The sequence below is a fragment of the Xenopus laevis genome, chromosome 1S (assembly GCF_017654675.1).
Source record: "Xenopus laevis strain J_2021 chromosome 1S, Xenopus_laevis_v10.1, whole genome shotgun sequence".
NCBI lineage: Eukaryota > Metazoa > Chordata > Amphibia > Anura > Pipidae > Xenopus > Xenopus laevis.
The window spans coordinates 65242421-65530778 of record NC_054372.1 but is presented as its reverse complement, the minus strand read 5'-3'; the positions used below and the strand labels follow the sequence as shown (position 1 = coordinate 65530778).

Below are 288358 nucleotides of genomic sequence, written 5' to 3'. Positions count from 1 at the left end.
AATCACATAAACACAAGAAACACAGAAACAAACCTCAAAAACAGTTACTGATCAGCACACATGTGATGTGCAATAATAAGTAGGGTCGGCCCCAGCCACAAAGACACATCAGGTCCCCTGCCCCAGCCGCAACCCCTCTCTGACCCCCCGCTCCCTATTTTTTTTAAGAAGCTAAATGCATGGCTAAAGTCTAGGTTTAGCAAACAAGGCATTGGTGTCCTAGACAATTGGGTTGATTTTTCCTAAGAGTGAAATCTTTATAGCCCTGAAGAATTGCACTTCGATTGAACTTCAATGTGCTTAGGAAAAGAATGGATAAGAGGTTGGAGGAGTATTAAAACTAAGCAAGGGATGAGGGTGAGTTAGAGCATTAAGGGACGGAGAAGGTTGTGGGATTAGAATGGTCATAGGGTAGAAATGAAGGTTGTGGAATTAGAATGGTCATGGGGTAGAAATGAAAAGGGCATATCTTTTGCCGTTTCAAAGACATCTGTAATAAATGTAAATAATGTAATTATTAGACTGAAAATAGTAATCTCCACTGTCTGCTTGCAAATGCACAGAGCTTTTCTGCCAAAATGGAAGAGTTAGAGTAAATTGCATGTGTAATATAATATTGTTATACTGGAAACATGTAACTGGGCTGTGGATTTAGATGTTTAGACCATTTAATTGCATAAATAATTTTACTTTTATATAACAATAAATAACAAGTACTTTCGATGTTTATACCTTTTTAGGAGGCATAGAGAGGTGAGGAAGAGTGTCTTCATGTAAAGCCAGAACTAAAACCATGCATTAAAAAAGTTACCAAGGGCAGCTAACTGAAAAATGATCTTATTATATACTAAGAAAATTATCTCTGGTATTGGTCACTAACCGCTGAGTATAAGCAGGGGTGTTAACTAACCATTGCTGGACCCCCCCCAAAGAATATTTGGAGGGTCCCAGTGTGCACAAGAAGAATGATATCAAGCTGATATTATGGGTAACTTCAGTCATCCAGACACTAACTACCGTAAAAGGATAACTACTAATCACGAATATAGAATTTATTAGAACTAGTGTCCGTTAGCATTTTGTAAACAGTTATCATATACTTAGCTTATGGTTTCCTTTGAGATTATGTTGCAGAGATAATTGTATAAGGAAATGACATAAATAGCTGCACTAGGAAACAAAAAACATAGTTGTTATTAATACCTGTACGATATATATGTTTAGTGCAGAGTAAAATTAGTCCACAAGATGTACATTTGTTTAAGATAACACAAGTACTTACTGGACAAACAGCAATTAAAAGCCAAGTTCCTTGAGAAGATCTGTCTTTTGGTAATTTTACGATTATTTACAGAGAGAGTGTAATTTATTTACTCATCTGTCTTATGAGGCACACTGTGAATTCCAGTAGTAAAAATGCATGCACTAGTACAGCAGTAGCCTTATATGGGCTAAGACAAATATTCCCAATGTTATTTTGTCTATTCCTGTTTTGTTTTTTTGAGTGTATTTAATATTCATCTTCATTTTAAAATTTGTCCTCCATGTATTACTGATGTCATTTTTCACAATACACAATAAACTGGGTGAATATATCATTAATGCCCATATTTGCTCTAATCTTCATCACTTTTTAAATTAATATTAAGATTTACAGTAGTGGAGGATGTAGAGTGGAATGCAATAGGAAATATAAGGACTGCACACCTTAGTGATTTTTTTGATGGTTTTATGTTGTTAAAAACATACTGCAATATAAGCCTTAGTTATAAATAACACTAATACCACATCTGATTAGTTCTTGATCTAGGATTATTTTAGATTTCCCATCTGTAGAGGAATTAGAGAAAGCTCTTTTACCCTAAAATAATTAGCAGAAAAGTATTATGATGAATGGTTTTCTCATTTGCTATCACAGAAATTATTTTTCTGATTTCATTAATGTAAAATGCTAAACTTATGCATAACCACGTGAGCAGATTAGAGACGTTCGTTGATATAAAGAGGTAAAACAATCCACAGAAGAAAATCTGGGTTTGATCAGACCTTAGAAGCATCACAATTTAATTAAAAGCAATTGTAGCTCAATTTTTGAGTTTTCCTACTGTATATTGAAAGAGAGACAATTTCAATAAACTGAATGCTCAAGCATAGTAAAGTGGAAGAGGATTACAGTATTTACGTTTACAGCAGTCATTATGCAAAGTTGAACAAAATTTGCTTTATTTCTGGCATCCATGTAGGATTTTATTTTATCACTCTTAATACATTTTTTTTAAGGGTAGGTTCATTATATAAATTTGAATACTGCTATTTGAAAGGATTAACCAAACGTTAGTGAATTACAGTTATGCGCATTACAGAAAAATGTGCTAATATGTGATGTGGTATAGAAGATGAGCTTCATAAAATAATAGAAGTCTGACCTAATCTTTAGGGTAGTGGCAACTATCCCTTCTTCTGCAAGCTCAACTTTCAAACTTGGTTCTCATGGGAAATGTTTGAGAGTCATAATGGGTACATTTGTATATTGCAAGTCTGTATACAGGTATGGGATCCGTTATCCGGAAACCCATTATCAAGAAGGCTCTGAATTACGGAATGGCCATCTCCCATAGGGGCAAATTCACTAAAGTACGAAGCGCCTAACGCTAGCGTTAATTCGCTAGCGTAGCGCATTTTCGTTAATTTGCCGATTCACTAACGGGCACTGGCGTAAATTCGCTAGTGTTACTTCGCACCCTTACGCCTGGCGAATTTGCGCAACAGACGTAACTACGTCTGTAATATTCCCTTTTCTCTGTAATAATAAAACAGTACCTTGTACTTGATCCAAACTAAGGTATAATTAATCCTTATTGGAAGCAAAACCAGCCTATTGGTTTTATTTCATGTATAAAGGATTTTCTAGTAGACTTAAGGTATGAAGATCCAAATTACGGAAAGATCCATTATCCGGAAGACCCCAGATCCCAAGCATTCTGGATAACAGGTCCCATACCTGTACTAAAGCACGATTGCCAATGGGGAGGGGTAAATAATTATGAAAACATTTAAGATGTAACATACAATGACAAGCTTATGAACATTGAAACCAAAGGTCAAGAACTTGTTAGCTGACCAGAGTCTGTTTGACTCAATGATTAGGACACCTTGCCTTCCCTTTTCTTATCCTTTATACAGCACTGATATATTATGTAGTGTCCAGTATTCCCATTGGTCACTGCCCCAGTGGACCTTAATCCATTCACATGCACTAGGGTCAAATTAATCAGTAGCCAATAAGCCTTCCTGTAGTTTAGGAACAAACCCAGGGGAATCAAAGAGGAGAACTGGAACAATATACAAACTCTTTGAACATAGCACCAGTGAGCTTGGACTCCTGTGCTGCAAGCCAGATGTTGTAACCCAAATCCACATGCCCACTGCATCAATGCACAAAAATAAGACAGGGAAGAATTCAATATGTGTTATTTACAATTGCTTGCATGATCAAATACCATATCTCCTGGCATGGGTGGATGCTATTGGATTTAACTATGAGTGTAGATCCTTGCATCTTTGTATCTTTATCTACTCCACAACCATCTAGAGCGTCTGTCTCTCAAAATGTTTGTAAATGATGGGTATTCATACTTTCAGGTAACCAAAAGCTATTCTGCTGTGAATTTAAAACTTGAAATTTACAGCAAAGATGGGCACCATGGAGTAGAAGGATGATGGGGTTTAAAACAGATAAATATAAGGTCCTAAATCTAGAAGATTATAGAAAATTATCATTCATTAAAAGGACATTTGATTTAAGGGATCTAAATATCTTTCTTCCTATAGTCAATAATTATGCATACAATAGACACAGGGGCATTGTCTCACCATTGATTTTAGTGGAAAACAGCTTGGCTCTGTGATGCACACACTTTGACAAAGAACACCTGGAAACAGTTTGGAAAAGTCCTTTAAAGTAATGGATGATCTACATTAACTTACAAGAGGCTTCACAATTTAGGTTTTTCTTAGAAATATATCCAAGGTCAGTAGGGATGTAGCGAACGTCGGAAAAAAAGTTCGCGAACATATTCGCGAACTTGCGCAAAAACGCGAGCGGTTCGCGAACGGTTCGCGAACCCCATAGACTTCAATGGGAAGGCGAACTTTAACATCTAAAAAAAAAATTTCTGGCCAGAAAAATGATTTTAAAGTTGTTTAAAGGGTGCAACGACCTGGACAGTGGCATGCCAGAGGGGGATCAAGGGCAAAAATGTATCTGAAAATCTGCCTGTGTGTGCTTGGAAGAGATAGTGTAGGGGGAGAGCTGTTAGTGATTTCAGGGACAGATGATAGTAAGTTTGCTGGCTAGTAATCTGCTTGATACTGCTCTGTATTGGAGGGACAGAAGTCTGCAGGGATTTGAGGGACATTTTAGCTTAGGTAGCTTTGCTGGCTAGTAATCTACTGTTCTCTTTAAACAACTGCCATACGTTGACCTTGTAGGCATTGTTTGCCCAGTTTTTTTGGACGCAGCCACTGAAGCACAGTTGCCAGAAAAAATATGCCATATAAATGCTGAAATAGTAATTTTTCGCCATACGTTGACCTTGTAGACATTGTTTGCCCAGTTTTTTTGGTTGCAGCCACTGAAGCACAGTTGCCAGAAAAAATATGCCATATAAATGCTGAAAATAGTCATTTTTCGCCATACGTTGACCTTGTAGACATTGTTTGCCCAGTTTTTTTGGTTGCAGCCACTGAAGCACAGTTGCCAGAAAAAATATGCCATATAAATGCTGAAAATAGTCATTTTTTGCCATACGTTGACCTTGTAGGCATTGTTTGCCCAGTTTTTTTGGTCGCAGCCACTGAAGCACAGTTGCCAGAAAAAATATGCCATATAAATGCTGAAAATAGTCATTTTTTGCCATACGTTGACCTTGTAGGCATTGTTTGCCCAGTTTTTTTGGTCGCAGCCACTGAAGCACAGTTGCCAGAAAAAATATGCCATATAAATGCTGAAAATAGTCATTTTTTGCCATACGTTGACTCAACGTATATGGCAAAAAATGACTATTTTCAGCATTTATATGGCATATTTTTTCTGGCCTCTGTGCTTCAGTGGCTGCGGCCAAAAAAACTGGGCAAACAATGCCTACAAGGTCAACGTCGTTGACCTTGTAGGCATTGTTTGCCCAGTTTTTTTGGCCGCAGCCACTGAAGCACAGAGGCCAGAAAAATATGCCATATAAATGCTGAAAATAGTCATTTTTTTGGTCGCAGCCACTGAAGCACAGTTGCCAGAAAAATTATGCCATATAAATGCTGAAAATATGCATTTTTTTGGTTGCAGCCACTGAAGCACAGAGGCCAGAAAAATTATGCCATATAAATGCTGAAAATATGCATTTTTTTGGTTGCAGCCACTGAAGCACAGAGGCCAGAAAAATTATGCCATATAAATGCTGAAAATATAAATTTTTTTGGTTGCAGCCACTGAAGCACAGAGGCCAGAAAAATTATGCCATATAAATGCTGAAAATATGCATTTTTTTGGTTGCAGCCACTGAAGCACAGAGGCCAGAAAAATTATGCCATATAAATGCAGAAAATATGCATTTTTTTGGACGCAGCCACTGAAGCACAGTTGCCAGAAAAAATATGCCATATAAATGCTGAAAATAGTCATTTTTTGCCATACGTTGACCTTGTAGACATTGTTTGCCCAGTTTTTTTGGTTGCAGCCACTGAAGCACAGAGGCCAGAAAAAATTAAACCAGTAGGGTTTGCACCCTAGTTTGTAACGGTGGCGGAGGGAGGAGGAGGACGCTAAAGGACAGCTGTGTGTGGAGTCATGAGGCTTGAAGAGAAGGACAGCTGCATAGAAGTCAGAACAAGTCTTCCGGCGTGCAGTAACCCTCCGAGATCCACCCCTCATTCATTTTAATAAAGGTCAGGTAATCGACACTTTTGTGACCTAGGCGAGTTCTCTTCTCAGTTACAATCCCTCCTGCTGCACTGAAGGTCCTTTCTGAGAGCACACTTGAGGCTGGGCAAGACAAGAGGTTCATGGCAAATTGTGACAGCTCTGGCCACAGATCAAGCCTGCGCACCCAGTAGTCCAGGGGTTCATCGCTCCTCAGAGTGTCGATATCTGCAGTTAATGCCAGGTAGTCCGCTACCTGCCGGTCGAGGCGTTCTTTGAGGGTGGATCCAGAAGGGTTGTGGCGCTGCCTTGGACAGAAAAACATTTGCATGTCTGACGTTACAGACTGGCCAAAGGGCTTTGTCCTTGCAGGTGTGCTCGTGGCAGGATTACTGGCACCTCTGCCCTGGAATGTTGATGAGTTCCTGAAGTGACATCACCCTTAAAAGCATTGTACAACATGTTTTGCAGGCTGGTTTGTAAATGCCGCATCTTTTCGGACTTGTGGTATGTTGGTAACATTTCTGACACTTTATGCTTGTACCGAGGGTCTAGTAGCGTTGCGACCCAGTACAGGTCCTTCTCCTTAAGCCTCTTGATACGGGGGTCCTTCAACAGGCATGACAGCATGAAAGACCCCATTCTCACAAGGTTGGATGCAGAGCTATCCATCTCCGCTTCCTCATTATCAAGGACTGCATCATCCACGGTCTCCTCCCCCAGCCACGTACAAGACCAGGGTCCCCAAAAGGTCACCACTAGCCCCTGGGAAGCCTGCTCCTGTTGGTCCTCCTCCTCCTCCTCCACAAAGCCACCTTCCTCCTCTGACTCCACTTCTGGCACCTCTCCCTGCGTTGCAGCAGGTGCCTGGGTTCGTTCTGGTGATTCCGACCAGAAATCGTGCGCTTCCCAGCTCCTCGTCACGCTGGTCTACAGCCTCATCTGTCACTCGTCGCACGGCACGCTCCAGGAATAAAGCGAAGGGTATTAGGTCGCTGATGGTGCCTTCGGTGCGACTGACCATATTTGTCACCTCTTCAAAAGGTCGCATGAGCCTGCAGGCATCGCGCATAAGCACCCAGTAACGGGGGAAAAAAATCCCCAGCTGTGCAGATCCATTCCTACCACCCAGTTCAAAAGGTACTCGTTGACGGCCCTTTGTTGTTGCAGCAGACGTTCCAACATAAGGAGCGTTGAATTCCAGCGAGTCTGGCTGTCAGAAATCAAACGCCTGACTGGCATGTTGTAGCGCTGCTGAATGTCAGCAAGGCGTGCCATGGCTGTGTAGGAACGTCTGAAATGGGCCGACACCTTTCTGGACTGGGTGAGAACGTCCTGGAATCCTGGGTACTTGGAGACAAAACGTTGGACTATTAAATTTAACACATGTGCCATGCAGGGCACATGTGTTAAATTGCCTAGTCTCAACGCTGCCAACAGATTGCTTCCATTGTCACACACCACTTTTCCGATCTGCAGTTGGTGTGGGGTCAGCCACCGATCGGCCTGTGACTGCAGAGATGACAGGAGTACAGATCCGGTATGGTTTTTGCTTTCCAGGCACGTCATCCCCAAGACAGCGTGACAACGGCGTACCTGGCACGTCGAATAGCCTAGGGGAGCTGGGGGTGCACAGGTGTGGAGGAGGAGAAGGAGGACCCAGCAGCAGAGTAAGAAGAAGAAGAAGACGAGGTAGAGAGCGATGGAGGAGTAGAGGTGGTGGCAGAACCGCGTGCAATCCGTGGCGGTGACACCAACTCCACTGTTGTTGTTGAGCTACCCATTCCCTGCTTCCCAGCCATTACCAAGTTCACCCAGTGGGCAGTGTAGGTGACATACCTGCCCTGACCATGCTTGGAGGACCATGCGTCAGTAGTCATATGGACCTTTGGCCCAACACTAAGTGACAGAGATGCGGTAACTTGGCTCTGCACATGTTGGTACAGGTGTGGTATTCCCTTTTTAGAAAAAAAATTGCGGCTGGGTACCTTCCACTGCGGTGTCCCAATTGCTACAAATTTGCGGAAGGCCTCAGAGTCCACCAGCTGGTATGGTAAAAGCTGGCGGGCTAAGAGTGCAGACAAGCCAGCTGTCAGACGCCGGGCAAGGGGGTGACAGTCAGACATTGGCTTCTTACGCTCAAACATGGCCTTCACAGAAACTTGGCTGGTGGCAGATGACTGGGAATGGGAACAGGTGGTCAAGGTGGAAGGCGGAGTGGAGGGTGGTTCAGACGGGTCAAGGAGAGCAGAGGTAGAGCAGTAAGATGCTGGACCAGAAGGAGTGTGGCTTTTAGTTTGCCTGTTGCCTTTGAGGTGTTGCTCCCAAAGTGCTTTGTGCTTGCCGCTCATGTGCCTTCGCATAGAAGTTGTACCTATGTGGCTGTTGGGCTTACCAAGGCTCAGTTTCTGACTGCACTCATTGCAAATTACAATGCTTTTGTCAGAGGCACACACATTAAAAAAATACCACACTGCTGACTTTTTGGAAGTGTGCGATCTGGCGGTAACAGTAGAAGTTGGCGGCATTGGCGGCAATGGCGGGTGCGTTGGCCGGCTGAACACAGGTGCCGATACATGTTGTTGCCCTACTGATCCCTGCGGGCTGTCCTCCCTGCTTCTTCTAAGTCTTATTCTCCTACTGCCTCTCTGACTCTCCGTCTCTCCATCTGAACTACCCTCCTCTTGCTCTCTTCTACTAGGCACCCACAAAACATCAATCTCCTCATCATCATTCTCCTCAGATGCATCAATTTCTTCTGACACATCACAGAAGGAAGCAGCAGCGGGGACCTCCTCCTCATCACTCATTATGTCCATCTCTGTCGTGTTCTCTGCCAGAATTAAATCTGGTGTAAGGTCCTCATCTCCTTCATCTTCTTCTGGCAATAATGGTTGCGCATTACTCAGTTCAAGAAACTCATGGGAAAATAACTCCTCTGACCCCAGTGAAGAAGGGGCACCGGTGGTGGAGGAAGTGTTACGTGGGGTGGCCATAGCAGTGGAGGATGAGGAGGATGTTGTGGTAAAGTTAGAAACGGTAGAGGATGGGGTGTGCTGTGTAAGCCAGTCAACTACCTCTTCAGCATTTTGGGAGTTCAGGGTCATTGGCTTTTTAAAACTGGGCAATTTGCTAGGGCCACAGGATTGCATAGCAGCACGGCCCCTAGCACGGCCTCTGCGTGGCGGCCTGCCTTTGCCTGGCATTATTTTTTAAAAAACAACAACAACACAAAAAACTCAGTTGGTTTTTCTGGAAACGATAATACACACAGCTAGATGGCGGGTTGAAGAAAACAGTGTGCAAATAATGCCTACAAGGTCAACGTATACACTACTACAGCGGTGGATACGGATTACGTAAAATATATTATGGCTGCTTGAAAAAGTCACTCCGGTGTTTTTTCTGGAGACGGTAATATTATGGATATTTAGACAGAATGTGAACAAGGTCACACAGCTAGATGGCGGGTTGAAGAAAACAGTGTGCAAATAATGCCTACAAGGTCAACGTATACACTACTACAGCGGTGGATACGGATTACGTAAAATATATTATGGCTGCTTGAAAAAAGTCACTCCGGTGTTTTTTCTGGAGACGGTAATATTATGGATATTTAGACAGAATGTGAACAAGGTCACACAGCTAGATGGCGGGTTGAAGAAAACAGTGTGCAAATAATGCCTACAAGGTCAACGTATACACTACTACAGCGGTGGATACGGATTACGTAAAATATATTATGGCTGCTTGAAAAAAGTCACTCCGGTGTTTTTTCTGGAGACGGTAATATTATGGATATTTAGACAGAATGTGAACAAGGTCACACAGCTAGATGGCGGGTTGAAGAAAACACTGTGCAAATAATGCCTACAGGTCAACGTATACACTACTACAGCGGTGGATACGGATTACGTAAAATATATTATGGCTGCTTGAAAAAAGTCACTCCGGTGTTTTTTCTGGAGACGGTAATATTATGGATATTTAGACAGAATGTGAACAAGGTCACACAGCTAGATGGCGGGTTGAAGAAAACAGTGTGCAAATAATGCCTACAAGGTCAACGTATACACTACTACAGCGGTGGATACGGATTACGTAAAATATATTATGGCTGCTTGAAAAAAGTCACTCCGGTGTTTTTTCTGGAGACGGTAATATTATGGATATTTAGACAGAATGTGAACAAGGTACACAGCTAGATGGCGGGTTGAAGAAAACAGTGTGCAAATAATGCCTACAAGGTCAACGTATACACTACTACAGCGGTGGATACGGATTACGTAAAATATATTATGGCTGCTTGAAAAAAGTCACTCCGGTGTTTTTCTGGAGACGGTAATATTATGGATATTTAGACAGAATGTGAACAAGGTCACACAGCTAGATGGCGGGTTGAAGAAAACAGTGTGCAAATAATGCCTACAAGGTCAACGTATACACTACTACAGCGGTGGATACGGATTACGTAAATATATTATGGCTGCTTGAAAAAAGTCACTCCGGTGTTTTTCTGGAGACGGTAATATTATGGATATTTAGACAGAATGTGAACAAGGTCACACAGCTAGATGGCGGTTGAAGAAAACAGTGTGCAAATAATGCCTACAAGGTCAACGTATACACTACTACAGCGGTGGATACGGATTACGTAAAATATATTATGGCTGCTTGAAAAAAGTCCTCCGGTGTTTTTTCTGGAGACGGTAATATTATGGATATTTAGACAGAATGTGAACAAGGTCACACAGCTAGATGGCGGGTTGAAGAAAACAGTGTGCAAATAATGCCTACAAGGTCAACGTATACACTACTACAGCGGTGGATACGGATTACGTAAAATATATTATGGCTGCTTGAAAAAAGTCACTCCGGTGTTTTTTCTGAGACGGTAATATTATGGATATTTAGACAGAATGTGAACAAGGTCACACAGCTAGATGGCGGGTTGAAGAAAACAGTGTGCAAATAATGCCTACAAGGTCAACGTATACACTACTACAGCGGTGGATACGGATTACGTAAAATATATTATGGCTGCTTGAAAAAAGTCACTCCGGTGTTTTTTCTGGAGACGGTAATATTATGGATATTTAGACAGAATGTGAACAAGGTCACACAGCTAGATGGCGGGTTGAAGAAAACAGTGTGCAAATAATGCCTACAAGGTCAACGTATACACTACTACAGCGGTGGATACGGATTACGTAAAATATATATGGCTGCTTGAAAAAAGTCACTCCGGTGTTTTTTCTGGAGACGGTAATATTATGGATATTTAGACAGAATGTGAACAAGGTCACACAGCTAGATGGCGGGTTGAAGAAAACAGTGTGCAAATAATGCCTACAAGGTCAACGTATACACTACTACAGCGGTGGATACGGATTACGTAAAATATATTATGGCTGCTTGAAAAAAGTCACTCCGGTGTTTTTTCTGGAGACGGTAATATTATGGATATTTAGACAGAATGTGAACAAGGTCACACAGCTAGATGGCGGGTTGAAGAAAACAGTGTGCAAATAATGCCTACAAGGTCAACGTATACACTACTACAGCGGTGGATACGGATTACGTAAAATATATTATGGCTGCTTGAAAAAAGTCACTCCGGTGTTTTTTCTGGAGACGGTAATATTATGGATATTTAGACAGAATGTGAACAAGGTCACACAGCTAGATGGCGGGTTGAAGAAAACAGTGTGCAAATAATGCCTACAAGGTCAACGTATACACTACTACAGCGGTGGATACGGATTACGTAAAATATATTATGGCTGCTTGAAAAAAGTCACTCCGGTGTTTTTTCTGGAGACGGTAATATTATGGATATTTAGACAGAATGTGAACAAGGTCACACAGCTAGATGGCGGGTTGAAGAAAACACTGTGCAAATAATGCCTACAAGGTCAACGTATACACTACTACAGCGGTGGATACGGATTACGTAAAATATATTATGGCTGCTTGAAAAAAGTCACTCCGGTGTTTTTTCTGGAGACGGTAATATTATGGATATTTAGACAGAATGTGAACAAGGTCACACAGCTAGATGGCGGGTTGAAGAAAACACTGTGCAAATAATGCCTACAAGGTCAACGTATACACTACTACAGCGGTGGATACGGATTACGTAAAATATATTATGGCTGCTTGAAAAAAGTCACTCCGGTGTTTTTTCTGGAGACGGTAATATTATGGATATTTAGACAGAATGTGAACAAGGTCACACAGCTAGATGGCGGGTTGAAGAAAACACTGTGCAAATAATGCCTACAAGGTCAACGTATACACTACTACAGCGGTGGATACGGATTACGTAAAATATATTATGGCTGCTTGAAAAAAGTCACTCCGGTGTTTTTTCTGGAGACGGTAATATTATGGATATTTAGACAGAATGTGAACAAGGTCACACAGCTAGATGGCGGGTTGAAGAAAACAGTGTGCAAATAATGCCTACAGGGCAAATAATGCCTAAAAGGTCAACTTATACACTACTACAGCGGTAATAAAATAAAAAAAAGTAAAATAAAAAAAAATGAATATTAAAAAAAAAAAATTAAAGTTGGTGCTGCTGAACTACTAGGAGCAGCAGATTAGCACACCAGTCCCACTCCCCAACACTGCTAGACTAATAGCACTGGGCTCTTATAGTAGTAGTAGTAGTAGTAGTAAAACAACAAAAAAATAAATAAAAGCAGTCCTTACAAGGACTACTGTTATTGCAGCAGTCAGCAGATGAGATCAGAAGCAGGACAGCTGCCCACAGCAGCTACATACAGAGCACTGCAGTAGAAGGTAGATTACTAGCCAGCAAAGCTACCTAAGCTTAAATGTCCCTCAAACCCCTGCAGACTTCTGTCCCTCCAATAACAGAGCAGTATCAAAACGATTACTAGCCAGCAAACTTTCAACTGTCCCTGAAATCACTAACAGGCAGCAGCTCCTCCCTACACTATCTCTTCAGCACACACAGGCAGAGTGAAAAAACGCTGCAGGGCTTCGGTTTTTATAGGGAAGGGGAGTGGTCCAGGGGAGAGCTTCCTGATTGGCTGCCATGTACCTGCTGGTCTGGGGTGAGAGGGCAAAAAAAAGCGCCAACAATGGCGAACCCAAAATGGCGAACGTTGCGCGACGTTCGCGAACTTCCGGCGAGCGCGAACACCCGATGTTCGCGCGAACAAGTTCGCCGGCGAACAGTTCGCGACATCTCTAAAGGTCAGTACAAATTTCTCTATGGAACACTGCAGGTGACAGGAGAAGATTCATAAAGACGTGGGGAAAAGAGGAATCACCCTCAACATAGTAAAAGGTTCTTTACTGTGAGATCATTGAATTGCCTACAAAGGCAAATTGTAATGTAATTAATTGCAAAGGTTTATATATGGGCTGGATACTTTTCAAACAAGTTACAATCTGCTAAATGATTAGTACTATAGACCTCTAATGAGGAAAATATTCTATGAAAAATTAGGATTTAAAGCAGTTTTATTCTGTATGGTATCTCAAAGAATTCCATGTAAAGGGCAAGGACCTGACATTCCTTTTATTTTCAGCTACTAAAGCAACCAAAAAACTGCACTTTGCACCTTTACTTATTACTTATTTCTGGAATAATAAAGATGCAGACACACACATACTGTTGGAAGGTGCAGTTCAGAAACAGTTTGATATTAGGTATAAATCCCTATTTATACTCTTATACATTGTAGTTGGAAGAGTATTTAAAAAAAAAGATTTCAGAACAGCTTTGGCTGTGACCTGTTGTGAACAACCACTGGAAGGCTGTCCATGTCAACCATATACACAAGGGGTAATTAGACAAAAAATTAACATTTGCAATAGTTTCATTTCATATGGACTACATATAGGACCAATATAAAAACATTGACAAATGTATTGCTGCATTTTTGTGCTCATTCTGAAAAATTTCTACGAAAACTTTTGATATTTGGATGTATTTAACTGATTTTATATGCTCTTATACAAATAACATTTGTAAATACTGCACTAGCATGTGATCCCATGATGTAAAACTAACCATTATTTACAGATGTAGTCTGAGCGCTCTCACGCTGCCTTCTCCATAGATCTAAGCCCCCAGGGTAAGAGAACATAAGGGTCATAATGGGTCAGTAAGGAGCATATTTAAAAAGTTGTGTAAAAAAACAGGATTGAAATACACCAAACATTGTTTAATGTCTGTAAAATCGTAACTGTTTGTACAGCTATGCATTTATTCTCTACAGATAAATCCAGGATTAAAAAGTTTTAGCTTGAAAATAAGCAGTGGTGCTACACTTTTTGCACAGTATTTTATACTGCTCTTCACAGAAGAAATTCCATTTGTCCCTCTGACTTTAATGGTTTATACCAGGCTAGAGTGGTGTGCAATATTGGCATAAGTTTAGAAGCCTAATTCACAGATGCAGTGCAGCGTGTAAAATGCACATTTTGTCATGTTTTATACACACGATGCACCATTTTTCCCACGGTTCCAAAATCACTGGTGGAAACTGGTAAGCACTGATTTGCTCCCACTGCAATTGCACTCAGTGCATTAAAACAGATCCTAATGTAGGTTAGAATTTTTGTAGGGTGTACAGCATTATAACCTATACATGTGATTCTTTCAGCACAAGTCAGTTACACCTATTAACCCAATTTGAAAGTCCCGGCACATTTGGGTTGGCAGTAGCACCAGCTTCATAAGGGGCAAATGTGCATGATTCATCAGAACAAAATAAATGGATGCAATGGCACTAAGCACAACTGTACAGAAGAACCTTAAATGAATGGCATCAATACATGCAACATCTGCATTCATTGTAGTATCACAGTACTTGCAGCTATATTAATAAATGAGCTTGCAGGTGTTAGCCTTTATACATAAAGTAGTTAGCTCTATGTAAAGGATAAGATCCATAGTTGCAAAGCATAGCATTAAAGGACAACTAAAGCTTAACTAAAAAAAAGTAAGGTAGAAATGTTGTACAGCTCATTAGCAGTAAAGATCTGTGTCTCCAAAGATACCCCAGTATCTCCCCATCTTCTTTTCTGCTGATTCACTGCACATGCTCGGTGCTACTGTCAGTTACTGAACTTAGGGACCAACACACAATATACTGAATATATATCATGTCAATTTTCAAAATATAAGGCTGAATAGTGAATAGTAAATAATTCAGATTATTGGTACATGACAGCTCAAAAAACAGCACAAGTAGCATCATCATTTAATAATCATCTTACATGATAGACAAACCTATTTTTCTGCTGATTTGCTATGACCCCTAAGTTCAACTTCTCATTAGCTGTTCAGAGCCCACTGAGCATGTGCCTGTTGCAGATACTCTAAACAAAATCCAAAATGGGGAACCCCTGTGACAAATTTAAAGACCTGCATCATTAATACTGTAGAGTTGCTGAACCTTTCAGCTATTGCAATAAATTCAGTATATAAAATATGGCATTTCTAGCCATATTCATTATCAAGGTTTAATTCTCCTTTAAAAAAAACAAAAAACAATGAGAAGTAGTCCAGACACAATTATAACCAGGGAGGACCTTCTATTTGTGTGTGTCTCTTGCTCTGTATCTTACTTTGCACTCTTTGGGTGCACAGTTATATAAGATGAATCATTTGCACTTGGCAAATGAATACACAGCTGAAAATCTATGCAATCCCTATGTGTGTAACAGCTACTAACGAACAAAGCTACATATATAAAAAAAGCCCTAACAATGAAAATTGAGCAAATTATTTTATTTCTAACAATCTGCCCTTCAGTTGACTTCTCAATGGTTTTTTTTTATAAACCACAAAAAAATAAAAAGGGCTGCCTTGAATAAGACACAAAAGAGTTAAGCCATGTTTTATTATAATGATGAGGCGCCTGGATCCTTCTAACCCCACTGCTAAGCTATACCCCTAAAGCCTTCAGGCATCAGTCCATCTGGCCTTTATTAGGTAGGACTAAATCAGAATTCTTTAAGGGGGTCAAACATAATGTATGTACTAGAACAGTTTTTCATCAGTAGGTAAAAATATATTCTTTAGTCTCAAAAAACATACATGACAAAATAACGACTAAATTAGGTCACCACTGAGAAAACAATTTCATGAAGTACACTGAGAAATGTTTCAACAAAACAGCATTTTAAAGCATCAAAATTTAATGCAAGTTAAATGAGATTTTCCAATATTGTAAATGGCATAATCCTTAGTCTAAGCACTATTTCACTCCTGAGATTTCTATTTAGTATACGTGACAAAGTGAAAATGGAATCACAAAGTGGGTTGTCGGATTATCCACAGCTCATTTACTTACCAGAACTTGCCACTGTGAATGTGTGCATCACTCTGTACATATTTATGTCTATATACCAATATCCCACACATTGATTAAACTATAATTGGCACTAATATAACCATGCACCCAAACTGTACAGCATGCTTAAAAACTCATTTTCAGAAATATGATTTACTTTAAAATACAAATGGTTTATCAGTGTACATTCTAAACAAAACATGTTTCCCTTCCGCAAACTATTGAGCCATATTGCATGTCAGTAATGCATTACTGACTCACACTGGTAATAGGCCGATTATAGCCTGTGAAGTCACTCACAGCATGAGGGTGTTGTTTTCAGCCAGAAAAACTGTTAGGCTGAGGTTCTTACAAATAAATTGTTAAATATAGATACTGTAAATACAGTATATATATATATATATATATATATATATATATATATATGCTTTACATGCACCTTTTAATACATTTGTCTTGATTCAAAGAAATCCCTGTGTTGCTGGTCTGATTTACTATATTTTGGAATGATTTTACCTTGCACCCAGGGACTGACAAGCAGCGGGGTTCTGCCCTATCCAAAAAAAAAATATATATTTACAGGAGCATGCACAAAGTCATACCCCTTAGTGCTCATTTAACAAGAACTTGCGTGCTGGGGTATGCTGCACTCTGCACCTTGTACCTGCCATTTTCGGCCTCCATCCTTTCTTTCCTTAATTTACATGTTTGAATAATCTGCAAATAAGGGGACTGGTAGGCGGCAGGGGGAAACCAACGTATCTGCTCTATATATTTGGAGATAATGGAGAGACCTGCAGCAATGCTTAAAGAACAGCAGGCAGTGTGCAATGTGTAAAAAGGCAAATTGTAACGTTTTGCACTTTGCACCTTCTGCTAAATAAAGGTCGAGCAGGTCTGTCCTTGGGGTGTTTTTGTGATGGTTTAGAAGAGAGGAGGGAGTGCAATACAGAGAATCCATGATTAAAATAACTCTTTAGTTATTATTTAAAGATCCATGGCAGTTTACTTTATTTTTTTAAATGATACAGTTCCCTCTTAATCATACTATTTTCTTAATATTTTCTACACATTAGAATATGTTAATTCCAGATTAGAGCGAGAGAAAGATAGATAACAAAGACAAACTAATTAAATTTACATAAATTTCACTTCACTTGCACTGACAGATACAAGAGTACCCTTCCCTGCCTGCTGCTTGCCCTTATGTACCACTGATTTTGTATAGATTATTATTAATAATTGAATTTAACTGAATTAAAATATTTTTCAGTGTTGTATAACAAAATGGGACATGAACATAGGCATAGTTGCATGAAATTTCAGTTGTAAAATACAATCACTGTCACTTATAGGCATAGTGACATATTCTTTTTAAAACTGTTTATATATCTTTAGACTTACCTCAAACTTCCACCAGGACTTGAGCCTTTTCCTCTTGACTTATATGTAAGACCATACAGAAATAGAAGAGCACATATAATTTTGATGGATTTTTAAAATAGGACCTCACCAGATTATCACTTCCAGATATTGAGACTCTCTTGTGATATTACTGGTAGTGTGGCACATTTTCAGCCAGTCAATTTCTTATCTTGGGAAGAGCCTGGCACACAGTGGTGCCCCCCACTACTCGTGCAATAACATGCTTTAACATTTAAAGAAGATGACTGGGAAGGGGTAATTCTAGGTTATGGTCTGGGCTCCCCTGACCCTAGAGCTTCCCCACAAAGTGGGGTTTGCTTACTCTATATAACACTACTGCTGCAGAGGGATACTTTTAACCTGTGTTTAAGCAGGGTATGCCCAGGCCAGACCCAAGTACCCAGCATTACAAGGCAGCAATGCTATTCCCTGTGTTACTTAAAAAAACAGAAAAATCTAAGCTGGGCATCTGGAGTAGATGTTTATGCTGGCCATTCATTTGGTTGTACAATTTTTCTGATTTCAACTAGACTGCTCTATCATCTAGACATGCATGTTTGACAGTCTATCATGCAATCCAATTGGATTGCTGATAATCAGCTCAGCATGAAAATGTCATCTACTGATGCCTCATATTGGAGAGGCCATAGGGCACTGCAGATGAGGAAGTAAATAGCAGTCAGAGCTCCTTTTCACTTTCTGGATTTCTGAAAAATTGGATTTTCAACACAAATGAGCAAAATAATAGAATGTGATCATCTAATCGCATGCTTTACACTCCTAGAAAAAAACCAGTATTTCAGAAAAGATTGATAAAGGAATTTGAGTGCCACTCTAAATACACCGATCATTGATTACTGATTACTACATTTTTATCCATATTCGAAGTCTATTTCTAGGATGACTGTTCAGTAGGTAATGCTACTTACTTGCCCTAATAGTTCCTTGATCATGCCATCGTCTTTGAAAATGGTTTTGTACCTGGAAGATTATTTATAATGGGCCGTGAAAGGAGGTGGGACTTTGGCCACAGTTATTGTGCAAGTAATTATTATCTTTCTACTTTCTTTTTTTTTTTTTTTTGTAAAAGTTCATTCTATATTTGCTACTACACTTAGGGGCAGATTTATCAAGGGTTGAATTTCGAATTAAAAAAATTTGAATTAAAAAAGACCAACCGAAATGTATTAAAAAATCGAAGCTTTTTTTTTCAGGTGAATAGGCCGTAGTTCGAATTCAAATTGTACGAATCGAAGTTACAGCGCAATCGACCGATTCAACGTTTTTCTAAAAAAAACCTTTGATTTTTTCAAAGTCCACCAATTGACTCCAAATAGGTTCTAGGAGGTCCCCCATAGGCTAAAACAGCAATTCGGCAGGTTTATATGGCAAATGGTCAAAGTCGAATTTTTAAAGAGACAGTACATGATAAATTTCGATATTTGTTTTTTTTTTAAAATTTGAATCAAATTTGGACTATTCCCTAGTCGCAGTACACACAAAAAAAAATCTTTTTACTTCGAATTTTCACTTCGATCCTTGATAAATCTGCCCCTAAGTTATTGTCATAATTGTGTGTAGAGACCCTGAGCATAAGGGGTTTACTCAGGCAGTTTGCCCTATCTTTGGACACCTAAGTGGGCCTTTGATTTACCCAGGCAGCTATTGTCCTGTTTCCTTGTTTGCCCAGTAGGTGGAAATGTTTAAAAGGGAGAGCACAAATTTGCTTAGGACTCTCTTTTTGGATCCCACCTTGCAGGGAGTTGGATACAGGACTGGGTCTGAGCTGTTGCCGGCCCCTGGTTAGGGAATGTTTAGCTAGTGGTAGAAGTTTGTGTAATAGTCGCTCTAGGAACTAAAGTTAGTGGCAGTTCAGCTAGTGAACATAACATCAACAAGAAGAGTAGTTGGGGTTAGCACTCTTGCTGTGATCAAGCAGGGACATGAATGGGTGAGCTCAAGAGCAGGGGCAGTGCCAAGGAGTAAGATTCCCCCTAGGGATCCATTGGGCTGGGGCAAATCACAAAGACTAGCAGCACTACCCCCTAAGTGGGATCTACTTGCAACTTCCTAAAGTGTGATGGTTTTCCACTATCTATTTTGAATACATCTGAAGATATATACCAACTGAATGCTTTGATCAAGATTTACTGCCTTGTTCTGTTTGAAGAAGCAAATGACTTCATTTTAACCTTGTTAATCTGTGCACCAGGAGGAAAGCCAGATTCACCTGAAGGCAAAGTGCTTAAAGGGCCATTACACACTGCCTGGAGTTGCAGGGAATTATCCAAAGCCTAAGGGTATCTGGGTTCACTGTTAGCAAGTCACATATTAAAATCTATAGGTTAGAAGAGTGATATGAGTAAGAGGGGTTTAGCTTGTAGATGCTGGGAGGTACAGGAAGAGCCAAGTATTCAACCCATCCTAGTACCTAGACTGATGGTATTACCACTTGAGACTATTAAGTGCCCCATGCAGGCGGTCCCCAGGGAAGCAGGAAGCAAAGTTGGCTGAGCTTGGCCATTAAAGGCATGGATCTTTCGCTTCACTCACAACGAGGGATCTTCTACCTGCAAGATGCTGTTCAGAGTGCCTTATATATCCAGTAAGTTAACATCTAACGGAGTCCCAGTAAGTAAGACTCCATTGTGAGGATATTCATGCATATAATATTGCACAACAATGGACAATTGCATTGTGCTCATTAGGCAGGAATAGGCAACTTAAAACGACTCAATTAAGCACTCCAGGGAGCCCCGGATTTTTATTTTACCCTGGAGTTCTGCATTAAAGTGGTGGCTCACCTTTTACCATGTTAAAGAATGCAGCTTTGCAAATGGCTTTCGTTATTTATAGTTGAACAAGACTGATGTAAAGCCTTGAGCAGACATGGCCAAACTGTGGCTCATCAGTTGCTACTGAACAACAACTCAAAACATCCCCCACAAACCTTCATTAGTGAACGATGGAATAAAAAAATACAGTTGCTGCTGAAGCACCATAAGTGTGCATTCTCTGCCCTTAAAATTTTATAAAAGGCATTCAGGGTCAATACTGGGCAGAAACCCATGGAAACCATTCAAATTGTTGTATTCATTGATTTACCTGCAGCTGTCTTAAAAAGGGTAATCATGATTGGTTGCAATTTTTCCATGGGCACATGTACCCAGTGTTTAAAGATCAGCCTCTTGATCATGATTTTTTATACAACCAAAGAGGACTGCAGATTGGGTACTATAAAATAATTAATGAGGGGACATATTTGCCAGGTTAATACATGATGATGATTTGATTGATTTGATGTAAAATGTCAAATCAAATGCATCTTGCATGTAACATAAAACTGGGATTAGAAATCATTCTCAGCTCAGTTTGTTGAACTACAACTCTCAGAGTGCTGAAGCATCAATCAGCTGTTGCTGTGATGCCAGGACTTGCAGTTCAGCATTAACATACACGGTAACATACTTATCTCTCCACCCTAACTGGCATGTTTATTAAAAGGTGAAATGGTGCTCACCATTGTCTGCCAGAGACAAATTCTGCCACTCTCTTTTTACTTGTATTCGATTTTAGAGGCATATATGTCAAAGAGTAAACTCTTTACTTTCATCCTGTAATAAATATGTCCCTTAAAAATTTAATGAATAGAGAGCAGTTATATTTCAGTTTGGTAAAGTGTGGGGTACTCTCTTTGCTTTGCATTTACATATACATTTTTATTATATTTTAGTCTTTACATATATTTTCTTTGCAGATCAGAGACACATTCCTCTTGTTAAAACAGCTGTATAAACCCAAGTCAGTCCTGGTTATGTATAAAATCCACCTGTCTTTCCAAGCTACTCCTCCCCCATCAGAATTATGCAGAAAAAGATATATATCGCTAGTCAGACACACTAACTGGGCTGTAAGCATAATGATGTGAGGGAGGAATGGGGAGGTCTCGGCTTTGCTGCGATTCTTATGTCCCATGTGTAGTCGACAGTGTGGATTAAGCTACTCTCAGATCATCATAGGCTGATCGCCTTCTCTTCAGGCTTCAACAGGAGAATGTCAGTGCTAAAGGTAAGAACCTGCTTCATGCACTTTTGGGCTGCTTGGATGATTCTTCTCTTTTATATTGATGTGTCCTAAGCTTTCAAGGATAGAAGAGAGACTTCATCAAGAGCTGTCACATCTTACATTCTTCCAGTGTTAGCCATAATGCACGTAATGATAACATTCTGCAAGCAAAAAGCAATGTCAAGAATTCATTGTCAAATCAGATGCTGTCAGTTGAAAAATCCTCCCGAACCATCCTGACAGGTCAGGTCTTGGGAAGTCAGACGGGAGCAATTTTCTGCTCATTTCTTAATATCCCTAAGTATTTAAGAAACTTAAATTCAAATATGAAGTGAGAGAGATTATCTGAAAGATATCTCAGCTTCCAATTACTTTCAATTTCAATATTTTACATTTTGTCACATTGTAATGGGTGCTTTTATAAAGATCTAAAAGTTTATTGTTGTAGTATTTAAAAATCTATATGTAATCACAAGAATGTGCTGTTTCTATGCCTGATAAGCTGCTGACTGACATAAGACACAGACAAAGCATTTCACCTAATATAGTGAATCTGATCAATACATTCATTTTTTCAACAGTGCTCATTTGTAACCCTGGAATTGCTGTACCTCATCCCATGACCCATTCATAATTACTTGCCCATCCATTTTCTATATACTGTAAGCCATGTCTGTTTCCTGCCAACTATCAGATTGTTCTGATTATCACATAATGACATTACAAGTTCACATGCCTGGAATTTGAGAGCTACTACAGCTCTTACTGTATGTGATGCTGTGTTAGTATAATAGAGCTCTTCTTATGAGAACGGGTCACTAGTATATTTAACTGTCATGTGCAAGAGAAATTCATTTTTAAAGAAACTGCTTGCAGTAAATTGTTAAATGAAAACCAGTGAAATTTAAGGGGGATGTAAACCCATGAAAGAAATTCATTTTAGGCAAGTTTCAGTTGTATTTTTTAGCTGTGTTTTTCTGTCCCTTTCTGGACTGATGATTCTATCTCCCTAAACAATATAGCAGAAGGCAGCCTTGTATGCTTCTTTACAGGTCTGTTAAGCAGCTGACTTCTGCTACATTGTTTAAAAATTAGAACCACAGTGGCAGTGAATAGAAAGGGTCAGACAGATACTGCAGTCATATTTTCAAGTCACTTTAGAACTATAGAACCATTACAATTTTGGAAAGTTGCTTAGAATTATTACAACTGTTTTCATTAGGCAACATTTTTTTTTAGGGGGGGGGCTGGTTTACATCCTCTTTAAATGTAAACATTTTCTTTTTTTGAGAGCAATATTAAAAGGGAAGGGAAATTGTTTGCATTTTATTGCCTTATTGTGCAAGTTGTGTACAGTACGTGAGCATTTATAATGCGTTGTATATGACTAAAGGCTGAATTGAAGAGTTATATAGCATTTTCTGCTATATATATATATATATATATATATATATATATATATTCCAAGGGAAGGGAAATTTTTGCATTTTATTGCCTTATTGTGCAAGTTGTGTACAGTACGTGAGCATTTATAATGCGTCGTATATGACTAAAGGCTGAATTGAAGAGTTATATGGCATTTTCTGCTTTTTTGAATGTTGTCTCTTTAACAATTTTCTCTGGAATGCTTAAAAGGGAAAAGCTTTAAGAGATTTTAATCTACAAAAGCAGAAGGAAGTACAATATTTTAAGATATTAAAGAAGAAGGAAAGTCGTATCCCACTTAGGGTGCCAAATGTTAGGCACCCCCAAGTGATTGTACAGTACTTTATATACATACCTGAAACCCTGGGCCGGTGCTCCTATCAGCAGAAAACTGCACCAGTCCGGGGTTATTCTGCCTGTTTCCACCCCAGAAAGGTATGTGGTTGATGGGGTCATCAACCCTGACAACCACAAACTCAAGGACTGTGCAGGTTCTGTTTTCTTGTATTTTTATTGATTATGTTTCTGAATCTTGCCTTGTTACCTTTCCTTGCTCTTATCCTCTCTTGCTTTAAACCTTGTCTTGCCTGTTCCTACTCCGGTTCCAGTCCTGTTATGACCTTTATCTTGCCTTGCTTTAACCTTTCCTTGATCTTGCCCTGCCTTGTCTTCCTCACTATTCTGAATCTTGCTCTGCTCCTCCCTCCAATCCTGACCTTCTTTTGACCTTTCTTTGCACCTTCACCTTTCTTTCCTTTTCCTGTCTGAATCTCATCTACCAAGCCTGACTCTTATCTTTACCTTTCCTGCTATCCAGTCTTCTTGCTATACAGTCCTCCTGCTATCCGGTCCCAAGTCTGATCTGATCTACGCCTGCACTGTCCTGTCCTATCCTTCCAGTCTGCTCCCGATCTATGCCTGCACTGTCCTGTCCTATCCTTCCAGTCTGCTCCCGATATACGCCTGCACTGTCCTGTCCTATCCTTCCAGTCTGCTGCCGATCTACGCCCGCACCGTCCTGTCCTATCCTTCCAGTCTGCTCACGATCTACGCCTGCACTGTCCTGTCCTATCCTTCCAGTCTGCTCCTGTTCTGACATATCGCCCACTTCATCCGGTCCAGTTCAGCCTGAAAGACTCACCCTTTTCTCATCTGCTTCCACAGCACCCCCTATGTTATCCCTTACATGTAGGCTCTCAGTACACATAGGGCTTACCAAATAGCCAATCACAGCCCTTGTTTGTCATCCCCTGGAACTTTTTGCATGTTTTATTGCTGTCCTTCTCACTGCTCCTGCCTCTAAAGTATCTGCACCAGACCAGCTGAGTGTGAATCGCTCTCTCCTCCCTATTTGGACCTCCCCTTACCTCCCCTCCCTTCTCTTCCCTCCCATCCCTTCCATTTCCTCCCACTCCCTTCCAATTACCCCTCATTCTTCTTACCTTTACCTTACAATCTTTTTGGCAACAGAGTCACTTCTGAGAGTCGCTGCTGTGCCTCACACACATTCTGGCTGTGTGACATCACTTCTGGTTAGCGATGCACCGAATCCAGGATTTGGTTCGGGATTCGGCCAGGATTCGGACTTTTTCAGCAGGATTCGGCCGAATCCTTCTGCCTGGCCGAACCGAATCCAAATCCTAATTTGCATATACAAATTTGGGATGGGGAGGGAAATCGCGTGAGTTTTCGTCAGAAAATAAGGAAGTACATTTTTCCCCGTCCCACCCCTAATTTGCATATGCAAATTAGGTTTCGGATTTGGTTCGGTATTCGGACAAATCTTTCACAAAGGATTCGGGGGTTCGGCCAAATCCAAAATAGTGGATTCGGTGCATCCCTACTTCTGGGTACATCACGTCACGAGAGGCAAGAAGTATATGGAAGCGGTGGCAGGCTCAGTGGGCAGCAATTTAATGTCCCCAGCACTAGAGGGGCCCATCAGGACTTTGGGGTCCCCAGCATTACAGGGTCTGCAGGGGCCTTATTTACACCACTGGTTGGTATTCTGTTGTGCAAGTATAGGTGAGGGAATGCTTTCGATCTATCCATTTCTACATTATCTTACTATAACGTTTTGAGTTAGTGGAGTGCTCACTGGCCATTTCTACAGTGATTATACTGGCACGTCTGGGGTTAATATGCAGATGATACATTATTTATTATTATAATACTGGCATATCTCAAATTAAAATGCAGATTATTAATGTTTCATAGTAATTATACTGTCTTGTCTGGGGTTAATATGCAGATTATTCACTTTCTCTAGAAATTATATTATCATATCTTGGGTTAATGTGCACTTTATCTGTGTTCTGTACAAATTCTACTGGCATTTCTGGGGTAAAAATTTAGTTATCTACTTTAAATAGTTAATTATACTGATCTGGGGTTAATATGATCATTCTTAATTTCTGTAGTAATTATACTGGCATGTCTGGGTTATGTTTATTCAGGCCTCTCCTATTCATATTCCAGTCTCTTATTCAAATCTATGGATGGTTGCTAGGGTAGTTTGAACCCTAGCAACCAGACTGCTAAAATTGCAAACTGGAGAGCTGCTGAATAAAAAGCAAAATATCTCGAAAACCACAAATTAAAAAAAATCATACTAAAAAGTTTATTTAAAGGTGAATAACTCCATTAAAAAGAATTCCAGTCTTCTTATCTTTCCTTTCCTCTCAATTAATAAAATTGGCATCAAGCATTCATTTTATTGACCAGGGGGAAAAAAGAATAAAAAAAAGTCAGATCACCATCAAGCCTATACTTAAACCAGCATCCTCTGACTTGTTATTGTGCTTTAGTCCATTGATCTACCACTGAGACACAAAGGGATTTTCTCATGTAATTGTCTCAGAGAGGGTTCTAACTATGACCTAATGGTCTATCTAGCAAGTAACAATTCCCTGCCCCTAAAGAAAAAAAAAATTCAAGATGGTTGTGATACCACTATGGAATGCTCAGCCCTCTTGGATTTGTTGAACCAGACAGAGGGAGACAGAGACAAGAAACATGGATGCAGCAGGATAGACAAACTCTGGTGTTGGTATTCTGCTTGTGCAAATTTACAGTAGGTGAGGGAAAGCTTTCAATCTATCCATTTGCTATCCATTCATTTTACTGGAATGTCTAGAGTTAATAGTGTGCTCATTGGTCTTTCTACATTCATTTTACTGGCTGGCCTAGGGTTAATATGCTTCTTATCCATTTTCTGTAGTAATTATACCAGCATGTGTGGGGTATGTTTTAGTAACATGGGTGCGGCATTTGAGTATGTTTACAAAGTGCAACTGCATGCTGCAATTTTTTTTCGTGGTTGAAACTAAACAGCCCCTAGAAGTTGTGAGCCAATAAATAGTTTTCCTACAAACTTGGCACCTAGTTATTATATACAGGCTTAGTATTAGGAAAACAGGATGTTTTTGCTTGATGACTGCCCCCCCCCCCACACACACACAAAATTTTTCTGCTTATGCCCATTGCAGAGTCCTGCCATTGATTGCATGGCAGCATGTCGCCCAGCAGCTTTATGCGCAAACGCTCGCTCTCTCGGGGGTACTGTGGCCAGACGCTAGGACCCTGCTGCTGGCCCGCGGCATAGGGGCTCTGTGCGCAAAATAAGAAATCCAATCATGGGCCCCCCAAGAACTCCCAAAATTGCTTCATTCATTTTTTTTATGAAGGAGGCTGCTGATTGTAGTCAAGCAACAGAACCAGTGCCCTAGACACAATTCCGTGGGGAGGGTTTGCAAGACCAGATTCTTTATTAACATTGGCTCAGCTTAGCTGTTAACTTAAATTCAAATAAATTGCAAATGAAGCTAAAATGTGGTTCACAATGATTTTGATTTTGCTGCAGTTACATTGCAGCTGCACAGCTGTTAATCTGAAGTAGCATGTTTTGCATTTATTGATTTACCTGTTATAAAATGACTATTGGACAATTAGAACCTATTTATCATACTGCATAAAACATTTTAGGGACATGCATCAGTACCCCCTCTCACACTCTCCTGACTCTTTCCCTTTTGCCTTCCTATCTAATGTGCTACGCAAATAGTTAAGATGCTATAGAGCAGGGGTGCCTAGACTTTGTCACCTTGCGGTCTACTCTTGCCACCTGACGCCACCATGACATCTACCTTAAGAACTCATTGCAGGATGGCACAAATTCCATGTATAAATACACCCAATACCCCAATTCACCAAAAAACATTGAAATCTATGTACGACTTTTACGTGCAAAAACTTTTTTTTTTTACCAGCAATAATTTTTTCAGTTTGCCCGTGATCGACGTCTTGGGCAACCCTGCTATAGAGCATGATTCCTAAATGTGTGCAAAGGCCAAATGAATCATAGCAATTTACTAAATTTTATCCACCTTGCACCTAATGAAGAAATTCAGTGCAATAGAGACACTGGTTTACTGGGCTAGTATAGATGACTGCAAGTAGGCATTTTAATCGGTTAAGTATTGCTTTAGCTTCTGGTGATTGTAAATTAGTTCTAATGTGTTATTCATGATTAATTAACACTGAATCTCACTAAAATGAATTTGCCATATTTACGGCTTTTCCTCACGAGTGTTTTCCTTACGTTCCGGTTAAGGGGCAAATTCACTATGTACCGAAGCGCCTAACGCTAGCGTCAATTTGCTAGCGTTGGGCATTTTCGTTACTTCGCAAATTCACTAACGGACGCCGGCGTAACTTTGCTACCGTAACTTCGCACCCTTACGCCTGGCGAATTTGCGCAATGGACGTAACTACGCAAATTCACTAACGCGCACATTGTTCTGAACGCTACCTTTTATGCTAGACTTCCTTCGCCACCTCAGACCAGGCGAAGCGCAATAGAGTAGATAGGGATTTCTTCAAAAAAAGTTAAAATTGCAATGCAATGCAATGCAATGTTTGCAAATTCCTCCTAAGACCTATCTGCACCACCACCCATTCTCTACCTTTTGGTGGCCCACTGGCATACCACCCAACTGTCCTGTTTTTCTCGGGACAGTCCTGATTTTGACAGCTCAACCCGCAGTCCCGGGTTGGTACTGAAATGTCCGACTTTCTCTTTTATCTCCTGCATTGAACAGCCAGAAAAAGATACAAAGTTTCCAACACTTAGGGGCAGATTTATCAAGGATCGAATTTCGAAGTGAAAAAAACGTCGAAATTCGACCAACGAATAGGGTAGTCCTACATTCGAAGTCAAAGGATTTTTAAGATAGTATGATTGTACTTTCGAATCGTACGATAGTACAATTTAATCGTACGATCGTACGATTTTACAAAAAAATCCTTTGACTTCTCAAAACTTAGCCAAATACTGGCTATAGGTTCTAGGAGGTCCCCATAGGCTAACATAGCAATTCGGCAGGTTTAAGGTGGCGAAGTGTCGAGGTCGAAGTTTTTTAAAGAGATGGTACTTCGTTTTTCGAATGGTTGAATATTCGAAGTATTTTCAATTCAAATCAAAATCGAATTTGGCCTATTCGATGGTCAAAGTACCCAAAAATTACTTCGAAATTCAAAGTTTTTTAATGCGAAAATTCACTTTGACCTTTGATAAATCTGCCCCTTAATTGTCTTTTGGCAGAGAGCCCAGAATATGTGGCAGGTGGGTGCACTTAGAAACTTTTGGAACAATTTAAGATAAGCAAAGAAACAATTGTAAAAATTTAAGATAAACAGGTCTTACAGCTTAACAGGCAATTCCCCATTCATTAGCAAGACTATAATAACACATAAAAACCACAGAAATGTGTTCAAACTTTTATAACCTGCCAAATTTTGTAAAATTAACACGTCTTATTCACAAAAATAAGTAATGTATAAAAATATCAAGTCATTTTTATTTGAGTGCCTATAAATTATTTATACTGTAAAGTTCATTATTTTACAGATGCTATGTTAAATAGCTTTAATATAAATTCTTGCCAAAGTATGCATGTATCTTAATAATAGTTACTGTGAATTGTAGTGAATTTATGGCACCCTCTACTGGACTTTATTCTAAATCGTTAGCATTAATAGGATGCATACCTATGGTTGAGTGAGGCATGGAGACAACAGCAACTGTAAAGCAGCTCTGATGGTATTTAAAGAAGTGAGAAAAATAAAACAGAGAAATGGAAGATATTGTCGAAATAATTGCATTTTTAATTAGTTATTATTATTAGTTTAACAAGGGGGAAAGTCTAACCATCAAAGGCAAAATAGATTACTTTGTAAAAGGACTTAAACTATGTATAATGTATAACCATTGGGCAAATTTGCACCTGAGCAGTAACACACAGCAACCAATCAGTGACTAGCTTTTTACTAACCATCAGTGACTAGCAGGTTGAACACTGAAAGCAATAATCTGAATGGTCACCATGGGTTACTGACCAGGTACAAATTTGCCCAGTGTTTATAAATGAGACCCATTGATCTTCTCCTTAATTATGCATTCTTATGTGAGAACTGTAATACAGATTTGTCTAAATAACCAACACTGCCCAAGAGGCAATTCTTTGCAGTATGCATTTCACTACCATTAAATGGACATTATGCATGCTTTAGACGGTATACACCAAATTATTCATGTTGTCTGCTTTGGGTTGAAGATTATGATTTTGGTAAAATGTTTGTACACTATTTGAACAATACATCAGTCTTCAGTTTTTTTGTCTACTTGGAATTTATGGATTTTATACAGTTATATAAATATATAAAATCACTATCATTGCTTTGAGCTGGAAAGATGTACATTATTAAATATGTTAAATGTCCATTTGTCCATTTAAAAGCTTTAACAAAGCTTTTTTTTTATCACAGTGTACCAATTAAAAATGGCTCAAATGCCTACATTGAAGTAAGCGATTCAAGATAGCATCTGTGTTCACAGTGCTCTGAATGCTTCATTAAAGAGATAGCTACAATCACAACATACCTGAAATCTGGATAGTATACAGGTATTTGTTCTGATTGCTAAATGAGTCATATTAACTATGCACTTATGACGGTAGCATATGCTACTGCTTTTAACCATGATTTTTCTTACTCCCTTACATATTACATCTAACTCTGTTACATTGAATTATAAAATAGGCTAGCTTGACTTTTAATGCATTTGTGTAGACTGCTACCATCCATTTTTATTTATTTGTATTATACAATTTTTGTATCTGGTTTGGTCTGTTTCACCTGAGAATGCTGTGGGCAAAGTGCAGTTCTAGTGAGACAGTTGGCTATTTAGGTAGTGAGTGAGTATGCATGTGTGCTGAGCTGGACAAATGCCACTGAGGTGGAGCAGACACAGAAGGAATTCACAATAAAAATCTGGTGGCATTGTCATGATTGTAATTGACATACTGTAGACGGAAGCCCTTTACTGTGTGGTTAGAACTTCTATTGTCAGCTACAATATAAGATCCACTCTCTGTCACGGTAAAAGACAGAAAGGACATCTTCAATGTCGTGACACTGCCACCTATTCGAGCAAAAAAGTCAATTAACATTAAAAATGAATCTCCAATTCCAATTAGATATTTGAAATTGTATTTTCATCACAATAAAAGTGAGAATAATGCCAGGATTTGGTACACTTACAATGGGGCACTTTAAAATGATTTGTTTAAAGACAATAATGGACAATCTGTACTGATCTGACAATTAAGTTGTTATTGAATATGTAGAGTCCATTCTAGTGTCATACAGGTAAATAATACAGCTAAATGGGCAGATAACCTACATAGCAAGAAAAACACAGAACCAAAAAAACGGGATTTCCCATGCTGTGGAACTAAAGGAAAATCTGAAAGTCATTTTCATCAGAAACCCTCAAGGTTAACTCATGTTACCAAAAAGTGTTGTTTACACTGATAAAAAAAGCATTTTCAATCAAAAGTGAAAGGCCAGTAAACAACGGAGATGTGTCCCTGAGAATGAGACTACCTTTGCATATTGGAGAATACAGCATGAAATCCCTACTGCAGATGGCATATGACAGGTGGAAGAGAAAGGTGGAATATACTGTATGTTAAAGAACCAAAGAAGTGAACGTTGGCAGACTTGAATGGTTCCAGAAGAGAGACAATATGAAAATGTAAACTGGGATATGAGAAGATGTTAAGCTAGATCCTGAGATCTTAATTAAAATGAAAATGAATCAAAGCAATAATAAGTATTTTAGGACCAAAACTTCCAAAAAGTAGCTTGCTAAAAGTAGAATAATGTCATACTAAAAAGAGAGTAAAGTCAGTGTTGGGTGTAGGGCAAACCAAAAAACCTAAGTCTACGTTTACAAATTCAAATTCATTCTGTCCCAGAGAAATGCATATACAGTATTTGTTCTCGTCTTTTTAAACTATAAATACTTTAAAATACGGTAATCGGTGGTCATTTATATTAGGTTCAGCTATTTCCAAACTCTGAATGTATTCTGATTTGTCAATTTAAATTGACAGATATACAATATATGCACAATAGCAGTGCTCTGAGGTTATTTGTACTTGCCATAGGGAAAATATACAAGGAGAATATATCTGTTCTGAACACTAGCTCAAGCAGTATCTGCTCATGAATCAGATTTTAGTTTTTAAAAGTACAGTTCTTACTGCTAAAGTGTTCTATGTCATGTAGTATTTTATCATCAGTTCTCTGAATGATCAGTTTTATCGTTTCTTCACATTTATTTCGTATTTATACAAATGTGTTTTGAAGCTCACTATTTTACCTTAATACTTATCACAGTTTGCCTCTGTTATGGAACAAAAAAAAAAAAGCAGAACACAAAAAACACAGTTCACATATTAAGCAATTAGGTTAAAATTATGGTTTGAGCAATTTAGACATCTCTTTAGGCTTTTAAAGAGGGAATTTAAAATTTGCAAACCTTCATTATGTGCAGAGATGTAGCATAATGATGGGCAATAAAATAGAGCCAGATCTTTGTTGGAGGTTTTTAATCTTTGAATTTGTGTTTCTTAAGAGCCCCAAATTTTGGTTGTGACTGCTAAACTAGATACTTTAACTATATACACTATAGTGTATTTTATTACATAACTCAAAATCTTTAATTTCAGTAACTTTGTATTTGTCATGTGCTAAAAAGACATCCAACAATCTAATATCAAAGTATCTAATGTATCTGCCAGTACAACTGTTGTGAAGAAAAATAGACTGGTGAGCTGTTGAAGACAGGGTCCAAGGTTATGTGCACCAAAAATAGTAGTTAAATTGCTCCTGGATGAGATTCCTGAATAATGGATATGTAGCAACATGAAATAACCTATCAAACAAGTACCTTGGTTATGTAGGGTTATTGCAAAGCAGTTATTTGTCTCTTCCAGTATGAGAGAATGCCCCTGAGACATGGAAATGTTTTGTCTCTGCTACAACGTGTTCAAACAAAAGGCTTATTCTACGATTCAAAGTGCAAAATTGGATGAAATGGAATTCACACCTATACATGCTACTTGCAACTTGCACACAGCACCAATGCACTGGTTCTGCCTGCTTTGAGGAACTAAGTACAAAATATAGGCACATAAACTCCCATGAACTCAAAATTCGACCAATCAAAATGTATTAATAAGATTAATTTTTTAAAACTTGCATGAAAAGAGTTGACCCGAAAACTCAAATTGAATTCGATTCAAATTTGAAAACTCGATTCAAGTTTTTTTCGGAGAATGATAGGAAGGCTGCAAACAACTCAAAATTGATCCCAGGACCTCTCCTGTTGACTTAAACAGAAATTCGTCGAAAAAAAAAACCCTTGAAAATTAACATTTTCCATTCAACCCTTGATAAATCTGCCCTTTAGTGTAAGTCTCTTTAAAGGGCATGTAAAGTCTAAAATAGAATGAGGCTAGAAATGCTGTATTTTGTATACTAAATAAAAACATGAACTTACTGCACCACAAGCCTAATCAAACAAATAATTTATGCTTTTAAATTTGTCTACAGGGGGTCACAATCTTATAACTTTGTTAAACATCTTTGCAAGACTAAGACTGTGCACATGCTCAGTGTGGTCTGGGCTGCTTAGGGATTGTCATTAACAAAGCTGCTTGAGTTCTGCATGGCTGGTAAGTAAGGCAGGGCTCCCCCTGCTGTTCATAAGTATGATTGTTTCCCTGCTCAGCAGTTAGGGGCCATCTGACAATTCCTATCCACAGCAGTAAATGAAGGGAGAATTTCACTACATACAGTCAGGTTTCTTATAAAAATGGTACACATTTTTTTATTAAAGTATATTGGAGATAGGTTTCTTTTTCATTAAAGAAAGTAAAAATGGGATTTTATTTTTTTGGCTTTACATGCCCTTTAAGGGACATAATTTTGCAGTCCAGTACTTGCTCCTATCTTAAAATAACACTAGTATAATTGCTATTTTTTATTGTTATTTGGGTTGACTATAAAGTAGCTATTTTAGTAGAGTAGAGTAGAATAAAGGTAGAGTACTTAATTAAAACACAATAGAAAGCAATTAAGACTTTCCATAAAAAGAAGTTCATTGTGATTCTAAGCCACTCCCTAATTTGACAAAACTTAAAACAACATGATCCGCATGCGGCCCAGGATTGATATGAATACGGCCCAGCTTGAAGGAGAGAGAAATCCAGACACATTAACCATCTCAGTCTGTCATCTTTTTAGGAACAGGCTTACTATGCCAGGTAGTAACAATGTGGTGACCTATGGAGTAGGGAGGATGGGGGTCTCTGCCCTTTGCCCAGTTAGTAATAATAATATAATAATAAGTCTGTTTAATATCCAGGTGTTACATATTCCAATGTATAGCTCCATCTCGTTATCCAACTGGTATTGTAGTTCTTTTCTGTACATTTTCTTAAGTCTGTGTAGAGTGTAAGGAGGCAATAAACCTTTAAAACAGCATCAAATATACTTCCATGTTAGACATTTCTAACTCAACCCATTCTAGTCTAGTGGGTGTTCATTGAAATGAAATGTACTCAACAGGCAGAGGAGTAATAACTAGTAGGGGTGGTTTGGGCTGGATTAAAGGGGACCTGTCACCCTAAGAAATAATTTCAAATTATTTTCTATCATGTTGGTTGAGCAAAATAATTTTACTTACACTGTATTTATCATCTAAATTGTGTTTCCTTCTGTTTTGGAATTATACAATCACAGCAAGCAGGCAGCTGCCATTTTGTGGACACGGTTATTAAGGGAAATTGTGTATCACTCCAAATCTTGTGTATGCACCAGAATGGGGGCCTAATGTCCATGTGCAGTGCCCTACACAAATATAGGGCCTGAGGAGGGAAGGGGGAATGTGAGGAGAGCAATCACATCTAGGAAGTGCTAAATGGAAAGTAAAAGTATTTGACTGCCCCTCCTCTATGCCACAGGCATAAAGGCGGGGCAGGTAATATTTGATTGACAGTTTAGATATTTAAACACCTTTATAACAGGTATGGATGTTTTAATGAAAAAAAATTTTGGGGTTCCATATTTCATTTGGAAAGGATTTTCATTATGCAGTATTTTTTTTTTTTTTTTATTAAAGTTTTATTTTTATTTGCAGATAAAAAGACAAAGAAAAGAATTGTACACAAAAGTGGTTCTAGATTTGTAGTCACTGGGAGTATCCCAGCCTACAGAACTGTTTAGACACATAATACTTACACATTGCCATCCGAACCGTACAATAAACAACAATAAACAGTTTTGATTCAAACCTTTTTGAGTACTGTCATAGTGGTGGACATATCATTAAGAGGGTAGAGGACATAGCAAATGAAACATCAAGGCGGGTAAGAGGTGGTCACTCTGAAGATAAGATTATGCAGTTTTTTATGTGTAGGTGACAGGTCCACTTTAAGGCCCCAGCCCCCAACCACCCCTAGTAGCTACCGGAGTTCCATTAGCTAAAGGTGTATGCAGGACAAATGGCTCCTCTCTTGTGCTTGTTGAATAGGATGTAAATAGTATTTAGGTGGACAGTGTATAGCCCATGCTGCTTGTTGAGGGCCATTTACAAACACAGTTCAATTACCATGCTTTTTAACAACAAAGCTTGTTGTGTTGCTTACTTCACTAATAAGAGTTGCTAAGGGAAAAGCAATTTGCAGAAATAAGAAAAAAAATTGTATTTTGCAATGTAATATTATTCCTTAAACTATTATTGCATTGCAAATTTTAACCCTTTAAGTGCCAGCAGAATTTCACATTTTGGTTACGCGAAATGCCAGCCGTTTTTGAAACATTTTGTGCTCTCGCACTTTAGGGGCATTTTCTGAGGGGAAACCTATAGTTTACCTAGGAAAACTATACATTGTTTTTTTCCGTAGAAACTGAGCTTTCTAAATCTGCCTGAGTTTTCATGTATTTCCACCTGTGCAAAAAAATTTATAGTGCTAAATACCAAAAAAAAATGAAAAATTACCATTTTTCATCGTATATCAATTTATACCAGAAAAATATTTCATTTTACGGATGAAAATCCAACTGATTTGAAAAGCCTTATGTCTCTCGAACGTGCCAATACCAGATATGTATAGTTTTAGGGAGATTTAGGATTTCTGTACAGCAAAAACTCCCGGCAGTATATTACCGAATTTTGAAAGCACTAAGGCAGAAAACGGCATGCTTTAGATTCCAAGGCAAAAAATCCTGAAACCGTAGGTTTACCCCAGAAAACCATACATTTTTGAAAAGTACACATTCTGCCGATTACAAAATGGGTAACTATGTCTCTTTACTCCCAACTACCAGACATAAAAGCTTGTCTGAACATAGCGTTTTTTCAACAAAAAATTCAAAATTCTGAAAAATCATTTCAAAGGTTTTATTTTGCTGCTCCGCATATCCCAAACTATATTAGGTACCAAGAAAAAGCACCTGAAATATGATTGCCAGGGGTCCACTGAACAATTTGATAACCATTGTGCATAGGTTTACCAAAGTATCTGGCATTTAGAGACACCAATATGTAGTTAGCACATCCAAATTGTTCAGGACTTTACTTCAGCTACTGAGAAATCAACACATTGACTGCATTTTTTGTGGGGTAAAAACACAGAAATATATGTTTACCCCCCAAACCCATATATTTTTGGAAAGTACACATTCTACTGAATCTAAAATGGGTACCCATGCCTTTCTGCTCCAAACTACTGAGTCGCAAGGCTTTCCCACAATTGTCGGTTTTGGTGAAATATATGAAAATTTCCTCAAAGCTTCAACTTCCCAGCACCATATCGCCCATGTATCATTACGTACTAAGAAAAAGCACCCTAAATATGATTGCCAGGGTTCCTCTGAACATTTTGGTGGCCATTGTTCATAAGTTTACCAAAGTATCTGGCATTTAGAGGCCCCAAAATGAAGTTAGCGCATACAAACAGTCCTGTGGGTAACTTCAGCTAATGAAAAATCAACACATTGACTGCATTTTTGTGGGGTAAAAACACAGAAATATATGTTTACCCCCCAAACCCATACATTTTTGGAAAGTACACATTCTACAGAATCTAAAATGGGTACCCATGCCTTATTGCTCCAAACTACTGAGTCGCAAGGCTTTCCCAAAGTTGTCGGTTTTGGTGAAATATCTGAAAATTGCCTCAAAGCTTCAACTTCCCAGCACCATATCACCCATGTGTCATTACGTACTAAGAAAAAGCACCCTAAATATGATTGCCAGGGTTCCTCTGAACATTTTGGTGGCCATTGTTCATAAGTTTACCAAAGTATATGGCATTTAGAGGCCCCAAAATGAAGTTAGCACATACAAATTGTCCGGTGGGTAACTTCAGCTAATGAAAAATCAACACATTGACTGCATTTTTGTGGGGTAAAAACACAGAAATATATGTTTACCCCCCAACCCCATATATTTTTGGAAAGTACACATTCTACAGAATCTAAAATGGGTACCCATGCCTTTCTGCTCCAAACTACTGAGTCGCAAGGTTTTGCCAAATTTGGCGGTTTTGGTGAAATATCTGGAAATTGCCTCAAAGCTTCAACTTTCCAGCATCGTATTGTCCATGTATCATTACCAGCATAAAGCATCCTAAATATAAACATATGGGTCTACTAAACAGTTTGATACCCAATGTGCATAGATATACCAAACTATGTGGCGCACAGAGACCCCCAAATGACAATATGTATAGACATTTTCACGGCTGACGCGCTGGCTGCTGCAATATAACCACCCGGTGTGTGTATTATGCGACATTAGCCCACCTAACAGTACAGAGACCCCAGAAAACCATATATTTTCAGAAAGTACACATTCTGACGAATCCAATATGGGTAAATAAGTGTTTCTACTGCAAACTGCCAAACTGCAAAGCAATGCTGAACATAACGTTTTTTATCAAATTTCGGAAAATCGTCACAAAGCTTGAATTTTACCCCATTATATGCCACACATTTCGTAACGTATCAGCATAAAACATCCTAAATATGAACGCCAGGGGTCTACTGAACACTTTGATGCCCAATATGCATAGATATACCAAACTATGTGGCGCACAGAGACCCCCAAATGACAATAGTGTATATACATTTTCACGGCTGACGCTCTGGCTGCTGCAATATGAGCACCTGGAGTGTGTATTATGCGACATTAGACCCCCTAACAGTACAGAGACCCCAGAAAAACCATATATTTTCAGAAAGTACACATTCTGACGAATCCAATATGGGTAAATAAGTGTTTCTACTGCAAACTGCCAAACTGCAAAGCAATGCTGAACATAACGGTTTTTATCAAATTTCTGAAAATCGTCACAAAGCTTGAATTTACCCCATTATATGCCCCACATTTCGTAACGTATCAGCATAAAACATCCTAAATATGAACGCCAGGGGTCTACTGAACACTTTGATGCCCAATATGCATAGATATACCAAACTATGTGGCACACAGAGACCCCCAAATGACAATAGTGTATATACATTTTCACGGCTGACGCGCTGGCTGCTTCAATTTGAGCACCTGGTGTGTGTATTATGCGACATTAGACCCCCCTAACAGTACAGAGACCCCAGAAAACCATATATTTTCAGAAAGTACACATTCTGACGAATACAATATGGGTAAATAAATGTTTCTACTGTAAACTGCCAAACTGCAAAGCAATGCTGAACATAACGGTTTTTATGAAATTTCTGAAAATCGTCACAAAGCTTGAATTTTACCCCATTATATGCCCCACATTTCGTAATGTATCAGCATAAAACATCCTAAATATGAACGCCAGGGGTCTACTGAACACTTTGATGCCCAATATGCATAGATATACCAAACTATGTGGCGCACAGAGACCCCAAATGGATATATAGTAAATAAAATTTACAAGGCAAAACAAAATAAGGCAGTAAAGAGTGAAATGCAAAAAAATCCAATAAAACCACAAAAATCAATGTTTTTTTTCCAGACTAGTGTTATCGGCCGTCAGAATCACAGTTTGAATATTTTAGCTGGGCCAAACAGGTTATACGGCTAGAAACAAGTGAACACAACATACGCAGAGCTGAAAATGCAATAAAATGGCTAAAAATTCAATAAAATGGCTAAAAATGCACCAAAATACCCAAAATTGCAATATAATCACCAAAATAACATAAAAAAGATATTGCACAGTACGGTTAGCGAATACGCTATTCGTAATGGCAATAAAACATTTTTTTCAGCCAAAAAAAGAAACGATGCGATAAGAAAAAAAAAAGCCACAATGCCATGTATGTGCGTGTGCGTGTGTACAAATGGTAAATTACATGTTATGTGCGCGTGTGTGCGTGTGCACATGTGTGTAAGTGCAGTGAGTGTAAGTGACCCCCCCAATCCCCAAAAATGTATGTGTAAGTGTGTGTAAGTGTGAATCTAAGTGTGTATTACTGTAATAAGTGTGTGTTGGTGTGTTTGTGTGTGTAATTGTTGCACTAACCTGAAAAAGTCGCTGGAGACTGTTGCAGGCGATCTGGAAGGGCCTCAGGAAGAGATCTGCGACATCCTCTGTGTGCCTGTGCTGTGGGGGCGGAGATATCCAGCGCGGTGTAGGCTGCAGCAGCAGGACACGTAAGTTACACGTGCCTGCTGCTGTTTTTGGGCCCCTGGGCGATCGCGCCCCAGGGGCCACTCGATCCCCTGCTCTGCTCGTTGCCTAGGGGCAGGGGATCGATGCGGAACGGAGCGAGCGGCTCTAACAGCCGCTCCTCCGCTCCAGAACCCGGAAGTGCTGCAGAACGTAGAATCTACGTTCTGTGGCATTTCAAGTTACTTTTCCACAGAACGTAGATTCTACGTTCTGTGGCACTTAAAGGGTTAATTGCGCACTTTTAAAAAGTGCTTGAAGTTGTCGCAATCTTTTGGAGCACACATAACAACTTTTTCATAAAACTGATGTAAAGTCGGTATAAATGTTCAGCATTATGATGTGGGAAGCTTTTTTAATGCCATTAACATTCTACCTCATTCCTTAATGGGAAAATATAATTGCAGTTTTTGATCTTGTGCATATATAAACACTGCCTTAAGTGCTGTGATATTATATTCTTTACACATGTGACAGGATAAATGCAATCGTTGAATTCTGTCTGCACATTTTTTATTCCAAAGCTCTTATATTTTGCCGTAATGAATAGATGCCTTCAGGGTTTACCACACTACATCTTTGTAAAGAACTGAAACATTTTGGACTTCAGGGATGACATTAAAATTCCAGCCACTTATTATTGCAATGAAAATTCATTTATAATTCCATTGGAGCTTCTCCTTCTGTATCAGAATCAGAAGCCATTACAGGCCTGTAACAATAATACTAGAATGCCTAACTTGTGCCTATTTTATCACGTGTATCACATGTTTCTATCTGAGAGTACATATATTTGTCAGTTTGGAAGAGACTTGGCTGCCTATTTATTTAAATATAAAATATAATAATGCACTTTTTACAGGAATATTGGAGCCCTGGGCCACTGATGACCATCACCATCTGTTGTTGGGGACTGCTTTTGTAAGACAGATTTCTTGCCTTGGGATGCCTACTGGTGTTTATGGCTCCGCTAAAGAAAAACAGTTGCATTCACACCAAGTTTTTCCTGAAGGCATTCCCTGTGCATCTATTACAGTAAGGTAGGTTGATTTAATGCAGTTTGACGTGGCATTTCACTGGTACCAATTTGAAAGCAATTTTTTTTGTTTCCACAAAATTAGAATCAGACTTAAGTAATAGACTATCCTTAAGGTTTAATTTCCCTATGGTGCAGATAATAGTATTCTAATGACAGTTTAACTGCTCTTCATTTTATACTTTTTTCTGTGTGTTTTAATGTTTTAAAGGAAAGTTATACCTGCTCATATATATCATATAAGTGATTGCAATATGTAATATTTTTAAATTGTTTATATATTTTTCCAGAAGATTGTCAAGTGAAAGTAGGGAACTTTCTGGAAACCCTCAAAACTTACAACAAAGATTTCCTTTGAAATTAGTCTTGTTTTATAATGTTTTAGCATAGATCATGTTCCACATAATCCCACCCATTTGCCAGTTAAAGGTATAATATTCTTAGGGATTGTTTACTATTGATATTGCTGAATATCAGCACAACCTTATATGTAGTTTTAGGGAATCCTTATAGACTCTGTGAAACAGTGCCATGTTAGCAATTTCTAACAATAGCTTGTAAGGCTGCTGATAGCTGATAGCTAATTGTCTATCTCTGGCAAATGTATTAAACTGAAAAAACCAAATCCTATGTATTTACAAAATAATATAACATAACATACTACAACTCGATATACATATAAATATTCATACCTTATTCTTTATAGCTAGAGGTTATAATGTTTTATTTAACATTAAACAGTGCTTTATGATATTAAACTGTGACCTATGACATATTACAAAATCTTAACCTTACTGGCATATTGGAATTGAATGAATTAATGCCCTATTGCTTGGACAGAAAGAAGATGTAGGAAACAGATGTCATTAGATTGTGTGGATTATTTAATAAAATGTAAATTTCTAAAGCTTGGCCACAACTCTTACTTGAGTAATCAGCAAGGACGCCATAAAAAGCTAAAAGTGTGAATATATTGACCATTACATTTTTAGTTTTCTGAAAGAATCAGATTGGAGGGAAAATAATGAATGCTATAGCTGCATTTAATTTATTAGAGAAACCTACAAATGCTGCCTTGGTATTATTGCTTAAGATACACTACTGCAATTATTTAGTGGAAATTAGTTTCAGATAAATGTCTCTCTTGTAGAGAGAAAAACCACACTTAAGCATCTCAAGATACTGTATTGGCCAACTCTTTTCTTTATCTCCTTCAGATCCAAGTGAACGTTTCAGCTTCAGAAGCTTAGATTACTCTGACAAAGATGGATCTTGAAAAAGTAAGCCATGAGATGGTGCCTAAAATCTATAGTGGGTGGATTTATGAAAGATTGAATGATGGAATCCAGCAGCTCATGTCATGAAAGGTTTGACACACATCAAGTCTGAAAAAGGTTTGCGTTCTTCTGAATGTGTTTGACTGCTTTTAACATATCATAGCTCAGTATTGACCCTGAGCACTAATATACATACATATTGTTAATGCCCTATGCAAATCAGATTTGATGTGTTTCAGCACAGAAAATAAAATACTAAGTTAAATACAAAACCCTTGTTATCTGTTTTAAAGTATTAAGCATTGGTAAAATGATTAAAAAAGGTTTAACAAAGGAAACCCTTAGTTGTTTCTGTTTTCTCTAGTATCTGCTAAATGTCTAAAATATATCTTTTTGGAAGAAAAGCATGAACACGTATGTATTTTAAAAGCACAGACATAGACACTGATATGTATAAGGAGGAAACATTTAGCTGGGCACTGGCTGGTCTGATTTCTAAGTCTATTTATATATTTGGGTGTCAGTCTGCTGTATTTATATAGCCAGGGTTTATAAAATTGTTGATTTAGCAGTCAATTATAAGAAGTCAATAAAAAGGGCAGTTTGATTCATAATCACATTCAATTTTTTGCAGCAAAAATGGGGATCAAAACTGTTCAAGGTGATAACCATGTTTTTACAGCATTCTTTAAAAATGAATGAAAAATATTTTGAACATGACTATTGTTTGCTACTGGAATGTTTTTTTATATGAGTATTGCATAAACTATAATTAATAGGGGTCCTCTGCTAAAGTTCAGGCACTGAACTCATTCATAATATATAATATATCACCTATCATCCAATATACCCTGGATATTTTTCCATTCCTGTGAGCTGTCATGTTTGCACAGAAGACATCTTGATTGCTTCAGCTTCAAAAGTGTTAGCTGTCACTTTATTCTATTCCTGTCATGGGATTCCCTTTCTTAAAACCTGCACAAGCAAAACCAAGGGAAATACCAATTCCTTCTTGTCTGCAAAATAGCAATAACAAATCTCCAAAGTATATCATGCCTCCATTTTTTGTTTAATTGGTGCGCTAGTTCTCAAGAAAATGGTTTGAAGCCTGTTGTGAAAGTCACCAATGACTAAAACTGCTCCTACAAATTACATGCTTTCCTTTTTCTTTTATGCATTAATTATGTGTGTGTGTGTGTGTGTGTGTATATATAATATGTTACAGGGCAACCCTTTTGAAATTAAAAAAATAACAAAAGTGGTATAAAAAAAAGGTATTTTTTATTTCAAAAGGGCTGCCATGTAACATTTTTACTGGCTAACACGGTATAACAACTCTACTTGTATTCATATATAATACACACAAATATACTGTAAATTATATCCTTAGAACTGGTGATTAGGGATATCATCAGTTATAATTGGTGCTTAGTGATGTCATTTCTGTCACATGACTCACTAAAACTTAAGAGTGCACAACCTGTATAAAAGCACTCACTCTCCAGCCTTGTGGCTTTATATAATCACGGAACTCCTCTAATTTCTTTATATTATACAATAGGGGGGTACATTATTCACTATATTAACCTATCATAGCACCTGACAGTATTCAGTCACAGCCTGGAGCAGATTTGCGAGATTAGTTACTCTCATAGAAGTGCAAATAAGCAGAATGTGACCGGCTTGCAATGGAATTGTCACTGCAGTAATAAAGCATCATGAACACAGATAGTAGAAACCCATAAAATAATGTATTTATTTATTCTCTTCCTCTTATGTAGACTATTGAATATGGAACACATCTTCAGGATGCAATGGCACAGCAAGATGTCCCAGTTCAGGTTCTTTACACAATTGGAAGCTTCATACTGATAATCGGTTCTGTGGGAATTATAGGAAACCTGTTAGTCCTCTATGCATTTTACAGGTACAGAATTATAGTCACGTTTTATACACACATAGTTACAGTACATTATAGTATATACATTATAGTATATTATAGATTATATTGACCTGGATAAGATAAGTTATTAATAATAATAAAAATAATAATAATAATAATAATAATAAGTGTCAGGAATATTCTTTATGACAACAGAACTTGAGCAGATCTCTCCTTGCTTATTACCCATCAATAAAATTACACATAGGGGGTTACTTTTTAAAGCCACCAATTTTTTTGTAGAAAAAAACCCAGAATTTCTTGAAATTTATTAAATTCGATGGTGTTAAAGTCCAGTAAAAAAGTACTCCAATTCAGATGTGCCGAGTTCATGTAGAAATCAATGGATGTCCAATGATTTTTACATTACTATAGGACAGGATAACCACACTCAGTCGTGCAGTTTTGTCCGCAGGGTGTTATTTTGTTATTCAATCATATATGTGACCAATCATAATTTAATCAATTTTATTGAACCTAAACATCAAAAGCATTTTCTCACCAATATATTCTACCACGCTCCTGCACTTCTATGCACACACGCATTCAAAGAGGTCTATATTATAGCCTGCATAAAGCTTATTAAAAAAATATATGTTTTTAAGAAACATACCAGTAAGTAAAGATAATTAATACAGTTGTTTTCTTGCAAGACCCACATTTCAGTTTTATATTTGTGGGGAAACAACAAAAACATTGCCTACAACATTCTTCTATGTACATATTTCCTTATCTTAATTCTTATGCATCTAATGTAAACTGTGCTTTTGATTATCCAGCAATGCACATCCATATGTGTCTGTAAAAAGCAAATACAAGTATGGGATCCTTTATCCAGAAACCCGTTATCCAGGAAGCTCCGAATTATGGAATGGCCATCTCCCATAGACTCCATTTTATCTAAATAATCCAAATTTTTAAAAATGATTTCCTTTTTCTCTGTAATAATAAAACAGTACCTTGTACTTGATCCCAACTAAGATATAATTAATCCTTATTGGAAGCAAAACCAGCCTATTAGGTTTATTTAAAGTTTATATGATTTTCTAATAGACTTAAGGCATGAAGATCCTAATTACAGAAAGATCCCTTATCCAGAAAACCCCAGGTCCCGAGCATTATGGATAACAGGTCCCATACCTGAGCATTGGGAAAAAATTATTTCACTGTCGCTCTAAAAAACCAATACCAGCAGACTTTAATGATGTTCTCTTGATTTGAGTTTAAATCAGTGTGTATTTTCTATGCATTATTCAAATCTGTTTGAATCATTGTTTCATACAATGTATTCCATTGAGTACACATTGCATTGACTCAAGAATCAAAGGTTTCATTTCTTGTCTCTCTTTCCCCAGCAACAAGAAGCTGAGAACGGCACCCAACTACTTTATAATAAACTTAGCAATCAGTGATTTTTTAATGTCAGCAACACAGGCACCAGTTTGCTTCCTTAACAGCTTGCACAAGGAGTGGATACTTGGAGATATAGGTAATTATTTTCCATAAACCAATTTCTACCATTTAAATGCGCATCACAGATTAGCCGCATAATATAATATTACAATCAATTTTGTATTATTGCATTAGTATTCGAGAATTATCTAAGATGCTAGAAAATCAAAGAAAATGCACTGTAGCTCACTATAATTACAGTTTCCTGATGGATTTACTTATAGGAAATAAGAGGTTAATTTATATTTTCCCTTAAGCTTCTGTGAAGGTATTAATGTCTCAGTTCTCAAGTATTGACCCTTCCTAAGCAGCCACTGTCTCAATGCCAAGTTGTTCACAAGCTCCTGCCACGTTTTTCTACTCCCATTACAACGTGTCAGTAAGGAAACTGAGTGGTCTGGCATTCAAGGGGTATAATAGGAACATGGATAGATAAACAAAGTCATTAACCGCTATTTTGGCTTTCACATACCACTTATAGAAACATGGCAATTAGCTAATTTGCCAAGAGCCTAGACACAAGTCCTAAAGGACCAAGGAGTGCAAATTTCCTAACTTCTACTCACGATGCGTTAATGGCGGAGCAAACCCGGACCAATGTGTCGTCCTGCTCGATCGCTGCTCTCGCGATATGCCGGTCACTCCTCACCGTCTACTACATCAAACCCACATACCGCTGCGGAGCGCAGATCAAGAACACGAGCAATCCAGCACAGTTAACATCAACGTTCGGCTTTATTAACGCATAGGAAGGATTACAGTGGAGGGTGTACAATTGTAATGCGTTTCATGCCCCATAGCTGGGCACTTACTCAGAGTGATTGTGTGCACGTGTGTGAATGGTTAAATAGCTATGTGTGTGCATATGATTAAGAAAATATAAAGGCAAGGTGATACCTCAATTCAATTAAAGTTTATGTGATATATCAAATTTCCTACATGCTCCCCCAGTCTGCCCCTTATGAATATAATGCTGTCAAACACTGGGAAAGCAGGTGCTACTAGCTGGGCATGGTGTATATATGAAAAAAACATGAGGGTTAGTAGTGAAAACTCGACCCGCACCCAACAGTAACCCACGCACCCGACTTCTGCCTTCCTTTTATAGACCCCTGCCACCCTGCCCCGCTAATGATGTCACAAAAGGGGCGACAGGTCGGCTCGAACCCGCCCCGGTATCGCGCAGGTATTGGGCTGGCCCACAAATCCCAATGGTTAGCAACTGTTTTGCGCCTTGAACTATGCCTTATTAATGCTTACTAATGCTTCTGGGAAATGAGGATATAGAAATCAATTAATTACATTAAATTGTGTATAGAAGATAACAATACATAAGAAGTGAGGTTAACCTTCACTTAATAGTTTTTAAATAATGTTGTTTTGCAATAATAAAAATTCTACAAACACAGAGCCGTAACCCACAAAACCTTAACCCTAGCAAGCAAACTGTTGCTATTGTAGGACACTTATCCAACTTGTACACGCATCTTCCTTGTACACGCATCTTCCTTGTACACGCATCTTCCCGCTCCATACGCTACTCATGCATGCGTCTCTGGTTCCAAGAGAGAAAAGCTTCAGGAGAAGTGGAGGATTGTACTTCCCCAGTCTGACCTGTATCTGCTACCATTAAGCTCCTTAGTAGCACAACACTTTTGTAGAAAAAATAAAATACAAAGCACAATCAATATGCTTTCTAGATAAAAAACAAAAAACAAAGAGTTTTCAAACAATAGTTTGCTTCATTATATACTAAATAATACATAAGGTTGAATACTTAGCAGTAGGCAGATGAAATATGTGATAATAATGATGTGATAATAATGATGATCAGAAAACAGTTATAGATATTAGAAAGTGGTATAGAGAATATGGATGTTCCTAAAACCAGTTCAGTATTCATGCCACACTAGCAATGTGTTCAGTGCCAACATAGCCATTTATTATCCTCAGTCCAGGTATAATTCTTTGCATTATAACACATAGCGCACACATAGTGCGCAAAAAGGAATAATTTTAGTCACATCCTTTCTGCCAGGTAGATAAAAACATTTCACAGCAGGGTAATCTGAATAAAGGAGCAAGATAAACATATCCAGTGCATGACAACGGTGTATTTAAATGCTCTGATTGCTACTTCTTAGCACTATGAAGGTTTCATTACTAACTCATTTCATTTTGTGAAAAGAACAATCGTGACTGACATGAGGATTACCTGTTTTTATATCAGCCAAACCTTATTCGGAAAAAAATCTGAAAACATAGCAAATAACAAAACAAGCAAATCTCTGCTTAAAAGTCAATAAAATGCATTGCATAACAAGAACTGCTGGCTAGTGGTGGCCGAATAAATTTGCCCACTGACTTCAGTGTGTTTCACAAATTTTTCGTCATTTCGCGAATTTCACTGTAAATTCACGATTTTTTCCGAATCGCCACAGATTGGCCCATCGCTACTGCTGGCCTGTCTAATATACCATTAGTTTAAAATGTCTCTAGGGAATAATGTACCCACTTTTATAGAATAAAAGGATAGTACCGTTACATACAGGCAAATTGCTTTTTATATAAAAAGTATAAAGAGTAAAAATAAGTTACAGAATCAGTAATCAACTGTTGAATTTCTCTTTTCTCCCCTCTTCTTTTCTAGGCTGTAATGTGTATGCATTTTGTGGGGCATTGTTTGGCATAACCTCTATGATGACTTTATTGGCTATATCAGTCAATCGATATATAGTTATCACAAAACCTCTACAATCCATTCAATGGTCTTCCAAAAAAAGAACGTCACAGGTTATTGTCCTTGTCTGGATGTATTCATTGATGTGGAGCTCGGCACCATTACTTGGTTGGAGTAAGTTGAACAATCTATTCTCATAAACTTTTCTAGAGCACATAATCCTCACCAACAATATACTTTTACATAAATCTGAATGTGCCATTCCTATTCAGTTAATGCATTTTTTAATATAATATAGACCTGCTATCCAGAATGCTTGGTACCTAGGGTTTTCCGGATAATAGATCTTTCCGTAATTTGGATCTTCATACCTTATGTCTACTAGAAAATCATGTAAATATTAAATAAACTCAATAAGCTGGTTTTGCTTCTAATAAGGATAAATTATATCTTAGTTTGGATCAAGCACAAGGAAGGGTTTTATTATTAGTGAGAAAAAGGAAATACATTTGAAAAAATGTGGATTATTTGATTATAATGGAGTTAATGACCTTTCCGCAATTCGGAGCATTCTGGATAGCGGGTTTCAAGCTAAAGGATCCCATACTTGTAACAGCTATAAAATAATAACTGGTAAAAAGTTTACTCTAGGTATAGTTTGCTATGGCAACCAATCTGCAGCTATTGGTCTCCTACAGTTAGAATGATGAAACATTTAATTTGTCACTGGCTTGGATGAATTCTTGGAAAGGGAAAATATCCAGGGCTGCATTGTTATACAGGGCTACATTTAGTTTTTTGTATATAATTGAATCTAAATATACAGTATGGGTATGGGATCCTTTATCCAGAAATCCATTATCAGAAATCATTGAAGGCCAGCTCCCATAGACTCTATTCTAATTAAATAATTCACATCTTAAAAAATGATTTCCCTTTGCTATGTAATAATAAAACAGTACATTGTAATAAGCAGCATGAGTTCATATTGGTGGCATATCAATCCTATTCTATTTATTTAATGTTTAAATTACTTTTTAGTAGACTGTACGTGTGGCGGGAAAAATCTCAGGACTACACACGATAAGCCTTATCTTGGATACAATGCTTAGTCCCTGTGTTCTAAAATAGTTTTACAGATGAACTCTTCTTTTCTTTTAGGTTCCTATGTGCCAGAGGGCTTAAAGATATCTTGTACATGGGACTATGTGACATCTACAGCGTCAAACAAAAGTTACACAATGATGCTGTGCTGCTGCGTCTTCTTCATTCCCCTTATTGTAATATCACATTGTTACTTCTTCATGTTTCTGGCTATTCGAAGTACCGGCAGGTAAGTTGCATTATCTGTATCAATGTATTTTTTACTCTGCAGTTTTAAATGTAGCGCTATCTCCTATTCCTAGGACTCAGAAATATCAGAAATCCACTTGGACCGCTTTAACTAAAAGTGGAACCATATCTGCATTTAGTTAAATAATGTAATATTGAATAATATCACTTCCAGTTTACCCGGAATGATGGGGCCCAAAGCAGGTATACCTAAATATGCTTTCTATACTGCAGCTATGCTATAAGCATTTTAGCTATGGCAATAAGGGGTGTATTTATTAAATTTGGAGACAAACATCACCGCTGATTTGGCTAATACCAACCAATCAGTAATTGGATTTGATCAGTTGCCCACAAGTTAGAAAACAAAAGCAAAGATCAGATTGGTTGCTACTGTTACAGCACCTGGTTGTGTGTCTCCAATGTTAATTAATATGCCCCTGAAAGTATAGATGTTGCCAACTAATTTTACTGATTGGAAGCATTGTGATATGAGTAGTGGGAATATGATATAGCACCAAAAATGCTGACAAAAACAAGAATAAAAAAGCGTATGAATAACTGCAATTCTGTCAATCATTAGGTAAGCTGTCGCCTGTAGAGTATTCTGAATTTAAAGAAATTGTTCAGTATAAAAACTGAGTAAATGGACAGGCTGTGCAAAATCAAAAATGTTTTCAATATAGTTAGCCAAATGTGTAATCTATAAAGGCTGAAGTGACTGGATGTCTAACATAATAGCCAGAACACTAATTCATGTTTGCAGCTCTCTTGGTTTCCACTAATGGTTACCATGTCGTAACCAATCAGTGACTTGAGGGGGGCCACATGGGTCAAACACGTTTGTTTTAAATCTGAGCCTAATGCTAAGGATCAATTGCAAACTCAACCAACAGTTATGTCCCATGTGGCCCCCCTTAAAGTCGCTGACTAACTCAGAGTTATGGAGCTGAAAAGCAGGAAGTAGTGTTCTGGCGATTATGTTAGATATCCAATCACTCCATCCTTTATACATACAGTAATATTTTTGGCCAACTAAATATATTAGAGACATTTTTTATTTTGCACAGCCTGTCAGGATATTACCTGGGTCCTGGAACCGAGATGTTGCGGAGCTTCCCACTGACATTCCCTTGGATTGGAACAAGAGGGAGCCAGTGAAGATGAGGTATGAGAGCCGGATGTCTCGACAAGATGATCCACCTGCACACAGAAGCAGTCGTCCCCAGGCAAGAATCTGGATGGACAACGGACGGAATGAATTCCAAACAGGCAACGGACGGCAATCGACATGCTCAGAATAAGTTGGAGGATGGACAAACGGAATCCAGAATCGGGTTGGCAACAGCAGATATAGCCAGGGGTTCAGCAAAAACAAAGTCCAGTAACAGGCAGAGGTCGGCAACAGCAGGTTCCAATATAGCAAGGGTTTAGCAAAGCAAAGTCCAGTAACAGGGAAAGGTTGGCAGCAGTAATCAATAGGCAAGGTACAGGGAGGAATCCAAGAAGAGTACGTCAAACAGGCAGAGTCAAAATCCAAGATTACAAATGTATAAACTTACTTGTGCCTATACCCGCTCCTCTTCCGGGTTTGCTGAGACTGATGCGGCAGTGTGCACATGTGCACCGAAGGGACACCAGCGCGAGTATCAATAAGCCCCATACACTATCCATTTACCCAGTTTTTATTTTTACACTGAACTGTTCCTTTAATAGAAACATTTAAAGCAAAACATTGCACACCATTGCAAGGATACAATTAAGCATACACGCAAAGGAATGCCGCTGTGAACACAATTTTCCTTTCTTCAATATAAATGGTGCATAGAGCCTTCAAATGGCATAGTAAACACTGGCTTTTTTAGGTTTGCCATGAAAATGAAGGCACTTAAATGAGCCTGCTTTTGTTTTTAACACTGCGTGATAACACTGCATTGGGATTTGGACAATTAAATCAAAATGATAAGTAAAATTGTGTCAATAACTTCATATATATATATATATATATATATATATATATATATATATATAAAGCATATTCAAAATCTTAATCGCCCTTGCCATGGGAAAAAGCACTTTACAAATATACTGTTTACCATACGTTTACCGCACATTTAAGTCTGTTATGTAACCGTATTAGAAAAATGGAATGAGACAGCTTATAACTATTGAAAATATGGAAAATAATATATATTTGCATTTGTGTTAAAACAAATGTACTTTTTGCAAAGACTGTGCTACTGTGACATTGATTTACTATAACTATTAATTGAAAATTTTAAAAACCATGCTAGAATGCCTTATTTATATAAAAACATGTAATTATATATTTTTAGTTTATATATATATATATATATATATATATATATATATATATATATATTATACATATGTAGCAAAGGTTCTGTAAGAGGAACCATGCTGGATCTAAAACGACACTCATTATTTTCATTATGTGCAGTGATTACATGGGAATTACAGTTGTATTCTTTTTCAGGAATGTACAGAAACTTGGATCATATGGTCGCCAATCTTTTTTGTCTCCATCCATGAAGAATGAATGGAAAATGGCAAAAATTGCTTTTGTAATTATCATTGTATATGTACTGTCCTGGTCTCCTTACGCTTGTGTCACACTGATTGCTTGGGCTGGGTAAGTGTTGATTCTTTTTAAAAAACTGAATTATTTATAAGGAAGGCAAGGAATCTATTGTTAGATTCTACACATTTTATCTATACACTATTAACAGCTGGGATGACATGTTACAACTGTTCCAGGGAAATTGCCACCCCTGCAGCAGCAAAATAATATGCCGTTATTACACAGGATAACATTTACATTAAGCTCATGACAGTATTTTGCAATAAAAGATTGTTGTCATTATACATTGACAACATAAGCGAAACATAAGTTGGGGGTTAGCAGTTGTCCTGTTGGTTAAATAGTACTTTTAGAAGGATACCAGGCTCTTCAAATTCAATATTCCCTATACTAGTATGGTGTTTATCATCCAGAAAGCTCCAAACTATGTCATTAAAATTTCCACTGTGCCCTATTTACTACAAATGAACAATTAATAATTTTTGACAACTTGCATTTGATCTTCTTCTTTAATACAAAGATGATATCATGAAACAGATTTTAACCAAACAAACATTTAGAGGGTTATTTACTAAAATTCAACTTTTTCTCACTTTTCATTAAAACAAACTCGACCTAACTATCATCCACAAATTTAGATTATTTATAAGGAAATCAGGTCAAAAAAGATGGGTCAAAATCATTGGCCAAAGTCTCACTCACTTTAAATAAGCAAAACTGGATGTGTTGGGACAGTGCCATAGTTTTGCTTGAAATTTGGGTGGAAAAGGATAAAAAATGCTGTTGCTGGGTAGATAAGTGACAGGTTGTGCTAGTGGAGAGAACTGTCATCATGAACTTAAAACCCAAAAAACGTAAACCTTGCTTCTTTCTTGGTTCTGGTTAGAACAGGTCCTGTGATTATGTTCATTGTGTTTTGAATTGCCCATAAGGCTTCTATGTAAAAGGAAAAAGAACAGAAATATACTCCTTTGTAGTGATACTCAAAGCAACAGCACTGATGAAATGATTTAAAAATGTAGAAATATCGGAAAACAACAAGTTCACTCTGCAGGCCCTTGATGCAAGAGTCCCATTAGTAATTTTGCTGCAGCTGCATAAACAGCACAAAGTCAAAGCACCCTATTGGGATTTATAGAATGGAAATTTTAGGTATTTGTTTGTCACTGTTGGCAGTGTTTTTTTGTTAAATTGGCCACAGATCCAGTTATCAGATGGTTAGGTAGTATTGTTATGTTTCCAGTTTTCTGTAGAAAATAATCAAAGTAATTTACCTTGCAGAACACAGTGTGCAAAGTGCAAGAAAAGCCTCAATCAGGCACTTTTTTGCTCTTTTCACAGCGTGTTCTTCTGTTGCAGGCCTCTGTGCTTCCTCATGGAGAAAATAGACCTGTTGCCAGCCTCTTAAATGGAGGGCGCAAGCATAAGGCAGTGCATTCTCTAAAAGGGCCGGGCAAGTGAAGGCATAGGGTTTGCATGTGGCCGTAGCAGTAGGGATAGGGCTTGCCCTGCGCCACCTGATGCTGACAGATCCAGCAGTTCCATGCATTAGATCCAGCATGAGGAACAGTGTTTACCAGTGGTGCAAGTGCTTCTTAGATGTGCTCCAGGGAAATGTAAATGACCCATATTAAGTTGCTTTGCAGTGTATACAGTTTAAGCCATGTTTGACTACTATTTGTTAAACCGTTTTATTTTTATGGAAGCTTTACATTCATTTGTGTACATTTTTTCTGGAAAGAAAATAACTGCAAATACTTCTGCAGCAGCAATAATGAGAAAGATGACCACCAGCCCCACATCATTAGGCTGCTGATAAGAGATCTTTATTAGTGATGGGCGAATTTATTTGGCAGGCGCGAATTTGCGGCGAATTTGCGCGATTTGCGGCAGGCGAATAAATTCGCGAAACGCTCGCGAAAATTCGCGGAAAAAATTCACCGGCGTCAAAAACGGGCGCCGGCGTCGAAAAAACGGGCGCCGGCGTCAAAAAGGGGCGCCGGCGTCGTTTCGCGAATTTTTCGCCGTTTTGCGAATTTCGAGAATTTTTCGGCGAAGCGAAACGGCGCAAATTCGCCCATCACTAATCTTTATTTCATCTCACCATTTAGTTTGAAGAGGTTTTTAAAAGTCCAGGAATGGATCATTATTTTGTTACTATTCTACACGAGTATTAGAAAAAATAAAATAAAATAAAATCAGTATAAATCTCATTACACATACTCAATAAAACCTGATAAAGGAAAGCCCTGAAGCTATGAGAGCAGGGGTGCATGACAAGGGATCCAAATGACGTGCAGGCAGATTACACTGGTTTATGTTTAGAGATTGGCAGAATCAGATGCAGCTGTGATTGTGTGAGAAGAAATGTGAAAATTTGCCAAAATGCATTGAAGTCTATGGGCGCTATGTTATGCGGCAAGTCAATTTTTTTTTGTTGTGCAACATCCATTGGAGTCTGTGGGGGTCATTTTTGAGGTTAAGCTTGGCGAAAAATTTCGCTCACCACTACTTGGGAGTAGAATTATTTGGGCAGTCTGCTTGTTAGTCTATGGCTCTGTTTTGGTACTCTCTCTCCAGGGCCCGGAATTTTCTTCACATAGGTACGATACTGGGAACTGGGATTTACAGTGCAGTGCCTCCTACCTAGGATTTCTACTAGAAAAATAAAACACACAGTTTGTAGTAAACCAAGAGAAACTTTATAAAAAGAATAAAGTGAAGAATAGATTAAACACGTGCAATGCAGTGATATTCCTACACTGGGGAAACATGGCTCTGTCTAGTAACTAGTGCAGTCTCTCTAACTGGAAATTTTGCTTTTAAAGTCACAGGAGCAGCATTTTTGCTGCCCCTGGTAACTAGTGGAGCTGAAAGGAATGCAGGGCACCCTTTCCTTCTAGGCTGAAACTCTAATCTGTCCAGATGAGCACAAACAACACTTTCACTTAGTACTGCAGCTCTTTCACAATACATGCTGCACTTTCTCCAGATCTGCTCTGGCTGGCTGTTGCAGCAGGGGCTCCTTTTATCAGCTACCTGTGCATTTGGCTCCAAAGTCAGACACTCCCCTTGGTCCTCCTCCTCTCCCAGGGATGCATTGGGGCACTCAACCAATCGGATGGCCGGTAACTGGGCTGGATGATGTCACAAACGGAAAAACAGGGCAAAGATTGTCTGATCCCCTACATGTCTATTGCTGTTTATTTGCTGTTCTACAGCAGTTAATCTCACTATAGTCACTCAGGCAGCATGAAAGTCAGTCTGGGCTCTAAAGGCATCCTTTGTATAATATAGAAATCCAGGCTGTGACTAGGGTTGCCACCTTTTTGGGGGGCAGGCCAATGAAATCATGGGGTAGGAAGATACGTGAGCGGACAGTGACGTTGCATGGGCAGGTAGGTGGGCGGAGGTATGAAGTGACAGTTGGTGATTGGACAATCACAGTGTCAATATTAGGGAATCTTGCCTGGTTTTCCTAACCAGGCTGTCCTGGTCATATCCAGACAGATAGCAACCCTAGCTGTGAAGCTGAGCTGCTGCTACTGCAACTCATTAGAGTATGCAGATACCTGTATTTGGAGTATACATAGAGGGCAGTGGGGCTTAGTCAGGAATATGGCAAAGCCTGAGTACAATAACTTTCTTGGGTGTAGTCAAAATTTAGGCACCCCCAAGTGTTATTCCAGCAAGCACCATGGAGCGATTGTCTTCTTCCTTCTCCTTTCTGCTCAGAGCTGTGCATGCGCAGTAGAGTGAAAAGTCAATCTTTAATGAAAAAGCTGGCTATTTAATTCTACTTTGCATGTGTCTGCCCCTGGAAATTTGAAGAGCGAAGAAGTCTATCTCTCTGTGGTTCCCGCTGGCAGCACGCGGGCCAGTGCAGTTTTCTGCTGATAGGAGCACCGGCCTGGGGTGTCAGGTAAGTAAATACATCCACTTGGGATGCCTAACTTTTGACACACCAAAGTATAAGTGATTTTCTTCTCCTTTAAAGTATGTAAAAATGGGGTTCAGTGGGATGGTTCAAGGCGAAGAGTCAAATTGAGGAGTCCCCTTGTCATGGCTCTGACAGAACACATTAAAATTTGATAGAGGGCATGTCTACAACATTTTATCTTCCATACCAAAAAGAAGTATAAATTTTTTCATTTTAATACACTTGCATATTTATGCAGTGAATTTCCTGGTTATAATATTGATAAGAGGTGGAAGGAAATTAGACCTATATAAAAGTACAATGATATGGTCAGCTCTTTTTGCGAAAAATCGTGAAACTCGAAAATTGACAACCCGCAAATCAAATTTTGGACTCTCGTCAGAAAAGTCGTTCGCGTCAATTTTGATGCTGCCGTTAAAGTCAATGGGTGTCCAAATAGTGTTGACACGAATGACTTTTCGGACGTGCGTCCAAAACTTTTGATGCTGACGATATATGGAAATTCCCCGCAAATTTGTGCCAGCCGAATTTATTTGCCCATCACTAGTTGTTGCAAATAATTAGGCAGAAAGTGAGGTTCACATGTCAAAAAACCTGATGTTACAGGGCTGATTATTACATTTTGAGGCAAACTGTGTGGGTTTCTGAGCTGTAGTGTTGTGAGGATTTTAATTAATTACTATTCAGTCTTGTATTATAACTTCTATATTCTTTAAATGCAATATATAGTGTGTTGGTCCTTAAACTCAGAGCATGTGCTGTGAATAAGCAGGCCCATTTTACACCCATTTGCCTGCAATTTATTAACTTAAATCATTGTGTTTCCAGCATCTGTAGTTCAGGTGGGCACAGTTAGACTAGGAAGAAATCTTGCATTGTGGGTAAAATCATGGCAAAGTATTCATTTTTTTTGTGCTATACACTTCTATACAAAATGTAAATTTTGCATATTTAAAGGAGAATGAAAACTACCAAGGCAATCTATTGGCTATAGGTTAGCCACAACATTGCAAGCTAGAAGGCCATTTTTATTCTTTAGAATGCTTTTCCATACCTGAGTAAACAGCTCTAGACACTGTCTCTGTTTGTTTGGGATAGCAGCTGCCATATTAGCTTGCTCTGACAATTAGCTCCTGCCTGAGTTTCTCCCTGCTCGCTCTGAGCTCAGATTACAGCAGGGAGGGTAGAAGGGAGGGGGAGAGGAGCAAACTGAGCATGCTCAAGCCCAAGCCCTGGAGGTTTAAGCTTAAAACAGGAAGTCTGATACAGAAACCCATGTGTTCACAATAGAATGACAGAAATATGATGTTTCTTTTGACAGACTCTGAGCAGCATTACTTTAAAGCTTTACTTTACTGTAATGGTATTTATATAGACATTTCTGATAAAGCTTACTTACTGTAGTTTTAGCCTTTCATTCTCCTTTAAAAAATAGATTATGCTCAGTATAAATCTCTTTTTTAGGCATGGTAAATCTTTAACTCCCTATTCCAAGACAGTCCCAGCAGTCATTGCCAAAGCATCTGCGATCTACAATCCAATTATCTATGGAATAATACACCCAAAATACAGGTAAAGTATTTGATGTCTGAAATGCTAAGGTAGGTGCTGTGTTAGGCTAACTGATGTGTCTGCTTGAAAAACAGAAATGATAGAAGTTATACTAATGAGGATCAGAGCTGATATCGTTGATAGCTCTTCTGCAACATCCCTTTCCTTATGAGCTTTACTTCAACTGTGCAGAACACTTCACTATTGAGAGCTTGACCATATGGTGAGACAGATACACTGGCTGCGTGTTTATGCATGTTTCATCACTAAGAAAAAGGAAATGTGATTAATAACTAAGCAATAAAAACATATACTGTAAAACACCTGCATCTTGGCCATGACTTAAATTCTGTTTAGAGACATCAGAGCTTCTTCTATGTGGGCACAGTGACAAATAAATATGAGCACTGTGTTGGCTATGCTGACTTGCCTTCCTTACAAAGCTTAGTAGAATCATTATGTAAAATGAATTACTAAATACAATACATTTGTATACATACCAACTTCATAATAATAATATTCAATAACAACTGTGCAGAATAGATGAATAATCCACCCCTTTAGCAAACCACTCCTGTACCAGTCCTACAGCAACAGCAGTGCTCTAGGACAAAAGTGGAGGTTGTAACTCCCAGAGACTTCCTCTCTGTTTTTAAATAAGAAATTAAAGAAAATCATCTGCCACCAAGAACTTCGAAAGTTATGTTAGGCAGCAAATGTAAGAATCCATAAATGTGCCTGCTAAGCCAGTAGTAGCAGTAGCAGTAGAATACTTTTTATGTGTAACTTCACACTCTCCTTTAGTCAAGAGGAGATTGTAGCAAATCCAAAAAAACTTAAGCAGTTGTGGAATTCTAAACAGCATTCACCAGCTTTGTCAGCTCTAAATCTACCATGCAGATGAACACTCAGTAAGTGGTATTGATGTAGCAGTGACCCCACTTTAATGGAGGCTCTTGGCAAATCATTCATGATATACAGCCTAACGCGCATCTTCACTGCTGCAACATCACCCATATTGCACAAAAGTGGTGCTTTATTAGACACAGAGCTGAAAAATTTGCATTTATTACAACAAACAAAATTTGATATTGGAAACTAAAATATTCAAATATTTTTCTTCCTAGGGAAACCATACACAAGAATGTGCCATGTCTCCGTTTTCTAATCAGGGAGCCAAAAAAAGATTCCTTTGAGTCTTCAGTAAGAGGCTCCATTTACAGTCGACAATCATTAGCCTTAAGAAAGAAAAATAGCTGCATTTCAACTGTATCCACAGCAGAAACAGTGAGTTCACATGTTTGGGACAACACGTCTAATGGACATTGGGATAGGTATGTCTGGGATCATAAAACAGAGAGTCTTTTGACTGAGATTTCTCATTATCAGTCCTGAATACCTACACATTCCAGTAGATATTTGGAAATATCTAATTTAAAGGGATACTATCATCATTAGTCAAAAAAGCAGACCTGACCATTTGATGAGGCAGTATTTTCTGTCTCCCTTGTGAGTAAACATTGAAAGTGACAAAGCAATCGATGTGGTCAGTATTACAGATTTGTTTTGTGTAGAGTAGAACTTCAGTGTTGTGGTCTTTTTAGGGGCCCATGATTGTGGAAAAATCTGTGGTTTCCCTTTATTTCTAAGAAATCTCTACAAATTTGAGGTTTATTAAGTGTAACAACCACAAAAACCTTTAATGCAAAACTTCACCAACTAAAAGTTGTCAAAGTGCTATCAGCTGCGCTGATCTTATTGGATCACTTTTAAATTAGCCCCTTAGTATGATGACCCCTATAAAGGTGTATATACCTAAAATTCTAAGTGGTTCCTACATGTCACTCCGTTGCTCACAATGACATTACCTTTTCTGCACCCTAGCAAATAAGGCTCACTAAGTTCTAAATAATACATCTAAAGCATTGCCCCTTCATTGCTGTGACTTGTATCACAATGGAAAACAAACACAACTGCACTAGCAACTGGGACAACATTACCTTGTGTTAAATGCTACCAGTACAGTGAGCCCCCCATGACAATTCTAAAACAGAACTAAGTTAGTGTACATTAACATCATTTTACAGTACATGGCTCTTAAATCTCTATTATTTGTTGAATCACCTGGAGACTACTAAAGAAAATAACTTCAAACAAGGATTTCATTCTTTTTCCCAACAGCTTTGTAGCATACTGTATACAAAAATGGCCATCATCATACAGGTCACAAATTCTTTTGTTATTTTTTTGCAGGAAATCCCTTTCTCAGACAATGAGCACTTTGTGTTCTCCCTTATTGCAGGTAAGTCTCTGTATATCACAAAAGTTTTAGTACTAGCATGAGTGGTAATCAAATTTAGAATTTTTTGAGAAATTGTCATGCAAAACACCAATGAGCTATTCGGGAATTGTAAAAATGACATCACAGATTTCTTTGTGATTTCTTTCAGATAAGCACAATAGCTATAGATTGCAAAGTCTGAGCTTCACTGTGCATTTCATTCTGCAGGGCAAAAAATGTGTATGTCACCCAAGGTCGCACATATCCCAGAACAAGGGCCAAGGTCACAGCTCACACTTCTGCCTATAACAGCCACTTTATGCTTTGTAAGGAGCCCTCCACTACTCAGATGCCGCCAGGTCTTAAAGTGAGAGAACCAGGGCACAGGTTCTGGGCAGGAAAGGGAACCAGAGCATACACAGAAGGAATGGGGAAGAAGCAGAGTGCAGTCAAAGGACAGGCCGAGGTCAATAACCAAGAAAGCAGCGAGGTACTGAATCAGAATCTAAAAACACAGTAACGTAACTGGAGGAGAGCCGGCCCTGGTGCGTGATGTGCAGCCGGGCCACTGCCCCCCTCCATACCAGATTTTTTCCCCCCCCGAAATCGGCCAATGTGGCCGGAAATCGACAGTGCGCAAGCTGCCGGGGGGCCCAGAGGGGGTGTGGGCCCTGGCCCAATTGCACCCCCTGCTCCCCCAGTAGTTCCGCCACTGCAAAAACAAGAGACAGCAGGGTCAGGACAGGCAGCAATCAAAGTCAGAATCAGACAGTGATCAGACACAGGAATCAATACAGAAATTGCACCCAATACAGATCATCAATACAGAATTGCAATCAAGGCGCACACGTCAGTTAAGGGAGAGGAACATAAGAGGGGAGGCTGTGGGATCTCACCTCACATTGTAGCAAGCACAGATGGAGCTGTACTGCATGGCTTGTTCTGCTCAGCTGCCAATACTTTACTTGACTATACAGCTTAGTTTTCTTTTGTTTTCTATATTATTTTCAGCAGTGTTTTTCATTGACTGTTTTATGAATTCCTGATTTAGCATTGAACATTAATGCATTTCTATTAAGATAAAGTTGTTTGTGTGTTGTTCAGAGCAAAGGATGTTTTATCTATGCACAACAGAGTACTGTAATATACAATGTACAGCTATGCAAGAGCACAAAATTCTGTACTGTGCATAAAACACATGCTGGCATTCATGCAAACACCTCTCTCTTTATCCCCCACTTTACACCTCTCTCTGTATCCCCACAAACTGCAACATAATAATGCATACAATGACAAATGTGTAAGTAGGAAATAACATCAATATCTTTCATGAGAATGGCATGAATAGAGTCATCAGAACCCTCAGATGACCTTTCTCATATCTTTCCTGTGCAGAGCAACATCAGAACAGTTCTCTGTTCTCCTTTGACCATGTTCAAAGCCAAATTTGTTCTTTACATAAAGCAGTAATTGGTTTCTCTGTGTTGTCCCCTTAATAGTACATTTAAAGGGACAACACAGAGAAACAGTTCTCATTACTTTTTTTTTTTTTTTGAAGTAATTTAGAAATATATATATATATCATTATTATTGTTAGCACCTATAATTCTAACGTAAATATTTTGTTCAAGGATTTTTCTATGGGTTTAGGTTGGGTATTTAATATGATAATCATGTGAGATTGAGGTGAACTGAAGCTATGCAGTAGGCATCCTCTGATACTCCCAGACATGCCCAGAACCACCTGAAACCCCAAAACTATCCAGTATGCCATGCCCCTGTCATTACTGTGAACTATCCTTCCAAATTAGAGACAGCTAGGAGGTATGACAAACTATGCTTAAATTAACATACATTGTTATCTTCACCTTCTTATAATATTGGTATTCAGAATGAAGTATTAAATTGTATATATACCTTGTTTATTCATATTTAGGTACTGACTGACGTGGAACAGAATTCACTTTGCAGAAGTGTGAGTTTTCAAAGAAGCAACTCATTTTCAAGCAGTCAAAAACAAGCACAAAAAAGAGAGTTCTTGAAAGCTTGGAGCTGCAATGCTTTAACCAAAGAAAAGGTATACTCTTTGAAAAACAATACATACAAATAAATTGTTGGACATAGTGCCAAAAAATAGGGGCAACTGTCACTAAACTTAATAATTATTTGCCCATAAACATTCTCCACAGTCCACAAATACTATTTTTGTTAGATTATGCTCTATTACTCAAAAATCATGTAAGGCAACATTTCAATTTAAAGAAGGAATTAAATAATATGCATAATTAAATATTTAATTCAATAAAATGAAACAAATACTATTTATATAATTTTAATTAAGTAACATAATTGAATATTTACATATCATCCCAGACACACAAAATTACTAGGATAGGTTAAATGACTATTGGTACCTGTGTTTGACTGTACCATGCCCTTGCAATTGTAATGTAATTTGCCAAGGGCAAACTTGATTTGTCAGCACAGTTTTTTGTTTTTATTAATTCTTTTAATAAAGCATTCTTTAGATTGCTTTGGATCAATTATCTGACTAATCCAGATTATATATCTTTAAAACAAATGATACTTTTCTATAATAAGGTAAGATTATAAATACCCAGTTATTGTGATATCAAGGGACACAGAGCAATACCAATGCGGTATTTACTGCTATGATTTTACACAACCTTACTCCTTCAGGGGTTGTTTCTAGCATTTGCAGGATTCCAGGTAACCTAAAATCTCATTTGCAAATTAAACCTAATGACATAATCCCAGCCTGGACTGGACATCCGATATTATGTTTTTCTTCATCACCATAAAATGGGTGCAAAGTGGTAATTATAAGGGTAGAATATATAAATATATCTAGCAGAATGATCCAGCACTCACAGGATTTGTAGAAAACAAAGAAAGAATTTGTGCAAACGCATGGCCATCTTGGATTTTTCACAGGAGCGAGGGAGAGGAAGGCAAAGGGATAGAGAGACAAACAGCATTGGAGCAGCAGGGAAAAAAATGTTGGTGTTGGTATTCTGCCTGTGTGAGTGTAGATGACGTATTACTTCAATCTATCCATTTCTGCATGTCACTGGCATGTCTGGAGTTAATAGAGCGATCATTGGCCATTTCTAGCATGTATACTGGCTTGTCTGGAGTTAATGGAGTGCTTATTGGCCATTTTTCAGCGATCTTACTGGCTTGTCTGTGGTTAATGGAATGCTCATTGGCCATTTCAACTGTGATTTTACTGGCATGTCTTGGGTTTAATATGCTGGTTTTTCTGTAGTAATTAAACTGGCACATTTGAGGGTTAATATGCTGATCCATTTAGGGTTAAAATGTCAGTTATCTATTTTAAGTGATTATACGGTTGGGTAGGTCTATCTGTGGCTGATGCACCAAATAAACCCACCATATCCCAGTCTGAGCCCCTCTGTATTTTTGACTGCAGAGCTCTCCAAGATTGCTTGGGAGTCACGTGATTTTTCTGTCTGCCCCCCTCCAGTCTCCAGTCATTTAAGTGGATTCCCCTAGTTCTGAGTACATATGTAGTACGCATTCAGTGATGTCAGAGTGCATTCTGATGTTAGGACGTCTCAGGGAAACCCTATATATACATTATTACACACAGATAATGTGGCTCACCACATTATCCTCCAGCTCCTCAGCAGTGTTTGTTGACAGCTCTGATACTGTGGTATATCAGTTCCCATAAAGTATTTTTTGTTCTGGCTCTTCCCATTGATTGGCAGCTCTGTATCTTTTTGCCCATCCTGCTTCTAAACTATCCCAATACGTCTGTCAATATACATATGTATAAGCCATAAAATATATATAAAATAATAATGGCTGGCCAGTCTTCTATATATGTGCTCTCATATAACCTATATACTGGGCTTCTTGGCCATTATTAGTCTCAATTTGGATAGCTACTGTACATAAGTGACTGTTTCCAGTCAATTGTTTTCCAATTCGACTTTTACCTATTGTTGTATGTATGTAGCGCAGTTTTGTGATTTATACTCTCTACTTTAACAGCCCCCCAGTTATACAATTATGTACATTGCATGCAACATTATTGGCTTTGCCAATAAACTGATTTCATACAAAATTGACACCTAATTATTATATACAGATTTAGTCTTTGATTTTATGTTTTGGTTGATGACTTTGCCTTCCCCCTGAAAATTTTTCTGGGAATGCCCATGGCTGCTCCCACTAATGCAAGGAACTGAGGGAACCCTGGAACTACCTATATCAGAGGGTCAATAGACTCACGAGAATCTGCAGTAGTCAAAAATTACCTCAACAGACTTGATATTTATGTATTATGAACTAAACCCGAATTGCATGTGATTTTACATCTACTCACAAAATGTAAAAGTTAAACAAACTATATAATTTAAACATTTAAACCACTAACATGTCATTTAAATAAAGTGCCTTGCATCTCAGCTTTCTCTAAAGTTTGTGGGGTCGCTCTCATTATTGTACTTTAAATAGGCTTTGCTTATAGATTAGGAAAGCAATATTTACAGTACATTTGTGAGTGGTGTATACAACTTGTAAAATGTTGTTCTTTTTTTGCTCAAACATAGGACTCAAATTCAACGCATACATTGGAACAGCCGTTAACATGGCCAGATGATCCAAGCCCAAAGGATGTTCTTCTGCCTAGTTCCCTGAATTCAGTTACCTATCCCATTGGCATGAAGTCCATAGTTACAGATGAACTCCCAAATATTTCCCATGTAGGAAATCATAGAGTTGATAAAAGTGGAGGTCTGGACTGGATTATTAATGCTACCATTCCTCGAATTGTCATCATTCCTACCTTAGAGTGCAACATCTCTGAAGCCAAAGAAGAACATGACAATAGCTCTGAGGAAAAAAGTAAAAGAATAGAGGAAGATGAGGATTTCTTTAGCTTTCATGTTGACACAAGCCTGTTGGATCTGGAAGGATTAAATTCACCTGCAGACCTATATGAAGTAGTTGAAAGATTCCTTTCCTAAAGGAAGAAGGGAAAAAGAAAATGTGTTAACTGTTCACATCTGCTATACATAAAGCATATGCAATAGATATGGCACACGGTGATATATCTGAATTATTTAGTAGTAATGAAGTCACTTTAAAATTATGTTTGCCTTAAAAATGTACTTTTAGTATAAGGTAGACTACTCTATTCAAAGACAGTAGGCTTTCTATTCTATGTTTTGTAATAATTAAGGTAGTGTTGTACAGCTCTTAAGCTTGGAATTTAAGGGGGAAAGTTTGCACCAGGTCCAGCAAATAATTAGCAGGCAGCATGTACTGGTAACCTGTTTGAAAACAATTATCTAATTGGTTGCTGAGAATTACTAGACCAAGTGCAAAAGTGTGCCTTTTATTACTTTTATGTGGTTCTAACAAATAAAAAGTGGAAAGATGAATAGAAGAGAGACTGAATAGAAAGATTATTAATAATTAAAAAAAAGAATGAAAACAATAAAAATCTAGACTAATCTAGAATGATCTGCTTTCTGGTTGCCTACCATTGCGGACCATGATAACGAGATGCGCTTAAGGTCAATGAAACCTAAATGCATGCTAAAGCCCCCTTTTATTATTTTCATACAGACAGTTTGATAGTGCCTTCTATTGTTTGTCCTGTTTCTCCAACATAGAGTCCTGTAGTGGGGTATTTCAAACACATTATTAGGTATACCACGTTGTCTGATTTGCAGGTAAATGAACCTTTTATCTGGTATTCCTGTTGACGGTGCAGTATAGGTACCCGGTCTACTGCGTATATGAGTGCACAGGTTTCACACCTTTTTTTGCAGGCAGGGAGATGTGCCATTTTCTGCAGGGCCTTGTAGAGAGCTACATACAATATTTTCTTTTAAATTGGGAGGCTGTCTGTATACTAGAAGTGGAGGTTCTGGAAATATATTGTGCAGCCTCTTGTTATTAAGGAGTATTGGTTGCAGTTCCATTATGGTTTTGCGTAGGGACTCCAGATGGGGGTTATATGTAACATCAAGGGGGACACGGTAATTGTTTTCTGTATTTGAAGAGGTTTTCTCTGGGTATGGAAACTGCTCTCTTTATTTACCTGTCTGTCATTCCAGGCCTATATCCTTGTTGGATGAAGTCCCTCCAAAGCTCAGACATCCATGTATCCCAATAAGTTGTGTCTGAGCAAATGCGGTTATATCTTATTGCTTGGCTATAAATCATGGATTTCCTTATATATTTGGGGTAGGAACTATCATTTCTGAGGAATGTGCGTCTGTCTGTGGGTTTTCGTTATATGGATGTTACCAAGGTGTTGATGTATTGTGGTGTCTAGGAAACTGATTTCTGTTTTGGAATAATTCAGTTCTAATTTTATGGTGGGGTGAAAGGAGCCTTATTCATGATGATTTATCTCAAAAAAATAAAATCAAATGGAAATGTATCCATAAACTAATGGGGAAAGTTGATTGAAAAGTCAGTTATATAATTTAGAGGCTAAACCATTCAAATAATTGCTGATTTATATCCATTAATTAATTTTCATATGAAAATGTTTGAACATCATTTGCATGGATTTGCATAGATATATCTGTATGATTGTCAAATAGTCAAGTCAATTTATTTTATTTTATTGCAAACGACATAAAAAGAATTTAAAAAGAAAGACAGTGCTCCTGTTAGCTAAAAAATGCACCAGCCTGGGTACTCATGTAGAGCACAATGTGATGACCTTATTCTCTTCTTCCTTCTTCGCATTGAGTATGCATGTATGGTAGAGTCAAACGCCAAACTTGAAGTACAAAGACAGCTTCTTCACTTTACGGTGCTCACCCAGGGCCATAGAAGAAGGAAGAAGACCACCACATGGTGCTAGTAAAAAGTACCTGAGGCTGTTTTTTTTTTAGCAAACAGGAGTACCTGTATAGGGTATCAAGTAAACTATAATAATTACTGAGGAATGCCTAACATTTGTCACCTCCCAGTCATTTTGCCTTTCCTTGTCCTTTAAACATAGTAGGGTGCGCTAACAAATACTCCGATTCATTACAAACCTTGACATTACTAAGGTTGTATCACATTGACATACAGTTTTAAATTTTATAAGGAGCTTATAAACCTGCCTGTATAATTTCGTGGGAGAAAACAATAGAATGAGGAAACCCTCACAATGCTGAGAAGGCTACGAACACAAACTCTTTGCACAAAGCACCATGGCAGCAATCAAATCTATGACCTCATTGCTGTAAGGCAACTATAAGTCTCCTTTGAATTGCATGAGCAAGTGATGGATAACAGAGACGTACATTATATGAACACAGAAACAAACAAATGAAAAAGAGAAGACCAGCTGCATATTGTCTTTAGAATATCATTTGCCTGCATCATGCTAATAGGTCTCTCTAAGATAAGCTAAGATAGGATCAGATACATTTCATTATCATATTACACTAGTTTTTGTAATTTACAACCCATTCTTCAAATGCCTTGCTAAATGTAATGCTATTTTTCCTGCAACAAAAAGTATCATTATATTCATGTGATTTTATTTTTAATATGCATGAAGACTCATTTACTAGTGCAAAATGCAAAAAATGCAGTCCTATATTTTTAACCAAAGTAAAAAAAAATTAAAAAGTAGTATTTTCACTGTAATAGCTGGTGCTTCCAAAAAAACCCCTACAGTTTTATCGCGGATTGCCATTGGCACTAGAGTGTCCCTGAGATTAATTTCCAGATATAAATCTCCTCTTTAGTGGTAATCACTGGTGTTAAACTCCTCGTGGACCACTGCTCTTTTTTTATGCACGTTTGAGATGCATATTTGGCTGCAGCTAAATGCATCACTTTTTTAGATGCTCCATACATACTGCCTTTATTTTTAATGCATTACAAAGACAGTAGAATAAAATGTTGCATTTTACCCACAAACAGAATACTGCATTTTACTGTTATAATACAGATGCAAAAGTAATTCAAATAAACTGTTGGTAGAACCTGCAACTGGTTGCTGGACTAGACAAACTCTGTAAAGCTTGTTCCCATAAGCTGAAATACTCAGGTTATCCATACAAATTACTTAAATGGAATGCTGTCATTAAAACAAAAAGTCTGCTTTTGTCTGAAAATATATAAAAGCAGTGCTAGTTTTGGAAATATCTTTTACATATTCCAAAATATCTCATTATTTTCTGAAAGCTACTCTGACCAAATCCGCACGGGTTTTTTTTTCCCTTACTTATCAATACATTTTTCCGAAAAATTTCCTGTGCGGGGAAAAACTAAAAGATAAATTGTGAACAATTCGAATCATACAAAATTTTCAGATTTTTGCCTGAAAACCACAAAATCTTTGGATTATTGCAGAGAACCCAGTGCAGATCAGGATATCTTAGAGAGTTCTCTATGGGGCAAATTTACTAAGGGCCACCGAAAATCTAAAAATCGACAGCGTGACGTCATTTAGGGACTTCGTTGATTTACTAATGGGCGCTGGCATAAATTCGCTAGCGAAGGAGATAGACCCTAGCGGATTTTCGCTCTGGCGAATGGACGTAACTACGCAAATTCACTAAGATGCGGATTTTAATGAACGTCTTGCGCCAGACTTGCCTTCGCCACCTCAGACCAGTGAATTTGCTCCTTTGACTTCTTCATGAACTCGGCAGGTCTGAGTTGGAGTACTTTTATATTCGGACTTTTAAAAACCTCTGTGTTTAATAAACCCTCTAGGTTTTAAAATTTGAGGTTTTTTTTAACCCCCTATGGCTAATTAACACGAATGTCTTCAAATGTCTATGGGTTTTACTGAGAGTTATAGACATGAGGAAAATAAATTGATATAAATGTATGCATTAAAATTCTAAACAATAAAGAGAATATGACACGTGGGCCATGAAAGTACAAGTTCATTATTAAGGCTGAATAAATCATTAAATAATATTTTAATAAAAGGGATAATATTTGATGGCAGTATCCCTTTAACATGCCTTGTATATATTTTAGAAATTCACTATTCTAATAATGTATCAGTGTCTGTCATTTCAAATTTTATTTTTCACAATGAACTCCGGGCCAATTCACCTTACAATAAAAACATGACTGGCAACATCCAGGAGGTAAATTATTTCCCTTAGAACACATAAACCTGGCGTCTGGGTTTGAATTGGTCTTTATTGTATAAAATCAATGTCATAGTCAGTCATTTTCTTCTTTGTCAACTCATTTCTCTCTTTACAGAAATATACAGTTTTGTTTGTTTTTTTTAAATAAAAATATACATTTTAATTTTGTTGACTGTAGATGCTTATTGCTACTGTCTTTGATAAAAAATGAAAACTGAAAGGTTTATACTGTGTATAGTATATTTGTAAATGCACTTTTATTAGATGTTGGTTGCATATTTTATAATTATAATATTGTATATTCTGTTTCACCAATGCCGTGAACATAAATGTATTTATTTTATAAGGTAAAATTATATGTGCAGTTCAAAACTATATGTTTTGTATATATGTTATGTATCTCTCTACTGTCAGCAGTTTTTCTGAGGGAAATCAGACATTTAAAAAAAAACATGGATATCAAACTACTTCCAGTAATGTGGTTCACAGTATATCCGGTTTTGTATTTTAATAACAACAAAACTACATCTATTGATTCTATTTTCAAGTGGGTTAGATTTTTGTTGCGCAAATGTTCAACCCACTAGAAATTGTCATGAATGTATTTATCATTTAAATCATTAGATCAAACTTAATGAAATACCATCACATGGACAATAAACACTTTTGTATTTTAAATAGATTTTTTTTATTTTTCTCCCAAATCCTTCATACATTTGTTTTTTTGTGCAATTGTTTTTTTTGTACAATATAGGTGAAAAACATACATTTTGTAGTTGCAGGTATGGGATCCATTATCTGGAAACCCATTATCCAGAAAGCTCAGAATTACAGGCTAGCAATCTCCCATAGACCCCATTATAATCAAATAACTCAAATTTGTATAAGTGATTTACTTTTTCCTCTGTAATAAAAAGATGGAACCTTGTACTTGATCCAAACTAAGATATAATTAATCCTTATTGGAGGCATAATAATACTATTATTTTTTTTAAATATTTTAATTATTTTTAAGTAGACTTAAGGCATGGAGATCCAAATTACGGAAAGATCCCTTACCCCAGCTTACCGAGCATTCATAGTAACATAGTAAGTAAGGTTGAAAAAAGTCACACGTCCATCAAGTTCAACCTTTTAGTTATTTTTTTAATCTGACTATCTGCCAGTTGATCCAGAGGAAGGAAAAAACCCCTCTGAAGCCTCTCCAATTTGCCTCAGAGGGGAAAAAATTCTTTCCTGACTCCAAAATGGCAATCGGACTTGTCCCTATATCAACTTGTACTATGAGCTATCTTCCATAACCCTGTATTCCCTCACTTGCTAAAAAGCCATCCAACCCCTTCTTAAAGCTATCTAATGTATCAGCCTGTACAACTGATTCAGGGAGAAAATTCCACATCTTCACAGCTCTCACTGTAAAATACCCCTTCCGAATATTTAGGCGGAACCTCTTTTCTTCTCATCGGAATGGGTGGCCTTGTGTCAGCTGGAAAGACCTACTGGTAAATAAAGCATTAGAGAGATTATTATACGATCCCCTTATATATTTATGTATAGTGAACATCCCCAATTTGGCCAGTCTTTCCTCATAGCTAAGATTTTCTATACCTTTTACCAGCTTAGTTACCCTTCTCTGTACCCTCTCTAATACAATAATGTCCTGCTTGAGTGATGGAGACCAAAACTGTACGGCATATTCTAGATGGGGCCTTACAAGTGCTCTATACAGTGGAAGAATGACCCCCTCCTCCCGTGACTCTCTGCCCCTTTTAATACAGCTCAAGACCTTATTTGCCCTTGATGCTGCTGACTGGCATTGCTTGCTACAGCCAAGTTTATCTTCTACAAGGACTCCAAGGTCCTTTTCCATAATGGATTTGCCTAGTGCAGTCCCATTAAGGGTATAAGTAGCTTGGATATTCTTACATCCCAGGTGCATGACTTTACATTTATCAACATTGAATCTCATTTGCCATTTAGCTGCCCAGATTGCCAAGATCCAGTTGCAAGGATGCCACACCTGGATGGAATTAACCGGATAGTTTTGTGTCATCTGCAAACACTGATACATTACTTACAATACCCTCCCCTAAGTCATTAATGAACAAGTTAAATAAAAGTGGACCCAATACCGAGCCCTGAGGGACCCCACTAAGAACCTTGCTCCAAGTGTAGAAAGTACCATTAACAACTACCCTCTGTACCCAATCCTGTAGCCAGTTTCCTATCCATGTGCAAATGACTTCATTCAGCCCAACAGACCTTTGTTTAGAAAGCAGTCATTTGTGGGGCACAGTATCAAACGCTTTGACAAAATCCAAATAGATCACATCTACTGCCCCCCACTGTCCAGCATTCAGGATAACAGGTCCTAAAATGGGGGGGGGGCTATAGATGCATGTGTTATACACTGTGATCCAAATCAGAAACCATTAAACTGTAATTTCAAGAATCCCATGCAATCTGCTACTGTCATGTGTGGTCATACAGAAAAGGATCTCATAAAAGAACTGCTTGACTGTGCAGTCTAGTAACAGCTGGAATATCTGTCTAGGAACCTGTTATTTGTGTTTCTTAGTTCAGAAGGCTGCAGGTAAAGGTTGCCTGGGCATTTTGGGAGGTTACCGTTTAGCATAATCTAGCAATACTTATTTTTGTAAGTAAGTCAAGGAATTTTATGGTTGTGCATCAGAGGATCTCTGTTGAACTTGTGACATATTGTTGGGTTGTAAATAAACATCCGGCAAATTGCCATTTGAGAAATTTGGGGGTTTAGTAAAACATCTTGGCTTTTCTCAAAAACACGTGCTGTGTGGATGTTTGATATAAAATGTCTCAGCATACAATTGTTTGTGGGACTTGCTAGGGGCCTGCCTGTTGGAGACCATAACTACTGTAACTTTATGTTGAACTTTTGGAGTTAATTAAAATAACTGGCCAAAGGGCTGCCTGTTTCCACAAATTCACCCAAATGCCCCTACCCACAGATGAACACAGATAAATACTTTGATAATACTGGGCTTGGACCAATGCAATCTTACCATAGACTGGATTACAAAAGTAAAAGTAGTCCAGTCTATGGTTTCACAATGCATCCATCCCAAAATGATTGACAACAGCAGCTCTCCCTAAGCCAGCTTTTATAGGCAGTAAAGGAAGGTGAAAAATGTATTGTGTCAAAAGTGCTATGATATGCCCCTTGCACCTCAATCCCAATCAATAAGCACAAAGGCATATGTATGCTAATGGCTACAATATTGCTGGTAAATGCTAAATAGGAAAGGCACAACTGCTCTTTGAATGGCATTTTATGGATTTTTATTTGCTCCCTGCTTTATTACCTAGCATTGCTCATGGTGACAGAAAATAATGCCCATTTGTCCTATTATATTTTACTGACCATAAAAGATCAATTTAATACCTATGCTTTTATAGCTTCATGGCATCTATTTATATAAAACATTCAATAATTTATGTATGTTTCTAAAATATATAAAATATTACTGTAAAATAATTCTGGTATATGTTCTTCTGGCTGCATAAAACATTTTAAATGTAGAATTCAATTTCAATTGACTGAATGCTCATAGGGCTATACTTTTGAAGGTCAGAATTGGCATGAAAAGACACAATACATACTACTTCTGTTAAATTCTTACAGAAACCATTCATAATTTAAATGCCTGGCTCTTTATAATGGTTTATGAAGATGAAATGCCAGTCATATTCTCACCATAAATCATTTTTTTTAATGTGTGAGGTAGAGGATTTGTGTGTATGAAATATAGAAGCCAGATGGTGAATTGATAGCAGCTGAGTTACCTTACCTGTACATTCTCCCTAATTTATTTTCTTTATTTTTAAAGAAACCAAATCTATTTCCTTTTTAGAATATGCATGGTAGAATTGGTAAAAATGTATGTGCAATTTAAATGTGCACTTCAAAATGTGCATATCCTTCTTTTTTAGTCAGTGAGTTTTGATTGCATGTGTTTTGGTACCAGCCAAATCTTAGTGGAAGGTTCAGTAATGGATGGTGTCTGGTTTCACTTGCAGTGTCATAAGAACCCCATGCCAACTTATTTTCTGTTCTGCATCTTGTGCACTTATCTCAGATTCACATCTACGAATTCTACATTTTTAATCACATCCATTTTCGAATGTGGGAATCTGTGTGTCTTGGAAAATGAAAATGACAAGAGCGAGAACTTAAATGATTCATTTTTACATAGAAGGAAGTAGAATTCTTTACATAATAAAAAAGAAATATAGGCCAATACTCTGTTGTGTAACATTAAAACATGGAAATGTGTTTATATTGCTGAAAAAGGAGAGGGTCAGAAACACTTGTTCTGGAATGTTGGTTTAATAGTAATTGGGGTCACAATGCTCTTTGAACCTTTTGGAATTTGAAAACTCTCAATGCCCCATGCACATGGTATGCAGTGTGAGGGAAACCTTTTGACAGCTGAAAGATCCAAATACATAATTTATCTCTTATTACTATAACCATTTCAACCCATCATGCTGCCAGAAAAAGCAAGGCTTATAGTTCCTGATAATGAATTCAGCCCTAGTGATGGGCGAATTTGCGCCGTTTCGCTTCGCCGAAAAATTCGTGAATTTCGCGCGAAATTCGCGAAACGGCGAAAAATTCGCGAAACGGCACCAGCGTCTCGTTTTTGACGCCGGCGCCCGTTTTTGACACCGGCGCCCGTTTTTCCAACGCCGGCGCCCGTTTTTTTCGCGCGAATTTTCGCGGGAGTTTCGCGAATTTATTCGCTGGCGGCGAATCGCGCAAATTCGCCGCGAATTCGCGCCTGGCGAATAAATTCGCCCATCACTATTCAGCCCTTAACCAGCCATTACACTCCTAACGTCTTGCTCACTTCCCAAATGGGATACAGTGTAACAGATAGCAAGCAATGTGTTTTCCTCTGACATCAATCACCCTGACATGGTTTGGTGTTCATAGGGGTGTGATCATATATGATACACTGTGTATGTAAACCGTTGCTAAGATGCCAAAATAACAGCCCTGTCTGCATGGACGGTTACTAGATACTGCCAAATTGTCTTGTTTTAGATCTATTTGATTTGGTTTTTACTTCAAATCCCCATTTCTTATTCACATTAGTTTCTTTAATAGATGAACCTAAGTAACAGCCGCTCAGAACATATAATATACAATTATTCTTAACCTGTTCCAAATTATACATATTTCCACCAAGGACACATAAAGAATAGTGATGGGCGAATAAATTTGCCTGGTGCATCTCCACTGGCGAATAAATTCTTGAATCTCTCGTGAAAATTCGCCGGTGTCAAAAAATTTTGGAAGTGCGTCCAAAAGGTCACTTGCGTCAAAATTGCTGCGCATCAACACTATTCGGACGGCCACTGACTTTAACCGAGTGCGTCCAAAATTAGACGCGGGCGTCAATTTTCGAGTTTCACCGTTTTTTTGTGAATTTTTTGCCATTTCATTAATTTCGCTGGAAATTAGTGAATTTCGGGAAAAAATAACTAAACTAATAAAGAAGAATGAAGTTAGAGCTGTGCTAGCGCCCAGCCATATTTATTGTTAATCTTTGCTGCAAAAGATACATGTAATAATATTTCCAATAGTAGCAAAGGTGCTCCAGCACTCAGTTTTCTAACTTTATCTGTAGTGTTCTCTTTACTGGATGCTTTACTAGGCATCAATCATTCAGATACTGGTTCAGTCTTACTTTGTTTTAAAGTACAGCCAGGGCAGCGATCTGAGGCTAACCACACCCCAAATTTGTCCTTATTCAAGATTCATGATGTAGGCTTCTTTAAACTTAATTAAATAAATGCTAAGATTAATGGTACACGTATGCATATTATGTAATATTGCAGTTGTTTAGCCTTTCACTGAACAAGAGGTCCTGTGGCTTTCATATAGCTTATTGTGTGCAGTATCCTCATACTGTATAGGCGCAACAGCCCCCCATATTAAAATATATCCCGTACACATTATCAGAGCAACCCAGCCTCTTTAAAACTATTATATGGTGCTGTTGTAGAAGAATGATTTATGCTATATCAATATATGTCAGCACCTACACATGTACACAAGTAAATATACAGAGAATATGCCTGACCAGTGCTACATTGAAGAATATAACATGAATTTTTCCCACTGAAGATTAGAGTTTATATGTCAAATATGTGATTGTGGTGTAGCTAAACCTGTACCATGCTAAATTATTTCTAGTAAGTGCAATGGATACAAAATTGGATAAAAGAGCATAATAACTATGGGGAACTAAAACAAAAATTGAGACTTTCCCATGTACAGGAAGCCTATGCAACTGAACCTCGGACCATCCAACCTCATACATTTGTAATACTTTTACTTGAGCACTTTCATTTGTCATGCATTCTTAAATAAATATGTATTCCAGCAGCAAAATGCATTTGATGTCTTCTGATTTAAAACAAAGTCCTGTAGTTGAGTAGGGTGAAAATTACACCCATGTCAGTATATAATCTGCAGTCAATTGCACTAGCAATATGTTTCAAGCAACCAATTTCCTACATATGCAACACTGGGGTCAGAAATTGAATTCATTTGAACACAGTATATGTTAGCAATGCTAACATTGTTCTCTATTGTGCAAATGTAAAAAGTTTCATCTTCTTGCCTACCTGTATACATTTGTATTTAACAACTACACATTCCCCATCTCTCGTATTTTTGTTTTATCCTCAATAAATTACTTTTTTTCTCTCTCCATCGTATTTTATTTATCCTCAATAAATCTCTCTGGCATAGATTCTAACAACAGTGTATCCCCTTGCCCTTAGAGATAGAAAAGGTGGCACTGAAATAAATTACTGCCAGAAAATTGCTCAGCATTTATTATATGTATGGGGGGGGGCATGTCTTTAGAATATAATAGGTACTTGGAATAATGTCTATCCCTAATATTCCTATGAATACAGAAATCTACAGATAAAATTATGGCTACTCACAAAGTTCATTAGTATAGTCCCACCCATAAATAAAAATTCCAGCTTAATTTTCAAGATTATATGCAGGTGGTTGTAAGATCATCTTCATTCAAAAGGCATCAGTTTTCGTTGCTTATATTTACACAGTAACATCATAGATAGGTGTAACTGTACCCTAATAAGGTGGCCATAGACACTCAGATAATATCGTACGAAACACATTTTCGTTCAATATTCGGTGGGAAAAGAGCCGACTGATATCGGCAGAAGACTTGGATATTGGTCGGCTCGTCAAGCTGGACGGAAAATTTTGATCGGGTGCCTTTGAAGGGACCCAAACATCGGCCATTGTTAGTGCTGAATCATCAGATACAGGTAGAATTCTATTGTATATACCTGTATATCTACCTGTATATCTGACAATTGAGCTCTACACGTGTGTATTGAAACGAGTGATCTTTTTTGGAAAGAGCCCACTGAGCATGTGAGTGTCACATACACTTTCCAAGATGGTGACCCCCTGTGACAAGTTTGAAGTGCTGAATCATTGCTGCTATTGACAAGCTGAAACTTTAGGTTGGTGCATATGGCATTTTTAGTCATGTTCATTTTTAGGGTTTAGTTCTCCTTTAAAATATAGTATGCTGGGAGCTGTAGTCCTGCAACATCAGGGCTTGCCATGACTCTAGAAGCAGCCTCTTTGAGACTGTATATCTGAAATCACTTAAAGATAAAAATCAATAAATGTTTTTAAACATATAATTTTTTGCCTATAATCTGTATCTTGACTGAATAGTTATCTTGTGTCTCTGTTGGGGGTGTAATAGAAAGTGTGTCTGATTAAGCATCAAAGTACATTTAGTTATACAGGTATGGGACCTGTATGCTCAGAATGCTCAACCTGGGGTTTTCCAGATAACGGATCTGTCCATAATTAGGATCATTACACCTATACTAGAAAATCATGTAAGCATTACATGAACCCAATAGGCTGGTTTTGCTTCCAATAAGGATTTATTATATCTTAGTTTGGGTCAATTACAAAGTATTGTTTTATTATTACAGAGAAAAAGGAAATTATTTTTAAAAAATATGGATTATTTGGATAAAATGGAGTCTATGGGATACAACCTTTCTGTAATTCAGACTTTTCTAGATAACGGGTTTCCGGATAACAGATCCTGTACATATTTCACACATAAATCCTAATGATAAATTAAAATGCACTTATACCAATGTTTTTGTCCACAGAAAATGCAATGCTTATTTTATTCTAATTTAAATCTGAAAATGAGGGTTTAGATTCAGTGCTAATATCAGTATACTGTATCTGTCAGGAGTGCCACAAGCTATACTTCTCCCTCTTTCTCTATTATCTCTACATTATCTGATTTTGTTGTTCCTGTATGAACATTCGCCATAAGGAAAATGTAGATTATAAAAAATAATTGCAGATTCCAAAATTTATGAATTTAGAGCAGTATTACATTATGTTAAATGTATATCTTTATCTAGATATGTTAAATGTGCAGTGCTGTAAATGTTGACAATATATTATTTTTACATGTAAAATTACAATAAATTATAACATTTATTAATATTCAAGTTGTGATTTAGTTGTGCCAACTTGTGGCAACATCTAAACCATGTTCTTTTTTTTTTTATGAGCCAAGATTTTAATGCAGCTACAATAATGAAAAAAAAAATCTGGTTTGGGGAACAAATCCATGACCACAAATTAAGAACAGATTAAGATTTTGACACAGTTCTTGCAAAATTGCAGTCAAATCGCAACTTACTGGATGCAGAGCAATTGCATCAGATTCATCACCCAATTCTGTCTGCAATAATGCTAAAATTCTGGGGGAAATCACTGCATTGTGGGAAAAAACATGACTATTGCTCTAGAAATTGCACTTTATTTACTAAATTTGCAGATGTAAATGAGCACTCAAGTGCAAAGCTGTGCTAGTAAAACTGGAATGACAATATCTGTGGCACGCGTGGGGATTAGCCTGCACTTTATCTCTGTGGCTTTTCTCAGGAAACATTTAAGATTACTTGTCACAATTAACAGTCAAGCCTGTGTCATATACAGTAGTGTTATTTCTTCAAAGACACAATACGTGTGCCTGTGTGCTACTCTTTATGAGAACAACTCTAAATTATAATAGCAAGTAATTCTGTTTGTCACATCATTGGATAAGGCTTGGGGAGAACTGATGTTTTCTTAGGGTCAGGGCACACAGGCAGATTTGGGGAGATTAGTCGCCCGTCGGCAAATCTCCTCTTCTTCGGGTGACTTATCTCTCCGAACTGCCTCCCCTGAATTCCAGCCAGCGATTTTCATTTTAGCCGGCAGGAAGGCAGGGGAGGCAGTTCAGGGAGATTAGTCGCCCCGAAGAAGAGGAGTTGTCGTCTGGCGACTAATCTCCCTAAATCTGCCTGTGTGCCCTGACCTTTATATGTGCTCAGAGGTTACACATAAAACTTGTAATTAATTTATCCTATTATTTGTTCAGGTACAATTTTCATGGAACTGGTCCTGTATTTATCCTGCCATGTATTCTAGGATGTATTATAGGATAAGTATCTAAGGGGCCGATTCACTAAGCTCGAGTGAAGGATTCGAATGAAAAAAATTCGAATTTCGAAGTATTTTTTGGGTACTTCGACCATCGAATTGGTTAAATTCGTTCGAATTCGAACGAAATCGAACGAATCGAACGAAAAATCGTTCGACTATTCGACCATTCGATAGTCGAAGTACTTTCCCTTTAAAAAAAACTTCGACCCCCTACTTCGGCAGATAAAACCTACCGAAGTCAATGTTAGCCTATGGGGAAGGTCCCCATAGGCTTGCTAACCTTTTTTTGATCGAAGGATTTTCCTTCGATCGTTGGATTAAAATCCTTCGAATCGTTCGATTCGAAGGATTTAATCGTTCGATCGAACGAAAAATCCTTCGATCGTTCGATCGAACGTTTAGCGCTAAATCCTTCGACTTTGATATTCGAAGTCGAAGGATTTCAATTCGAGGGTCGAATTTCGAAGTATTTTTAACTTCGAAATTCGACCCTTAATGAATCTGCCCCTAAGTGTATCTAGGGTATTGTATGCAAAAACGGCATTTACAATAAAAATGAAATTGCATTTATTCTGCCATGTTGTAGGGTATTATACACTGACTTGGTCTTGGGATACTGTGAATAATAGGGTACATTCAACAAAATAGTGTCCATTCAATAAAAAGTTACAGTAAGTACAACATAAATTTGTTAACGAAAGACTAGGCAGATTGCTTGATGGCAACATCAATAAGATCTGAAGAATCGACAAGCGAGAATTAAAATGTCACATACTTTGTTTTATTTCAGTATACTTTGTGATACCCACATGCCAAAGGCCTAAGAGTTCAAGAAACCCATTTAAAACAATCACTTTTTAAACAACAAATAATTTCCTTCACTGTGGGAAATTTGCACATTAGCTCAATAATAATAAAAACATGCAAATGCAGATCTATCAGTTACTCCCCACAGAGCAGAATTACTAAACTGTCATCAATATCCTAATTTTTCTGACCATTAGGAATTGAATGTAGCAATACACATCTTATTCTTTGGCAACAGATGTACATATCAAGAGAGTCATTTAAGGCCGAGACAGTGGCGTAACTAGATAATACTGGGCCCCACAGCAAATTATTTTTTAGGCCACCAAAATGTCTATAGGTTGACCTGTTTAATATTTATTGAAATTGTATATGAATTAAGGCCTCATGGAGACCATGATGAATGAACCTATCCCTTTTTCACTTCTTCTATATCCAACAAGAACCCCACCTTCCCCATCCACTCTCTTACCAGTGGTGGGGAAGCAGAGCATGTTGGCACAGAGAGGATAGTGGGCGGGGTCTGGGTACTGGAGTGGGTGGAGTCAGGGAGTGGGTGTGGTCTGGGCAGGAAGTGGACGGAGGTGGGAAGTGGGTGGGAGGATTGGAAAATCTGAAGATTTTTTTGCAGGGGAGCCCGGCACACTCTAGTTATGCCCCTGTTCCACTAATCAGTGACTTGAGGGGGTGCCACATAGGTCATAACTGTTGCTTTTGAATCTGAATCTGCATGCTAAGGATCATTTGCAATCTTACTGAACTGTTTTGTCCAATGTGGCCCCTTTCAAGTCACTGACTAAGTCAGAGTTAGAGAGTTGAAAAGCAGGAAGTAGTGTTCAGGCTATTATGTCACTCCAGCCTTTATACATTACATTTTTGGTTAACTAACTTTATGAGAAACATTTGTTATTTTACACAGCCTATCTATTTACCCAGTTTTTATTTTTACACTGAACTGTTCCTTTAAGTCCGGTAATAGGCATTTAAACATTAGATAAATTAAACAGGATTGCCCCATCAATATGAAGTTTAGTTAGGAGAAAGTACAAGGTACTGTTTTATTATTACAGAAAAAATGTAATTATTTTGAATATTGGAATTATTTGCTTAATTTGGAGCTTTCTGGATAAACGGTTTTAAGATAAGGGATCATACATTTGTACACGTTTCTTTTGTGGGTTTCTTAGTATAGATCAGTCATAATTTTGATATATAAAATAAATAGAAAACTGAACTGTCACTGCTCCCTTGTATTAAAGGAGAAGGAAAGCTACAGAGGCATTTTATTGCCAATAGATTAGCTGCAATAGTGCAAGCTAGAATGCTATATTTATTCTTTAGAATGTTTTACCATACCTGAGTAAAAAGCTCTAGAAGTTTGTTTAGGATAGCAGCAGCCATATTAGCTTGGGGTGACATCCCTTCCTGCATGAGTCTCTCCCTGCTCACTTATAGCTCTGGGCTCAGATTACAGCAGAGAAGGGGGGGGAGGAGCAAACTGAGCATGCTCATGCCTGGGGCAAGGAGGTTTAAGCTGAAGGCAGGAAGTCTGAAACAGAAGCCCATGTGTACACAATAGAAGGAAAGAAATTCAGTGTTTCTTTTGACAAAGGACTAAGAGCAGCACTACTTTGAGGGTTTACTGGTATATTTAGGTGGACCTTTCTGATAAGGCTTACTTTGTTTTATCTTTCCTTCTCCTTTAAAGAATACACAGAGGCATGGGTTCTGCAAATAGGGGCAAAGGGGGGCACTTGCCTGCCCCTGGAATTTTGCATACCCCACAGCCCCCTATCCTAGATCACTGTTTAAATGTCACACATTGCTCTGCTTGTCCATCACAGGTACAAACTACACACAACACGACTGTTAGATGAAGACGCAGCATGCAGCATTCACATCATGCAGTTATACCTGCGATTTTTCTATCACTCGTCTGCGTTTTGTCGCAGCATAACCATACGACAAGAATCATTTGTGGAGTTCAGCCCTAAAAGGGTAGAACTCCATGAGCACTTCCCATCAGATTTTGTGGGTCAGATTTTACCATATCCTCCATGCAACACCATGCAACAGCTCAAGCTTTTGTAGGATGCTAAAAAAATCTGATGCCCCTAGGCTAGAATGTAAAGTCCGATCAGAAAGTCAGATGGAGTATTTTGTTCATGCGTTTACATCAGACAGTCAATATATTTCAATGAGAAAAAAAGTCTTTCCGACACCATTCGTTTTTATCTTGTCGGATGAAGACGCAGTTTTTTGGGGAAAAACTTTGAATCAAATTTGATCTATTGCACTATTATTTTGATTTGAACTATTCTAATTCAGCTGAATACGGACCTATTAGAACGAAAACTGACCTATTCGACCCAAAAAAAACTTCGACTTCATTTTCATTCAATTCGAAATGCGACCCTTGATAAATATGCCCCTTGATGTTAAAAAAAAGACACTATCACGTTCTGCCTTTTTTGTCTAAATGAAAACTAACTGTTAAGGTCCCCATAAACGTGACGATTCTTCTTTGGTGAACGACCGATTTCAGTGCAGTCCGAACAATCAATCAAATTATCATGTGGTTAGTGGGATTCGAATGATCGTACATCTTACGATTTTTCGGCCGACATCTGTCAGAAAATTGTTCGGCCAGGTTTAAAAATCTTTATCGGTCCCAGTGCAATCTATCTATGTTTGCAGGGCCAAGCAGGCAGCTACTCTTCAGTTTTGCTGGAAATATCGCCTGAAATGGTCTTTTTAGTTGATGGACACATCGTACATTTAAATGATCATTTTGAGATAATCGTGGTCTCACAATAACGATTGGATTTTTTAAAAAACTTTACATCTATGGCCAGCGTTGGTTGATCTAACGTAAGGGGAAACCCCATCTAGAGTCATCCACTTTGCCTCAGATGGGAAAAATTCCTTCCGACAAGTCAGTGGAAGTACTTTGCACTAAGTTTTCATTTCTGTTACTATGTATCTGATGTAGCTGCCAGGACAGCTCATCTTTGGGAACCTCCTTTCACCTCCTGAATGGATGTATGAGGGAACTACTGGTGAATAAAATATAAGATAATATGGTATTGTCCTTTTATATATTAATACATAGTTATCCCCCTTCCCATAGAATAAGTGCATATGTCCACTGGCAATATCCTAATAAATGAGCAATTTGATAAGACTTTGCAATAAGTTTATTCTCATCTGTGAACAAATCTTAATTTGCCAGCCTTTCCTCTAAACTAAACTTAAAGTTCTTTCATACCCCTTTTTCAGCTTAATTGTTTTTCTGTGTACTTTAAGCACTGGGAACTAAAACTGCCCTGCATATTTCAGACTGGGCATTATAGGTACTTTGTAAAGAGGCAGCATTACCCTCTCCTCATATGAATCTACACCCCTTCTAGTACAGGACATTATACAGGGCAATAGCTTGCTGGCCCTTCCTGGCAATGACTAACATTGCCTGCTACATCTTAGTTTATCTACAAGTACTCCTATGACATTTCATTAGCATTCATACAACTACTCATGATAGATAAGGTTTCTTAGCTGACTAGAAATTAAGCTGCATTTATTATGATACAGTTTTTCTTCGTTTTCCAACATATGGGGAAATTTACTAACCTGCCAAACTTCGGCAGCGTCAGCTTCGCACCCATCGCTACACTTCGCCAAGCGAAAAGTCACTCAGACAACTCTAATTTACTAAAATGCAAAGCTGCGTCCAGGGAGCCGAACACTGGCAAATTTTCGCTAGCGTTACGTCGGCAATCAAAAAGATGCGCTATCATTCAATTATGCCTAGTGCAACTTCGTTAGAGGTCTTCGCTCAGGCTAATTTGCATAGAGTGGGAAATTATAAACTTTAATGGACGTATATGTTGCAGCAAATACATTACATTACACAGGTCCAGGGACCCTTAATAAAGAAAATAAAGTTGTTATAATGCCCTACACATGAGCCCACTGTATAGTTTGTATTCCATATATTAGAAAATGTATGGGGGAACCCGGTTACCCAAAAAACATTTTTAAGGACTTTTGCAGGCTATCACTCTGAAAAAATGAAAAGATGCCAGCGTTTTTTGGGACTTAGAAAAATTTTCCACTAAAAATTGAGGAAGTCCAATGCACTGCATTGCACTATGCCTGGTCTGAGCTGGCAAAGGCAAGTCTGCCGAAATTTTGCCTGACATTAGAGTGCGTAGCAACACTAGTGTCTATCTCCTTCGCTTGCAAAGTGACGCCTGCACCCTTAGTAAATCAAGTAACGAAATGACGTTATGCTGGCGAATCATTGTCACTTAAGTAAATATGCCCCATAGAGTTCTGTAACTACCACTTGCCGTGCCATCCTGTATAATAGTAGGCAATGCACTAGCAGTGCAGCAAACACATTTTATCACCTAGCATTCTAGACTACCAATAAATTCACTCTTAGGGGCAGATTTACTAAATGGCGAAAATTCTACTTCGCACCCAGCGCTACACTTCGCCAGGCGAAAATTCGATAAAATGCAGAGTTTCGTCATTGGAGCCAAACGCTGCATTACTTTGGCAATGCGAGCATTTGATAGTGAAGATGCGCTAGCGTTCATTTCTGCCTAACGAAACTTCGGAAATTTAAAGTTGTATGGACGTCTTTATGTTAAATGTTGGCGCGTATATACTTACAAATTACACTTTTTAAAACACATGTCTAGGGAACCTTAATAAAAAAATAAGTTATTCTAATGCCCTACACATGTGCCCACTGTAAAATTGTATGTTCCATACAGTCATATGAAAAAGTTTGGGAACCCCTCTTAATTCTTTGGAGTTTTTTTTATCGTTGGCTGACTTTTAACGTAGCAACTTCATTAATATATAACATGCTTTATGAAAACTTTGAATTTCACAAAATAATGTTCTGTTTTAGCTATTTATTACTTGCCAAATTTTATTCTAGCAATTAAACAGACAACACAAATAATACAGGTGAAAATTTGGGATTCAGCTAAATATTTACCGTATATACTCGAGTATAAGCCGACCCGAGTATAAGCCGAGGTACCTAATTTTACCTACGAAAACTGGGAAAACTTATTGACTCTAGTCTAAGCCTAGACACAACTACAGCCCTGTCTCACAGCAGCGCACATTCTGCCAAAGCGACCCCCCAGCGATCAACCGGACTTCTTTGAAAAGTTGATGGTGACAGAGAATTGCCAAACGGATTACTATGTGCAGAGGGTGCTGTGTGATATTGCCATCACTGTTAATCCTTCATATAACCAACAGAGGATGCTGTGTGATATTGCAGTCACTGTTATTCTTTAATATAACCAACAGAGGGCGCTGTGTGATATTGCAGTCACTGTTATTCTTTAATATAACCAACAGAGGGCGCTGTGTGATATTGCAGTCACTGTTATTCTTTCATATAACCAACAGAGGGGGCACTGTTATTCTTTCATATAACCAACAGAGGGCGCTGTGTGATATTGCAGTCACTGTTAATCTTTCATATAACCAACAGAGAGCGCACTGTTATTCTTTCATATAACCAACAGATGGCGCTGTGTGATATTGCAGTCACTGTTATTCTTTCATATAACCAACAGAGGGCACACTGTTATTCTTTCATTTAACCAACAGAGGGCATTGTGGAATATTGCAGTCTCTCCCCAAGTGAACTGTTGGTATAGGAATGATTAAAAGTGACTGCAATCTCAGCTACTGCCCGCTGACCCGAGTATAAGCCGAGGTAGACTTTTTCAGCACATTTTGGATGCTGAAATTCGGCTTATACTCGAGTATATACGGTAATTCTTCACAAAGATATTGTGTTTGTAATAAAATCTTACAGTGCAGTGCTTGTTTAAAATGTTGCCTATTGCTTAAATTAGGAAATACAGATATGGAACCTGTTAACCAGAATGCTTAGGACCTGGGGCTTTCCAGATAAGGGATATTTCCATATTTTGGATCACCATATCTTGTCTATTGTAAAATCATGTAAACATTTAATTACACTCAATAGGATTGTCTTACTTTTAATATGGATTAATTATATCTTAGTTGAGATCAAGTTTAGGTACTGTTATATTTTTTTTTTATAATTACAAAGAAAAAGGAAATCATTTATAAATTGAATTTAAATTGAATTATTGCCTTAAAATGGAGTCTATGGGAGATGGCCTTCCCGTAATTCAGAACTTTCTGGATAATGGGTTTACAGATAAGTAATCCCTTATATGATTTTTACAACTTTACTGAAACCACAGATCACACGGTATGCAAAAAAGAACAATGCACCATCAAAATCAAGAAAATAGAGGATAATGTGCATATAGATAAAACTATAAATAAATACATATAAACATTACACCCTAAATGAATTAAAAATAGTGTGAATATACATGTGGTGTTATGTAATATAAGGTCCTAAGTTTGCCATGGGGCAGTTACCCATAGCAACCAATCAGCAGGTAGAATTTACTATTCACCTGTTTACATGCTAGCATCTTTTTGACTGCTTTGGGTTACTGCTCCTGGGCAAATTTAGTGCCTTATATTATATATGGTGGTTTGTTCCCTATCAGAGTGCAAATGAGAGAAGGGGGATAGTGAAGAAATAATTCAGTCCGTGCCTGGGACAGGGCTTGGTGCCTCACTGTTCTATGCTTTTTACAATGTATTAAAAGCTTGGAAGACTCCATCATTGAAACAGTTTCAACCCCACAGTGCATAAATGTAACAATCAGTTAAATACACTGTAATGAATCAGGGAGAGAAAATCGTCTCTGACACTGCCTCTCAGATATGTTCAGAGAGCCTCACTGTTCCTTCTCCTAATAAAATCCCAGTATGGTCCCTTAAAGTGGATAAAAAAAATCTGTATTATATGTCCTTTTCAAATTAAACATTTATTTTTTAAAAGCATTCATAGCTGTTGTAAGTTCATTTAAAAATCTCAGCTGTCAATCAAATATTATCTGCCCCTCCTCTATGCCTTAGGCATAGAGGTGGGGCAGACAATGACTTTCACTTTCCATTCAGCACTTCCTAGATGTCATTGCTCTCCCGATATTCCCCCTTAGTCTTCACCGTTTAATTGTGTAGCCAGGGCATGGGGATAGACATTGGGTCCCCCATTCTGGTGCACAAACAAGATTCTGAGATGATACAAGGCTTGCCTTAATAACAGTGTCCACAAAATGGCTCATCTGCTAGAAAATCCATAACCTGGTTTATTGAAGCATCCAAAGTTCCTTTCAGAATCAGTAATCAATAAATCATAATGATGAAATTAAATAGCTGTTGATGCAACACTGTTAACAAACCAAATGCAAACAAAGAAGCAATAAGATAAAGTACCAGCAGGTGTCACCTTTAGTTATACAATCCAGAGCATAGTGAGATGGAGCAAATATTGGCCAAAAATACATTATATGCCACAACATACTGTAGCTACATTTATTGTGTTAGATGCTTTCAGAATGCGCCTCAACATACAGAATTCAATGCAAAAAATATGCATTGCAAAACAGAGCTTAATAGGCTCAACATATTGTTTTAAAAACAATAAAATAGCTAGGTAACCACTTAAAAACGTTAAAATACAAAAACAAAGGTGATCCCTTAAAACTTAAATTTATCCCCCGGTAGAAGCAGAGGTCTGACCTGAGTCAGTAAGTTTAAATTGATTCTGGAAGGAGAAAAAGTACCCCACTTGCTTCCATCTCGATTGTTTTAACTACCTATTAAATGTTTTGTGATTACCATATAGTAATCACTAACCAATTAAGAGTATAAAGTGCTTAGTTATAATTTACTTAAATTAAACCTTGATTAAGTTGCATTAAAGTGCAAGTGCAATATAGTTCATTCTGTTAATTATATTATATTTTAAATTAGAAAATGATGGTGATAAATGCTTGGTAAAGTTAATTCTACTTAACACAGGTTAATAGCCTTACAATACAGTGTATTATCATATACCTTACATTTACACCCACGATCAATCCAATTAAAGAATTAGTTGCAATATTAAATAAAGTGCTCAAGTGCTAGTTTGATTACTAGTGACTGGCAATTACCATGAATTCATACCCACTTAAAAATTAATTCATTAAATATAAAGTGCTTAACAGTGCTGAACAATTAATAATAAATAAGGTAGTTAATATAAAGAGGACCACAATTAATAGGATACACTTTTTAAAAAACACACACTGCTCAGGTTAAAAGGTTTAAGCAAGAAATAGAAAATTGGAGCAGGTGGAGTTGTCCCAAATCTACTACCTAAATTGATTTCTATCCCTGGGACACCACAAAGACAAAGGAGGCAGAGTATCCGGGACTGTGGTCTCGATTTTTTAAATCTAAATCCTATTCTGAGAAGAGCTGTATAAACCTAAAAAACCACAAATCCACGGGCTCTTGTGAGTTTTAGTAGCAAAGAAGAGAAAGGTAACCGAGCACAGGTTGAAGTTGATATCTTCCCTACCCCTTCTATTCCGTCAACCCAATAGACTAAAGATAGTTTCTTTAAAAATTAAAGTTAAAAAGGACTCCAAACGCCTACGCGTGTTTCGCAATAATAGCTTTGACAAGGCGTCATACCATGTTGGGCATTATCCAAATGTGAAGGCTCTGACTCAGGGTTTGGAGGATAACCTCAGAGTTACTCACCCTGAATACAAAAGGATATGATATACTGTATATCATCATAGACAACATTGCTTTATCGTGCATTCCTGCAGGGGTAGGCAGAGGAACCCTAATCAGAAAGTATGTAGCACCTATCTACTAATTCCACCCCCCAAACATAACCTGTTGAGGGGCAGTTAGTGGTAAAACATTATGGTGCATGAACTGAAAATATAAATAATAAAAATGATTATGTAATTTGTATGGCCAGATATCATTGAATATGTACCTATATGAGATTAAGGGGCCCATTTACTTTGCTTGAGTGAAGGAATAGAATAAAAAAAATTCCAATTTCGAATGATTTTTTTGGCTACTTGACCATCGAATTGGCTACTTTGACCTTCGACTACGACTTCGAATCGAACGATTCGAACTAAAAATCATTTGACTATTCGACCATTCGATAGTCGAAGTACTGTCTCTTTAATAAAAACTTTGACCCCCTAGTTCGCCACCTAAAACCTACCGAGGTGCCATGTTAGCCTATGGGGAAGGTCCCCATAGGCTTTGTAACAATTTTTAGGTCGAAGAAAAATCGTTCGATCGATGGATTCAAATCCTTTGAATCGAACGATTCGAAGGATTTAATCGTTCCATCAAACGATTTTTCATTCGATCGAACTATTTGCCGTAAATCCTTCGACTTCGATATTCGAAGGATTTACATTCGGCAGTCGAATATCGAGGGTTAATTAACCCTCGATATTCGACCCTATGTAAATCTGCCCCTAAATGTGTATATTCACCAAATCATTAAAATAGCTCCCTGGGAAAAATATTATACAAGTGTACACTGAGGAAATGTTTGAAATTAAGATATTTGCCAAATTAAAGATAATTCTGTGATTGCAGTGATTGAGTACAATGTGAATTTTTATGCATAACTGGAGATTTTTAGCATAATTTACTAGAAGCAGAGACACTTCTTCAATGCCTGTTTTGAGCAACTCAGAGAAGGAGCAACTTAAATTGTCTTTTACAAGGGCTCATGACCCCATAACCACAACCACCAATTTTGGGAGAGACACATGTTTCAAGTTTATATTCATTTTGCTGCAGGTTACTTGGGGAGGCAGAAATGTGCACATACAATGTACAACAGCGGCTAAAATATGTTCCTTAAAATTTTATATTTCACCACTGTTTCACTGTGCAAAATACATCATGATTTAAAGTACTTTCTTTTTTTTGTTACTTATTTTTATTGTTTTTTCACACAAAGCATGACATATTCAAGAATTGTTTATTTACATCAATCTTAGCATTGCTCTATGCAGAATCTAGAGAAGTAAATGAAGAAACATACAAAATAAAATAATATAATAAAATAAAACTGTGACATTTGTTTACTCATCATCTCAAAACCGACAGCCGTAAGGTTCTGTAAGAAATCAAGAGCCTATTATATGTGTTGAGATAAGGTACTAATTATGTTGTAAAAAGTGGATTCTCTCGGAGATGTGTACAGGATCCAGTTGGCCTTCCAGGCCTATGATAGTAGTTCCCAGGCCGCCCATATTTCCATAAAGTGAGTCATTTGGTTATGCAATGCTGCTATGCCCGCCTCAAAAGCTTTACTGCTATTTACTCTGTTTTTTATTTCCTCCAGTGAAGGTATAGTCTGTATCTTCCATTTAGCTGCTATTCTCATGCGGGTAGCTGTAAAAATTTGGTTGAGAAGAGTTTGAGAATGCTTATGAATGCCTGGCAGAGGCTTGCCCATCAGAAAATATTGAATGTCTTTTGTTACTGGTTTGCGAAGTAGCCTGCTTATGAGCTCCGCTAACTCATTTCATAATGGTTGGATCATAGGACAAGCCCAAAAAATGTGAGGCACATTGCCAATTTCCCCGCAGCCTCTCCAGCAGAGCGGCGAGTGATCTGGGAAAAAAGAATGCAACTGGGCCGGTGTATGGTACCAATATAGAAGGGAACAAAGCACCATTTTCTTTGCATTGGACCAAATACCCAACCAGTCCTCGTCTGATATTGGTTGAGGTAGAATAGCATCCCATCTCTCCATGTATGAGTGCCTTGGTAGAGTGCCCGACTGAGGGTCGTTGAGCATTTTATAAATCCTCAATACGAGACCCTTTTGTGGAAGCCCTGGTTTATCTAGGGTTCAAAAGAAGTAGGTGGCTTGTTCTTAATTTCAGAACAGTAAGGTTTAAGAAAATGTTTAAGAAAAAGTTGCAAATATTCAAAGAATCGGCATGTCCCTTGCGGTACCTTCTCTGAGAGGTCATTGAAAGACATCATATCTTTGGTAAGTGGGTCAATCAGTTCGTTTATCGTCTGGAACTGAGTACAACCCCATCTGTTGGTATAATGTCAACAGGTTCCAGGTGGAAAACTTGGGTGATTTAAAGTACTTTCTGTGTTATCTTTTATTTCTCTTATATGTTATGCTTTGGAGGTTGAGACATTCTACCATTTACAAAACAATTTGTGAATATGCCAGTGAACAACAGTGTCCATAAAATGCTTTAAGAATCCATTGAATTATCACTCATGGATTGGAATTTAACCATGGACCCCAGAGCCGCAAGGCAGAGGTGCTGACTATAGCAACAACAATAGATACATATATGTCTTGTTTAATCTAAACGTCTATTTTCACAAAATCACAAACGTCTTTTTTTTTCATATTCATCTATCAAATCAATCATTTAAAAGGGTTATATCACTGAAACATTTTGAAATGGTTTTGTAGTTTTACATGGCTTGGGGGAAGTTTTCAATGAAACAAAAATATTCCCATTGGAATTCTGATTATATTGTCAAAATAAAGAGAATGCATTTGTCTTATCCCTGCTTATTATACAAATGGTGTTCACTATATGAATTGACAACTTAACCCAACGCATTAGCAGAAGATGTTGATGATCCTACCTCAGAGGGAAAAACGACACCCTGTAATTTTGGGCAGGCTTTTGCTTGAGGGCATATTTTTGTGAAATCTGAGTAGAAATCATTAAAGCATCACTAGGGGTTAGTCCCTTCTTTTCGCTCTCTCTGCATTTATACTATATAGATATATTTACACTGACTAGTTTTAAATCTCCTTTTTTACAGTCACTCTTTCTGCCAGACATTTTAAGCAACATAAAAAATCCAGATGTTTTCCATACTCAGACACTTTATTTAAAAAGAACCACTTCCTTTAGTTTGGTTTGCCCTGCTGTCAACATTATATCATTATTACTATATGTGCTGTGAGACGACACTGCTATCTTTGAGATAGGAAGTAAACAACAGTTTTTAAATAAATCTCTTAGAACTTTTATTACATACATTAAGTATAACTACATTGTTGAAAGCTGTCGGAATAATATGCTCTCAGCTTCTTTAAACAGACTCCCAGCAACCTTAGCCAAAGTCGTAGTTAGCTGGAGATTGGTGAGTTTGAGACAGATTACGTAGCAGAGTATAACACAGCAGCACTCCAACTATATTCATTGGGCTTCATAGTATGAGACTATTTTCATGAAAAAATAACATTTGTACTTGTGTATGCCAAAACTCCTGGTCATCATTACATGCTTCCCTGCTTCTCACCTCCACTAGACTTTGAGAGAGTGAATCATTTTGCTATAATAAAGTACATACTGGACACATACTCTTGCTTAGAAGAAATACGTTTTTATTGAATTTTTATTGTTACTGCACAACCAATTTTTTGTATTATAATGAAAAGTGTATTATAATAAATGTTCCCCAACTAAAGTATGCAAGTTTATAACATGGCTATTAAACCAACTGGTCTTCAGGCTCTTGTTAAATTTTAAAAGGGTTTTAGCATGATATATAGATTTTGAGACCACATTGCAATTAGTTTTCTTTTTTTTTTAAATTATTTGTGGTTAAAATATTGTAGTTAATTTGTAGTTAATTGGTCCAAATTGCCCTAGCAACCATGCACTGATTTGAATAAGAGACTGTAATATGAAAAGGGGAGGGCCTGGATGGAAAGTAATAAAAAGCAGCAACGGCTATACCAATAAATATATAAATATAAAATAAATTTGTAGCCTTGCAGATCATTTGTTTTAGATGGGAGCAGCAACCCCCATTTGAAAGCTGAAAAGGGTCAAGAGAAAAAGGCAAATAATTTATAAAATAATGAAGAACAGTTGAAAAGTTGCATAAATTTGGCCACATTTTGAAGTTAACTTAAAGGTGAAGGGGATTGCCTGACTTCAAACGGGTTGTTCAACTTTGAGTTAACATTTAGGGGCCGATTCATCAAGGGTCGAATATCGAGGGTTAATTAACCCTCGATATTCGACTAGGAACTAAAATCCTTCGACTACGAATATCGAAGTCAAAGGATTTAGCGCAGAAAATTCGATCGAACGATCGAAGGATTATTCCTTCGATCGAACGATTAAATCCTTCGAATCGAACGATTCGAAGGATTTTAATCCAACGATCGAAGGAATATCCTTCGATCAAAAAAACTTAGGCAAGCCTATGGGGACCTTCCCCATAGGCTAACATTGACTTCGGTAGCTTTTAGCTGCCGAACTAGGGGGTCGAAGTTTTTTTTAAAGAGACAGTACTTCGACTATCGAATGGTCGAATAGTCGAACGATTTTTAGTTCGAATCCTTCGATTCGTAGTCGTAGTCGAAGGTCGAAGTAGCCCAAAAAACACTTCGAAATTAAGTTTTTTTACTTCGAATCCTTCACTCGAAGTTAATGAATCCTATTCTTTGCAATGTCCTATTCTTTGCAACATTCCATTTTATACAGCTTTTGCCTCCTGTTTTTTCTCTTTCCAGCTTTCAGATAGGGGGCCACTGATGCCGGGAGCTAAAAAAAAATGATTGCTCTGTGATGCTAAAATGTTATTGTTACTTTATATTATGTATCTTTCTTTTTGGGCTCTCTCTTATTCATTTTCCAGTCTCTCATTCAAACCAGCAGCTGGTTGCTAGGTTGAATTGGACCCTAGGGACCAGATTGCTTCTGAAATTAAAACTGGAGAGATGCAAAACAATAGGATATTAATTTAAGATCCACATAAATAGATTTTCTCACAATATAACTGTAAATATGTTTCTAAATGTTCATTTTAATATGAACTATACCTTGAAACAGACTGACTGTTCCAGGCATACTGTTTACTTTCTACAAATGACTGGTATACAACTAGGAATAATGTATAGTACCTGCTGTAAATTATAAAGATTATTTAAAGTCACAGAAGAGTTTCAAATGTTCAGAAGTTAAACTCTAATACAGGGTGTGAGCTTCAGGTAGCAAAAACCAAGGCCCGGCACAGTTTTCAGCACAGAGAATGGAGACTGACACCACCTTTTAGTTTAAATGCAGCTTTGGTGACTTTTATTTGGCACAAACACAAATCTTCAGCCCACTGGCTTCACATTGGGATAACATTCACTTCACATAAGCATTAACAGTCCCAATTCACACCCTCACTACTTCAACTCATGTTTTCCTTAGCTCTCACTGGCTTTTGTTGGACCGCAAATCCCAGAATCCTCTCTGGGCACACTCGAGACACACTTGTCTCCTGGGAGGAGTTTTTCTTTTCCTCTCCAGTCCTTTAGAGCTCTCTCTCCAACTCAGGTCAGCGGGGAATCACTTTCCTTCCCAGCTACACACAGGCACCTGCCTTCACTCAAGAAGGTCCTCACGTGGCCCCCTCACCCTCCTCCAGCTCCAGGAGATATTCAGGGGAAGAAGCCCTGAAGTGTTGCTCCACACCTTCTTTTAACTACATCAAACCTGTAGCTAATTACGTAGCTGCCTCTAGATTGGCAGCTGCAAACCAATTACATGGAGCAAGGAATGAAAGCCCACCATGCTCTCTTCCATCCACTCCAGGGACCCATAATCCAGCTTTTACTAAACTGGTTCACCACTTAAACAGCTTAACTAGCTGCAGCAATGCACATTTCCCTGGAGTTTCTTATTTCACCAGCCTAATGCTGGTGCCATTACATGATATTGTGCACTTTTGACACACATATCTTACAAGGGATACCCAACCTTTTGAACCCGTGAACAAAATTCAGATGTAAAAGGAGTTGGGGAGCAAAACAAGCATTAAAAATGTTCTTGGGGTGCCAAAGAAGTGCTGTGATTGGCATGATACATGATATTGTGCACTTTTGACACACATATCTTACAAGGGATACCCAACCTTTTGAACCCGTGAACAAATTTCAGATGTAAAAGGAGTTGGGGAGCAAAACAAGCATTAAAATGTTCTTGGGGTGCCAAAGAAGTGCTGTGATTGGCCATTTGCTAGCCCCTATGGATTGCCAACCTACATAAATACTCTGTTTGGCAGTGCACCTGGTTTTTATGCAACCTAAACTTGCCTCCAAGCCTGGAATCGAAAAATAAGCACCTGCTTTAAGGCCACTGGGAGCAACATCCAATGGGTTGGTGAGCAACATGTTGCTCACGAGCTAATGGTAGGGGATCACTGCTCTAATACAAGATTACCCAATGTAATATATACTGTAGGTACGTTAGACAATTCTAAGCAACCTTTCAGTAGGGTTGTTTCCAGCTTTCAATTGGGGGTCACTGACTACTTCTGTATTGCTCTGTAAAGCTACAAATGTTTTTTTACTACTAATTTTTATTACTAATCTATCTATTTACACAGTCTTCTATTCATATTCCAATCTCTTTTTCAAATCGATGCATATTTTCTAGGGTAATTTGGATCCTAACAACCAGACTGCTGATATTACATACTGGAAAGGCTTCTGAATAAAAAGCTAAATAAATCAAGAAACACAACTAAAATTAAAACATATTGCTAATTGTCTCAGAATATAATTTTTCATCATACTAAAAGTTAACTCAAATGTGAACAACCCCCTTTAATGACTCATATACAATAGTGTGACATTTTCCTTACCCTGTTCTATAATAGAAATAATGGAATGTATTTCTTCAGTAAGCACTGATCCTGTGGTTCTTCCTTAAGTATGATTGCCTGTCCTTTTCTATTAAATACAATTGTAGAAAATGAATACCTGTAAATCTATAGCAAGGAAAGGAATATACAAAAAAGAACCCAGAACCTCGAGAAACTAACAATATACAAGTTTGCAGTAACTCTATTCTTCTTTATGGTAGTAAAACTGTAGAATGATCCACAACAAATCCAAAAGGTTGCAGTAAGACCAGATAATCCTTTACTGAACATTAAGGGGCCCATTTACTTAGCTCGAGTGAAGGAATGAATAAAAAAAACTTTCAATTTCAAATGTTTTTTTTTTGCTACTTCGACCTTCGACTACGATTTTGACTTCGAATCGAACGATTCAAACTAAAAATAGTTCAACTATTCGATAGTCCAAGTACTGTCTCTTTAAGGAAAAACTTCGACCCCCCTAGTTCGCCTTCTAAAAGCTACCGAAGTCAATGTTAGCCTATGGGGAAGGTCCCATAGGCTTAGGTAGCTTTTTTAGGTCAAAGAAATATCGTTTGATCGATGGATTAAAATCCTTCGAATTGAACGTTTCGAAGGATTTAATCGTTCGACCGAATGATTTTTCGTTCGTTCGAACGAATAGCACTAAATCCTGTGACTTCTATATTCAAAGTTGAAGGATTTAACTTCGACAGTCGAATATCGAGGGTTAATTGACCCTCGATATTCGACCTTAAGTAAATTTGCCCCTAAATGTGACATCTCTGTCAGGAATATTAGGTTGACTTTGCTGAAAAAAATATCCCCAAAGACCATACAATCAGGTTACAGAACATTAACTAACTGCTCTGTAACATTATATAAGCTCATATACATACTACTTTTAATACAGTGAACAACAGTGCTAGGGTAATGCTAAATGCATTTTAATATACAACTTCTTTAAAAGTTCACGTCAGCTAGTTGTACTCCTAAAATAAAATTATGTTTAAAGGTGTGTTTCACCTTCCAACTCAATTTCACTTCAGTTGTTTTCAGATTGTCCACCAGAAATAAATACTTTTTTTCAATTGCTTTTCATTTTTTCAATTCTTTACTGGTTTATCAAAATTGAAGTTTAAAATTTAATGTTTGTGTCTCTGGTGTTTCAATCTGGCATCTCAGATTCTGAACTGTTACAATTTAGTTCATAATTTTCTCAGTAGTATCTGTGGAATATTAGCAACTATTGTATCAATTCTAACAGCTGCTTTTAATGAAACTCAGGGATTCTGCTCATCAGGGACAAAGATAAGAAATATATCAACAAAATGTATCAGTTAGAACCTTACAGAGTCAGTAACCCCCCCCCCCCCCGAGCTGCTTTAGAAATACATACGGTAATAAGGTGAAAAATGAAACTTCATTATTAAAAGAAATGGTCACAAATAGTAAATAGAAAGTAATTGGAAAAAGTCATTATTTCTGGTGAACTATCTGAAACCAATTGAACAAAATGTGGAAGGTGAAGAACCCTTTGTTACATTCATCAAATAAAAATATAGCTGTTATCTGACTGAACCCCACCCTGGTGACAAAATACCATACCATATCTACAAATGAAATATATCATCCAATGATAAATCAAATAGTGATTTTGCTGGCTCATTTCAGTGATATTTTGGCTCAAATCAGTAGGGCTCATTACAATAACAGGTGCAGTGTGCAATTTTGGACACTATTTATTTATTGTGTTTTACCCAGAATGCAATTATTTTATCACTGTGTTCATGAGGGAGAGTTGCATTAGATGCAATTGCACTCAATGGGGCAAATTCACTAAGATGCGAAGTTGCGGCAGGTGCAACTTTGCCGCACTTCGCCGCACTTCGCCAGGCGTAGTTTTGCCAGGGCTCCGCAAATTCACTAAAATCCGAAGTTGCGCACAGGGGTAGCGTAAGGTTGCGGAGTTGCGCTAGCGTTGATTTGCTATATAAAGCGAAGTTACGCTAGCGAAGGCTCTATTGCGCTTCGCCAGGTCTGAGGTGGCGAAGGAAGTCTAGCGTAAAAGGTAGCGTTCAGTACACTGCGCAAGTTAGTGAATTTGCGTAGTTTCGTCGCTAGCGAAACTTCGCCTGGCGTAAGGTTGCGAAGTAACACTAGCGAAACTACGCCAGCGTTCGTTAGTGAATTTGCGCAGTAGCAAAAATGCCAAGCGCTAGCGAATTAACGCTAGCGTTCGGCGCTTTGCGGCTTAGTGAATTTGCCCCAATGTGTCAAAATACACAGAATTGCACAAATCAGACACGTTTGCACTAAATATTGCCTTACTCAGGATGGAGTATGGATACAGCTCAAAGTGGGAACCCTGGAATCACCACCAACTTGAAGGAGGTGTCAGCTCCAAGGTTCACCTACATCAATATGAGAACTTGCATATGTTTTAGAACAGGAGGCAGGATGGAAGCAATGGCAATAAGCACAACTATAGGGAAAGGCCAGGAACACTTAGAAGTACATTAAATGAATATTGTTTGCAAGCAGAACTTTATTTGTACTACCTCATCCACATTTGTGGTGGTAGACGAGACCTTATGAGTTGTATATATTAAATACAACAAATTAATGCTGAGATAAAGTCATAGCAGTACCCTTTCAATGAAGTTAACATTTTCTAAATTGGCAAGGTTGGAGAAAGTAATGAAACTTGGAAACAGTTTTACTACTTTTATGAGGGTGCTGTAATAAAATGTATTGTAGCAACCAAAAAGCATTGATCATTAAAATAGGACTCATATGCTGCATTATGATTATAGCAGACTCGAGTAAGGTCTAGTTGGCCTGTTTTTGTTAGATTTTTTTATTTACTTCAATAAGGAAACTGCCTAGAATGCCAGATGTTTCAGTAAAGTTTGTTTTATCTATATACAGTACTTTCTCAAACTGCATGTGAACCAGAATAGTTTACTAACATGACCCCTAACCAGATTAAAAGGAAAAACTAAAGCATTCTGAGCAAGTTTATTTTCATGTTTTCAAAAGCAGTCATTAGGGGTCATTTACGTATGTGAAGGCAGTGCACAAAATGCACACTGCCTTCCTCTGTCCCTGAATTGCTGCAGGCCTCTGCGCTACCTGCCAGCATTTGGCAGCACTGTATTCAAAGGGGGGGGGGAGGATTGTGCATCATTTTGGATAAACAGGGCCAGTTCCTTACAGCCCACCAAAAGGCAATGTTGGCCTGTGCCCCTGGTACTGTGCTCTGCACCTAAAGCCAGATTATTGATCTGTCGTGAAGTTCAGAGTGCAGGCATTACCCAAGGCAAAAGTGCTCTCTACATGAACACAAAACTGCAATTTGCTTAAAGGAGAAGGAAACGTTAAAACTAAGTAAGCCTTATCAGAAAGGTCCACCTAAATATACCAGTAAACCCTCAAAGGAATGCTGCTCTGAGTCCTCTGTCAAAAGAAACACCACATTTCTTTCCTTCTATTGTGTGCATATGGACTTCTGTATCAGGCTTCCTGTTTTCAGCATAAATATCCAGGGCTAGTGCTTGAGCATGCTCAGTTTGCTCCTCTCCCCCTCCCTTCTACCCTCCCTGCTGTAATCTGAGCCCAGAGCTATGAGTGAGCAGTGAGAGACTCAAGCAGGAAGTGATTTCACACCAAGAGAATATGGCAGCTGCTATCTTAAACAAACATCGAGCTTCTAGAGCTTTTTACTCAGGTATGGTTAAACATTCTACAGAATAAATATAGCATTCTTGCTTGCATTATTGTAGCTAATCTATTGGCAATAAAATATCTCCATAGCTTTCCTTCTCCTTTAAAAAAATATCCCTTGTTTGCTAGCATACGTGAATACAATAAATGTTTTAATCAAGGGCAGTTTGGTGGCTAAATGAATAGCACAGCTGATTTACACTACTGGTGTCTTGAGTTCAGTTGCAACATGGGTACTTTCTACAAGAAGTTTATTTATTGTGTCTGTGATTAACAATCCCTGTAAATTGCCACATAAAGGTGTTGGTGCAATATAAATAAAGAATAATAATAGAGGCTTTATAATTATGTAAAAAAAAGTATGACTTCACATACATCTGCTTTCTATAATGCACAGCAAGTCAGTGAAAGGATTAAGATGGCGCAAACTAAAGGAGAAATGCTCAAGATGTTAAAATGGCAACTCACCCAAATATTTCCAGTGAATGATAAAGAACCAGCTTCACTAGTTGCACAGATGAACAGGGTTCTTTTATTTTCCTATATCAATTGATTGGTATTTCTTTAGCTTTCAATACCCTTGTGTCATTCCATGGGAAGGCTTTCCCTTGACCTTGACCACAGTTCTTGGAAATACACAAATGATACTAGAAAGAAAACATCTGAATACATGTAGCTAATTTAGACAGTACTGTGGGTGGATACAGGATACTTTATGGGCTGCACGTCACTGTAGATATGTTAACATGTCCTCCTATTATGTTTTTAAATATAGTCTTTAACCTTAAAAAACAGATATATCAAGTTTAATGAGCTGTTAAGTAGAAGATATTTAGTTTAGAACTCCATCAATGTCAAATATCCAAAGATCCTTCTTGCTGTTCTGCAAGAATTAGGAAACTCATCAAATTAGTTTAAAATTTAAACACAGATGCGAGAGAATATGGGTACATAAGAGGAAAGCTGTGGGACTATTCGCTTCAACAAAGCTATTTCACAGTTATTGCATCATAAATTATTTCTATGCATATATTTGGTATAGAGTTAGTCAAAACTGATTAAATTATCTAAGGTTAGGCTAATATCACATGCATCATTTTTCCACTGACATATTACAGCTAACAAAGAAAGGCCCAATAACCCTCTCCTTGTACCTCCTGTTGACCTGAAATTTTTGAGGGTTTTTGGTATGAATGGACTGTTTCCATTCCTATCATTGACATGAGGCACGAAAGGCAATAAACCACGAGCAGATTTTTTTAAAAAATAACAAGCTAGCCACATAAAACCTGGCAAGCATTATGTTAGTCAAAAACCTACTTTTTATTTTTCAAAATGTCATTTAGTGGGAGGCCAGAGCATTAGATTCAGGAACTCACACTTTTATCCGAACACTGATGGGCGAATATTAAAAAGGTGGTTCTCTGTTAAGTTGAACTTTTAATATGTACTGTAATAGAATGGCTAACTCTAAGCAACTTTTTAATTGGCCCTCATTTTCTCTCATTTTCTTCACTGACCCCTTTTAAAAAACAAATGCTCTGTGGGGGGGGGGTATGGCCAACTGCCTTGCAAGTCGGTGACACAACTAGGATCTCCGGTCCGAAACCCTAAAAGCCAGGCACCTAGACACCGACAAGGTTGAGTAAGGGGGTCAATCTGCCCCCCCAGCTGGTTTCCCTTTTTAAGAGACGGAATTGGAAGGCAAACTCGGGTGACCAGACCGCCTTGGGCCAGCAAAGCCACAGAATTAGAGTTTGGCATGCATCACAACCTTGACTGACTGGGACCTCGGAGGCAGCCGGCGGTAAGCTTACAAATGCCTACCACATAATTTACTGGCTTTAGTGTGTTATTTAGCAAATTGTGCCTCGGTCTGTACCTTCTATCGCCATACTGGTGAGTGAAAGAGGGAGCCAATTTAAATGACACAGTTAAAACTTGGCTGCTATATCACAAGAACGGATTGGAGAGCATAATAACACTTCAGGACATACTATAATGAATATTAAGAGAATGATTTAATCTCACAACATGAACCAGGTAGTAAGGACTTTGGATTAGGCTTGCTTTCTAATGAAGCGGAGACACTAATTTACTGAGTTTGTGGCTCCAAATATTTGACAACGTTGTTAACCTGCAAGTAACCTCTACTAAAGCCAGAAACCATGAGTAAGGGGAGTTGGAGGCCTATATCTTTACTGTACTATCTTAATAAGAGGGCTCTACTATAATTGACTACTATTTCAACACTGGAAGCTACTCAATTGGGATACCATCAACAATATTTAATCATGGGCAAGTCCAATGATGCTAAAGCTCGACCTCCAGTACCACCCAACCAATTAAGACCTTTAAGAGAGACAAACCGGTTGCACTGTACAAATGGGCAGCAATTCTGAAGGGGAAGACCTGACTATTGAAACTTCCATCACCCAATCCATACAGACAAGTCCTCCCATTTTGGACCAGCCTGACAGCAAAAAAATAACAGTGATTCTCCAAGCAGAAATGGATAAAGCCACTACGAGCATAACTTTTACGTTATCCTCTGAAATGAAAAAACTGGCACAATGTATGGAATCATTGGCAGTTCTGATGGATGCTGCTGCAACAGTACTGGAACCTATGCATCTGACTTATCTGAACTACAAAGACAAGTCCTTGATCTGCAGTTAAAATTAGAAGATCTCGAGAACATATCCACTATTGTTGGGGTTTCCCTTTAAAACAGATTTTTACCTTATATTGAAAATTAAATTTCCACTCGACTCTGGAAGAAACCAATGACACCTTTACATTGGGAGGCCTCACTAACCTCAAACAACCAAAGTCGTGGTCAGACAATCCACATTCACCTAAATCTCCTCTACCACATTAGAAAATACAACATGGCATTTAATCTGGAGAACAGCATCATCGCTCTTTCTAACTTCACCTAGCTCTCCTACGCCACAACGAAAAATACAACAAGGTTCCCACTCTGGAGAACTGCACCATAGTTTTGGATAGCTGTATTTCAGCTGAACCATGATTCCCTGTGAGTTCAGTGGCACCTGAAAGCTGGAAGCTTAACCAATATATCATAACAGTACAAGACACTTATATCTGGGACAACAAGTCACATTTTAGCTGGCACCAATACCTCAACCCAACAGCATTTTTTAGGACCTCTCTGGAGGAGAGTAAGTACAGGTTAAGGTGGAATATACCGTATACATAGCTGGCTACTTGGAATACAATTTTTATACTTGGGATTAGAATTACTGTTTAATCTTACATGGATCCTGAGTTTTGGACCTAGAATTTCACATATACTAGAGCCAAACGGCCATAGGGGTTTCTAATATGGATGGACTAAGTTGACCCGTTTTGTTTCGCCAAAGATTCGCCACTGGCGAGATGACGCTGATGCCCATTAAAGTCTATGGGCGTCAAAAAATTTTTTGACGCGCAGCAATTTTTTTTTTTTTGACACGCAGCAAATTTTTTTGTCGCACAAAGCCATACAAGTCTATGGCCATCATTTCCGTAGCGAAACAAGTTGAAAAACTTTCTAAGTGACCAATTAATAGGTCATTAATTATTCATAATGGATTATGTTTTGATTATGATTGGTTATGATTTCATGGATACTAGGTTTGGCTTATTTGAGGCCTATCACTATATATCTCTCATGACCTACGGCTCAAAATACCAGCTAGGGTCATAAACTCTATGTCCACTGGACTTTGAACCACTTTGATCATACTTCTTAGAATCCTTTCAGTAAGCTTCTGATTGGTAATATATTTGAAAGGTCCCTTGCCTTCCAACTAACCCATGGGTTTGAGATGAATGTGCATTTGAAGGTATACTTTGCATTTGGGCTTTTCTACCATACCATCTGCGAAATTGGGCCAATGAAGATCTTTCTCCAAATCCTTAGTACTTTGTTATTGGAGAATGTATCAGTTAAAGAAGCCTGGAATTTACATGTAGGCCCACAATTCCCCCCACTTGCCGTGTAGGGATGGAAAACCCCAAATGACTTTATCAGGCCTCTCTGGGAAATAACATCCTTTTACCGGTTCAATTACAGTTTGCAAAGTTAAAATGTTTGTTAGTTATGATTATATTGTTCATTTACCTTTCTTTTTTATTTAAACCAGACTCTTTGAAGGAATCTACCCTAGTTCACAGAGACTTTCTTAACTGAGGAAGGTTTTTATGGTATATGCTTTATAGCAGACTGGTAAAATGGATAATATCCATCTGTCGGCTAAAGCTATTAAAGGATTTTCTTGAATACAAAGAGAAATTGACGCAAGAGAAAAAAGCACAAATTAGTCTCTTTATAGACTTCACCTTGAGAATGAAGTACAGTTTTGGGAGTTAATAAATAGGATGGATATTTATAGGATAAGAAAGAACAAAAATGCTAAACTGGTAAAGTTTTCTCTGGAGAAGAGTTTATGTAAACTGCTTGGTGATGTTGTGATGGCAGCTTCTCTTTTTAAAGTCTTTCATGAAGATTTGGAAATAGGTAAGGGGTTACCTGAAAGTGTTCTGTTAGAAGTTCAGTGACTGATCAGTAGATGTCAGTATTCTATTTTATAAAAGGGGATGCTCCTATGTGCTCAGTCTCTTTGGGCTGCACACTTGCTGGAGAAAGTACAGTGGTGCTCCATAGGGCCAGAATAGGTGACGTAAGGGCAAGAGCAGTTCTGTCATAGTCATTCTAGGAGTGAATTATAATCTCTCTTATGTGGAGAGCAGTCAGAGACTCAAACAAGGAGACCAGGAGGGTTAGTACCCTATGGTGACAAGGCAACCAGCTTAAGGACTCAAGTGGTTAGGCTCAGGGAAAGAGAGATCCGTGGAGTTTGGGACCCCTGTGAGATTCACCTTCAGTGGGGATTGTGCGCCAAAGGCAGGCAATGCTACCTCTGGGGTTTTGTGAACACCTGAAGCTTGTGAGTATACCCTGGATGATTATTTGTTGGAAGCACTTACTGATCATTTGTGTGACTTTGAACAGCACCCACCTCAGATAGACTGTAAAGAGATACATATAGTTACATAGTTATATAGTTAAATCGGGTTCAAAAATGACAAAGTCCATCAAGTTCAACCACTCCAAATGAAAACCCAGCATCCATACACACACCCCTCCCTACTTTCACATAAATTATATATACCCATATCTATACTAACTATAGTGTTTAGAATCACAATAGCCTTTGATATTATGTCTGTCCAAAAAATCATCCAAGCCATTCTTAAAGGCATTAACTGAATCAGCCATCACAACATCGCCCGGCAGTGCATTCCACAACCTCACTGTCCTCACTGTGAAGAACCACCTACGTTGCTTGGGAAGTTCTTTTCTTCTAGTCTAAAAGGGTGGCCTCTGGTACGGTGATCCACTTGATGGGTAATTTGCTATTTGTCTATAATGTCCTCTAATGTACTTGTAAATTGTAATCATGTCCCCTCGCAAGTGCCTTTTTTACAGAGAAAACAACCCCAACCTTGACAGTCTACCCTCATAATTTAAGTCTTCCATCCCTCTAACCAATTTAGTTGCACGTCTCTGCACTCTCTCCAGCTCATTTATATCCATCTTAAGGACAGGAGTTCAAAACTAGACTGCATATTTCAGGTGAGGCCTCACCAGGGACCTATAAAGAGGCATAATTATGTTTTCATCCCTTGAGTTAATGCCCTTTTTCATGCAAGACAGAACTTTATTTGCTTTAGTAGCCACAGAATGACACTGCCCAGAATTAGACAACTTGTTATCTACAAAAAACCCTAGATCCTTCTCATTTAAGGAAACTCCCAACACACTGCCATTTAGTGCATAACTTGCATTTATATTATATTTGCCAAAGTGCATAACCTTGCATTTATCAACATTGAACCTCATTTTCCAGTTTGCTGCCCAGTTTCCCAACTTAGACAAATCACTCTGCAAAGTGGCAGCATCCTGCATGGAACCTATAGTTCTGCACAATTTAGTATCATCTGCAAAAATAGAAACAGTACTTTCAATGCCCACCTCCAGAGCCCTGTGGTACTCCACTAACAACACTGGTCCAATTAGAAAATGTTCCGTTCTTTTAGCCAGTTCCCTATCCAGGTACAAATACTATATTCCAGGCCAACATTCCTTAATTTAACAGTAATCTTTTGTGTGGCACTGTATCAAATACTTTAGCAAAGTCTAAGTAAATCACATCCACTGCCATTCCAGAATCGAGGTCCCTGCTTACCTTATCATAAAAATAAATTAAGTTAGTCTGGCACGATCTGTTACACATAAAACCATGCTGGCAGACACTCATAGTATTATGATTTACTATAAAGTCCAGTATCTTATCCTTTATTAACCCTTCGAAAAGCTTTCCTACCACTGACGTCAGACTAACTGGCCTATAGTTTTGAGGCTGAGAACGGAATCCTTTTTTGAATAGAGGCACCACATAAGTAATCTTTCTGTACTATGCCAGACCTGAAAAATTAAGTAAAGAGGTTTGGCAATCATAGAGCTAAACTAAGTACCCTGGGATGAATACCATCTGGCCCCGGACCTTTGTTAATCTTAACATGTTCTAGTCTCTTTTGAATTTCCTCATGTGTGAACCATGCATCATTAGTTGTATTACTAGAACTGGGACTATTAAATTGGAAACCTTCATTAACTGGGTCCTCATTTGTGTAGACAGACGAAAAAAATTAGTTGATACTAAAGGTCCCACCCCTTCCTCCTTCATTATTTTTACTATTAACATATTAAAAAATAATTTTGGATTCTTTTTACTGCTTACTGCAATATCCTTTTCCATATCAATGTAAGCTTGCCTTATCGCTTCTTTGCATGATTAATTAGGCTCCTTGTACCTTATAAATGATTCAGCTGTCCCAGCTTTGCAACGATGTTCCTTACTTACAAGGGGAATATACTGACATGTATATTTATTAAGCAGCATGTTAAAGACATTTTTGTTCTGTGTTTAACCCTGTGAAAAGCATTTCCCACTTAATATGTTGCAGAGATGCCCTTATCCTGTCAAAGTTTGCACATCTGAAATTTAGTGATTTAGTTACTTCCTCAGAATTGCCTCTGCAACAGAATCTCAAAGGAGACCATGTTATGATCACTATTCCCTAAATGCTCACCCACACAAATGCTAGAGATGAGTTTAGTATTATTAGTTATTACAAGGTCCAAAAGAGAGTTATTCCTAGTAGGTTCTTGAACGAGCTGGAATAAAAAGTTGTCATTCAGCATATTTACAAACCTACTAGCTTTTTCTGTCTCAGCAACCTGATTACCCCAGTCAATGTCTGGATAATTGAAGTCACCCATAGCAACAACTTGACCCAGCTGTGAAGCAGCTTGTATCTGCAAGAGTAGCTGGGCTTCATACTTATCACTTATACAAGGTGGTTTATAGCATACACCAATGATAAATATTTTTGTTACCTTTTGCCCAGTCAAAATCTCTACCCAGAGGGATTCTACACCCTCGCCAGTGCCAGCTATTGTTATTTCTTTAGTGCATGGCTTTAATTCAGGCTTTACATACAAACACACTCCTCCACCCTTTTTAATCCATCTGTCCCTCCTAAAAAGGGTGTAACCATTTAAATTCACAGTCCAGTCACATGTTTCATCCCACCAGGTCTTAGTGATACCAATTTTTTCGTAGAAATGAACCTCAAATTTTTTGTGATTAATTAAACCCAAAGGTTGCTAAAAGTCAGAAAACAATTACTCCATCTCTAACCTGCTCAGGTCATGTGGAAATAAATGGCAGATGTCCCATTTACAATTGCAAGATATCATGATCTTCGTTGGGTTGCGTACAATAATCCACAGAATTTGTGGTTTTCAGGGTAATCAGATCAGGCATTGATTCAGATTTCAGATTTTTCCCCACAACTGATTTTTTTCTTATTAATTTATTGATAAATATGGTAAAATTGTGGATGTGAGTTTGGTTGAAAAGGCTTTAAGAAAATAATGAGACATTTTTGGATTTTAGTAAATAGCCCCCTAGATGTTGATAAGCACATGTAATTTATCTGGACAGACTAGATTAGTGCAAACATTGCTGCTTTTTAGGTATTTTTTCTTGTTTCCAGAATTTTTCTCATTGACTTGAAAGGGTTACGCCAGGTTTAAAATGTTTAAATTAATGGTGTTAACTATGGTGTTTGGACATTGTAAAATATAAAATACTACAAAACTCCTTGAATCTGAATTCCAGTGCTACAGATGACACTAAAAGTTTAACAGATAGTTAAAAAAGGAAGAGGTTTACCCTGTGTTCAAATAACAACAACAGTTTTGCATTTTTTTTCATGTTTTAATATAAATTATATCCAGCAACTTCTAAATAATGTATTGCATGAGAATCACTGTATTTCTAAAGACAAACTGAGGGATATCTTGATACACAGGCCCGGATTTCGGGCTGTGGTGCCCCAAGACCACTGGGTCCAAGTTCCGGCACCCACTCTCGCACCGTTTCTGCACGTGTGCATGCGTTGGAGCACTGGGGATGATGCGTACAGGAGAACGCGTCTCCAGTGCTCCCTTGGATTTTTTTTTTAGCAGAAATTAAGTTTTGGAGAGGGAAATTGGAAATAATTGTTTCTGTGCTTTACAACTAAAGGAAATATGGGGAAAATGTGAGGAAAGAAACCAAAAAACATAGCCTATGTTAAAAATAAAGCATAACCAGTTCAAGCACTAAGAAATTGTATTTCTTGTTCAATACAGTACTGTATGACAAAACTAACCAATAATCTGAATCATTTTGCAGTCAACACTGAAAAAAATCTAGCTACTTCCAAGAGACTTTAACACTCCATAGAATTGCATTTTCTTTGGTACTTTTCTAATAACAATATTGATGGTATAATGGAAAAAGTAAAACAGATTACTGGCATGGACATCAATAGAAAAAGCTCCTCTATCTGTAACTACATACAGGTATGGGATCCATTATCAGAAATGCCATGGTTTTCTGGATAGGGAATATTTATGTAATTTACCAATTTTCACAAGACCTTAAAGGGGCTGTTCACTTTTCAAACACTTTTTCAGTTGAGTTATTTTCAGATTGTTCTCCAGAAATAAAGACTTTTTTCATTTGCTTTCCATTATATATTTTTTACTGTTTTTCCAAAATCTAAGTTTAAAGTTGAATGTTTCTGTCTGTGGTGTTTGAGTCCGGCAGCTAAGTGATTCAGGTGCAGATTCTGAACTGTTACAATTTTGCTACATTAGTTGATACATTTTTCTGCAGCATTTCTGGAGTATTAGCAACTATTTTATCAATTCTAACAGCTGCCTTTAATAAAACCCAGGTATTCTGCTCAGCAGGGCCTAAAATAAAAAATGTGTCAACTAAATGTATCCATTTAAAACAGTTTCGAGGGTCGGCGCCTCCCCTCCCAGAGCTGCTTTAGAAAGGTGAAAAATTAGATTTACACTTCAATATTAGAAGAACGGTCACTCATTGAAAATAGAAAAATAAATAGAAAATATATAAATGGTGAAATATCTGAAACCAACTGAACTGAAAAGGTGAACAGCCCCTTTAAGGGGATCATTTACTAAAATCCAAATTTTTCTCATTATTTTATTAAAACCACTTGAGATGGAGTATTTCCTGATTCAGACATTTAGCAGCCTCGGTATATAATGACCCCTTTTTAGATACTTAAGATATGGCCTTCCTGTAATGTATCCTGTATTTCATAACGAGTTTCCGTATAATGAATCCCATAACTATTCTGTACAATGTGGGATTGTGAACTCAATGCAGTAGTGTTACATTAAAACCTTTTTGTACTGCCCATATTGAAATCGCCCATTAGTTATGACTCCACTGGACCCTTTACACTTTTAGGGGCAGATTTATCAAGGGTCGAATTTGAAGTTTTTTCAGAGAATTTGATCTGAACAAATCTTTTGATCGAACAATTAAATCCTAGAATCGAACGATTTGAAGGATTTCAGCGATCGATCGAACGATTTTAATTTGATGTGCAAAGACTTGGAAAAAGTTTGTAGAAGGTCCCCATAAGCTAACATGGTGAAGTATTGAAGTCTAAGTATTTAACTTCGAATCGAATTTGAAGTAAATTCGAAGTCGTATTATCTTATTCGATGGTCAAATATCCAAAAAATTACTTCGGAATTTAGAATTTTTTACTTCGAAAATTAACTCGAATTCACTTCGACCCTTGATAAATCTGCCCCTTAATATACATCTAGAAATAAATAAACTATCAATATAGAACCTTTTTCCTTTTTATTATTAGCAAAATATAATTTTATAGCTTTATTTTTCCATTGGCCTTTACAGGTCATTATCATTTCATGTCATCAAAAACTAATGTATGTGGACCGCATAATACTGGTTATGTTTCAATAGAAGGTTTGTGTTTAAATTTATACTCATTTATTCCTCTACTGAAGGCTTTTCATAGCTGAAATGATCCATCAACAATCTTATCAAAACAAAAAGCATGACATCATGTGTGTTAACATCCCTACTACTTTAAATCTGTGAGCAGGTAATACCAAAATAATCTTCACTGTCCTTGGATCCTAGCTACGAAGGGCGAACAAACAGAAAACATGTCACTCCATATTGATGTTGATGCCAAAGATTATGTCTCTGTAGAATTGATTTTGCCAACATAAACAGCTGGCTCAAGTTCTAAATACCAATTAACTCAATTAAGATATAATTTCTGGCTACTAACAATAACGTTATTCTCAGTTTTGGTTTTGATGAATTCTATAACCTTCAGCATACAGACCCTCATTATTAAACTTTACATTTTAAAACTTGCCTAAAACACACCACTCATATTACTGTAGCACTAGTTATTTTACCTTTTGAATACCCAAGTCATTTAAAGGCATTACAAGATTATTATAACAATGCCATACAGAGAACTGATTGTGTTGCTTTTGTTTTACTTTTCGGAATTACTTTCTATTGTCTGTGTTACTGTTTTTCTAATATTGAAGTGTAAAGTTTAATTTTTTTTCTAAAGCAGCTCTGGGGAGGGGGTTGCCGACACTGTAAATTGTTCTAATTCGATACATTTAGTTGATACATTTCTTATCTTTGGACCTGCTGAGTAGAATCCCTGAATTTAATTAAGGCAGCTGTTAGAATTGATACAATAGTTGTGAATAATCCAAAGATACTGCTGAGAAAGGTATCAACAAAATGTTGCAAAATTGGAAAAGTTTAAAGTCTGCATCTGAATTACTGAGCTGCCAGACTCAAACAACAGAGACAGGGAATTAAACTTTAAACTTAGATTTTGAGAAACCGGTAAAAAATAAAAAAAAAAGGGAAAGTAATTGAAAAAAGTCTTTATTTCTGGGGAACAATATGAAAACAATTGAACTGAAAAAAGTTTTGGAAAGTGAGCAAACACTTTGAAAGGTTTGATTACATTCTAGGAATAAGACATTATTATTGTAATAATATTACCTGTGCGGCGGGGTCGCCCGCCACGCCATCGGCGGGGACGCCCGCCGCGTGGTTCTGTGGCGCCTCTTAAAGGTACAGGCGCACTGGCGCATTGGCGCACGTTTTGGCATGAAATTAGAATGTATTTAAGGCCCATTCATACTCCCAGTCAGTGCCCGTGATAGAACTTGTTTCTAGTGGTTCCTGAGACTTGTGCGTTTGATCTGTTCTGAATCTAGTCTGTTTGATTACCCGTGTTTGACCCAGCCTGTTCCTGACTATTCTGCATTCTGTATCCTGACCCTGCCTGCCTACGACAACTCTTGCTGCTTAACCCCTTGATTGACAACCCGGTTTGACCCTAGCCTGCCTGACGATTCTTGATATCTGCCTACCTCGACCTTGCCTGTCTGACGATTCTCTTGCCTGCTCCATTTGTACCGTGACCTTCGGCCCAAAAGACTCTGCTAACAGCTGTGCCCCTTCGCCAGCCAGAACATCTCGCCTTGCACCCCTCGTTAAGTCCAGGTGGCACCCAAGTAAGCTGAGGGCTCCTCCCGAAGCCCAACGGTGGTCACACTACTGGTGAAGCCGAGCCGAGACCAGGGTACTTGGCATTTGTTCTGGTATCGGGTGCCGGCCGTGACAATTATGTGTCTTTATTTTGGTCCATAGTCATATTACTCAAATCTGAGATAAGACTGGAGAGTATGTTATAATTGTCTTCTGTTCTAAATTTGGCATTTCTAGTGAAATGGTATACAATACCATATTTGGTGCCCAATTATCTCATATGAGCAGGCAATGGGATCTGCTTTCATATTTACATTACTCATATTTGACACATAGGATCTAAGAATGCCTTTCATAACTTTCTATCAGCTATTAAGAAAATTAATGTGATCATCTCAGGCTCATGTGTGATAAAAAGCTGTGCCCATGACACATGGATATACATTCATAAATGAAATCAGACATTTTCCACAACCACAGAAGAAAAAAGAAATAAATTATATATTTATACACATCCACATACGGGTAAACAATTTGCCATTCGGTCCCACATCACATGTAATACTACACATGTCATTTATCTTATCACCTGCCCATGTGGGCTCTCCTATGTGGGTAAGACCGATCTTACTTTGCGGCTCAGGATGGATGGCCATCGTTCTGCCATACGTACAGCATTTAGGGACAATTGTACTAGGAAACCAGTGGCTAAGAATTTTCTTGAGATGGGCCATCATTTACCCACATTTAAATATATAGGTATAGACCACATACCGCCCCCGAAGAGAGGGGGTGATAGGTCGAAAATGCTTCTCCAAAGGGAATGCTTTTGGATTAAAAAACTTAACACATTGGCACCACATGGTCTCAACGAACAATTTTCCCTAGCTTGCTTTTTAAACCAGAGATAAAAGATTGATTAATGAGATAATGTTTGTTTTTGCATTACAGCTCCTTAGGTGACTAAGACTGTTACATAATGTTTTTCCTTTTAATTGTTTGTAACATTCTTTGATAAAGTGGATAGTTAAGTAACTTTGTTGTGAAGTAGCTACATTTGAACACTAATTGACATTTAGACAGTCTTAAGTTTCCATCTGTGAGTGATTTGTCAGTGACTTCATTTCCTGTTTTACAAGAGTATAAATCTTTGGTTTTAAATACATGTTGTATCTTGATAACGGTCCAAGACCCGGGAACGAAACGTCGATACTTGTAATAAGCTCTTTTAAAATTTGAATAATAAATTAAATCTTTTTTTAAAAATTCCAGTGTGCGCTGCTCACTACCAATGGACCTTTCTATATATATATATATATATATATATATATATATATATATATATATATATATATATATATATATATATATATATATATATATATATATATATGTATATATATATGTGTGTGTATATATATATATATATATATATATATATATATATATATATACATACATACATATATATATATATATATATATATATATATCCAAGTCCAAAGGTGCACTCCGTAAACATAAACAGAACCTCGGTGCTCGGCAGTGAAGATAGGTATAGCTTTGCAGAATAGCGGCACTCACAGGGTCATTTTTTGATGCAAATAAAAGTTTTTTATTGAATTCGAAGTTTCGAACCCACATAGGGCTCTTGTCAGGAGAAAACAGATCTGTTTTCTCTTGACGAAGAGCCCTGTGTGGGTTTGATGATTATGATGATTATGATCTTAAGTGAATATTCATATTCATATATTGTACAATGGATTATGTGACATCGCTAAGTCCCACGTATAAATAATGATGTCACTTAAAACCTTTGATAAAAAACTGTATTTTTAAGGCTTCATGTCTCTTGTTTATTATATAGAGAATAACATTCTCGCTGATGTATTAACATATTAAAAGTCACTGAAAAGTTCTACAACATATAAAGCTATGAGACTAAAGGCTGAGTGCTTTTATAGAGGCCACAGTATGACTTTTAATAGCCTCATGTTTTACAACTTTATATATTATTATATTCAAATTTCAGTGAGTCATGTGAAGCAAGTGACATTAATTAGTGCAGGTTATGATTGATTATGATGCACCGTTTGCACCGTTTAGAAATATACCTATTACAGGGTATTTATGTATTTCACATATTATGAATTTGTACCTAATAGGCTTTTATAAGAATAAAATGTCTGTTTTTCGCATGAAAAAGCAGACCAAAAAAAGCAGACATATATATTTTAGTGGAAAATTATTGTAAAATTGGTAGTGTCTTACATTAAGCACAATGGTTAATACTGTATATCCATAGGTTTACTGGGTGGTGCAGTGATTGTTGTTGCAAAGCTGTTGTTTGTATTTGTTTACTCAAATGCCTTCAGTTTTCTTCCATAATCCAAAAACTTACAGGCTGGTTAACTGGATCCTAATAGAACTGAACATAGTGAATGTGACTTTAAATTGAAAACTCCACTGGGCCAGTCAGGTAAAATGTATGTAAAGTGCTGCAGTACATGCTGGTACTATATAAATAAGGATAATGATAATGATATACATTTTAGTCTCTTCAGCTTTGTAACACATAGGGGCCGATTCACTAAATTCGAGTGAAGGATTCGAAGTAAAAAAACTTCGAATTTCGAAGTATTTTTTGGGCTACTTCGACCATCGAATGGGCTACTTCGACCTTCGACTACGACTTCGAGTAGAAGGATTCGAACTAAAAATCGTTCGACTATTCGACCATTCGATAGTCAAAGTACTGTCTCTTTAAAAAAACTTCGACCCCCTACTTCGGCAGCTAAAAGCTACCGAAGTCAATGTTAGCCTATGGGGAAGGTCCCCATAGGCTTTCCTAAGTTTTTTGAAATCGAAGGATATTCCTTCGATCGTTGGATTAAAATCCTTCGGATTGTTCGATTCGAAGGATTTAATCGTTCGATCGAAGGAATAATCCTTCGATCGTACAATCACAGTGTTTGCGCTAAATCCTTCGACTTCGATATTCGAAGTCGAAGGATTTTAATTCCTAGTCGAATATCGAGGGTTAATTAACCCTCGATATTTGACCCTTAGTGAATCAGCCCCATACAGTACTTCAGATATTCACACATGGTATTACAAAACCCAATATTTGGCATGTGACAACAGAATAAACATTTGACCTTAAACAAACTATACAAATTATAACCCTTAATTTCCTCCATTTTATTATTTACTGCCTTTGTGAACAAAGCACTCCTTTCTGAAATTTGTGAGTCCTTATTACCAGTTACAGAACAATGTGATCCCAAGTAATTTTATCTCATTGATTGTCTAATTCTAAAAATAGGGCTGTCAGCACTCTGTAACTGAGATAGTATTTACACTCTTGTAATCTAACAAAATAATAATAAACTTTCTACAAATGCCTAGTAGCCCTGCCAAATGGCACAATAAATGACCTTCAGCAAACACTGGATAAGGGCAGGGACCAACAAGCAGATTTCCAATGGAGAAATTATAATATTATATAAACATATAGCAGTTGATCACTTTTTGGGAAGGCTAAGCATCCCTAAATCTTTATTATTCATTATCTACGTGAAAATTAAGACAATAGTCTGAGAAACAGACTTTGAACAACACCTATATTGTCAGTGTAAAGCATTAACTTTTTACTGTGTACATCACTCATTTATGTATCTAAAAATGTTCGTGTTTAACTTCCATAAGTAGATCAACCCTCAGGCCCTGCTAAGGGTGGACAACGTAAGCAAATATGGAAGAGGTGCCAAATGCCTTAATGTCACAGAAAACATGCTCAAATTATAGGGATGCACCAAATTCACTATTTTAGGATTCAAATTCTTTGTGAAAGATTCAGGTAAGTACTGAACTGAATCAATATGCAAATTAAGGAAATGAGGGGGAAAGAGAACCACGCGTATAACACACAGTTAAACTTTTTTTATGCTTGCGTGATGAAAAATCTCATGATTTTTGGATTTGGATTTGGTTTGGCCAGGCACTTGGATCCTGCTGAAGAATATTGGCCGAATCCTGGATTTGGTGCAGATCCGTCAGATTATGCCCTATGAATGCAGGATTAACCTGAGTGTTGGAGTTCTGGGTTTTACAATCAAAAAGGAGAAAAGGGTATGACACATAAGATGTGCAGGCAGGAAGGCAAGATCAGGAGTATTAAGTATTATACTTAGCAGGCGATTGGTATGCATCAAGAAAGCATTGGGAGAGTTTTAGTGAGAGGTTATGTGATTAAAAACTGATAATAACCATGATAATGCCTTTTATAATCCTAGATATGGACTTTTGAAAAAACTTTTTACCATTAAAAAAACAATAACTATGAGTTGTTGTTTTGTGGGTATTTACAGAAGTTGCAGTGTGGACAAATAATTAGCATATTAATCATACAGTATATGCTGACAAGAAGCTATGTTGCATGTGGAGTATTAGTTCTCATTAGTTCTGAACTAGTCAGAGATTATTATAACAGTGCATATAGTAGGATTTGATTGGTTGGCCTGATTGCTGAATACATTTCTGGCTATGGCTTTAGACATTTAGACACAGGAGTATGAGTGGCCATATTGGACAGATAATATTATTTATTGGTTGCTGCTTGGGTGACTAATCCTATCACTTTTTGCAACCTTTTTAAATGAATTTTCTAGATATGCCCCCAATGTTATACACAATGATGTAATGATACTTTATGCAGCTTTTCTATTCTATTCCAGAGGTATAGCAGTCATATGCAGAAACATTCCATACATTCCAAAAACTGTTTGTTTATTTATTTACTTACATGGAAACTAACATGTTAAAACATGTATACAGCCGAAGAATTATGGGCTGCAGTGAAATATGTGGTACTTCCCCATTTCCCTCATACATACAGAAGTGGCTTTCAAAATGTATTCAGTTCAATATGGTGCTATGTTCCAATTGACCGCCAGTTTCTTCCACGCTGTTTATTGATATCTCTCATCTCCTTTGTCTGAATTAGACCATTAAAACTACAGTCTTTTTTCAATTCTGTGGTGAAAGATCTAACTAGCTACACCCATGTGCAGACAAAAGGGAGACAAAAATACATTCCATAGTAATGCTGTGCCACCCAAATATCTCATTCAAAATCCATGTTAGTTTAGGGTCAAGCAGTGTGGTAGATGTTAAGTTTAAAATGCCTAGCAGTAAAGTGCAATTGATATTCTGCTAGAGAGCTGATCTTATAGTAATAGTAACTACAGTTATATGAAACAGTTTGGGAACCCCTCTTAATTCTTTGGAGTTTAGTTTATCATTGGCTGAGCTTTCAAGTAGCAACTTCCTTTTAATATATAACATGCCTTATGAAAACAGTAGTATTTCAGCACGGACATAACGTTTGTTGGATTAACAGAAAATATGCAATATGCAGCATGACAAAATTAGACAGGTACATAACTTTGGGCACCCCAACAGAGATATTACATCAATAATTAGTTGAGCCTGTTTTTGCAAATGTAACAGCCTCTAGACGCCTCCTATAGTCTTTGATGGGTGTCTGGATTCTGGATGGCGGTATTTTTGACAATTCGTCCATACAAAATCTCTCCAGTTCAGTTAAATTTGATGGCTGCCGAGCATGAACAGCCTGTTTCAAATCATCCCATAGATTTTCGATGGTATTCAAGTCAAGGGACTGTGAGGGTTATTCCAGAATATTGTACTTCTTGCTCTGCATAAATGACTTTGTACATTTCGAATTGTGTTTAGGGTCATTAGTTCTTGTTGGAAGATCCAACCCCTGCGTAACTTCAACTTTGTGACTGATGCTTGAACATTATCCTGAAGAATATGTTGATATTGGGTTGAATTCATCTGACCCGCAACTTTAACAAGGGCCCCAGTCCCTGAACTAGCCACACAGCCCCACAGCATGATGGAACCTCCACCAAATTAGACAGTAGGTAGCAGGTGTTTTTCTTGGAATGCGGTGTTCTTCTTCCGCCATGCAAAGCGTTTTTTGTTGTGACCAAATAACTCCATTTTGTCTCTGTCTCATCAGTCCAAAGCACTTTGTTCCAAAATGACTGTGGTTTGTCTAAATGAGCTTTTGCATACAACATGCGACTCTGTTTGTGGTGTGAGTGCAGAAAGGGCTTCTTTCTCATCACCCTGTTATACACATGTTCTATGTGCAACTGCACTGAATTGTAGAACAATGTACAGATACACCATCTGCAGCAAGATGTTCTTGCAGGTCTTTGGAGGGGAACTTTGAGTTAATTAGTATTGTAAAGTATCTCAAAGTCTGCACTTGGTATTTAGTCTATGATTTGTGGTATTTCATTTCAATTATTCTCACAGCCACCCGATTCAATTGGTTAGTGACACATCAACCTTTTATTTACACATATGCAATAAACCACATATATTAATAAATTTGTAAAGTGCAAGGATTTCAAACATAAAAATATATCAAAGTTAATCAATATTAATAGAATTCATTAGTTCATATTAGATTTGATTATTGGAAGCTGTTAATCAAAATTTATGATAAATTCATATTCAATTTGATAATTATGGACCAGTTGTTATGGATGTGATAATTCATTAGTTGATTTGTTTGTTAGTGTCCCGAATTAATTCATAAAATGTCCATGTGTTCCTGTTAAAAAGAAATCACTGAGGAAACGCTAGCTCTATTTTTTCCTTCCTTCTGCCGCTGTTTAATTAGTTGCCAATTGCTACTGTTGCCACTTCTACGAGTCATCCTTCCAATTGGAAACAATTGTATCAAAATATGGCAAGAGTCAATCTTAACAGCCCCCTTACTGCCAGCCACTTAGAGGAACAACAAAATCGCAACATAGTGGAGTGGTTGATACAGTTGCTCAATGGATATCCTGTGCTAAGATTTTTCCGATGTCCATAATGTATCAAGGAGTGCTGCGATTTTCACTGTTTCGGTAGCGGTACCTAACGGGAAAAATCACAGATAGTGCAGAATCGCCGGCAAGTGAATATGGGGAGGGTGAGAGTTCTGCTTACCAGAAAGGTTTTCAAACCGAGCGTGTAAGAACCGAAAGGTTGTAATTCGGGTAGTGAGAAATCCACCGGTTCTTGATGTAAGAGTAGAAGGCTCAGCAAGAACCGGGGGATTTCTCACTACCCGACCAGCATAACGCAGAGGGCAGCCGCACCGAATTACAACCTTTCGGTTCTTACACGCTCGGTTTGAAAACCTTTCTGGTAAGCAGAACTCTCACCCTCCCCATATTCACTTGCCGGCGATTCTGCACTATCCGTGATTTTTCCCGTTAGGTACCGCTACAGGAATCCGACTGACTAAGCCAGGGATAGAGCCGCTATAACATTCAATGCGCAAAACCTGACCACTCCATGTGAGTAGATCGTGTAGCGAAAGTTACCCTTTTTATAAGGTTAATACACCATCGGGATTTCTTATCCTTTTACTTTTAGGTATTTAAGTGAATCATCACAACAGCGCACTGTTTCCTGCTTAATTTACAGCAACTGTGCCTGTGGCCTTCCATTTCCTGATTACATTCTTTACAGTTAAACTGACAGTTTAAACCTCTGAGATAGCTCAAATTTCCTACATGCTGAGGAGTGAACATGTGCAAACGAGTGGGGGGGGGGAGCCAGAAGGAAATGTGGTGAGAGGGAGCAGAAGCGAGCAAGCTGAGTGGGAGCAGGAGGCAGATGGACCATCCAAGGGGGATTTGTTGCTGCCTGGCAAATCCGGCCATGAAATTTTGGGCAACTTCGGAAGAATGAAGCAACAAGGATTTTCAAACCTGTCTGAGAGAGATCGAGGATATCAGATATGCATTAGGTTATCTATCAGGTAGACCACTGTGTTTGCCTCATACACAGGGCAATAAACTGCAGACTTGATCTGGAGTAGCAAAATTGGAATCTAATGTCATTAACATAATCACTTTACCTCATAACTGCTTTGCTTTGACCAGTACTTATATTATATTTGGGAGGAAAGGCCTAATATACAGCCTTATGCATTACTGCCCACACAAATGCTTTCTGAGTAAAATATAATATTCAGACCTGGATTGTCAGAAATGAATGTGTGACATTGCGCTAGTTTGGATAATGATTACCAAATTAGTTGACCAGATGTGTCTTCAGGGAGCAAAAATAAGCACTTACAACTGTTTTTAACCATTTATTTCTTATTTAACCTATACAGATTAGATTTCCTTAGACATAACTTTAACAAAATTACATCCTTTGGAGAGAACATTTCAGTAGCATTTAAACATTTTCAGAGGAAAAAACCATCAGGGCCTGTTTATGTCCTCTAGGTGGATATTGAATTCCACTTTAACTTATGCTTGACAGATTGGGAGGAGCCTGTTGACAGATTTTACTCTGAACACAAATTGTCAATTTTATGTGTTTTGCAAGAAGAGATATAATGGTTTCCAGAATGAAATTTAAGTACATTCCTGAGGGAGCGGGTTATGATTTTTTACCCAAATATATGACAAATACAGTAAGTTAATTAATGAATTATTGCAGAGTTTGCTCTTTCTTTTCTTTCTATAAACAAATAAAAATGTGTACATGAGCATGTGTAAGTCAGGACAGGTTCAATAGCAATTTTATAGTGCCATAAAAGGATTACTGACTAGGTATAATCTTTAAGTAATTTGTGGCCCATAAGAAACTGAGACAGTTCTGAGTTTTCATTGTGCAGTATATGAAATGATGCAGTATAATAAAGAGTGGCTGGTCCTGGTTTAAACATAATAATGCAACAGTTATTCTTTTCAGATGTTTCAATTAATACATGGTACAATTTCCTCAAGGCTGCAAAAAAAACTTTTTGACATAAGCCAAACAACCTCTTGCTCACGAATAATTAGTTCTACTCTGGCTAGTCATTGGTCTCATCAACAGCCACCTTGAAACACACTAATCTAATTGCTTTCATAATGGAAGCCCCTGCACATCAACTGTTAATAAATGGGCAGGGTGGCAGACACTTCCAGACAAGATAGTCGTCATTAACATATATAGCATTAGCTGAATATATACCAGCTTAGTGGTTCTAAGCTCTCTCACTACTTGAGCCCAAGAGAAACACATACTGTTACCAGGGCCGGAACTAGGGGTAGGCAGAGAAGGCACGTGCCTACGGCGCAAAGCTGGGGGGGCGCCAGGCACGTACCTGCTCTATTGCCTACCCCATTGTCCGGTTTCCCCCCCGACTGGCGCTGATATTTTCTCCTCAATTGTGCTTCTGTGCTTCAAGTGTAATTTCGCACATGCGCACTTTCATTTCCAAGCAATAACTGGCTACTAACTGTGCACCACACACAGAATTGTTCTGCTGCAATTTGGTATTGCTATAGATAACCTGATATTTGACTTTTACCCAGTTAGGTCACTGTTTTACAAAGTGGTTTGATCTTTACAACCTTCTGAGGGAGAACTACAATGAGCAACCATTGACCGCTGTTGTTTATTTTATTGAATGGTAATTGTGCTGCCTTAGGCTTCTGAAGCAAGTATTGTTTAAGAAAAAAAAAAAGTTTTTTTATGAATATACTCGCCATAATGTTCTATAACAGGAGTTTTGGGCTGGAAAATTGGGAGGCCCAGCCTAAATGCCACTTGGTGTGAGATTTGAAATTACGGCCTATTTGCTGTTCTATATATTCCCAGAACCTAGATTTAAGGATCATTTATTTAGGCAAACTCTATTCTATTGTGATCTACTATAAATTCATAAGCCTTTGGTAGAATGGCTAAAACAGAAATATTTTATATATATATATATATATATATTGCGTAACTATATTTGAGCTGGTCAAGTGGGGTCATAGCACTGCTAGGTGAAGAAATTGTTCTGACACTTCTGAATGGGCTACTCATTTATAGTGCACCTAACCCCCCCCCCCTTTCCCAAGTTGGAGCGAGGGGAAAAGAGTGTGGTTGAAAGGAGGGAAGGCAAATACAAATACATTGTAGCTTTTATAGTGCAATAACTTTTAGCAACAAATCAGTCATTGATAACATTGATTGGTCTAGTGCAGCAAGTAAAAGTAAGCAATTGATGGGTATGTTATGAGTAATATAATAGCGCCACGTATAATTATATTAGTAAATGAGGGCCACAGAAGGGGTGGAGGAAGCATTAAAATGTGCCATGTTACATGGAAAAAAAAGTGCCACCGATAGAGGGATAGCATAAGTGGATTAGAAATAAACTCAAGGGATGCAGAACATATCTTGAAATAGATGGTAGGGAAGCACATAGTGAAGTGGGTATGGGGAAGTAAAACATTAAGAAGAGTATGAGATGGAGATGTTACAATGTAAGTAAGTGTAAGTGCAACAAAATAATTTAATAGAGGTAAAATAAACTTTTAGTAAAAAAAAAAAAAAACACAAAGAAGATAGGAGTAGGTGTTTTGCGGTAAGTTCAGTATATAAAATATGGCGTTTCTACCCATATTTATTTTTAGGGTTTCGTTTTCCTTTAATTCATTTTAAATCACAGGATTCCAAAAAGTCCTTGTAGTTTTGTTGTCAGTATTTAGGCAACTTAAGCTGGCCATATAGGCCCAGGTGTGTTTAGGTAGTTTGTCTGATTATAACCATACTGTGTGTGTAGGTCAGGTTTGGGGTTAGTTTTCAGAGATCATTTGTGATCATGTCATGTTCCAAAAATGGCATCTGCTGCCAATACCAATAAAAGACGAAATATAAAAAAAAGGCTTCTACCAACTGATCTTATAATTTGCCCCATTGCAATAAAGCATTTGCTTTTTATTTTCGCAATAGAAGCAGTCTGATCAAAATTGCTAAACGTTCGACATGGATAACTTTACTGAGCAATTTGGATCTCATGTCTGTCCCACAAAGAACACTTTGCAGGGTACACTGTCACTTTAATTGCCTTATCCAAGATAATGTCATTGAACAGGGGTCCCCAACCACCGGGCCGCAGACCGTAACTAGGGCATGGGCTGTGCCGAACTGGACCTCCTCTGGTCCATGGAAAAATTGTCCTGCTTTAAACTGGTTTGTGGAGCATAAAAGTTTAGGGGCCTTTGTCATAGAACACTATATTGAGACAGTATATATTGTATGTAGCCATGCAAACCAACAATGTAAGTCATTACAATTCCCCACCCCCTGATGTCCCCACTTGTCATGTGCCACAATCAGGGAAGCCATCAGGGAAGCACAGGGGGTACAACTGTACTGGGCCCGGGGGGGCTGGCTGTGCTGCACTTTTTGAATTAGCTGGGCCCACTTTACCAGCGAGGAAGTGATGCACTGTCGAAAGAGCCAAATGTCCTGAATCGCTGAAGAGCTGAAGTCCCGAAGAGCCAAGTCCTTAATTGCTGATGGCCCGAAGTGCTGAAGTCCCAACCAGTCCGGAACTAGGGATAGGGCTCAAAGCTGGAGGGGCGCCAGGCATGCACCTTCTCTGCCTCTCCTACCCCTAGCCCGGTCCCCTCTTTGGCCAGCGTGTGTGTTACTCTGCATCGCCTCTGTTTTTGTGCAAGTGCACACACAAGTTCTTTTGCGCATATGCACACACAGATTTTCGCGGATGTGCACGCACACAGGTTTTCGCGCATGTGCACGCACACGGGTTTTCACGCATGTGCACGCACACGGGTTTTCGCGCATGTGCACGCACACGGGTTTTCGCGCATGCGTGCACACACAGTTTTCCGCGTGGGGCGCTCAAACCAGCTGGGCTGCCTAGGGCATCTGCCCAGGCTGGCCCCGCACTGGTCCCGACGAGCCAAAGTTCTGAAGACCCCAATTCCTGAAGTCGCGAACAGAGCCGAAGCCGCGAAAAGACCTGAAGTTGAAGTCCTGAAGCCGCAAAAAGCAGTACGCAAGCTGCCGGGGGTCCCTGAGGGGTTGCGGGCCCTGGCCCAATCGCAAACCCTGCTCCAAAGCCACAAAGGAGCCAAAAAATCTGAAGAAGAACCTAAGGTAACTTCCACTTAACACCAATTTTTTTTTTTAATTTTATGACACACCTGGCCACCAATGTTTTTTAAAATATTCTATGACCACCAATGATTTTTTTTTTTACTTATAGGTAGGCCCTGACGACCAATGTTTTTTTTTAAAACTTTTATGTGGGCCCTGGCAAAAATGTTTTTTTTTTAACTTATAGGGGAGCACTGACGACCTATGATTTTATTTTTTTAACTTGTAGAAGGGCCTTGGCCACCAACTTTTATGTTTGACCCTGGCTGGCAATTCTTTTTTTTAAGTTATAAACAATGGCCAACAATGGCTTTTTAGGGTAAGGTCGCCCGGCGACTAATTGACTCTCCTTCTGGGCGACAATCTCCCCGAACTGCTTTCCCCTGCCTTCCCGCCGGCAATAATGAAAAATCGCCAGCGAGATGGCACTCGCGGCGATTCGTTTTCAGAAGTCGTCTGAGGTTTCCTTGTGAGACAACTTTAGTCGCACCGGGCAACTAAATCTCCTTACCCTTATAACTTGTGAGTGGGGGTGTTCACTGTTTTTAGCGCTGATGTCTGTGTGGACTTTTACTGTGGGTGGGATTTGGGGGCCCAGAAAATGTTGCTGTAGGAGCCCCATGATTTCTGATGGCAACACACACTCTCTCTCTCTCTTTGCTTCCCTGAGAAATCTAAATTATTTTATGAGGCAGCACAATATAATCCAGTCAGGCTGCATATGTTGCATTTTTACGATTGCTGTCTAGTACAGGAAACTTTGCCACTTCTATTTGTTATGTTAAATCATAAAATATTTGGTGAACGATTAGGCTTTAGAGAGTTGTGAGGAAACCGGGAGTGGAGCTCCACAATCAGCAGCTGCGTGTCAGCCCTCAGCAGAGGTCAGTGCTAATTTCTGCAGCCGGAGCGAGTACCTTTCCCACAGTCAGAGGAGGGAAAAACAAGTGTCTGGCTCTGGCCAGGTTTGCCGCTCTCCCCTCCTCTCTCTGCAAAGTGACTGTACCCTGCCCCGTGCGTGCAGCCCTCCTCCGCAGGGAGGGGCAAGTAGGGGTGGAGGCAGAAGGCAAGAGGCAGGGATATTTATACACAGAGGTAAAGAGAGGAAGCGGACAGTGTGCAGTTAGCGTTGAGCCCGGACTAGTAGGCTTAGAAAGACGCGGAAGTTAAAAGGAATAGGGAGAAAAGAGCCGAGTGACACCCCCTACATAGTTTGCTGACTGTTCTCCACTCCAAGGACTGCAACTTCTGGGCTTTCTCGCTCCCAGCATAGGTGGGTTGCGCTGCGTTACAAGGTGCTCTGCTCTACTTCATTGGCACCTTCTCTTTTCGCCTTCAGCTGGTCACGTTATGATATAAATGCAATAACATGACATGTTTGTATTAACAAGTGTCGCTTCGCTGGGCGGAAACGCGCTGGAGGTATCAGCAACCTGTGGCTCTTTTTTTTTATACCAGCTGTTGAGTGTGAAGCAAGCGTTGCTGGGGATTGTGGGAGTTGTAGTTTAGTAATCTCCTGCTCTAGGGAACGTGTTGTAGCAATGAGCCTTCTGTATTCATATGGGTGTTGTCTAGACATGAGAGCTTGGGACTGGTTACCTCTTGCTGTGAGGGCGTAGAGAATTAGTTGGCACCTCAGTGATTGACATACCTGGAGGGAGATTGATGATGTGTAAAGGAAGAGGGCAGAGGTCTCTCCCCGCCTGTCTAAACACGATAAGGGAAAAATCTGCGCACAAACAGAAACCTTTGCATTGACCCCGGGGCTGCATTTTTTCCCCTGTTCCTTTAAAGGAGACATTTTGTGTTAAAAAAAAATAAGAACTTACCAGTGCTTTATACTTATTAGAGATATAGAAGAATTGTGTTTAAAAAAAGTAGTTTTTCAGGCTGATTTATTGGATATTTCTGCAAAAACCCTAATAATTCCTCCCTTCTCATCCACTTCCTGCTCCCTGAATTCCCAGGCTGTGCAGGGGAGCCAGCGCTCTCAGCTCACTGCACTGTAGGACAGGAACCAATCAGCAGCTAGCAGGACCTGATAGGGAACTGAATGCTTGTGTGACTGCAGGGCTGTGATTGGCTGTTGCCCTTCTACTGTGCTTCTGGCAGGGACCACTAGGACACGCCCACCCCTCATTTGAGACAGGGACCAGTGAACATCTATAGGGAGCTCCAATAAAGGGGCTATTTTTAAAGATAATATACATTTTTAGCACAATGTGATAACGACACCATATATTACTCATAATTGCCTACAAAGTTGAGTTCTTTTTCATTTATCCTATATGTTTCCTTTAAAGGAGATGCAAATTGTTTTGCCTGAAAATATCATGTAGCGTTGCCCTGTACTGGTAAAACTGATCTGTTTGCTTATGACTAGGCCTGTGACTAAGTGTCCCTATTAGACACGAAACGCGTCAGGCCCTTGCTTTTAATTATGGAAAATAAAATGTAAATTTTTAACTTTTAACATCTGCCTTCTGCTTCTCTACTTGGTGTGGTTCGGCTGGTGTCAATCTTTTTTCATAATAAAACAGTACCTTGTACTTGATCCAAATCAAAATATAATTAATCCTTATTGGAAGCAAAACCAGTCTATTGGGTTTATTTAACATTTAAATGATTTTCTAGTAGAATAAAGGCATGAAGAGCCAAATTACGGAAAGATCCATTATCTGGAAAACCCCAGGTCCCAAGCATTCTGGATGACAGGTCCCATATCTGTACTTATGATATAGTTTCTGATCACCAGCCCTTCAGCTATTAATTACACAATTTAACATCTAATGCCAAGTTTGTTGGGAATTCTGGGTGTTGTAGTTCAGTCACAGCTGGATGGTTGCAGCTGTGTTTTAATAGAATTCAACTTTTTAAAGTAATGACACATCCATTTAAGCAGCTTTAACATATAATATGGGAAAGGCAGGCTTTTAAGTGTTTTCCCTCTTCATATAGGAAGGCAGATCCAATTCATTTTCAAATCCAGACTTTGCTGATGATTAGCAACAGTAGCTACAAAGAGAAAGAAGGCCGGCCCTGAAAGCAGGCCAGTATCTGCTGATTTGCTTCATTCAATCAGCCTGTCACAAGCAGTCTCGGAGGTTTACTCAATGACTTCCTGTCGGCCTGTACAGTAGTTTTGCACTTAATTGTTATGCTTGCACTGCTCAGCTGAAACTTCTGGACCATAACGGAAGTCTCTAAATGAAATGCCACAGTTGTACGATCATTAAGAGAAAGGAAATGTTTTCTTTTAATGGGCAAAAAAGTGGAAGAATTAAGACAAGCATTAAAATGAGGAGATGCACACTGACATTAATGTTGAGAGCAAGTCTATACTGATCTGTCCCAGATCCTGATTTTATTAGAACTGTACAGCCAACTTGTACTGATGGTCAATGATCCAAGCAGACACTTTCCTGCATGCTTCATGTTGCTAATAATATGTCTGCCTGCTGGTCACTTCTGGCCAACACTTTTTCCCCCCATGTAATGGACTGCATATCTGATACATCACGTGTTTATAAGCTTGGTTATATTTAAATGATGATGCCATGCACAGAAGTCTGTGAAGCCAATGAACAAGCTAGGAGCATCTGCAGAACAGTCTCCACTTAGGGGCCCAGATTTAAATTTTCTTTTTAATGGTTTTATTTAAGGGCAAAAATGATGTAGCATGGGTGCCCAATGGATAAGGCAGACCAAGGGTGTGCTTGGTTTCATAAGCAAAACTGATAAGGTATTGATATGATAAATACCATTTTTAGTCATTGAATGTTTTAAGATCTGTGCTAAAGATAATTTTACTCATCAATCCCTGGATTGAATGAAACATCTGTGGACACATGCCCTGATTGAATGATTTTCCAGTGTCATGTTCCACGCTATGAGAACTGTTTTGTTTTTTCATTTGGGTTGCTATAGTATTGTCATAGTTCAGACATGAATCTGCTAAATTAATACAAATTACACACTCCTCTCTGAAAAGAATGCACTGTAACATGTTTAGGGTTACTTTCACCATGCAAGTTGCAGTGTGTGTGTGTGTGTGTATATATATATATATATATATATATATATATATATATATATATATATATATATATATATATATATATATATATATATATATAACCAACTAGTGCACTAGATATATATTATTTACCAGCTAGTGCACTAGAGTATGGATTACACGTTACTCTAACAGTTCAGGCTAGGGCCTTCGCTACATGGAAGAAATGATGAAAAGGTGTGGTGTAGTGTAACTAGAACTCCCACAGGCTACTGTGCAATAAAACCAGAAAAGAATGGGCACCAGGAGGTTCTTGCAGTAAAACAACAAAAAGGGTTTATTGAACATCCACAGGGCTTACTCACATCACTTCAGAGAGAAGTGGCCGAGGCACATCACATTGCAGAAAGTAACACAGGATGACACTCCCCTTGGACAGACTTGGCAGGACTCTCACTTCACCTCTGCGACATATCCCCAGTAGTGGTCTGGATCACCTCCTGGAAATCCTCTAGTCTGATTCCCTCTCCACTGGGATCCCTACACAGGCAATATGGCCTTGGAGAGATACCTTCAAACTGCCACTTCTATGTTGGAGCTCAGGACTGCTCTTTTTAGCTCAACCCTAACCCTAACCCTGCTCCCCGACTTATCTCTCTAGAGTTACGGGTCCCTCTAGAGCACATGGCTTTTCTGGGCCTTGCTGTACCCAGGCTCCCCTGGGCACCCCAGCTGGATCAGCATAGGCTCCCCTGGGCACCCCAGCTGGATCAGCATCCAGCAGCCAAAGAGGAAGATCCACCCCTTCTTACTCACTATACCAGAGTGTGACAGGACGTGGTCACAGCGCCTCCTGGCCAATAGCATATCTATGCAAATTACATCTAGCTACATGATCCTCCGCCCAGCAACTAGGGAGATAGGAAGTATAGGGAATTAAAGTCATAGGGGCACATTACCCCTGTGTGCTCTAAGGAGCACAGCTGGGATACTACTTTGATGTAATGCTTGCTAAATTAAGCACACATACTATGTAACCAAAGATAAACTTAAAAGTTTGGGTGGATGATCACAACTGATATCTGTATACCGTAGGTATTGGTCAGTTTGCCCATCCAACATGTTGAAAATCCCATCTGGTGATGCCACATTGGTCAGGGCATGGTTACAGTCAAATGAGGCAGTTATGAGGATCCCCAACTCTTCTTCACTTACTGGTTCTGATTGTGTGGACCCATAGCTTGAACAAACTGAATGTTGGAAAGGTGGCCATACTGTGTATCACCAACTCATTTGGTATTTGTCCATTTGGTGTGTGGGATGATATTTGGTATTTGTCCATTTGGTGTGTGGGATGATGGCTTCAATTCTGACAGTGCTTGGTCAACTTAAATGTTGCTGGGGTATGATCTGTTCACACTGTGAGTTAAAGGGATACTGTAATGGGAAAAATGTTTTTTTTTTCCAAAAATGCATCAGATAATAGTGTGCTCCAGCACTATACTGAAATCTATTTCTCAAAAGAGATCTGAAATGAAATCTGACATGGGGCTAGACATATTGTAACTTTCCCAGGTGCCCCTAGTCATGTGACTTGTGCTCTGATAAACTTCAGTCACTTTTTACTGCTGTACTGAAAGCTGAAGTAATATCACCCCTCCCTTCTCCCCCCAGCAGCCTAACAACAGAACAATTGGAAGGTAACCAGATTACAGCTCCTTAACACAAGATAACAGCTGCCTGGTAGATCTGAGAACAACACTCAATAGTAAAATCCAGGTCCCACTGGGACACATTCAGTTTCATTGAGTAGGAAAAACAACAGCCTGCCAGAAAGCAGTTCCATCCTTAAAGGGGTGGTTCACCTTTAAGTAAACTTTTAATATGTAATAGAATAGCCAATTCTAAGCAACTTTTCCATTGGTTTTCATTGTTTTTTAATTATTTGCCTTTTCCCTCTGACTCCAGCTTTCAAATGGGAGTCGCTGACCCCATCTATAAAGCAAATGCTCTGTAAGGCTACAAATGTAGTATTATTGCTAATCTTTATTTCTCCTCTTTCCATTCAAACCTCTCCTAGTCGTATTCCAGTCTTTTATTCTAATCAAATCATGGTAACCAGATTTTTTATTATGCAAATTGAAGAGCTGCTGAATAAAAAAGCACATGACCAGGCAAAATAACCTGAGATGGCTGCATACACACCAATATTACAACTAAAAAAAAATACACTTGCTGGTTCAATTTTATATTGTAGAGTGAATTATTTGCAGTCTAAACAGTGTAATTTAAAAATAAAAACAACGTAATTAAAATCATGACAGAATCCCTTTAAAGGAGAAACAAACCCTTAATAAAAAAAACCCTACCCCCCTTCTCCTTCCCCCGGCCTAGCTGCCTCCCCCCCAGGCAAATGACCCTAACTCTTTGTTTACCCCTACATGCAGATTCTGTCCAGTGGAGTTCACGGGCGCCATCTTCAGCCGATTTGGTAATCTTCGGAATTAGACCGGCACTTCAGCAATTTTCGTGAGTTTCATCGCATGCACAGTTGTAACAATACAGAAAATTGCTCCAAATGCGCATGCGTCGATACACCGGTCTCATTCCGAAGATTACTGAAGAGAAGAAGATGGCTGCAGTGAACTCCGCTAGACAGAATCTACACCGAGGGGTAAGTAAATAGTTAGGGGCAATTGCCCGGGGGGGGGGCAGCTAGGCTGGGGGGGAGGGAAGGGGTCTATGTAGGGTAGGGGTTTTTTAATTAAGGATTTGTTTCTCCTTTAATTGTTATTTAGAAGGGATTCTAATACAAAAACTGTGGTCTGTTATTGGGTAAACCAACTCCATCCATGCAACAAAAGCCTTTAGGCCAGCTAGACTTACATTTAATCATCTCAGAGGCAGGAGAGTCTTCTGGTGCACAGTCTAATACCTGAATAGCCAGTAGGTGGATCCTTATCATCCTTGGATTTATCCAGCTTCTTATTAAGGCAGGTATTTGTGTCCCCATATACTATTAGGCCTCTGGCATACAGGACATATTTCTAGCCAGCCGAGAAGTGCACAAATCCTGTCTAGTAGCCTGCCATTCCTGAAATGATCTCCAGCATACTGTTCCAGGTGTTTTTTTTTTAGATTCTGTTAAAATGAAATAAATGTTTTTGGACTGAATTTGAGTACTTCTCTGCTTGCTAAAAAAGGCATTGATGATACCTGGTTCCATATTTATACCGGAATAATTTCTTAAAAATAGTTTTTATTATACTTATTTTCCACGGAAGAACTATAACTGTTCATTGAAGCTTGTGTTGCTGTATCAATGACCTGAGAGTTTGTAATGTTTCAACAGAACATTTTTTCCCCCAGAGACACATCTGATCCCTGTGTTAAAATGATTTTTTTTATCTTTGCTTCTCTCCCTACTCCTCTTTATTAACCACCCTTAAAATATTTGTGCTTTATTTTTAGAAGTACGTGTTTACATTATATTGATATCACAGGAGGAGATTATTTTTTGAGTAGCTTGTTGTTGGCAGAACATCCCAAATGTAGGGACACTCTGCTAGTACAGTTTAAGTTTCATGCTTTCATTTAATCTCACTGTATCAAGTGGTGCTGTTCAGATTGAAATTCTTATGTGGGAAGCAGGAGGACACGGGATGACAAACTTTAATCAGACCAGTTCTGGGTTTAAAAAAACAATGCGTAATATTGATCTTCATGCCTTAAGTCTGCTAGAAAATCATGTGAACATTAAATAAACCCAATTGGCTGGTTATGCTTCCAATAAGGATTAGCTATATCTTAGTTCGGATCAAGTAAAAGTACAGTTTTATTATTACAGAGAAAAAGGAAATCATTTTTTAAAATTTGAATTATTTGTATAAAATCGAGTCTATGGGAGACCATTTTTCTGTAATTCGAAGCTTTCTGGTTAACGGGTTTCTAGATAATGGATCCCATACCTGTATTTACAGTGGGTGCCAGTTATAATCTGTGTACATCTTAAAATGATTTAATAAACGAATTGAATAATTACGCAGTGCAACTATCTTAAATCTTTTCATCTGCATCTGAGTTTGATCTTCATGCTAGTTTTATATTTAAAGGAACAGTAACACCAAAAAATTAAATTGTTTTAAAGTAATTGAAATGTACTGTTGCCCTGCACTAGTAAATCTGATTGTGTTTCTTTAGAAAAATATATATAGCTTTTATTAACAAACTGCTGGGCAGCCATTCCATTGTTCTGAAGAAGCTCATTGTATACTGCAGAGTTTATCTGTTAACTGCTGTGTATCCTGTGCCTTTTCTCCTTTTCCCAGCTTGAGTGGCTGCCCGGTGGCTACAACAGCTTGTTTATATAAACTATATTTGTTTTTCTGAAGCAAACACATCAGTTTACCAGTGCAGGGCAACACTACATTATATTTCCATCACTTCAAAACTTTAATTTTTTGTGGTTGCTGTTTTTATACCAAAAATGATTATGGCTCAAACTTCCTACAGTTACAAAAGAACATCTATTACACTAGAATAAGACCAAGACATGTGAGAACCACTAAAAACAAATGTTATGTTTATAAACAGGCTTTAGCTGTCAGAATGTTGAAGGTTGTATTAGAGGAACAGGAGGATATTCCTGCTTTTATAAACACATTCAGTCTTGATGTACTTACATTACAACTCCCTGCAACCCCTGTCAGTATGTTGCATAGAAGAATGTATCCTGTACATGCTGTGGAGACGTACAAGAAGATATGCTGCAGTTCCATGTATGTCACTGTTGGGGGTTGCTTCAATGTTAAATCTTAGTTTTCACTGTATAACTATCACTGATCAAAACCACTAATGCAGTCAGATAATTTTGCTAGCTGATTTTCCTATATTTCCATGTGAAAGCTCTTTTCTGAGACTATTGTGTGATCCTGTAAAATCATATTTATACATGGCATTATTACGCAGTTGGATGGACTGGTATATTCCCATTTTTTAATGTTTTGAGTTTTTGTGAGATATCTGGTATCACGCTAAAATATAAAAGGGGATTGTAGGCTAATTCCAATTCTAATTAAAGTACAATTAAAGTGGTACCGATCTAGCCAAAAGTGCTTAAAACACTCAGATATGGAGAATGAGCAATGCACATGAGCAATGCACATGTACTTTCCTCTAGTTTTATTAGTAATTTGTTCTTTGCTAGTGCTTGCATTTTTAAAAACACAGGGGTTTACCTTGGCTTGGTTATGGTGACTTGGCAACTTTATAATCAAAGACTTGAAATGAAAAACCTTAAACGTAAAAACTTGCAAAGAATGAATTGCTAATAGCACCAAGTTATAACCACAACATCATGTCACACTTGGCAGTATGATACAAAGTAAAGCAGAAACTTCTGGGCTTCAGACAATAACCACTGTATCTCTTGTTTGTAAAGTTAATTTTTAGGAAAATATCTACAGGGTACAGAGAGATCCTACTGGTTTGTTTGTTTTCTCCCTCAGGTTGGGCTTCAGGTTTGCCTCTTTGAACATTTTTGGGCATAGAAAGGATATTTGGTCCACCAAATTGAAAAAAACCTGACCACAGTTTTATGTAAACCTATAGCTAATGTATAGATTTTAGGGTTTCTGAACTTATGAACAGCTCCCAAGAATTGTTCAAGCCAGTCCCCATTGGGGTCAAGAAGAAAACGTAAGTTACAACATTATATGGTTTCTTTCAATTATAGCCTGCCTAACCTATCTTGTTTCTGATCTGCCCATAATCATTGAGTAATTAAAAATCTAATTAATTACTGTATTGGACAGGCACCTCCTTTGTCTCTTAACACGTTCCATATAATCTTTGTTATTGTGCAAACTGATATTTGTATAGTGCAGTGTTGCTCCTGCTGTTTGAACTATAATAGTATTGTAAAAATATGCAGAGATATAATCACAGTAAGATATACATTTATAGTTTTAGATTAAGTAGATTTTATAGCCTAATTAATGCTGATACTGCAAGCTGCATTAGTATATACAGTACCACCATAAAAACAAGAAAGTAAGGATTTGAAATATTTCTATTAGAAATAATAAATAAAGAAATGAAGGAACTTACTGTTTCCCCATCTTTTCAATATATACTTGGCTCCATTGTTCTTTTTGTAACATTCTTGGCATTAGCCCCATCCAAATATTCTATAAATCTTGGCCTGCAACAACCTGCCCTCTAGTCTTGGTATAGACAAGAGAAGCATTCTTTAAACTAGATACATTTTGTTTACAGCTTAGAGTGTATAAAGTGACTGGCAGAATTGAATAATGGAGAGCGACTGGTGGTTCAGAGACCTGGTGTCACCTAGAAGGAGGGAAGGCGAAGCTTATGTAGATAACCGTTCTTGATGTGTTGGTGCTATAATATTTAAGGGATTATGTCATGATTTTTATGGTGTAGCTTTTATTTCTAAATTACACTGCAAATAATTTGCAAATAATTCACTATACCATGTAAAATTTAATTCCTAACCCAACAAGTGTAGGCAGCCATCTCAGGTCATTTTGCTTGGTCATGTGCTTTCAGAAAGTGCCAGCTCTTCAGGGTGGAACTGCTTTAAGGCAGGCTATTGCTTCTCAGTGGGGCATGGATTTTTACTATTGAGTGCTGTTTTTATATCTGCCAGGGAGCTATTATCTGGTTACCTTCCCATTATTCTGCTGATGGGCTACTTGGGGGAAGGGAGGGGCAATATTACTCCAATTTGCAGTGCAGCAGTAAAGAGTGACTGAACTGTATCATAGCACAAGTTACTTGACAGAGCAAATGTGAAACTGTCAATACGTTTAGCACTATTAACTGATGCATTTTGAAAAAAAAAACATGTTTTCCATGACAGTATCCCTTTAAAGAATAATATTATTTATATATCTGTCTTGTTTCCTGTTTTAATATAGAAAGTAGATTAAAACTGCTTCTGTGGTTTATGAATCACATGCGATTGCATGGTTTGCATTAATATTTTGTAACTAAAATACTTTAGGATATTATTTCATTAAATGGCCGCTGAAATCTGGGCCTAGAGCTTCTGCACCACTTCTCTTGGCCAGCAGCGTTATGGTATTTAAATTATATTTACTTTTTCTTGCTTAAACAGGTTGTTCATCTTCAAATACTTTTTTCAGTTCAGTGGGTATCAGATAGTTCACCAGAAATAAAGACTTTATTTCAATTACTTTCTATTTTTTATTTGTGACCGTATTTCTAATATTAAAGTGTAATTTTTTTTACCTTCTAAAGCAGGTCTGGGAGGGGGTGGCCAACTCTTTAACTCAGGGGTCAGCTACCTTTACTACAGTGGCGATCCTAGAGGGGGACGGGCCCTGGTGCGTGACGCACAGCCGGGCCCCGCCCCCTCCGTACGGCGGCATATGCCGGCATTTTCAGCGGCGAATGGACTGCTGGGGGGCCCTGAGGGGGTGCGGGCCCCTGCTCCCCCGGTAGTTCCGCCACTGCTTTACTATCAAAAGAGCCATTTGGCCCCCTCTTCCACTAAAGAAAAATAGTCTGGAACTGCAAAATATAACACCGCTAATAAAATTAAAAAAAGGTTAAAACCTTTTTAAAAGTTTTAACTGTTTTTTAATTTTAACTGTTACAACAACAGAATACAACAAACAGAGGAGCAGTGTGTATGTGTAGGCCTACTTTGAAATAAATTAAACACTGAATAGCCCTATTAAATGATAGTATTCTCATCTGTTTGAGAATGTGACTTCTGTTTCTGAAGCTCAATGCTGATCTTCCCTCTCTTGTCTTGAGTGTGTGACTGTGTTGAGGACCATGTTGAATCATCTTGCTGCGGCTCGGTCTTGCCTGTCACTCCTGGGACGTCTATACAGCCCTCGCACCTGCTGGCGGAATCCTGAGTGTGCTACCCCAGTAAGCTAACGGTTAGCTTACCGTGGTATCACACTCAGGAAGCCGCCAGCAGGTGCGAGGGCTGTATAGACGACGTGAGAAGACCGGGCCGCAGCAAGCAGGATGAAGAGCCGCATAAGGCTTCGGAGCCGAGGTTTGCCTACCCCTGCTTTAACTGTTCTAAACTGAAAAATTTAGTTGATACATTTCACAGCAGCATCTGGAGAATATTAGCAACTGTATTAGCAAGCAAATGTATCAACTAAATGTAGCAAAATTTAACATTTCAGAGCGCTCCTGGTAGAGATTTGCGGGTGGAGAAAAACTTAACCCTAACTCTAACCCGATGCGCCCCAGACCGCGGGGTCTGCAGCACTAAAATCCTTCCTCCGGCTCTCTGTAAAAGAAAATTTTGCTTTCGCAGATGCAGAGAGGTGGACTTGTGCTCCTGGCCCCTTTCAAGATTTTTGGCAGGGGGGCCCGGCAAGCGCTTATTATGCCACTGTGTACAGTCATAAGTGAATAATCATTAAATGACAACTCTTCATTTTAATTTTAATACATTATAACCGCTTTATTTTGCAAAATTGTAAGCTATGAAGACCTCGTGAAGCAGTACTATATTTCACTTTGGTCAGCTATTATTGGCTTTGCTTTATGCTTATTTCACATGGGCTACAAATCTTAACGCTAACCCCGATCTACAAAAGGTTGCAGAACTTTGGAAGTGGCAGGCTCAGCTGTCTCCACGTGGCTTAAGAGGTTTACACACCTCTGTTATGTTGTATTGTTCTCCATGATTTATATTACCACTGAAAAGGAGTGGTGATAGACCAAGCCCAGTGGAAAATCGAATGATTACCTTGACAGAAACCTCTTGACCGTATCACTTGGGTGTGACAGAGACGTTTATCTGAAGGTATGTTCAGGCAAAAAGTGATGTGTATGTATGTGTTTAAAAATGTGGCTGCTAGGCTGATGTATCACCTATATACATGACATGCTAGAGGGCATCAATATTACTGTTGTTTATTTGTTAAAATAAAATTTACATCGCAACTTTAACACCATAATATACAGGATAAAACTATGCATATTTATAAATCCACATCATTTTTCTATATTAGTGGCATAGTGGCAGAGTTGTTGGGGTACTGAGTTTGATACCAACCTAGGTTTTGTGTGCAATAAGATTTGCTATTCTCCTTAAGTCGGTATGGCTTTCTCGTGGACTGGTGTACACCCTCCTTAAAAAACAAAAAAAAAAAAAAAAAAAAAAACAAGCAATCAGGTAAATTGAAATTGACTCTTGTGTGAATGTTATAGCCTAGGACCTTATATAATAAGAAGTCTACAGGAATAACTCATCGCCATCATTTATTCTTTCAAACAGCTGCTGAATAAATGCTACCAGGGGATTGGTTGCTATAGGTTACTAGACTAGTAGCAAATGTTAGACTGTTTTATTATATTACTCCACATTTGACTGTAAACTCACCATACAAGTGATGAACAATCTCTGTAAATCGTGTAAATATGTTGGCTATATCAATAAATAGTACTAGAAAACACATTTCACAGGAGAGTGTAAAAGTCTGTCTGAAAATGTGTTCTAGTAATAATAGGGCTTCTATGTTTTTTTTTGTTCATCTGCATACCTCCCGAACGTCCTGTTTTTCGCAGGACAGTCCCGGGTTGTTACTGAAATGTCCCGACTTTCTCTTTGATCTACTGCACTGAAGAGCCAGAAAAAATTGCAATGTTTCCAAAACTTAATTGACTTTTGGCTGAGAGCCCAGAATATGTTGCAGTTGCACTTTGATAAATTTGTAACAATTCAAGATAAGCAAAGAAACAATTGTAGCGATTTAAGATAAGCAGGTCTCTTGGGGAAACTGTGCAGCTTAAAGGGCAATTCACCTTTATTAGCAAAACTGTAATGACACATAAAAACCACAGAAATGTGTTCAAACGTTCATAACCTGCCAAATTTTGTAAAATGAATATGGTAATTAGGGTGTGTGGCCACAAAATGGGCGTGGTAAAACAATTTTCCAGTACTCCAAATTTTTTTGTCCCTTTTTTTCTATTTACAAAATGTTAGGCGGTATGCATCTTTACTGTATTATGTTTTACTATACTACTGATGTAAATCATTTTAGCTCATATACCTTATTAGAGTTAAACATCATGAATGTATATGCAGCACTTTAGGAACGGGAAAGTACATTCATTTTTACTATCAGGAAAGCATCTAAGAAGTTACCATATGTTTTGCTTTACATGGGCATATTTTCTAAATCTGTTTATGTCAAGCATGCGTTGATTTAGAATAGCACATTCCCAAATTCCCTTTCATTAATATATCAGGGTTCTTTACTGTAGTCTCAAACTAAATATCCCATGACCAGGAAGCTAAATCATTGTCTAAACAAATTTAAGAGGATTCTGCATTATTTAGGTTTACTTTGTTTATATAAATAATTGGTATACTCACTGACAGAGTGCCTGTACCCTTTAAACACAAGAGCTTCTGCCCTAATCAAAAACATACTATCTCAGTTACTGTTTGAGTCTTAAATTATGCTTTCATTGTCTCTCTTTTTTTTTTTCTTTTTTTGTGAAGACAGAAGCAATTGCTTCTTGGAATAGATGCAACCTATTAACCCTTGAATATTCAGACTGTTGAAAAATCTCACTGTTGTTGAACCAGATGCACTGTTTGATATGGGTTTTTTAGTCTCACTAAACGTCTAGATGGACAGCCCTGATTTATATTATACCCTAGAAAGGGAATTCAGCAATATGTGCTAGTATGCTTACTGAAAACAAAAGGCGCAACTTTGAAGTTTAGTTACAAATGATATGACAGCTATGAATTTAATAAATGTTGGCAGTGTACATATAACCATATTCAAGTGAAGGGTTTTTTCCTGCAACTCGGGAGTTCTTTGGATGCTCTGAATTTTTTTCACTTTAGAAAATCTTTGTACAAATACTTTGCATATATCTGTTTGCATTTTACATGCCTTACACCCCTCTTAAATACTTTATAGCTGATGTTTAGTAATTTGTGTTTTTGGTGATGTCACAATGCAAATATTTAGGATATGGGAACATAGGTATGTTGATTGCTTCTCCATCTGTTGTTTCTGGGACACTCTAATCAAATTATAAGAAACTTTTCAAAGCAGAACTAACCCTTCCTTCAACCAGTGCAATCCACAGCATATTAACATTATGTATATGGGTGTTCCCCGACCTTTTTTTTTTACCCTTGAGCCACAATTAATTGTAAAAAGAGTTGGGGAGCAACACCAGCATGAAAAAAGTTCTTGGGAGTGCAAGAAAGGTCTGTGATTGGTTATTTGGTCACCTCAGTTAGGACTGGCAGTCTAAAGGGGGCTCTGTTTTGCAGTATCCCAGTTTTTTATTAAATAAAAACTTCAAACCAGGAACAGCCAAGGGGTTACATAGTTAAGATGGTTTGAAAAAAAAACCAAAGCCAAGTTCAACCCCTCTAAATGAAACCCAGCACCCATACATACACAGACCCACAAACTATATATACTGTACTAATATCTATATTAATTGTAGATTTTAATATCACTATAGTCTTGGATATTATGCTTGTCCAAATCATCCAAGCCACTCTTAAAGGCATTTACAGAATCTGCCATCACAACATCATCCAGCATAGCATTTCACAACCTCTCTTTTCTCACTGTAAAGAACCACCTACACTGCTTCAAATGAAAGTTCTTTTCCTCAAGTCTAAAAAGGTGGCCTCTGGTCCGATTGTCTGTTTTACAGTTGAATAGCCACTTATAAAACAAAAGCAAATATCTGGTTGGTTGCTATGGATAACCTCACCAATGATGTTTGTCTCCAATGTTAATAAATATGCCACTGTTTGTAAATTTTTAAGAGTTTTTTTTTTTCTTCCTTCTCCCATCCATTTCTGTATCTTATATTTTGTAGGACACTTACAGTTTCTTCACTTCAAGCTTATACTTAACCCACAGCCAGCATGAGTAACTACAGTGTGTCTCTGGTTGGCCCGGCTCCCTGGGGTTTCAGACTGCAAGGAGGCAAAGACTTCAACATGCCTCTAACTATATCCCGGGTAAGCATTTATCCATGCCAGTTCTTTTTCTGATAGCATTGTGCGTCATGCATCATGTTGCCTCTAAAGACAGATCTAGTGCCTGTCTTTTAAGTGCTTTAAGTATTTATAGAGTTGTAATTTGACTCTTGTAAATAAGCAAATGTTCTAAACACGTTGAATGTATTTAATTGTAATAAATGCTAAAAAAAGCAGAAAATTTTTTCACAGTTTTTGTGTGAACTACAAAAATCATTCATGTATTTAAAACATTTTATATCAGTAAATGAAATACTTTGTGTAATAATGCCTAATCCCAATACTTGCTACTGTCTTGTGTTTCTGGGGAACATAAATCATTTTAATTCCATCTGTCATACTGTGGGTGCAACTCGGCAATTAACTTTCATTCTTTACATAATAATTTACTGCGGATAATAGAGCATGCTCTTTATTGATTTGGAAAACCAAGAGATGCTTGTGACTGGCAAGCTTGTTTGGAACCTGCATTATGAATCGACTGCACATGTACAGCTCCCCCCCTTTTCTGTTATTGTGGACCTGATTCGCCCCAAATGTGAGCCCCAAATATTTATCTAAATATTATCTTGATTTGATCCAGACTGGTTTTCATCAAATTCGTTGAAATATTTGCTATTCCACAGTTCCACATTTTTCAGCCAACAACACTGTATGTTGCCCCCATTTCTTCTCAACAAATGTATAATCTAGACATAGTAACATAGTGACATAGTAAGTAAGGTTGAAAAAAGACACATGTCCATCGAGTTCAACCTTTTTTTTTTTCCTTCTTTTTATTAACAACCTATCTGCCAGTTGTGCATTTTTGTGTTAACTTCATGCATGATATAATTGGCCACAGTTAGAGACTTATGAGATCTTGATCAGTATCTCCTCAATGAACATTTTATGTAAATTGTAAAAAAATCAAATTTCTGTACAAATAAGGTCCACATCATGTCTGAATTAGTGAATGTGTATACTGGTTTTAATCATATTTGGTATTGGCATAAAGGACCAATCTCCTTAAAGCTGCGTAACTGTGAACTTAGCATTTTAGCATCTTTGGTAAGAGTCACTACGCTTGTTTTTTGAGGATTTTGATGTTACTGCATTTTGCATTGTGAAAATGAGTTATGCAAAAATTATCATTGCATCAGAAAGTTTGACTTTTTTTGATTCCTAGATTTTTTTTTTTTTTTTTTTTGCGTACAAAACAACATTCCCATTACAAGCAGGGTCTAACACACTTCCTTAAATTTCCAAGCAAAAGAGATAGTAGACAGAACAAGATGATCATTGCTCTAGGGCTGTACTCCTTAGACGACTTCAGAAAACGAAGCAACGAGAATGACATCACACCGGCAATTTACATTCTTGCTGGTGTTATGTACATAACTATCTATACCCAAAACTGAATCTATGTAAATATGTTAGAAACTACAATAAAGAATATGAATGTAAATAGACTTCATATTCCCATTTTATGTGTCACTACACTTGTGTTGTTATATAGTTCTGCAGCTCAAGACCTAACTTTTGCATAATCGGTAAAATACTAAAGGTAGTGTAGTGTAGGGTTACTGTAAACGTATATAGCCACCATTCTAGTTGCATGATCAGTAAGTAAAACATACTTCCCAACTGTTCCGGTTTGTGCGGACACTCCCGATTTTGACAGCTCAGTCGGCAGTCTTCTTGCATTAGGATCAATAACATGTAGCCATTTTATAGCGCAAGATTAATGTATTAATTAAACTGAAAATGTCATTCTCTGTCAGAAAAGCTCCTCATGTGACTGAATCTTAAACTTTCAGAAGTACAGTTGAAGTATACCTCTGTAAACTGCTGCTAGCCATATTTCACATTTCCAGTGGTACTCTGGATAGAATAAATTATAATTTACAGAATGGATCCTTAATGGGTTAACAGACTAGTCTATATTAATGCATCTGAGAAATGTTTTCTTATTCGTGTAATGTCATAGGCTTGTTTAGCTTGTCATAATCTGGCTCCCATGAGGGCTGAATTTTTCTTGTGCAGACACAGTGGGTGTAGGAAGGAGAGGAAATCAGTGGGAACCTGCACAGTAACAGGAAGGATGATAAACTAAAGCTGGTTCAGAATAGAAACCAGTGGGAGAAGGCATAAAGAAATTTAACCTTTGCAATATAAAATTAAAGTCTGTTTATGTATTAAATATTATCCATATCTTTTAAATCACATGACTGTAAGGGTTCGGTTTTGGGGCGGCTGAACACTCCGTACTAACTTTTAATCTTGAGAGAGATTTGTGTTCCTTATTATGTGTTTCTTTTTGCCAAGCAATTTGTTTTCCGTGACAATTCCCTTTTAATAAAGTCTATTTTGTATATGCAAATACAATTGTTTTACTTAGCAAGAAAAGCTATAAAAAATACATAGTTTTCCAAATCCAGAACTGGGTAGTAAAGTGGTCTTTTCAATGTTATCTATATTCTTCATTCACCAGTCCTTCTAAACCATCTAAATTATACAATAACAGGATATCAAAAGGAAATTTCTCCAAGCCAGTATAAATCCTATTAGATTTGTTTTGGCTGCTTTAGAGATTCAAAATGTCAGTTTGCCATTGCATGTTGAAATACAACTTGAATAATTCAAAATAGACCACAACATAGAAATACTTTTTGTTCTAAGTTTAAAGGGATCCTGTCATCGAAAAACATGTTTTTTTCAAAACGCATCAGTTAATAGTGCTACTCCAGCAGAATTCTGCACTGAAATCCATTTCTCAAAAGAACAAACAGATTTTTTTTATATTCAATTTTGAAATCTGACATGGGGCTAGGCATTTTGTCAATTTCCCAGCTGCCCCTGGTCATGTGACTTGTGCCTGCACTTTAGGAGAGAAATGCTTTCTGGCAGGCTGCTGTTTTTCCTTCTCAATGTAACTGAATGTGTCTCAGTGAGACATGTGTTGTTCTTAGATCTACCAGGCAGCTGTTATCTTGTCTTGGGGAGCTGCTATCTGGTTACCTTCCCATTGTTCTTTTGTTTGGCTGCTGGGGGGGAGGGGGTGATATCACTCCAACTTGCAGTATAGCAGTAAAGAGTGATTTAAGTCTATCAGAGCACAAATCACATGACTTGGGGCAGCTGGGAAACTGACAATATGTCTAGCCCCATGTCAGATTTCAAAATTGAATATAAAAAAATCTGTTTGCTCTTTTGAGAAATGGATTCCAGTGCAGAATTCTGCTGGAGCAGCACTATTAACTGATTCATTTTGAAAAAAAATATTTTTCCCATGACAGTATCCCTTTAATGTAGTTGTTGTGAATAGGATGTTTTTGTATATCCTAAAAGAAGGAAAGGGAAAATCACTAGTAGGTGCCAAAAATGTTAGTCACCCCTCAGTGATTATAATAGCTTACTTGATACCCTCCTACCATAGTATTATTTGATACCATAATACTGTGGTAGGACGCCATGCTACTATCTGCTTCTGGATCTACTTTCTGGATGCACATGTGCAGGAAAACAAAAAGCTGAACTTAGAAGCAAACCACTGCCTTTTCACCCTGTTGCATGTGCCCCCCTGGCCTGTTGCCAGAAGAGATGATCTAAGAAGTGGAAGAAGATAACAACGTGGTGCTCCTACAAAAGCGCCCTCAACAAGTGAAGTTTTTAGCAAACCGGTGCACCAGCCTGGGGTATCAGATAACCTTTTGAACCACCAGTGATTATAACTTTCCATATCCTTTTACAAATATAGATTTGTTAACCATATCATTCACAAAACTGATCTAATTTCTTGTCAGCAGTCCTAGCAATTTAACCTGGGTAGAACATCTTATGGGTGTTTTTACTTCTTTGAAAGCTACAATCTACCCCCCAATAGATTCTACTGTGCTTTTGTCCTTTTACTCGACTACATTTGTCATGAGTGCTTTCATTAAGTGTAAGTCATTGCAGTGATCATGGTGCCTAAGAACACCATACTTGATCTTTAACAGGAAGAAGTAAATCAGCGCAACACCTAATCAAATGAATCAAATGGCACTTAAAACTCAACAATCCAAACAGAATTGTTATTTCATGAGAGCAGCACAGCTTGTAATATTCTTTACTATCCATAACATTTAGTGAGTCATACAAAACAATATACACTACTTCACAGGTTCTTCATGGCATATGTGTACAGCACATATAAATATTTACATCAGAAATGTAAACTTGTGAAGGACTTCCATTACACAAAAGACCAAGATGTAGTGCCTTGTCTTCTTTTGCTCACTCAATAAGCCCTTTCCCATAATTACAGTATTGCAGCTTTTTGAATCATTTGGTACCCAGGGCGTTATTACTTAGCCTGGAGTGTTGCTCCCCCCTATAGTATCACTGGAAATCTGCCCTCCTGAAACTGCTGTTCTATGTACTCGTACTTGTACAATGTGTATTTTCTTGATGAAAATCAAGAGGTTGAATAAACAGATTTTGTTGCAACTTGATTCCAGATAATTTAGTCTGATTTGCCAAAAAGACACTTGGTTTTCTTCTACTAGGTAAAAGGCTACAGCCTATAGTACGCAAGCCTGCTTCACGGCAAGTGAGAAAAATACAGCTTTAGAAACCAGTGGCTGTGATTCAAAACTCTCTGTTATAAACATTCTATGGTGTCTGGTAGGGTTGAAGACCAAAAAGTAATGATAAGATACAGTGCCTCACAGCTGCCTGTAGAGTCTGGCAGACACATCTTAGAAACCATAAATCAATAGGATTCATTTGATGAAAACTGATTCAACAGGTCCCGTTTTCTCATGATATGAGATTCTCAACCATTTCTTCAATTCTTGGAGCATTTTAAAAAGACTTGTTTGCATAATATTAAACTATGTTAAATCTGGGAAGCCTTTAGAGGACCACATGGGCCATTTTCAGTGTACTGTAGAAAAAGTACCATTTATTTATTAAGTTTATAATGTTAACTAAAAACAAGAAATTTTAAATATGCTGATCGCATTTGATTTCTTGGTAAGAATAGTGTACTGTTGGTACTGTAGCTTTTGGAGTTAGATCAGTGCAGTAAGCAGGCTACATTTCTACAAATTCACTGCTCTAAAGACATTGAAAAGACAGTAAAGAATGTCTGCTCTTTGCATACAAAGAAATCTAATTCAGTTGCAGTGCTAATCTCCTTGGAAATACTGCTGTTGCTTTGATAACTCAGTACTGCTTTGCAAAGGCTGGACATTGCTGATATACAGGCCGAGAATCAACAGATCTTATGGCTTCTACTTCCTCTTTTGTCTGAACCTAAAGGCACTGAATAAGCCTGGGTGCAGACACAAGGAGTGGATTTCAGAGCAGAAATCGGAGTGTGCATTTTCACACCGAAATCCCCTCCGTATCTGTTTGTGTAATAAAGAATAGTTCATTCTAAGCAATTTTTAAAAATTAAAAAGTATAATATAAAGTAAATATAAAAAAGTAAAAAGTTAGCCTTGCACAGGCTGACCTAATACAGATTTTTAACTGATCAGTGTGTGGGCCTAATGAACAGATATCGTATTGGGGCTGTACACATGTATGGCCACCTTTGTATAATGTTTATTGGTGCTGATTGGAACAGTAATAATGTTCGATCCACCAGGAACTCAACTAGTCTTTCCAACCACACATGCCCAGTTTATTGGCCAGTATACTCAAAATCGACCAAACTTTTTGACCAAATGGCATGCATAGACAACATAAATCCAGTGTAACTGTATCTGTATTGATTTCTGTTCTCTTGTTCTGACTCTTGAAACAATATAATATATATATATAAAGTCTTTTCTCCTTCAGGTCTGGTAAACAGATGGACATTGTTTAAGGAAGCAGAACCATGAGTGCAGATAATATACATATAGATAATTTTTATAGCAATTACATTTACAATTCATTTTGAAAACATTGTTTTGAATAGCTGTTCAGACAGTTCTGAAATGAATGTCCAAAAGCTGCCATAGGACCTGATAGCTGTATATAAGTATGAAATTGTTTCTTATTGTTTTTCTTTTTTTGTGCTGAATTTTGTCTCTCTATAAAAAATAGCAATGATAGGTCCACTTAAACTATTCTAGTAAGTTTTTTTAAGTTTTTAACAGTTATATATATATGTAGCAAGATAAACAACATTGTATCTAACAGTCTGTCACTGAGGATGCTATATGCTTTAAAAAGTATCTGTCTTTTTTAATGCCTAATTAATTTAAATGGTAGTAAAGCAGCAGTTATTCTTATTAACATTGGCTGTCCTAGAATTCTTAAGCATCTTTATTTGCAGCAGAGGAAGGGCAATTCTGATCATTCATTTCCTTTTCCTTTAATTATTTGGGATCTGTTCCCAGTGACTATTTAGCCATGTAGTCAACTATATATATATTGGTTCTTCTTTGTATGCCCCTAGAAGTAATTTGTATTAATAGTACAACACCATTTCTACTCAAGTGCTATTTAATTTTATTTTTGCATCTGCATTGTAATATATTTAAGTAAACATATAGCTTTAGTCTGATATGAATATTATCAATCTATCTAGTAAGGCTCTCACTTAAAGACCAGTGCATCTATAAACTTTCTATGCCAATATATTTCAGCTGGAGGAATACGCTTGATACTTCTCCAACCCAGATGCATTAATACATATGGAGATCTTTCATCCTGGTTCCATTATGTACCAGTTTGCAGCATATTGCTTGAGTGTGCCATACTTTGTTTTGTTATTTGATAATAAAATTGTAGGACAGGAAAAAAAAAACACCTGTGAACTTTCTGTTGATAAAGACATTTGGAAATACTGTGAACGGAAAGGAGATTAAACAAGTGGATTCTTCACCAAATCAAAAGTTCCAGTCAAAGCTCAAACAGCCAGTCTGAAGCCATCTGATTGTGAACATAAAATGAATACATTTCAATTCTTTGGCTAGTTGGATGCTTAAAAGAAAAAACAAAAATGGTAGCAACTGGGTAGCATAAATCCAACAAAGAGGTATAAGCAATAAAAATGTGAAGATCCAAACGGAATTCTGGGAAAATCCTGTCTATATGTTTGCCAGATGTTTAAATTGATTTTAAAATAATAATTAACTTTTGAGTTTTCTTGCAAACTGTTTGTCCTGTAGAATAATTATCAAAGCTTCTACCATGGTAAAGTTTTAACTATTAATGTTCCTAGTCATGACCGTATGGTGGTGTTTCATTTTTTTTTTTTTATTGTTTTGTCCCTTATTCATGTTTGTACACAAATTATGTATTTATTTTGTACATTTAACTTGTGGTGTTACCTTCTTAACCTAATCATGACATGATTAATTTTCAGTACGGGGGGGGGGGGGGTGTTTGTCTCTTTGGGAGGACTTGGAACTATGACAACATTAGCCTAATTTCCAGTTTGGTATAATTTTGGGAGAATGATTTGCTGCCCAATTGGAACTTACATATTCTCATATTCTCACACATTAAGGTCAGTATTTTAGAAGCTATTGAACCTTGTAGTGTTGGAGGAAGGCCTGACTGATAACAAACTCAGGCAGCAGTGCTACCTACAGAGCCATCATGATGCTCCGCTTGCTATTTACTATGGCTTGTCTAAATCCAACTAACTATCTTGCTGCTTCTTGTTATAGAGGAATGTAACTGTAGCTTTAGGCAGGTTTTAAAAATATTTCCTCTTACCCACAGGTATCAATTTGTTGCTTCTTTGGCTCCACCTTTGCTTAGCTGAAGAAATAACATAAAACCTGGGTAATTTCAAAGTTCTGACAATAGCCATTAATTACATTGATTAAAGAATAAATTGATTTTAAAACCAGATGTTAGTTAACCATCTGGTCTCGGACTCGGTAGCTGAAAAATGTAGTAATCCATAACTATTGCAATCTGAGACCCTAAGCAAGTAAATTGGTGATAAAGGTAACGTGCAACTTTTCATTAAATAGCTGTAGTCAATAAAACATTTATATTTATTGCAAAAAACATCTTATTTACTATGTAATATAAATTCAATCCTACATAAATGATATTGAATTTGAATGCTTATAGCCATTCTATTATAATTACAAATGATTGAACCCTTTGGGGCACATTTACTATGGGTCGAATATCGAGGGTTAATTAACCCTCAATATTCGACCATCGAAGTAAAATCCTTCGACTTCTGATATCTAAGTCGAAGGATTAACCGCATTTAGTTTGATCGAACAATCGTAGGATTTTAATCCATTGATCGAACGATTTTCCTTCGATCAGAAATTGCTAGGAAAGTTTATGGGGAAGGTCCCTATAGGCTAACATTGGTGCTCGGTAGGTTTTAGGTGGCGAAGTAGGTAGTCAAAGTTTTTTTTTTAAAGAGACAGTACTTCGACTATCGAACGATTTTTACTTCGAAACGTTCGATTCGGAGTCGAAGTAGCCAATTCGATGGTCGAAGTAGCCAAAAAAAAAACTTCGAAATTCGAAGTATTTTTCATTCTAATCCTTCACTCGAGCTAAGTAAATGTGCCCCTTTGTGTTGCGGTTTAACTTTTGTTGTTGCAACATGGCAAAATTAAAATACAGTAGAACCCCCATTTTACGTTTTTAAAATGAAAATAATGGTGTAAAGTCTAGGAAAATGTAAAATCAGGAAAATGTAATGCATACTACATAGGTGGGACCACAAAACAACAATGTAAAATGAGGGGAAACTTAAAATTGAGGTTCTACTGTAACTGTTTTTCAGAGACCAAGTGCCATTTTCATTCTGAATAAATATTTTCAGTTACATACTGTTTAAAGAACCATTAAAATCCAGCAATGATTAACTTGCTAAAGTGTTTGTCTTTAAGGAGAAGATACACACATTTTTTTGGTTTTATCCATCACCAGTTTCATGAACTATAACAGCCCAATTAAGGGACTATTGCCTAAAAGCCTGCTCCCTCCAAAAATCTGTGCTTGATCAATATCCGTCAGAGTCCTCCATTCCTGTCCCGTAAGTCAGTTCCTGCCCTGCCCTTGTTTTCCTCTGGTTTTGACTCCCTGGTTTCTGACTCCTGGTCTATTATTGGATTTCTGCTTGATCGCTGCCCACACTGATCTAGTCCTTGGACCTGTATTTTTATTCTGTCAGTTCCTTATTTACATTTTCTTCTAAGATACCTGGGTTCCATTTTTAAATAATAAACCTTTTGCTCAAAGCAGTTTGTGTCAAGTTTTAGAATGTTAAATAGTTTATATCAGCTCATCACAGCCAGTTTAGCAAACCATTGTGACACCTATGGTACTCTAACAACACTGGTCCAATTAGAAAATGCTCCATTTACCACCACTGTTTGTAATCTATCCTTCAGACAGTTTTCTGTACAAGCATTATTTGAAAACAAGTTTCAAGCCAAAATTCCTTAATTTAATTAGTATCCTTCTATGAAGTACTTTATTAAATGGTTTAGCAAACTCTAACTAGATCACATCCACTACCAGCTCTATGTTTAGTCTCCTGCTCACCTCATATAAAGAGCAATTAAATTTGCCTTGCAATTTTATCATTTATCTAGCATGTAAAAACATTTTGGCAAATGCGATTTGAAATGTATTTCAGTTTTCCTACCATCCATCACTACCAGAATTCAATAAAGGGGGTGCCCAGAAGAAAAACGTGTCCAACTGCTGGTCCTGTATAAGGATAGGGTATAATGTCCCTGTAATAGGTCATCCTCATATCGAATGTATTGTTTGGTTTTACACATTTTTATATCAGACATTTTTTTATACAATGGATAAAGAAGACATGTGCTTACAGGTTACAGATGAATTCTTTGGCAGGGTGAGATGATTTATTCAGACTCTGGTCAGTAGGTTGTTTTGTGTGCTGTATGGGGTTGGTTTGAAGAATTCTTTTGAGTGTCTTATCTTAACTGCGTAATGGTTGCATATCATGTATTTATTTACACAAGTGCTTATGGCATAGGGCTACAGTATGTGATGACAAGGGTAACCTGATCAGTCTGCAATCTACTTTGTAATGCAGCAGGCTTTAACATGGTTTTTCTCTTCTTACTCTATTTTTACTTCGCTCTTGCAGGGTGTCCTTCTGGTATAAAGATCTTGCAGTAAGAGGCCAGGTGTCTGTCTGTCAGCACCTCATTGGAGGTGAAGCAGTGTTGCTGAATGGCACGAAAGCAATACCTTACATTGAAAGATAAATAGTTGTGCTTTAAGGATTAACTCTATCTGGTATAATTTTATGTATCTTCACTCTGTGCAGAAATTATTCTTTGTAGCAATTCTTATACTCACCAGTGCCAAGTTATACAGTATTAGTATAGAGAGAATTTGCATTCAGAATTTTGAAAGTTGAGCCATTGGACAGAAATCTGTATCAAATGTGTACTGCCCTTTATAATGTTTATGTGAGAAGCATATGTTGGCTTTGTTAGGAATGTGCATGGCATCACAGAAGAATGTTTACAGTAAATCAACAACTTTTAATTCTTTTTTTATCAATATCATATTCTGGATTATGTATTCTGGAGTAATAGAACAAAAATGCTTCCTCAAAATTTGTTATGCAGCTCATTAAATTAAATTTAAATTGAATGTTCTTAGAGATAATTAGTGTTTTTCCAAGTTTACAATCAATATCTAAGATGGAGAATTAGGACAGCTATTTCTATCCGGTAACTGACCACTAAAGATACCATAGCACAATTTTTAAGCTTGCTACAATACGAAATTTGAAATCTGTTTAAAATTGCATACATAAACGTATTATTGCACACTATATTGATGAGTTTGTTCCTGTAAAACAACTTCTTAAACAAAAAGAGGTCACACCTTGAAAACACAGTTCACTTTATAGAAAAATGTTTGTTTTTATATCAGAAAAAAGGTTATAATATATAGAATAACATTGGTGTATTGGCCAATCCGCTAGAGTATTACGCATCGCAAATAAGTTATCACCCCAGATGTCATCCAATGACCTTCAATCAGGATTATCCTATGTAGGAGCAAATATACATCCTCCCCAAATCTTCTGCTAACTGGCATTCTGGCTGGGAACCACTGCTATAGATAATACCATGTTGGCTTCAAATCAAGATCTAATTAATTAATGAAATTGTCATCTAATCTAGACCCTTGCATGAATTGTTATTGGTTATGGATTCACAGCACTGTGGAATATGCTGTTGCTATATAAATAGCAGCCAGTTGCTAATTTTTTATGAAGTGATTGCTCACACCTATGGGTTGTGCCTTAACTAGGGATGCACCGAATCCTTCTGTCCAGCCGAACCGAATCCTAATTTGCATATTTGATATTAGGGGCAGGGAGGGAAATCGCGTTACTTTTTTGTCACAAAATAAGGAAGTAAAAATAGTTTTCCCATTCCCACCCCTAATTTGTATATGTTCGGATTTGGTTCGGTATTTGGCCGAATCTTTCGTGAAGGGTTCGGCCGAATCCAAAATAGTGGATTCGGTGCATTCTTAGCCTTAACATTTAGGGGCACATTTACTTAGCTCGAGTGAAGGAATAGAATAAAAAATTTGAATTTCAAAGTATTTTTTTTGCTACTTCGACCATCGGATTGGCTACTTCGACCTTCGAATCGAACGATTCGAACTAAAAATCGTTCGACTATTCAACCATTCGATAGTTGAAGTACTGTCTCTTTAAAAAAAAAAAATTAGATCACATACTTCGCCACCTAAAACCTACCGAGCATCGATGTTAGCCTATGGGGAAGGTCCCCATAGGCTTTCTAGCCAATTTCTTATCGAAGGAAAATAGTTCGATCGATGGATTAAAATCCTTAGAACGAGCGATTATTCGTTTGTTCGATCGAACGAATAGCGCTAAATCCTTCGACTTCGATATTCGAAGGATTTAACTTCGGCAGTCAAATATCGAGGGTTAATTAACCCTCGATATTCGACCCTAAGTATGATGATAGTGTGATATAATAATTTTATAATCCTTCTTATACCAGGAACCAGAAGGGAATATGACCAACAGGACATGACCTAAAATGTTGGTATTGCGACATTGGACTTTGTTATATGTTGGCCTATTAAAAAAAAAAAAAAAAAAAGACACTATGCTGATTATTCATAATTCATAATTTATTATTGTACTGCAAGTGTGGAGCTATCCACACTGCTACTGGTACAGAACCATAGGTACCACACTGGTAATTATTTTGCTGAAGCAAATTTTAGGGCTTAAACAGGAGCACCCTCAAATGTATATTTCCTGGTTTATACAGTTTGTTTTTTCTGTTTCCTTCATGGTGGTTCATGTAAAGTTATACTGTACAAAAAATATTCAGACGAGATTATTAGTAAATATGCACATCACTACTTATGACAATTACCTAAATATTATTTGTTTTGATCACACAAATGGAACATTCAAATATAAGTGGTAGATAACCTCATACTTGTAACCAGTAGTGGTCATTGGTTTAGCCTGCTTTTCAGTTTAGACGGAATTATGCAGTCATACAGTTTAGTCAGGAAGGAATTTTTGACCTGAATATGATAAGTTAATATCTCAGTGTCCCTAAATCCAGTTAATTACTGCTCTTAAAGGGGCAATAACCCCCATTTTGCCCATTTTTCTTTTTTACTAAGACATATCTATGGTTTTTATTTTTTGCACTAAACTAAACCAGTACATGGACACACTTTCCAATTACACCTTCCTTTTGGTGAACTACTTCTTGTTTCTGCAAAGTCACTGTCAATGCACCAACAAGCAGGTTCTATGCCTGTTGGTGATTTCTAAAGATGGGGGCAGTGGTTTAGTTTTTGACCCTGTCCTTTGGCTTTGAGTAAGTAAGAATATTTTCACTTTAAATTATAAGAAAACATTTATCAGGGGTGTAAATATAGCTGTATGCTGCCCCCTAAATAGCTAGATAGGCAGTTATCCATTTCTGTATACAATCAACAGGTTTGTTCAACACAGCCAAAAGCAGCTCCATACCGCCGAGATATTCAGTCACTTACAGTTATGATATTTTGGCCCTTTGAACAAAGGTATTACTATTTCTTTTAAATATGTGTCACAAGACTGGGCAGTAATATAAAGGACTATACTTTGTTTTTGATGGCATAAGGGAAATAGAAAAGAAATAGATGGATGCCTGTAAGTTGAGCATGATTTGAAACCCAGTATTAAAGTGGTAGGTCACCTTCAAGTTAACTGTTAGTATGTTATAGAAAAAAATGGAGAGCTGCTGAATAACTTAAAAATCCCAAATAATATCGATAAATAAAAGGTTAACAACCTCTTTGAGGATGAATTTATGAAGGAGAATAATGGGGTTATTTACAAACATTAAAATTTTAAAAAACAATAAAAAAATTTTTTTCAGAAATCTTCAAAAATTCATGGGTTTTCTGTATTTCTTTAAAACGCCAAGATTTATTAAGTGTAAAAACTCTATTACAAAAATAGGTAGCAATTACAATCTTTCCTGCAACAGTTTCCATACAGACATGTTAACGTTAAATCATCAGATATACAGAATAACCAGAATTCTATTTGTATCTGATGATTCAGCAGAAACAGTGGCGAATGTTCGGGCACTGGCCGGCCCAATCGACGAGGCAAGTGGTATCCAAAGCACTGCGTATCTTGACAGCGCTATATAAATAAATGATGAAATCCAAGTCTTCTGCTGATATCTTCTTTGTTTTGTATGATATTATCTCTGCGTCTATGGCCACCTTTACTGATTGACCATTTCTCATATGGTAAGGTGACAGACAAATCAATTGAAGGAGTATGCTACAGACCCGTCCCTGCCAGAAGATTAGCTCTTCTTGCAAATAGATGGGATTTTCATCTGGTATGGTACCAATGGACTGGAAGAAATCTGATGTAATTCCATTATATAGGGGGCTATTTATTAAAACGAAATGTTTGCCATTTTATTTATAAAAATCAACCTAACTTCCAACCATGATATGGCTTAATTTACTAAAAATTCTGATTGAAAATTTCACATGCAGCAAAAGCCGGCAGATAAACTAAAATTATTCGGATTATCGATTGTAAACCACAAATTTTTCAGATTATCAAATGAAAACCAGTATCAAAAACCTCAAAACTCTCGACAATCATGAAGGCAAAAAAGATGTTCCAAATTTAAAATGGACTATCTACCTTTGACTTTTACATGATTTCGACAGGTCTTAGCTGGAGTATTTTTGGATTTTTAGCAGTTTCAAGGTAAATCTTGAAAAATTTTAGTTTTTTTCTCTAAAAATTCGATTTTTTTTTCCCCCTTAAAAACTAGACCATACAAATTTGAGGTTTAATAAATAGACCACTTAATCTCAACCTGACAATTTGCGCCACCTAAAACTATGAATTGCATCCAGGAGGTGGCTTCCTTGCAGGAGGATCTTGACAAAGAGGTAGGCTAGGCAAATACTATTATATGTTGACAAATATAGGTTTATGCATTTGGGATACAAAAATATGCTAGCTAATTAAACCCTTATTTCTATTTAGTTAGACATATCATTGCTTTGAGTGACCTAGTGTTACTGGTAGATAATAATCTTAGCTATAGCAAGCAATGCCAGCCTGCAGCAGAAAGGGCTAGCAAGATGCTGTCCTGTATTAAAGGGGGTGTAGACTCATGGGAGGAAAAGGACATTTTCCCACTTTACAAAGTACTGGTATGGCCCCATTTTGACTATGCAGTGCAGTTCTTTCCCCCAATCCTTACAAGGAAACCAAAACTGTTTTTTTTTCTGTTAAATGTGCCAAGATAACATTATACCTGATATTTTACATTATACCAATCTTGCTTTGCTTTGTGAAGAAAATAAATACAGTTTAAAATGTATTCAATCAGTAATTGAAGGCTAAAGGGATACTGTCATGGGAAATTTTTTTTTTTTTCAAAATGAATCAGTTAATAGTGCTGCTCCAGCAGAATTCTGCACTGAAATCCATTTCTCAAAGGAGCAAACAGATTTTTTGTATATTCAATTTTGAAATCTGACATGGGGCTAGACATATTGTCAATTTCCCAGCTGCCCCAAGTCATGTGACTAGTGCTCTGATAAACTTCAATCACTCTTTACTGCTGTACTGCAAGTTGGAGTGATATCACCCCCCTCCCTCCCCCCCCCAGCAGCCAAACAAAAGAACAATGGGAAGGTAACCAGATAGCAGCTCCCTAACACAAGATAACAGCTGCCTGGTAGATCTAAGAACAACAATAGTAAAAACCCATGTCCCACTGAGACACATTCAGTTACATTGAGAAGGAAAAGCAGCAGCCTGCCAGAAAGCATTTCTCTCCTAAAGTGCAGGCACAAGTCACATGACCAGGGGCAGAATTCTGCTGGAGTAGCACTATTAACTGATGCGTTTTGAAAAAAAACATGTTTTCCGATGACAGGATCCCTTTAAGCACAGCCTTTATCCGTTTTGTTTTTTTTTGTCACATTTGCAGCTGTAGTTGCCACCTATAAATACAAATGGATCTTGTGGAACAGCTGCTTTCAGTTCAACAATAGCTGAGACTAAACAGAGTCAGGCACTTAACTGAGACATTGCTTTAATCAATTGCAGGGACCAGCAATGTGACTATCGAATACAGCTGTTCAAGCCCCCTTTAAAAATGCTCCTCCCAGTTAGAGAAGGCTGAGGGGATAGGCCAGAGTCCCCCATATGATGAACAGAAAGTCTGCCTGCTTAAGGACACAGGGGGGCTGAAAGACATGATTTTGCTGAACACTATAGCCATTATCCAGATGTTCTCATTTTCTATGTTCCACATGTCATTTCTCACATATAATTTACCTTTATTTGCAGCCTAGCACCCCTCCATGGAAAACAGAATGCAAAAATGTTATGTGAATGTTACTAAAGTGATGTTAATGTATTTTTGATGCAATTAAATTGCACTAGTTGTTTATGTATAAATAGAATTAAAACTGTCAGTTTACAATTTAACGAATGATAAATTATACTGAGCTACTGAGCATGTTTTTCATATATTAGTAACTAGCTCTCCAAATACTAATGTTATGATAATTTGTGAAATAGCCCCCCCATTCATTAAACCTCTGTTTCGGGGTGTTTTGGCGCTGGTTTTTATTCAATAATCCAAATAATTTGAGCTTTTTCAGCTGGCAACTCGAAAAAGTCGCACAATTAAAATTGTTGCACAATTTTGTCGAGTCTTTTACCACAGACAATTTTCGATCCAAACGTTTAGCAAATTAAGCCAGATCATGGTTGGGAGATAAGAATACATTTTTATTATTAACATTATGGGAAAAATTAGAGTTTTAATAAATCGCACCCTCAGGTGGTTATGTAATAAAAGGCACTAAGTTTGCCATGGGGCAGTAACCCATAGCAACCAATCAGCAAGTAGAATTTACTGGTCATCTGTTTAAAAGCAAGCATTTTATTGGTTGCTACGGGTTACTGCTCTTGGGAAAACATAGTGAATTTTATTACATATGGAGGTTAATATTCTTTTGTCCTGTCTGATGGTATATATATATTTTTTTTAATAGCATATATTCCTTAATTTTATTGGTCATTTTAAAGCTTATTCATAAACAGAAGTGCAGTGTATAAAGTGTAAAAAAAAAATTTAAAAATCCAATTTTTCACCCACAATGCAATTTTCCAGAATTCCAGCAAAACTTTCCTGTGTGGTTTACCAGTGTGGCTGGAAATTAGTGTCCACTTTAGTATATCAAGTGCAGGTTACAGTTCTCTAATTTTCATACTACAACCAGCATTTTTTCTTGCACAGTGAAGATTGTGGGCCAGTAACGGCATTAGTGGGTGATTCACATGTGAATCTAGGGTTCCCACCTGTATGGTATTTTTTTACCGGCCTGACTAGTAAAAATTAAGCTTGATGCCAATGTTATGAATAGGCAAAAATGCTAAAAATATAATTTTATCATGGAAGGATTTTTGATTTTTTTTTTTAGAAAAGGTGGCAACCCTATGTGAATCACACCTGTGATTAGTTGCTTGTGTAGGTACAACACATATAGATAAATGTATAGCGAGAGTTATTTAATGCAAATTTAAATGGTTTAATATATATTTATTTATGAAATAGTGATAGTCAATATGTAGCATTCCAGCTAAGGTTTTTTTTCCCACCATGACTGTGCAGTATAATATTTGTTTTTATAGCAAAATAATAATTTTAAAATCTACTAAATGGTGTACTTTAATTCTATTGTTCCTATTCTTCATGTGGTTTTTCAAAGGCAGTAACAGCATGCCTCCCCAACAACAGTTATTTATTTTATCATGCATGCCAGTGATTCAGATGTGCCTTAATGAGTATTCTTGATGAATATTGATAACAAAGGCTTAAGACTCAAGTTGTCTCTTGGTGTCAAAAAGCTTTCAGATGTTTTACTCATCACTGAGCCATAAATGGTTTCATGGTGACTGTTTAACTAAAATTTTATAGTTCAATGTCTCAACCAGACTTGAATATCTGACACATAGCTGGAGGAGGGTTTCAGGTTAGAACTGAAAACCTATGCGTATATATTCAAAAACCTCTTACCCTGAGAAAAGGAGTTCCTCAAACACGGTATCTTTGTGTTTTAACGTGTACTTTTTTATTCTACATTGCTATAGAGCTTATTTGTCTTTAGCAATTATATTTCCTAAGAGGCCAAAAGGGGTCAAAGGGGGCAGCATCGCAGCTTTTTGCCGCTCCTTGTAACTGGTTGCTCGCTGCCGCCTGAGGCAAGGGCCTCACCTTGCCTCATGGCAGGAGTGGCCCTGCAGGAACCTATTTATCTACTTAAGAGAAGGGGCGAAAATGGAAGGAACGCATTTGAGGTGTGTCATTAACACTCCCCCAACCAAAAAAACAGAACAGAGAAGGTTACTTCAACATTTTTGTGTCCTGAACCAGAGTGACATGGTCTGACTGAAAATTACCCCATTCTAGCCTGTCCTTTATGCATTCTGCTCATCACGGAGCTGCCAGTAAAAGGAGCATTGAAAAGGTTTTTGGCAGGTTGGATGTTTTTCACTTTTATGACATAACATCTCATAGGATTAGAAACTCATATAATTAAAACCTTTAGTCCTAGAACAACAGTACATCGACCAAATCATGTTTTGTCAGGGATTGAAAAATTCACAGCACTAAAGTATTTGCTTAGGTATTTTTTTTTTCTATTGCATGCATAATGTGTTTATTGTTATGCAAAATTAGGACTGAGAATCTTCTCCAATTCAGACAGAAACTTTTATGATGATGCACCTTGAGGCGAGGGTGTAACTCATGCCAAATAGACATATTTTCTGTTTGTTGTTTTGTTGCTTAGCATTTCAGCTCTATCATCTGCACAGCTGTTCTTTTTGTGTATGTGATGTGCTGCACATCAGTTTTTTTCCTCACCAGCAGTCTCTTCTTCTTCCTTTTTTTTTTTTTTTTAAGGGAGAATAAAAGGCATGTTATATTTGTGGGTGCCAAAAGTTAGGCACCCCCAAGTGATTGTATTTACTTTCCTGAGACCCCAGACTGGTGCTTCTATCAGCAGAAAACTGCACAGGGCCGGGGGTTATTCCTGCAAGCACCACGGAGTGATCCTCTTCCCGATTCTTCTATTTTCTCGTGGCTGCACATGTACAGTAGAAAGAGAAGCCGAACTTAAACTAAAAAGCCGTCTATTTCGTTCTATCGCCCATGTGTCTGTCCTGGGAAATTTGGAGAAAGAAGAAGCAGGAAGAGGATTGCATATTGTTGTTGAACTTGAAATAAATCTTAGAAAATAAGGGGAGTGTAGGCTGATATGACCTTTTCAATTGGTCTTCTTTTTTTCTTTCTTTTTTAAATAGTTGTTGAATCATTTGCCTTCTTATTCAAACTCTTTGAAATCTTCTCTCCAGCTTTCAAGTGGAATTCACTGACCCTCACTTTATACTTTTTATTGCTCCTCTTTTTATTCATGCCCTCTCCTTAAAGGTAAGGGAATATACAAGTGAGTACAGTGACAGAATAAGAAGCAGCTACTAAAGGGAGTATGTAGAGAACTATTTTTTTGCTGAAGTTGTCTTCCTTTAAGGAATACACTAGGATTGAAAAAATAAATAAACATTTTGACATATGGGTATTTATTGCATGCAGATTTGTGCTCAGACTGCTGCTGACACACCAAAAGCAGCAACGGTTGCTCAGTAATAACCTTAGCACAATTATACATATGTATATGTTATGTGTTTAGTGCAGTATAATGTTACCAGCCTCACTTCCTTTGCATGTCCCTTGCATATTTTCTTATGTCAGCTCTGTCCAATATATTTCATGCCATAAGCCAATGGCTTTTGGTTTCATATTTTTGCAGAAAAAATAATTCTAAAACAATGATGTCCTACAACGTGTTCTCAGGCATGCTGGGGGTTATAATAAAAACTGTTGGCGAGCTATACCCAGCCCCTTAGGCCTTTTCTATTAACTCTGATCTTCAGTTCTTTCCCTAAATTTTCAGTGGATGTTTGGCTAACAGCATTATTTTCTTGGAAACCAATTGAGAGTTTGCTTTGCTGTGTGTTTAGGATCATTGTCTTTCTGAAATGTCCACCCTCATTTCATTTTCAGCATCCTGGTAGATGGCAGCAGATTCTTCATCCTTCCTTCAATTATATGAAGTCTGCCATTACCATATGAAAAACAGCCCCACGCCATGATGTTCCCACCTCCAAACTTCCAAAATGGTGTTTTTGGGATGATGTGAAGTGCCATTTCTCCTCCAATCATAGTTACATAGTTAAATCGGGTTGAAAAAAGACAAAGTCCATCAAGTTTAACCCCTCCAATGAAAACCCAGCATCCATACACACACCCCTCCATACCTTCACATAAATTATATATTCCCATATCTATACTATCTATAGAGTTTGGTATCACAATAGCCTTTGAAATTAAAATCTCAACATCACCCGGCAGTGCATTCCACAACCTCGCTGTCCTAACTGTGAAGAACCCCCTATGTTGTTCTTTTCTTCTAGTCTGAAGGGGTGGCCTCTGGTGTGATGATCCTCTTTATGGGTAAAAAGGTCCCCTGCTATTTGTCTATAATATTCTCTAATGTACTTGTAAAGTGTAATCATGTCCCCTCTCAAGCGTCTTTTTCCAGAGACAACAACCCCAACCTTGACAGTCTACCGTCATAATTTAAGACTTCTATCCCTCTAACCAGTTTTGTTGCACGTCTCTGCACTCTCTCCAGCTCATTTATATCCCTCTTAAGGACTGGAGTCCAAAGCTGCACTGCATAGTCCAGGTGAGGCCTTAACAGGGACCTATAAAAATGCATAATTATGTTTTCATCCCTTGAGTTAATGCCCTTTTTTTGCAAGACAGCACTTTATTTGCTTTAGTAGCCATAGAATGACACAGCCCAGAATTAGACAATGTGTTATCTACAAAAACCCCTAGATCCTTCACATTTAAAGAAACTTCAAACACACTGCCATTTAGTATATAACTTGAATTTATATTATTTTTGCCAAAGTGCATAACCTTGCATTTATCCTCATTTTCCAGTTTGCTGCCCAGTTTTCCAACTTAGACAAATCACTCTGCAAAGTGGCAGAATCCTCCATGGAACCTATAGTTCTGCACAATTTATTATCATCTGCAGAAATAGAAACAGTACTTTCAATGCCCATCTCCAGGTAATTAATAATTAATTTAACAAGTTGAAAAGCAAAGGTCCTAGTACAGAGCCCTGCGGTACACTAACACTGGTCCAATTTAGAAAATGTTCCATTTACCACCACTCTTTGTAGTCTATCGTTTAGCCAGTTCTCTATCCAGTTACAAATACGATGTTCCAGGCCAACATGGTGTGTGTAATAACATCCAAAAAGATCAATTTTGGTATCATCTAATGAGACTTTTCTCCAAGAATTTCATTGGCTTGCCCAAATGCTGTGCAGCAAACTTTAAGCAAGCTTTAACATGTCGATTGCGTGCATTAATTATTGTTTTCTTTGAAACAACTGTACCTGCAAATTCAAGGTCTTTCTGACAATCTCTGTAAGTGATCCTTGGTACTTGGACAGCTTTTCTGATTTTTCTTTTGCAAGGAGCACCTGGTCGTGGCCAGTTTAGGGTGAAATTGTTTTTTTCACTTCCGGATTATGGCCCCAACAGTGCTCACAGAAACATTTAGAAGTTTAGAAATGTCTGTAACCAATGCCATCAGTATGTTTTGCAACAATAATGTTGTAAAAGTTTTGAGAGAGCACTTTGCTTTTACTCCGCATGAGATGCTTCTTGTGTGATACCTTGGTAATGAGGATCACAGCGTTATCTTGTGAGCACGGCCCTCTAATCCCCATGGCCGAGCTCAAACATGCAGACTGAACCCAAAGCAAGCCATGTTTTTGCTACCTGCTGATTGACTGATATGGCTAACCTGGCAAGTAGCTGTCTTAAGACACAATTTTACATAACCCCATTAATTTTTATCTACTATTTAAAGGAAAACTATACCCCCAAGATAAATACTTCAGCAGCAGTTTATATTATATGAATTGGCATATAAAAGAATAGATATATATTTTCCCTTGAGCCCCCATTTTATGGTATTCTCTCTGCTCCCTTCAGAGATTACCTGACCAGAAAAAATGCAGCTCTAACTGTAAAAGGAAGAAGTGTGGAAGCAAAAGACAGAAATCTGTCTATTAATTGGCTCATGTGACCTAACATGTATGGTTTGTTTGAGTGCACTATGTATCATAAAAATCCCAGAGGACGGCCATTATTTCTTAAAATGGCAATTTTCTTTTTAGGATTACCTAACACACACTACTAAAAAGTAGCATTTTACATATAAGCTGTTTTATGCAATATATTGCAATATTGTTGGGGGGGTATAGTTTTCCTTTAAACGTGTGCCTATAGCCCAATTTCCAATTGAATGACTAGTCTTATGGATAAATTCTAGAAGTGAGTATGAAGCAAACACACACTGTTTCCATCCCTGCAGGGAAACTGTAAGATATATTTAAAATTCTCTGTTTTTGTTTTACTGGTCCTTTAGAAGTACAGTTTTAGGTGCAGACATATTTTTAAAAAGTGTAACTATCTGACTCATCTCTGGGTTCAAGAATATTGCATTCTATCAGATGGCCATGCATTCATGATTGGAGCAGTGCTTGGTTTAGTGCACAAATGATTACCATGACATACTGAAGTTCATATAAAGGAGTAACCATTCTTTACAAGAATGTATTTTAAGTACACGGAAGGTCTGTCCGTCTTGTGGGCATTCATCCACTAACCAAACGTACATGCAGAAGAGTTTAGTTAAGCTACAGTATATGCTTGCAGTCTTCACTAGAATATATCTGGAGAAATAAGTCAAATCAACTGGACGTGCTGTGTTTTTTCTTGAAGACATTTTACCAGTCATCCAACTGGCTTTCTCAATTCAGAATAACTTGTACATAGGATCTTTTTTCGGTTTATATCCTCTGAAATGTTGCTCCATTCTGCATAATCTGTTTATCATAACCCACATAACCCACAATAATGTCATTAATACTTTTTTGGACTGTCTAGTCTAGCCACAGTCAGAGAGAGTGGAAAGCTGGAAATAGATGTCTACAGGAAACCTACCCACACAGACCAGTACCTGCTGTTTGACTCCCACCATCCACTAGATCACAAACTAAGGGTCAGCAAAACTCTACATCACAGAGCAGACATGGTCCCCCACCAGCACAGAGGCTAAGTTGAAAGAGATGGAACATCTCAGAGGGGCCCTGAAGAAATGTGGGTATCCAGATTGGGCTTTTGTGAAAACCAGTAGAAAAATATGCAATAACACCAAGACTACCAGTGATGGTGGAAAACAGGACAGGAGAAAGAACTTGGTCCTCCCTTATGTAGCTGGGGTGTCGGAAAAACGTAGAAGGATTTTTAATAAACACCATATCCCTATCTGCTTTAGACCCAGAAACACACTGAGGCAGCAACTAGTTCACCCAAATTACCAACCCCAAAGAACAAGAAGAGTAACATTGTGTATGCAGTGCAGTGAGGAGTGCTCTGATTTTGTATGTGGGGGAAACCAAACAACAGTTACACCAGCATATGGCGTAGCACAGAAGAGCCAGCTCCTCTGGCCAGGAATGAGCCTTGTACCTACATCTAAAAGGAAAAGGACACCCGTTTGAAGACTGCCAAGTCCAGATTCTAGACCGGCAGAGCGACTGGTTCAAAAGAGGTGTTAAAGAAGCCATATATGTAAAAACAGAAAAACCAAGTTTGAGTAGAGACGGGGGGGGGGGGGGGTGTGCGATATCTATTGTCTGACACATACAATGCTGTTTTGACACCTCTCCCTAGAAGGTTTAATAACACATCAAAGCTCAAATTTTGCTAATACAATCAACACCTAACCTAATGACATCATTGTGGATTATGATAAACAGATTATGCTGATTGGAGTAACATTCCAGAGGATATATACCAAAGAAAGATCCTATGTACAAATTATTCTGAATTGAGAAAGCCAGTTGGATGACTGGTGAAATCTATTTCTACAGATATACCATGACCTGGATGAATGAGAATCTTCACAAACATAATTCACTAGAATATGTTTGTGGCGACAATTGCCCTTCTGTCTGAAGTCTGTAGGGAACATTTCTTTGTTTACTTATATGATGTGCATGAATCATTCCTCATTTCCCGAGTCAAAATGTAGGGCCATATTGGTATAGCTTACATTTTAGATAAAATAAAACATTTTAGACATTTGAGAGATAATAGTTTTAGTATGAAAGGTGGCTCAGATAATCATGGACCCTGGACAATAATAGGGACACGATTTAGCTCTGACATGTATTGAGAACTGAAATTACAAACGTCTGGAAACTTTTAGGATAGTATATTCTTTTTTTCCACTCAAATTAACATTTTCATATATAAAACCAACATACATTCTTAGGCTAGCTTGTCAAAGTGCACATTCTGGATCCCAGCCTACTATAGCACAGAATATTTGTTTTCTGGTATTTATGGATACAAATGTACAAATGTACAAATGATTCTTCTTTAAAGCAGTTTCCACCATTCCTACACATTGCATCACATCATATGGGATTAAGACTTTCTTATGCTTGTATTTTTTCCTTTTAATTCAGTGAAATTATACTTTGTGGTAATGAATCAAACTTCTCTTAATTCCTTGCTGTTGTAATACTAGAAACACTTGGGTTTTTTTTTTTTGGAATGCTTTACAGAACTTTTGGAAGCTTATTTTGCTTCAGTTGAAGAAAAAATAAGATTTTATATAATATATTCTACAGATCATTTTTTTATAAACTCTGCCTCTGAAAAAGGGTAGAACATTGCATCTTAGAATTTTGGTGGGAATCTCAAGTCTCTCCTAATACAGAATATTTAAGCAAAAACATTGATTTCATCTTCATATATGCAGCATGCCTTACTGCTTCTCTGCCTCCCAGGAACTACATTTCAGTGTATCTAGAATTTAACCTTTACCAGCCATGACAAGTGGGCAGACCTAGAGTATGAGAACAGTGAGTAAGTATGTCTGCAGAGAAAACCATTATCAGGTAACACGCTAGAAATACAGATCAATATTCAGTGCAGCTAGAAGTACCAGCCATAACAAAATGTGTCATGTCATGATGTTTCTCTGTGTGAATTTTTTGATGTACTGTATATTTCAATTACACTAGGATAGCCACTGTTCTGAAATATTACTAGCACTCAAGCAGTGCTAGTGGAGAGACAGATCTGAAATAAATTGCTTTTGTACTTCCTTTTAATTCATCTCTATTTATATAAAGACTTTCTTTTCAATATTTTTAGAGGTTAAGCTTAATGATCACTGTCTCAGAGTTTCAATGTCTTAAAGTGTACTGTTATGGCTGATAACATATAAATTAAAACTGAGGCTTCCTATGCATACTCAACTATGAGTATGCATATAATTTTCTTATTTGCTAGTGTACCATTCTCTTCCTGCTGCTCTCGCCTCCCTCCTCTCCTCTATCACTCTCTCCCACTGTGACTCACCCCTCCCAACCCTGCCCTTCCCTTCCACTTTGTTGCGCTCCCCTCCCTCCCTTCTCTTGTATTATGGTGCATGCGCCCGGCCCTGCATGTGCTATTCTTCCATTTCTAGTTTAGATCCTTATTTCTTCTTTCCCTAATTATTTATATTATTGTTTTGGGACATTTATATATTGTCCCAAGACGCAAGTGGAATTGTCATTAATATTCTCTTTTTTCACTGGCAGGCATTCAGCCAGTAAGGGAAAAGAACATGCTTTTACTGGCAAGCAGACCAGAATGTCTAAGTTAAAACCCCTTGCTTTGTAAATTGCCTCCTGGTGCTTCTCTCCCTCCTCTATCCTACTGAAAGGCCCCTTCCTACAAAAATAATATTGTGCATCCTGCTGTTTGCCTGACCTGTCAATCAGAGGAGCTTTACCAAGACACAAGAAGGCATACAGAGCTTTACTTAAGTGGAATTGGAGTAGTCCAGAAAAATACTGCAGTGATCAGGTGTGGAGCAGAGAGACAACGTGGCTAGGTTTGGCACTAAACATAAAGTTGCTTCTCCAGTAAGAAGGTGTGTAATGATAGGGCCGATAGGCCCAGTGACTGCAGGTCTGGCAGGTGGCCCCAAGTGATGAGCATTTTGTAATGTGTGTTTGTGTTTAGAAATAGTACTTATTTCTTTCCAAGGATTGGGGGTATGTCTGGCCCTAAAATGGATGTCACTATATGAATTTAGAAAGGTAGTCCAAAGATCACATTTAGGAATACGTAACGTTTTTATATGACTGAGCTGCAGCAAATGATCCTATTGACATTTACCTTCTAAAAGTAATGACCATTGGATGGCTTTCACCAGTATGTCATTGATCAGTAATAGAAACATGTTAAATTATACCCTTCTCTGTCTGTATGTTTCCAGTAGCAACTTGCAGCAGAGGCAACAATAAATTAAAATTTACAGTCAGGGAAAGACTGTCAAAGTAACTGAAACCAGCTCAGCCAGCTCAGTGTGCACATGTGGTGTAATTAAACATATTTGCAAATTTGTTGAGAGACAAAAGCCTCACAAGTTTAAGACCCTGTGTAGCAGTATTTTACCCTACCATGCTCTGCCAGAAGTCCTCCCCTGCTCCTGTGCCCCCTTGCAAAATACAGTACCAAGCCCATAGGTACTGTGTTGGCTGGCTCTGTAGTTTGCGTTCAGAGTAGTCAGGAAAGCAGGGCATGTGTATGTTAGGAGGCTCTTGAAAGCTGCAAATGTTTTGCATTCTAAGAAAAGGAGAACTGAAATGGGGAAGAAGCACATTCTTTGGAGGCTTAGGGTGAGATATGGGACAGAATGCCTCTTTGGATTTCAAAATACATCTGTAAGCCCATACTGAAGGTCAAGAAAGGTAAGAAAGTATTTGTTGTACAGGATATCCTTGGAACAATACACAGAAATTGTCATATGTGTAACCATGCTGTGAAATGAGGTGCAAAAAAAAGGTTGCACCCCAAAAGGGGCATGAACTAAAAGTCATCTACATTAAACACCTAATCATGCGTTATAATACACTACACTTCAATTATACTTTACATATACTGTACATAAATTAAAAGTGTCACTGACCTGACTGAGTTTGCTTCAAACAAACAAAATTTGAAATTAATTAATGCTATCCTCTCTCTGTTTTGTAATTGTCCTGTTTACAACTTTTGATAGCTACGTCTTGAGAGGAGATTTACATGTGAAATCTACTGGCTGCATCTTCTCGTAAAGCACCCCTGCATTTCATTAAGGTTTTTGTAAGATCCAGCCTTTCATTCCTGCTTTCCAGCCCCACTGCAAAATGTAGGCCATTGCTAATTGCACTGAAGCCTCTGAGATATCTTTAGCAATGCCACCTTGGCCTATCTGCTGTCTTGTCCCCTCCTAAGCTACTGGTTGCCTTTAAGCTCATTGAAGAGCACGCACATGGTACAGCTAAAATGACCTTGTAAAACATTATGCTAAAATTATGGAATCTAGGGGCATAATATAATAACAATAACTCCTGGTCAGGGATAACTGCGGTACACCGCAAAACATATCGGTCAATAACTCTACTTTTCACAGTCAGGTCACACTGTTATGGGATCTGTGCAGGTGCCCTAATGTTGGAGGGAAATTTAGGTCTCCTTTAAGAATTGTTCTCCTTTAAAGGAGAAGGAAAGCTAACAAGGCAGTTTATTGCCAATACATTAGCCACAACAGTGCAAGCTAGAACACCATTTTTATTCTGCAGAATGCTTTTCCATACCTGAGTAAGTAGCACTAGACACTAGTCTCTTGTTTGTTTAGGATAGCATCTGCCATATTAGATTGATAGGGGGAGGGAGGGGGAGAGGGGAGTGGGAGAGAGGAGCAAACTGAGCATGCCCAAGCCCTGGCGGTTTAAGCTGAAAACAGGACATCTGATACAGAAGCCCATGTGTACACAATAGAAGGAAAGAAATGCTGTGTTTCTTTTGACAAAGGACTCAGAGCAGCATTACTTCGAGGGTTTAGTGATGTATTTATATAGACCTTTCTGATAAAGCTCACTTAGTTTTATAATTTCCTTCTTTTTTAACAGATTAATTTTCAATTTAATATAAATGTTTTCATACTGTAAGTCTATGAGCAACCGATATTTGTGCAATGCTAGTTAATCATGAAAATATATATTTTATCCTTGTTTGCAGGCAATAAAATCTGCATGCTCTGTTTTACTGTCTTGTTCCAAAGACCATATACTGTAAATGTTGATTAGGAGGCATTTTAAGGTAGGGCATGTATTCCTAGACTAGAGTCAATATAAATTTTGTTTTGTGGGTAAAAAGGCTCCTTATGTCAAGTCATTTACTTTAAACCTGTTGAGGAATGTTGAGTTACCATGCCTTGTTTGTGTTTTTGTGCATAACATCTGCTAAATTATACAGGTATAACAATTTATGTTTAAAATATCTGTATAGAAGTTATAATTTAGTATATTTTGCAACATCATAATTTCTTTCTAAATCCTCTGTATAACCCTGTCACTACATTCCTCAGCTCTGTATAGATGAGGCCAAAGTTCATGGAGAGTATCCTGTCTACTCTTGCTGTTTTCTAGCGAATGGCGATTTTTTTCATGCAGTTATGCTTTGGAGGTTTTATCAAAATCAAAAAGTTCTCACTATTTTCTGAAAACAACTCAGACCAAATCCACATGGACTTCCCCTCCCCTATTTATCAATATATTTTTTTTCAAAATTTTTTTTTGTGCGTAAAAAGTCTCAATAAAATTGTGAACAAATCCAAATCCTATGATTTTTTTTGGATTTTGCACTCGAAACCTATGATTTTTTTAGTTTCCGAAAAGCTTTGATTCTTTGGGAAACACAGCGCAAATCTTCCAATTGTTAACGTGACATCTGTCAAGAAGAAATGTATCTGGGTGAAAAGGATAAGAGTGTTAATTAGGTATAATTTGGGAACTGGTATTATAGCATAGTTGTGGGGAAGAATATGAACTGCAATCCGTGGATGATAATTGTACTGTATAAGTCGCAGCATATTCCATCTCAAGTTTTTTTTTTTTCAGGTCAAGAAATCCGATAAATGTTAAATGTTATCTATTGGTTTTGATTGCATGATATAGGAATACATAAAATCTCACTCTGATAGCCAGCTCTGTTTATATTTCCATATGTAGTTGCATGGGAATTTCTCTCCTCTACACCAAGTTTACTGCTGAGAATTTTCACAAGGCACCAGTCTCGTTGCTGTGTTTGGGGGCTAAGGATTCAAACTTTGTGGATGTTTCTAACAACATAAGAGGGCTTGCACTTTTATCTGCCCCGAAGGAACACCCTATAGACATTGTAGGCAATTTGAGGCACCTTTTGAACAGTTCTCATATCTGCAGCCCACTTCACCCCTAATTTGGTGGTGGCTTCTTCACCCAGAAAGAAAATTGCACAGTTAAAGAACCGTGATTTTTTTTTAAGATAGCATGTTGTTAAAGAGATTACACTTATTACCCCCTGTAGGTGATCACACAAAAAGTGGAGACTGAGAGGCTTCTACCTTGCTTTGTATTGATAAATGTTTCACATGTGGAAGAAGTAGATGTGCCATGTAACTTTAGAAGTACTATAAATTTGGTTCTTTTAATATAAAAATCATATTCAAGATCATAACTTTTATCATTCTGAGATTTGTAAGAATAATGAAAGCAGGGGGAAGGGTAGTAGGGAGGATCCCAGTGCTAGACATTTTGTAGTAATATATCCTCACTTGCATTTCTAAATAGACTGCATAATGTGCTAATCTGAATCAGTTTTCTGGGAATTTAATTTTGTTTTTTAAGAAGTGAGAAATTTAGGAATGATAGCATCACTTTAAAATGAGTTTAGAGGTAGTATATGGCATAGACTTGAATATCCTGCTGTGGCATGCTGCTGGGCTACTCAGGCAGACAGTCTTTGGGGAAATTACATTAGAAAGCAGTAGAAATCATGATTCTCAACTCAACCCTCCTCTTAATTTAGGTAATGTATGTACTGTAGACATACATTTATTGGGCTTTTATTCATTATGTCTGTATTTTAAATTCTTTGTTTCTTCTCTCTCTGTATGTATGTAAATGTAATAATATATTTATAATAAAAGAGAATAAAATAGAGGCAGTGAGTAAATGAGCTTCATGTTTCATACCATATTACTGCAGAATCTGAAAGAGTTGGAGTTGGCTAACTAGAACACTTTTATAAAAAAAAAACACTTCTGCGCTGCACGCACCATTTAGAACAAATATGCTAGTGTTCGCATTTCTGTTTCTTTGCCCTTGGGTTTTATGATCTCCGTGCAAAGGGGTTTATATATGTAAAATTTAAATACTTTACTTTGTGCCACCTGTGTTTTAGTTAGGAAGTGTGAAATGAGCCATACGGAACAGTGTAGCTTTGTTTAGAATGTAATAAGATATCTTTAAACATACTGTTTAATAAAAATCCACTCTCTGTAAAGTTTAAGATGCTGTAGTGATATATGTAGACTGCTCAATGGGAAATGCACTCCCTCGGACACCCATCTTAATCTGCAGAAACAGACAGCTGGTGGCCCTCCCGTGCTGCTGAACTATATCTTCGAGGGATCCCCTTAGCTTTCCTCTGTTAGTGAGATGCTGAGAATTGTAGCTCAACCATATTCAGAAGGCTCCTGATTGTCTGTTTCTAATGTAGAACAGAAAAAAAATGCATGCAAGTATTGGATCTCTTATCGGGAAACATATATCCAGCAATCCCCAAATTATGGGAAGGACATCTTCCATTGGGTTCATTTTAATCCAATAATTATAAATAATTATTTTAGGTGTCCACCCCTTATTATGTTTATTTTTAAGTGATAACAACCAATATTTTCCCAGTTTTCATACGTTACTTATAGGTGTTGACTTGATTTCATTTTTTGAACTGTTATGCTGACAGATCACATTGTTTAGCTGTTTCATAGTCAATATGTTTCCCTCTGCTGTCTAAATTTTTAAAGATTGCATTCCTGCTGTCAATATTGTTCCAGTATGAAAACAAATGTGTTGTCTGCTTAGGTTTCCCATCAAAGGAACTCCAGTTATTTTTCATGTAGCCTCCCAAAGGGATTCCAAAATTGCTGTTATAACATCAGATGCGTAAAGGGGCATTATAGAATTATATACTGTGCTCATAAGCAAAGGTGTATCCAACACTGGAGGTAAATTGATTGATCCTTTAATTTACTAAACTATACTATTAGTTGGATAAAATTATATACAGTTTATAAAAGCTTTGACATTGTTGTGTTTATCAGCAGCCCTTCCCTTTTTTGTCTGGGTATTTTTTTGACAATGTAATAAAAGCTACCAAACTTGCACCAGATTTTTTGTTTTCACATAGGTGACCAGTTTGTATGGGGTACTAGATATGGTGCAAACTTTTATTGCATTACCTCCTTTTGCATATAATTGTTTTATATCACTATTTAAAATGGTGGCAAAGGAGCTAGTAAGCACCCATTCTGATGAAATAGCCATGTGCACAGTGTGTCATTTGGCCTGTAATTTAGTTTGTGATAGGTGAATTTCAGCCAGAAAATTTGACTGTATATGGCTGATAACACTAGTGATGTGAATTACGGGCACAATTGGGTACTTGTCCTCCAGTTGAAAAATTGCAGGTAGGGAATATGCTTATATGCTATAGGCCTAACCATTGTTGTTTGTTGTTTACCAACACATTTTTCTTGTTGGATGATCTGTTGTATTATGGGCAGCTACTGCCATGAGGCAAGATGAGAACCTTACCTCAGGTGGCAGTTTGCAGCAGTTTATCAGGCTCAGCAAAAAAATGCCTCTGTAGGTTTGCTAGCTTTGCTTTTAGCTAAAACTGGGGAATGGGGCATGCCGATTAAAGGAAAACTATACCCCCCCAAACTAAAGTCCTGCAGCGGGTCGGGTGCCCGCGGGTTACCCGCAAAAATCTGCGGTACCCTGCGGGTTGCGGGTAGAAGTTCCGAGTGCGGGTATAGAAGCGGGTCGGTAGTTCTGCGGGTTTGAGGGTCTTCTCAATAGCGATTTTTACTCCTTTTTTCTGATCACATCTACTTCTGATGATGTCACTTCCGGTTTACAATGACAGCACTTCCTGTTTTACTCCTTTTTTTTCCTGATCAAGCCTTCTTCTGATGATGTCACTTCCAGTTTACAATTACAGCACTTCCTGATACGTGATGATCAGTGAGTCGGGGGTCTGGGTTGTGGATAAAGTACTTGTGGGTCAGGTAGCGGGTAAGAATGCGGGTTGCGGGTCTGAAATGGGTTCCAAAAAATGGACCCGTACCGGATTCTACCCCAAACAATGTAGGTCTCTATAAAAAGATATTGTATAAAACAGCTCATATGTAAAACCCTGCTTCATGTAAACAAACCATTTTCATAATAATATACTTTTCTGGTAGTATGTGCCATTGGGTAATCATAAATAGAAAATTACCATTTTAAAAAACAAGGGCCGCCCCCTGGGATTGTACAATTCACTGTGCACACAAACATACCTAACAAACTATACTTCTTAGGTCACATGAGCCAATTAACAGACCGAGTTATGTCTTTTGCTTCAACACTTCTTCCTGTTACAGTTAGAGTGGTAGTATTTCTTGTCAGGTGATCTCGGAGGCAGCACGCAGACCATCACGAAATGGTGGTTCAAGGCAAGAAATGGCAATATTTACTTAAATATATATTCCTGTTTGGTAAGATTCTTTAATATGCCAATTAATATGATATGATATAAACAGTTGCTTAAGTATTCATTTGGGTGTATAGTTTTTCTTTAAATTGGGGCAGGGCCAGTTTTCAACCAGACAACCCCGTGAAAAACCAGGGTTGGTAGTCTGTTTCAAAACTTGATGGGTGGCAACCCTATACCCTTGGTAAATTTGAGCTGAATTTCTATTTTTTAAAATGGAAATTTAACTTTTCATGGTACAGATGCAACCCAAACTTGACCCACTACAATGCAAAACAGGTCAGCATGAGGTCCTTTAAAATATGATATGGCTGCACTTGGATGTGTAATTGTGTGTCTGGCAGATGGAATTACCATATAATATCATGTGATGGAAGGTCATTATACTAATTTGCAATACAGTTTCTACACTTTAAAGCTCAGTGTGAGGTGCAATCAAAATTATAAAAAAACATAAGAAAACAAGTGAACACATTTCAAACATTCACACTGCTAAATTCAGTGAAGGTTGAACTTTGTCTCTGCCCTTAATATTGCTGTTTTGCAGTTAAATTGGTGTACTAAAGCTTTTGTAATATGTTATTTTGCACAGATGACTTGTTTTTAAGGCCCCTGTTGTTTTAATGGTTGCGTTGTCAAAATTCTAATGCACTGTATGCAATCAGCAGGCAAAAGTCTGTAAAATCTCAAGGTTCTAAAGTCATCGGAGGTGCATGAATAAGATTGATGTCTAATAGTCTAGACCAGGCATCCCCATCCTTTTTTTCTTTTTTTTGTTATATCTGTGAGCCACATTTAAATATAATAAAAAGTCTGGGAGCATCACAAGCATGAAAAAAGTTCCAGGGGTGCCCAATAAGGGCTGCATTTGGTTGCCTGGTAGTTCCTTTGTGGACTGGCAAACTACAGGTGGATTTATTTGGCAGTCCTAGTCACAAATACAAAAATGAGTACCTTCTTTGGGTCCACTGGGAGCAACATTAGAGGGCAACATGTTGATCGCAAGCCACTGGGTGAGGATCACTGGCCTAGACTGAAAAATTCCTTCGTGACTCCAAGATGGCAATTGGACACTGGATCAACTTGTACTATGAGCTATCTTCCATAACCCTGTATTTCCTCTTCCCTTGCTAAAAAGCCATCCAGCCTCTGCTTAAAGCTATCTAATGTATCAGCCTGGTAAACTGGTTATTGGTAAATAAAGCATTCGAGAGATTGTTATATGATCCCCTTATATATTTAAACATAGTTATAATTTCACTCCTTTATTGCCTCTTCTCCAATGTGAACAAACCCAACCTGGCTCATAGTTAGGGTTTTCTGTACCATTAACCAGCTTAATTGCTTTTCTCTGTACCTTTTCTAATTCAATTATGTCCTGTTTGAGCACTGGAGGCCAAAACTGTACACATATTTTAGATGGGGCCTTACCAGTGACCTGTTCAGTGGAAGAATATCCCCCTCCTCCCTTGAATGTATGCCCCTTTTAATACAGCTTAAGACCTTATTTGATGCTGCTGACTGGCATTGCTTGCTACAAACAAGTTTATTATCTTCAAGGATACCAATGTCTTTTCCATTATGGATTTGCCGAGGGCAGCCCCATTAAGGGTATAAGTGGCTTGGATATTTTTACATCCCAGGTGCATGACATTTATCAACATTGAATCTCATTTGCCACTAAACTACCCAGATAGGATGCTGAACCCTGATGGAATTAATTGGGCTGCATAGTTTTGTGTCATCTGCAAACACTGATACATTACTTATAAAACATCCTCTAAGTCATTAATGAAAAAGTTAAATAAAAGTGCACCCAATGCCAAGCTCTGAGGAACCCCACTAAGAACCGTACTCAAAGTAAAGGAGTGTACCATTAACAACTACCCTCTGTACCTGATCCTGTAGCCAGTTTTCTATCCACGTGCAAACGACTTCATTAAGGCCAATATACCTTAGTCTAGAAAGCAGTCAATTGTGGGGCACAGCATCAAATCCAAATAGATCTACTGCTCCCTCGCCGTCGAGCATCTTACTTACCTCATCAATTTTGTCTGACATGACCTATCCTTCATAAAGCCATGTTGACTGCTGCTCATAATGTCATTCACTAGGACAAAAAAAAGAACAAGGTAATAAACACAGCTTGAGGTAAAGTGTAGAATGTTGGCATTGTAATAAATGTAATATAAATGTTATGTATGCTGCATTTCTTTTCAGGAACCACAAACCCGTGCTGAGGCGAGAGTATACACTCTGTACTACAGAAATCTGCAAGTGGATGGGCAAAACCTCTTAATGTACATTGTTAATATTCAAGGAATAATTTATTAAACACACTACTTGTGGTACTAAAAAAATTCATTACTGTGGAGGACAACAATTGATGTTTCTGTGTGGGCAAATGGGTTAACGAGTTACTCCATACAATATATCATGCTTCATGACTTTCTGTTTTGATCCATTGAGCATAGACTTTTGTTGGACTAACTAGTTTTACTTTTAATTGTATATGACAGCTAAGCGATGGAGGAAAAGCTTCTCAAGCACACATTGGCATTGGTGACGTGGTTCTTTCAATAGACGGTATAAGCACAGATGGGATGACTCACTTAGAGGCGCAAAACAAAATTAAGGCTTGCACTGGATCGCTAAATTTGACCCTACAAAAGTAAGTAGCTCTCCGCTCTTTTAAAGGGACTGTCCACCCGACAGCTGCTTTCTGCATAATGAAAAAAACATTATGCAAGAACCTTATCGTTCATTAACATCTTATACATTCATTAAAAATGTTCACTTGCCACTGAAAACATTATTTATCTGATTTATGCTGTATTATTGTTATTGAAACAATTCAGCAGCTACCAGCTTGTTAAGAATCCAAGAGGAAACCTCACCTCTCTTTCAAGAGTCAAAAACAGAGAACTAAATGCTTCAGTTAAAATTACATTTACAAATAGCTATAAAACCAAGCATGGATATTTAACAAAATGTATATTGTAAAGTTGCTTAGAATCACGCTTTCCTTAGTTATGAAAAAAAGCTGTTTTGGGATAGACGTCTCCTTGAATAAATTAATAAATAATCAGATTGTTTTATCAAATTATTGTTCTGCAAAAAAAAATTACATCGTGATACCACAGGTTTTTCAAAAGAAGTTATAGCATAAATGTTTACACAGCTTTCATTTGGCGTTGTTTTGTTTCTATTAAAATGTTTTAATGTGATTTTTGTTATTCGTTTTACGTGTAACCTATTTTGTGAGAGTACAGACCCTGTTACAGCATCTGGAGTTAATTGTAATCTAATAATTTAAAAGCGATATTGCAGTAATTTGCGTATATGTGTTGTTTATACAAATGGCCTGTAGATGTCACTGTGCTCATACTTTGCATACTGTACATACTTCCTGGTAGCTTAAAAGTGAAAGTTACAATTAAAGGAAGTAGTCATTAGTTTTTTTAATTTAGGAAAATATTTTTTTGAATCTGAGGTTTCCATATATTATATACAAATCTGCTTGATAGTGGATAAGAAAGTAAGTGGTTTTCTAGTGTCCTGAAGGTTGCAACGGTACAAAAGTTATAGGGTAAAACACAAATCCAAATAAATAGATATTTGTTTATGATGGAAGCCTTGTACTGTGAAAGTGTTGATGTATATTTACTTAGCCTTTATTTGTGTTGCGTTATCTGTTCAAGCTGACATACTTGATTCTAAAACCTGTTTGAATGATGTTTTGTAGCATCACAAATGGTTATATCTCAAATGTGGTGGGGCAGGAAGTTGAGACTTACAGAGACGGAGTAACGCGTTTGTATTTACTTACCTGACTACCTGACACTCCAGGCCGGTGTTCCTATCAGTGTTCTTGTAGCGAGCACCACGGAGCGATCCTCTTCTTGCATCTTTGCTCTTCTAATTTCCCGGAGCAGACACATGCACAGTAGAATGAAATAGCCGACTTTTTTGTTAAAGTTCTGCTTTTTGATCTACTGCGCATGCGCAGGCACGAGCTGAAAGAATAACCCGGAAGAGGATCACTCCGTTGTGCTCGCTGGAATAACCCATCTTAGTCATTGAAATACCAGCTAGGTGGCAGCCATATGCACAGATTCTGCAGAAAGACCTGAAGTTCCAGAATTTGTCAAATTAAAATGGAACAAGGCAAGGAAGAGTTGGCCAACTTCCAGCTGTCTGTGGTGACACAACTGGGAATAAAAATTTTAAGTAGACTGACCAGACATTGTTACACATCACAGCAGAATATTTTTAAAGTATGCCACAATTCATTGCTTATTTGCCTATTTTTTTGCTCAACACCAGTTATCATTAATCTGCTGAATCTGTGGGACTATAAATTTAGTATATAAAATACAATTTCTTTAGCCAAATTAGGCTTTAGTTCTCGTCTCAAAGTGTTGGGTTCAGCAAGCGCAAACTAATATGTATTAGATATATAGTAGTTGTCTTGCTGTCAAGAATAAGGGTTGTGTCTGTATTTCCTATGGCAGCTTTTGTTGTTCTCTGCCTCCCAGGGCTCATTGCACATCTAAATATACATACTACACCAGAATGAGAAGAATGATGGGGCAAAGGAACAATAAAAAGTGCCTTAGGCAACTTATGTGCAAACAAAGCCAGTTAAATAGAGGCTATAGAACATAAATGCCATTAACCATTCATCCAGTGATATTTTTATTTCTTAGACAAAGGGAAAAATAAATAAATTGGGACTGGTATACTTTTAAGAATGACTTTGGTCTTATTTTTCTTGGAGCTTGTTGAACTAATGCTTCAGCAGTACCGCTGCAGTTGAAGGCCAAAATACTCTGTAGCATGGTTTTCCAGCACAAGATTTACAGTAAGAAATACAAGTATTTTCTCTTCAAGGAAAAATGTTGTCATCCATATGTATATGAGCAATATGTCCCGGCTGTATTTAGCTTACTAGTTTTTCGTGTTTTTCTTGTTTCAGCACCTCAGATTTGGTAACCTCATCTAGAAATTGAATATTCATAGGGGCATATTTATTATACTTTGTAAAACTAAATTTGCAGAAAAAAATAGGTGTACAATTCTATGTAAAATAAATAGTGAATTTATCAAGGTGTGTGTAATTTTGCTCCATGCAAATGCCAGATTTGCTGCAGTTATTTTACATTGCTTCTAGCAGAAGTCACTCGAAGCAAAAATGCATACAATTTTGCGCTGTTTTTTCTACTGGTTTTTTATTAATTTATTTATTTTTTTACATCGTGAAGCCTGGTGATGTGTTGTGTATTATCCTACTGTTTTTTTACAAAGCATAACAAGTGTACTGTACTAAAGATGGCATAGGTGATTGATGATAAATAAAATTTTCAATTTTTGTTGGGAGATTAATGTTAATTTTTTGTAATTAATCTTAATTTGAAAAGTGGTATGGCTTATTCTCCTCCTGCTTAATATGGGTGACATCACCCACATACTCATTTTAATTTTTGACAGAAATTCTCCCTTAAATGCAGTCTCACATGGATGGCATTACTGTCACTGTACATATACACATGGCGGTAGGGGGGCAGAATCAACAGTTTAACAAATATGCCAGTGGGGAAACCTCTGTCTGTGACATTACATGGGTGCACTCTGGCATTCCCTAAAATTTCTGAAGTTCCTACCACTCAACTCAACTAAAGCTCCAACATGCATCTAACTGAAGTCATATTTATCCCTAAAGGTGCAACCTTCAAAATTGACAGTGTAGTTATATAATGAAAAATTATATTGCAATGGGGCACATTTTTGTTCTGATGTATGCAAATATTTTTTTTTTTCAATTCACAAATGTTATTCCATGCACTCTTCTTCAGTTATCTGAATATTTTAACATGATACTCATAAAGAAAAAACAAGCTTAAACACAGTTTTTGCATATCTGGCTCTTTCCCAGAGGCTGTTTGTCTACTAGTAGGTCAAATTATTTTTAGTATGCCTCTTAGGAAGTTGGTTAACCCCCTCTGTGTGGGCATGGTCAGTCTGTGTGAGTGTGCTTGTCCGTATTTGCCATAGTAGTTAACAAGAAAACAAAACCGTATTTACTTTAAAGGACAAGGAAAACCTTTTTTTACTTTCATCTTTAATAAATTATTAGCCAAATGCTCTCCCAGATCGCTAAGTTGATTTTTCAAAATAAAGTTTTTAAAAGTTATAAATTAGTTATTTAGTTTTCCCCTTCGGGTGCCTAGCACATCCACCATGTTTAAAGTGCTTACATCACCATTAGCGATATTTCTGAAGGAAGGCATAGCTGTGCTGATTCATGAGTGCGAGACGGCTCATGAAGGAGAAATCTCAGTCACGAGCCACATCATCTGCGCATGCTCCAAATGCGAAAACTATGTAGGACGCATGCCCTACAGTCTTGGTCTTGATGGGAGAGCAATGAATTGTGGGTTGAGTTCTTCATATACTATACGCTTTTGTGAAAACTTTGGATTCGGATTATATGAATAGCTTAGAATGTCAGCATACTGACTGCACTATTACTGTATTGAGATAAGCCCTTCTCTGCATACATTATTGTTTTCAGACTTTCCTTGTCCTTTAACAGACAATCATTAAATGATTTCTCTTGATAAAAGTGCACAAACTATGCACCTATATAAGCTAAAAAAATAACATGGTACAAACTGCCCAGAATCTAGTGCAGTCTAGCAGCAGTTTAAAGGAGGACCATCACAATTATATTAAACAATTAAAAAATTCTCTTTCAGTGATAATAGTTTTGGATAGTGAGTTTCTATGTATGCTTCTCAACCATACCTTTTCCCAGCCTCAAGCAGTATTACCATGTTGTTTGTATGTTTAACAATAGCAGCAAGCGAATCATTGATGAATACTAAAATCATTTAGTTAAAGGAGGTAAAATCTGTCAGCAGTTCACAGCAGGATGTTTTCAGCCACAAGTAAAATTTTACGAACTCACAAAAAATGGTAAACACTTAATACAAACAAGAAGGAAGAACTATAACATTCACTAAAGTTTTGTGATTGTTTTTTACAATAGGGAAATACACCTCTTTCTCTTTAATTATTAAAGGAGAACAAAACTCTTAATTATAAAAACACCTACCTCCCTACTTTACATAGACCCCCCTCCCTGCTCCCCCCCAGCCTAGCTGTTACCTTCGGTAAACGCCCCTAACTCTTTACTTAACACTCTTTGCAAGTTCAGCGCAGCTGAGCTCACGGGCGACTTTTTTTTCTCTTCTGTCTTCTTCGGGAAGTAAGTGCCGTATCGGTGCATGTGCAGTTGGAGCAGCCTTAGGGTTTTTGACAACTGCGCATGCGCCGAAACTGACGGAAATTGCTGAAGTGCATAAAGAAGACAGGAAGATTACAGAAGAGCTGGAAGATGGTGCCCGTGAGCTCCGCTACACTGAATCTGCAAAGAGAGGTAAGGAGTTTGCATGTTCTCCTGCTGTCTTTTATGGGTGGTTTAGGTTTCTTCCCACACATCAAAAACATTCAGATGGATTAATTGGCTCCTGATGGATTTGGAGTTAATCCTAGTTTATTGTGTGAATGTAATAGAGACCTTAGATCATAAGCTTTAGGCCATGGCCAGACAAGGCTGATATCAGCCTTCTGAAATCCACAGGTGATTTCAGCCCCTCATGCTTGCAGTATCCTCTTCTCCTTTGGCGTCTTTTGGCTCTGGCGCAAACACACTCGTGGATTTTGGCGCAAAATGGAAAATATTGAGTTTCTTTGTGGAAATCCACCAAGTGTGTTTGCACCAGAGCTGATACAAGGAGGGACTGAAATCAGCCTGCGGATTTCAGCAGGCTGATTTCTGTCCCATCTGGCACTGGCCTTACTGGGGCAGGGACTTAACATGAATGATAAACAATCTCTGTAAATTGGTGCATTATATAATTAAAGAAAAACAAAGATATATCAGATTAAAGCTATCTGCTATGAATTATCGGTAAGAGGTCTACTGTTTTTGAACCATTGTTTAAAATAACTCTTTAGATCACAAAGTTCTTGATTAATTAGGAGATGTTATTTAGCATTTGGCACTATTGCCCTTTGTAGGTTTATTTTAAGCTATCTGTGTAGACAGTTAGTTAATGATGTAGGGGAACAATGTGAATTTGACTTCTATCTGCCCAGAATAACACATTGGTTCCTTTATTAGCAATTTGAGGCTTAAGTTGAATACTGTTGCTGTGACCTGTGCTTCAAAATATGTATTTATTATCCATATTTCCTTTTTAGATGTCAATAGTTTTAATGAGACGTGCCTAACATGCGCTAACACGTGAATTTTTGCCAGGAAATCTGCATTTGAGAGGTGACTGGTGACACACAGTTTCATTTAAACTAATATCTAGCTTCTTAGCAGGATTTGGGTGCTTCTGCTATCTGAAAAACCCTGGTGATTTATACACCTGATGTCCAGCAAACCTTAGGTCTGTTGCACACAGGGTATTTTGTCTGCTGCTGCGATCCAATGAAAAACTCCAAGTGAACAAAATGCCTGTCATCGTGCCAGATTATGAATGAAAAGTGCTGTACTGGGACATTAATGGAGTGGTGACAGGTGGACCTTAGTGGAAAAATGCCAAATGAGATGCCAGTGTTTTTATGCAAGGTTCATATGTCTACTTTCCTGTGTGTTCAATACAGGGCTTTACAGTAAAGAGAAAATGTACACCCCTTCTCAGTATTATCTGAATGAACGGGGCTTGTGCTGATTAAGAACATAGAATAAGAAATATCTATGGTTTGTTATTTCTGACACAAAACAAGAATATGAAGTCTGTTGAAGCTAAATACTATTTCACTAAAGTGACATACAGTGAACATAGCCAACTTTAATATTACAGGTACTGCTTTTTAATGTAATTTTAACACAAGTAATATTGTGTAATATATGTGCTCATTGTTGGGAAAGGGTTTTTTTTTTAGATGTATACAGTCCCTTTAAGTGCTATCACAAGCTGTGGTAGGCAGAGAAGTGTGTTTTGACCACCAACATTTATACATTTGGGGACTACTTTGTAACTGATAATGTAAAACACTGTTAAAGAAACAGTAACACCAAAAAATTAAAGTCATTTAGGGCTCTTACAGACGACCGTTTTTACCTGCGCTCCCCTGCGTTCCGTTTTTCTGCGTTCAGCCGCAGGGGAGCGCAGGGATAGACGCATTACATTTTTTCCAATGGGGCTGTACTCACACAGGCGCGTGTAGGCGCCGAACACAGGAAAAATGCAGCATGTTGCTTCACAACCTGCGTTCGGCGCCTACACGCGCCTGTGTGAGCACAGCCCCATTGGAAAAAATGTAATGCTTCTATTCCTGCGCTCCCCTGCGGCTGAACGCAGAAAAACGGAACGCAGGGGTAAAAACACTCGTCTGTAAGAGCCCTTATAGTAATGAAAATATAATGAACTGTTGTGCTGCACTGGTAAAACTGGTGTGCTTGCTTCCTAAACTCTACAATAGTTTATATAAACAAGCTGCTGTGCAGCCATGGGTGCAGCCATTCAAAGCTGAAAAAGAAGAGGCACAGGACGCACAGCAGGTAACGGATAAATTCTGAAGAATCCCACTGGATGCTACAGAGATTATATGCCATCTACTGTGTATCCTGTGCATGAATGGCTCCCCCATGGCTACACACACAGCATATATACTAAAATAGTGTTAATGAAGCAAACACACCAATTGTACCAGTGGAGGCAACAGTGCATTATATTTTTTCTTACTGTTCCTTTAAAACTGAAATGGATGGCAACACCTTCCAACATTCCTGTTTACAAATCAGGATGTTTTTGGTCATCCCTATGACTTTACTAGGCTGTGCCCCTGCTCATCTCACAAGCAGTACACCTTGCGAATAAGACATATCTGGCTCGTCCTGACAAAATAGCTGGTCTTTGACTCAATATTTGTTTAATTCCCTCTTAATGGATCACATATTCTATTATACAGGTTGCTTGCTCTGCAAATATAATTCATGGTAAAAAACACAGTAAAAAGTAGTGAATTGAATGGTGTACCCTAACAGTGGCTTAAATGTAGGCAAGAAACGAGAAGACACTCCATAACATACAGGCAGCTTATACTCCTAATAAAATTGATCCTAGTAAATGTTCATGTGGACTTAGATTCTAGGCTTCACTGGGGAAGGGACTGATTTATAATCTCTGTAAAGTGCAGCTGACTATATCAGCACTAATAATAATAGTTATTTGACAAAAGTAACTGTTATTTATTAACTGCATAAGGAAAGGCTTGTCTGATGGCCTATTTAACATTACTGTCACTTTAAAAGAGCCTGATTAAAAATACTTTTCATAGTGGTATACTGCCTGAGACTATTAGGTTACAGATGTATCTTATGATCTGGTTGCTTTGGAATGATATTACGTGATGACCTTTTACAGTAGGAGAATCAAGCCATTGTAATGTAATACCATGCAGGCGAAATATGATTGTGATACAATGGCAGCACAGTAACAGGTATTTTTTCCAAATGAATCGGTTAATAGTGCTGCTCCAGCAGAATCCAGCACTGAAATCCATTTCTCAAAAGAGCAAACAGATTTTTTTTATATTCAATTTTGAAATCTGACATGGGGCTAGACATTTTGTCAATTTCCCAGCTGCCCCAAGTCATGTGACTTGTGCTCTGATAAACTTCAATCACTCTTTACTGCTGTACTGCAAGTTGGAGTGATGTCACCCCCCTTTTCCCCCCAGCAGCCAAACAAAAGAACAATGAGAAGGTAACCAGATAACAGCTCCCTAACACAAGATAACAGCTGCCTGGTATATCTAAGAACAACACTCAATAGTAAAAACCCATGTCCCACTGAGACACATTCAGTTACATTGAGAAGGAAAAACAGCAGCCTGCCAGAAAGCATTTCTCTCCTAAAGTGCAGGCACAAGTCACATGACCAGGGGCAGATGGGAAATTGACAAAATGTCTAGCCCCGTGTCAGATTTCAAAATTGAATAAAAAAAAATTTGTTTGCTCTTTTGAGAAATGGATTTCAGTGCAGAATTCTGCTGGAGTAGCACTATTAACTGGTGAGTTTTGAAAAAAACATGTCTTCCGATGACCGGATCCCTTTAAGCTGCCACTATGATTGGGTTGGTAGTGATAATTCAGTACTTTGCTGCTGCACAAGCAACTGCTCATTCTGACTGCAGCCAGGCAGTACTAGACCAATTACCCGGCCTTGTGAGTGAATGATATAATCGTACTTTAGGTTTATGTATGTATGAGCCCTTATACTGTACCTCTCGGTAAGTAGTGAGGGAAGTGGAAACTAAACAAACGGGTTTATGTATGACATTTTTTTCCTCATGTATACCTAGCCAACCATGGTTTTCTCTTTCTTTCAGTAATTGTGAACTTGATCTGCTCACTTTGAGGTACATTAATAGCTGCATTCATTTCAAATGATGAATGAGTCTGGCCAGATATCTGAAGGGAAAATATTTCCCTTTCCTTTCCCTATTTTGTTGCTTTAGGGATATTTAAATCAGTCAGAACAAGAATAATTTCAGAAATAAATCACAAAAACAAAATTACCTGTGTTCAGGCACATTGGCACATCTTAAATTATTTTTTTTTGTTTTATGTTTAAGGGATCTCTAAAAAAAAAATAGGGTGTAGATTATTTTCCTTTGTGAAGTTCAGAGAAAAATTAGTACATGTATGGGATCCGTTATCCGGAAACCCTTATCCATAAAGCTCAGAATTACAGAAGGCTGTCTCCCATAGACTCCATATAATCCAAATTTTTAAAAAGTATTTCCTTTTTCTCTATAATAATAAAAAGTGCCTTGTACTTGATCCAAACTTAGATATTATTAATCCTTATTGGAAGTAAAAAAAGTTGCCGTTCTCCCAAGAAAATGTTTCCAGCCAGTATAATATATATATATCATGCCACAGACTTGTACCCCAAAGAAAGCTTTTTATAGAAGGTAGGCGTGCGGTGAAATAATCAGGACACTTATGCCACTGACTACACCGCATAACTTTTTTTTTTGCACAAAATTTGTCTCCCCATCCTATTATTGGTCATGTTTCCTTAGCGAAACATGCACACTAGCAGCCTATTTGGCCCCTCTTGTCAAGAACTTGTTGAGCAACATTTTTAATCCTGCTATTCTACATTTGAAAGCCACGTTATTTTATGCAGGTCATGGAATGCCATTTACTTCTAATATCCTCATATTTTACAACAGGGGTACTTGATTTATTATAATATGCACGATTTATTGAATCATGTGACAGAAATTACATCACTAAACACAGATTATCGCTGATAAACACCGTTTCTAATCATATAATTCATAGGATAATCGTGTCTTTTATGTATTATATTATATTATTATCCTTTATTTATATGTCACTGATATATTCTGCAGTTCTTCATCGCAGCTATAGAGGACAGTTTGCCATCCCCTTAACCAAATCTGTCATCCAGAGAAGTAAAATTCATAATGAAATGGAAGCACTTTGTTAATTAGAATACAGAAATGGCAAGGAAGCTACTTTTTTAACATAATTTTTACTAAAAGGGAACCATTGCATTCACCTTGAGAAAGTATCTGTGATGTTAATAGGAAGTACAAATATTATTATATATTTAAGGGAGCAATTTTTAAGCCAAACATAATTGCCTTTCCCTGTAAAAGAAATACTTTGAGGTTTATATGATAGCACATTTCAGTTATTAGCACGTTATTCAGCTTTATGGCCCAGAGATATGTTGATTGTAGCTTTACTTTATCAGTCACTATCCAGAATTACCTAGCTTCCCAGAGCCCAGAACCTAAATGAAAATACTTGAGTGATCCTAAAAAGTTTTGTGAATGTAGAAATTTTTGTTTTGGGGCATGTTTAGGCAAACTGCCCACCATATACTTCAGTACTGAACAGAAATAAAAAACAGTACACTAAATGACACTTGATTGGATCCAGAGCTCTTGGGCATTTGTATTACTTCAATTTGACCTGACACCCTGTAATGACATAACTACAGGAGAGGCGTAAAAGGCATAACATTGCTCTTAATTCAGGTAAATGGAAACCTCATGAAATCCAACTGATTCATGTGTAAAGGCATGTGTTTTAGGCAGCTGCCACACTACTACTTTGTTTTTTTTAAAATCAACCAGTTAGTTCATGAGTACTTTTGGTAATAGTGCTTATTACCTTCCTGTCAACTTCCCATTGATTTTCTTTCTTGTTTGCTTAGCTAGTACAGTAAAACATTATAGGGATGTGCAAAATACAATGGCTTGAAGAAAAGCGTAGGCTGAGAATCAGCCCCTACACTGACAATAGCTTCCTTCTTTTGCTGGGCAACCTGGGTGCAGGAACACTTGGAGTTGGCACTGAAATACAATATATCAATTAGGGTTTGGCTCTATTTTAGCATTTAGTTTAATATTTTGAGGAAAGTTCTGTTTTCCACAAGAAAGTATGGGTTCAGTTTACAACCAAAAAATTGGCTGCAATTACTCATTATTTGAAGGTGTGGTATGGACCAAACACTATATAGACTTTACATAAGTAGTATCATCCAAATTAATGTTTATAGAGTTATCTGCAATATGAATGCTTTCCTTTTGCTCTGTACGTGACTTTAGTGCTCATCCCTGTCCACTACTTCTACAAATATTCAAAGAATAGGAACAACAAACTGACAACTACATAACAATTTAAGCTTTGCTTGTGATACCTACATGCAGTAATTGAGTTTACCCCCAAAGTTATAATTAAATGTTAATAAAAATTAAATGTCAAAAGCTTCTTAAGCTTACAGGGAAATTCTGATGATGTGTGAGTTAAAGTATGCCTTTTTTGTGATAACATTTAAAAAATCCAAGGATGTAGAGTCTCTTGTGGGAAAAAATTAAAACTGTCACTTTGAACTAATAAAATGCTTGCAACATAGATTCTCTCTCAGTGGAAATTGCGTCTGTTATTTCAGACATGGGGGAAAGGTTGGGAAGGTCCTTTATTAGCACATCATATAGAGAAAACCAAGATACTGTAGAAAACGCCAGGCATTTGCTGGCTACATTTTATTTTTGACCACTGGGTCCCTTTTGCCTAATAAGGCAGTTCTTAAACTCTGGAATTTGTTATGCTGCATTGCATATATGAACATATTAAAAACAGGCTGATGCACTGTATATTTACAGCAGTTTTTTTTTACCATAGAAAGATATATACATTTTTAAGCCAGAGATGTCAAACTTGAGGATCTTCAGTAAACTACAGCTCCTGGCATGTGTTTTGAACAACTGATTGTAATCATTAGTATACAGCAAGATGGGGACAATTAGTCTCATGTTTTTGAGGCTAATTTTAGACTTTAGGTGTGGATAACCAGATTTCAAACTTCTTAGATGTAGTAATGACGAATTAACCTTTATAGTGGTACATAAACGAGTTCACAAGTAAAAGTCTCTTTTGATATTTAATTGTGTGCATTTCTCGGTAGAATAAGGTAACCAGATCATTGAAAAATGTAGGACCATTCTATTAATGAAAGTTGCAGGGCTGAACGAATTGCCTTTCAGTTGAAAGCAATAGCCAAGGCTATTTCTTTTAAAAGCATTCTGATGAATGTCTGTAGAAACTCTTTCACAATATCTAGATATGGGTGACCAATGGATCCTGAAGATATACAGTCATATGAAAAAGTTTTGGATCCACTCTCTGCATAATAATTTACTCCACTTTCAATAAAAAAGATAACAGTGTTATGTCTTTAATTTCCCAGAAACATCTTAGTACTGGAGTTTTTTCTAAACAAAGCTTTTTAGTGAAGCAGTATTCATTTGTATGAAATTGAATCAAATGTGGAAAAACTGCAAAAATGTGGGTTGTAATTTTGCTAATTTGAATGCATGTAACTGCTCAATACTGATTTCTGGCAACACCAAATTGGTTGGATTAGCTTGTTAAACCTTGAACTTTATAGGCAGGTGTGTCCAAACATGAGAAAAGGTATTTAATTGCAAGTTGTGCTTCTGTTTGACTCTCCTCTGAAGAGTGACAGCTTGGGATCCTCAAAGCAACTTTCAAAAGATCTGAAAACAAAGACGGTTTAGGGAAAGGCTATAAAAAGCTAATTTCCCGAAATTCACGAAATGGCGAAAAATTTGTGAAAATGCGCCGGCGTCCATTTTTTTTGACGCCAGTGAATTTTCGCAGCCATTTTGCGAATTTATTCACCGGTGGCGAATACGCCGCAAATTCGCCCATCACTACTCATTTAGACAAGTCACAGTCATTTTGGAACAACGTGCTTTTGACTGATGAGACAAAAATTTAGTTATTTTGGTCATAGTAGCATGTACAGATTGTTTTTTAGGCTACATTATCTAACAAGTGCTGACAGATGATTTGTCAGGGGATTTAAATTAAAGTCTGTGGTGGAGCTGCTTCAGGCCCTTTGGCGCCATGGTTGCAGGCTACTAAAAAAAAAGTGTAAGTTAAAGTGCATGAAGAAGGTCTGTATAGAATTTTCCTAAGGCACTAGCTGCTGAGACCAGTAATGTTCAAGTTTTTGGGTAAAGTATAGATTGACTCCCCAAAAATATTGCAAATCATGCAACATGTTGTTTCTACTTGATAAGTTGATATTTTAGCATCATTGCTTTTAGTACTCTAACTATATTTCTTCCATATGGTTTTTCAGTTTGCTATTGGGCTGGGTGTAGCAAATTCCCAAATATCCAAGAAAATGAAACAGGTAATTAAAGTGCTTGAAATATCACCAGTGTAACAAGCACAGAACGGACTATTCACAGGAGAGACATTAACGTCTGTAATCTACTGATATCATTTCATTATGGTTTACTTGTTTTCTCTTTAGTCACTGAGAGTAGGTGGCCTGATGCATGCAGCCGAATTAGCATTATATTTTTCCTAAATCTTATAGGGGTGCCAATCATTAAGTATGGTAGTTTGCAGTAAAAAGGCATATTTACCCATTTCGGATTCATCAAAATGTGTTCATTCTGAAAATGATATGGTTTTATAGGGTCTCCGTACTGTTTGTGGGTTTTTCGGCAGATAATACACACACCGGGTGCTCATATTGCAGCATCTGGAGTTTTAGCAGTGACAATTCATATGCTCTATTATCATTTGGGTGCTTCTGTACGCCACATAGTTTGGTAAATCTATGCATATTGGGCATCAAAGTGTTCAGTGGCATTAAAATTTAGGATGTTTTCTCTAGTTACCTAATGCTATGTGAGCGTAAGATACTAGAAATTGGAAGCTTTGAGACGATTTTCAGGTATTTCGTCAAAACCGACTCCGTAGTATGGAGTAGGAAGACATGGTTACCCATTTTGGATTCACATGAATGTGTACTTTACAAATATATATGGGTTTTAGGGGGTCAATGTAGTTTTTTTGTGTTTTTACTTTGCAAAAAAAATGTAGATGTAAATTTGATGATTTTTCAACTAACCAATTTTTTATGCGCTAACTTTATTTTGGGGTCTCTAAATGCCAGATACTTTGGTAATCTTATGCACAGTGGGCATCAAACTGTTCTGTGGACCCCTGGCATTCATATTTAGGAGAATTTTTTCTTGGTACCTTTATGATTTGTTGGAGATAAGATGCTAGAAAGTGGAAGCTTTGAAGTGATTTTGAGCTATTTCATCAAAACTGACAATTTTGGGAAAGCATTGCGACTAGTTTTCAGTAGAAAGACATGGCTACCGATTTTTTCTGCAGTAGCTGAAGTGATTCTCTGGACAAGTTGTATGCGCTAACTTCATTTTGGGGGTCTCTAAACGCCAGGTACTTTTGTAATCCTATGCAGAATGGGCATCAAACTCAAATTTAGTATGTTTTTTCCTTGGTACCTTATGCTATGAGTGAGATAAGATGTTAGAAATTAGAAGTTTTGAGGGGATTTTCCAAACTTTCATAAATTTTTATAGAAACTAATAAGTTCAGAAAAGCTTAGATGTTTCGCAGCAGAAATATGTTACCTATTTTGGATTCAACAGAATCTGTACTTTTCAAAAATATACGGTTTCCTGGCGTAAACTTACTGTTCCATGATTTATTGGCTTTGGAATCCAAAGTATGCCATATTCTACTATAGTGCTTTGAAATTCTGTGATTTACTGCTGGGAGTTTTTGATCTGTGGGCATCAGAAATCTTCATAAAACTATACATATCTGGTATTGGCATATTCAAGAGACTTGAGTCTTTCCAAATCAGTTGAATGTTTGTGCATAAATTAAAATATTTTTCTGCTATAAATTCCTTATTCAATTTTTTCAATTCTTTATTTTTTTTGTATTTAGAGCTTTAAATCTTCTTCCAGTAGTGGAATATACAAAAACTTGTGTATTTGTTTTCCTAGGTAAACTAAAAATCCCCCCAGGGAATGCCCCTAAAATGAGAGAGCACAAAATGTTTAAAAAACATCTGGCACTGAGTGCAAATGAAATGCAAAATTCTGCTGGCACTTAAAGGGTTATGGGGTATATTTATTAACACTGGAGACAAACATCATGGTTGATGTTTGTATTCAATGTTTATAAATATACCCCATAATCTTTACATTTCCTTTTAATCCAGGCTTCAGAGTTGCATCAGAGATCAAGTAGATAATATGCAAGTGTTATTTACATACACACCTACTGTAGAGTATGTTTGCTCTCCCTAAGTTAGTTCATGTTAACTAAATAGGTTTTAATTTATTGGAACCTTGGCTGTTTTATAGTATAATCAGTTTTTTTTTACGATTAGGGGCAGATATATACTTTCTGTTCATGGGGATGATGTATAAGGCATGTTAACTGCTGCTGAGTGACTTGCTTATTTTTGTCCATTCTAGAGTTTCGGCTGCACCAAAAGCCAATCCAAATCCTCCACAAAATGTAAGTTGCCAAACCAATTAATAAACACACTTCTATTTGTTACTAATTACTGTTACCGCTGTACATATGTTAGCTCTAGTTTCCATTACTTTTTAAATACATTTATCTGCAGCCAGAGATGCAAGTTGGTTTGTTTTGTCATGTGCTTCTTCTAGTGTCAAAAAGTTATATTTCGATTGCTTACATATGTTACAGTTGAAGCTTGCACATAGTATGATTTTATTACTAGTTTAGTTCAGCAAATATCGAATACCTTCTGCTTTAAAGAAGCTTTTTTTATTCATTAACATAAAGATAAACTGTTTATTTGCTTGCATGTGGTTGCTGTGAGTTTTTGTGTGTTTTATATATAGGAAGCGCCTAAGGAAGTAGTTAAGCCTGTGCCAATTGCATCTCCCACACCTGTTGCACCCAAAGTCTCCAACGTGGCATACAATAAAGCACCTAAGCCATTTGGATCTGTGACTTCTTCCAAGCCTGCTTTGATCCCATCTGCATCTTCTGCCTTTACCCCAGCCTCTGCAGCCCTCTCAACACAGTCTTCCCCACAACCAACCGCTTTATCCCTGCTGGCTAAGGTTGGTCCACCTCCCCACGCTGCATCGGGATTGCATGCTAATTCCAAACCTACCACTGAAGGGCATTTGCCAGCTTTGAGTGTTACTAAACCTGCAGTTAATGTCCCACGGCAGCCTGCCAGCTACAGCCAAACCGCCAGCTTGTATGGTAATGAGATTGCTCAAGATGGGGCTGACGTGAGAAGAGGACAAAAAGAAAACCAGGGTGACAAACATCAAAATGGGTAGGTAGCTAATGGCTGCATTTTATTGCTGTGCATGATTTTGTTTTGTTTTTAGTTTTGCAAGAAAAAATCATTTGATATCATGCGCTTTAGGGCAATGGCAGATTGGGTTGCTTTTTTGACCACAGGAAATCTCCTCTCCCACGGGTGTTAAAAGGCCTCAAAATACCTGCCCCATCTGTCATTGCTCTTCTAATTAAATGTCTCAGGCTGTCTCCTATCAGATTTTGGCGAAAATAATTTTTTTTTTCAGCTGCTTTCATGAATACTTGGGCAGCAGCAGCATTCTTCTTCAAATTAATATTTTTAAACTGTCATTACCATCTTCTTTTTGCAATGATTGTTGCTAATATATATCATGCATTTACTTTACCCCTGGTTGATGCATTCCACCACATATACCTTTGCAGAAGGCAGTGTACTCAAATGCCCACAGATTAGAGTATTTACTACATTACCCCTCCATAGCAAATTGATTTGTTTTGAGGAAGGTTGTTGTTTGAAGAGCTGATATTGCATGTTACTGTCTGGGAATAATAAAGAGCTCCAGTGTAAATTATCTGTTTGCCCTTCACCCTGCTGTTACTCTGTACCATACTGCTTCTCTTGCTTAAAGGGAAGCTGACACCAAAAAAAAAAACAAAAAAACTTCTTTTAAAAAAATGATTCTTCATTTGACGTTACCTAAATGTCATGCTGACTGTTTTCTCCTTAAAGCTTTTTTTCACTAACTTAAATCCAGTTCTGCATCTGAATGTGACCGACTGTGGCAACCAGACTGTAGCTTTCTCCTGCTTCCTGGCAGAATGTGAGCTCGATGACGTCATGAAGGGGGCGGAGCTTCTCGTTCAGTTTCCCTTGCAGCTCTACCCTTTGGAACTTCAGACAGACAGGCGGCCCTGCATGTGCTCGCCAATAGAGATAAAACAGCCGTGGCAGCCGGAAGGCCTCTTTTAATAGTCCTTAAAGGGATACTGTCATGGGAAAAAAAACAGTTAATAGTGCTGCTCCAGCAGAATTCTGCACTGAAATCCATTTCTCAAAAGAGCAAACAGATTTTTTTATATTCAATTTTGAAATCTGACATGGGGCTAGACATATTGTCAATTTCCCAGCTGCCCTGGTCATGTGACTTGCTGTTTTTTCTTCTCAATGTAACTGAAGGAGTCTTAGTGGGACATGGGTTTTACTATTGAGTGTTGTTCTTAGATCTACCAGGGAGCTGTTATCTGGTTACCTTCCCTTTGTTCTTTTGTTTGGCTGCTGGGGGGGGGGGAAGGGGGTGATATCACTCCAACTTGCAGTACAGCAGTAAAGAGTGATTGAAGTTTATCAGAGCACAAGTCACATGACTTGGGACAGCTGGGAAATTGACAATATGTCTAGCCCCATGTCAGATTTCAAAATTGAATATAAAAAAATCTGTTTGCTTTTTTGAGAAATGGATTTCAGTGCAGAATTCTGCTGTAGCAGCACTATTAACTGATTCATTTAGAATTTTTTTTTCCCCATGACAGTATCCCTTTAAGGACTATTAAAAGAGGCTAGGAAAAGAAATTGACACAATTGAGAACAAAAATGATCAGTTTCTAATAATGTTATATTCTTCATTTGACTGCTATTACATTGCTAGCACTTATACCACGTGGATTGTTTTTAGCACACCAGTGTTATGTATGCCCCAGAATTATTGCCAAAAAATTGCAATCCAGAGAAATGCATTATTGAAGAAAATGCTAAAAATTGTCTAGTGGAAGAGAGACAAACAGCAAAAATGACACATATAAAGGTATTATTAGTTATAATAATATGATCTGAATATAATTAACTATAAATATTAATGAAATGGAAATAGTTACATTTAATATTAATATAATATTAATATGATAACTTGCTAATAAATACTGTTTTATATAAAGTATTCTTTAATATGATCATTTTAATTGGTTCCAAAAAAATCCACATGTATGCATTTGGCCTAAAAGATCCGGAAAACCAACCAATCTGGATAATAGATTCTCTGTATCGTAGCATGGTATATGGTGTTATCTTCACTAGTGGAAAAACATCTATAATACACATAACTGGCCCATTTTTTACATTCGGGATGACATCTGCCTTGTGTTCTGTTTGTCACGGTTCACCGTTGAGTGGGCTGGATAAATGTTTTATATCTTAACAAAAACTGTTTGAATACCTCTGATTTAATGACAGTGCAGAGATAAGTGTTGCTTTGTTATTATGTATTAAATCAAAATACATAGCAAACTGCGATACATGTTCTACTGATTTGCAGAGGATTTTGTGAAGCTGCAATCAAGTAAAGCCTGCAGTTTCTATACAGGGTTGAGGATTCTGGGAGATATAATTATACTAAATTATTCGATTACCTGCAGTTCTTTACTCTTGCTTATATGATAGTAGTTCCGTCTGTACTCCTTAATAACTTTCTTGAAGTGTCATAAACAAAACACTTTAAAGGTCAAACTCATCTTTCTGGCATTCGAGACAAGCATTTTCCATTAATATATGTGTTAATGTGTTAATTAACATGTGCAGTGATACCCTCTGTCTTTGAAACTGCAGATTGTTGTTGTAAATTGTAACTCACTAGATATAGGGCTGGCTTTTTATCCAATCTGTGTCAGTGGGTGATGTTTGTTATTTAGCTTTTTTTACCCATCTTTAGATTTATTTTCCTTTAGGCTGAGGGATGCCGCTAATGTAAAGTTGTACATCTAGCTTAGAAAGGAATGTTTTCTATAAAAAAATATGTTCCATGTCATGAATAAAAAAAAAAATAGTTCTTGGAACTCTTCGCTAGTATTTTTGTTTTCTTTTTATTGTTAAGTCATTGAAGACCGGAACTCTTTTCTTAACATTCAAAGTATAAAGTAATGTAATTGTCTTTTCAGGGGATCATGTCATTTTTTGGTTTCTTGGAATTTCTGTATTGTAGCTCGATAGATCTTTCTGCCTTAAGGGTTATACATACATGTTTCCTACAATGCTTCATTTCCAGATCAAAGTACCACTCAGCATGCAATCATATGCAGCAGTGCAGTGTTATAAGAAATAAAGAGAGCTATTCTTCAATGTAAAGTTAAGGACTCCTATTCTTGGTAGGATAATGTTGTGTGCTATTTGCACTGGATAAAGTCAGTTTCCCGTAAGCATTTATTGACATCAGCAGAGCTTTGTGTGCATTATTATTATTAACATGTATTTATATAGCGCCAACATATTGCATTGCACTGTAAAGTAAATGTGATTATACAACTAAATCACATGAATTGTATACATAAAACATATGGAGTTACATACATCACAATCAATACCGGTACAAAAGGTGAGGAAGGCCCTATGCAGAAAGAGCTTATACTCTAAAGGGAAGGGAGTAAAACACAAGGTGTGGGAGTGGGCAAGATCGAATTAAGTGGGTTAGAAATGTGGTACTGTATGTGGTGTTGCATTTGGTAGTTAAGCAGAGTGAGGGTAGGCTTCTCGAAAGAAATGCGTTTTAAGAGATTTCTTGAAAGCAGAAAGGTTGGGAGAAAATCGGACAGACCGTGGGAGAGAGTTCCAGAGGATGGGTGCAGCCCTTGCAAAGTCTTGAATGTGAGCATGTGAGAAGGTAATGAGAGAAGAGTTGAGTAGCAGGACAGTAGAGGAGCGTAGTAAGCGGTTGGGTGAGTATATAGAGATGTGTTCAGAGATGTAGGGTGGGGCAGAGTTATGAAGTCTTTTGAATGTCCGGGTCATTAATTTGAATTTGATTCTGAAAGGTAGCGGAAGCCAGTGCAGGGATTGACAGAATGGCATGGCAGAGGAGGAGCAGTTGCTGAGGTGTATGAGCCTCGCAGCAGTGTTCATTATGGACTGGAGAGGTGACAGTCTCTGGAGGACAAGGCCAATTAAAAGAGAGTTACAGTAGTCTAGACGTGATATGACGAGAGAGTGAATAAGAATTTTGATAAATGATCGTATATTGGATATGTTTCTAGTGACATGATTTAATAAGTGACTGGCTATGAGGAGTGAATGACAGGGCAGAATCTAGGGTAACCCCAAGGCACCGGGACTGGGGAGAGGGGGTGATAGTGGAATTATTAGCTATGATGGATACTTCCGGGATGTTACTGGTGTTAGTTAAACGAATGAGAACCATTTCAGTTTTAGAGAGGTTTAATTTAAGGTTGCGTTGCGACATCCAGGTAAAGATAGCGGACAGGCAGGAGGAGACGCGAGTTAGGCGTTCTGGGTTGAGATCAGGAGATGAGAGATAAGTCATGCACACTGTTAGGTCTGTAAATATAATATACAGGGATGGGACCTATTATCCATTATGCTTGAGAACTGCGGTTTACCGGATAATAAATCTTTCCGTAATTTTGATCTTCATACCTTAAGTCTATTAGAAAATCATGTAAACATTAAATAAACCCAATAGGCTTGTTTTGCATCCAATAAGGATTAATTATATTCTTAGTTTGGATAAAGTACAAGATACTAAAAAGGAAATTTTAAAAAATCTGGATTATTTGATTATAATGGAGTCTATGGGAGATGACCATTCTGTAGTTTGGAGTTTTTTGGATAACGGATCCCATACCTGTAATAGGTCATGCCTGACTTCCATTTCATTATATTATTTGGTCTTAGTCATGTAACATTGTGACATGTCACAAGTGATCATATTCCTATTTGGACATCATTAAAGTTATTTTAGAATATACAGTTTAGGACTCTGTCATGCCAAATCCATTAGGGTAAGGTGAGGCCAAATCTAAGGAAATGAGTGATCCCACCTATGCATGGAGCACATACCTCAGACATTCTGGATCCAAGATCACAGTTGGAGAGCAGCATGTAAAAGCCAGCTGTAATCGAACTTTCCTGGCTCAGGTCAAAATCTGGCACGGATTGTGCATCAGACTCCCTTTCATTTGTTTTATTTTATTGTGACATATTTGTTTCCCTTTATCCACATGAATAGGCTTTGGTTTTATTAACACAAACCATACGTTTCTCCCAAGGAAGAATACAATTTTCCTGAACAGTCTAACATTTTTCAATAGAAGGCAGAATTCTTGAAAAAGCTTGCTGCTGATTCCAAGACATATCTCTAACAAGAAAACTGCTGTTGTGTCTATAATTGTGCGGATCACAGCCTGGGTGCATTTAATGCTCTGTGCAACTTTGTTTACATATCACATTTTCTCTCTTTCCAGGTGGCAGTGGTGGAAAAGTTAGTATTCTGTTTATTGTTAATGTACTGTGGTGACTTCATTCTGTGTGGAGATTGCACGCTTAAAGCAGACACAGCTTTATATGGTGCATGTACTTGCTTACAGCCATTATCAGTATTTACTTTAAACCCCCTGTTTTAACTATCCCCAGCCAGACAGAGAAAGCAGTGATTGAAAGTTCAAGAAGTGGGTTGCATTGGAAATCCCTATTAGCAGTTAAGCAGGTTAAAAATATTATTCTGCATATCATATCCATACACAATCAGCAGATGCCTAAAGGAGGAACTGAAAGAACAAATCTGCATATAGTGATCAGGCAAAAGATAGACTATACACATAAGAGTAACACACATACACTAGTAGTCCATGAAATACTGAGTTGTAGCATTAGTAGTTGTAGTAGTAGTAGTGTGTGTGTGTGTGTGTGTGTATATATATATATATATATATATATATATATATATATATATATATGTGTATATGTATATATATATATATATATATATATATATATATATTGGTCCAACCAGATCGCACTTCATAATATGGAGTGCGATCTGGTTGGACCAATATAACTAAGAAGCGGAATTACTCATTGCTATTGGGATCAGCACCCTTGACTTCGATATACATTGGGATTAGTGCATCATAAACGTTGGAATTGTATATATATATATATATATATATATATATATATATATATATATATATATATATATATATATATATATATATATATATATATATATATATATATATATATATCACTCACCAAACAAAAACACAGCATGCCTGGGTGCAAGTAAACTGTGTACAAAATACTGCACTCAACCGGCTCAGTTAAAGTAACTGATTTTAATAGAAAAACAGAAGAAAGTCCACATCGATCACATCATAGTGATCTTCCTCAGGGAAAAAAACTATATATATATATATATATATATATATATATATATATATATATATATATATATATATATATATATATATATATATATATATATATATATATATATATATACAATTCCAACGTTTATGATGCACTAATCCCAATGTATATCGAAGTCAAGGGTGCTGATCCCAATAGCAATGAGTAATTCCGCTTCTTAGTTATATTGGTCCAACCAGATCGCACTCCATATTATGAAGTGCGATCTGGTTGGACCAATATATATATATATATATATATATATATATATATATATATATATATATATATATATATATATATATATATATATATATATTTATATATATACTGTGTGAAAAAAGACAGCACTCACAGTTTCCTGAAGACGGCTTGAGTGTAGTAGCCGAAACGTTTAAATAAAGCCTACCACGTTTTTTCATCAAAGCCCTAGGAGTGCGGTTTAATTTTTGTCGTTTATATTTTGGAATATAACCAGCACCCAGGCATTTCTTTTGTTGATTGGTGCACCAACTCTGAACTAAAAACTAAAAATAAATATATATATATATATATATATATATATATATATATATATATATATATATATATATATATATATATATATATATATATATATATATATATATATATATTGGTTCCAATGAGTATCCGCACTCTGATGCACTCCAATGGAGTTTTCTTCTGCTGGGGTGCACGGTTAAAATATATATATTCAAATTCTGCGAAGAACCAGCACTCCCATATGTAAAAAACAGAAAAAACAGAAATAAAAAAACTACTTTTTACATATGGGAGTGCTGGTTCTTCGCAGAATTTGAATATATATATATATATATATATATATATTTAATTATATAACATTTCTAGAAGTAAAACGCAGCAGTAAATGCTTTCGCGTTCAATGCTGCGAATCTCTGTTTATGCTAAGGAATCTAACTAGGTTTTGTAATGGAAGTTGTTATATGTAATACGAAGGAAGCTAAAATTGGCTGTGAGATTAGGTCACTTTCTACACCTCCTTACAGAAAAGGCTTTTCTACCCTAATGTAGCTTTTCCCATTAGTGATATTTCCCTACTGTAATTTAGGCTCACTCTCTAACAATCTGTTTTCCTTTCACTAAAATTTTATGATTACAGAATATAAATTTGTTTGGCTAGCATTGAATCCAAATTCTTATATAAATACTGAAATGATTTCAGGGTTTAGCGCTCCACCTTGTGGTGTATTATGCCTAGTCTCATTGCCGAATGGAGCAATCATTTTACATGCTTTTGCCTTTCCATGATATTAACATTGCAGGGCAGAAAGTGTTGTTACAGATATTCACAAACAGTAGCATGGTATGCACTGATTTCCCACTCGGCTCATACATTATATGATACTGAGTGACAAAGTGTATGATGGCAATCACTCAGTGCCGGGCCAGCCTGGGCAGACGCCCTAGGCAGCCCGGATGGTTAGAACGCCCCAGCAGCTTACGCACAGAAAACCTGGTGCGCGCAGAAAAATGTGTGCACTCACATGTGCAAAATAACCTGTTGTGCGTGCATGCGTGAAAACATGAGATGGTGCGAAAGGGACAGCGCGCATGCACAAACTAACAAGCCGGCCAGAGAGGGGACCGGACTAGAGGTAAGAGAGGCAGAGAAGGTGCGTGCCTGGCGGCCTTCCAGCTTTGCGCCCTAGGCACGTGCCTACTCTGCCTACCCCTAGTCCCGGCCCTGCAATCACTTCTGTATGTGAGAATCTTGCTTTGCTGTCATTTGTACCTTGTGTTGCTTTTTATTGATTGGGGGGCAATGCATGAGGATGTTGCTTGGCATGTTCACTTGTTTGTATTGTACTAGGTGAGTTATTGCATTCTTAACACCTCTGGAATTAGAAAATTAATACATTTCATTATTTCATATATACTGTACCTAAAGCAATATCCAACCTACAGGCCTTAAGTCAAGGCTAATCTGCTGGGAGCTGTACTTGTGATTCTTGGAGATTTGTGCATTGGGCATGCATTATGCTATTTCTACAAACCCATAAAACATGCTGCTAATTAAACTGGTCAAGACCTATAGCACTAATTACACATCTGGTCTGTGGCTTGGTGGTAATTGATACTGATTAACTATGTTTAACCAGTTATGTTAATTAAAGCAAAAATATAATTAGTTTCTATGAGTTACTGCACCCTATCTGGTTTGAAAAAAAATGTTACAATTAAGGCTATAATGTACACAGATATATCTATTTGCTTTTTGTTCTATTGTTTTTTTCTCTCTGACATTAATTCCTTTCTTTTTGTCTTTCTACTTCTATGCCTGCTTCTTCTTCTACTTAATTACCAAAGGAAAATTCCTCCCAATCGGTAACTTTCTTCAAAAAGCACACTTTTGTAATAATGAAAGCTTATGAATCGGTAGTAAACTGCCATCTAGTGGTTGTGAGAAGAAGACCCATATTTATGTATATGTATTCTTCTGAAGGATGTATTGTTTAGATATACTGTAAGGCTGGAATACTCTCCATTTGTCTGCATAGCTTAAAATTTTAATTTTTAGATGACTGCTTTATTTTATGGGTGGAGTTTATGCTTTCAACTTTACGTCGCAGTATTACATAGGTTTACTTCTGGATATATCCTACACCAGTAAAAACAAAAAGGTGTGGGTAGAATTAAATTTTTACTGGTTTTAAGACCTGTGCTATGAAAGGCCTGGGCCTAGCTCAGGTTATTTTTTTATTTATTTTTTTAAAGAACTCATATTGTGTTAGAGTGATACTGACTTTTGGCTTCTCTTTCTACAAAGTCCTCCTCGAAAGCACGTTGTAGACACCCACACAGATATCTACCACACTTCAGCCTACAGTGATGCCAGCAAGAAACGTCTGATCGATAATACAGAGGACTGGCATCCCCGTACTGGCACCACTCAGTCTCGCTCTTTCCGGATCCTGGCTCAGATGACTGGTACTGAACATAGTAAGTGAATGGATTTTTTGACTAGACTTGACTGAGGCTATTGTATTTTATATAAATATTCACCAAAGGTATGTTTAATGCATAAATAATGCAAACAAATGTTTTTAGGTACGATATGCTTTTAGTAGTCAGGTTGTATTATTGCTTTCCCCTTTTTGACAATGGGGATACTGAATGTTATCTGAGATATTATGCTATGAGATTTTTAGTTGGCCCTTAAAGGAGAAGGAAAGTTACAGAGGAAGTATATTATCAATAGAAGAGCTACAATAGTGCAAGCTAGAATGCAATATTTATTCTGTAGAATGCTTTACCATATCTGAGTAAACAGCTCTAGAAGCTATCTCTGTTTGTTTAGGATAATAGTTGCCATATTAGCTTGGTGTGACATCACTTCCTGCTGAGTCTCTCCCTCATTATAGATTTAGGCTCAGATTAGAGAAGGGAGGGGAGAGAGGAGCAAACTGAGCATGCTCAAATCCTTGCCCTGAAGGTTTAAGATGAAAGAAGGAAGTCTGGTGCAGAAGCCCATTTGTACACAATAGAAGGACAGAAATTTGGTGTTTCTTTCAACCGAGGTCTCACAGCAGCATTGATTTGAGGACTTACTTTTGTATTTATATAGACCTTTTCTTTTCCTTTAAGTAATAATTTTTTAACACCGTTTTTTGTTCTTGTTTCCCAAATAGTGAGTGAACCAGAACCTGAAAATGTGCAAAAGACTAAGTAAGTACAATTTCTATGTATATATTTGTACTAAACATTATAACAGCAAGACTCCTGTCTAGTTCTGCAAGCATCCTGTGGAACTGTGTTGTCAGATTATGTCCTTGAATGTAAGTTGTTTTCCTTTATGTCTTCGCCTTGCCTGGGGTTTGCACTATAATGGCAAACACTGGATTTTATAGCATGTGTTGTATTTTCTTTGGCTAACGCCTTTTATATAAGAAAGTACTGCAGTGTGCCATGGAGTTAATAACATGATGCCACCAACCTGTTCTGAGATGCTTTTTGGAATTGGCGTTCCATGTTGTTACCGTTACATTTGTGTTTATTGGTATTGCTTGTTCTTGGTGAGCGTGTTCAGCCGAATTAATTTAACAGCCTGGATAACCTGAGCTCATTGGCAGCAGAGATGAGTGAATTGAACTTTTAATTAGCAAGATTTATTGCTTGGTACCTGTGGTTTGTGTAAAACCAGCAAAAATCTATGTGGTTTGAAATTGAATGACACGAATTCATTATGTGAAGAGTCTGATGCAAATTTTGTAAAATCTGGAACATTTGTAAAACAAGAACTGCCATAATTCTTGTTTTCAATTACGTTGAATGTAAGAACATTCTCTCATCTCTCCTTTGTAGTTTAAGCAATATGCAGCAGCAATTTAGGTGCATGATAATTAAGCATCTCTGTCTTTATCTTCTCCTTACTTCTCTTCTCTATCCTTTCTCTCTTTGTAGGGAAAAGATTCCTGTGCATACCATTAGCCCCAAATACACAAAATTACGTGACTGGCACCATGGCGTTTCAGCCCGCGTTCTTAATGTTCAGTGAACAGTTGCACTTTGTTTAGATTATCACTTTTCTAAACTGATGGCTTTACCCTCCTACCTTTCCCTCCTTTTGCATGAGGATAGATTCTGTGTGTGCATAATAATTTAGCTGTGCTTTAAGGGAGCAGATCCCAGTGGCGGAACAAGACCGTGGAGGGCCCTAGTATTAAAATATAATTTGGGCCCACAGGAGATTACTTGAAAATCACTTATTACATCCATATTTGGAAAACATTGGACCCACGAATGAATTCTACAGCTAGTAGTGCCATTAAACATTTTGAAATGTGAGGCATACAGCCTGTGGGAAATTGAAAATTGGCAAATGTTATCCCTATTATGAATTTTATTATAAGATTAACATGAATAAAGTATGTCAGCTTGCCCATTGTAAAGGATTTGCAATAAAAATTATGTCAAGATGAAAAGAAAGTATTTTAATGCAATTTTCCGCAAATTCGTTCAGGTTTCCTTTTCAGTTACGTGTGTATTCTATAATGCTCTTGTCATGATTACACATAATAAAATTGTGTGGAATTAGTATGTAGTTTATGACACGAAAGCCTGTCTAACCCCCCTCCCCCCACACACTGATACACACTGATACACACTGATACACACTGATACACACATACACAAAATTTGACTGACCATCTTTATAGGGCCATTCTAACCCTTGGCTCTGATTTGGATAATGCTAGCTGAACAAACTTTGCCATTTCCATCCTAGAAACGAGTTGCAGATGTAACCATCTCCAAAAAGTACTTTTGGTTAAGCTGAGGTAGAAAAACAGAGGCAACAATAATCCAAAGTAAAAAGATTTTCTCAATAACTAGTGTCCATTATAGTGAGACACTAAAAACTCCTGCCGTGTCCTAATTCTGGAAATTCTTCTGAACTTCTTCTGATCACTTTTAGTTAAGCTCATTTTCTGATACCTGTTGATTAAATTAATATTATGATGTTCTATTCATATTGAAAATGTTGATCTGTTGTATTCCTCTTTTATGTTCTTTTCCTAAAAGTATCTGGACACCTGCTTTCCAATCTTTTTCATCTTTCTAAAACCGATATAAAATATGGCCTTCCTTCCAATGGCATACTGGAAAAAAAAAACCCTGGTGGGTCCCTCTGGCCTAACTTTCCTGACGCAACCCAGTAGCCAGTCTGACAGTGGAAGACTATCCACTAGGTGCTGAAAATTTGCTGGTGATTTATCCACAGCTCCAGAATCCAAAATGAGTGGCCTTTACACCACTCCAGTCAATGATGGCTTTGTGCATAGTGATTTAAAGCTTGCACCTGGTTGCTCATCCATAATAAACCTCATAATCCTGATCAGTCGTTCTGGGTCTGTTTTTGCTCTCAGAGATAGTCAGCAGTAAGTATTTTGACTTAGGGTGTGACATTTTGGCTAAAAATGTGTCCAGATACTTTTGGCCATATAATGTAGTCTGTTGAGATGAATGATGTACCCTTGGTGTAATAGGAAAATATTATAAGCTGTTATCCATGGAATGAATCATGGATGCATTTTACTACCATACCTACAAGAGCAGTCTGATGCAGAATAATACTTGTACATGTAGTTCTAAGATTCTCTGCGCAAGGAATCTACACTGCATCTTGCGTTAAAAAATTGCATTGAATAAAGAACTTATTATGTGTGACTTGACAGGCTGTTTTTTAGGTTAATTTATATATTTTTTTTACAATAATTGTGTTCCCTCTGTATATAATTGTGCAGCTGTACAAAAAATTGTTCTGCATTTATTTATTTAGTGCCTAACAATGCATTTGTTTGTCTTGTCAAATATATAATGGCTTACAAGCACATTACAGGAATACATAGGTGGGGCTTTGGTGTGATTTCCAACTTTATAAACTTTCTAAAGGAGAAATGTAATTAAATAACAAGTTGCTGCTATGTTTAGTGATGGGCAAATCTGACCTGTTTCACTTTGCCGAAAATTCGAGAAATAGGGAAAATTTGGCGAAATGCATTAAAGTCTATGGGGCAAATTCACTAAGCGCCGAAGCGCCGAACGCTAGCGTTAATTCGCTAGCGTTTGGCATTTTCGTTACTGCGCAAATTCACTAACGAACGCTGGCGTAGTTTCGCTAGTGTTACTTCGCACCCTTACGCCAGGCGAATTTTCGCTAGCGACGTAACTACGCAAATTCACTAACTTGCGCAGTGTACTGAACGGTACCTTTTACGCTAGACTTCCTTCGCCACCTCAGACCTGGCGAAGCGCAATAGAGTAGATAGGGATTGTTTCAAAAAAAGTCAATTTTTTTTCTAAGTCCCAAAAAACGCTGGCGTGTTTTCTACATGATGGGTGATAGGCTGAAAAAGATCGAAAAAATTTTTGGGGCTCCCCTCCTTCCCCCCCTTCATTTCCTGACTCATGGCAACTTACCTAGAGAGTGGGCACATGTGTAGGGCAAAATAAAATTTTTATTTGCTGATTTGAAGGTTTTCTAGGCATTTGTAGTGCTGATACGTATTCCTCCATTGAAATTTGAATTTCGCGCCGTATGCAAATTAGCTTTCGCTAGCGTAACTTCGCTTTACATAGCGAATCAACGCTAGCGCAACTTCGCAACCTTACGCTACCCCTGAGCGCAACTTCGGATTTTAGTGAATTTGCGGAGCGCTGGCGAAACTACGCCTGGCGAAGTGCGGCGAAGCGCGGCGAAGTTGCGCCTGGCGCAACTTCGCATCTTAGTGAATTTGCCCCTATGGGTGACAACTTTTCTTGATGCAAATTGAGCAACACATTTTTTCTATGGGCGTCATTTTTGCCGCAAAAGAATTCGCTCATCACTAGCTATGCCAGGTTTTATTTGGCAATAGCAATACATGTTTCCATTTCGGTACACTTGCAGAGCTAAAGAAATTTGAGATTGGTGTGCATGATATTTAATTAGTTAATAAATGACCTATGATTCCCCTCTAGTTGCCCTGCAATAGGAGGTTATACGCATTTTCCTGTACTACAGGAATTGCCAAGTACAAAAGGTATTGGCTTCACTTTAAAGATTTTTTGCCTAAAACCTGCAAATGCAACTTGATATATCTTAAAAGGAGATTCCACCAAAATGATTAAAAATCAGATTTTGCATATTATTTAAAATTTGCTGTGATTTTATCGTTAGAAAATATAATTAATGTGTATTGAAAAGTTGTTCACAATTATATTTTCTAACAGTCTACAGTAGGCTTAACAGTCTTTGGTTTATCAAACTTTCTCTGCATTGCCAAATACTTCCTCATAGAAGCAGCAAGTATTTTAGCATTTATAGTCTGTTATTTTTCTGTTAATGAATGGTTCATTTTTATCTTTGGGACGTTTCCTTTATTCTTAGATTTGTGTTTAGTCAAAACTACTGCTCATGATGCTGTTCCAGCGCTCAGAATGAGATTTATCATGGAACATACTGAATTATGGTGCTCAAATTCAAATAATGTATTTGTTTCAACAACAAAATAAATATTCTTCCCACCTACGTTTCTTCATTGTCTGTATACAGTGAAAAACAGTATTCACAGCTGAAGTTGGAAAGTATTTGTTTCAAAATGCATTTGCGGCCTACAAAGGACGCTAGCACTGTAACACTGTATTTTTCTAAGTATTTTATAAAAACAGATTGGCATCCTTTTATACTATACCATCTGAACAACTAATTACATCTTTCTCATAGACCTCAATGAAGCATTGAGCTTATTTAGAGTGCAACATCTCGTGCATATAAGAAAATAACTTGTAAAAGTGTGAATTAACAAGCGATCAGTATAATGGTCCCATATGATGGTGCTTTGCCTTAGTGCAACATCTTAGTGGACTCCTCTCCAGCCACACATAGAACAATTTAGAAAAAGTGGGAACAGACCCTAGGCGAACCCCTAGAAAACTTTATTTACAAAATTATTTGGTTCTTTTACCTTGGAGCTAGGGGTTTTCTTCTAAACCTGTTTAAAGTGGACCTGTCACACAGGCATAGAGGCAGGCAGACAATTAATTTCACTTTCCATTCAGCAATTCCTAGATGTCACTGCTCTACACACATTCCCCTGTTCGCTTCACCGTTTAATTGTGTTGCCAGGGCATTGGGATGGACATTGGGTCCTCCATTCTGGTGCACAAACAAGATTCTGAGATGATACAAGGCTTACCTTAATAACTGTCCACAAAATGGCTCCTGCCTGCTTGCTATAATTATGAATTCCCAGACTGAAGGAAACAGTCTGGGAAACAGAAGGAAAATATTTTGTATTGTGTAATTAAAGTTCATTTTGCTTGACTAATGTGATAACTAGGATTAGGAATTATTTTTTTGGGTGACGGGTCCCCTTTAAAGAGTTGACAATAGTTTGATATCTTTAATTCAGTTAAGTTTCAGATATAAAGTGCACTGCAACAGGAACATAAATTAATGATTTTAGATTTACACAGTTATTTAACTGCATATAGGAGTGCATTGCTTTATAACTGTGTGTTGGTGACATTTACACAATATATACTGGGATCAATTTCATCAAAAGCCAATTAACATGCCTGGTTATTTTTTGGGGTACCCTGAAGAAATCCACACAGGCAAGAGGAAAACATACAATTTCTTTCAAATAATGCCCCAGTCAGAGACAAGCTCTGGACTCCATCAAGCAATCACCCTGTTTGACTTATGTACTTTATACAGTATATTGGGCTGCTGGGAAATGGGCATTATCTGAGACATTCTTCCATTTTTTACCCTTGGATTATTGTTTTCTTATGAAATACTCAATTTAATAAGGTGTCAGTGTTCACAATATAATAGACATAAACAGATTAATAAATTCCCCCAAGTATACAGTTGTTTAAATGGTACAAGAGTTTAATCAACCAAATTGGGCACCCACACAAGCACAGAGGCTAATTCACTTAAAGGGGTTGTTCACCTTCTAAACACTTTTTTTAGTTTAGTTGTTTTCAAAGATTGTTCATGACAAATAAAGACTTTTTTCAATTGTTTTCCATTTTTTATTGTTTTTCCAAAATTGAAGGTTAAAATCTAATGTTCGTGTCTGTCTGACAGTTTAGTAATCAGGAGCATTCTCAACTGTTACAATTGGATACATTTATTAGCAGTACCTTTAGAATATTTGCAAATGTATCAATTTCAAATAGTTGCAGTGTCTTCGACCCCCCCCCCCAGACATGCTTTAGAAAGTGAAAACTTAACACTTAAATATTAGAAAAACTATTACAAATAGAAAGTAGAAAGTAATTTCAAAAAAGTTCATTTCTGGTGAACTATCTGAAAACAACTAAACTGGAAAAAGTGTTTGAAGGTGAACAACCCTTTTAAGTCGGACTCTGAAAGAACTATATAAAGTATTGGTGTCCATAGTACAAGCTTTGACACAGTTGTAAAGAGTTAATTACAAAGGGATCTTACAAAAATATTGTGATCATTTCCAAGTTCATTTTGTAAACTAAATAAAACAGCTGACATCATAATCACATGCTGCATAAATAAAATAACAAGCATTTTTATGGTTCAGTTATGGCAATGCTTATAGTAGGCATTTTGTGTTCTAGGGATAAATTAATTGTAGTTAAACTAAACATCAGATATTTTGCTAATCATGTGATAAGTGATTGTTCTATAATTATGGACCAAAACTGAGTCATATGGAAGAAATGTGAGGTGTGTGTCAGGTGTGTAACTAGATATTACTGGGCCCACAGCAAGTTATTTTTCAGGCCCCCAAAATGTAAGGAGGTTGAGCAGTTGTACCAAATTTTATTTAAATTGTACATGAATAGGGCCTCATGAGGCCCCTATACCTCCTGCCCCCCCCCTGCAACCGCAGGGTCTGCTTCCTCTGTAGTTACACCCCTGGTGTGTGTATTCTATGCATTGACCCTATCCAACAGATAGGAACAGCACAAATAACATCAATTTTACTTTAAGCACATTATGCTTGTGGAAGTCGACGGTCAGGTCAATATGCAAACCATTACTGATGCCTTTATATAAAAAAATTCTATTGAGCAGAGGCTTATAATGCTTCAGTTTTTTGTTTTTTTTTATGTTGTCTCCTGTTTATTATATAATTACGTGCTGAGTAACTTACTGCCGCTATATTATGATCCAAGAGAGAGGCTGGGTTTAGAGCACTAGGCCACACACACCTATATCATGCAGTGCTGACCTGTGTCCAGTAATTGTGTCTGTTTCTGTGTAATCCCATAGAAATAGTATCTCTTGGGCTCCAATAATGTGACAAGTAATATGCATGTGTCTCAGCTGAGATAAAAACTGGCATGTGTTTATGATATTATATTATACAGCAGTGCTGTCCAACTTCTGCGGTAGCGAGGGCCGAAATTTTTCTGGTCTACATGGTGGAGGGCCGATTATGAAAGCCTGTGTTAACCACTCCCTGTTTTAGACCACATCCACTTTAAACCACACCCATGTTACCACAAGACCATGTCCACATTAAGAGCACACCATCCTCAGGCGTTGGTGCATAGGACCTGAGGAAGGGGTTTTCCCCCGAAAGCTTGTGTGTGAATTCCGCTGGAATAAAATGTTTTAAAGGCAAAGCCTGAGGATGGTGTGCTTCATATCCTATTATTCAAGATAAGGAATTTGGCTGACTTGGAGGCAGCTTGGGAGTGGATGCACGCTGAAACAGTAAGTGGTGTGCTGAATAAAACATTGTTTTTTTGACTACATTAAGAGCACACCAAAAAAACAAATGGTTGGTGCTCACTGCAGGGATATCACCAGGGCCAGGCCAAACTGACTGGGCGTCCTTGGCAACCCAGTCGGCTAACCCCCCCTTGTGCGTGCAGCATAACATAGGCGCAAGAAGGGAAAGAGAAGGGGCGGGAGGGAAGGACGGACAGGGGAGGGAGGGGACCCGGAGGAACGGACAGGGGAGGGATGGACAGGGGAGGGACGCACAAGGAAGGGAGGGACAGAGAAGGTAGGCGACACTTGCAAAAGGGAATGAATCCGGGCTAAGGGTAGGCAGAAGAATCTTAAACAGGCACCTGTCCAGTGCCCCCACAGAGCTGCGCCTTAGGCAGGTGCCTCTTCTTCCTACCCTTTTTCAGCTCTGGATATCACTCATGTGAAAAAAGTTAAGTCATATTGAGTCATACTCTTAAATCTATATACCTTCTCCCCTGTGGATAACACAGCACCCCGCCCCCCAGCAGATGATTAAATCCTTAGGGGCACCTAACAATAATTTTCAAATGCTAACAAACCCGTCAGAACAAATACTAGGCTTATGTTCCACAGGCAGAGCAGGGCATACACAGGCAAAGTATGGCACACACAGGGAGCATAGGGGTAGATAGAGGCAGAAACCCATCAGGACCACTCTTACTACATACAGTGACACAGTGCTGGTGCCCTATTAGCATTTTGAATAAATTGTGAACAATGTGGGCAGTTTCAGGTGTGAACAATGCAGGGTATTGCAGTGTGAATTTGAGGTTTAAACAATGCAGGGGCCAGTTAATCTCTGTAGTGATACCTTTTAAAGCTTTCACATGGTAAGCAGACACAGCAGGTAGACATTCATGTGGGGGGGGGGAGGCCACACAAGGGGGTGCTCAGTTGGACAGCCCTGTTATACAGTTTGCTGTAATTTGTATGTATAATGGCCTGATGATCCCAACTGATATCATTTCACTATGAATAATGATTGTTTCATTGACTGAGCAATCTAAAAAAAAATTAATCCATATATGTTAGTATTTGGATCTTAAGCAGATGAAGAAGTGAAGGAATAAATGGAACACTTGAAAGTTACTCTTACTATGAATGGCTCCTTGTATGGAATCTGACAGTAGTTTGGCTTTTGTATGGCACCCTTTATTTTGTCCAGCTGTAGAACTAATTCCACAATCTTCTTTATTCTTAGGGAAAGTAATTTTTGTAATATCAGGTAACGTGGTTGACCCATATTTGTCCTTTTCATCTGCCTGCTGAGTACTTAAACCCACACCATACCATATTTTTCAAGACATCACTTTGCTAATACATAAAAGTATTAAAAGCAACCCAGAGTTTAACTGATAATTCACCTCTGAGCAGGCCCGGATTTGTGGAAAGGCCACCTAGGCCCGGGCCTAGGGCGGCAGGATTTTAGGGGGGCGGCATGCTGCCCAACCACACCCACATTGGTTCAAAAACACTGGGGATGTGCTGGAGATGCAATAATTTTTTTACATTTCCTGTGTGCCAATCCCCATTGCTCCTGTCCCCCTAGAGGGGACAGGGGCGACGAACGTTAGTGGGCCTAGGGGCGCCCACTATGTAAATCCGGCCCTGCCTCTGAGCATGTGACGGTAATACCCTACACAGTGTCGAACTGGCCCACGGTGATACCAGGAAACTCCTAGACCCAGGTTTCAGTGGGCCCTCATGTTTCTAAACTTTTGGCCTATTTCATTCCCTATTTCCACGAGAACAAAAAGGCCAAATAGATGGAATAATAGATTATAGTATGTAAAGAGACTAGGGGAATAGAGGTTGAGTGAGGATATATGCACAGTGGTTCTTTTACTGTACATTTATGGAGAAACACATTGATGGCAAAAGGTTTACCAACGTTAAGTAATCAATCTAAAGTTTTTTTAAAGTTATGTAGGAATAATGAATAGTACTTGATGCATTGGCTTTTATTAAATAGTATTTTTTATCCCATATTTAGCATTGGATGCGGTCATCTTGCTAAAGTGATACACTTTTTTTTTTTTTTTTTTTTTTTTCAAGTCAGTATTGTTCCTAACAAGAACAACTTCTAAATATCATTAAAGCTCCTCTGCAGAGTTTTCTAATGAAAGAGACAATCAAAAACAGAAGCCTGTTCAGTAGCAACTCAGACTGAAGTATCACCTATAGAAGAAATTACATTGATATTGGATCCTTCCGTGAGGTCTGATTGCTGTCGTATTTGTTCTAATACATCACCAGTCACAATAATCATGCCACTGACCGTGTGTGTTTTTGAAAGAGTAATTATTATATTTAATAAGAGAAGAGGTATGGGTTAACTGCAAAATCTGTGGTTGATCTGCTGTTATCTCCTTTGCAAGAGTGATGTCTTCTGCAGCATAGCACCATGGCACTTCAGATGTTATTGTGAATTGTAATGTTATTGTAATAGGCTGTATATATATCCATATACAGGTATGGATTCCATTTTCTAGAAAGCTCCAAATTACGGGAAGACCATTTCTCATAGACATAGAACAGGTCTCCAGGTCTTGAGCATTCTGGATAGCAGGTTCTCATACCTGTAACATGCTATATTCATCCATCACCATTACAGTCCTTATTAAGCAGAACTTGCTTGCAGAGAATGCAAATCATTTTCCCGACAATTTTCATACCATGGCAATCAAAATTTCTGTTTGATAACACTACTATCTTTGCATACATTGTCTATATCTGACGATATCCATTGGTGACGGGCACTACTATTTCCCGGGGCATAACTTTCATACGATTGCAGTTCATGGCCAGAACATCTACTGATTATTATTTTCCCTACTTTAATCCTACAATTTAAATGTAAATAATTAGCATTGAAATGAACAATCAATACCCAAATGTTTGTCGTGCAAGGAATAAAATCTGAACATCTATGCCAGCTTAATAGAGGCAGTTTTAAATTCCTTTAGTTCTGTAAACAAAATCTTTTTAAATCTTTTTAAATACATTAGATTATCTAGATCAGTGATCTCCAACCAGTCTGAAAGTGAGAAAAATGTTGAGCAAAATGTTGCTCACCAACCCCTTGGATGTTGCTCCCAGTGGTCTCAAACTTTTGAATTCCAGGCTTGGAGGCAAGTTTTGGCTGCATAAAACCAGCTATACTGTCAAACCGAACCTCCTGAATGCTGCCACTCCACACAGGGGATACCAAGTAGCCAATCACAGCCCTAATTTGCCACCCCAGGGACTTTTTTTCATGTATGTGTTGCTCCCCAACTCTTTTTACATTTGAACGTGGCTCATGGTAAAATAAAGTTGGGGATCCCTGATCTAGATGTTTGTATTTAAAAGAATGATTACACATAGGCAGATTTAATCACTAGGGGAAATGTGGTGATTAAAATTCGAGAGTGTCACATTTTTAATTTGCCCTCAAAAAACAATATGCCATTGACATTTACTTATTGTAAAACGCCTATTATTTAAACACTTGACATTACTTCTGACTGACTCCTTGGCACTGTCTTTCACTATTCACATTCCTAGGTACATGACTCATGAAAGTGAAACACATTTATGAGGAACAATGTTTAAAAGCACTTATGAACAACTTGTATTTTCCTTTTTCGTTTTTATATTATACTAAACTGGTATATGAATGTATGGACTATAGGCCAGAACCTGCACTGTGGGAAAAAGAGACCTCTTTTGTGTCTTCGTGTAGATCATCCCCAGAAGTACCATCTGTTCAGACCAGCCCTTCTGAGTCTCCACAAAGGAGGTAAACAACCAGTGATTAAAAGCCACATGCAGCTTTATCTGGACACATGATCACATTAATTTTTAGTCCCAAAATTAGTTTTTGGGTTAATCCAACTATGATACAATCACCAGATGCATCAGCAAAAACCTGGATTGAACAAAGACCCATTAACCTGTATTGGCTTTAAATGTAAGGGCTGCATTGCAGAGTAGCAGTTTGGCCATCCATCTGGAAAAATTCAACTAACCGTCAAGGACCGTCACCATCTAGCCATCATTTCCATAACTTGCGAGCAATAACCTTGATATCTGGGCAGTTATGACCTGCTTGTGGCACAAGCAAAAGTAAGGTGCAAGTCCAAGTAACTTTTTCCACAGAGAAAGGTTGGCAAGACAAAGTGCCCAATTTGTCATTTTGCTTTGATGTCCATGGTAGATACTAGTCCCTCTCCATTAGATATCAACATACTATAAAACATAATAGATTAATGAGGAATCAAGAGTCAGATCTATGCATCTAGTGGCAATAAATGAGTGTCCTGTCAGACCGTGTGTTGTGACAGAACTGGTAGCCTAAGAGTGACCATTATTTCACATATGTCTGTACTTAACAGGTATGCAATGCATACATATGTTTAAATAGAGGTCCCTTATGAGCATCCACAGATCTGAATCTATACAAAAGAAGTACTTTGATAACAGGCATAGAATATCCATTCCAAGAGTTTGAAAATAATAAAACTTTACTTTTAACATTTTACATTGATCAAATAAATTCTAATTTCTCTTGGTTATCTGTTTATTGTCTTTCTTTTTCCTGCTGTTATTCTACAGAAAGTCATTCTATGACAATCCATTGGAATCCTTACCAAAAGCTGCATCTTTCCCTCCTGCTGTTGTTAAGATACTTAAAGTAAATAGTCAAGTAGCTACAATCACCAAAACAGTATCTGTTTACATGAGGTGTGATTTCTTAATTTGAATGCTGGTATGGCATAACACCTAATATTTTCAGACAAGTTTAATTTTAGATGCATTTGAATAGGATAGGATGGAAATAACACCAGTTTTAACTCATGGTTTAATACACACAAGCATGCTGCTCTGAACTACTCCCAAACCTCTCCTCCAGGGCCTCATACTTACTACAGACTGTGATTATATTCATTTTCACCGATTTCTGTAGCCGAAAAATGAGATGTAGCGTTTTTAGTAACAAAACTGCAGCTTTTTAAGTCATTGCTGTTTAAGAAGCAAACTATAGTATATGATTGGCCAACTGTGCAGCTGTAATCCTTTTGGACCAACCACTGTTTGAAGTGTTAAGGTATAGCTCATCTGGTAGCAGACCACATTGATCTATCATGAGCTGCTTTTTGCAGACCTTAAGTGCCATAAACATCTGTTTCATGGGTTACCGGTTCCTTTCAAAGTAGCTTTCACAGTCATCAGACTGGAAATTACTGATTTAATAATTAGTTGGCACAGCACTAGGCAATTAAATAGGCATAGAATTGCAGTCAGTTGACAATACCCATGTACAGTATTGTCCGTGCAGCATCCAGTATGTCACAGGAGTCCGTTGCACCCAGATGCCCCTTTATCTCATACAATATTTTGCACTCTTTTACTGCACTAGTTCAGTTTGGATTCTGTTGGGAAATAATGTTAAATGGACATTTGTACATTGTACTCTGCTTATATCAATAAATGACTCCTGTGGTTGCACTGCCAGTATTTGAGAGCTTCAGTACAGTTTACTCTTATGACAGAAACTAAGCTAAGGTCTTACACTACAGGGAGAATTCATAAGTAAAATATTGTGAAAATTGAAATAAGTAGTAAATAATTGTAGAAGTCTTACATTCTAAAAGTAAACTGATGGAATCACCTTAGATGTTCCTGTTGAGCTGCAAATAAACACAAAAGTGCCCAAATAGCACCATTTCACTCGCAGATGCAAATGACACCCTGCCAATGTCCTATTCAAAGTCGCGTGAATCAATCGGGCAAATTTACTAAAGGGCGAAGTGACTAACTTGGGTGAAAATTCGCCAGATTTACGGTCGCTGGCGTAACTTCGCTATCAAAGGAGATTCTAGCGGCTTCCTTTTGCCTGGTGAATTTGCGATCTGGCAAATGGACGTAACTACACAAATTCACTAAGATGCGGATTTTAGTGACTCTGCAAGACTTGCCTTTGCCACCTCAGACCAGGCGAGGTGCAATAGAATAGATAGGACTTCCTAAAAAAATTAGTTGAAAATTTTTCTAAGTCCCAAAAAACGCTAGCGTCTTTTCCTTTTTCAGAGGCTGAAAAAGAGTGTAAATTTTTTGGGGGTATCTGGCTCCCCTCTACATTTCCTAACATATGGCACATAAACTATACACTGGGCTCATGTGTAGGGCAATATAACAACTTTATTTAATTTTATTAAGGTTTCCCGGGCTTATGTAGTGTAATGTATTTGCTGCAACATATACGTCCATTAAAGTTTAACTTCCAGCCTTATGCAAATTAGGCAGCGTTAGCGCAACTTCACGCAGTAATGCTAGCGCAACTTCACCAGCGTTCGGCACCCTGGACGCAACTCCGGCTTTTAGTGAATTAGCGTTGTCCTGGCAAATCTACACCTGGCGAAGTGTTGCGCTGTGAGCAAAGCCGTTGCTGGCGAATTTGTGGAGGTTAGTGAATTTGCCCCTATGTGTCTGACAATGGTGAGTACAAAAAAAGTAGACAGAGTAGGCAAAGTATGGCAGTCATTTTTTGCATCTCGCTCCATGTTTGGAAATAAGCCTTATAGTATTCTTATGATAATTGCAGGTCACATAGAAGTCATAGGCAATTGCTCTTCTTTATGATATAAAAATAGTATTCCTCTTGATGTTCTGACATGATAAAGTGTTGATTGTAGGGGAAGAAATAGAAAAAAAGCAACAAATGTGTTCCATGTCCATTTCTACTATTTGGAAGGCTTGATCTTGATTACTGACTATTTTGTTTTTCAAACCAAATTAGTTATGTCACCTTAAGGCAGTGGTCCCCAACCAGTAGCTCGTGAGCAACATGTTGCTCTCCAACCCCTTGTATGTTGCTCCCAGTGGTCTCGAAGCAGGTGCTTATTTTTGAATTCCAGGCTTGAAGACAAGTTTTGGTTGTATAAAAACCAGGTGCACTGTCAAACAAAGCCTCAATGTAGGTTGACAATCCACATAAGGGCTACTAAATGGCCAATCACAGCACCTATTTGGCATCCCAAGAACATTTTTCATGCTAATGTTGCTCCCCACCACCTTTTACTTCTGAATGTTGCTCACTGGTTCAAAAGGTTGGGGATCCGTGCCTTAAGGGCTGTGCAGAAAGCACAGAAGTTGAATCTTAGCACACATAAACAGATTATTCTGGCCAATTGTTTTAACAAGAAAGGGTAATATCTGCCAGTGTTTAGTTGTTTGCTGATATGTCGGTAAAGCCTATAGGCTGATAATTGTATTTGTGCATGTACATGATCACAGACAAATAGCATCACTTCTCCCTCCTGATCTGGTTGCTTTGGGGATCTATCCAATATTGGTTTATTATTTGTGTAGCACAATTGACCAGCGATATGCCTGTTTGGCCATTTGGGATAAAAAGGCATATCTGCAAAAGCGTGACAATATGTTTACCAATGCATGCAAATTTGTTACTTATATGGTACACCATGTTTCTACACATCGCGGCACAGGAGTCACCACTCTAAATGCTAGACTGCTATTTCTAATTATTTATTACTGATGTTGGGCAAATAAAGGTCATCTATGGTAATACCAGACTCTCTACTGGAGAATTGTAAAGATAAATGTCAAAGAAAAATGCAGTATATGTGACAAAGCTATGATACCAGCATCACCTCCTTATACTGCGGAGTACACAACTAGCATCATTCCTTCAACCTCACAAGCGCCTCCAGGTATTTAGAATGAAGTTCTAACCATATACTGAGCTTGATTTTAAAGAACTGCCAAAGGTCATTCTAAAACTTTGGTAATGGTCTCATGTGTCTCAGTACTTTATTCAGCATGGTCTTGTGTATAAGGTGTGGCAACTTTCCATCTGAAAGATAACCAACATAATAACAGCCTGCATTGTGCCATTGTTTTTAACTGTCCTAAATTAAGGGACATTAGATCTTTTTATTGTACCTCTGCCCTCTGTCTTATGTTTGTTGTGACTGGCATCCATGGAAATGGCTCTCTCCTGTAAATTGTTTTTAGATTGTTTTTAGATTACCTCTCCAGCTTTTCCAAGAGAGTGCCAGCAGTCATAAATGAAGTACTTATTTGCTTAGCCCTTGATGTTCCCACAGAGTGTCTTCTTTTGCTAAATGCCATACTGTTCCATCACACATCTACTGTGCATTCATTCTAATCACTTTACTGCTTTAATAATTGGAATCTTTCTTCTCTTAACTGAACTTGAAAATAACAGACCATAATAGGAGTATAAAAAAAATCTAAAAAGGTAAACTGTTGCCAGCTTTGCATATTTACAAAGCTGAATTAGTCACAAAATTTGTAAAGGTGTATATTTACAGTGCTCAAATACTGTAATTGACGTAATTATTTCACACCACCTCAGAACCTGATGAATACCATTCAAGCCAAGAGAAAAAATGCAGGCAGCCAAAAAAATTACAGTGTTAGGAATGCAGGAATGGTAAATATTTTTATACAGAGCATTTTAAGCAATTGTTGCTATTTACACTGCAATTTTACAATGGGCTTCATGTCTGCACGTCTGCTGTATAGATGTGTGTTTGTTTTATAAATAAGATGAAAAATTAGGCTTTTTCGGGGCAAACACCTCCTGTCTATAGGTAATGCTAGGTCCATGTTTTCCCATAAATAAGACTATTGTGTGAGGGCATTTTCCATGTACACTTAATATATTTCCTTGGCATATGGTCATTTATCTTTCTGATTTGCATCTCTTATTGCTTGCATCAGTTAGTGCTTCGTAATCCATCAACACCCGTAGAGCAGTTCCTATCCAGTAGAGCAGTTTCTATTGGAATAAAGGTGGCCATGCACAGGCATATTTCAGATGCCAATTCCGTTCCTTTGGACAGATTTGGCAGCTTTTCTGCCCATGTATGTGGTCCTCTGCCAGGCTACCCAACTGACATCTTGCCAAAATTACCATATGTGGAGCAGGTTTAATTTTCCAGTCAAATAGAGAGTTGCATCAGCTGGCTGATGTGATCCTCGCTCCCATGGTTTGTATTCCTCCTGCTGTAATCCGATCGCTTCGCTCTAGGACCAACAATTGGATTAAGCCAAATATCACCCACTTTAGGTGAGCATATCAAGAAGGGATCTTAGTGCATGGACACACATGTGGATCTGTGCCGTGCTTCTCGCAGCGGTTTTTAAAAAAAAGCTGACCGCCATATAAATACGCTAATGGTATTGCCATTGCCTAAGCTTGAAACCACTAGGGCGTTTACGTGGCTTTTTTTAAAATAAATGCAGCGTGGACCGGGCCGAAAACATGGCGAGGCTCCGCATTTGTGTTTCCATGCCTTTATAGTGTATAACCATCTTAACTATTCAACACTTAGGGGCACATTTACAAAGCTCGAGTGAAGGATTCGAATTAAAAAAACTTCGAATTTCGAAGTGTTTTTTTGGCTACTTCGACCATCGAATGGGCTACTTCGACCTTCGACTACTACTTCGACTTCGAATCGAACGATTCAAACTAAAAATCGTTCGACTATTCGACCATTCTATAATCAAAGTACTGTCTCTTTAATAAAAACTTCGACCCCCTACTTCGGCAGCTAAAAGCTACCGAAGTCAATGTTAGCCTATGGGGAAGGTCCCCATAGGCTTGCCAGCGTTTTTTTGATCGAAGGATATTCCTTCGATCGTTGTATTAAAATCCTTCGAATCGTTCGATTCGAAGGATTTAATCGTTCGATCGAACGAATAATCCTTCGATCGTTCGATCGTAGGATTAGCGCTAAATCGTTCGACTTCGATATTCGAAGTCGAACGATTTTATTTCCTGGTCCAATATTAATTAACCCTCGATATTCGACCCTTAGTAAATCTGCCCCTTAGCATTATCCCTTTAAGAGAATACATGGATTATAAACTATAGTATTTACATTTAAATCTGTATCCTGCATGAGTCCAGTTGGACAGACCCATGCCTGACCCAGAGTCACTGATAGATTCCCATAGGGAGGAAGCACACCAGACACTTGACTTTGCCTTTTAGAACATTTATTCCAGCAGAGTTGGCACAAGCTTTCGGGGTCACTGACTCATAACCCAACCCACACCAGCCACTCAATATGTCCCCATACCCAGAATCGCTATCAGACCCGGATTGCAAAGAGTTAACCTTCTGACCTGGGACTGGAAGTAAGATCACTCCGGCAACGAATAAGCAGGATAAGGAAAGAAAATTGTTGAAACCACAGGGGAGGGTGGGAGGAATCATCCTGACACCAGAGAGTCGAGAACCTTCTGCCAGAAACCCGACCTCTTTGCAATGTATTTTGCAGGTACCTGACCTGATGCAGTCTTTTTGAAACGTTTTAACTTTAAGTAGAAATTTACTCATGAACAAGCCTTACACCCCTAATGTGACTTTTTAACCCTATTTTTTTCTTCCCCCTCTGTTCTTAGAAAGTGATAGTATGTCCAATCCAGGACTGCCATCAGAAATCGCAGGGCCCCATACGACAAAATTTCCTGGGCCCCCTGGGCTGCGCCCACCGCAAGCCCCACCTACAGGTCCACCCTCCCCACCACACAGTAAAAAAAACAAAAAAAATATTGGTGGCTAGAGTTCCCACATGTTAATAAAAAATAAACTCCTCTTGCTGTCCAAAACTGTAAAAGCAAAGTGAGTGCTGTTGATGCTGTGGCTGCCCGAGCCAGGTAATCTATATGTTTTGTGAATGAATTTTAAGAACGAACCCTTTTTATTTCTCAATCCATTGAGCTGTTCAGTCAGGTTAATGCAAAGTATATTTTTACACTGCTGAATTCTGTGAATTGAGGCTAACTCAAGTATTAAACAGGCTGGGATTTTTAGACATAATACACTGGTCCAGTATTCCATAGCAATCAGTAAGCAGTTAGAATAATAAATAAAACAACTGGTTGGTTTCTAAGTTACATGACAGGGCAGTCTGTACAAACTAGTGAATACATGAACTAGATGAAATATTATAGTATGATTTTCAGTACATGTATGTTGACTGGATGATCATGACCAATATCTTGGCTGGATGATCATGACCAATATCTGTGTAGTGTGTACCATGTACTGTATATCAGTGGGGCAGGTTTTAAAATTTCAGGAATTATCTGTGCTATCTACTCAAACAAATGTAATGGTAAAAGTTGGCTGTACCATGTATTGTTACTTGTACGATATCCATTTGTTCAGCCAACGGCTCAATGATCTGATATCTTCTAGGATTGGCTAGTGCAGGGATCCCCAAATTTTGTTTTTTTAAAGTTTTTTTCTCAAAGTCGGAGAGCAACATAAACATCCAAGATGTTCCTGGGGTGCCCAAAACCTGTAATTGGCTATTTGGTAATGATTCTGCAGCAGAAAGCCCGGGGCCCCAAAAGGGCGTCCGTGAACACCGGAACCCACAGGGTCCACCTGTGCGTCCAAAGGTACTATCACTGAACAAGGTTCCTGATAACGAGTTTGTTACAGCATCTTAAGATGCAGCATTTAGATTTTTAATGGCTGCATGTATTCATTTATGTAGTCTTTTCTTTAGAGCTTTTACATACAAAGGTTTACTCTAGTAAAGATGACCTTGGTGTTTAGCACTGTTAAAAATGTATGTTCTTTTAATAGTAAGAGCAGGTATCATTATGATAGTATATGGTTGTGGACACAATGGGGCCCATTTACTTAGCTCGAGTGAAGTAATAGAAGAAAAAAACATTTTTTGGCTACTTCGACCATCGAATTGGCTACTTCGACCTTCGACTACGACTTTGACTCGAACGTTTTGAACTAAAAATCGTTCAACTATTTGACCATTCGATAGTCGAAGTACTGTCTCTTAAAAAACTTCGACCCCCTACTTCGCCACCTAAAACCTACTGAGGTGCTATGTTAGCCTATGGGGAAGGTCCCCATAGGCTTTTTAACAATTTTTAGGTCGAAGAAAAATTGTTCGATCGATGGATTAAAATCCTTAGAATCGAACGATTTGAAGGATTTAATCGTTCGATCAAACGATTTTTCATTTGATCGAACTATTTGCGGTAAATCCTTCAACTTCGATATTCGAAGTCGAAGGATTTACATTCGGCAGTCGAATATCGAGTGTTAATTAATCCTCGATATTCGACCCTATGTAAATCTGCCCCAATTGTGTTTTGTAAAAAAAAAAAGTATTAAAACTTTTGTGCTATCCCATATATTTTACTTGCTCAGACTTTCTGATCCCTTTGTCTCATGCTCTCTCTTGGATGCTCTTCTCATGTCTCCAATACCTAAGTCACCTTTTCCAACTTCTAAACCATCAAGAAAATCCACTGGTGGGTTGTATACAGGGCACAATCACAGGTGAGGTATTAGGTTTATTTAATGTTTAAATGAATTTCTAGTAGACTTAAGGTATGAAGATCCAAATTACGGAAAGATCCACTATCCAGAATATATATATATATATATATATATATATATATATATATATATATATATATATTCTGGATAGTGGATCTATCGTGTATGTGTGTGTGTGTGTGTGTGTGTGTGTGTGTGTGTGTGTGTATGTGTGTGTATATATATGTATATATATATATATATATATATGTATATATATATATATATATATGTATATATATATATATATATATATGTATATATATATATATATATATATATATATATATATATAGAGAGAGAAAGGTCCCTGAGTGGACCGAAACGTCACGTCGGCTTTACATGTAACTTGAATACATTTTGATTTTTTTCACCAAAGAACTCGGTGTTGCTGGTCATTTCTACTTTATTATCTGCCCATTTGGAATTATTACATATACATATATATATATATAGTTAGTGCATGGGTTTCATTTTGCAGGTAATGACATGTAAAATTACACATTTAACATGGTCGATAACTTTTATATAGCTTTTAAATAGGACACAGAGCCAGCAAATAAAGTATGTTTTAGCGTTCACTCTACATATGTCTGTTATAATAAACAAGTTCATTTTATACCTCTGCACTTTGGGTATTGAAAATGTATCTGTGAACTGTAGCGGTCAGGGACTCGGTGTTCCTGGATAGTTCTGCATGCAGCAAGGTTAAAACAGCAACTGTCAGCAGCTAGAAATTACAACTCCAGTTACATCCCAAGTTTGCCATATGGGTATTGCACTAATAAAAGCTCTTAATACAAGTAAAATGTTAAAGGTGGGGTCGTCAATTTTTAGATTCTGTAGAGCTGTATCTTTTGGCTTTTGCAGTCTGCAAAACACATTTTTGAAGAGCTGTTTTTCTGTCAGAAAGTACCGTTTTGTTACTTAAAATGATACTGACACTAAAAATGTTCTTTTCAAAATATTAATCTACATGAAACTTTTCCTACGGGTCATGTTGATCGTTTTTCGCTGATCATTCTGATTTTTTAAGTAATTGCTACTTGAAGTTCCTAAACCTGACTGTTTTGCCAACCTAACTGTCTCTTCTCAGCCTGTCAGTTAGCGTTTCAAATATGGCAGCTTCCTCATAGAGTAACATGGGGGTAAGAAAGGTAACTTAAAAGCATCAGGCAAATACTTTTATGGCAAAATTATAGCATTCAAAAACAATTTTGATGCAAATACAAAAAAGGTTATTTTCTGGTGTCAGTATCTCTTTAAATATGGTTACAGCCATCCTAAGTGGTATAGCATGCTTTTCTTGGTGTGATGTATGTTGAAAACTCTTTCTGTGGCGTGCAGCCTGAAACACTTATTTGCAGAAAGTGGCAATCATGTCCTTTATGACACCCAGTGAGCAAGCTGCAGCCTCCAGATGTTGTTGGATGACATTTCACTACCCCCTGGCAGTCTTCACTGTTAGCCTGCCCTGTCACTTAATCCTTTTATTATGATCCTGTAAACGGTAGAGTGTTGGGTTTTCCACAAAAAAATAATTGTTGAATGTCATGTTAAAAACAGAATACACTTTTGTCAACTGTTCTATGAGGTGGATAACCACAAACAGTAAATTAAAGAAAACTGTAAATGATCTGTAGTCATTTTTAAATTCATAAAAATAGGTGCAAAGTCTTGTTTTGCAAATGACTAGAAAAGTAAAAAGTTCTGCATAACTGAATTTTGTTCAGAGACAGTGAATCTGTATAATGCACTCATTTGGAATGATACACTGCTCTGTAAAGCTACATTGCCACTAGATTTAAAAACTGCTTGATAATGGCATTTTTGTGACTTTCCAGTGAGTTGTTATTTTTACTACTGTCACAAAAGGATAGTTAACCTTAAAAAACCTTCAGCCTCACCCATTTATTGTCTTTTTTTACGCAAACCACTAAATGCTTTAACTTTATTTTACTAATAAGGTTTTGGTCAGTGCTCTTCAGTAGTGTTCAAAACACCAGGGATCAGCACAGATTGTATCGTATTGGTACTTTGTATTGAACAGTATTCAACACAACCTTGAGCTAATCTTACTGCTGCATCAAAATGGATCCACAAATGGACTGCACATCGTCTTATTCAAATAGAGTAAAATGCCTTTATTAAATACCTGGTCATAGACTCAAGCACAGTTACATTTCAAACCTGTTGAAAGGGGAACATTTAAATGGTAAATATAAAGGATGCCAGCTAGGGAAGCCTTCTAACTTAAAGAAACTTTTATACAACTAGTTTCATGTCTCTCAGCCCTGCTCTCTATTTTTTTATTTAAACTTTGTATTGTCCCTCACAGAACAGCACTGTTAATTGGTATGGCAGACTGGAAATGGTGTATTTGCCAGATATGTGCATATGTCTTTAAATTTGTACATATTTTAGCAATATCCCAGATTCTTAAAAATCATATACATATGTAATGTTCCACCATTTTTCTGTTTTTTCCATGTTGGCTGTATATATGATTATAATATTTATGATATAAAAAGTTAATGTTGTCTTTTTTTTATTTTTAGCATTGTTGTGTCAGTGGAAACACCACAGGCTACTGTGCCTTCTAAAATTATGCCAAGTTCATTTAACTCCCCACCGTCCAGCAAACCTGCTGCCAGCAAGACGACAGGATGGCAACCAGGTAAATCCGTTAATTTCTCCTTGCCTAAATGTTGCTTGAAGCAGGTTTTCCATTCAACATTGCATCCACAAATTTTACAACCTATTGCTTTAATTTATTTTGTTAAATGATAAGAGGCTACATTGCCCTTTAAAGGGGTTATTCACCTTTAAATTAACTTTTAGTATGAAGAAGATAATGATATTCAAAGTATATTTACAATTGGTTTTCATTTTCATTATTTTTGATCTTTGAGTAATTTAGTTTTTGTTTTGAGCAGCTCTTCATTTTTCAATTTCAGCAATTTGGTCATTAGGGTCCAAATTACCCTAGCAACCATGCACTGATTTGAATAAGTGGCTGCAATATGAATTGGTGATGGTTGAAATAGATAGATGAGTAATACAAAGTAATTGAGTGTGAGGTGCAAATCCAAAAGAGACTCCCCATGCGAGTCTCCAAAATTATCATAACCAAAAACGATTGCACACTCTGGATCAGATAAAAAAGTATTTATTAAACGACATTAGCCCAATGCGTTTCGAACAAAGTGGTCTTCCTCAGGGGCAAAAAAAGAAAAATAAGGAAAAAGGCAGTCTTTTTTATGTGGGCTTTCTTATAGCTAGACATGCACAGGAAAGTCTGCTTATATGGAAATGTAATCCAACAAGCAAATATTTTAAGGCTTAAAATCATTCGGTTTTTTGTCTGCTGCTACTGAACCCAATCTGTTATATTTAATACTGAAATAAAACAAATTTTGGAGTACTTATTTAGACAAATACAAAAAAGAAAAATGACAATGGAAACAATTTGATTTTTGTTCCTTTATTCTTTAGGTGATTATCTTGTTTTTTTTTAACCTACCACCAAGGAAAAAGGTGGAATTAGTGCTCCATTAATCAGACCTGATGCATATTTCATTTGTAATCCACTTTGCGTGCACCATAGTAAATCCTTATTCTTTCCCACACAACAGCTTCAAGGGTATTACTGGATCACCTGTATGCAATTTTATGGTAGATTATGTGGGGCACTTTAAACATGAGACCTTGATGGTGTGTTTAAAAAAAGACTTTGGAAAAACCAAACGCTCAGCTTTACTTTAACTTTCAGGACAGCAATATTTATTATTTGTGGAAATAAATGCTGTATTAATTGGATGGAGGGTTATTTGTAATATGATACAAATATGTTCTGTAAAATCTGTGAGTAAAAGTTGTTTCAATAAGAGAGAACAGTTATATTTTCTGTTGATTAAAAGGCACCCAAACCGGGAAACACATTCTTATAGGAATTGTACAGTGTATAAATAAAAAAACTGGGCAAAATAAAAAAAAAATTACATTTCAATCTAAAATGTGCTGCATTTCTTGTTACTTTCCCTATGATAATTAAACTTATGCTTGTCTCACTTGCCTCTTTAAAGCTGGATTGTGATACATGAATATTGTTTGTGAACATCCATTGCTGGAAAACTAGGCAGGCATTTTTATTTTGAAGTTACTAATTTTGTGTGCCTCTAGATGGAGCTAAATTACCTAGACATTTTAATGATTTTATGTACGAATGCATTATAAGAAAAATAATCCATGTTTTCTTCTCGTAGACACCAATGTTGTCTTTCTATATTGGCAAAAATTGCTTGCACTGCTTATGGAATTCCGCAAATTTAATTATAGTTGGTCTTTAAAGGAAAAGGAAAGGCTTTGTGCATTGGGGGTGCCAAATGTTAGGCATCCCCAAGTGATTGTATTGACTTACCTGAAACCCCTGGTTGGTGCTCCTATCAGCAGAAAAGTGCATCGGCCCGGGGTTATACCAGTGAGCACCATGGATCGATCCTTTTCTGTCTTCCTCTTTCTTCATGTGGCTGTGCATGTGCAGTAGAACGAAAAGCTTTAACTAAAAAGTCGGCTATTTCGTTCAACTGCGCATGCGTTTTCCCCGGGAAATTTGAAGAAAGAAGAAGCCGGAAGAGGATTGCTCCATGGTGCTCACTGGTATAACCCAGAGCTGGTGCAGTTTTCTGCTGATAGGAGCACCGGCCCAGGGTTTCAGGTAAGTCAATACAATCACTTGGGGGTCCCTCAAGTGCACAAAGCCTTTCCATCTTTTAACGTTTATAATTAATGCATATGATGCATATATATAATGATAAAACCCCAAGCTATTATATATATATAATATATATAATATAATATATATAGAGAGAGAGAAACCTCTGATGGTAGTATTACGAGGTGAATGTATATAATTGCATTTGCTTAGTTTTCCTGGACTTCTGTAAAGGTGTTAAATACTCCTAATATTTGAAATCCGGAGAGCTGTGTATGAAATTATCCATAGAGATCACTCCTGGTTGCATCCAATCCCTTAACCACCCAACCCCCACCCACATTCTGGTAAAGCCCCACCATACAGCTTAGACGGGAAAGTTGTTTGGTATGGATATCCATTATTTATTTGATGGTATATAGAGAATGGAAAGTCAGTATTGCAGTTTTCCATGTCTGAGTCTTTGTGTCTAAAGTAAGTACAGTAAGTAAGATGTGACAAAAGGTTTGTGCACTTTATTCATATAGTCTGTACATAATTTCAATATGGAAAGTTGTCTGGGGAGAATAGAATTAAATTCATTTAACTTTTATTTCAGCTAAGAAATAGAATTTATATCTTGGCTATGGAATAGGCATCTAACTGGTTACAAGGTCAGAATGTTAAAATGTGGTGTGGTTTAACCTTAAAAGCCTTGAATACTGCAAGCTCTGTGATTTACAGACTTTAAAGGGAGTCTGGTCTGTCACACAGAATTGAGCCAAGTTCCCTAGTTCTGTCAATGAGTAAAAGCTTTATTATTCCTGCCAATCCCTTTTAACCCCTTTCCTCTGGATGTGCCAGCTACATGTCAATTTTAATAGAACTACACATTGCTGCAGTAAATGAATGGAATTCTGTAAGCTGTTCAGTGGCGCTTTTGTGTAAACCTGTAGAATCACAGATACCCCATACACTGTAGATGTAATGTTATAAAAGCATTAAAGTCTGCACCAATCTTGGCCAATTGAGTAGTGTTTACTAGAACCCATTTAAAGTGATTTCGTTGCAGTGGATTACAAGACCTCATGCCCCTTTAATTACATACTGCCATTTGTAATTCTGTTCATCATGTGTTAGTAGTTCCCAAACTTTGGGGTGGCTCAAAAAAGGGGCTTAGAGCCTTGTTAACCCCAGCCTTTAGGCCAGTTTGAGCACATTTTTCGGGGGAGCTGCCTTTTTGCAATCCCATTGGAGGTCCATTAGAGCTATATTTGGGGTGAACACTTCTTTGATGTCTTTACATATATTCTTGAAACTATGACTTAATGGCCAATTCAACAATGTTATTATATGTTTGCCACTTTATCGTGAGCTAAGGGTGGTCATGAACATTCCATTTCCATGGGATAACCACTAGGTTAGGCCTTCTCACCAAGATCTACTCAACTGTGGTTAAAAAATATCGTACATAGTATTTGCTTGTAAGGTATACCATGAAAATCGAAATCTTGGAAAAATATCAGGATTGTTTGCCTTTCTATTTTTCTAAGCAATAGAGCCAAAATGTTTCCATGCCATTAATAAGTATTGAATCTGCCCCTGCGTTATTCTCAAAATGAATTTGTTTGTAAAGTGCTATATTGCAGAATACATATCAATGGCCGCATAAAAGGTGCTGTTAAACAGTTTTTTGTGAAACCAGACTCACGAGTATAACTTTTTAAATAGAAATCACTAGACAAACACATTGCTATGGCCAATGCTAATAAAATATATTTAATAGTAATAAGTTCATTTTTTATTTTTACTTCTACTTCATTAGCTGTATGATCTGATCTGAACAGAGTTCAAAAATAACCTAATTTGGTAGAGCAAATGGTTTTGCATGAAGGAAAGCAAGGGAACGTTTTCATCTAGGAAGTGAAGCCTTATAGAACTCCCTTTGTTTCTGCTCAAATGACAGAAGCATGACCACATTCAGAATGGCTGGTGAGCCGAATTACACACTTGGAAGACTTGGAACTTTTCCATATAAATTGTTTGGTCTCTCACAGATTCAGACATGATCCATTAAGTTGATCAAAGCCAAATCCTTTATTTGAATTTGAAAGATTCTTAATACAGAAGTTCCCAGAGATACTATTGCACATTGAATAATTTGCATTAAATGCAGACTCTTCAGGGTCCAAGTGCTGTGGAACATGGGGGTTTTAAATCAAAATGCAATCCTATTTTGTCTAATCTTACACTTAGGGGCCGATTCATCAATAGTCGAATATCGAGGGTTAATTAACCCTCGATATTCGACTGGGAACTAAAATCATTCGACTTCGAATATCGAAGTCGAACGATTTTGCGCAAATCCTGCGATCGATCAATCGAAGGATTTTTCGTTCGATCGAACGATTAAATCCTTCGAATCGAAGGATTTGAATCCAACGATCGAAGGAAAATCCTTCGATCAAAAAAGAGACAGTACTTCGATTATCGAATGGTCGAATAGTCGAACGATTTTTACTTCGAATCGTTCGAATCGTTCGAATTCGAACGAATTTAACCAATTCGATGGTCGAAGTACCCAAAAAATACTTCGAAATTCGAAGTTTTTTACATTCGAATTCTTCACTCGAATTTTGTAAATATGCCCCTTATTGTGAGCAGTAATTGTGATGTTGTTGTATACATGCGTTTTTGGGTGACAATTACTTCCATGATTTAAGGGGCACTTTAGGCTTAACATGAGCCCATTTAATTTATTGTTTTTAAATACTTATTTATATTATTATAAAGAGAACAATGAGCCGTATAGTGATAACCACTTTCAAGACCAATCACAAGGTGGACATTCATGCATAGAAAACATAGAAAACTTTCTCTTATGCGATATTTTGTAAATCGACAACATCAGTTGGCTCGATATTTTGCGTTATAACAAAGTTTTAGGGTTAGTTCACACAGGGGTTTTGGGGAGATTTAGTCGCCTGGCGACTAATCGCCTTGTTTTTGCGGTGACCAGTCTCCCCAAACGCCTTCCCTGTTCCTGCGCCAGCTAAAATGAAAAAATCCCGGCACTAATCACACATAGCGATTAGTTTTTGGAAGTCGCCCGAAGTTTCCTCGTGGTGGTCAATTTATCTAGTAATTTGTCAACATGACTCCTCATAAAATTGTCACACCAGCTTTTGTTAACTTGTACCTGTTTCACTTTACAGAGAAATACGCATTCTAAACTATCCCCAAATATTCAGACCGTCAGTGACAGCAAATCATAGAAGAGATAAATTCCAGAGCATACGAAAAGACCTTATTCACAAATTGAGGGCAGTTGTTGGCGTATAAACTTTCTGTCCCTTTAAAATCAACCAAGTGGCATAATTTTCAGCTGATAAGCTACAGAGTTTTGAAAAGCCTCACCTTTTATACTGTAGATCATTAGTTCTGAATTTGCCGCACCAATGTGGTTTCTCATGCTACTGTGCAATGTGAATTATAGGCTTGTGTTGTGCTTGAATGCGTCATTTTCCATGTGATTGAATTTCAGTTTAAAGCGGCCTTGATTTGTTCCACATGTTTATATTTTTTAGAGCATGTGATCAATTAATATTAGGTGGAAAATCTCGCAAAAGATTTTCAAATAAGTGCTGTAGAAAAAAATATATTTCCCCCGGAGTCAGAAAGGAGGCATTCCAGAAGCACCTTAGTGTATTCGTGTATTTTGTTTCTGCATTAAACATGTGACTTCCAATATTTTGTATGTAGTGATACTATTATTTGATACATCACATGTTCAGTAGCTGGATTTCTAGGTCAAAGAAAGAAATCTGATGAGCCTTTGCGCATACAGGAGGCCATGCTTTTTCTTTGGCATGCTGCATCTCGTCTGTGGTCCTTCAGGGTAGTGGCACACGGGAAGATTTGCGCCCACATTTTTTTGTCGTGGCTTTTTTGCCTCCGGAGGAAAGTCAGGATTTCAATTACCGGCAATGGAGAGGCATTATCGGGAGATTTGCAACCCATTGCCGTGTCAAAAAAATTGCAGGCAATAAATCTCAAAATCCCATGTTCCACACTACATTCACTGAAATAAAAGTCCACAGAGAGCTCTAGTTAGACATTCTAGCAGTCCAGAATGCACTTTGGCAATGATTAACTCATCAACCAAACTTATCAAACAAGCGGATCAATGATCTATGTTTGATCTAAACTGGATTATGCTGGTTGAATGAATGCTATCCTCCACAACCTCTAGTAGATTTTAAAATGTTTCTGGTAATGGCAGAATTAGATACCACTACTGTAAAATCCATTCGCCTCCCTGAGTGTAACTTCGCATTTTAGTGAATTTGCGTAACGCTGGCGAAACTACGCCTGTCGAAGTGCAGTGAAGCTGTCACTGGCGCAACTTCAGATCTTAGTGAATTTGTCCCTATGTGTTTGGACCAAATGTTTGTGTGTGTTTATGTATGTATATACGCACATGTACTGTATGTTTCAATTTACTTGCACTATAGGAATGTATAATATTATCATGTGAAATATGTATTATTGTGTATGTTATTCAGCATGTGTTTAGTAATTGTGGATTCTTCTTAAAATGTTTGTTAACCCACGTCTCTTCCAGCTCCTTCAAGTGCACAGGTCACAAACAACCCATCAAATGCTGTGAAACCTGCCAGCAATAACAAGTCTGTCCCCCCACCTTGGGTAGAGGACAAAGACACACTGGTACAGAGAGCTGAACATATACCAGCAGGAACTCGTACCCCAATGTGTGCCATCTGCAATAAGGTCATAAGGTAAACAACTTAAAATGTCCATATACAGTATATGATGTTTTGGTTTGACAAGTCAAGGCTTTCCAAATAAATGAAAAAACAAAGCATGCATTTTATTATTGAATGCTCCTCCCTTCTGTTTGAATTTAATGGCTCAGTTGATTAAATACATTTACATTTGGAAAAGCAACACCCTTGCTGGAAAGCATTTGGTTAATACCTGTAGATACTTGTAATTTCAAAAGCTGGGACCTTCTGGGAGAAATTTGATGAAAAGGTTTACTGGTCCACAAATCAAATGGACAAATACTGTACAAGGTATGCTTTCAGGCCAACGGCCTGAAATACTAGTAGGTAAGGTGGCCATACATGGAGAGATCCGCTCGTTCTGCCAGATCTCGATCGGGGAAGCCCGTCGGGGGCCCCCATACACGGGCCAATAAGCTGCCGACTCGGTCTGTCGGCAGCTTTTATCGGCCCGTGTATGGCCACCTTAACACCTCTAACCGCTGAATGACTAAAGTTATTTATTTACATATCTGAAATCCTATGTACAGTATCTAATCTATTGTATACAATATTTAATATTGGTTAATCTAAAGAAAGTTTGAAAATTTTTTTACCACTAGTCCGAAAAGTTTTTTCAACAAAGCAATGCAGAATTCCCTGAACTTTCTTTAAGCTCTTAAGGGTGATACAATCACCCTAAAGTCTAAACTAGACAGCTTATGTCAGCAGTACCTTAAAATGAATGGTAAAGGTAAACATCCTAGAATGACTGCAAAAACTTCTGAAAAGAAAGAAGTTATGCGGCCCTGATTGACCATACTAGTTCTGCCCATGCCCTCTTCCAATTGTTTATAAAAAGGAACACCATATAAGTGAGCAGAGAGACCTATTATTATCCAGCAAAACAAAAAGCGCACTTTATATTACACACTAATAGTAAGAGATATCTTAATGATAGTACAATAAGAGAATTATTATAGTAATAAGTGACCCAGGGTTTTTGGCTGTTAGGTGCTGGTGTGCAGTCTTATTTTGGAATGAGGAACATCAAGCATAAACCATCATGTGTCGATATTAGCTCTGCTAAGCAGTGTATTGCACAGGTATGGGATCAGTTATACGGAAACCTGTTATTCAGAAAGCTCCAAATTACTGAAAGCTCAAATAACCCAAAATTTTTGTAATAATAAAATAGTACCTTGTTCTTGATCCAAACTAAGATATAATTAATCCGTATTTGATGCGAAACTAGCTTATAGTGTTTATTTAATGTTTAAATTTTTTTCTAGTAGACTTATGGTATGAAGATCCAAATTACAGAAAGAATCATTATCCAGAAAACCCAGGTCCCAAGCATTCTGGATATATATACATTTGATTTACAGACTGCAATAATAATTGTATCTTCTTCACCCATCATTCTAGGGAACATAAAACGCTAAAACCCCATGTGCCACAGCCCTAGGCAACTTACGGTATACACTAATTTGCCCCCCAAACCATGCTTTATGAGTCCCTATCTGTCTATGTATGCCGTTTTTGCTCTACCAATTCTGAAGTATCTTCATAGTACTACCTACTGTACTAAAAAGTCTGATAGGAGCCAATTTAAAAACAATATATTGTGAAACAAAGATGAATAATTGCAGTCTGACTGTTTTTTTTTTTTACAAAGAGGAACATCTTATCTAATGAAGTTATTGAATAATACAGTATTTATGTTGGGTTTTAGATCTGTGGGAGCTGCAATTTAGTAATTGTTTCTGCCTTGTGTTACAAGCCGCCTATTTTTATGTAAAGAACTGACCATAGCCCTGATACAGTAGCAATTGGCGCAGCTGTTTTGTCTCTGGTTGTCTTAATAGAATTACAGTTCGTGCCCTCCAAGGCAGGATTACCTTGAAGAAAAGCAGGTTGTTGTATCAAATAGCAGTCTGGTACACCTGTTTTAAAGCCAAGATACATCCAAGACATAGATGCTTTACTTCATGCTTCACAAAGCCTTGGCATTACCCAGTCAAAGTGATCCTTTAGATAGCATCACTTTTTTATAAGCACCGTCTTAATTATTGATTTGAGAATGATAACGTGTTCTAAAGTTCTGCATTTCTGCCGTTCTGTTTAAATATCTTGCAAATGTAGAGCTGCTGTTAGAAATTAAATTAACGGGGTGAAAAGGTATTTTTGCCAAGGCAGGAATGTTATGGAATGGAACCAAATAGGTAATTTAAGTTGAAAATCCTTGTACACGATTGCATAGTATCTCAGACTATACTGCATTACCCACAATATAATTTATCATACATTTTTTTTGTGTGCCTGAAAATACTACATTATGTATAGTTTTATGAAGATACCTTATATGTTCAAAATTTGTAAAGATCAAAATTTCACAGCAGTACAATATCAAATGGTCAAAACACTGAACTAGAAATAAGCATACTTAAATTTCAAAGTGAAGAAATCCCCTAACAGTAAGTTGATTCTAGAAAACTGTATTTCGCCTTCAAATTACCACATATATGCTCTCTGCAAGGAGACTTTGCGTGTCTTCGGAAAACCAAAAGCAATGCATATGATTTTCCACTGGTGATTTACGTTATTGCTGGTGTGAAAGTATTTGAGGGAGATTAGTCGCCCCGTGAAGAGGAGATTTATTGCAGACAACTAATCTCCTAGCATGCCATTGCCTTTAGCATACAATAGCAACATGCAAGTGTTCAAACCAAACAAATATTTTAGCATAAATCCATAACTGACTTGACAACTCCATGACAACTTTGGGCCATGAAGATTTGTTTTATGCGGTACAGCAGGGGCATCAACTGAAGCCCAGAAAAATTACTTTGTATATACAATGTATATAAATACCATACATTGTAATACGAATAAATTGGAATTGCACTGTTAGAATTTGCCTCCTGCCTTCATTGCCAGTTAGTGTATGAGTTATCAAGGTGCCTATAAGACCTTGCATATAATTTTACGTGCAAGCAGTCCTTACAACTACAGTCACACAAAAATAGAGTAGTGCACAAAGCCCTGGTGCAGAGAAAAATTTAATATTTGCATATTAACATTTAATCACTTCCACAATGTTCAAAGAACTTCACACTGGCAATAACTGTGTCACTTGTGGTAGTGAGGATTATTGTGGACCCACAATGCATGATCTTGTACAATAACCTATAAAACCATACCGTATATTTTCAAATACTACTTTCTATTATGGTATTCAGGATACATTTTATGTTACTGGGGTTAAAGATTGTAAAAGCCAGGGGGTCACAAGTTTGCCATCCCTGAAGTACAGTTTTCATCTTGAAAAAAAAAAATATATGAAGAGCATGACACATGATTAGTTGCTCTACTTCATAATCCCTTGTTCACCTGGGTTTGAACTTGGTGGTCTGACCAGAAAATGTCAGCTTTGTAATCTACAGAGACCTATCATTGTTCAAAGATTGCGATCCCTAACTTTCCCTATTCTCTCCCTGGTTCCACTAATATTATGTCCACTGTGTTTCCATCCTCTGTAACATTTAGCTACTGAAGCCTGTCTTTTTAATACAGATGGAAATATAATCCTGTCTGGAACGGGGAGAGCTTGTCTTCTTTAGTGTCAGTCTTTTGTTAATGAATCCGTTAAATTAGCCTGTGCTGACACTCACCGAAGAGAGCAGTTTGTTGTACATAAGGAGCTCTATTGTTTGTCCTGTGCTGAACTGAAAGGCCATTGGTGTGTAAAGGTGCTTGTATAAAGAACAGAGTATATCAAGTTAGGTCAGTGTTAGCATTGACTAATGACTTTGTGATTTGTCTGCATTATCATTACAGTAACTATATACTGCATATAATAATACTATAATAACTTGTTGAACAAATAAAACATTTGGAACTGAATTAATGCTTCTGCCACTACGGCATAGTATATTTTTGAGAGTAAAATAGACATTATTTATATCTTAAATAATATATTAATATATCTTTTTATAAATAATATATTAATGCATCTTATTCATAAATTATGTTCCTTAATGATGCAAAGGCTGTATGTAGACTTTTTGGTGTATACATAAAATATAATTCTCAATTCCATAGCCTGGACAAACCTGAAATTTCCATAGATAGAAACTAGCCTAAATAGAAGCTATGCCAAAATTAGCAATAATGTTGCTATTGCTCATTAAATCACTGCTGTAGTACCAGGTTTAGATTTAACCTAACAAAGCTATGTAGTATGACACCTGTAAGAATTTATAAGAACTGGAAACAGGTCATTATTAGAATAAATACCTCAGATTTGGGTAAAATAACTGGAGTCTTCTGAAATGTGGACTGAACCCTCTTTTATGTTTTCAGAGGCCCTTTTCTGTTGGCTTTGGGGAAATCGTGGCATCCAGAAGAATTTAATTGTGCCCACTGCAAAGCAAGCATGGTAGAGATGGGGTTTGTTGAAGAGAAAGGTGGTCTTTACTGCGAGATTTGTTACGAGAAGTTCTTTGCACCTGAATGTGCCCGTTGTCAGAGGAAAATACTTGGTGTAAGTAACAATTTTAAGCATACCAAAAGACATCCAGTAATTCCTGTTTGTACTATTAAGCTCCAATCATTGGAGTTGTGCCTGATGCAATTGCCAATGCATCAAAATTAGTGCAATCGTGCTCACAACTGTGGTAGTGAACCTAAATGTCCCCTGTTAATTATGACTTTATGGTTCTTACTGTATAGTATAATATCTGAAACTAGTTTTCTCTATCTCTATCGTTCTGGATGAGGCCGACTATTGTAGGATTGTCTGCACACTTAAAAACTTTGCAATTGTCTACAGGAGATAAGCAGTTAAAGGTGGTTCACCTTTAAATTAACTTTTAGTATGTTATAGAATGACTAGTTCTAAGCAACTTTTCAATTGGCCTTTTCCTTATTTTTCCATCTTTCAAATGGGGGTCACTAACCCCCATCTAAAAAAACAAATGCTCTGTAAGGCTGCAAATGTATTGTTATTTTTATTATTTATTATAAAAAAATTGTATTTATTATTTTATTACTCATCTTTCTATTCAGACTCTCTCATATTCATATTTCAGTTCTTTATTCTGTCTCTTATTCAAATCAGTGCATGGTTGCTTGGGTAATTTTGACCATAGTAATCCATCTGAAATTGCAAAATGTAGAGCTGCTAAAAAAAAGCAGAGTAACTCAAAAAACCACAAATAATAAATAACATTATAAGAATATGCATCTCTACATCATAATAAAAGTTAATTTAAAGGTGAACAACCCCTTTGATGGCTGAGACAATCAAGAGCAATTTGGGAGTTTGATGCAATAAGGGGAAGTATGGGATTAAAGGGGACCTGTTGCCCACACTTGAAAATCTGTATACTAAAAGTCCTTTTAAAATGAATCCAAATTCTTTTTTTTTTTTTATTTAACAACCATACTGGTTTTAAACTCATTTAAAACTTTCAGCTGACAATTATATATTGCCTTAGGCATAGAGACGGGGCAGGCAATTACTTTCACTGTCCATTCTGCAACTCCTAGATGTAACTGCACTCCTTACATTCCCCCTCTGTCTCCAAAATTTAATTAGCGTGTAGCCAGTGCATGGGCATCAGGTGCATGGGCATCAGGTGCCCCATTTTGGTGCATAAACAAGATTTTGGCAGGATCTAAAGCTTGCCTTAACAAGTGTCCACAAATGGCTGCTGCCTGTTTCATGTAATTGTAAATTCCAACCTGTTGTATTTATTGACTCTATTAATACCTTTTAGTGTAGCCAAACTGGCCATTATGTACAGATATCAGAGCTGTGCATCAGCCAATGAGAGCAGTATGGTCAAACCCACTCTCTAAGTTTAATATTTTTTAGACATGTATTCTCCGACTTATTTAGTACAAACTTCTGGGATTGAAAGGGCATTTCGCTGGTTGTATTACCAGATGCAAAAAAACTATTGCAAGTAGTAGTTTTTGGAAAGCATTATCTGCTTACCATTTTTATGGTTCTCTGGTGCATCTTGAAAGTCTTTTAGAAAAAAAAAAAGCATAAATTATACAACAAGTAGGAAGACACTGTTACACGGATTGTGTTTTATAGATGGGTCAGATGAAACCTGCAAACTCTTTGGCTGCTTTAGATGTGACGTTAATCGACTGTCTGCTAATAATGTTTATTCAACTGCATATTCAGCCCAGCTGGAATAATCATCTCTGCGAATGCAGGAAACCTATAACACTTCATCTTTCTTTCTACCAGTCTCAACACATTTCCTAACTATTTGACCAGCAATCCAGAGATGTGGCTTAAAGGTGCAGTAAATGCAGGAGCAGAGTTTTAGTGTAACACTATATACATTAACAACACACTACTGTTTTATAGTTTCATGTTCCATAATAAGGCCTTTAAATTGCAGGCCTGTCATTTATTTTCACAGGAGACCTGCAGTTTGCTTGGGAATATGCAGGCGCCATTGTCCTTCATTAGTAATTCCAATACAATAACAGTTATTTATTATTATAACAGTATTTTATTTATTTATTGATTTTACAAAGCACATTAAAATTAAAAGCCTCAGGGGACTTATGACCTTATAAAATGGTATTGGCACAGCTTACAGCTATAGTGCGTACTTACATGTCATGCAGGCTTGTGAGCCACCGTATATTAGATTAGATGTTAGTAATAAATAAAACTGCTGTAAGGGTTAGTCTCAAGCATATAGTGCTGGCCTGAATAACATATATTTCTGAACATCAGGTCACTAATTGAGTTTTTTACTCCATGTCCAGCTTTTTGAAAAGCAGTATACTTGTTAATTCCAAGGCGATTGCATTAAACTGTCACTGATTTCAATTGTCTGCGCATTAAACTGTCACTGATTTTTATTGTCGGTGTCAAGGCAAGTTTGTTTGGTAAAACTATCTCCAGTTTGGGTTATGGTGCCTGACCCAGGCCACCTTGTAAGCTAACCAATGGAAAGGTGGTCATGCTTCCATGCATTGTTGTTTTTTTTTTTGTTTTTTTTTTGCATTAAAATTGTTTTAATGTTGTTATGATGAAACAAGTTCAGAATGTTTACATTTCATCATATTGGAGCTTGTGAATGATATTTTCTCAGAAATCTATGAAAACGCTTTGTGCAGCTAAGAATATTTTGTGATTGTGGCATTAAAATAAAATGTCATGTTATGCTTCACAGATGTAACTGCTTCACATCTTAGTGGGCAAAAGCTTATTATCAGAAGAGCTCTGCATATACTTAAGATATTTTTCTGGCACAGTCCTAAAAACAATGAGACTTATTCAGATTTAGAGCTTGCTCTGTGCTATTGCATTTTGTCTGCCACTCATTTTTCCATCCTATGAAAGCTTGTGCGTTGCCATTTTTCTGTGACAATGCTAGTGCCATCATTGGTGTTAACAGAACGTGTAATGTACATATTTTGGGCCAACTTAGGTATTCATCTGCAAAAATATATTGACATCACACCAGTAACACTTCAGGTTTCCAACACAAGAAAAATAATTTAAGGAAAATACACTGTGCTTCTTAAAATAGACCTGTAGTTGAAGGATACAACCTTGGCCAGAAATATTGGTTCCCTGACACTTTTTTTCAAATAAAGCACCAGTTCTGCCAGAAAACAATGTCAGAACAACAACACTATAGTATTTACATGTGCATTTTTTTTGTTACAGTACAAAAAAGCTGGCATAATTAATAAACTTTTCCTATTCAGCACAGTCCTAAATTAGTAATACCTTTTAGAAGAAATATTTGGATTTTAAGCAGGTGATTCTCCTTTTATTTGTTAGTAAACTCTCCTGTGAGGAGATTTACGTTACTGCACACATTTGACCAGGCACAAAAAGTAGAGAGCTGATTGATAGGGATGTAGCGAACTGTTCTGCGGCGAACTTGTTCGCGCGAACATCGGCTGTTCGCGTCCGCCGCAAGTTCGCGAACGTCGCGCGACGTTCGCCAATAGGCGTTCACGTCAAAATCGTTCGACCATTCGACCATTCGGTCGCTAAAATCAAACGATTTTCGTTCGATTCGAACGAAAATCGTTCGATCGAACGATTAAAAATCCTTCGATCGTTCGAATCGAACGATTTTCGGATGTTCGAAGTTCGCAAACTGTTCGCATTTTTTGCCGGTGTTCGCGAACACATACTCGGCGGTTCGCTACATCCCTACTGATTGAGGAGGTGAGACAGAAAACTGTAATGGACAATCTCATGCCTAAAGGTTATTGACAAAGACCTTCATGTTCCTGTGTCCACCCTGAGCAATTTTATCAAGAAGTCTGGCTACAATGCCATGGCCTTGGGAAAATTAATCTGCATTTGCTGAGAACAACTGTTCAAGCTGTGGTGAAAAGAATCTCAATCAACTTCCACAGGTTCAAGATGATCTTTACAATGTAAAATCGTTTTCAATAATCTGTCACCAACTCAATGAAAAGGAGCTCAAAGGTAGGAGATAGAGGAAGACCCTACTGAGGACAGAAAGTCCTGCTGCAGTTTCGCCAAAACTCCTATACTTGCCTTGGAATTAAAGTTATGCTAGCAGGTTCCCATGATGTAGCAATATTACTACTAAATAAGAAGTAAAGCAACCTTCTTTTTCTGCTCCAATTACTCTAGGCAGTCGGTACTAATGGAGGCAAGTTCCTACTATAGTAATGGTACCATTTCCACTACAGGCCAATGTATCTGCCACTAGGCCAATGTGTCCAATTGAACAGGTTATCTCTCCCCAAATAATGGTGGTTTTTCATTATTAATAATATTGGCATATATCTAGGAAATATAGGAGCATGCCTGTATCCCTTTAAATATAAGGAACCCAAAATGCTATGATTTCTTTTATTTCAAGCTAAAAAGCTCTGCATTTCACAGATGCTCAGCTACAGTATCTATTGCTTCTGAAACATAACTCTGCACAATTAAATAGACACTTTACAAAAATGGTGAGTCAGTTAAATTGTGTGCGTTTCAATTATTAATTAGGTTCTCATATAACATTGTCTTGAGACAGAATGAAAGCTGAGCATTTTTTTCTGTAATACATCAAGTGTAAGAAATAATAACTCTGTCTAGCAGTTGCCTCTAAATCACTTATTGATTAGAACTTTTCTTGTCTTTTACTGTGACAGGAAGTCATCAATGCCCTGAAACAGACTTGGCATGTTTCCTGCTTCGTGTGTGTCGCCTGTCAAAACCCAATTAGAAATAGTGTCTTTCATTTAGAAGATGGGGAACCCTACTGCGAAACAGGTGTGTGTTTTATATCATCTATCGTAAGGGGTTATTTATTTGTCTGAATGCTAAAGATTTGAAAACTGGATTTTTTTGAGATTTATTATACCCTGAGGATAGAAAAAGTCTGACTCCAAAAATCCGCCATCTCAGACCTACTGAGGCTGTATATAAGTCAATGAGAGAGGTCCCTATCTTATTTGGTCTGCACTGGAATTAGCCTGAAAATCTGACAATTTCTGACTTTTAGGGCAAAAATCCAAAAAATTCTGGGTTTTTGAGAAAAATCTCCCAAAAATTGAGTGATTCGGGGGAAAAAAATAATAAGATTTGGATTTTCACTAGATGTTTTCATGTTTGTCCCTGGTCCAATTAAATTATGCTTTTTTTTTTAATAATAATTACGGTCCAATTGTGGATTCTATCTATCGAACTTTGATAAATAAGGCCCCCTGTGTATATAATTTCTTCTTCCCTGGGTCACAGACATGCTCTGACTCTACCTTTTCTGTACTAGCTGTTAACTCATCTATTCCCCTTACCAGTGTTAAACATTTGTTAAACAGCGTAACTGTCATAGATTTCAAGCACTAGTATTTACCATATCCTTTCCTTTGCATTCTTCCATGTAAACCGCACCTCAAAATTTGCATTTGCAATATCCTCTGCCTTATCACATGGGTAATGGCTGAGTGGTCAAGGACAGCTGATCAGTGATGGCTATGTTGAGGACCAGCACAAAAGCACAAACAAAACATATTATTAATGGGGAGTCTGGAAAACTCTTGTGTCACGGCAGCCCCCAGATTCTGGATTAAAAGTGGATAATAGATCGTTGTTGAAACTGGTTTTATCAAGAAATATAAGTTAACAGACAGATTTTAGAAATTTAATACAATTTGGCAGATTTAAAAACGAAAAAAAGTTATCCCTAATTTTACCCAGTCACTGGCTATTTGAACAGTCTGTAGATTTTATACAAGAAATACCACCTGACTGTTTACACATTATTTTGTCAAACATGTAAAATGTTTAACAAACCACAGAATAATCTATTCCCTGACCTATGCTTAAAGGGGTTGTTAACCTTCCAAGCACTTTTTTCAGTTCAGTTGTTTTCAGATTGTTCCACAGAAATAAACAAATGTATCAGCTAACTGTATCAATTTAGAACAGTTTACAGGGTCAGCGACCCCCCCCTTTCCAGAGCTGCTTTAGAAGGTGAAAGAAGACACTTTACACTTCAATATTAGAAAAACAGTGACACAAAGAAAATAGAAGGTAATTGGAATAGGTTGTTATTTCTGATGTTCAATCAGAAAACAATTAGTTGTTTGAAGGTGAACAACCCATTTAAGGAAGTCATACCAACATATGACCAGGTAGTTTAAATGATTTCTAACCTTATTTCTTGAGTATTGGGATATATGGCCCTCTCATGAAACAACTCCTATAGGCTATCCTTTGATACTTCAGTTGTCTTACGCCTTTCATCTGGGTATGAGGGGAGCACTGATGTACCTGCACGTGATAGGTGATGTGTCAGAGAAGCAGATAAGTGCTAATGGCCAATAATCAAACCGATATTCATGTCTCCATACCTCATGTAAGCCACTACCTCCATTGGGTGCTTCATCAGAGGAGGCGTGGCTATTACAGGTCACATCCCTTATATACCTGAACAATTCTTTTATGCATATTCAATTCAATTCAAAGGGTTACCAATTCAATGTAATATATCAATTCCACAGGGCAACAGCCTATTTCACTCCCTGAAACCTGGATAAATCAATTACCTAATACAGTGCTAATGGCCATCAACAGTTGAGGCTAATTTAAAATATATCTGACGTCCAGAAAAATCGAATAGATTGCTCATTATTTGCACTTGTAAAAGCAAAATAAATACACTTACAGCTTCTATATTTATTTGGCCTGCCTCTTTATTGAAACTTATTCACTCTGGCAGGCCAATCTGACCCTGAATGTATAACATGGATAATCTTACATGTAACCTTCAATAACCAACCGATGATCAGTCTTCTCCACCCAGCTTTAATACTGTGTATTTGTTAAACCATAGAAGGAAGGGCTTCTATGCTGTCATGATTGTAGTTCAATCTCAAATCAAAACACACTGAATGAAATGATGGTTGTCTGTGAGCACTTTAGATATGAATCTTGTACATGTCATTTAAAATCTATGTTAAAGCATTCATATTTGCTGAAGTAGAGGAGATTAAACATTAAGTCACTACCTGGCACTAATTCCTCCCCATATGTTTCAGCAATCAGTTTCCTTTGCCTCCTGTCTTTTGCTGTTCCATCTGGCTTCTCTCATTTTGGAGAATATATCTGTGTTGGAGTAAGCTATATATTTTAATGTTTAGACTCCTTATTGTTTAGATTATTATTCCTTATTCGGTACGATTTGCCATGGATGTGAATTCCCTATTGAAGCTGGAGACAGGTTCTTGGAAGCTCTTGGACACACCTGGCATAACACCTGTTTTGTATGCACAGTGAGTACAACTATGCACGATACTCTGAAAACTGATCACTTATATATCACTTTGTATTTTAACATTAATGTAAACAGGAGAATGAAAGTTCCACATACTAAAAGTGTTACTCAAGGGCAGTTCACGGTCAAGCATTTTTAATGAATGTGCTGTTTAAAGACAGCCTTTATTTTCAAAGCAGTTCAGACTTAAGCAGATAAAGTAGGAAGGGAAAGATATAGTAGAAAGAATTTACTTACAAAAATATATACACGGCAAGGAAAAAAAACACCTGCCTTCAGTTGCCTCTAAATTGTATTCCTCTGAATTACTTATACACAACATTAGGCAATTACACACAATTAAAATGATAAAATGTTCCTTTCAAGCTTTAATTTGGAGCTTGTTTTGTAAGCATGGTCTGGAAAATATCTATTTTTCAGTAGTTCTAAAATAAGAGCAACAATTAAACTGAAATGAATTCTCAAGTAATTATGAAAACAATCAAGGAAGTATTTATTTTATAAGGAAGAAGAAAGGGTTGTCATAAAATGCTTTTAGAAATTTGCTAACTGATGTTTCAGGAATAGTGTGTGATAAAATTACAGAAGTGATTCTCACTGATAAATGAAAGACTGACATTCTCAAGGAATGCCATAAATAAAAAATTACATCCATTATTATGTTACAATTATATAAAGAGAATGCCGACGTGTATGTTTCTGCACGAATTAAGTCAAAATGAATGCAAACATAATTTGTAAGGGTCAGTACAATATAATTATTCAGTGATAAGTCTGAAGCCGTATCTAAAACCAATACATAGAAAATGCAGTATTTTTTTTCCTAGGACTGATCCTTAATGTAATTTACTCTTTTTAACATGGATGGTTTATTTTTGTGCTGATCACCCATGTAAATTAATTTTAGAAGATTTTGTTTCACTTTTGCATGGAATATGAGTTAGGGATATTTGAATGGCAGAGTTTTAGAATATCTAGTTGTATAATCAGGAACTCTCATTAAACTGTACATTCAGTGGATAACAATGCTAAAAACACAAAAGTGGTCAAAAAAGGGCTTGGGCTTACAATGGCACATTCCTGGAGGCCCAGATGTACCAAGATACAGGTATGAGACCTATTATCCTGAATGCTCGGGACCTGGGTGTTTCTGGATAATGGATCTTTCTATAATTTGGATCCTCATACCTTAGGTCTACCTGAAAATCATTTAAACCGTAAATAAACCCAATAGGCTGATTTTGCTTCCAATAAGGATTAATAATATCTTAGTTTGGATCAAGTACAACCTTCTGTTTTATTATTACAGAGAAAAAGGAAATAATTTTTAAACATTTGTATTATTTGGACAAAATAGAGTCTATGGGAGATGGCCTTTCCATAATTCGGATAACGGGTTTCCAGATAACGGATCCCATACCTGTATTCAGATTTCTGAAGAAAAGGAATACTATGTCTGACTTTAAAACATATCAGTGTAATAATTGTTGGTCAACTGAACAGACTGAGTTGAATAGGTTTGTCAGTATGTCATTACATTTTGTTTACATACCTTTGTAATTCTGTATATGGAAATTCTTTGGTTAAATTGTGTATGTATGTATTTTTTTGCAGATATGCTGTGAAAATCTGGAAGGGCAGGCCTTCTTTTCCAAGAAGGAGAAACTTCTGTGCAAGAAGCATGCCCATTCTGTGAATTTCTGAACCTGTGTTCCTGGTTCCAACATCCGAGAAATAAGAAAAATTCAAAGCGTTATTGGACAAGCATTATTTTCTGGGTTTTAATTTCATGTATTCATCTCTAAAGAGATGAGAACCATCAATTTTTGCAGAAAGTTGTTTAAAAAAAATCAGATGCTGCTATGGTGTGCAAAACAATGTTATTGTTAATATAGAGGTTTTTAGATAATTAATTATCACTTTTGTTTGCATTTATGTATGGTATGGAATGGAAAACCAAATATTGATTAATCACAAAAAGTAATTTCATTTCAGTTATTATAAAGCAATTCTAAAAACAAATTATTTAATTCCTAATCAATTTTCATACATAAGTTTTCAGCTTTAAGTATGGGATGGAATAGCAGCAACAAATTTATTGTGAAGAGTTTCACATACATATTAACACGCTGTAACCCCTTTCCTAACCTTATGAAGTACGTCTGGCATTACCCATCATACCCATAATTGTAATGCTAAATTATAGGGGATTATACAGAAATTTGGCCTCATTCTGTAACCCACAGCAACCAGTTAACAGTCAGATATTACTAAGGTTTATTTTGCCAATGTTTCTGCATAACCCCGCAGGCCTGTAATAAACACGGAATGTAATTATTTCGAATTCCAGTTAAAAATATTTTAATTCAATGCCATGCCAATCAGAATTATTTTTATAGGTGGAAAAAACTGTCTAGGTGATCTCTGTTTATAAGTTGGTGGTTTCTGTGTATTCAGTGTTAAGTTATTTGTTATACACAGAGCAGATGTTATGGTGTGTACCAATGTCTGCTGTCACTATAGCTTGCCATGCTTTCATTACAGTCTCTTGTAATGCTCTATAGTTAGAAGCAGTAATGAGAATAATTAGTTAGGCACCCCCTACTGAGGCATAGTGCTATAGGGCAAGAAATTGTCTACTTCAAAATTATTCCTCATAGATACAGGTAAAACACCTAGCCCCACATGTAATAAAAGGAACTAAGTTTGCCCAGGAGCAGTAACCAGTAGCAACCAATAAGACGTTTGCTTTTAAACATGTGACCAGGAAATCCTACCTGCTGATTGGTTGCTATAGGTTACTGCCTCTGGGCAAACTTAGTGCCTTTAATTACATAACCCCACTAGTTTATTAAAGGGACTCTTCTCTTTCCCTAGCTCTCCAAAGAAGGCATCACAACCTTAAAAACAAGGTTTAATTCTCCAGTTTGAATCTAATTCCTACTAACACTATGCCATATATCGCATATGTATCTAACATATTGAGAGAATATCTGCTTGCCATTCATAAACTGCAATACAACTTCAAAAGCCAGATATAGTGCTTTATCATTTTTCAAATTATCTTTGGTGTATCCAAAATGTTTCCAATCAGATGGGCCCCTTGCCCTGGAGGACTGGAAAAAATGTTTTGTGTTGCATTGTATTGTTTTGAGAATGCATTTATCTATGGGTGTGGCACTACACACCCATCATGCATTAACTCTTGATGATGCAGAATGCTTGAACCCAGCAACATCTGGGTGGAGCAATACTACTATGGAAAATTAAATGTATGTCCTTCAAATTGATATTTATAAATGACATACTGATCCTTTACATTTGTTTTGATTATTATGTGGAGGCTGTTAAGATGCTTTCTGTCCTATTAACACACAGGGAACAGAAAATGCAAAGGATATGCTATGGTTTTTACTGCCTCCATTAGTGTTTAGGGGTGTATACTTATAGTGATGGAAACTGCACTCTTATTTTAAACTGTCAGATGTGACACCTTATGAGGACTTCTATATATAGAGGGCCTACAGTATCTCACCTAATAATGACCAAATTAGCATGAGTGATGTAATCCCAGCCACATAATTTCTCCTATCCCATCTGTTAGACACTTCCAATAATGTACAGCGAATGAACTGCTTAGTACAATATGGGGCACATTTAATTAGGGTCGAATATCGAGGGTTAATTAACCCTCGATATTCGATCGTCAAAGTAAAATACTTTGAATATCGAAGTTGAAGGATTTACCGCTATTCGTTCGTTCAAACGATCGTAGGAAAACAATTTTCCTTCGATCAAAAAATACTTAGAAAGCCTATCGGGACCTTCCCCATAGGCTAACATTGTACCTCGGTAGGTTTTAGGTGGCGAAGTAGGTGGTCAAAGTTTTTTTTAAAGAGACAGTACTTCGACTATCGAATAGTCGCACGATTTTTAGTTCGAATCATTTGAAGTTGTAGTCGAAGGTCGAAGTAGCCAATTCGATGGTCGAAGTAGCCAAAAAAATACATCGAAATTCGAAGTATTTTTTATTCTATTCCTTCACTCGAGCTAAGTAAATGTGCCCCCAAATGTTATTGAAATTCCCCTACAAAAATCATGTCTAAGTAATAATAAGTAATTAAGTAAGTAATAATAAGTACTGTTGATTTCAGCAAATCGTTGTAAAATCATACAGGCCCCACCGGCTTCATTCATCATGAGTTCACTGCTTTTAGCTGAAAAACAAAGTCTGTTTCACTATTGTGATATAAAGTTTATTTACTGCATGTGCATTCATTTTCTGATTTAAATAAGATGTGTTTTATAAGCAGAAAAACATATTTAGCTGGTAATGCCATCTCTAGGAGAGAGACGTATAGCTCTCACAAAAGACCATGTATGCACGAGTTGGTTTAACTTCAGTTTTGCACAGAATTCTTCTTTTGAGGAAACCAGTACCATCACAGGCAGTTGTGTAAGGTATTTGGAAGAACATTATGCACAGACTGTAGCAAACACTCGTTTGATTCTTCCTTGGGAGTTTGAAAGCAGCTCAGCCTCATTTTCTGAATACTACTGTCATTCGAAACAAAGCAGCTTGCTTCTCACTGGAGTAAGCTACATCATCCCAGATCATGGTGTAAGATTTCTGTTTTCTGTGTGGGCAGGGGCGTAACTACAGAGAAAGCAGACCCTGTGGCTGCAAGGGGTCCAGGAGGTATAGGGGCCCCATGAGGCCCTAAATAAAGAGAAATTAAAATATATATTAGTAAAACAGGACAACTTCTGGATATTTTGGGGACCTAAAATTAATTTGCTGTGGTGCCTAGTAATATTTAGTTACGACTCTGTGTGGCCCTAGTCTAACATACATGGAGCAGTTTTAGCCCACCTGGAGTCATATAAAACAGTCAGACTGTTTCAGGAATTCCTGGAAAATGTAGTCAGCCAACCTGAATGATTAAAGGCTGAGTTTCCATGTTGCCATTATCTGGCATCCAGATGTTTGACCAAGTCATCTAGGCCTATGTAGCCATAGATGGTCAGCTGAACTACTCTGGGCACTTTAGTCCGCTTTCTGAGGCCAAAGTGGCAGTCATATTTTTGAAGAATTGCTACTCAATCCACACATTATAAGAGTCTGAAGCTTAGCTGTGGCACATTATATGATGAAAAGATAGGTTATACCCCCAAGCAACTTGGCCCAGGTACAGTAAGCAAGTGAAATACAGCTGGTTGTCTCTCTTCATCTTCTAAATTCAATATTCAGGATGAACTGATTTCTGGCATTTATTAATGGATTTTTAAAATTATTTTGGAACCAAAACATCAGTTCTATAAGTTCAAAATCTTCAAGTTACTAAGGTTTAAATTCCTGTCTCATTCTCATAACTAAGTTTTGCTATAAAACATAGCTCAGTGCTGTTTTGCATTACTCCAGTCTCGGTCCAGTGCCAGGTCCTGCTACATTTCTGCTTTCATTCTGTGTTGGAGTTTGGGGTGGGTGCAAGGCTGTTGTCTGGAGTACTGATGTCATCTGTATCATCTATAAACTAATGTCAACTGTATAATCCAGTATGTTTGAGCCTTGCACCACCTCTAGTCCAACCTGCAGGGAGACCTCACTGAAAGCCTGGCTTATGGAGGATGGAGGTACAGGTATGGGAGCCCTTATCTGGAAACCCATTATCCAGAAAGCTTCAAATTACGGACAGGCCTTCTCTTATAGATAAATTTTATACAAAGAATACAATTTTTTTTAAATGGTCTCCCCTTTCTCTGTAATAATAAAATGGTACCTTGTATTTGATGTAAACTAAGATATAAGTATTCCTTATTGGAAACAAAACCAACCTATTCGGTTTATTTAATGTTTATATGATAGACTTAAAGGAGAACCAAACCCTTTTTATTAAAATAGGATGGTGCCCGTGAACTCCGATGCCCTGAATCTGCAACGAGTGGTAATTTAAGAGTTAGGGGCATTTACCCAGGGTAACACCTAGGCTGGGGGGAGGGAGGGGATCTATGTAGGGTAGGGGATTTTAATTAAAAGGTTTTGGTTCTCCTTTAAGGTATGAAGACCCAAATAACAGAAAGATCCATTATGTGGAAAGCCCCAGGTCCCAAGCATTCTGGATATCAGGTCCCATACCTGTAATACAAAAATTTCTGTAATACAAAAAGTTCTGTAATACTTGAGATTGTGCCAGTATCATTTTAATGCTGATAACTTACAGATTTTGTTCAATTTGCAGGTGAACATCACATTATATCCTGGTATTTCTTGTACCAATTTCTCTTTTTTTTGTTAAATGTCATTGGGAAATTTTGATGTAAAGAACCTAATAAACAAGACCTGTATTTTGGTCTGTATTGTTCTAGGTGGATTATAGTGTCTTTTCAATTTTAGGTTTAAATATTGAATTTACATTTATGTCTTGTACGACACTGAATATTTATTGTTCTATTTGGTTTGAATTAACTTTTTAAAATATGGTTTTATGCAAAAGGAAAATATTACCTTTATTGTATAGAAATCTGTTTAGGTACATTTTCAGGTCTTGTAGTTAGTATTACTTTACAATGTATAGCAGTAGACACTTTAGTCAATTTAAATAAAAGCCCCCAAACACTTCTTGGGGCTTTAAATTTATTTTGGGTGATCTAAAATCCCAATATGAGAGGTGGGTGTTTCCTATGCTTTGAATACAAACTATATTTGGTATTTTCAGTTTAGCTTATCCTATGAAGTATGTTCTATCTATAAACTTTTAAGCGACCTTCTCACATATAAATGCATCCAGTTAGTTGTGACAGAAATTATTGCTATAACACTGCTTCGCTGCTTTCATTCTTCCTTCCAAGATGGCCACCATATCAGATTCATTATGGAAACTGGATGAATATTTCTGTACACAGGGAGGCCCATTTATCAAAGGTCGAATTTTCGACTTCATGCTAATTTTTTTTAATTCAATATACTCACAATTGGACTGGCAGGTTGTTTAAGAGAAAATATGGATGTCTAATATTCGATCGAATGGTTCCGACCCAAAAATTTGAATCGTATTCGATACGTATTAAATTCGTAATCAAATCGAGTTTTTCTCCAGAAACGTATGACCTCTGCCATTGACGTATTCATGAAGTCCGCAAGTGGCAAATATTCGAATTAGGACTGTTTCCATGGTCGAGGTGTGATAAATCTCACGTTCAAATAGGGGGATTACAATTCTAATTTGCGAATTTTGAAACTCGAAAATTCCAATTAGATTTTACTATTCGACCCTTGCTAAATCTGCCCCTTAATGCTGATTTTAAATTGTGATTGCACAGTTCTTGTTATATTTTATAAATTTATTCTTATGGTTTTAAGAAATTTTATTTAAATTGAGGTGACTGCAAGAAGTATTAAACCAGCAATTATACATTGTTATCATTATTACATTTACTACATACAATTGTACCATCAGCTGTACCACATACATAGACTGAAGTAGGTTCAGCAATATATCAGAGGGACCATACAAGTCACCTTCAAGTGGTCAAAATATAACTTCACCTGCCTTGCCCTATGCTGCTATGTGACTGCAGGAATAGGCGGAGATACCAAGTTAGAGGCAGGTACATCCCCTTCCTGCGAAAAAAAGAGGGAGAATCTCCATTGTACATTTGTTTTTTTCCTTTGTACATTTATTTCTGTAGGCAGGCCTAGTGTTCAATTTAAATAATAAATAGTGTCGTGGGTCATTGATAATAGGAGGAGATACATCCATCTCTTAAAGGGGTTGTTTACCTTGAAATTAAATTTTAGTATGACATAGACATTAATGTTATGTGACATTTTGCAAATGGGATTAATTCTAATTTTGTGTTTTTTTGATTACTTAGCTTTTTGTTCAGCAGTTGTGAAACTTTAGCAGCTATCTGGTTGCTAAGAAGGATAATGATCGCCAGTGCACAGTTTGCCTTTAAAAATAATTATTACAAAAAGTGTTTAAACCACAATTTGGCCAAAAAGTCTGGTTGCTAAGGTCTTGCTTACCTTAGAAACTAGGCAGCAATTTGAATAAGAGCCTGGAATATGAATAGAAAGATAAGGAATAATAAGTAACAATAATTGTACTAATTTAGCTCACAGACTAATAGTTATTATGCTGCCGAGGTCAGTGATCCCAATTTGAAAAAGAGTCAGAAGGCAAATAATTCAATTCAATATGACATTCTATTACAAGCTAAAAGTTGAACCACCCCTTAAATGCAAGCGGTGCAGCATAAATATTATGCTTTTACTGTATAGCTGTAAAAAAGCCAGAGAAACCCGATACATCGGCTGAATCCCTCTGGCAACTTTTTGGTAATGATGTAATTTCTATTTTGAAGCAGAGCTCAAAGGAGTAACTTATGTGCCATAACACAAATGTGTGTGAGTTTTTGTGGTTTGTTATAAATATCCGGCAGGATCAAACATGAGTAAATGAATCTGAAATTTGATTAAAAATGAATCCGTCAGCATCTTGGATATGCAAGTCAGTCCAGAAACGTGTGCCATTTATTTCATTTGGAGAAATCATTCGAAATTGGTGACTAAGATTACTCGCATGCAACAAGTCGAATGGAGCCGATTACGCATGCAACAAGTCGAATGGAGCCGCACGCGTCAATATATAATTGGACTGAATGAAAAGTCGGAGGTAACAACTACACGTCCTACTGTCGGATGAAGACGCTGCTTTCTGCTTCCACATCCGACAGTAGCGTCGGATGTAATGTAGTTTTTACCTGCAACTTTTCATTCAGTCCAGTTAGAATCTTGACATCTGCGTCTCCATCTGACTTGTCGCATGCAGTTTGTCACCGGGCGCCGATCCGACGAAAAACGCTTGTGTAGTTCTACCCTTGGAAATTCTAAATTGCTACTATAAGCATTAAAAATGTTTGATTTCAACATCATCATTTATTTTGTTCCAATTCTGTGTGGGTATTACTGGTAAAATGTGTTTTTGCATTAATACTTCCTGTACCTTACTGCAACTGCTATAGAGTTTATGAAAACATTGTGGGGGGAGGGGAAATCATCTGTATTTTTCAAGGCAAAATATCAATAAAGGCTTTATTGTAACCCTGGTTGTTTTGTGTGCTTGTATTGTAAGGGCTTCTGAAAGAAACATCACAATATGCTTTTTACTTTAATGACAATAACCAAAGCACTTATAAATAATGAGTCTGTATTTGTCTTTACCTACAAGCTGATGCCTATAAAATTAAAATCTGAAATGAAATTCATTGGCAAACTGCAGCAGCAGCCAGGGCTTGGAAATTGTACTTGAGCTGTTCCACCTGCTCTGTTTAAGGACTGTGGGCACTAATTTATACTATGGAGAATGACAGAGCCACTGTTCATCACCGTAATGCCTACCAAACCAGACCAATTGCTGAAAGAAGAGAGGAATATTCCACACAAAAATCATGTTTTTTATGTTCTGCCTGCAGTGGTCTGTGAGAATGTTTGCCTGATATTTAAGGGGTATTAGAAGAATCTGCAGGTCTAAATATATGGAAACGTTAACTCCAACCATAAGACAATAGGGTTATAAAAAGCATATGCAATTTCAATTAGTAACATTTGTGCAACACAATGGGGGTCATTTATCAACACTGGGCAAATTTGCCCATGGGCAGTAACCCATGACAACCAATCAATTTGCGTGCATTATACTTTTGCAGCTGGCTTTAAAATGCTAATCACTGATTGGTTGCTACAGGTAACTGCCCTTGGGCAAATTTGCCCAGTGTTTCGATAACTGAGCCCCAATGATAGCTCATTACTCTTCCACCAACAGCAGTTAAAGGAACAGTTCAGTGTGAAAATAAATACTGTGTAAATAGATAGGCTGTGCAAATTAAAAAATGTTTCTAATATAGTTAGTTAGCCAAAAATGAAATGTATAAAGACTGGAGTGACTGGATGTCTAACATAATAACTTCCTGCTTTTCAGTTCTATAACTGAGTTAGTCAGTGTTTCAAGGGAGGCCACATGGTACATATCTGTTAAGTGAGTTTGCAATTGATCCTCAGCATTCAGCTCAGATTCAAAAGCAACAGATATGACCCATGTGCCCCCCAAGTCTCTGATTGGTTACTGCCTGGTAATAGCCAGAACACTACTTCCTGGTTTACACTGACTGGTTACCCTGGTTATGTTAGACATCCAGTCACTCCAGCCTTTATACATTACATTTTTGGCTAACTAACTATATTAGAAACATTTTTTATTTTGCACAGCCTATCTATTTACCCAGTTTTTATTTTTACACTGAACAATTCCTTTAAAGAGGGGGTTCACGTTTAAGTTCAGTGTTACAGAATGTCTAATTCTATGAAACGTTTCAATTTTCATTTATACTTCGTTTTTGAATTGTCTTCTAATTCTGACTCTTTCTTTCTTTGACCCCATCTAAAAACAAATGCTTTGTTTTTTTTATAGTTATTTTTATAGTTATTGCTACTTTTTATTTCTGATCTTTCCATTAGGGTTGCCACCTGTCCGATTTTGACCCAGGCAGCTCAGTTTTTTAAAGAGCTGTCCAGGTCAAAACCAAATTAGGAAAACTGTACAGGATTCCCTATGATTGACATGGTGTCACTGACATCATTACTCCGCCTCTGTGCATCAAGACCCGGCCCATTACATCACAACCACGCCCACCTGCCCGGAGTTAGACGGACCAAAAGTTGGCAACCCTACTTTCCATTCATGGTCTCTCCTATCCATATTCCAGTCTCTTATTCATGTCAGTGCAGTCATGATGATGAATTTGGACTTTAGCAACTATTTTACTGAAATAGCAAACTGGAAAGATGCTAAATAAAAAGCTAAATAACTACAAAACCAATTACAAATTGTCTCAGAATATCACTCTCAACATCATAATATAAGTTAATTAAAGGTGTACAGCCACTTTATGCTGTTGCTGAATAACTACTCTCATGGCAATGATGGGGATGAGGCAGCATATTTGAGACTACAAATAGGCATGATTTACAGGAGCATCGAATGCCTTATACTGGAATGTTTTATTTATTTTTCTGCGAACGTTGTGAAAACAGACCTGCCAGACAGGCCATCCTGTAGCTATTAAATGTACTTGACCATTTATGTCTATGATAGGAACTGCATTACAAATAGGAAATGTACCACTAATGAGTCCGTACATTCAACTTTGTGTCAGTTTATATGGAGCATTTCCTTATTTGTCCAATCCTCCTCAGCAGAATGACTTTGTTTCTGATCCTGACCAGTGCCTTGCCCTTTTTTATAACCTTGTTTTGTTTTTTTGTTTATCTAAAACAGTGTACTACAATGTTTTCAACATTTTGTGCAGATATTTATGTGAGCAATTTGAATTGGAAATCCATACTGGAAAAAGACTTGGGCATATGTAATCTCTCTTCATTTCAAAAGTTTCAAGCAATGTGCATATTTACTAAAATCTATGACAAGACTGTGAGAGTGTTTGAGTTTCATTCTCTCACCGTGGTCTTTCACTCCATATTATAGTACAGATATGGGACCTGTTATTCATAATGCTTGAGACCTGGTGTTTTTTTTGGATAAGGAATAATTATATCTTATTTTTGTACAAGCTACTGTTTTATTATTACACAGAAAAGGGAAATTATTTTTAAAAATTTGGATTATTTGGATGAAATGGAGTCTATGGGAGACGGCCTTCCGGTTATAAGGAGCTTTCTGGATAACCGGTTCAGAATAATAGCAGTGTGTTTATAAAAGTGAATAAAGCTCAAAATCCTTATAATAGCTTTTATTTCCATACACACAAATGTATTGGGAACGCTGCACAGTCTATTCCAAATCAAAACATGAAGAAAAGTGTATCAAATTTGTTTTTATTCCTTTACAAAAAAGTGAGGAAAAGGGAATATTAGGCTGTTCCAAAAAATAGCAGTTCTTCATTACAAACTCAAACATTCACTGTATAAACTGAAAAAATGTTTCATATGTATAAGCCGTGTTTCTGAGAACTGCTGCACATCTGTGTTGCATGGAGTCGACCAACTTCTGGCTCCTGTTACATTCCACAATTCTTCTGCATTTCTTGGTTTTGCCTCAGAAACAGCATTTTTGATGTCAAGTTTCTATTGGATTAAGGCCCGGGGATTGGGCTGGCCACTCCAGAACGTCAATCTCATTTGTCTGGAACCAAAATGTTGCTCATTTACTGGCATGTTTGGGTTGTTGTGTTGTTGTTGAAACCCATTTCAAGGGCATTTCCTCTTGGGCATAAGGCAACATGACCTCTTCAAGTATTTTGATGTGTTGAAACTGATCCATGATCCCTGGTACGTGATAAATAGGCCCAACACCATAGTATGAGAGAAATCCCCATATCATGATGCTTGTGCCACCATGTTTCACTGTCTTCACAGTGTACTGTGACTGGAATTCAGTGTTTGGGGGTCATCTGACAAACCGTGTGCGGCCCCTAGACCCAAAAAAGACAATCTTGCTTTCATCAGTCCATACAATGTTGAACCGTTTTTCTTTAGGCCAGTCAGTGTGTTCTTTGGCAAATTGTAACCCCTTCAGCATGTCTTTTTTTCAACAATGGGCATTTGTTGGGGCTTCTTACCGATAGCTTGGCTTCACAATAGCCACAAAAGTCTTTTTGCCAAGCCATTTTGGCTTTTCTTCTATCCATTCGAATGGTAGTTTTCCATTTTCTTCCACTCTCTTCTACATTTTTTTGCATTGTCTTTCAGGTTTTGGTTGCCATTTTAGATAATTTTAGCTGAGCAGCCTATCGTTTTCTGAACGTCTTTATATGTTTTCCCCTCTACAATCAACATTTTAATCAAAGTGTCTGAACAATGTCTGGAACGACCCATTTTACTTAGATTCCCAGAGAGAAATGTACTATAACCAGCATGTACAACATTTGCTGCTTTCCTTCCTGAAATAAGGGCCGTATTTGACACCTGTTTTTTCACAGAATCTGCAGGCAATTTAGCAATCAGTTGGGCATACCACCAGCGATTGCTGTTACCGGCAATGAGGAGGCATTTTCGGGAGACTTGCTGCCTAAAAAATCGCTGGCGGCAAATCTTCCTGTGTTGTAGGCAGTTGCCCCACCTCTGCTGTCAGATTTAATGGCAAAGCATTTGGTAGCAGGGGAAGTTTTTTTTTTAACCATATAGGCATCCAAGGCATGGGTCATCAAGTGCCTGACTGTACTGTTTTAGTGACCTCCCCAGGCTTCCTGGGAACACCATAGGGGCCATATATGTCTCTAGTATATAGATAAATACAGTGCTCTTTAATCTAAAAACCAAATTGCATATTTATTTTTTACATTTACATACAATCTCACTTCTAAGCCGAGTCTGTTCATATTAATTTGACATTTGCTTTGAAAACGTTTGTTTTCCATCAATCACTTCTCGTGAGACATTAGGATGCAGAAGTTTTCAAACGACATCACATTTTGATTGAAATAATAAAATTCTTTGGGAGACTGGTAAACTGGAAACTTAACAGCATGTTTTCTTCATAAATCTACTGTCAGTCCCTGAAACACAAACCAAATCTTCTAATTGCTCTGATGTTCACCCATCTTGAATTCCTGCAAATAAACAGCAGGGGTGTGCTTCTCATTTAAACGTTTTTCTTAGAATTAAAAAAAAAATGCTTGCAAAAGTTAAATTTAGCTTTATTTTATGGGGCAGCTAATTTTCTGCAACTCTTGACAAAATCTTGTTTGTATCAGAAACACATAGGGCCCAATGTATTATTATTAGTCGTCTGGTGTTAATTAAGGAGCATTACCAGGAATAGCTTTGACTCACACAAAAATGTATAAACCAGGACCAACATTACTAAGAACGCGATAGGAATTACTGAAAGAGGGCAGTTTAGGCGTATAACAGACTTATTAACAAGGTGTCGAAAATATCCTCGGAGAATTTCTACTTTAACTACGAACTGGTGAACGCACCAACTGTGCTCTGTGCATTTTGGGCAAATTAAAACAGGAAAGTGTCTGCTTCGGGAGTCTCCTTGCAAAGGTTTGAGGAAACATTACAAAGGTTCTCACATTATATATTCAAGCGCAGGTTTTTGAGAAGGAGCTTTTTTTTGGTGTGTTCCATGGAAGCTTAACAGCCCAGAAATGCTTTCAAAATTAAATTATTAATTGTCAAATCCATAACTATATATACATGTACAGGTATAGGATTCGTTATCTAGAAACCTGTTATACAGAAAGTTTCAAATTACTGGAAAGCTATCTCCCATAGGGGCAGATTTACTAAAGGGTGAATTGTTGGCAGCAACCGCTTCGCACCACTTCACCAGGTGCAAATTCGTTACCACTACTATAATTCACTAAAATGCGCAGTTGAACACTGGTGACTTTTTTCGCTAGCGATACATCTTCAGTGCAAGCATTTCATAGCGAAGATTCGCTAGCGGACACTTTTTATTAGAAATGTCCAAGGAACCCGAATAAAGACAAAAGAGAACATATACTGCCCTAGACATGGGCCCACTGTAAAATGAATGTACCATGGCCCTCAAATGTCTGGGGAAAAGGCAATCCCGCTTAAAAAAAAGGAAAGGTCTCCAAAAAGCTCAGGTCCCGAACATTCAGGATAGAATGTCCCATACCTGTACTGTAAAATATAAACCCAGGGGTCATGTGACCCTATAAAGGCACAAAGCCATAGGCCGAGTTTTTATACAGGTGAAAGTATTCTAAGGTAACATATCACTTTTTTAGCGTAGGGGGCTATTTTCACAGACCACATAAAGAGCTGGCAGTTTTTTTTGGTGAATTAACACAGTTTGCAGATTTGAGGTGTTAGTAAAGGGTATGATTTCACTCCTATCTGTCTAATAGGGATGGATTTGTGTTTTGCAGAGGATATGTGAAATTTAAAGAGGGGAGTGGCATTGGTAGAAAAGCTGACATTTTTAGAAAAATGAATAATTTCCGAGAAGTTTGGCAACAGTTGGCTAAACTAAAAAAAAAAACTTAACTGGAGAAGAACAAACACTAGTGAAGAGTAGGGAGTGTACTGTGTGTACATAAACGTTTGGAAGAGGGTATAAACCATGGCCATTGCAGAGCTCATCATCAATTAGTTTATCTTAAAGGGAATCTAAACCCAAAACATTGATTCAAACTTACTCTGTATATTTCTCCAAGCACTTTTGCAGTTTACATTAATTTTCTAGTTTGAGCATAAAAAGGGCTTAGAAAAATATTTGGGGTATTTTTGATAAAATTTTCCTTTTTTTTTTTAATCTTAGAAATCAGCATGGACTGAGGCCCTCAAGTGTATCAACATGGGGAGAGGGTTTACAGTAATATTTGTAAGAAGAAAGCTGAAAGGAGAATGTATAAGTACCTCCTGTGCTTTCATTTGTAAATCCTTTTCTTTTAACATATTAACAACTTAGTTGAAATACAAGGGCCGTGGTCTATCGCCTAAATAATATGAGGTACATAGCTAGTTTGTTCCAGTTGGTGAAGACTGACACAGATACAGGCTACAGGCAACTCTGGCAACAAGGTACATAAGGTTAAAGGGGAACTGTCACCCTAAAAAATAATTCCAAATCCCATTTTATGATGTTAGTGTAACCCCTTTTTGGCCACCCCCCTGTGCCAAAGTTTATACATCACATTTTTCTTACCAATGCAGGTCCTGACTCCCCTTTGCTAAGTGAAAGGGTACTGGGAATTACCTCCCACGGCATTCCCTCCGCCTAATGGGATCCGGGAACACACCTGTGGGTAGCACCATTAGGAAAACATTCAAATGCACAAAGTACTGTGTAACAAATAACTAAATGTAGAAGAAAGGCAAAGTAAAATACATTTACATATTTATTGACCCACTACCCGGGGAATGTATGCAAGCCCAGTCCTGGCCCTCCGTACCAGGCAAAGTCCCGCAACTCCTTTGGCAGTCAAAAAGTCTTAGTCCCTTTTCCCCAAAGGGCACATTTGTCCCCAGGTAGCGCTACCTGACCCAAATACCTTTCCCACTGGACAAGATATTGGCTCCCACGTGGCAGGCACACAAACAGCCTGTTTCACAGGCAGGAGATACGTTGGATCCTTATTCTTTTTCTACCATCTCTCAGGCACACCTGATTCACTTAGATGGGTAGGCTCCTCCAGAACTGGAACAGGCATCCACAGTGATGAAGTCCTTAGAAGCTCCAGGCTCTCCGAGCCGAGCACACAACTTGCTTTAAACCTTCAGGGTATTGCTCCCAGCACTGTCCATAGCGCGAGCATGATAACCCCCTATACTCCTCACAACCAGCTCCCAATGCAGTCTATAGCGCGAGCACTCAGAATTCCTCCTCTGCAAAACTACAACTCCCAGCATTCTCCATAGCGTGAGCACAATAGAAATCCAGATTTCGAAATCAGAAGCTTCAGATGCTCCCGGTCTAGCTCCCAGGCTTGGGGCTACCACACCCCAGCCTCAGAGGCCTCCTGCCTCTACATCTTGCCAGCCAGATTCTTACTCCCACTCTGAAGTGAAATCAGCAAATCCACACAAGAGCACATGGCATCTCCTATTTATAGAAAAGTGGTGCAGCAGCGACATCTTGTGACACCTTCCGGTATCTGCTATGCATAGTGACAAGACTCGGCCCCTCCCAAGACCCTAGGAGACCCTGTAGCTACACAAACAGGGATTTCCTACCATGTGGTTCAGATTTTCAGGAACAGAACGGAATTAACATTCTCTATCCCTACATTAGTCAAGCAAAATATACTTCACTTACACTGTATACATTATTCAAATCTTGTTTCTTTTAGTCATGGAATTCACAATAACATGAAACAGGCAGCTGCCATTTTCTGGACACTGTTATTAACGTAAGCTGTAGATCATTCCAAAATCTTGTTTATGCACCAAAATGAGGCACCTGATGCCCATCCCCATGCACTGGCTATAAAATTAAATTTTGACATTGCAGAATATAGTCTAACTACCTGGCATGGGTTCCACATTTACATTATATCTATCAGGGCACAAAGTAGGGGAATTAGACTCTCTTTAAGAGAGATGGAACAGGCTTCTCATGAGAAATATAAGAATTGTTCTGTAGGGATAAGGAAACACTACTAGGGATACACTACTTTTTAAAGACATGAACAGAATGCTTCCAGAAAATTAATATTTAAAGTATTAATGTAATACACCATCATCCAACGAATACTGACAGTGGCATAACTTGATATTACTGGAACCAACAGCAAATTATTTTTCAGGCCCCCAAAATGTTTAGAGGTTGACTTGTTTTACCAATATTTATTGACACTGTATATGAATTAGGGCCTCATGGGGCCCCTATACCTCCTGGGCCCCCTGCAGCCATAGGAGCTGCTTCCTCTGTAGTTACTTCCCTGAACACTGACTTCCATTTCTCAGCGATGGTATAGCCACAGGTCACTTTTGATCAGGTCTGACACCTTCTGGACTCTTCTATTAAATATTACAGTCACTGTTGCCATTTAGTTTGTCTGATTTAGAAACAAACAGCTTAGGCATTAAGCCATATTTGATAAGATGCAGCTCAGATACATAAAATAAAAACTTTGTGGCTCGCTTTACACGCAAACCCCATGACTGCCTGCAAGCCATATATCAAATTTCATTAACTTCTCATCTACTTCAAGAAAGAGCAGTTCTTTGTATTTGCTTCTTCTTTCTTTATCATTACGAGGAAATGCTCCCCTCTTGGGTCCAATCAGCTACTAGCATTAGCACAGAAACATGCTTCACGATTTGCAATGGCCCATTAAAACCGTCTCCAGCATGTTAGAATGTCTAGAAAATGTACTAAATCTAATTTTAAATAAATGGCAAAACAGTTTCTAAATGACAACTGTTGTCCAACTCTTGTTAAATATGTGTTAATTTCTATTAACAACACTTGCTTTTTTTTTTACTAGTGGCAGACCAGTTACATAATTCTACTTTCCCAGTTCGGTCTAACAGTCTGTAGATCTCCGCCAGGAATCCCTAAAGCATTTTAGGTATGTTTTGGTTCCTATGTTTACATCTCAGTTTCACATGTTCTCATTTTCACAGATGACAGATTTTGAAATCATAAAATGTCCCTTTATATAATGTCATGGCATTGGTATGCGTCATAGGCCTTTCCTAAATGGAAAATTATAGAATTTGACAGCAAATGAGAACTTTGTGCCCCTTGTCTTCCTGTTCAGAAATATGGCTGGAGGAATATGTAATCTGTACGTACATCTCTCAAGGGTAATTCCAAACAGGCAACATCTACAGTGATTATATTGCTTCTATAAAGAAAGAAGAAAATGCTTCTATATGTGACATATTATTTGTAGGACAATAAACAATTCTACAGCAAAAACTCTCATATGAATTATAGTTGCATTTACCTGCCTTGCTGGGAATGGGACATCCAGACAGATCCAGATAGATTATCAAGAACATTTTTTGCATAGGCGACTTGCTGTGCTATTCAGATCCAGACAAACAATGCTCTAGATATCAGAAGTGAGGGTTTATTTAACAAAGCAGCATGCAAAGTGCAAACCTATGGAATAACAATGTTTTTTATCCACATTGCAGCTTGTTCACAAAATTCCAGCACTGACCTTAAGGAGATGTAACTTTTGGGGTGCCATTAGGGGGCTGCTTTAACACGGCCAGCCAGTGGTGTAACTAGATCTTACTGGGCCCCACAGAAATTAAATTTTAGGACCTCCCAACATATCCATAGGTTGTCCTGTTCTACTAAAATATATTGAAATTGCTCGTTAATTAGTGTCTTATGAAGTCCCCTATACCCCCTGGGCCCCCTGCAGCCACAGGGTCTGCTTCCTCTGTAGTTACGCCCCTGCAGCCAACTGATATGTGTCCAGTGATGAAAGTTGCAGTGAATACAAATATTACAGTTTCCACACTAGCAGGGAATTACTAAAACACACATTCTTCTCATTTTTATATTTAAAAAAAAACACACAAATGAACTCATTTTCATGAATGTCAGTAATTTATGACTTTTTCTACTTTTCTCACAATAACCACTAGCAACAAACAAGCAACAAAAACTTCAAACCATGACTCAAAGCAAGAACCTACAGTTGTAAAAGAGACAATCTGCCATTGACTGCTATGATTTTGACAGATTTTAACAGGAGTATTTTCTGATTCAGCATTGTTGCAGTTTCGTCGTGTAATAAAGTTGCCCTTTTTTGGGTTTTTGGAGACAAAATGCCTGATCTGAAAATGTTGTGGTTTAGTAAATGCCTCCTTATATAAGTATACAGTATAAGCTCTAATATTGTATTAGGTTGTGTTTACCTTCAGAGTTGGACTGGGGGGCCCAGGGTCCACCAGGATTCCTGTCCAGGGCCGCTGTCCTACTGTGTCGCCACGCATGCTCAAAAGGAGCCGTGTAGCACTGCAAATTTTTTTTGTAGGGCTAGGAGATCGGGAGAGGGGGGTCTGGCCTGGCGGGGGCCCATGAGGGCCAGGGCCCACCAGGTTTTTCCCGGTGTCCTGCCAGGCCAGTCCGACCCTGTTTACCTTCAGGGCTCCAATTCAGAATGCAGCGCCAAACAATTTTGATGGTATGAAACTTCTGAAATAAAAAGCTTTGAAATATGTATTTAAAGTTGCTATATCATTTCATTCATCCCAAGATATAAGACATTATGATGTCAACAGTAATATCCACATTTAAAAAAAATTCAGTTGCGGGTGAATTCGAAAAAAGAAGAATGATGTGAGATGAATACTGGAAAGCAAATAATAAATGCAGTTCTTTGAGGAAGTGAGAATGTGGCAGAACATGGTATGGATAAGAATGGATGGGGTTATGGTTATGGATTAAATATAGGCAATGAATGAAGAGCAGCGCTACAAGCAAAAGTCACAAATACAAAGCACCATTGTGGTACCCATTTGATGCCATTACAGTTATTTTCTGTTTTTGTTGTAAACCCTCTTCATAAATATGTAGCAAACCCACTAAAGTTGTGGCCACATGGTTGCGTGACAGTCAAAGAGAATTTACCTTTATTTTATTATGTTAGTCCTGTGAATATAGAATACATATTTTATAGTCCCCCTTTGTGCTCACAAGATAGAATGTGTTTGGTGATAGTTGTATTTTTCTCAGGTAGAATACTGAGGACCAAGTCTGACTTTAATTAAATGAATAATGAGATGTACGCAGTGGGCTGCCCTATTACTATAAAGTTACAGAAACACCTCAGCTGAAGATCCATTCTGCCCCATGTTCTCCTGAAGTTTTTGTGCATTCCCAGTTCTGAAACCATTGAGGCACTGGGCAGAGTTTTCAGCACTCAAACATGTCCATTGCATAAGAATCCCTGAATGTATTGAACATCTGCAGCGACACCAACAACAGAGGAAAACTGAATCTAGATTAGAAAACTCTGAGGTCCATCATTTATAGCCAGAATTTTTCTCAGGCTTTAGTTACCATTTAAGCAAACATAAGATATAAATTAATTTGTCACAATAATTTAACCTTTGAAAAGCTTTATGCGCACTACTAAAACACATGCCATTAGCCTGAAATTGAATCACAGATTTTGTTCATCCTCATTAACCAGACAGATAAAATATCCTTGGAGGCATTCTTGTCTGTCAAGGAAAAATGGGAGAAACGCTACGACAAAGAAATGTCTTAATATGAATCTCAGAAAACATCCCATTGAGCTCCATGGGACAGTCTCTGTTTATAATCACAATCCATCACTTTGCCCCAGAATTTAAAGCTTTATCCATTTCATCTGATTCTCACTTTATTTTCGGTCAGGGCTGGTGAATAGTTTTAAGTATACAGGAGCATCATTGATAAATAAAAAGATGTATCAAGTTGCTGTCTGGTATGGGAGAAATAAAAAATGCTTTGGGGGCACGCACCTTTGTTAGAGAAGCAAACCATTGTGGGAGTGAACATTTAAACCCACCCTGATATTGTGATACATTGTTTTTAATGTTGCCCACGGGATCATGATTATGTTATTGGACTTTATGGATCATGCACATGCCCGTACCTGGAATCAAAATTGAATCACTATCGACTCTTTGCACATATTCAAATTATTATGGACTTTGCGGTCCTTCGGGTACTTAATTTTAGTTGAATTGTTTGCTAATTATTATTCATCAGGGTGGGTTTAAATCTTCAATCCCACAGTGGTTTGCTGACGAAGGTGCATGCCCCTGAAACATTACACTTCATTAAACATGCAGGGGCAGATTTGTTAAGGGTTAAATTGAAAATGCTAACTCATATTTTCACTTTTTTTTTTATGGTCAAAACTCTCAAATTCGAATTGTGAGTTATCCAAACTCGGTTCAAGTTTTAATTCAAATTTTGAGATTTTGAGATTTAGTCATTCACAACCTAAAGCCTGCCAAGTTCATGTATTTTCAAATGGGAGATGTCCAGGGACCAATTTGGACATGTTAGTAGCCTCCCTGACATTTGAGTTTAGTCTAATTCGATTTGAATTAGATTTGAGTTTTCGAGTTGGTAAAATTAGTCTGAGTTTTAGATATTCGATTAACCCCCCAGTGGAATTTCAAGTATATTAGAATGTAATAGAGTAAAAAAACTCACATGAATTAGAAATTTGACCTTTAATAAATGTGCCTTGCAGGGTTTATCCCGCTTGCATGAAGTCCTGTGTGCCCGTAATTTTCTCTCTTCCCTAGTGAATTGGAGGGTGCCGATCTCTCTTACCGTGCACCAGACTACCTTTTGCTGAGATGCCAGGGTGTGATGATGGGTTACCATTTAGAAAATAAAAATTAGCCAGCAGAAGGTGTCGTTCAACTCAGTGGATAATATATGAAGAATGTTGTTTGAAGGCAGATAATGGCTCGACCAGAATAAATGTGCATTTGTTTTTTTATAACTGTCAACCTGAGAAAATGTACCTTCTCCTTCAGATCCTTCCATTTTGCTTCTAGTAAGTATTATCTATGTAAAGTACATTCCTTTTACAAATGTTTCCTTTCGTTTTTTTCTTCCTTCCTTCTCTTTAACGTAAATGGAGATCTGACTCCCTTCTATTAGCACTGCTCACTGTATTGTGTCCAAACCTTTTTCTCATCTACTGAAACAGACGTGTGATATTACTCGTAACATAGCTCTGGTACATCATCTTTTTCCATTCTAAACATATATGGGCTTTTTAATTACAAATAGTCTTTGTCATTTGAGAATGTTATATTACTTAACAGACGAAGATGTAACAATGGTCAGATGTGAATGTAACAGCATTTTCTTCATTTTGTTTTTGAAAATAAAAATCTTTGAGTAAAAAAATAGTCTTTGTGATTTTAGAAGTTTCTTCTACTTCGAATAAACTTACAATCCATTAAAAAAACCTCAAACGTTTGCTTATTTATGCTTATTTATTTAAAAAATCAATACCTTGAATTTGAAAGTTTACAAGCTCCAAAAATTCGAAAATCTCGAATTAAAAAAATGGCTGGAATTTTGCCTAGGACAACTCCCATTGACTACATGAACTCTCAAGCTTTTAGACGACCAAGTTTTACATTCTAGGTTTTTTGTGCTCAATAAATACCAAACATTCAAGGATTTGAAAATATAATTTCAATGTGTAGGTTTTTGTGCAAATTTTTTTTGAATATTGTGGAAAAAAATATACTCCAATTTGAAACTTGATAAATCACCCACTTAATATGGTGATCTATTTTGTAAATGCTTTATTCTTGGGTTTTTATTTGAATAGAGGAGATCAATATTTCGGTGTGGTAGACAAAAAAAGTGAAAAGGTTTTATACATTCTAACATATATATAGCTGTATAGCATATGCCAAACAATTTAGTCTCAACAAATGGCATTAGACCCCTGTTTATCTTCCTGTGTAAGAACTAAACCCATTGTTTTCTACCCACCTTCTGTCTATCTGCTGTGTAAACGAGCATCTTTGTCCTATTCGGCTTGAATTATTATTTGAACTATTTATTATTACTATATATTATTTGAACTATAGTAGCGTTTCTGAGGCAAACATACCAGTTTTACCAATTTGGGATAGCAGTGCAATATATTTATATTCATATAAAAAACTTTCATTACAAGGTGTTACTATTCCTTTGAACCTTTTTTGTGTGACTTTTATGGTGGAAATCCTGATGATTAAATGGGTTTAGTGGAGAACAGTAGTAACCAAAGCAAAAGGCCCAGATCACAGGCTTATGCCTCTTTGTTCAGACTCTGTTGATGATCTATAGAGCACACATATTGATATCCATGTACACTGCTTTTGACTGAGTCTACTTCTACAAATAAGAAGTACAGTCAATAAGAAATTAAATGGGTTATAAACCCAAAACACAATTCTCAGCCACTCTCAACTACATTTTTTAAAGAACTGACCCAGACTGTTGTGAACCATATACTGTACATTTTTATTTATTCATATACATTTTCATGAAATAATTTTTCCTAACAAAGACCAATCAACTGCCCACTAAATGCTATGCCTGTGTTTTAGCTGAAATAGTTGTTCCATTATAAAGAGACTGAGACTTAGCTTAACATAAAATGGTGTGTATAACCATAGGTGCTATGCAAGTTTGGAAGAACATAGGCATGTTGCTAAAAGTGGTCTTGAAACTGTGATTGATGCAGTTTTCTTTCCTACATTGTAAGTTTTCTCCTTTAATCTTTTTGTTGTATTCATTAAAATAAGCCATTTAAATGCTCCTTGTTCATATGAGATCATGCTCAGGAATCCTGATTGAAATCTTTATGAAATCTGAGGCCATCCTTTACAAAGCGTTCTTGCTTCTGCTTAGCCTTGCTTTGTGCTAAGTTCAATAAACATGTTATACATTGGCGATTATCACAATATTTCTCTTTCAATTAATGGAGTTTAAATTACTACAACTGATGCAAGTATAAACTACTAGAGCAATTTCCTCCTTGCACTTTGTTCTTGTGCATGTTCCAAATTACACAAAAACAAAGCCTATGTCAAATATACTACTGAGATCTTAAATGGAAATTATAAATAAAGGGGTGCTTTAAAGTTTGTAAAGTTTTCTATATTTTTATATGAATGTGACCTCATCTGTCCTAAAAGTACAAAAAGAAAACCTAGTTAAACAAATGAAAAAAAATTATATTTGGTAATGTATTTGTTGAAAAAAAAATGATGCAATAACATATCTGATTGTGGCAAAATTAAGTGAATCCTTAGGTTTATCTTTATATACAGGTATAGGATCCCTTATCCGGAAACCCGATTTCCAGAAAGCTCCGAATTACGGAATGGCTGTCTTCCATAGACTCCATTTTATCCAAATAATCCAAATTTTTAAAAATGATTTCCTTTTTCTCTGTAATAATAAAACAGCAGCTTGTACTTGATCCCAACTAAGATATAATTAATCCTTACTGGAAGCAAAACCAGCCCATTGGGTTTATTTAATGTTTAAATGAATTTCTAGTAGACTTAAGGAATGAAGACCCAAATTACGGAAAGATCCGTTATCTGGAAAACCCCAGGTCCCGAGCATTCTGGATAACAGGTCCCATACCTGCTTTGAAATATATATAAAATCAGAGTGAAATCAGAGTCTGGTGTTTTCAGTCATTGGGATGACAATCGGGTGTATGTGAGAGACTGTGTTTTATTTAAAGAATGGGGATCCAGCAAAAGCTGATCATACATACAAAATATTTGAATCATTACTCAAACAAAGGAGGTGTCTGAGGACCTCAGAAGAAGAGTTGTTAATGCCCATAAAAGGTTACAAGACTCACAAATAAAATTTTCAAAAACTCGAAGGTTTGCTATTTATTAAGCACAAAAAACTTGAATGTAAAACATTGGCATTTAAAAGCTTGTGAGTTCATATAAAATTCAAGGTAAAATTAAAGCTATTTTTTTAACTTGATATTTTCGAGTTTTTCACATTTTTCAGCTTATAAATGCTCAAAATTAGAATTTTTCAAGCTTTTTTCGAATTCACAAATTCTAATTTTTTTTTATGAGTTTATAATGAGTTTTTTTCACGCCTGTATTCAATCTAGGTTTTTATACTTATATTTTTTAGACACTCATTTTAATACTTAGATTTATTATACACTCATTTTTTTAATTGTAAGTTTATTTGAAGTAGACACATACTCTAAAACCTCACAAATTAAATTGTTGATAAATTAGCCCACCAGACAGATTGTGTACAAATGGAGGAAATTCAAGACTAGTGCTACCCTACTCAGAAGTGGTCGACCACCAAAGGAGGAGTCTTATAGTCTGAGAGGTTACAAAGTAACCCAGGGTAACTTCTGAGAAACTGAAGGCCTACAGATGCAGCCACTTTGGTTTGTCTGTTTGACACAGAATAACTAAACACAGATATCCCATTTATCTCATTTAACACAGAAAACTGTGACACAACATCCCATCTAATTAAAGCATTCACCATTGTGAACAATGGTGCTTTGGTATGCTAATGAAAAGGTTAAATGCATTAAATGAGTTAAGATAACTTTAGATAACACAGTTTCTTCAATTAACTCTGAGTCATGACGCATTTAACTCACAAATCCAAGTGGCTTCATCTGTATCTAATATTGGCAAATTTTGATGTTCATGAGTCCACTATCAGGAGAACGATGAACAACAATGGTGTGTATGTCAGGGTAGCAAAAATATTGCTGACCATCTACAGTTTGCTAATGATCAAGTGGACAAACCTGAAGGATGGTGTACAAATATTTTGTGGACAGATGAAGCCAAAATAGATCTTTTTGGCTTAAATGAGGAGCATTACATTTGGATTAAGAAAAACACAGCATTCCAGCATAAAAACTTTGGTGGTGGGAGTGTTCTGGTTTGGATCTGTTTTGCTGCATCTGGGCCTGGACGACTTGAAATCATTTATGGAACAATGAATTCTGAACTATACCAGAGAATTCTAAAGGAAAATATCAAGACATCTGTTCATGAACTGGATCTCAAGAGACAGTGGATCATGCAGCAAGACAACTATCCTTAACACACAAGTCGTTCTACCAAATAATTGTTAAAGTGGACCTGTCACCTACACATAAAAAGCTGCATAATGAAAGTCTTTTGCAAATTAAATATGGAACCCCAAAATGTATTTTTATTAAAACATTCATACCTGTTATAAAGGTATTTAAATATCTAAACTGTCAATCAAATATTACCTGCCCCACCTCTATGCACATGGCATAGAGGAGGGGCAGTCAATTACTTTCACTTTCCATTCAGCACGTCATGTGACTACATGTCACTGTTCTCCTCACATTCCCCCTTCACTCCTCAGGCTCTATAATTGTGTAGGGCACTGCACATGGACATTAGGTCCCCCATTCTGGTGCATACACAAGATTTTGGGGTGATACACAATTTCCCTTCATGACCGTGTCCACAAAATGGCAGCTGCCTGCTTGCTGTGATTGTATAATTCCAAGGCAGAAGGAAACAAAATTTAAATAATAAATACAGTGTAAGTAAAGTTTATTTTGCTCAACTAACATGATAGAAAAGAATTTGAAATTATTTCTTAGGGTGACAGGTCCCCTTTAAAGAAGAATAAAGTGAATGCCCTGGAATATCCTGACTTTAATCCATTTGAAATGTTGTGGAAAGACCTAAAGGAAGGGGTTCATATGAGCAAACCCACCAACTTCTACTTTTAGGACTTTTTTAAGGGTTTACAAACTTTCAAGCACCACTGTAAGCAATGAAATGGATTTATACATAATTAATTTTATTAAAGAGGAATGCGCATTAAATCCAACCCCTCTAAATGATCACCATGAATATATATATGGGGTTGATTCAAAAGGGTGTTAAACATAGATTGTAAAAATAACTTATATTATTAAAAATCATATTATAATAACTAATAAATAACTAATAAAATGCTGGATTTCTTCCTAACAAAGTAATTGTGATGAGCTGGAGCTATAGAATATAGCATAAATTATTTTCTTTGAGTTCAGAATGGGCACTTGATATGGGTATTTACAGACTACAGACTAAGATGTATTGAATTATTCTTGTCAATTCCTAAAAAAGCTAAACCGGAATTAATGGTTAATGTGAACCATAAGTAAAACTGAAATAGTTTAATATTTCTTTCCAAATTTGCAATATTTGAGGACATTCCCAAATACTATGAAAAGTATTTGTTATAGTAGCTTTTAGCATATGCTTGATGGTCAGGATTCATGCTTTTTCATGTTAAAATCTTTATAAACAAGATGAATCCAACTGAACTGTAGATCTCTCCATTTTTTATATGAACCATTTACTGATCCAATTCAGACTCTAATAATGAGTTTTTGGCTTGTTATGGAAATATTTTTATATAATTGGCTAGACCCATGTACAAGTTGGTAATAATACAGTATATTTTCTTCTTTATTGTAATTTGGAATTTTCCTTTAAATTTTTCCCAGTTTTGTTTTTTTGTTTTTGTTAAGAGGTGAAATTATGTATTTTAACTCCTAATAAGGAGTATTCTACTCCTTATTGTTTTCAGGCTTTGGTGAATGAAGCTTGGTTCGAAGAAGGACATTTTTTATTTCTACAAATAGGTAAGTAAGTATGTTGTACTCTGTAATTAGTTTTAAATTGTTTGTACAGAAGTTGCCAACAAATTATTGTGTCTTTAACTTATTTTGTTTGTTTATTCCATGGACAATGTAGTAGATTAAGTATGTTTTCAGTTGCCTTCAGAAAGCCTCACCAGAAAATATCTTGTCAATGCTGAGAGATTGAAATTTTTGAAATTACTTAAATTGAATTCACCTCTGTTTTGGATTGTTTTGTGTAAAGCAATGTTCGGTCCTTTATCTCTCCATAAAAATTTCAACAGATTTGTTGAAATTTATATATTTATGTTTAATAAAAGGAAAAAGATAAGTCAACTTCAGAAAAATTAGCATTTTAAAAAAAGCAATTGTTTCTTTCAAATTCGGGAAACATTTATCCATTTATTACATAGTTTGATGACATTGCCTTCATAATTAAAACTGAGACCATACATATTTTGGGCCAGATTTGTCCAATTACAACAAGTGAGCAGGCAAGAAAAATAATATAGATATTGACATCTTTACTCTTTTTTCAAATAATGCACCCATTTTACCAAAACACTGTGATGTTTTTTATACAGGTATGGGATCCGATATCTGGAAACCTATTATCCAGAATACTCACATAGACTCCATTTTATCAAAATAACACAAATTTTTAAAAATGATTTCCTTTTTCTCTGTAATAATAAAACAGTACCTTGTACTTGATCCAAACTAAGATATAATTAATCCTTATTGGAAGCTGAACCAGCCTATTGGGTTTACTTAAGGTATGAAGATCCAAATTACAGAATGATCCATTATCCGGAAAGCCCCAGGTCCCGAGCATTCTGGATAACAGGTCCTATAACTGTATGTGTATTTTTATAGTTTACAGTGGAAAGAAATACAAAATTAAAATAAAAAATCTTATTCCACACATTAATCCTAAAAAATGAAAGTCTCCCTTATATTTGTAAGTAAACTCAGGTAGGTAGAGTTGCAGGTTCCTCCAATATAAATAGCACACATTTAGAGGCACATTTATTAAAGGTCAAATTTAGATTTCATGTTAGTTTTTTAAAGATCGACTGGGAGGTTATTTATAAAAAAAATTGAATATCTAAAACTCAAATGTATTTTGCAGACTCGAAAACTCGAATCAAATTGAATAAACTCGATTCGAGTTTTTTCTCCCAAAAAATCTTGAATGTGAAAAAGGCTACTAACATGTCCAAATTGGTCCCTGGACATCTCCCATTGACTTATACATGAACTCAAATCAAGTTTGGATAATTCAAAATTCGAATTTGAGAGTTTTGACCATAAAATTTTTTTGAAAATTTGAATTTTAAATTCGGCCCTTGAATTGTCAGTGTGTGCACCACAATGAATATGGAGAAAATAATAGAAACAGCTATTTAGTTGCTCTTATAACCACTGTGCTTTCTGGAAAAATGAAACAGATTAAATGGTAGTGGAAAGCTCTTGGGTTTTATGGACTGTTGAATTAAAGGAAAACTATACCCCCCAAACAATGTAGGTCTCTATAAAAAGATATTGCATAAAACAGCTCATATGTAAAATCCTGCTTCATGTAAATAAACCATTTTCATAATAATATACTTTTCTAGTAGTATGTGCCATTGGGTAATCATAAATAGAAAATTGCCATTTTAAAAAATAAGGGCCGCCCCCTGGGATCGTAGGATTCACTGTACTCACAAACATACCAACAAACCATACATGTTAGGTCACATGAGCCAATTAACAGACAGAGTTGTGTCTTTTGCTTCCACACTTCTTCCTGTTACAGTTAGAGTTGTAGTATTTCTGGTCAGGTGATCTCTGAGGCAGCACAGAGACCATCACGAAATGGTGGCTCAAGGCAAGAGATGTAAAAGGGCAATATTTACTTAAAGAGATACTGACACCAGAAAATAATTGTTTTTTATATCTATAATAACATTGCCTTTGGTTGCGATTTATAATTTTGCCACAGAAGTGTTTGCCTGATGCTTTTACATTATCTATCTGATCTCCATTGTTCCTCTAGGTGAGGGCTGCCATATTTGTGCAGCAGTGGACCGTTAGCATTAGAAACTCTAACTGACAGGTTAAGAAGGGACAGTCAGGTTGGCAAAACAGTCAGATTTATGAACTTCAAGTAACAATTACTTACAAAAGGAGAACTATCAGTGAAAAATGATCAACATGACCTTAAGGTAACTTTTAATGTAGATTAATATTTTGAAAATACATTTTTTAGTGTCAGTATCACTTTAAATATATATTCCAGTTTGGTAAGATTCTTTAATATGCCACTTAATATGATATGAACTATCTGTTGCTTAAGTGTTCATTTTGGGGGGTATAGTTTTCCTTTAATGTCGGATACTACTATTATAAAGCGATACCTGCCTAGACTGCTGCTCTGCAGGCTATTTATATTTCAGTGTACAGTTTTAGTACTGGCCGTTTGCTGTTTAACTTTATTGCCCTGTTGACTTTTACGTGACTGTTCAGCATTTGTATTACTAGCATGATGAAAGAAGACTGACATCAAGAAGATCTGCTAACACTAAATGCAAGTATGAAATAAGCCTCTGAAACTAATCAGGAGATTTCTCAGCCCCTATATGTAATTTTCAGAGGAATAAACAGCGCAGTCTTTACAGTACAGTATTTCATTGGCATACCTTTTTTCATACCTATAGCTTTTTTATGACTTGCCAAAACAAATATTCTCTGTAAAATTGCTTTAAACTGTGACATTGACTCTGAAAATTATTTCACAGTCGAGCCACAATTGTATTGAAATGGCAATAGAAAGAACGAGCAAACTTTGAAGTTTTTACTCCCAATAATTTAGCCTTTCATCCTCGCATAATGGATTTAACTGGTTTTCAATTTTTTCTTTTTCGTTTGAATACTCCTATAACAACCCATTTTTTTCTGACATTTTCATAGCTCCATTTTTGGCTTATTTAAGTTTGTTCCTTAACAGCTTGAGCATTTCTTTTGTGTTAAAAAGTAATATTGTAGCTTTGCCTTGGTGTGCAGCAGATTATAGGTACTTTGGAACAGAATCAATTTTGTTTACAGCTGTTTTTACCATTTTCACTCTTCTGTTTTTAACTCTTTTTAAGCCTCCTGTGAACTGGAACATGCTCAGCTCTAAATTCTTCTAAATTCTGATTATGTTTCCCAAATAATATTCAAGCAAATTATCCTAGTGAATCATGAAAATAATATTCAATGGGGTAACTAGAAGTTTATGGGCCTTACAGAAAAATCTTTTAGGGCCCCAGATAACTTGAAGAAAATAACAAACTGAAATCGCAATATCTGCTGTATTGTTACACCCTAATAATCTTCATGCTTTAAATAAAGCAATACTCAATGTCCATAAGAGTTAATTTTAACAAATATTGTCCAATTTTCTAACAATGAAAATGTCATATATTTTAGCAATTTGTCCAAAGTTCAGCTTTCATCAAGTCTTTCAAAATACAAAAATTATTTAGCTGTTGATCTAGAGCAGGGCTGCCCAACTGGATGCCTGGCCTACCTATGGGCTCCATATTCTGTTATGACATCATTAATTTTGCATATATATCATGTCAACTGATTAGCAGACTACATGGAAACAGTTGGAAAATGGAAGGCAACCATTCCCAATATCTAGGGAGTGATTTGTTAAAGTGTGAATTCTAAAAACATGAAAAATTCTAATTTTTTTTACTATAAAATCCAAATTTTTAGTGTAAAAAAAAAATTCGAGATTTTTTATACCCTGAGGAATTAGCCCAAATATCTGATTTCTGGCAATAATCAGAAAAAAAACGTTTTTTTTTTGGGAAAAAGCCAGAAAAGCAATTCAGGGAAAAAATCTGAAAAAAATGTACGATTCGGGTTTTCGCTCGATTTTATCCAGTTTTCCCCCAATCCGATTAAATCAAGCTTTTTTAATAATAAATAAGGTCAAATTGTGGATTCTGGTTTGGTCATTTTTAAATTAAATGATCAGAAAAATTTGGATTTTGATAAATAACCCCCCTCATGTTACCCGATTTTAGATTAATTATAGCCTCTGTGGATATATAGCATATCCAAACAGATATCCAAAGAGTTTGGAAAAGAAAACATGAAATTAATCTTTACTGTATTTTGGTCAAAGAACACTATGAAATACTCAATTTGACAGTAGCTCTCTTCTGATCTTTTGGTGAGTAAAAAATGGTTTCTGGGAAGAGTTACCACTCTAGCTTGTAAGCCATTTGTCTCCAGAATGAAAAATCCTAGTATCTGCATACAATAATTAATTCCCTTCATTATATTTGCTCTTAGATATATCTATATAATTACTACATTTCTCTAGTGTGTAATGCACTTCTACCTTATCTGGAACCTGCATTCTCCATTGTTCCTTGCAGAGGTGTGGCACTTGGCACTGCAGAGACTAGTTTCTAGTTTCTAGTTCTAATATTGCATTGATCTCTATGGGGCATTTCTGCGAAAAAAACAGTGATAAACATGAGCTCCATCTAATGACAATGGAGAAATTGCAGTTACTTAAAGGAATTGTTCAGTATAAAAATAAAAACTGACTAAATAGATAGGCTGTACAAAATAAAATGTTTTTCTAATATAGTTAGATATTAGCAAAAAATGTAATGTATAAAGACTGGATGTCTAACATAACAGAACGGAACACTACTTCCTGCTTTTCAGCTCTCTTGGTTTCCACTGACTGGTTACCCTGGTTACCAGGCAGTAACCAATCAGAGACTTGAGGGGGGGGGGGCACATGGGCCATAACTGTTTACTTTTGAATCTGAGCTGAATGCTGAAGATCAATTGCAAACTCATTGAACAGTTATGTCCCATGTGGCCACCCTTCAAGTCACTAACTAAATCAGACTTAGAGAGCTGCAAAGCAGGAAGTAGTGTTCTGGCTTTTAGATTAGACATCCAGTCACTCTGACCTTTATACATTACATTTTTGGCTAACTAACTATAATACAAACATTTTTTATTTTGCACAGCCCATCTATTTACTCAGTTTTTATTTTTACACTGAACTGTTCCTTTAAAACACCACTGTGGTTGTGTAGATGCAATATTAAAGAGCAACTTGCAAGAAACAATGCAACAATTTTATTTATTCATCACATCTCATGTTAGTATATGTAAACCTTCACAAAATATAGTTAACACAGTCTTGCTGATAATGCACATTTGAAGCATTAAATCACCCCTTTATTTTCAATGGCATGGGAGACTATATACACACACACACACACAGGATTCGTATTTGGCCGAATCCTTCTGCCCTGTCGAACCGAATCTGAATCTTAATCTGCATATGCAAATTAGGGCCGGGGAGAGAAATTGTGTTACTTTTTGACACAAAACAAGGAAGTAAATTTTTTTTCCCTTTCCCACCCCGGATTCGGTTCCGTATTCGGCCGAATCCGACGTTGGGGGTGAGAAATAATCCTGTATGCAATACTTTGGACCCTGCACCCGAATTCAGCTGAAAGTATCCGGATTTGAGTGCGGTTGCTACAAATTGACTATATATATATATATATATATATATATATATATATATATATATATATATATATATATATATATATATATATATATATAATTCAGCTCTCTCAATACAAAGCAGATGTTCCCAAACTCATCTTTCTTTCTTAAATTGCTGTTGATATTTTAACAAAAATGCTATCCTCTTCAGTTAAGCTAATAGCATACTTAATATTAATCCACCCACTAAAGAAGTAACACAATAAAGTGATAACATTCTTTGATGGGATTAAAATGTAAAAGCAAAAAAGGTATTTTTCTTGAAACATTCATTTTTCTGATATAAAACCAAATACAGATGTATGAACATTATCTGGTACCGTCTTGCTTTAATATTAATGTATATTTAAAATGTATTGTATTTGCAGGTTTAATACCCCAGCTCAATGTGGTTTTTACAAATCAGGAATCACTTCATCAGCACATGCCTTCCGAAGAAGTGTGATCTGACTCACAGATATATATCATCACAGACAGCTTTCTAATGGGAGAAGGATGTAGAAAAATGAAGCTGCGTTAACGTTCACACTTTTAAAGGTAACTCTAAAATACCTTAATGAGTAATCCACAGGCAGGGACTGGTTCACAGAGAATTCTGGTTTAATAGACAGGAATACATGTGAAAAGGAAATCAGACATAATGTAAAGTGTACAGTTACAATATACATGGGATCCATTCAGGAGCGCTCCGCCAATGAGGCGAGTTGAGACACTTGCCTCAGGCGGCAGCACCCCCCTGGTTGCCAGGGGAGGCAAAAATGCTGCTCCTGGTAACTTTAAGAGCCGAATTTCCCGTCTTCAACCCGGAATTTTGGCTCTTATAGTGCAAAGAGCGCAATTGCGTTCCCTGCACTAGCGACGTGGACCTCCTGACCCCTGGGAGTGCTGTGGGGAGGGGGGGCGGCAAAACGAAGGCTGCCTCGGGCAGCAAAATGGACAGGATCACCCCTTGATCCACTGCTCTGAAAGTCCATATTTTGCATAATGAATTGCAGTTTTCATGCTTTGTTCATTAGATAAGAAAATAAGTAATCTCTTTTGATGTGAATAAATGTATAAAATGTTTTGCACATGCATTAATACTTCTTAGTTTTAAAGAATTAATGGTGTTTTTGTACATTAGCTCTGTTTTTTTGTTTTTTTTTGAAGGATGATCTGGCTAAAAGTTAAAAAAATGCTTTTCCAAATAACACATTTTTGCTTATGTTATGCGGCCTAGGATTGATATATTAGCCCTTTTGCCAGGAAACAGGCAATTCCCATTGGTCATCAGTGGACAGTAATAGAGACAGATCAAGTCCTGTATATTAATTTATCATAATAAGGACTCCCAATAGAAAGCCTTCCATTAGTAACACTAGTTTAAATGTAACCAAGAACTTTATAACATCCTTGACAGTAATGTACAGTAGATTTCTCTATAAGTTTCTCTAGCAAATCTCTATTCTGAAATGTACCCTTTTCATTCATTCTTTACATTTTTACTTTTACAGTCTCCTAAGACCTTAAGTACCGAAAGCCCAAAAGACATTTCTACATAGACGTGTCACTTCTGACACCTCTGAACAGTTTCTCTGTGGCAACCTGTTCCCATTGCTGTAAAGGTTTTTCCAGCCTTCAATTATAGGAACCTGACTGCTCATTCTCTTACTCAAATCAGAATTCCTTAAAGGAGACCTGAAATCCTAAATAATATTTCCAAATCCTTTTCTATCATTTTGGTTGAGCAAAATAAACTTTACTTACGCCATATAAGTTATTTAAATATTGTTTACTTCAGTCTTGGAATTACACAATAACAGCAAGCAGGCAGGCGCTATTTTGTGGACACTTATGTAGGCAAGTTGTGTATCACAACAAAATCTTTTGTATGCCCCAGAATGGGGGACCTAATGTCAATGTGCAGTGCCCTACACAATTCTAGACATTGAGGAGGGAGGGGGAATGTGAGGAGGGCAGTGACATCTAGAAAATGCTGAATGGAAAGTGAAAACAATTGAGTGCCCTGCATCCATGCCTTAGACATAGAGGTGGGGCAGGCAATATATGATTGACAATTCAAATAATTAAACACTTTTATAACAGGTATGGATGTTTTAATGAAAAAAAGAATCCGGGTTTCATGTTTAATTAGCAAAAGACTTTCATTATACAGTTGATTATGTGTGGGTAACAGGTTCTCTTTACTCTGTCTTTTAGGGTTCATCAAGGTTCAGTCCATTACTTTTTGTACTGTACCTTGGCAAATGTGTCAACTCATTTTGTTTACAGTACAATCTTTATGGTGTTGACCATATCTACTTCATAAAGGTCTTTTTTCTCTATTTCTAATATATTGGGCCAGATTCAATTCAATGCGATAAATGTGTAATAAAGTAAATTTGTCTCTACCTCCGTAAATGAATGCGCAAACTTTCCAAATTCAATTAATTACGATAAAGAATTTTACGAATGCAAGAAACCGTAAAGTTTGCATAAAATCGATCTGTTTTTTCTCAAATGAAGGAACACGTTAACACACGATATTCTACCTACTTGTAAAATTTGTTAAATCAAGCATACATGAATTTAATAACTGTACACTTTTTATTTATGTGGCAAATAACTTCTGGTTATCCTCTAGAGGTCACAACTAACTAATAATTCTATTAATATCTTATATTGACTAATCAAAACAAATCAAATGTCAGTTTTAAACACCACACCCAGACATGGAAATGCTATAAATAGGACTTGCTCTCCTAGAAAATTATTGGGACTGCCTTTAGACTCCATGCTGCAGATGCTTGTGTGCACCAAGCTGCTATTTCAGGTAGTTAAAAAAAACGCATCACCTTCACTGTATTTTTTAATGGACTTTTTATAACTTGCACTCTAAATGATATCATGTATAACATCAAATAGTGTACCCCAGGCCAGCTGAAAAGTACCATCACCAGCCTTCCATGGAAATCATCCATCTTTCCTTTTTTGGCAAAAAAAACTTTCTCTAACTTACCAAAAAATCTTTTTTAAATCATGTTTAATGCTTGAGCAACCCAATAACCCACATCTAATAATATATGTGGGTGTAACATCCATCATGTACAACAATCAAAGCAAGTCCTAATTTTGACCCATTTACCAGCCATGTGTAAATTTTTATTGTTTCTAAAAGAAAAATATTTCTAAATGCTCTTTATTTATAAATGTTCCATGAACAGATACAAACTTTGAGGGGCAGATTTATTAAGGGTCGAAGTGAAAATTCAAATTTTCAGATTTTTTTGGGGGCAAAACGCTCAAATTCAAATTTTGAATTCTCAAACCAAATTCAAGTTTTAATTCAAAATTGAATTTGAATTTTGATACTTATCATACTCTGGCCCTTGAAGAACTTGAATTCGACTATTCGCCAACTAAAATCTGCCAAATGACTGTTGAAGTCAGTGGGGCAAATTCACTAAGGCGCGAAGCGCCGAACGCTAGCGCTAATTCGCTAGCGTTTGGCATTTTCGCTACTGCGCAAATTCACTAACGAACGCTGGCGTAGTTTCGCTAGTGTTACTTCGCAACCTTACGCCAGGCGAATCTTCGCTAGCGACGAAACTACGCAAATTCACTAACTTGCGCAGTGTAGCGAACGCTACCTTTTACGCTAGACTTCCTTCGCCACCTCAGACCTGGCGAAGCGCAATAAAGTAGATAGGGATTGTTTCAAAAAAAGTTCTATATTTTTTCTAAGTCCCAAAAAACGCTGGCGTGTTTTCTACATGATGGCTGATAGGCTGAAAAAGATCGAAAAATTTTTGGGGCTCCCCTTCCTCCCCCCTACTTTTCCTGACTCATGGCAACTTACCTAGACAGTGGGCACATGTGTAGGGCAAAATAAAATTTTTATTTGCAGATTTGAAGGTTTTCTAGGCATTTGTAGTGCAGATACGTGTTCCTCCATTGAAATTTGAATTTCGCGCCGTATGCAAATTAGCCTTCGCTAGCGCAACTTCGCTTTATATAGCGAAACAACGCTAGCGCAACTCCGCAACCTTACGCTACCCCTGTGCGCAACTTCGGATTTTAGTGAATTTGCGAAGCGCTGGCGAAACTACGCCCGGCGAAGTGCGGCGAAGTTGCGCCTGGCGCAACTTCGCATCTTAGTGAATTTGCCCCAATGAGAGAGGTCCAGGGATCAATTAAGTGATGTTTGTAGCCTTCCTGACATTCGATTTTTTTTTTTCGAGAAAAAAATTTGAATCTAGCTTTTTAAATTCGAATAAAGCTTTTATAATTTGAATAGAATTTGTTTTGAGTTTTTGAGTTTCGCTTAAATTAGTTTGAGTTTTAAAAATTAGATTAATACAGACTAGTCAAATTTCGAATTTGGGAGTTTAGTGGAGTTTAAAAAAACTCACATGAATTCGTAATTAAAAGACACACTTTTTGATGTTACCTGTAAGATTTACTGGCTTTTTCTTTACTCGTAATATTTACTGGGTTTTTTTTTTTGGTCGGTCCGCAATCTGTTTTGACTGTGAGCCACATTCAAATGTTAAAAGAGTTGGGGAGCAACACAAGCATTCCAGGGAATGACAAATAAGGGCTGTGATTGGCTATTTGGTAGCCCCTATGTGGACTGGCAGCCTACAGTAGGTTCTGTTTGGCAGTAACTATTTTCCTACTAAATCTAACAATGCATTTGTAGTAATAAGTAATAAGGCCTTACTCTCACTCATCTAGATTATTAGCCCTTGATAGTGTCTCTGTAAGACATGCCCAGAGGATCCCCCATTAGCTAAGAACTTTGGAGACGATGTTGACAATGGAATTTTCCATTCAGCTACATGAAGATTCTGCTCTATGGTACTGATTAATAATAATGGTTTACAGAGTTCTGAGTGCAAAAACAGCCTTGTGTCTGCTTTATTATGAGTGGTATTTTTAGACAAAGACATGGTGACCTCAGAATCTCAGCCATCAAGCTCCACATAAACCAGTATCTTGGTGAAAAAAAATATATCTTAAACATGATGGAATTCAAACAGTAAATGCAGTGCTTTTTATAGTTGAGATTCACCTCCTAGAGCAACCCATCTATTTTGTATTTGGTTTGCTTAGAATCTGGCAGAAGACACGGATTCAACAAATGTTAAATGTACCAAGTGTACAGACTGAAGGATCAACTACTAATGTTTTACCAAGATTTATGGCAATATTATTACCTGTTCTATTAACTTCTGGATCAAGTAATTGCTATTCTGCTTTGTACATTGCTGTGGCATGACACAACTATCTCACATTGCATACAAAATGTTCCTAGCAATAATTGAAGACCGCACCAGCACATCAATAACAAATGATCCATGCACATTGGATCTTAAACTGACATTTTGTGAGGCTTTCAGCTCTGTTTATTGTGGAGGATTGTCACATTATCTGGTTTCATACTGCAAGGAAATGATCTGAACCGCGAAGCAGACTTGACAGTTTTAAGCTGGCCCAAGCATTAATGCATACTGTATTTTGTTCCCAGTTTAAGATCACATTATCCCAACATTATACTGTTTGCATGTCTAAATAGTTTTACAAGCTTTACTCTAAGGAACATAAACCCCTCTTAAAGCCTTTTATTTAATGTACAGTGTTTCTCGCCCCAAGGCTGTTGATTTCTAAACAGTTTTGACAATTATTTTGGTTAATTTTTAGTTACATTCTGCACATTTGTGCTAAATTATCACTGAGCCATTAAACAACAAATGCAGGTATAAATGTGCTTATTACAGTAGATTTGCAACTTGCACCAAATTTGTTTAAAAATGCAAGATACTGTAATCCATTTTGAGGTACGTGACATCCAGAATGTCCAGGACCTGTGGTACTATTTTATTATTACAGAGAAATGTGTTTATTACCTTTAGCAGGTATGAAAACCAAAAGGAAAGAGTCAAATGCTGTGGGTAGTATTCCCACTGAAATTGGTCCATTGGCCCTAAAGGATTTGGAACATTTTTTTCTTTAAGAATCTGTTTCTGGGATTGCTGGACAGCTTTTTAACCCTTTATTATATCTTGAAGAATACTGGTAGTTTTAGTCCAACAAAATTTGTGTGGGGCAGTACTACTATGTTAAGTTTGACATGCAGTAAAATACTATGGTTTGTAATCAGACACATTTTAGTAGCGTAAGATATATATATATATATATATATATATATATATATATATATATATATATATATATATATATATATATATATATATATATATATATATATATACAGTATATATATATATAATATATTATAACAAAGCAGCTGGTTTAGCTATAGATGGGCGATATGTTTCTCCCAGGGTGTTATATAAAACAAACACCCTGGAACATGGAATAATTAATACAGACCAAAGCTGCAAGGTAATTGCTGCAACTAAAGTACATGACTGACCTTGGGAGGAGGGACCCCTCCCACCTCAGAGTGAGATAGTGAGGGAGAGAGCAGGAGCTGCACTGTACATCAAAGGTACTGGTTACCAGTGATTGGGATTAGTGATGGGTGAATTTGCGCCGTTTCGTTTCGCCGAAAAATTCGCAAATTTCTCGAAACGGAGAAAAATTCGCGAAACAGTATCGGCGTCTCGTTTTTGACGCCGGCGAAAAATTTTTTCGACGCCCGCAAATTTTTTCAGGTGAATTTTCGCGGGCGTTTTGCGAATTTATTCGCTGGTGGCAAATCGCGAAAATTAGCCGCGAATTCGCCACAAATTCGCGCCTGGTGAATAAATTCGCCCATCACTAATTGGGATATATATTTTGCTTTTTTTGCTATTAATTTGGTGTTATGAAAGCCATCCAATTGTCCAATTGTAGTTAGGCTGCCAACTGTGTAGCCAGTGATCTGGTGCAAGGGTTTATTTTTTCTTGTTTTTCATTTCTTTTGTGTGCTTGTTACCAAAGACTAAAAGAATAACCTGTAGGCACTTGCCTTTAAGAAGAGACATATATATATATATATATATATATATATATATATATATATATATATATATATATATATATATATATGTGTATATATATATATATATATATATATATATATATATATATATATATATATATAAATAATATAAATAAATAATATAAATATATAATATAATAAATAAAACAAACAAGGGAAAGTTATGCTCACCACTAATTTTTAAAGCCATGAGGCTGTGACCACAAAATACATACAGTATAGACAAATACAAGAGTCCTCTGCACTCAACCCATTATCAATATATTTAAGACATAGACATTTTGTGCATACTGCTACTGAAAAATGCCTTACCCTTTAAACAAAACAGGGATTGTTTGTCCAAATATTGCAATATATTTAAGCTGGCCAACTACGTCAAAGTCATCCCATATCTGGCCAGTCCAATGCTCAATTTTTATCTGATTCATTAAGAATTCTATTGCTTCATTATACATTTTACAAAGGGACTAGTTTTACCTGCAACTTACTTGCTGCTTTCAAAGTAAATCTCCCAAACTTGGCTGCCCTTTTATTAGACACCAGTGGGTTCACCTGACTATAGCTGGAAGGAAGCTACAACATGGAGCTGGTCACTGGTTGAGTGCAGAGGACCTCTTGTATTTGTATATATATATATATATATATAATCTACAGTCTGGTCATTTCCCTATGGGACCAGACTGTAAATTACATCCTTATAAACAGCGCATTCTGACATCAGAACGCGCTGTTTATAACAAAAATATACAAAATTTTGTAGATTATAATGCATAATGTACCCCCTACTAGAAATTTATAAAGATATCAGAAGTCACCTCTGAGTTATGTGACCTGTATAAAAGCACTCGGCCTGTGGCCTCGTGCTTTTATATGGTCACATAACTCCTCGGTGACTTATAATATCTTTATAAATTACAGTAGAGGGTACATTATCCACTATATATATATATATATATATATATATATACAGGGCCGCCATCAGGGGGGGACAGGGGGGACAAGCGTACCGGGCCCGGGCATGAAGGGGGGCCCGGCAGCGCTGCATTTTTTTGAAGATCCGGGCCCCCCTTACGAGCGCCCGAGCCGTACGTCTTGCCTCTTCAGTGCCGAATGCGGAAGTGCCGAAAAGCCGAAGCCGATGCGACGAAAAGACCCGAAGTCACGGAAAAAGCCGAAGTCCCGAAGTCACGAAGAGCCGAAAAGACCCGAAGTCACGAAAACAGCCGAAGCCGAAGTCCTGAAGCAGCGTAAAGCCCCGAAGTCACGAAAGGAGGCGAAGTTGAAGTACTGAAGCCATGAGTTCAATTCTACTGAACACCAGTTTGTGGTTTTTTTTTTTTTAATCCCCTGGCCACCAATGTATTATTTTAATATTCTATAGGCCCCTGCCACCAATCTTTTTTTTAAAACTTTTGTTTTTGGGGCCCCAATTTTTTTTTTAACTCGTAAGGGGCCCCTTGCCACCATTGTTTTTTTTGGGGTTTTTTTTTAAAAAAAAAATTAATTTTCTTTTTGGTGGCCCCAAATTTTTTTAACTTGTAAGGGGGCCCCTGCCACCAGTTTTTTTTTTTTTTCAAAAAAAAATTATTTTTTTTTTAAATTTTTTTTGGGGCCCCAATTTGTTTTTAACTTGTAAGGGGGCCCCTGCCACCATTTTTTTTTTTCAAAAAAAATTTTTTTTCAAAAAAATTTTTTTTTTGGGGCCCCAATTTGTTTTTAACTTATAAGGGGGTCCCTGCCGCCAATGTTTTTTTTTTTTTTTCAAAAAAAAATAAATTTTTTTTCAAAATTTTTTTTTGGGGCCCCAATTTGTTTTTAACTTAGAAGGGGGCCCCTGCCACCAATGTTTGTTTATTTTTTAGTTTTTTTTACATTTTTTTTTGTTGGGGCCCCAAGTTTTTTTAACAGGGGGCCCCTGCCACCAATGTTTTTAAAAAAAAAAAAATTTTAATTTTTTTTTTTTGGGGCCCCAATTTTTTTTATAAGGGGGCCCTGACCATCAATAGCTTTTTACAACTTGTGTGGGGGGGGGGTTACTTTTTTAGCGCTGATGTCTGTGTGGTCTTTTAACTGCGATGTGGGCGGGATATGGGGCGGAGCTTGGTCGTCAGTGTGGGCGGGGCCCAGGGGGCCCCAAAAATTTTGTTGTACGGGGCCCCGTGATTTCTAATGGCGGCCCTGTATATATATATATATATATATATATATATATATATATATATATATATATATATATATATATATATACATATATATATATATATATATATATATATATACACACATTCAGGCCTTTCTTTAAAGTAAATACATACAAATACCTATATCAAACTAACTGTAGATCTTAAAGTCACATGTGCCCTGTAGTGTATTTAGAATCATTAGTCCGCTGACAAAAAGTGTGACTCAGTAGTAAGACCATGCTGCACTTACCTTTTATTCAGTAACTCAGCTAATTAAAGTAGAAGGAAGCACTACATCACTAAGTTAATGAAGCGCCTATTGGTCATTTTTTAGTGGTCTTATTTGCTCATCTGGAGTTAATGGAGTGCTCACTGGCCATTTCTACAGTGATTATTTTGGATGTTTGGAGTTAATATGCTCATTATTCATTTTATAAAGTAATTATGTATGGTTCTGTTATGGTTTGGTAAAATGACACGGCAGGATTTTGAGGGCCCATCTATTGGATCTCAGGGACCACCTTAAGACAGCCCTGGCTAGGAGGAAAGGTGGCAAAAACTCAACAAAAGGAGTAGTGAATTAAAGAGTAAAAGTAGAGGAATATACATATACAGTATATGCTGTTACATCAAGAAGGACTGAATGGTTTAGTAAGTGACAAAATACAGTTTTTCTGAAATCAGCTCTTAATACAAAGTTTATCCGGGGACTGTTCCAATTTCCATTGGAAGGAAGGCATTTTTCCCCATTTGAGGAAAACTGGAGAGGTTGTAGATGCCATTCTTTGCCTTTCCTAATCATCTAATTTTATACAGAATAAAAAGTTGGACATGTAATTTTTTTTAACCTAATTTAATATAAATATTTATGGACCGTTAATGTCTCTCACTGATGCTGCAGTCACTGCATGACTTTTCCTCCTACAGGTTACACAGCTCCACAGACCTTGTTTTTTTTTCAGGAGAAGAGGGTCAGGAAGTGGTTGGGCAGATGCTAGACCTTTAACTTTATAATATGCGTAAAGTGCCTGTGCCCACTGTTTCTTAAAGGGGTTGTTCACCTTCCAAACCCTTTTTTCAGTTCAGTTGTTTTCAGACACTTTACCATAAACAAAGGCTTTTTCAATTGCTTTCCATCTTTTTTATTTCTTACTGTTTTCCCAAATTTAAGTTTAAAGGAGAACTCAACCCCCACTAATAAAAACCCCTACACAGTACCCTACATAGTCCTCCATCCCTGCTTCCCCCCCCACATAGCTGATAACATTTATAAGTGCTCCATATCCTATACTCACCTATAAGTGCAGACTAGGCGCAGTGGAGCTCGAGGGTGCCATCTTCCGGCTCTTTGGATGTCTCTGGGAAGTCAGTGCCGCGTTGGCTCATGCGCAGTTGAAGCAGTCTTCTGGTTCCTAGCAACTGCTCATGCGTCAGAAGTGACAGAAATTGTTGAAGGAAAGGAAGAGGATCAGAAGAATACCAAAGAGACGGAAGATGGTGCCCATGAGCTCTGCTGCGCTTACTCTGCACTTATAGGCAAGGGCCCTATAGGATTAGGGGCACTTAAAGATGTTATAACCTAAGTGGGGGGAGAGCAGACAGGGGGGACTATGTAGGGTGGTGGGTAGAGATTTGTATTAGTGGGGGGGGTTGAGTTCTACTTTAAAGTTTAATGTTCATGTCTCTAGTGTCTCAGTCTGGCAGCTCAGAGGTCCAGATGCATTCTGAACTGTTACAATTTGCTACATGTAGTTGATACAATTAACTGATACATTTCTCAGCAGCATCTGTGGAATATGAGCAACTATTGGATCAATTCTAACAGCTGCCTTTAATGAAATGCAGGGATTTTGCTTAGCAGGGGCAAAGATAACAAATGTATCAACTAAATGTATAGCATGAAAACCATTAAAGACCCCCCCCCAAGTTTCTTTAGGTGAAAAATCTATTAGAAAAGCGGTCACAAATAGATAAAAGAAAGTAATTAGAAAAGGTCTTTATTTCCGGTGAACAACCTGAAAGCAAATTAACTGAAAAAAATTGTTTTTAAAGTCTATTTATTAAAGTCCTAATTTTTCGTAATTTAATTATACCCTGATGGTGTTAAAAGTCTGCATCTAAAGTACTCCAACTCAGACCTGCTGAGATCATGTAGAAGTCAATGGCACATGTCCCATTGATATCCTGATCTGCGCTGGGTTTCATTCAATAATCAGATTTTGTAGTTTTCTGGCATCAAATCCAAAAAAGTTGCAAGGTTTTGGGCATCAAATCTGAAAAAGTCTTAGTATTCATGAAAAAAAATTTGTGCAATTCAGATTTTTTCATGATTTTATAGATTTTTTCCCACTCAAGAAATTTTTATAAAAATGTATTGATAAATAGGGGTGGGGAGTCCATGCTGATTTGATCAGAGTAGTTTTCATAAAATAGTGAAAACAGTTCGGAATTTTGATAAATAACTCCCATAAGTAATAAAGATAAATTACATAAATGTTTTTTATGACATGAGCTGTTAACTTATCTCTATTGTCCAAAAGGTGAACCTCCCCTTTAAAATACAGCCCTGGAATATACTATATGAAAAAATAAAACCAAACGTAAACATTTAGGTCCAGTAAAACCTTATAATCAAGAAAAAAGTCAAATCCACACACTCCCTGGCAGACTGAGAAATAACATGCTGGCCTGCAGGACATAAAGCAGTAGAAAACATTCCATAAAAATTACAGAATTAAAGTAGAAAAGGCTCTGCCTAATGTATGTCCATTTTGCAGGGAAAGATGTCAGACAGTTATAAAATTAATTTCCCCTGTACACTGCTGCTCCATTACATATTTTCACACCTGTGTTTCACTCATTTTGCTACACAATAATATACAAATAATAAATTTCACAGGGAATATGCAAACGGCAAGGAATATGTGCCAAAATAAAGACACTAGCATATTCCACAAGTAAAATAAGTTAAAAGCAGAGTTAGCAACATACCAATACTCACTTCACTGCTGTGAAGCCCATGACTGTGGCCATGGACTGACTGTTAGTAAAGAAACAGATCCCAAAGCTATTTATGCTCTAATATTGTCTCATGAGAAAAATATTAAGCCAATATTCCCTTAGAGCCTCAATGGATGAACAATTGAATTGTATTGCATATTATGCTGATCTTGGACTTGTGGTGAAGTCCAAGATCTTGGGGTCAACAGAGTTGTAACATCCTTCCTGGGGTTAAACCAGTGACTTGGTGTTCATATATTGCCCCACCCTGGCCCCTACTCTACTTTCTTGGATCACTTTGCTGCTTGGCTTCCATATTTTCTCTCCAACAAGACACCTGCTCTCATTTTATGTGACTTCAACATTCCCATTGACAACTCTTCTCCTGACACCTTTTAAACTCCTCTCACTAACAACTTCATTTGGTCTCTCTCAGTGGACCAACTCACCTACCCACATTGAGGGTCATGCTCTTGATCTTATATTCTGCCACTCGTGCCACCAATCCACCCTTACTAACTCTCCTTAACCCCGATCTGACTATCACCTACTCTCCTTTCAGATAACACTTTCACCTGCACTATCACAACCATCTCTCTCCCACATGTACAGAAACCTTAACGCATTTGATCCACAACAATTATCAACAGTATCAGCACAATCCATCTCTCATATTAGCAACCTTACCTGTCCAAATAAGGCATCTTCTCTCTACAATGATGCTCTTTCAACAGCTTTTTGCTCCCTTGCTCATTCTTGCTCAGCCTACCAGCTAAACCTCAACCCTGGCACATTAGTGTAAATTTGTAACTCAGAAGATGTAAGATCAGCTGAACAACGGTGGAGAAAGTCACAAACTTATCCTGACTTCATCCACTTCAAATTCATGCTCTCCTGCTACAATCAAGCTCTATCATTAGCTAAAGAACAATACTTCTCTTCTTTAATCTCCAGTCTGTCCTCTAAACCGCAGCTACTGTTTGCTACATTTAATTCACTCTTATGCCCCCCTCCACCCATTAATATAACTGCCCAAGAGCTTGCTCATTTCTTTAATGAAAAAAAACGATCTCATTAGACAGAGCATACCGCCTGACAACAATTTCAGACTAACGTGCAGTCCACTCACATCTTCTTTGCACTCCTTCACCCACGCAACACTAGATGAAGTTAGCAAACTTCTAGCCCGCTCAAAACCCACAACCTGCTCTCTTGACCCCATACCCTCTCGCCTCCTTTATCCAATCTCTGATACACTCTCTCCTGCACTTACCCACCTAATTAACCTTTCACTCTCTACTGGTACATTTCCATCTTTATACAAAAAAGCTCTAATAACTCCTATCCTCAAAAATCCTTCCCTTGATCCCAGCTCTCCCGCTAACTATCATCTGGTTTCCCTTCTTCCATTCATATCCAAATTACTGGAAAGGCTTGTTTACAAATGCCTGATCCAGCATCTAACTCACAACTTCCTTCTCGACTCCCTGCAATCTGGCTTCCGCCTAACACACTCAACTGAAACTGCATTCACCATAGTAACCAATGATCTTCTACTGGCAAAGTCTAAAGGTCACTATTCCATACTCATCCTTCTAGATCTCTCTGCAGCCTTTGACACAGTTGACCACACACACTCGTCCGATACATTCTATACTCAGCTGGTATTCGTGACACTGCTCTTTCATGGTTTACATCTTGTTTGTAGGGATGGGCGAATTTTTTTGCCTTGTTTAGCCGCAGAAATTATGCCCATAGACTTGTATGGCATTGTGCGACAAAAAAAAAAAGACGTGCGTCAAAACAATTTCGCTCCACAACAAAATTATTTTGACGCCCATAGACTTTAATGGGCGTTGGCGACATTTCGCCGGCAGCGAATTTTTGGCGAAATGAAACGGGTCAATTTCGCCCATCCTTACTTGTTTGTCTGACCCTTCCTTTAAAGTTGCCTTCTCTAAATCTACATCTACTACGTTCCTTCTCTCTGTCGGAGTTCCTCAAGACTCCAGGCCCTTCAGGTTCCAGGCCCTCTGCTGTTCTCACTCTATACTACTTTACTAGGAGAACTAGTGAAGTAGTATCACCTTTATGCTGATGACACCCAAATCTACTTGTCAACTCCTGACCTCTCTCCTTCTGTCCTTTCCCAAGTTGCAGACTGTCTCTCTGCTGTCTCCTCCTGGATATCACAGTGCCACCTGAAAATAAACCTTTCAAAAACAAAACTCATTATATTTCCTCCAAGATCTTCCCCTGTCCCTCAGATATCACTCACAGTAATCAACACCACCTTTCATTCCACCAAACAGGCACACTGCCTAGGAGATTTACTAGACTTACATCTGTCTTTTTCACCACACATCCAAATACTTGCAAAATATTGTCGTAGTTAACTGCGCAACATTGCCCGAATACGACCATATCTCAGTTCAGAATCAACCAAAACACTTATCATGTCCCACCTTAATTACTGCAACC

At 37.4% G+C, this 288358-nt stretch overlaps 2 protein-coding genes across 8 annotated transcripts; both read left to right on the top strand.

Moving 5' to 3' along the window:
• The first annotated feature begins 21617 nt into the window (after nucleotides 1–21617).
• Nucleotides 21618–67855, top strand: XB5957215.S (melanopsin-B-like S homeolog). Its single transcript, XM_041579677.1, has 13 exons — nucleotides 21618–21747; nucleotides 40105–40282; nucleotides 41496–41558; nucleotides 43337–43482; nucleotides 44853–44986; nucleotides 47600–47803; nucleotides 48791–48962; nucleotides 51459–51614; nucleotides 56968–57075; nucleotides 58182–58388; nucleotides 59308–59356; nucleotides 61272–61412; nucleotides 63937–67855. Exons 3-13 carry the CDS (start codon nucleotides 41544–41546, stop codon nucleotides 64351–64353), a joined length of 1749 nt encoding a protein of 582 aa, XP_041435611.1. The 5' UTR covers nucleotides 21618–21747; nucleotides 40105–40282; nucleotides 41496–41543; the 3' UTR covers nucleotides 64354–67855.
• Nucleotides 67856–123225: 55370 nt separating this feature from the next.
• pdlim5.S (PDZ and LIM domain 5 S homeolog) lies at nucleotides 123226–244038 on the top strand. 7 transcript variants are annotated; one of them, XM_041575798.1, is made up of 14 exons: nucleotides 123226–123436; nucleotides 138065–138209; nucleotides 173086–173237; nucleotides 188477–188519; nucleotides 189212–189321; nucleotides 197848–197865; nucleotides 198308–198480; nucleotides 199170–199206; nucleotides 221726–221844; nucleotides 228485–228659; nucleotides 233010–233190; nucleotides 237819–237939; nucleotides 240328–240443; nucleotides 242060–244038. In XM_041575798.1, exons 2-14 carry the CDS (start codon nucleotides 138114–138116, stop codon nucleotides 242147–242149), a joined length of 1431 nt encoding a protein of 476 aa, XP_041431732.1. In that variant the 5' UTR covers nucleotides 123226–123436; nucleotides 138065–138113; the 3' UTR covers nucleotides 242150–244038.
• Nucleotides 244039–288358: the final 44320 nt, after the last annotated feature.

What these genes read in the sequence shown, in the direction of transcription:
- XB5957215.S (XM_041579677.1), top strand. An exon ending in GCTATTCGAAGTACCGGCAG is followed by an intron (nt 48,963 to 51,458) that starts GTAAGTTGCATT and finishes ATTCTTTTTCAG; the next exon opens with GAATGTACAGAAACTTGGAT. An exon ending in TGTGTTCTCCCTTATTGCAG is followed by an intron (nt 59,357 to 61,271) that starts GTAAGTCTCTGT and finishes ATTCATATTTAG; the next exon opens with GTACTGACTGACGTGGAACA.
- pdlim5.S (XM_041575793.1), top strand. Translation starts at nt 138,114, where the DNA reads ATGAGTAACTACAGTGTGTCTCTGGTTGGCCCGGCTCCCTGGGGTTTC. An exon ending in GGAACCCTACTGCGAAACAG is followed by an intron (nt 237,940 to 240,327) that starts GTGTGTGTTTTA and finishes CTTATTGTTTAG; the next exon opens with ATTATTATTCCTTATTCGGT. An exon ending in ACACCTGTTTTGTATGCACA is followed by an intron (nt 240,444 to 242,059) that starts GTGAGTACAACT and finishes ATTTTTTTGCAG; the next exon opens with ATATGCTGTGAAAATCTGGA.